The sequence below is a fragment of the Chaetodon trifascialis genome, chromosome 13 (genome assembly GCF_039877785.1).
Source record: "Chaetodon trifascialis isolate fChaTrf1 chromosome 13, fChaTrf1.hap1, whole genome shotgun sequence".
Lineage (NCBI taxonomy): Eukaryota > Metazoa > Chordata > Actinopteri > Chaetodontiformes > Chaetodontidae > Chaetodon > Chaetodon trifascialis.
In genome coordinates, this window is record NC_092068.1 from 10,970,840 (window position 1) to 11,236,302 (window position 265,463).

The 265,463-nt window shown below is 42.6% G+C and overlaps 19 protein-coding genes across 40 annotated transcripts; 11 read left to right on the forward strand and 8 right to left on the reverse strand.

Moving 5' to 3' along the window:
- Positions 1–370: 370 nt before the first annotated feature.
- On the reverse strand, positions 371–24,661 carry kif16bb (kinesin family member 16Bb). Its single transcript, XM_070978066.1, is given in 21 exon segments — positions 371–454; positions 1,344–3,404; positions 4,096–4,186; positions 5,015–5,188; positions 8,390–8,478; positions 10,892–10,974; positions 12,296–12,433; positions 12,513–12,564; positions 12,714–12,833; positions 18,873–18,932; positions 19,021–19,086; positions 19,173–19,348; positions 19,512–19,640; positions 20,093–20,261; positions 20,579–20,721; positions 20,815–20,930; positions 23,133–23,230; positions 24,012–24,128; positions 24,259–24,382; positions 24,468–24,530; positions 24,615–24,661. Coding segments are annotated over 21 exon segments (4,200 nt in total).
- Positions 24,662–25,610: 949 nt separating this feature from the next.
- On the forward strand, positions 25,611–27,782 carry mad2l1bp (MAD2L1 binding protein). The gene is made up of 3 exons (XM_070978424.1): positions 25,611–25,984; positions 26,759–27,036; positions 27,132–27,782. Exons 1-3 carry the CDS (start codon positions 25,612–25,614, stop codon positions 27,657–27,659), a joined length of 1,179 nt encoding a protein of 392 aa, XP_070834525.1. The 5' UTR covers position 25,611; the 3' UTR covers positions 27,660–27,782.
- A 151-nt stretch (positions 27,783–27,933) lies between these two features.
- ephx5 (epoxide hydrolase 5) lies at positions 27,934–31,231 on the reverse strand. The gene is given in 10 exon segments (XM_070977529.1): positions 27,934–28,351; positions 28,456–28,581; positions 28,705–28,813; positions 28,947–29,158; positions 29,483–29,612; positions 30,082–30,291; positions 30,417–30,597; positions 30,701–30,914; positions 31,031–31,104; positions 31,184–31,231. Coding segments are annotated over 9 exon segments (1,416 nt in total). The 5' UTR covers positions 31,054–31,104; positions 31,184–31,231; the 3' UTR covers positions 27,934–28,140.
- Positions 31,232–31,366: 135 nt separating this feature from the next.
- On the forward strand, positions 31,367–32,938 carry cst3 (cystatin C (amyloid angiopathy and cerebral hemorrhage)). Its single transcript, XM_070977567.1, has 3 exons — positions 31,367–31,665; positions 32,247–32,357; positions 32,621–32,938. The coding sequence occupies exons 1-3, from the start codon at positions 31,465–31,467 to the stop codon at positions 32,693–32,695; spliced, it is 387 nt and encodes a 128-aa protein (XP_070833668.1). The 5' UTR covers positions 31,367–31,464; the 3' UTR covers positions 32,696–32,938.
- A 486-nt stretch (positions 32,939–33,424) lies between these two features.
- Positions 33,425–35,574, forward strand: LOC139341360 (glycine N-acyltransferase-like protein 3). The gene is made up of 5 exons (XM_070977860.1): positions 33,425–33,637; positions 33,719–33,826; positions 33,921–34,041; positions 34,480–34,612; positions 34,732–35,574. Exons 1-5 carry the CDS (start codon positions 33,563–33,565, stop codon positions 35,129–35,131), a joined length of 837 nt encoding a protein of 278 aa, XP_070833961.1. The 5' UTR covers positions 33,425–33,562; the 3' UTR covers positions 35,132–35,574.
- Positions 35,575–36,085: 511 nt separating this feature from the next.
- On the reverse strand, positions 36,086–39,094 carry mgme1 (mitochondrial genome maintenance exonuclease 1). The gene is made up of 5 exons (XM_070977801.1): positions 38,372–39,094; positions 38,032–38,269; positions 37,812–37,944; positions 37,543–37,673; positions 36,086–37,171 (listed from the first exon to the last, which is right to left on the reverse strand). Exons 1-5 carry the CDS (start codon positions 38,883–38,885, stop codon positions 37,132–37,134), a joined length of 1,056 nt encoding a protein of 351 aa, XP_070833902.1. The 5' UTR covers positions 38,886–39,094; the 3' UTR covers positions 36,086–37,131.
- A 354-nt stretch (positions 39,095–39,448) lies between these two features.
- Positions 39,449–47,099, forward strand: snx5 (sorting nexin 5). Its single transcript, XM_070978042.1, has 13 exons — positions 39,449–39,602; positions 40,867–40,971; positions 41,124–41,234; positions 41,425–41,546; positions 41,700–41,823; positions 42,220–42,315; positions 42,414–42,519; positions 42,631–42,706; positions 43,234–43,273; positions 43,382–43,468; positions 44,528–44,687; positions 44,795–44,880; positions 45,839–47,099. Exons 1-13 carry the CDS (start codon positions 39,567–39,569, stop codon positions 45,887–45,889), a joined length of 1,200 nt encoding a protein of 399 aa, XP_070834143.1. The 5' UTR covers positions 39,449–39,566; the 3' UTR covers positions 45,890–47,099.
- Positions 47,100–51,383: 4,284 nt separating this feature from the next.
- Positions 51,384–64,785, forward strand: rrbp1a (ribosome binding protein 1a). Of its 4 annotated transcripts, none has more exons than XM_070977665.1 (27): positions 51,384–51,561; positions 54,221–55,223; positions 56,421–56,575; positions 56,727–56,849; positions 57,431–57,583; positions 57,803–57,921; positions 58,138–58,291; positions 59,414–59,552; positions 59,703–59,884; positions 59,979–60,016; positions 60,102–60,177; positions 60,285–60,322; positions 60,425–60,506; positions 60,609–60,649; positions 60,747–60,822; positions 60,927–61,016; positions 61,126–61,212; positions 61,298–61,387; positions 61,495–61,587; positions 61,676–61,726; positions 61,818–61,898; positions 62,204–62,287; positions 62,508–62,585; positions 63,215–63,298; positions 63,395–63,493; positions 63,989–64,132; positions 64,274–64,785. In XM_070977665.1, the coding sequence occupies exons 2-27, from the start codon at positions 54,239–54,241 to the stop codon at positions 64,310–64,312; spliced, it is 3,381 nt and encodes a 1,126-aa protein (XP_070833766.1). In that variant the 5' UTR covers positions 51,384–51,561; positions 54,221–54,238; the 3' UTR covers positions 64,313–64,785. The 4 variants fall into 4 exon arrangements, with proteins under 4 accessions (XP_070833766.1, XP_070833767.1, XP_070833768.1 ...); XM_070977666.1 differs by having other exon boundaries at positions 59,982–60,016; XM_070977667.1 differs by lacking the exon at positions 62,508–62,585.
- Positions 64,786–65,732: 947 nt separating this feature from the next.
- Positions 65,733–68,210, reverse strand: cfl1l (cofilin 1 (non-muscle), like). The gene is made up of 4 exons (XM_070977998.1): positions 68,154–68,210; positions 66,738–67,018; positions 66,567–66,643; positions 65,733–66,451 (listed from the first exon to the last, which is right to left on the reverse strand). Exons 1-4 carry the CDS (start codon positions 68,154–68,156, stop codon positions 66,342–66,344), a joined length of 471 nt encoding a protein of 156 aa, XP_070834099.1. The 5' UTR covers positions 68,157–68,210; the 3' UTR covers positions 65,733–66,341.
- Positions 68,211–72,759: 4,549 nt separating this feature from the next.
- Positions 72,760–79,319, reverse strand: LOC139340904 (calpain-2 catalytic subunit-like). Its single transcript, XM_070977025.1, has 21 exons — positions 79,080–79,319; positions 78,405–78,474; positions 77,723–77,841; positions 77,509–77,642; positions 77,249–77,417; positions 77,071–77,154; positions 76,780–76,865; positions 75,954–76,028; positions 75,674–75,834; positions 75,364–75,533; positions 75,238–75,249; positions 74,879–75,090; positions 74,737–74,773; positions 74,586–74,651; positions 74,444–74,501; positions 74,289–74,353; positions 73,489–73,557; positions 73,309–73,387; positions 73,048–73,164; positions 72,909–72,967; positions 72,760–72,824 (listed from the first exon to the last, which is right to left on the reverse strand). The coding sequence occupies exons 1-21, from the start codon at positions 79,314–79,316 to the stop codon at positions 72,801–72,803; spliced, it is 2,103 nt and encodes a 700-aa protein (XP_070833126.1). The 5' UTR covers positions 79,317–79,319; the 3' UTR covers positions 72,760–72,800.
- A 681-nt stretch (positions 79,320–80,000) lies between these two features.
- On the reverse strand, positions 80,001–86,119 carry LOC139340903 (calpain-2 catalytic subunit-like). Its single transcript, XM_070977024.1, has 21 exons — positions 85,883–86,119; positions 85,197–85,266; positions 84,851–84,969; positions 84,624–84,757; positions 84,327–84,495; positions 84,145–84,228; positions 83,961–84,046; positions 83,789–83,863; positions 83,439–83,599; positions 83,187–83,356; positions 83,084–83,095; positions 82,721–82,932; positions 82,477–82,513; positions 82,183–82,248; positions 82,025–82,082; positions 81,863–81,927; positions 81,680–81,748; positions 81,507–81,585; positions 80,742–80,858; positions 80,566–80,624; positions 80,001–80,488 (listed from the first exon to the last, which is right to left on the reverse strand). The coding sequence occupies exons 1-21, from the start codon at positions 86,117–86,119 to the stop codon at positions 80,465–80,467; spliced, it is 2,103 nt and encodes a 700-aa protein (XP_070833125.1). The 3' UTR covers positions 80,001–80,464.
- Positions 86,120–90,121: 4,002 nt separating this feature from the next.
- Positions 90,122–98,758, forward strand: LOC139340920 (calpain-1 catalytic subunit-like). The gene is made up of 22 exons (XM_070977055.1): positions 90,122–90,220; positions 91,456–91,473; positions 92,250–92,496; positions 92,992–93,061; positions 93,162–93,280; positions 93,377–93,510; positions 93,648–93,816; positions 93,966–94,049; positions 94,135–94,220; positions 94,358–94,432; positions 95,220–95,380; positions 95,548–95,753; positions 96,016–96,227; positions 96,317–96,356; positions 96,461–96,526; positions 96,720–96,777; positions 96,925–96,989; positions 97,108–97,176; positions 97,248–97,326; positions 97,433–97,546; positions 97,637–97,695; positions 97,772–98,758. The coding sequence occupies exons 3-22, from the start codon at positions 92,251–92,253 to the stop codon at positions 97,796–97,798; spliced, it is 2,139 nt and encodes a 712-aa protein (XP_070833156.1). The 5' UTR covers positions 90,122–90,220; positions 91,456–91,473; position 92,250; the 3' UTR covers positions 97,799–98,758.
- Positions 97,799–101,123, reverse strand: mrpl14 (mitochondrial ribosomal protein L14). 2 transcript variants are annotated; one of them, XM_070977054.1, is made up of 3 exons: positions 101,083–101,123; positions 100,563–100,665; positions 97,799–99,476 (listed from the first exon to the last, which is right to left on the reverse strand). In XM_070977054.1, the coding sequence occupies exons 2-3, from the start codon at positions 100,640–100,642 to the stop codon at positions 99,110–99,112; spliced, it is 447 nt and encodes a 148-aa protein (XP_070833155.1). In that variant the 5' UTR covers positions 100,643–100,665; positions 101,083–101,123; the 3' UTR covers positions 97,799–99,109. The 2 variants fall into 2 exon arrangements, with proteins under 2 accessions (XP_070833155.1, XP_070833154.1); XM_070977053.1 differs by lacking the exon at positions 101,083–101,123 and adding an exon at positions 100,887–101,046.
- Positions 101,124–101,300: 177 nt separating this feature from the next.
- On the forward strand, positions 101,301–119,045 carry LOC139341060 (CSC1-like protein 2). 4 transcript variants are annotated; one of them, XM_070977331.1, is made up of 24 exons: positions 101,301–101,613; positions 107,866–108,087; positions 108,365–108,444; positions 110,063–110,104; positions 111,259–111,349; positions 111,465–111,502; positions 111,637–111,779; positions 113,044–113,095; positions 113,259–113,367; positions 113,471–113,541; positions 114,085–114,165; positions 114,291–114,414; positions 114,968–115,101; positions 115,232–115,369; positions 115,717–115,870; positions 116,063–116,169; positions 116,271–116,357; positions 116,464–116,529; positions 116,713–116,875; positions 117,179–117,284; positions 117,445–117,612; positions 117,748–117,863; positions 117,972–118,043; positions 118,208–119,045. In XM_070977331.1, the coding sequence occupies exons 2-24, from the start codon at positions 107,890–107,892 to the stop codon at positions 118,385–118,387; spliced, it is 2,520 nt and encodes an 839-aa protein (XP_070833432.1). In that variant the 5' UTR covers positions 101,301–101,613; positions 107,866–107,889; the 3' UTR covers positions 118,388–119,045. The 4 variants fall into 4 exon arrangements, with proteins under 4 accessions (XP_070833432.1, XP_070833433.1, XP_070833431.1 ...); XM_070977330.1 differs by lacking the exon at positions 110,063–110,104 and adding an exon at positions 110,388–110,450 and having other exon boundaries at positions 101,359–101,613; XM_070977332.1 differs by lacking the exon at positions 110,063–110,104.
- Positions 119,046–122,253: 3,208 nt separating this feature from the next.
- On the forward strand, positions 122,254–125,734 carry LOC139341207 (zinc transporter ZIP9). The gene is made up of 7 exons (XM_070977597.1): positions 122,254–122,539; positions 122,871–122,976; positions 123,252–123,416; positions 123,515–123,571; positions 123,870–123,955; positions 124,054–124,188; positions 124,272–125,734. Exons 1-7 carry the CDS (start codon positions 122,444–122,446, stop codon positions 124,530–124,532), a joined length of 906 nt encoding a protein of 301 aa, XP_070833698.1. The 5' UTR covers positions 122,254–122,443; the 3' UTR covers positions 124,533–125,734.
- Positions 125,735–126,106: 372 nt separating this feature from the next.
- LOC139341306 (coiled-coil domain-containing protein 177-like) lies at positions 126,107–128,794 on the reverse strand. The gene is made up of 2 exons (XM_070977780.1): positions 128,743–128,794; positions 126,107–128,287 (listed from the first exon to the last, which is right to left on the reverse strand). Exon 2 carries the CDS (start codon positions 128,126–128,128, stop codon positions 126,416–126,418), a length of 1,713 nt encoding a protein of 570 aa, XP_070833881.1. The 5' UTR covers positions 128,129–128,287; positions 128,743–128,794; the 3' UTR covers positions 126,107–126,415.
- A 432-nt stretch (positions 128,795–129,226) lies between these two features.
- Positions 129,227–133,754, forward strand: nsmce4a (NSE4 homolog A, SMC5-SMC6 complex component). 3 transcript variants are annotated; one of them, XM_070977683.1, is made up of 11 exons: positions 129,227–129,386; positions 129,888–130,121; positions 130,267–130,347; positions 130,751–130,881; positions 131,396–131,547; positions 131,677–131,776; positions 132,080–132,170; positions 132,575–132,669; positions 132,759–132,807; positions 132,918–132,997; positions 133,107–133,754. In XM_070977683.1, the coding sequence occupies exons 2-11, from the start codon at positions 129,917–129,919 to the stop codon at positions 133,170–133,172; spliced, it is 1,050 nt and encodes a 349-aa protein (XP_070833784.1). In that variant the 5' UTR covers positions 129,227–129,386; positions 129,888–129,916; the 3' UTR covers positions 133,173–133,754. The 3 variants fall into 3 exon arrangements, with proteins under 3 accessions (XP_070833784.1, XP_070833783.1, XP_070833781.1); XM_070977682.1 differs by having other exon boundaries at positions 129,300–129,800; XM_070977680.1 differs by having other exon boundaries at positions 129,333–129,800; positions 129,895–130,121.
- Positions 133,755–133,936: 182 nt separating this feature from the next.
- tacc2 (transforming, acidic coiled-coil containing protein 2) lies at positions 133,937–184,222 on the forward strand. Of its 13 annotated transcripts, XM_070978269.1 has the most exons (21): positions 133,937–134,372; positions 142,744–142,991; positions 153,382–154,002; positions 158,385–158,669; positions 170,167–170,273; positions 170,767–172,174; positions 172,398–172,433; positions 173,909–173,966; positions 174,069–174,276; positions 174,708–174,757; positions 174,909–175,018; positions 175,304–175,457; positions 175,863–176,009; positions 177,286–177,345; positions 179,562–179,699; positions 179,778–179,854; positions 180,958–181,010; positions 182,336–182,496; positions 182,622–182,728; positions 183,016–183,136; positions 183,243–184,222. In XM_070978269.1, the coding sequence occupies exons 1-21, from the start codon at positions 134,262–134,264 to the stop codon at positions 183,306–183,308; spliced, it is 4,326 nt and encodes a 1,441-aa protein (XP_070834370.1). In that variant the 5' UTR covers positions 133,937–134,261; the 3' UTR covers positions 183,309–184,222. The 13 variants fall into 13 exon arrangements, with proteins under 13 accessions (XP_070834370.1, XP_070834359.1, XP_070834358.1 ...); XM_070978258.1 differs by lacking the exons at positions 133,937–134,372; positions 142,744–142,991 and adding an exon at positions 147,454–152,476 and having other exon boundaries at positions 170,770–172,174; XM_070978257.1 differs by lacking the exons at positions 133,937–134,372; positions 142,744–142,991 and adding an exon at positions 147,457–152,476.
- A 579-nt stretch (positions 184,223–184,801) lies between these two features.
- Positions 184,802–187,911, forward strand: ly6pge (lymphocyte antigen 6 family member pge). The gene is made up of 3 exons (XM_070978304.1): positions 184,802–185,018; positions 186,736–186,852; positions 187,320–187,911. The coding sequence occupies exons 1-3, from the start codon at positions 184,958–184,960 to the stop codon at positions 187,511–187,513; spliced, it is 372 nt and encodes a 123-aa protein (XP_070834405.1). The 5' UTR covers positions 184,802–184,957; the 3' UTR covers positions 187,514–187,911.
- Positions 187,912–265,463: the final 77,552 nt, after the last annotated feature.

Below are 265,463 nucleotides of genomic sequence, written 5' to 3' on the forward strand. Positions count from 1 at the left end.
CTTCATTCAAGGCCAAATCTCCATCCTTCATGCTGGAGCAGACAAGAGGTCTGATTGCACTATACTGTCCCTGTAATTTTCCATGCTGGATGGGGTCATTCAGTCAAGAAAAGGAGCAGACGGTGTTTGACTCTGACTCTTGAGATCTGAATCAGACTTGAGTTCTTTCCCAGAGATGCAGCATGATCAACCTATAAACTTAAAGCAGTTCTCATAGTGTGCAATGAACAAGTCTTGTCCTGGAGTCGATAGTGTTGACTGGCTCCAATGAGCAATTGTGCTGGTAGTAACTGTAGTGGTGGATCGCCTTGACCTCAGATACTAAGATATTTTTTCAGAGGTGATAACAGTGGAATACAGATTCAGAGTCCTAGATGGTGAGGAAGAGGCTGAAAGTGAGAAAGGAACCTATGCCAAAGCTGACATCACAGAGGAGGGGAGAGAGCAAGAAAGCCTGACGGAGATAATAGGAAGACAAAATATTAGACATTAGAGAAAGCAGTGAAATGCATCAGACTCTGAATTCTTTGTTTTCCCAAGTTAAAAACCTCGACTATAAGAGCTTATCTGTATTCTAAGTGATAAACAGAACTCCGGAGCAGCAGTGGATTTACATTCCTTTTATTTTCATAACACATTCAGACACATACATTTCAAAAGATCTATTTTTATATAAAATATTTGAAACTGGCAACAACTTGGCATCCATATATACAACTTAACTAAGCATGTGTGAAAAGTTTGTCAGACTGCTAATCTAAAACCCTTTAAAAATATGACAACACCCATGAAAGAAATGAAACTGATACAAACAAGGTTTTAATTTTCACTGTTGAACTTTTAAACCCCCAATTATTCAAAGCATCTCGCATTAAACTGACAACCTTTGAGAAAGATAATAATGGGGAGGTAGTGGTTAAAGAACAAAAACGAAAGAACAAAGGGATTCAAGTGTTTTACAGATAAAACCTTCAAGTGCTAAAGCCATGCAATATTAAAATGACAAAAATGTCTAGAAAACACGGAGAAACTTCAAAAATAGGTCATAGTTTTAACTGTCACTTAACAGTGAAGCTGTCCTTTGCACTGTCTGTTTGGGATGCACTTTTGCCATTGCTCCCTGTGAGTGAGAGTTTTCAAGCTGGGCTGTTCATTACTGGCTGTTCAGTCCTTGATCAGACATTTGACAAGTGATTAATCAGGCAGGCGGCCTCAGAGGAGCAACTGAAAGTTAATTTCCACACTTCTGTATGCGGAGATGAATTTGAAGCATGTGCAGGCGAGGTTGCTGCCTTAGTCACGCTTTCAGGGTGACCCCTGCCCCTCATATTTGCTAGGATTACATCCAGCCTGACAGCTCCCCGCTCATCTTCATCATGCACGAGCATGCAGCGCACATCTGAGCGCTGACGAAGAGTTAAGTCATGGAATTGGGGACGGCGGGGCATTGTGGTGACAGTGTGTGGAGCGGGGTGAAAGATAGCATCCTCCCACACCAAACCAAGGTGGGTACCAGTAAGCAAAAGCTGGGCCAGCGGCTCAGTACGGCTACTGGGTATGATGCACACCCCTACACATGTGTAGAGTAGTAGCTGCACCTCGCCCAGAGGGACTGTTTCTCGATCCATGTTACAATGAAGAAGATAAACCAGATCAGCAGTACTCTTCTGGAACTGGCTGCAAACCCTTAAACCAGCATCCAGCAACAGGTCAGGTACATAGGTCTGCCAGTCTAAAGACATCTTCATCAAGTCTCCGTGGAGCAGAGGGTGCTCAGAGACCCTGTTGTCCCCAGGACAGATGATACCAAGTATGTCCCAGCACAGCTCTTTGGTAAGCTTCTGGCTGTAGGTATATACACACAGGATGCTCTCCTCATTACTGCCCATCAAATGCAGACTGTTGCCTGCAAAGCCTATCTGCACCTCCTTCAGCTGCAACAAGGGGAGGTGATGAAACAAAGCCAGGTGCCCAGAGTCTGTGGTGAGGGTGTAGAGGCCAGTCTCTACCAGGATCAGGAGGGCTGGACGGAGCTCAGGTTGGCTGCATAAAGCAACATTCAGCCAATACAGAGCTATAATCTTCTGGAAGGTGAGCAGTGAGGTGGAGGTGACAGACTGTAAAGTGTTCATCAGATCTAGTAATGACACTGTTTGCAGGTTCAAAAGGGAATCGGGAAATTCTATCAGTGTTTGGCTAAAGATTTTAACATCTGTTTTGTTCTGCAGAGTCCAAGAGTTTTCTGATGCCTGATCTTCATCTTCAGGTACATGGGTAAGATCACTGATGTGTTTAATTGGCAACAGCTCTGTAATCAGTTTGTCTCCTTGTTTTGCATGAATACCAGCTATATCTTGCTCCTGTGCTAACCACAGATCTCTGACACTCTTATTTGTTATCCTGATATCTTTTGGGATTAGCGACACATTATCTGGTAATTCTTCTGCCTTGCTGAAGGTTTGTTTTGGTGTCAGCACTGGGATTTGTTTGGTGTCTGGATTAATGCAGCCTTGAATCATCTGAGCCGCCTCCTCAAGCTGAAGGTTTTCAGTTATCTCAAAATTAGTAAAAATGTGACTATCCTTGAACAGAGAGAAGACAAAGCTGCCTTTAACCATGGAGAAGACTTGGCTGTCCTTTACTACAGACACAACTTTACTTTCCCTGACAAGAGAGACAACATGACTTGACCAGCGGACCCCAACAGGCTGTAGTCCCTGTTCCCTGACTTGCTGCAGTACTGTAGGAGAGCTCCAAAGGAGACGTGCTGCATCCTGGACAATCCATGAAACTCTGCTGACCAAAGAGCGCAGCCCTGAGCTTTGAACTGCAGCTGCTGTGGTTTCTTTCACGCACACTCCTGGGATCTGCCTCAAACCTCCAGATTCATCCATCTCTTCACAGCCAAACTGGCCCTCGAAGGTGGTTTCTTCAGGTGGACAGAAGTCTGCCCGACTGCTGAGAGGCTTTTTGTTGAGTTGAGAATGAGCGCTGGTATGTGGGAGGATGGACATGGAGCTAGTTCCTCCGCGGCTGTGCAGGTGGGACATGCTGCCTAATGAGCTCCCACCAGAGCCAGGTCTCCCCTCGTAGCAGTCAGCCATGACACCTTGGATCTCATTAGCATTCCCCTCTGGCTTCGTGCCACATCCATCACCCGGGCCCAGGACACTTGTCTGCTGAAAGCTGGCATCCCCTGACCAAGTCTCCTCTCCCTTATAACTTGCAACTGCATCCCCACTAGGAGCGTTCCTCCACGGCGATTCAGACATGAGCCCTAGCTCTGATTTATGACACAAGTCCCTCTCCTGCTCCTGGTCATCCCTGGTGCTTACCCCACCCTGCAATGTGTCTCCATCCAAATCAAACCCAGTGTGAGGGACAGGATAATTTCCAGGTATGGCCTAGTTTGTATTGTGTAGGTGGATGAGAAAAGGAGAAACAAAGAGGAAATAAAACCCTGAAAGATTATATACAAAGTAACTGAAAAATCCAGTTGGTTCACTACAATATAAGGAACTGAAATAACCATTTTACCCAACCCCCTTTAAAACATATATTTATTTATGTATTCAATCATATTTGAATACATAAATACATGCCCAGGAAAATGGAATAAAGAATAACAAGGTACATATAGAAACAGATATAGCAAAAGCACTCTCATTGCAATATGCTTTGACAAAATGAGTGTCATTTTCTTTGAAACCCCTACAGGAAAGTGTAACAGGGTTTAAATATGTGCATAATAAACAAGCACAACAAGCCAAGGGAAAAAGTATTTCATGCCTCATAAAAATCTGTATTGGCTCTGGCTGGAGCGGGAGGGTAGGTATTGACATTTGCTCTGCTTTGCAAAGACAAAAGGGACTACTACTTCATTTGCACAGTGGCAATATTGTGCCTCGATAAACAAAAACTGCTGAACAAATTCTCACTGCACACTGTGTTTTAGCTTTATTAAATCTAAGACAAATTAAAAGTCATACTTGATTCCATGCGGAAACTATTCTTGACATATTGATTAAATTCTTATTCTCATTAATATTTAATAAAGAGTTTGATTTGCAACTGTAGAAAAGTGTGAATACATACTGTTGTGATGAGCGTCTCCACTGTGGCAGGGGTAAGACAGCTGCTTGGCGCTTTGGACTCAGCTGTCTCTGCAGTCAGCATTTCCCTCTGTCTGAAAAAAAGGATAGTGAAGATACAAAATGAAATAATACATTTCATAATCAGAAAACAAAAACATGTTTTGATACAAGGAGGCATGAGCACAATACAGCTGTGTTTATATGCTTCTACATACTGCCAGACTCTTTGTTTTCAATAGCAAATTGAATTATTTGCTGTGGTGTGACACTGGAGACTTCAAACTGTTTGCAAGCAAATGACGGGACTGCAATAACCCCCAAACCCCCCCCCCCCTTCAGAAAAACCATCCATTAGATTTGAAAAGCAAACAGCCCAAATGGCTGGATGGGATTAGAGACACTCTACTAGCTGTGAAATTAAATAGAATCTGTGCATGTTGATTTGAGGATTTACATACAATACTCAGCACTCCAGAGTGGGGAGCAGAAACCAAATATACAGCTCAGAATGATTTCTGACAGTAAACAGCGGCTTTGGCTGAGCTTTGTGTGTTGCTGCAGGTTGACGAGGGGGAAAGCGGGAGCACTAAAGCGTTGACAACATCAACAAGAGGAACACCAGCGCAGGTCCTCGATACGATTAAAGGATTTTTGCAGATCCTGAGGATCAGTACAGAGGATGTCCTGTACTCTGCAATGTTTGTCTACTCACATGAATAAATGGAGGAACACTGATCTGGGATCCCCAGTCTAACAACCTGACCACATTTTCTGGATACCACTTCTTTCAGTCACACTCATTGCTCACATGCAGAGGTTTACACTGTTCCTGCTGTGGAATGACTGAACAAAACTGGTGCACAAACAACAGACTCATTAACATCACCACAGAGAGCACAGTTCTCCTCCCACTAACTTACCCATTCCCAGTTTCTGCCATCTCTGCACCCTCTGCCTTCTCTTCTGCTCTCTGTTGATGGGGAGCCCCACCATTTCCCTTTGAAAGTCTTTTGATGTCTTGGTTGCATCTGTTCAAGCTTCCTTGGACCTGCTGCCAGTCCACCTCCTGCTGGTTGAGCTTCTCTTCCATCCTCCTAGCCATCACATCATACATGAACATCCAAACACACACAGATTTAATGAAGCAAGCACGTGATTCCACAAGTCCTGCATTCTTTTATATGCACCCTTTAACACATCTCATTCCATACTTTCAAACATTTCCAGTACACTTTGTTTCATGAAACTCCAACCCAGATATCTGAAAGATGAACCTGGGATGTTGACTGAAATGAACAGCTTAAAATGAAGTGACACACAAAAGAAAAATAAGCCTAACCTTTGGAGCTACATAGGTTAGGTAGGATTATTGTAGCTGCACTAAAGCCAGTGGTAGGAGACATTAAGTGGCACAGGAGCTCCCATGGTGATGGACATTAACCAGTTTAAAAACACCATTTCAGGACGTTGAAGGTCCTGAACAACAGCCTGTCAGTGGTCAGAGGAGGCAAAGAGGAAAGTTGCCACTTGACTCTCTGGCCAGAGATGGAGGGTACTGAGAGGGCTGTCAGATGTTAAGGTGGCCATTAAAAGCCACATGGGTCAAACATCAGCTGGCCTCCTCCATCACTGGGTGCTCTCAGAGTCCAGACTTGCTGGGTTTGAAAGAGCTTCATTCTACCTTGACTCCAACATACGGTCTCTGTTAACCAGTCCATTGAATAACATGAATCAAACACAGTGGGCCAGCTTCTTCAAGTGGGACTTGTGGACAGTCATGAATTCATGCGCAATACAAAAACATGTAACCTCGCCAGAAGACACAGCCAGACATATCCATATATTTTTTACACCTCATGCTTAGAGGCAAGGCTAGATGAAAAAAAAAAAAATAAAAAATCAGCATTCAGATGACATAAATGCATTTTAATATAACATACATTAAAAATCAGTGAATCAAAGATCTGGATGAATGCAGAAATGTGAAGTGTTCCCACTGAAAGGAGCAGGTCAGACTTTTTTGTTAATGCACTTAGCCTCTTCACTCCAAACTCTCAAGTGAGAAAGTGTGTGATCCAACTGATGTAGTCCATAACGAGCAGGTTGCTTTTGTTGCTATGGAGCACCCGCCTTCAAGCAACCGCAGGTCAGTTCATTGATATCTCGTGTCACTCCCAGAGCTGAACAGATATCCACAGCCACCGCTTGAATTCAAATTATTCGCTCTTACTTGCCACTGAGGATTATTTCAAAGATGATTGGGCAAACGGACAGATCAATTCTGTCCTTGCTGCAAGGGAGTATTTGCTATGAGAACAACAAGCAGAACAAGGTTGGAATACGTAACGAAGTAATGAGAGATGAAAAAGACATTTTCCTCACTGCCCGTCATCACTGCCTGAACAGATGATGGTTCATCTTGCCAGGTGAGAGGAGGTAAACAAGACAGAAAAACGAACATCAGTTGAAAGGTACCATTCTCTATTTTATGATGCATATCCAGCAAAAAATTGAAACCCACAGAGGAATCAAACGATCAGAGCATATTTTGCGATGTACCGTACTGCCACATTTGCCTCTGTGTATTGTACATTTTCTCTTCTGTAAAAAGCTGTTGACTGCTGATCTGCCATTAACACCTACAGACTTCAGTCAAGCCGCTTGATTCTCCGTCCACCACCGCCTCCTACGGACTTCCATTCTTCATCTTCCACCCACAAACCAAGCGCTTCTGATGCAGCAGAGGACAGCAGCTGCTGTACTCCGCTAATAGTAGCCTTGTAGTAATACTCTATGTACACGTGTGTCCACCTTTCCACATCCAGGCAGTGTCAGAAAGCAGTATGAATCACCTGAGTTGGAAGCACAGTGTTTTGGAGGGATACTGCACTGTGAGGGAAATTACATGTCAGACAACTCCACATGCTGTAAAACATCAGGGTTATCAAATCAGGAGAGTGTGGGGAGGGCTGGGGTCTCAAATTGCTCACGACTTCAGTAGGTGGTGAATCATGAGTGAGTGAATTGGATTTTGGGCCCTAATTCAATGAACATGAGGACACTGACGGATCAATGGCCTGTCGCACAGTTCCAAGGCAGTGGCAGGTATAAAGATCTGTCACATTAACATAATGTTTCTCACAGTTTGGTGGGCTGCAGCATTTAAAAGGTGAAGTTTGATTTAGGTGGGCTACGTCACTGGCACTGATGAAAGTATTAGAGCCCGCTGTTTAAAGCCACATCACATTGAGTTTTTAACGTGATTATGGCATATTAAATGATCTTGATGGCATGTTTCCAGTTAAGAGCTGGTGTATTCTATGTTTTCCTCTCAGTTCATAAATTATCTGTTACATCCTGGTTTCAGCTGATCTAAATCAACTTACCTGAATCAAACTTACCGGTTATGTTAGTAGTAGTTCAGTGTACACAAGGCCCCTTCTAAAAGTGCTTCATCTTTTATCTTAACTAGAATGTTTTTTTATATTAAAATGACAACCATCATACCTCCCCTTTTCATTTTCAGTATTTACTAAATATACCAACGGCCACATGCTAGGTTTCGACTCTGATACCAAAGTTTAGGAAAGCATTACATCTTCTGTTTACACTACAGAGACTTTAGCGCCAGTAGTAAATACACACTGGGACACTCGTATGCTGTCAACAAGTCACACAAGTGCCAAAAATCCCTGATAAAATGAGCAGAGGATGAGTCCTTCCAGGCATTTGGATTGAACTTGGCTAAATGTGGATTTGGAACTGGTACGGGAGGCTACTCGGGCCATGGCTGATGACATTTCACAAATACAGACAAGAAGGCAGATTGAGAAAGGCCTAATGTGAGACGGATCTGCTGGAAGTGTAGCGAAGCACAAGAGGAATGTCACTTCCAATCAGTGCCTTTTTTTTTTTTTTTTTTTTAAACAGAGCATTCTGGGAATCTTCTGGAAAACTGAACTTCAAATGCACTGCAGTGATTTTGGAAAAGTGACACAAGGCATTTCACTACCTACAGAACTGCAGGCCATTTTGGGACATGCCCTCGGTTGTAGGAGACAGGCCTGCTGTGATTTCCACTGGCTCAGCATGAAGCGCTTCAGAATGGCTTTCTGCATGTCCCCACCTCTCACCACAGAAATGCTGCCATGATTTATAGCTTTGATTTGGTCTACGTGCCAGATGAATGCTGCTCAATAAGCAGGCACATTGTGGAGATTGAGGTGGAGTGGGGTCAGTTATGCTTGGGTCACAGAGTGTAGAGAGCTGTAACGCAGTGCCTGAAGAAGTCTCACCCTGGATTTTGCAGCATCTTCTTGGACAGATTCTCAGTAGATTTCGACATGTCAGTCAAGGACAGGCTGACGGCAGATGGCAGCCCGTTCTGCAGACAACAAAATGAGACAGTGCTGTGAAACGAAAATCTGTCTGAGCTTTTAGAAATGACTGACAGCTGCCTACGGTAGGTTTACAATTATACAACGGTTTAATTATAGTACATACTGTATGTCATCAGTATTCATGACACAGACACACGAGAGGGGAGATTGAAGAGCTTTTCGAGACATTTTGAGAATTTCAGAATCTAATATCTGGTAAATCAAAGCTCTTCCAAAAATGAAATGTCATTTTCCCAAAATAAAAGGGTCACGCATTTCGCCTGGTGGGCAGCTGCAGTGTTCAACCTGGCCCATTATAGCAGTTTTTATAGCTTCATCTTCAGCACTGCTCTCTCCGAGGGTTTCCGCATTATCACTCTAAAACTAAGAGGGAACGTTAGACAATTTGTGACTATTTTAAAAACCACTTCTTTGCACAACAGTTCCACATTCTGAGCGAGCTGGCACATATTCAGACTGAACGAAATGTGTAACTCTTGAGACCTTCTCTCATTTGGAATCGGTGTTAAAAATGAATGGCAAAGGCTCTTCTTGGAACCACAGCGGGGCCTGGATGTCTGCACTTTACTTGGCTGTAATAATGTGCACTTTTCATAATGCAGAGAGCAGAAAGCTGTCAAAAAACAGAAGCGGAGCACAACATAAAACAAAGCACAGGAGGAAACACTGAAAGGGAACTCAATCTGAGTCTATTAACTGATCAAGTCATTTCCTTTTGTATTCTAAAATTGGTAGTCGACTAGAGCTTACTCTCAAAACACAGCGAATATGAATATCATAGCAATGTTATCAGATTATTTAATGATCAATGCTTGTTCATTGCTTATACGTTTCTAAAACATTTTCACCCCCTTGGGTTATTTCCATTTGTCCCTGACAAGCAATAAGCCACATGTCACAGGAGTTTTTCCACAGCAACTTTCACTCTGCCATAAATCTGTGAAGCACCGAGGCAACAGTATTTGTATGCACAGTGTCTCCCTTCTCAGGAATGGAAGCCTGCAGCTCTTTCAGCATCTATAGGACCCTTGCTTCATATGGCTCTTGTCACACAGTCTCTGTTTTTTTTAGAATGGTTGATCTGAGCAGCTTTAGACTGCCTGATCTAATCGCTCTTTTTGTGTCGTCTCTCAATTGGCAGATTTCAGTGAATTTGGCAGGATTTTTTTTGGACTTTCCTTTTGTCTTAATGATGTAGCTGTTGCCAAGACATTGATTAAGCAGCAGTTGCACCTTACAGATACTGTCTTATTTAACAAGAAATCACTTGTCCCTCTTCAACTGTGCACATTCTGCTTATACTGCAACGTCTGAAGACAAATGGCTGCAAAAGTGATGATTTAGGTGCAGCAATCTGTCTTTATTTAACAGAATTTTTCTTTCTTCTGTTGATCCATGTAATAAAATCCTAATTACATCAATGATTCAGTGTTGTAAAACAATAAATCATGGAAGTCAAAGGGTGAATGTTTTGCATAGGCACGTTTGTGGAAATGTACTCACATTAAATGTATTTCTCCATATCTCTGTGCAGATATAAGAGGCTTCAGAGTATTCTCTGGTTGAGATAAGCTACCACCAGCAGCACACACTCATACATTTGACACCACAACAAACTGCAGTAAAACTTTTCATTTCTAAGTTTAAACATTTGACATTTTCAGCCATTGTTTGTTAAATTTAAAAATGATCCAATCCTTCCAAGAGCATTGACCCTCATGGGATATTATTCTTACACCCACTCAGGTTTATGCAACTCAAACTTCTCAATAATGCTTAAACATTAACAAAATTATTGGAGAGAAATGCTGGTAGTGGTTTTCTCAGGAGAAAAGGGTGCATTCACACAATGCTTCTTTAAAAACACATGAAAAGCCAAGAGGGAGCTGTTGCAGGCAGGACGAAAAGCAGTCAGTTTTGAAAGCTGCTGCACCTGGCCTCCTTTCAGGCAGAGCAGAAAGCTTTTCTGAGGTTGAAAACAGTTCAACATTGTGGAGAGATTTTTCTTGATGTGCAGGTCCGCCACTTTTTTGTGAGCCAATTAATGAGAACCAAGAAGTAGAGTTTCATGCTAAACAGGCAAAAACAAGCAGTAGCAGCTGAAAAAGCAGGGCTGTAGTTCTTATTCTGATCAGAAAGAATCTGCATGGATCACACCGGTGGTGTTGTTGTGGCGTTTCTGATTTGGAGCGAAGTGTGAATGAGAGTTCAACCATGAGCAGTGTTTGCTGAAGGAAGCAGGTATTACAGCTGTAGTTATAGAAACAAGTGCATGATGCTGACTCGCTTTTACAAAATGAAATGCAGTAAAGGCAGCATCTTTTCTTTTTTTCTCCCTGTTTCACAGAAACAGCAGAATAGTATATGAACTGTTGTAGTTTGGCTGACTGTCTGTACCTGGCGTGTCTGTCTGAGCCGGGCAGCTTCAGCTGGGTGGTTAAATCGGAGGATGGTTCCTCTTCCTAGCTGTGTGATTGCACCTAGAGGGAGAAGGGGGACAAGGTAAAAGTTCACAAAAAAAAGTGGAAAATCACCAACTCGCTCATCAAATTAAACTTTAAAATTTAGCATAAATTCTGTGCAGATCACTGAATTAAGCATTACACTTGGAGACATACTGGCAGAGGCTAAATGCGATGTGTTTCTAGACAGATGCAAGTGACAGTAATGGTGCTGACACCTGGCAGACATCTGGGTGTCACAGTATCTATAATGCATGAATACGCTGAGGACCAAAAGATGTTGGCCATGGCAATCTTCCTGTCTGCACTAAACATGGGGAAACTTGACAAATGGCACAAGAGTTCTGCAACATTTTGCTCTGCTGAGGTAAAGTGAACAAATTGCCGTGAAGAACACAATCCCCAATGTGATTGGCAGTGGCCTAGACCAGGGGGATAATTTACCAGAGAAAATGCTCCAAGGAAACTTCAGAAGTCTTGTAAAGCTATAGAATTGAAGTGATATTAGAGTTTATATATCAGACTTGAGCTCATATGGACACATCCACAGATTTTCTCGAGGTCTCCTCCTCCTCTCTTGGCGCAACAAATACTAATCTTGCTACTACTAATGACTTCTGACGAGTGACAAAGCACCTGAGAGGGCAGCTGGTGATGGATTCCAGCTGCTGTTGGACTGAAAATTACTATCATTTGTTCAAGAAAATAGCTTCAGATGCGGCCGTTTCTGAAGGGGATATTGGATAAATTGAAATGGTTATAAAAGAGACTAGCGGAGCCGGGCCCTGCGCTGCCTGGTTCAGTCTGCAGTTTTTATCTCTGGAAAGCAAAGCAGTGTGGATGAGGAGGCAGTAAGCTCCCGGCCCCGGCAAGCAGGGTCTGCTCAGGGGGGCAGGAGTTTCAGCCTGGCTTGCTTCTGTCCTTTGAAAGGTTAATGCTGTGGCCCACTTCAAACCTGTCGCCCCTATCAACTCCATCTGCCAATTAAATGGAGGGCCTGGGGCTTTGTCTGGAGCTTTGTCCAGGGCCTCTCGCCCTTCAAAATGTTTAGTAAGAGAAATGGCATCTGCCCTGTAGAGAGCTGTGTTCACAATCTACTCATGCCCTGAGAGTGCTGCCGTGGGGAAGCCAGGGACATAAAGTGGATTTCATTTGCAGATGTGATGCAGTGATCTCATATAACTGCATTCAAAATGGATGAGAGCGTTATTGCCTGCCACTAGCCAAATAATTGTGAATCTGAGAGAGAAATCTTCATTATTACAGACATGCCTTGCTCCCTCCCCGCCATGCTCATTAAGGAATATCAGAAGCGTAGTAGCTTTGCAGAAATGCTTACCCTGAGTCAGCTGGCAGGGATCAGTTACCACGGAGCCATTGACTAAACACAGCGCACCATCCTGAGGGATCAGAGTCACGGTCCCAGCACGGTTCTCCAGCACACAGTGCTCAGCGAGGAGCCCAGGCCCATGAAGCACTGCAATACAATTAAATATGAAAGCATAAGTCCAATGGATAACAGCAGCAGGGAAAATAGTGTAGTAACCTTGACTCACCAATACCCTGACTGCATGATGCGTCATCACTCCCGATCAGGGTTCTGCCCTCCTGTAGTCAAGATTAAAAGGTCATGATACGATGTGCGAGCTGTTGTTGGACAAGCTGAGCAATTAAAGAAAGCGCTGGACCTTGGATGGTAATGATTTCTGGGGAAAAAGTAGAGACTGTATGAATTACATGAAAAATGATCTATTCACTTTCAAATAAAACAGGCTGACTCCAGTGCTGAGCAGGTCTTCATCAATCCCTATCAGATGAGGTAAGTGGCAATCCAGGACCACTCCACTCCCCTCCTTCCTCAGAGCCACGGTCTCCTCCTATAGGACACAAGAGAAAAGAAAAGAAAAGAAAAGAAAAGAAAAGAAAAAAAAACGCATTCAGTAGCCTGTAGCTGGAATGGCACACAATATGAAATAAAAATGCTGACAGACATTTAATGGCAACCAGCAGAAAACTGAATTCTTTATGACTGCTCTTCCTTGCCTGAAGGCCAAGTTGAATAGCGGCGCTCCAACCATGTGTCGCCATGAAGCAGCAGAGTGGCTAACGGCAAGAGAGACGCCATAAATCATTCAGATTATCGTGGCGAGAGTCAAACTGTACACTGTGCTCAGCGAGTGAAACAGACGCAGTGCCACCACACACAGACACGCACACACACACACACACACACACACACACACACACACACACACAAGTTGTATACCATGCATCATTGGCTTTATTAATACATAGCTACGAACACTGTATGTTGTTATTAAAATACTCCTGAGCTTGTAAAGTATGTCAACTTCAGATAACAGCAACAAACTTCAGCCCGTTCCATGTCATTTACAACGTGTCTGAAAGGAGGATGAATTCCTGTGCCTCATAGGCTCACATGAAGTGGAACGTATGCCTTGGCTTAACCGTAAAGCTACAGAACATGTCCTTTCATAATTCGTGCATTATTTGTTGAGGAAAGTGAATAACTGCAGTAAAGTGAGTCAGTAAAAGATCATTCCATAAGGGCATTCTCATTTCCCCGTCCTTAAATATTTGCATGTGTTTGCATAAATGCCAAATCTCAGATGCAAATGATGAAAAACACTTCAATATCCATATCGCACACATTGGCTATTGATCAGTATGGCGAAATATACACACACACACACACACACACAGACACACACACACACACACACACACACACACACACACACACACACACACACCTGCATCACAGCTCAAAGATTAAACAAAAATGAATGCATGGATACCATCTGCTTGTCCAGAAATCCCTGCTAAATGTGTATTTAATGGTGTTGCAGAGACGGTCTTCAGAGATGCGATAAGAAGTGGAGAAACTGATTTAATCCTTGAAAGCTATCTAAAGCACAGGAAGGGTACACTTCGACCTCTGATCTGCTCCATGCACCGCTTCACTGCCTGCACCAATTGCTGCTGAGGAAACGTGAAAGCATGTGTCACACCGCTTTACAGCATTTGTCTGTCAAGGGCTGATGTTCATTTAACTTTCATTTAGCCATTTAGTATTATTTCATTTCTAACTTGACTGGAAAAGGTGTGAGTTAAGCTTTAGGAAAAAGACAGAATGAGTTTCTTGGGCAGTTAATTTGCCAATTATTCAACAAGAAATGAAACACTTAGCCTTGGATAACCTGCTAGGTTCAACAGACACACTGAATTAAGCCATAAAACTTAACTCTAGGCAAATGTTTAAGGCCGCTAACCTTTTCCTCGCAGGGCAATGGCTGTGGTTCAATAACCAGAGTCTACCCTGGTATGAGTGGCCCTATCAGAAGTATTCTCCTGTTAAGCTGGTGGACTAATGCCTCACATTGCCATGGATTATCATAAGCACCTCCCCAAGAGGCAGAGCAGAAAATCTCACATATGGAGGATTCAGAGGCAACACTCTGCATAAACTAGTTTCTCCTCTCTTTCAACCTCCGCCTACTCTCTTTCGATAGACTGGGCCGTGAAGTGAGAGACGTGTCCACCTCGCTCATTGGCAGTTGTGAGACGGGAGAAATCCTTTCTTCTAATGAAGAAGGAGAGGCATCGACCCCAGCCCCTGCACTTAATTAAAAGGGATTCTTCACAGACTTCATTAGAGGTGAGGAGCAGCCTGGCAGATTAATGCCCTGTGTCACTTTTCTCAGACAACAGGAACAGATGAGATCCTCTTTATTTTCTCCTCACATACCAGAGAAAGTTGCTCTTCACCACACCCAGTCAGTCAGTCAGTCAGTCAGTCTGTGCATGTGCAACAAGAAAAAAAAAGGCCTGCTTTCAGACTGAGGCAGCTGGCGAACATACTGTAATTAACTGTGGCCTAGACCAGCAGCCAGGCTCGGGCAGCATTTAGGCTTCCATTAAAAGCCATCATCTGTGGTTGGGCAGAATTTTTAATGGATTTTTCTCAGCACTTTGACAGTTCAGGTTCCCGACTTGGTTAATATGCATTTCAAAACACTGCGATACTAGACCGACCAATCATTCTTTCCTGGCTGCCCATCAACCTTGTGAAGTGGAGCAACTTGCCAACAGAACAGATAAGCAGGTACTGGATCACAAACAAGAAAAAAACTTCTGCATCTGAGTTGCTGCGTTACAGTGAAAGGTTAATTTCCTTGAAAGAGCTGTATTTACATTCCACATTGGTGCTCTTTATGAGAGTTAAAATGAATAACGCTTAAAAAAGGCATGTTCATTAAGCCTTTTGTTTGTAGTGATTGGTCATATTCCATCAGACACAAAAAACAACTGGCATCGTATCAACAGTCCTTTCTGTTTCTTTCCCACCCCTTTATGTTATTTATGTGTCTTCAACATTAAAAAGGCAGAACCATAAAGATGTTGTTCTGGTTGTAATATGAATGTGCTGTGTAATTAATTTGATATACACTCCAGTCCACGGCATGCTGCCATGCATGCAACTTGTGGTTAAAAACTAAAACTAAAGGCACTCCTGGGTTCCGAATCAGTCAACAAATTCTCATGCTACGTGTCCCATTTCAACTCATGTCAGTTCACAGCTGTCATTCTGCACCATATATATATGCTGTTTCACAGGTTTTTATCATTTGTGTCATTCATTTGTTAAAGAGTGTGAAAATCCGCTGGATTGTTACCAATGTGTAAAGTACAGTTGACCAAGGAGATCGGCATGCATGAATGACTCCTAGGACACATGTGTTCACTGTCTGTTTCAGACCTGGCCAAATAATAACTAGTTTTCATGAATTATATTAAGAACATCCATCTAGTTTGGAGCCAAAATGCAAGCTGCCGTTATGAATACATAAAGGTCATGAAATGTTATAATGACTAACTATGATGTATAACTGCTGACAGTATGGGGTAAACTGACATTAAACAGAGCCCGGTTCAGAGTTTTGAAGGCTTAAGTTGTGTCTTTGTGCTGACTGTAGCGTGTTTGGGAAATACAAAGACTACTAGGATCAAAGAAACACTGTGGTTCATTTTAGTTAACTGAAATGGAGGTTCCTCCCACCATGCTGTGTTACAAGGGGACCTGAAAGGGTAGAACTCCTCACAAATTTGTGTGTGTGTGCGTGTACATATACTGTATATATAGCCTCGAGTAGAACAACATTTCACTTTACCCTCTTCCTGTTCTCTCAATCTGTTGCTGTCTCTGTCTGGAAAGAGGCTGCTGTGGAATCCATCTCATTAATTACTTTCTCTTTCCCACATGCCCTGTAACCAATCTGGGAAGCTGACGATGAATAACTTTGCATTCTAAATCTGCTTTGAATACAGAATTCAAAATTCTGTTTACACCGCTCTTGGTCAACTTGTCTCCTCACGGCCCGAGCAGAAATTTTCATCTCGCTCTCAGCAACGGCAGTAACTGAATTAAACACAAAATATATGAGTCTTGAGGACTGGGAGAAGACTGCTCTTAATTTGAAAAGCATGTGCTCGAGATAGTGCGCGTTCTCTATGGATAACACCCCAGACTACAGCACCAAGGCTGGATGATAGCACAACCGGCCTTTTTAAACACATGTTGAAGGCCATTTGTCAAAAAAAAAGACTTAAATAAATTCCACCAATGCAATTAGGCTGTTGTTTGTTCACTACGTGTGCTGAATTTTCAAACTGGGGCTGCATGAGCTTCTCTGTACTCAACTGAGCAAAGATGCCACCTGTAATGTCTGTGCAGCATTCCATGCAGGAATCCCACTTATCATTTTTCCACTCAGGCAGAATGCAAATGTGCAGGAAGACAAATGTCAAATCCATAAAGTCATTCGTCAAACACTTAGAGTTTCAGCTACACCAGTGCGCCTGCCGGTCACCAGTACGGTGGCCTTTTCGCCTCCGAGTCGCATTGTATCATGCATCATAACAGGTGCTTCTACACCGACGGGCACAGCTCTAAATAAGGCCGGGAGAGATGGATGGCGTGGCCTCTGCACATTAAGTCATCAGCGGTCGAACATACAAATAGATTTACAGCAGTGGAACTTGAATTAATATGCCGGACAGTCGAAAACGAAAGTGCCATATGTCAATAATCAAGACCTCTTAATTAGGAGCAGTGACAGCTGCTAATGAGTTCCACTCCACTGTCATGAATAAAGGGCTGTCGAGCCATTAATGTCACCTGCTCCAGAATTAGAATGTTAATTATATAACAGACATTCATGCGTGGGGTGTTCTAAATCTTTCCACAATGTCTTCTTAAATGTGTAGCTTCCCCAAAGCAATCTGACCTCTTACTCTGCTGTTCTGGTGCAGGATCACTGGTGGCTGCCACAAGCTGGAAATGCACAAATCTATTCAGACATCTTTCAAAGGCCATATAAACACGACAGTTTAAATCCATGCAAAACCTGCCATTGTGAGCATGTATGATGGAGACAAGTCACCTCACACTTTTCATGACTGGCACGCTTCACACTTCAATGCATAATGCAACAGGCTGCTTGGCTGAATGCGACGAGTCCCGAACAGATGACATTTGGTGTTATTTGGGAGGTTGGGCATAAATTCAACAGAGAAAAGTGTTCAGTGTAAACTGTGGGTTGGCAAACGGTGGTATTTTTCTGTTTCTGCAGCTTGGGGTCTTGCAAGGATGCTGCCACCCTGTCCCAGCCTCAGAGAAACCACATTGGGTTGAAGGAGAAGGCACGTCTGTTCTCTCTCTCTTCATCAGACTCCCCAAACACTGTCACACACAAACTTTGCGATCATTACAAGAACTCTGAGTTTGGATGCCATTTAAATCTAAATAGATGGAAAATTAAATTGAAATGCCAGGACGATTCTACCCACACTGCCCTTTCCACTCCATGAAGTGGCTGTGGCTGTTCACAAGACTTGCAGTGACACCTGCTGGTAGGATGTCTGTATTGCAAGAGGCAACTTCTGTCAAAACTGCCGGTGGGAGCTGGCTTTTGTTGATCGTTAGTGCTAAAATTAATAGAGCAAACCTTCACACTACGTTAGTCAGATGCCTTCTATTTTACTTATACATACATCCATCTGTACCAAGCTTCAAATGGCACCATCATTCTTCTCCAAATACGCTGCATATTGGACTTGAAAATGAAATACAAATTTGTTTTGACATGTTGCTAAATTGAAAATGGGGGCAGAGGCAAAAAGGTAGGCAGCGAAAACAAACAACAGTGCCTGACAAACTATTGTCTGTCTGGAAAAAACAAAGCTCCAAAGAACATAACTGAACAAGGGTAGCTCACATTTTATTCTGAAATGTTATGAAAAATCACTTTCAGAAGTCAAACTGCAGTGTTTTACTGCAAGTCATTGGCTGTCTTTTTATACTACCTGATTGAATGAAGGCCCTTCAACAAACTGATGACTGGAATGAAGCAATTCATCACGCAAGTCTCCCCAGTTACCGTGTGTTGTTCTCTAGCTCATGTCCAAGAATCGAACATACAGTGCCGGGTGTCTGTGACTCAAACTACCTGATGTTAAATTGGCCCCTGGATATTTACACAAGCGCTCAGTTGGCCTCTTTATCAATGTGTGGTAGGAATAGTTTATTTTCATTCTCCTTTTAACTCCTGCCTCTGAATAAAAGCATTGAGCAGAAGTGTGAATAAAGCAACCAGACACATGCAGGGCCATCTGGTGGGCTTAGTCATACATGTAAGGGACAAAGAAAAACAAAGAAATCGCAATTATATGAGTAGTTTAAAAAGTCCATGAGCGTGTTGATCTTTAAATGTTAAAACAATTTTTAAATCCCAACTTGTGCATCCTCTGTGCAATGGTGTATTTTTGTGGGGGGCAATGTGTGGTCTTTATACATTTACAGACGGTTTATACACATGAATGAATCACTGCTGTACCTGCAGAATACTCTGAGTCTCGCCCCATTTGCTGGTCCACTCTTTGGTCAGTGCTAGAACCTTGGGGAGAATAACAGAAATAGCAGGTGTATTATTTTCCGGAGAAAACATCAAAACAACAGATTTCCATTGACAGAGGATGACTCACCTTTTCCTCATTCTGATGCAGCTCCTCCTCTATCTTCACAGAGGAAGACAGCTCCCCACGGGAAACCTGGAGTAATCATGAACAGACAGAACATTGCTGAATAGACTGTCAACATACATATTGTATCCTTTATCTTGAAACACATGTGGGACCTGATTGGCTTCTTCGAGCAGTCTTCGGAGCCTGGTAACCTCGGCCTGCAGCTCTCTGATGACCTTCACAGTGCCGTCCTCATTGACCGTGGGAGAGTTCACTATGCTTTTAGCTCGGCTGGCGTAGCGCAAAGTGCTCAGGGTCTCACTGTAGTTCACATCAGCAGGAGAAACGGCTGCCATGCGGGGAGGAGTGTGCACATTGATGAGCAGTGGTGAGATAAAGCATGAAAAACAAATAAATTAGGTGGTTAACATCATCTCCTTGCATTTTCACTAACAGAAAAGAGTAAAAAGGGTGACTTTGTATTAGCAGAGTTCTGAGATTACTCTACATACTTGCTACCATAGTAGTCATAGAGTTTCCACCCAGGCTGTCTTTCAGTAGCCAGGTCAGCACAGAGTCTCTGTAAGGAATGAAGATCTGCTTCTTCTTTTTTGTTGACTGTCCTTCTATGCAAAGGTCAGCTGGGTGGTCACACAGAGAGAAAACACTGACTCAGAAACTGCCAAGTTCCAGTAACGTATGAAATGTTAAGCTCTACAGATCCATTTTGGGATCAAAAGGGTCACTGTCCAATATTAAATCCTGAAAAAGTGTTTTCACCAAGCCCTTCACTTTGCCAATACCCTCAATAAAATGAAATAGTGAATTTAATTACAGTCACAATTTTAGCAGAGGTCAGGTGATGAAAAACTATTTTGCAATGACGCCAAACAAATTGCTGCAAAACAGGAAAACTATAAAAGTAACCTGTACACTGTTTTATTTTGAAATAAGTGGAGTGATTCAACAGAAAACAATTAGCCCTCGTATAGAAAACAATCATTATCCACTATCTATTACTGAGATGTCTCGCTCGATGCTGGAGAAAGACGGAGAGTCACGATGTGCCAGTCATGCTGTAACTGCCATTTACCCAGAGCTGAGATCACATTGCCCAGGGTGACCAGGGATTTGTTAATGTTGGCACCTTCCTTCAGCCTTGTGCTGGTGGTGCGCGTGGCATTGGCTCTCTCGCTGCCCGCCAGGTCTACCAGGTGGATCTTACTCAGCGTTTCACGCGGCAACTCTGCGTCAAACCAGGCCTGTGGCATCCAAAAACATTACTGAGCCATCTTCTTGTAGTTCAAAAGAAGCAACATCACAGAGGAATACTTAGGCACATAGGCGGTATCACGACAAAAGTGCTACTTAAGATGGGAAAAAAATGAAAAAGCCTTTGAAGATGGAAAAAAAAACATGCTAAAAACCAACAGTGCACAAAACGGATAAACAAGGCTAATTGGAGTTCTTGAGGGATGGCCTTTACCAACATCCAACAAGTTTTCAGGGAAACTTTAAAAAAAATGTTTTCCACAATAAGACATGCCAGCAGGGACATATTTAAAGCACTGAAGTTCACCTGGGTGAAGCTGATGGTGAAGATGGCGTGGGAGCGGCTGCTGAAGTTATTCATGCCTGTGCTCGCTGTGACACGGTTGGCATTACCAAGAATGATCAGATCCTCCATGTCGCTGTGGTTGTGTACCAAGTGCTTGGACAGATCTACACATAAGTTGACATTTTTGTTCTGTATTAGATTTCTGTGTTTAATACAAACTCAGCTGAGATGGACACAGGGTGGAGAAGAAAACTTACTCTCTACATAGGGTCCGTCCATGGGGTGCTCTCGCACTCTTAAGCCTCCAACATCTGTGGGTGCACTTCTCTTTCTGAGAAGGTCCTGCACACGTTCATTATAGATCTCCAAATAGCTGGTACCAAGACAGAAACGCAAATGCAAAATCCAAGATTGCACACAAAGCCACAAAGCCACAAATTAATGAAGGGTTTCAGTGTTGATATATGAAGGGCAGAGCACCAAATGAGAACCAACAAGTTCCTATTCAGTCTTCTATGAAAAGAGATGCACAGCAGGTTTAAAGGCAAATTATTGTGAATACATTGCTCTGCTTGCTCTGGCAATGAATAAACAAACATATGCAAAATCGATTTCGGCAGAGCACAGAGCAGGGTCAATGCAGTGGGTGTGTGCAAGAGGCAAAAGGACTACTCTGAGTGGCTGATTCAAAAACAATGCAAGGCATGGAGCAATTAGGCTTTACGAGAGCATGACAGCAATGAAATGGCAGAAGACCATATCGTGTGGATGTAGCCATGCAGCTTGTTTTCTGCCAGAGGGTTGAGAAATCAAATGGGTTATAATATTAGATGGTTTGTAAAATTGCTAGAGGCAAAGCTGCCATTATTATGATAAGAAAACAGGGAGGATTATTAAGCCAATTACATAGGATTGCAACTATCCTCACCTCCCTATGAATACAAAATGTGTAATGTTTTACAGTGTTGACATGAGCATAAATTTTGTTGTGGATTTGGAACGTGAAAGTATTTTAAATAGTATCAGTAACAAATGTCATATCTTGTCTACTTGATGCAAATGTGTTTTTCATGTTGCTTGCAAGAAAAGGCATTTCAAGTAACACTGAATCTGAAACTTCAATTTCATCCACGATTACATCATTCTGCTGTGTTTAAACCAAAAAAAATTAAGTACAAAAGTATCATTTGTAAAAAGCCATTCCTCTTTCATTTCCCAGCTATTAAGGATTTCAAAAGAAAAGCCTGGTAGAACCATTCAAAAGGGGAAAAAAATCTAGCATTGAATTAAACCCGAATCATGTGCCAGCAGCACACATGATACCAAATGGCAAAATAATGGTTTCACAGTAGTCTGATAGGCTTAAAATCCTCTATTCTATCTCCCAGCATTATCGTTTAGGAGTACGGCTGGGACATGTAACCATGAAACAGATACTGTGATGAGACTAGATATCATCCAATTATTATTTGATTATAGTAATAAAGTCTTAATGTTGTCTTTTTATGGCTTTAAAGGACTGCATTACAGTTCAGTCCTACAGTTTTCTGACTAATGACTCTTCTAGCTGAATGAAATGAACAATCAATCTCTTTATCTGCTTGACCATCACATGTAAATTAACAATGAGACCATACCACTGGCCATTAGGTTGAATATTGCATGAAAGTGCCAAATATAACTGAAAGGGTTTTTTTTTTTTTTTCACAATTTTTTTAGGTGGTAAACTTTTCATCTTTAGCAGCTCTGTGAAATACAGTGGCCCTCAGGTCCAAAACACGTGAGAACAAAAAAAAAAAAAAAAACTGTGAGCAACTCCTCGTTAACTGGAAAAGGCATTATCTTTGTTGTTCCTTACTCTGACTGGAGGCCTGAGTCACTGTGGCTGGAAGTAACACGAGTTTTCTTCCCTGTGTGCACTCCTTGTGGGTGGTCACCATGCCTTTGGTTGCACTTATGAAAAGTACTGCAGCTTTGTGTGATTCTGAAATAATGATAGAGCTGAGAGCACACTGCTCAGGGTGACCTTACGGCTGTATTGAAGTGACAGTGCTGATGATGCCCCATCTCTGTGAAGCACTTCATGTTACACTGACCCTTCACATTTGTCAAATAAAGACAGATGTTCTGAGTTTTAAGTTGCTTGCTCTCTGCTTGCTCTCTGGCGACATCTTTATTCCACATGTACATTTTGATGGGGACATGTCTGACATTCTATTCATTCTTTTACAGATTTTACTCCACTATGATGAGTAAAATTGCTATAGGTGCTACAGTTTCAGTAGTAGTCATTTAACCCTTACATTATAAGATCTGTGATGGCAGTACATTAGCATTAGAAGTATTAGTTTAGGCCTGTAGCTCAAAGAGCATCACTTCAACAGAAGCAACAATCTGTTATCAGAATACTTTGCCAGTTCTAGCTTGTTGCCGAAAACTGACCTTTCACCCACTGCTGCTAGTTTACTTTTCCATAATCTTTTTGAATTTCTGAAAGTTTAATGATTGATCAAATGTGTGGGTGGTGGTCCTGCACCATGACACAAAGATAAGCATATGCACGACAGTCCCTTACCTGACCTCTGTACAGAATGACACGCCATCGCTCTTGCTTCTGTGAGATATCTCGCAGAACAAGCCTTCACAGATCCGTGGGATTAAACCTTTCTCATCCTGACACATTAAAAAGAGAAAATTGTGCATTTAGAACCTCAATTACAAAATGATGGTGTTACTCATAGTGTACTTTTAAATGACAATTTCATTTTGCTCCTATTATGTTCTCGTAATTTGGGTGTCTGTGCTATGCTGCGACCACAACTCAGCACACGCAAAGACTGCTGAACAACACAAACAACAGCTCATCTGATATGGAGTTGCTGAAGCATAAAAGCAATTCCACTTCGAGCTGCATGCCCTCTTGTTTTAATTACAAAGTAACAGATAGTAAGCATTAAGAGCCATATATAATTATATGGCATGTTGACAGCAGCTCTGCCGATGACCTTGCACAAGTCTCCTGGTAGACAAGCAGAAATCTCTCTGGTAATGTGAAATTTCCATTGCTGTGCAAGGTGAGGGGAGAAAAGCTGTGGGCTGCTGCCCTCATCACATTTTCTGATTAGTGGGGAGAAACATGGAGATAAATGGGGAAGGGAGGGACGTCTGATGAGGCTGCCATCAGTCAGTTTCTAATGTGGTGAGGAGTCAGTCTGCGTGCACCCTGGATTAGTACTACTGGGGTATTCTGCAAAGTAAGCTGTACAGCATGATCGTGAGGGCTGTGACTTCCTGGGTGTCCCTGATGATTGAGAGGCTAATTTACAAGGCAGGTGTGGTCCGTGAGTTGGACATTACCTACAAAAGTGTATAGAAATGCTATAGCTCAAGATAAATTAAAATGGAACAGTTAAACCTTCATTAAAGTTCCGAGAAAGCTGAGAGAAGGCCTTACCGCATGGCCTATCATGGTGTAAGATTTCCCTGAGCCCGTTTGGCCATAGGCAAACACGCAGGCATTGAAACCCTCAAACGCAGCTTTTAGGACATCAGAGCCCAAGTCCTGAAAGATCTAAAGCAGAAGAGAGAGCGTTAGTTTAAATATCAGGTGCAAAAAAGACTCTTTGACAAGAAACATGATTTTCACCTACAAAAAAGGGGTATGCATAAGGCTGAAACAGTAAATAAAAGAATACAGATACCCTCTCCTGGGATGCAAATGTGGGGCTTCCTCTGTCAGTCGAATCATATGAGAAGTCATAAGAAAAGATCTTCCCTGTGTCCTTCAGCTTGTCCCCTCCAGTAGTTGAAGGCTAGAGTTTCAAACACAGAGCCCACTCTTGATTAAAAAAAAAAAAAAAAACTTCATTAACTGCAGTACAGTGGCTTTTTAATTTCATGATCAAATACCTTATGAATAGATGTGCTGTTCCCCTTCATATGAAGTATCACCTTCGACTGAAGCTGCTTTTCTCTGTGGAAAAGTGAACTACAGTGATTTTTCTTTCTAAATTTTGGAAAGCTTGGAGAGAAAATAGAAAGCAATCATTCTCCCCACCTTTTGTTCAATGGACGGACTCGGACCGCCACTCGCACTGAAGCCATTATTAATCAGAAGCAGCCAGTTCTGTTTTCACCTGCTTTGAGAGAGAAGTCTGACATCCACTTGAACATCAATGTAGCGTTTCAAAGCTCATTATCACACCTGGAGCCTGTCCTCGTTTACTTGATGCGCTACATGGGCTATCCACTGCGGTGTGTTACGGAACCATATACGCAGTTTTATGTTTTATTGATTTTATTTTTTTCGTTATGCAGCTCTGGGAGAATATGATGATTTTGTCTCTTAATGTTGTGTTTGCACTCTGATCTTCTACAAGGATAAAATGCTGGCAGACGTTTCACGTTTTGTCAGTTTAACAATATAACTGGATAAATGTGAAGTATTTTGAGTTTGTAATCAATAAACCCATTATATGTCATTAAAACCAATCTATATCCGATGTGGTCCTCAAATAATGTTAATTTGAATTTCTGAGTCAATATATTGCATTTGAGACACAAGATAAAAACCGACCCCTGAGCTTCACCACAACCAGTGACGTTTGTCACCGTCAACCCGTTTTTAGGCAGACAAATGATGACTTAAACTGTTAGAAAAGTGGTATAAGCTTGTGATCTGCCATGCTACTTTTAAGAAACACACCTTTAGTGCTAGGCCTGTTATCACAGTATGTTGAGTTGTTACAAAATGATGCATTTAAAATGCTTAATTGAAAGTCTCATTTAAAATAACATTTATTTTTAGTCAGTCATGTTGAAAATTCAACAAGCTATAAAAACATGGAAACATGCAAACCTGGCCTGCACGTCCGCAAGAATCAATACATTTTTGGTGTATTTATTAGCACTTAATAGCCGGACAAACAGAATGTTCAAAGGGTTGCTTGTTTTACGATTTTTTTTACACGTAACATGAATGCAACGTTGCTGTATCCACGTTTCCCATGATGCAGTGCGGAAAAGACCCGGCGCTGGCGGGGACATTAAAAACTATGGCAGAAGAACCGAATATATTGAAATCAACAGCAAACTCGGAAGACTCGGGACACAAGTCCACTTTTAACGGCGGAGATGATGAGACACGAGGGCCGCTTTCGTCTCCGTCTGGAAGAGATTTTAACACACTGGAGGGACCGAATATGACAGACAAAGTCTCAACATTACAAAGTGTTTCCGATAGCTCAAATTCATGCCGATGGTATGTGGAGATGGACGAACAGGCCGTAAACACGCGTTTGAAGGCGAGAAATACAGTTGAATTGAAAGATGCCTCCCCTGCACATCGACTCGGTTCAAAACAGCTTAGTGTGGACAACACTGAGGACAAGGAAAACACCGCTATGCCCTCCACAAGCATCACGCCAGGTCGGTAACGTTTTCCCACAGAGCGGATTGTAGCAACGTCCTGACCGGAAGCGTCCACTTGGCATTTTAATACTTTTGTCAACTAATCGGTTAACTGTGGCACCTCTAGTTTAGAGCTGAAATTATTTGGTTAACTGATTAGTCGTGAACACATAATCAGCAACTATTTTGACGAACGGTTAATGGTTTAAGTCGTTTTATGAAGCAATAACTTTGCAAACAATTCAACAAAGAAAGTTTGATTCTTTGCAGTATATGACGTAGTCAAAACCGATCCCACCTTGAACCAGAAAGTGCCGCTCACATGGTAACACATGAATATGTATAATCCTAGAGTATAGTATACATGATAACCTGATATAGTACTAAGTCGCTCTGCATTCTGAGTACTTTTATTTTAATGTATTAAGTGTATGTTGCTGATAATATTTTTACATGGCTACATTCTTTGTCCATTTTTATACTCCAGTCTTTTTATGTGAACCACTTGTTGCATGTCCTTTTTTTTAATAGTTAAGCAGTTTGAGCTAAATAAAGTTTATTATTACTACTTATATACTTTTAAATGCAGGACAGTATTTCCTACTTCTGCTTAAGTAAAGAGTCTAAAGAATAATTCTCCCATCACAGCCAGACGGTAACTATATTTTATGTTTAGAGGGAACAGGGGGACAGTGGCATTGCTAGACTTCATTAGTATTTAACTGCTAAAATTGGGCAAGACAGGTCCATTGTTCACCACCAATGACATTATTCTGCTCCTCATTTGGACAGATAATACCGAGGAAGAGGGCACTTCTGGTCAGTCAGGTTTGCAAGATTCCAACGTGACTGCCAGTAAACAACATAGTAACACAGAGGACAGAGACGCTGAGACGGTGAGAAGAGCACAAGAGGAAGGCCATGTGAGCGTGGTCTTCCCCGGCACAGTAACTCAGGAAGGCTGCTGCCGCTTCGTCAGCGAGATCCTCAAGTGTGTTCTGTATCAGAGACAGCAGCTGCCCATGACGTATGACCAGCTGGTGTACTCCCAGAAGAAACAGCAGACATCAGTGCAGGTGACTAGGAAAACATGCCAAACTGCAAATCAAATGTGTATAAATAACAATGTGTTTTTGAGGACTAACTAAAAATGTTTGATTTTCAGGATAAAGACATAGTGAGTCGGAGACCAGTGCAGGCTGCAGACACGGAGTGGCGCAAGTGTCAGCAGACCCTACAGGACCTCGAGGAGGTGCTGCAGCAGCTGGAGGTGCTATTTTCCCTTAGCAGGGTGCCCCGTGTGCTGCTGCTAATGGGTGGATGCCTCGTTCTCCCCAAAGAGCTATATGAGATCAACATGGAGGCTCTGGTAGTGGCTGGTGGAGATCAATGTCTGCGGGTGTCCTCGTGCTTAAGGCAACTCTTCCGCACTCTTTTCGTGGCTGACCTTTTGTCTGACACCAGACCTGTTCGGTTGATGCCCACCACGGTCTTGGTGCTGGCTCACAGGGATTGTGGTGTGAGTTGGTTCCGCCCTAAGCTACAATTTAAAGTGCCAACCCGTGTAAAGAACCAAATAATTGCTCTTTCTACTGATCCCAGCACCTGTAAGGACTCAAGGGCAGGGGGGTCAGACTGGCAGGATTATGTGTGGTTTCAGGCGCCCATGACCATCAAAGGCTTTGGCAAGTGACCCAAAAAGTTGAGTCATGTGTAGCATAAAGATTGGAGCTCTCTTTATACTTAAATTACATTTTAATGGTGGTGTAAGTAAATTTTGAACTTGAGTTTTGTATTCAGCTGTCCATATTTTAAGAAATTGTGAGTTTTGAGGGTCTTCTGCATGTGTTGAAATCTGTTTGAGGACATTGTGTATTCATTTTTATATTTATGAGGAATGTTTGATGTGATCTGCATAAAATATCATTTTTTAAGGGTGTTAAACACAGAACAACACACACAATATTGGTGCAATATATCTTTTAATCAGCGTAACTTGAAAGGTTTGATGCATTATATTGTTTTCTTTAATCTGGTTTTTGGATACATTGGAGTGCCAGCATCATGAATATGTTTACGTTTATTAAAACCGGAAAGTGATGTTGACAGTGCTGCAAACAAAACAGCGATAATAAAGAACAGATGTACTGTGATTACATTGGTCTGAGAGTGCATCAGCGGGTGCAGATCTTCTCCACTTTTCGGGCAAACTGGAGAAAGTCATTGGCGAGCAGCTGGGGCTCCTCAAAGGCAGCAAAGTGGCCACCTCGAGGCATGAAAGTGTAGGAATAGATTTTGCGATACCTAATTTGTGCCCACGATTTAGGGCAGTGCAGCAGCTCTCCGGGGAAGGAAGCGAGTCCAGTGGGCACAAATACCCCTGTCCTAAAATGAAAGATGAAACTATGAGTTATAACACAATAGGATAAAGAGGTTGTCAGATCAGCAAAATAACAGTCATAGTTTGACAGTAGCATCTGGCCACATACTTTGAATCCACTCTTTTCTCAAGATTATCCTTTAAATTCTCTTTGTAGAAGCGCATGGAGGAGACTATGGAGCCTGTGGTCCAGTAGATCATGACATTTGTCAAGAGGTCATCCAGGCTGTATTTCCTGTACAAATGCAGCAATTTATCATTACTTACAGCCGGTAACAATCGTAAACTTTGTTGAATGTATCACTATATTAATGAAAGCTGAAAATAATAAAAAGGCAAAATGAAATCTCCCGTGTACCTCTCCAGCCCACCATCCACCAGATCTCCGTAACTCATGTCAGTCCAGGTGGAGAACTTCTCCAGAATGTAGGCTGCCAAGCCTACAGGAGAGTCATTCACTCCACAGCCTGTATACACAAATTAAGATGTATTAAGACCTGAAATAATAGGATACTTAAATTACAAAATACTAGCAACAGCTGGCTGTCAGTGTGATCAGCCAAATCTGTGCGTCTGTTCCCTGACTGTGTATGTCCCCACCTGCAGTGTCGGGTTTAGTGGCCTGGATGTGCATGTAGCCTGATTCCCGCAGCATCACCCAGACATTCTTCTCAAAGTAAGGGAACAAACGGCGAACATCTTCCCGACTAAAGCCCACCAGGAAGGGCAGATAGCGGCCAATCATGAGGGAGAAAAGCATTTTGAACCCCCTTCTCCCAAGAATCATGTTTAAGTGCAGTCCTTTAACGCACCTGGAAAAGATAGATCGTGAAACAAATTCCTATAAAATGTAAATTTTAACTTGAGTATTGCTCTGATCACATTTTATATCAAGTCAAGTAGCAATTTTTAGCTATAAATGCAAGTTTTGGCAGAACATTCTTTACTCCAGTCTCCAGGAATGTGTCAGTGGTTTTAGTCATTAGTGGACTTCTGCACACTGCATGCTTTGTTTCACAATGTATGTAGGGTTGTCACAATGCTCCCTTTAAAAAAACTAAACAAAAAAAGCAAGCGTTAGAAATTCCACTGCAGTGATAAGCCGTGGCATGTAAAGGCTTATTTTGCTGTCTTACTGAGGCTTCATCTGTGCCATGTTGGTGGTGATGAGGGAGCCCCAGTCTCCTCCCTGCAGATAGAACTGGGAGAACCCTAAACGCTCCATCAGTGTCAGGAAAACACGGGCAGCGGCGAAGCTGTTAAATCCTGAAAAGATACAGGAAGCACATCTGTAAACATCTGCTGCTCAAGCTGCAAAACGTGCATTGATCACACTTTATATATATAAGGTACATATAGTTACCATTAACTAGTTATTAGCATGCATATTAGTAACATATTGGCTCATTTAAATATATTAAAGTGCTTATTAATGCCATATTCTAGGGGTCAGGGTTATTAAGGGTTAGGGTGAGGTTATTAAGATTGTAATTCATGTACAACAAATTCTTTACCATAAATAAGCAGTAATTAGGTTATTGATGGAAAACTCTTTATTATTGGTCTAGTAGTTGCAGAATATGGTCATGCAGAATCAAGCATCAATAAGTGCTTTATAATGACTAATAAAGATCCAATATGCTACTAATATACATGCTAATAAGTAACTAGTTAATGGTGAATATGTGTATGTTAACATAAAGTGTTGACAATTTATTTGTTTAGAATGGTCCACCTTGTTTGCAAGGGGCGTCTGAGAAACCATAGCCAGGGATAGATGGACATATGACCTCAAACACGAGACCATCCTGGTTCTCTGTGAGAAGCGGCAGAATCTTGTAGAACTCGTAGAAGGAGCCAGGCCAGCCGTGAACAAGCATAAGAGGCACAACCTTCTGGTTCTCACGTCGTGGTGGCCGCACATGGATGAAATGCACGTCCAATCCTGCATTGAAGTAACGACATTGGAGTGAAAAAGAAAAAAATGTGTAGTGGCCAAAAAAAAAAAAAAAAAATCTGGATTGCTCTGCAGCAAAGCAAACACTGTTGATTCAGCAGGGGCTGTTGTACCTTCTATCTTAGTTTTGAAATGTGGATACTTGTTGAGCACTGCCACTTGCTTTTTCCAGTCAAACTCGTGTCTCCAGTAGGAAACCACTTTCTTGAGATAAGTGGAGTTGAAGCCATAATGAAAGCTGCTGTTTTCTAAAGGATCAGTGTAGCGGGTTCTGTCAATGCGCTCATGAAGATCCTGTTGAACATAAACATGTTACTGTCGTATCAGTGATCCTTGCACTACTTTTAAATTGGCAGCTGTTGATGAGGAGTTTAATTATTAACAGCTCAAAGAGTACCTCAATCTCTTAATCTGAGGTTTGCACGGTGAAGGGATATATTTTCTCATCCTCTGACAGTGGCTTCTCTCCTGCTCCCCACCATCCTTCACCAACAGGGATAGTTTTCACTTGTTTTTTGCGTAGTGCATAATATGCGAGTATCCCCCCTGCTGCCACCGCTGAGCCTATTGCAAGCCGCTGTTGGACAGCATCCAAGCCAAGGAAAGTGTCCCTGCAAAGTGTGCAAAAATAGGAGAAACCCTCACTGGAGGTGATTACAGCTCTCATATTATTCCAACCACTTATACCTCTATTAATTGTTATCATTACTAAGAAATGCCCACTTACTTCAACAACTGTAGCTTTTGCATTTTGCAGGTCCAAAGGTGAACGCCAATAGGTGAGTTTCTCTTAAACCTGCACTAGAACAGAGGTCCAAATCGTTTCATTTTCCGCACTGCGCTCCGAAAGTTGTGTACAAGCTCACTAACCACAACATACCTTGTTTGCTTTCTTTTCAGGAGGGAAGAACGTGCCTTGACGAAGTGCTAAAATGAGTACGGGCGGAGGAGCTCGTTCCGGGATCCACCGGTGTCTTAAACGAACACACTCGCGACTCAGGAAGTGAGTACTAAAGAGATGCAGGGTTCGTGTCGCAAAGATCGCTGATTGGCCGCGAGAGGTGCCACTCCCTGTGCACCGAGCAGGCGTGACGCCGTTGTTTATATAACAGGGAGGGACCGTCTGCTTGTTGTTTTGTCGTACAGAATCCATACAGAAACATGATGTGGAAGGTCGTCTTTCCTCTTCTTGCGGCGCTTTTCGCCGTGGGGTTCGGTGCTTTGGTGGGGGGCTTCCAAGATATAGACGTGAACGACGAAGGGGCGCAGAATGCGCTGAACTTCGCCGTCGCTTTTCACAACAGGGGAAGCAACGATATGTACCTCAGCAAAGTGGCGGAAGTGGTGAAGGTTCAGAGACAGGTTAGTGACGCTAAACGTGGATTTGTGAATGTACACAGACTGTATGTTGGATGATCTGAAAGCCATCGAGCCAGTGGAATCGAGATAACTCAGTTTATACGTACAGTCAGCGTAATTTAGGCCTCGCGCCTTTACGTTTCCTTTCACCTCAAAGTTACCTAAAGTCCCCACAACATGCCTCTGAGCGTACACAGTGATTTATCTTTATTTTTACACCGTGTACATGGATCCTAATGTCAGTTTCGGGGTTGGCAGTGAAACAATACGTTTGAGCCTTTGAATACAGACACCGTAATCCAATCAAATCCCAGTTGACATGTCGAGGCAGCTGCAGGTCAGCGGAGGCGTTTCCAGACAGACTAATGATCTGGAGACGCTTGAAGCACTTCTCATGCAAATCAGGTCATGCGTAGACATTTTTGCAGTGATTTAAGGGAACATAAGCGGCAGCAGGTCCTTTGTGTGTTGGTGTGAAGTCAGAAAGCTGATAATGGCAGTGTCCTGATGTATTGTCCTGGAATCTGCTTGAGGATTGCTACAGCGGCGTCTTTATCAGCGCTTGACACTCTTCTCCTTTTCAGGTGGTCTCTGGCTTGAAGTACATCATTACTGTGAAAATGGGAAAGACCCCCTGCAGAAAGACCGATGCAAGCGAAGTGTGTGCCATTCATGAAGACCCAGAGAAGGCTCGGGTAATGACTTTATTAAGGGGCCACACATCTCAGCTTCTGGGGGGAGGAAGGGAAGAAAATCCCTTTTCATTTTTTCCATTAGGAGTTGAACACAGTGTTGAAATGACATACAGAAGACCACCAGCTATCAGATTATGAAACAAATGTTCACTTCCCCTCTGTGAGACATCTAGTTTTATTTGTCGATGATGACGTGACCAGCTGTTTTCTTTGTGCTATGTACATACTGTGTGTTTAATTTGTATTCTGAACTTTTCTCACAGGTCTACCAGTGCACATTCACAGTGTGGAGTCGCTTATGGCTCAATGACATCAGAGTGCAGAAACAGGAGTGCTAGAAAGAAATCTACGTGGGATATCTTCTGTTTTTTGCACTACATTTCGTACAGAGTGATATGTCATTTTCTGTAGATGAACTACAAAACTATTAACCCATGCAGTACAGCAATGTAGAGCAGTATTAAAAAAAAGCAAGCAACTAACAAATGATTGTGTTACTGAACTGTTGATTAGCCTATTAACAACCATACGCTGTTTTTAAATGAAATTTGCATTAAAGTAGCTTGTGAACTTTCATGAAAGTGTCCGTGTGGTAAATGCATTTATGTTTTAAGCTTTTGCTGTCCTGACCTCAGGTTTGGAAAGAGGACAGAGGAGTTTGTCTTTCCGTGTGTGTTTCTTGTTTGTTTGTTTGTTTGTTTGTTTGTTTGTTTGTTTGTTCTGCATTGCAATCTGTCATCTGACACTCACCAGTAAGGATGTGAATCCTGTGAGGGGTATAATTTAGGAAAGAAAAAATACATTTTCGTAAATAATTTTAATTAACAGAGATTTAAAAAAAACAAAATTCTTCTGTTTGACTTGCAACACACAAAATATGAGCTGACATGGAGCAAAATAATACGCGTTCAATGATCGAAAATAGTGTGAAGATTTCGATCTATAAATAATTTTACAAACTAGAAAAAATAAAACCAGCAAAAAAAGCTTTTATATCTTTCCATTCTGACACGAAGTGTTTTTCTGTTTGAGTAAACAACCTCAGTCAACACGAGACGAAGCAAACCGAAGTCACGTGACCGGCAATGACGGACCGTTAATGATTCATCCAGGCTGAACTTCAGAAACCTTTTTCAGTGGTACAGATCAGCAGAAACGACCAGACACGCTGAAGTGCAACGTAAAGGTAGACTCACTCTGCAAACATGAAGGTGCTGGGCAAAGATGAACTGCAGATCGCTGAAGGAGTTCTGTTAAAACACTTTCCGAAGAGCCTGAAGGTAACGTAGACTTCTGCAAGACATCTAAAGTGCGTTCGGTACTCGCAAACAGCTGGAACTCTACATTTGTTGTCTTTTTAGGTGTACGGTTTCCTGTGTGGTATTAACAGGAACAAACCAACTACACTGGAGGTGATTGTTGATACGTGGCCTGATTTTAAGGTCATCATTTGCAGACCTGATCCGAAGGTGAGTTCACGTCCCGCTGAAGAATCGGACAGGTTGCCGCTTTACCGCAGTTTTGTTTGACAGCTAATTTCCAAGCCCTGTGTTAATTTCACAGAACAAGCGCGCTCTGGAGTTCATGAAAAAGGTGACATACTACACCACGGATGAGCAGGTTTTAAGGAAGATTCTGCTAGAAGAGAATGCAATTGATTGGAGCACTTATTTCCTGATCGGAGGTGAGTTAGAGCACAGCAGACTGAGCTGTAACAGTGTAACTTTTGTTAAGCATTTCTATGTCTTGCCATATTATATTTCCTCATCACTACAGAGTTAATATTGTAGTTACTACTGCACAGATATACACCAGTAACAATGAGCATATAAAATATGATTCATTATCATTAAATTACCCAACAGTGTGTGATACACCTGAGCTCCACCTCCACCAACTAACAGTAAAATGATAGGCATGAATGCATCACTAATAATAGTTTATTGTATGTAACATATAAAAGTTTAAATCTATTTTTCTGCACTGAGTATTTTTACTGTTAATACTTTTGAACTACATTGTTGAAGATAATAATACTGAGTTAAGGATGTGAAGACTTCCTCCACAAGTCAAAGGAAAATAACAGAATGGTGTTCATATGAGGATCATTTTTGTCCTGCAGGATATGACGTTTCCCATGGCTCCATGCTCAGAGAGGTGGCTTCTTACAGAGAAGTCAACAACAGAGACTACACTTCGGTATATCTTGTGTATTTGGCAGACATCAGCCACCTGCGCACCCCGGCCGTTGACAGGTAAAGTAAGAAAACTGAAATGTACCTTAAAGATTATGTGTACATAATACACTTAAAATCCACGTCAGGGAAAACTGACTCCTCTCAGATGAAAGCTTATCGTTCTTCTTCCTCTACAGTGAGATAGAATCAAGGATTTCATCTCTTGATCTTTCCCATGTCGACTTTGTGAATAAAACCTGGAAATTTGGAGGGAACAAGCAGGGTCGCAAGAACATCAAAAACCTCATCACCAACTTCCCGTCATGCTGCATCACTGACGGCCAGGGTCAGCTGGTGTCCTGGATTCTGGTGTACGATTACTGCGCCATGGGGATCCTGTACACTCTGCCAGAGCACAGAGGGAAGGGCTACGCCAAAGTGCTGGTCAGCACCATGGCCAAGAGACTCCACGCTGAGGGCTACCCAGTGTACTGCTTCATAGAGCAGGACAACCCAGTCTCCTATAAGCTCTTTAAAAGCCTGGGCTTCTCAGATGATCCCTCATACAAGGCGGCATGGTTAGAGTTCAACGTTTGATTCTGGAAGCTATAGCTGACATATTATCAGGAAATCATAAACTGTCAAGTGACTGTAATCTCTCCTGGTCATATACTGACTGTACGTTTGTCAGATTCTATCGGTGATTTTATCAGCTCTCCAAAGAATCGCATCACAACATGGACTGTAATAAAGGAGGTATAAGGGACAGGGGCATTGAATGAGACAAGTGGCAATGCCACATTTCAGATCGGATGCAGGTATTTAAAGGAGAGATCCAAGTGGAATTGAGCTGTGTTGATTCATGTGTTGCTTTCAGTCAGTACTGTACAGTTATCAAATTATGTATACAAACACACTAATCCCCAACCCTAACTGTGACCTATATATCCTCTATATATACCATGGAGGTCACTTCATTTTACACACACCAATGCAATTATTAGTAACCATGGTTCTCTAAAATAAAGTCATTTCATGCACACCTTGTTTTTTTGTTTGTTTGTTTTTTACTGTTTCAAAGATAGCACCCTTTCAAATTACTGGCAAAATATGTTCCAAGTTTCAGTTTAGTCCAGGTTCAACTATATATAATACATTTTATAACCGATGACTTACGTTAGCCTTGTATTATTTTTGTGTGTTTGACCACCTTCAACTATATTCACTTAGCAACATACCAAGTCATTCTTCAAATTACAATGTCATTTGATTTTTAAGGTTTGCAGTTCTTCAGTCCTCAGTAACAGGTCAGATCTGGTCAGATCAGACCCTGTAAAGGTCTTAGTGGACAGACGGCCAAAGTTCAGTGTCACCGTCTGCAAACCATGAACAGATAACCAATCTATAATCTGTATTTTAGAAGTACAGCATTGTCACTTTTCTTGCAGAAAGCCGGTCTCTTCAAAGCCATTCTGGTTTTTGCAAATGATGAAGCTACTCCAGAGAAAACCACGAGGAAGTCCTCCATCACTGATTGGACCAGACACCTTTGTGTTGGTAATATCAGTCAGCACTTTTTTTCTTTTTATTGAATAACAAAGATGCCACTTCCTAACAAAGTAGACTGATGACCACTACCATTGTGTTCAAAGCTGCCCCATTGTTATGGCACTTCATTCAGTGATCTGAGAGAAATACTGCACAATTTTCCTTGACTACAGTGTCATTACAACACTGAAAATTAAAGGGCCACCCTGTACAAGCAGAGTGCTGGCATGAAAAAAAAAACAGATTAATTAGAAAGGAGAAATTAGACAGATGAGATTCATATCATAAGGGAACAGGCACCCTCTTTTCATAGATGTAAGAACTTATTGACTGCGTGTTTCACTGCAATCTTTAATCCTTTTGAAATAATGCAGAAGTCAAAAGAAATACAAATATCAACTTAAGTTTCATACCTTGAATAAAGAAAAATAAGTGCATTACCTCTGTCCTTTGCCACATCTGATATATTCAAAGCAGTGGCCTCAGAAAAAAGACATGCCCAGCAGCAAACTGTGCGTCACATGATAATACTGGAGGATGTGTCCAACCTGCCGTCTACAGGCAGGTAGAGCCTATCCAAGCCGTGACATCTCAAATCTCCAGTGTACAACAAAATCATTCTTTAAGGTTTGAATAATTTGTAAAGCAGTATATCACTGCTATCAGCTCAGGGGTCTGGACGAGAGACTCCACGCTGAGGGCTACCCAGTGTACTGCTTCACAGAGGAGGACAGCTTGGTCTGGGCTTCTCAGAGGATCCCTCATACAGGACGGTAGGCGTGATTCTGAAAGTACGGTGATTTCAAATGATTCTTGAAATGTATAGCTGACATATTATGTCTTTCCGGTCCTTTACTGACTGTACATTGTCGCATTTCAATATGTGCATATTACAGAGTAGACATTTTATTGGCTCTCCAAAGCACTGCCTCAAAGCCCTGTGACTGTACCAATGGAAGTTTAAGTGACAGAGGCATTAACTGAGACAAATAATACAATAATAATGACACTTTTTCACAACATGGACTCGCTCTTGCAGGTCGCACATCTCATCTCTTTTCCGAAGAAGCACTTGATGCCTGACTGGATCTGAAAATAAAAACAAACAAAAACCTTAATCTAAATGATGTGCATATTCATATGTTTACAAAATAATGGGAATCTTTAGTCATCAGATAATTTTTTTCAATTATAACTCACAGCTGGGCTTCAGTGAACTCCGATTCTCATTACTGAGTGTGTTTTAAATAAATAATTTGGCCTCTTGCTTGCTGCCATGAGTAACTACAGCCCAAAGTGAGACTACTTGTTCAAAAATCAATTACTGATTACAGATGAAATTCCTCGCTGAGTCACCAAATGATTTATCACTGAAACGTTTCACTTTCACTAGTTCAAGGAGGCAAATATGACCGGTGAGACCAAGCCAATGACAACATGATCAAACAATATGAAGGCACCTCTGTTCTGTGAACTCTTCGAGACGAATCAACCAGGATTTCCAGTAGTCCAACATCAGCTCTGGGCCCAGCTGATGTGCATGGGCAGGCGAGCCGTCCTTGTAGGCTACTACAATGAGTCCATTTTCAACCTGCAATGACAGGAGATCGACGGCTATGAGGTAAACTGTAAACCACAGCAAACATCAGAATTCTTAGTTTTAAAAGATCCTATAATTAAACAATCTGGGCCAGAAGCAGAGAATTAACATGTTATCCCAGAGGATCACCTGGTATTTGTAGCTGCCATCACTGTTCAAAGCCCCAGCATAGGCTGCCACCTGGATGGGGTTGTCATATGTGTTGCTCAGGAAAGGTTTGGGTTTCTCTGACGTCTTCCAGTCAATAACACACATTACGCCCCTGCAGGCAAGAATGAGCTGTGAGTGTGGTGAGGGTGGTGACAAAAGTCTGGTATGGAAAAATGTTGAGCCTACCTTTGACATTTACCTGTAGCGAGCGACACAATCCACAATCCCCAGGTAGTTCAGCGCGTCGTGCTGCACGGTGCTTTCAATAGCTCTGACTGCAGTGACATCCTCCAGGACGTGGGAGATGCTCTCCAAGTAGCCCTGCACCTCAGGTGACTTCTCTGGTGTCTCTGAAGAACTCCTGTCCTTCCATGTTTCACCTGACGTCAGAATGTCCTCCACAGAGGAATGGAACATCTTCCCATGCCTAAATAAATCTGATTACATACAGCAACTTTTGGTCACTTCTCAGTCTGTCTTGCCTCTCCACAAAACCCAGTGAAATCCATCAAAATAGCAGGTTATGTTGCAAAACTTACTCTGGGAGTATTCTTTGAAGCCTTCCTCTCCAAGCTCAGCGATCATCCTCCTCTTCCATCTCTCCAAGAAGAGTTTCTGTTCTGGAGAAAGTGTCTGCTGAAGAACGCGGGTCACACTGGGCACTGATGACCTGCCATTTCCTCGGTTTAATACAATCTGTGTTGGAGGTCCTGACTCTGGCTCCTCTGGCTCTACAGCCACTCCGCTGTGTAAAAATGGATAAAGGGTTTTTGGCACTCTCGTCTTTGGTCCTGAGGAGGGCGTCTGAGCTTTGACAATAGGTCCATAAAGGTGCTCGTCCTCCTCCTGGAAGGTCTCGGGGGTTTGGGAACTGACCCTCGACATGACAGACTTCACAAGAGAGGAGTAGCGCTCACTGTCCACTGAGCTGTACGGGCTGCGTCTCTTTGAGGACTTCAGGCAATGGCAAGAGGAGAAGTTGCTCACAGAGAGGGAGGTGCACTGATGGACAAGGACGCATCCAACGGATGCCACGCGTTTGAAGAAATACATTTTGGCGACTTTTAAACACCAAGGTTGGACGACTGTAACGTATTACCTGCGTAACGTCATGTACGTACAGTAGTCCAAATGTTTTTACAGTACATTTAAGATTTTTACTGTCCTCTTGTTGGCGGTACTTGCCCCAACTTGTTCCAGTATAACTCGTCCCAGCTTTGTCGAAACGACGCGCCTCCTCGATTGCATAAACTTCCGTATCCGGGACTTCTGGGTTTTGTGTCCGTGAAAACTACATCACCCATAATGTGCAGTGTATCATTGAATTACATCCGTGCGGTAACTGACTCGCTCGTGCTAAATCTCTGTTACTTTAATTTACCTTTTCTGCTCATTACGACTCATACATCTGTTACCTATTTATGACAAAATGTACATTTGCTGTTTAAAAAGAAATGACCATAAAATCAGTAGTATATCAAAGTATACACGTAGAATTTTGGTGTGATTGATTAGGTTAAAAACCAATCGTAACCTTTGTAAGTTCCACATTGTCCAGTCAAATTTACTGTAAGGCGGGACTTAATAATTGACGATACGGGCGAAAAAAAAAAAACGATTTGACAGCTCGACGTCAGGCAGCTAACCAGTCAGCGGTGGGAGAGCTTCCTGCATATAGTTTTGTTATTTGGGTTGTTGGCCTGCTCTTACCATTCCGTCGATTTCAGTCCAATCATGACATCCACTATAGACGAAAGCAATAAGGAAAAGGTAAGTTAAATGGGCGTTGGCATGTGAACTGTACTAAAAGCGGGCTCTGGTAGCATTAAGTCAAGTGATATCTATGTTAGCAAACATAAACGATTGCTTTCTGGCTAAGTTATTGTCGCTAACTTGTGTAGATTTCTGTCCACATAACGCTAGCCTCCGGCTAAAGCTAGCTAACATTTTACTGATAAAGCTACTAAGAAGTGGGTAACGTTAAACTGTATGTGTGCAAACGTGTTGTTTGCTTATGTGACCCAACTTACTGAACGTGTTCAGACATGTAACGGTTAACGCTAATTGCTCAGCACAAGTTACCGAAAAGTACCACAGCTTGTAAGGCATTAAGGTGACTCTTTCATTACGTTTCTACTCCCTTAAGCTACTGTGTTTCAGAGCTATGCAACACTCTGGCTTGTGCAGTGAGCTAACATTGTTAGCATTCTGACAGGTGTCTACATAACTTAATCGTGGCCTTGGTGTTTGTTCAACGTTATGGTCACTTTGGAGGATGTAGTTTATGGTGCTGTTGAATTATATTGTGCTATACTGAGAGGAGGTAAGGTAAGAGTACAAACTACAGCCTCAAAAATGAACATAAACACAGTCAATACCAAAACTGAACATTGTATACGTCATGGTGGATGTACCCTAAGAAACTGGGTGTGAGGTGTATTCTTTCATCAGAAGGAGTAAATAGTTAAAACTATGTCCAGCTTATTTATTTATTTAGGGGATAATATAACAGATCTACAAGGGTGTGAATGTAGGTCTGACGCCAAAGTTGTACTGGAGTCTGGCTGCTTCAGCTGGACACTTATAGCTCTACAGTGTTGTGCTTTTCTGAAGTCTGAAGGCGCCTGTTCATGTTAGGATTTTTTATTTTAAGCATATTGACAAGCTCTGTGGATTGAGTCTGTTGCTGGTCCAACATGTTTTCCTTTTTTAAAATCTAACTTCTCACCTCAGTTCGACCTCACTGCGAAGTTATGCGATCCCACTTTTTACAGTTTAAGTCGTCAGTACCCCACAGAAATGTTAGCGACTGTCCGATCGAACCAAAATAAGGTGATTAATAGGGCATATATGATGTATTCCAGAGTTACGATCAGATGAGAGGTTTCTTGAAGGCAGCATTGAAAACCAAGTGATCACTAAAAAAAACAAAAACAAAATAGCATTTGTATATGACAAGTGATATTTTTGTGTGTGAACATATGATGATCCAGCGACAGTTTTTGGATAACCTTGGTGTATTCTTGCTCCTTAGATGCGCTCTGTTTCTGTGGATCTAAACACTGATGCCTCTCTTCTCATTGATATTCCTGATGCACTCTGTGAAAGGGACAAAGTCAAGTTTACTGTCCATACAAAGGTAAAAAAAAATATTTATATATGTTTGTACTCTAACACTGACACATTGCAACTCATGAACTTACTCCCAACCTCAATAATATTATATAATGTATTTGGTGATATGTTGAAAGTTTTCTGTACAAAAGACTTTAAAATTGAGTTTGTTTCCAGACCACACTTAGCTCTTTCCAGAAGCCAGAGTTCTCCGTTCCCAGGCAGCATGAAGACTTCATCTGGCTGCACGACACTCTGGTTGAGACGGAGGACTATGCTGGACTAATAGTGAGTTGGACTTCTTGTGGGCAGGACTCATATAGACAGACAGAGGCTGTAATATCACCTTTTGTCTTTGGTGCCCGTCTTTCTTTGTCTGAAAAATATTTTTACAAAAGTTTAGCTGTATATCACACATTGACCATTGAACCAATCATGGATTCTTAAAGTCCTTTATTTCCTGCTTTATCGTTTATAGATTCCTCCAGCGCCCCCAAAGCCTGACTTTGAGAGCCCAAGAGAGAAGATGCACAAACTGGGGGAAGGTGAAGCTACTATGACCAAGGACGAGTACACTAAAATGAAGCAGGAACTGGAGGCGTGAGTGTGACACTCAAACAAAACACCGTACATTATATAGCATCCTTAAGACAGTGTCATGTTAGATCAGTTACAAAAGCCATGTGAAATACTGTTTCACAAAGAAATCCTCTTACTGTATCTATTAACTAATACATACTGTTTTCTTTTCAGTGAATACCTGGCTGTGTTCAAGAAAACTGTCCAAGTGCACGAAGTATTCCTGCAGAGACTGTCCTCTCACCCAATTTTAAGCAAAGACAGAAACTTCCAGATTTTCTTAGAGTATGACCAGGATGTGAGTTCCTCATAATGCTGACTTCCTTTCCCAAGCTGTCAGTTGGAAAGAGAGGAAGTAGAGTTTACTGGACACTAGTGACACATGACTTACATCCTGCTGTGATCAGCAGTTGTGCTTATCTATGGAGTCTTAGTCAGTCAGTGGCTGTGGTGTTTGCTAACACAAGTTAGCTAAGAGTCCAACACTTTATATATACATGTATTTATGGACCATATTGTGGCACACAGTGATACAAAAACATTCAACTCCTGCTACTTTCACAAATATTACTTTAATCTCTTCTTAGTTCCCACAATTTCATTCAGTAAGATTCAGTAATCATAGTCCTCTCATAAATTTGATGTTCGATGTAGATTAGATCTTATGTTTCTCCTCTACATTCTGTCATTTTAGCTCAGCGTGAGAAGAAAGAACGCCAAGGAAATGTTTGGAGGATTCTTTAAAAACATGGTGAAGTCAGCTGATGAAGTTCTTATCTCAGGAATAAAGGTGAGACTTCTTCCAGTACATCCATGGCAGCATCAGCGATGCAATGTCTTAGCAACTTTCCCGATTACCTTTTGTCTGCGCGTTTGTTTCCTACACAGGAAGTCGATGATTTTTTCGAGCAGGAGAAGACGTTCCTGCTCGACTACTACAGCAAGATAAAAGATTCCACTGCCAAAGCAGAGAAAATGACCCGCGCGCACAAAAGTATCAGAGGGTTTTCACATTACCATATTTAATAGGATGTTGCGTGGAGTGGGCTGAATTAATTTACATTTGGAATTTACTTAATTTAATTGCTCATTTCTGTTATTGCAGATATTGCAGATGATTACATCCTCGTCTCTGCCACTCTGAACAGTCTGTCTGCTGATGATAGTACAGCAAATAAGAAGTGAGTGTAATACTTAATTTAAAGGACCTATGTGAAGGATTTAGTGGCATCTAGTGATGAGGCTGTAGATTGCAACCAACTGAATACCCCTCGCCTCACCCCTACCTCTCCTTACCATGGGAACCTATGGTGGCCGTGACACTCTAGACACTCTGTAGAACCAGTTTTTTATTTTGTCCACTCCAGGCTACCATAGGACATGGCAGTGAGATAATGAAATCACAATAGTTCTTATTTTCATGTGATTATACACTTGTGAAAACATACTGATGGGTATTATATTCCATTTCTGCCATATTCCACCAACGGATCCCCCCTAAATCTTACACAGTGGTCTTCTAATGATTTTTATGCAAAGACATACTTGGTGTTGAAGATTTTAAAATTGTGGATTGCAACAAATCAGAGCTTGGGCAATTTCCAAAAGCTGGGCTGTGATGATATTTTCCGCTAATTGTTTTCATTGACATCTTTGTCAAAGATGTAATGGCAGAGTTTTCCATGCTATGGCTTTACTTTTTTCTCAGGCACCTGGAGAAGTTGTCAGACCTGTTTGAGAAGCTCAGAGTAAGTAGATCTTCAGTTACCAACAGTTCGGTTACCTTTGTAAATGTTTGTTCTGATTTGTAAATACATTGTGGTAGCTATTAAATGTCTTTATTTGTGTTCCTGTAGAAAGTGGAGGCAAGAGTAGCATCTGACCAGGAGCTAAAACTCACAGAGCTGCTGAGATATTACATGAGAGACATCCAGGCCGCCAAGGTGAGATGTCGCACATGATGCGCAGATTCACTACGTTTACATGCAGTCAATATTCGGGTTATGTTCAATATTCCGGTTTCTGAAACATTCGGAATAACCTGTTTACATGCGTGAGCAAACAGGGGTAATCAACTGGGATATCCCGATCAAAACAGCGACGCACGGACAAGTCAACGCACGGAGAACGTCATGACGCAATGCGCGTCATTTCAGTTTCTTCTTCCTGTATCCAAAAACAACAACAACTGCGGTAGCAGTCGCCTTCGTTTGCGCTTCAGTGCTGGTGCTGACCCACCACCAGTACTTGACACCATTCTGTCTCACTTTTTTCATTAATGGAAGGCGAGAACATGAAGAAATAGGAAATGGAGCCTTTGCTGTGCCATCCATATCCACGCTACCTGCACTCAAAAGACCAAGATTCCTTGCGAATAGAACATGCGCAGAACACAAGTTAATGTTCCGTTTGATGGGGATATTCCGATAGGCATATACATGACCAAATATTCGGGTTAGAAAAGGAGTAACCCAGGGGTCATATTCAGGTTTTTCAAAAGGGTTATTGGCGTTTACATGGCCGTGCGCAACCGGGTTATTGCTGATATTCCGGTTATGAAAGGGTTATTGACTGCATGTAAACGTAGTGAGTGTGTTACTTGTTCACAAAGTTCACGTATTGCTGTATTTCAGGACTTAATGAGACCCAGGGCTCAGTATGAATCCCTATTGACCTTTATATGCAAATCTGAATGAAGGTTTAGGGCTGAATATGTAATTCGTGTTACTTAGAGCAGAAAGGTGGCCAATTTCCAGTCAATGTGCTATTAGAGATGTTCATATTTTTCTATATGTTCATACACACACACCCTCGATAACTATTATTTCCCACTGTTAAAATCTGAAACATTTTAGATTTTCAATGGACGTTGAGCTTAACGCATTGTTAGATATTTTCCCAGTGAAGGCAAATTATCACTAAAATATTTCAAGTGCACTTTGTTTAGGTTCCCCATTTCATTCTTTTATTTCTCATGTGAAACTATCTGTCGTACACGTCAGGACCTTCTGTACAGGCGAGCGCGGGCGTTAGCTGACTATGAAAACTCTAACAAGGCTTTGGATAAGGCTCGACTGAAGAGCAAGGACATCCCCCAGGCGGAGGAGCACCAGCAGCACTGCCTGCAGAAATTTGACAAGCTCTCAGAGTCCGGGAAGAAAGGTTTGTGCATCCATGCAGAAGAGATGCGTGTCTCAGTCTGTACTTGTTTCTTTGTTTCTAAAATGGTACGCAAGCCCTTTTCTGACCGGACAATGTTATCGTCGTAGAACTCACCAGTTTCAAGGGCAGGCGTGTCGTGGCCTTCAGGAAGAACCTCATAGAGATGGCTGAGCTTGAGATAAAACATGCCAAGGTGAGCAGCGTAATACAGCGGACTTCTGCATGAGGTTGTGTGTGCGTGAGAGTTTACTGTCATCACTTATACTTTCTGATGAGGTGTCATGGTTTTAACAAAAACCCTCTTATGAGATTCCTTTACTGGCACATTATTATTGTTATTAAGGAATAAGGTGTCCATCACTGTCTGGATCGTGAATCTCTCTCTACACAACCATAACACACTTTTCTTGATCCAGAAAATGAACTGAAGTATGAATGATGTGCAAACATACTTTAGCACATTTGGCCCCAGATGTTTTTGCATTTGCTGATTCACTGGTCAGCACTGATTTAGTCTGCATTCAGTTAGTCGTTTGGAGAACTGAAACGTTTAAATGGCAAGGTGTGGTTTGAAACCACAGAAAATGCTGCCAGTTGCTTGAAGCTGTATACACTGGGTTGTTAACACACCTCCTGCTTCTTCTTGGTGTAACCATTTTTTCACTTTTTCACACTGAGTGAGAGGCACAATGATAAAAATGACCAAATAAAGGGCTTTTAAATTAGAAAATAAATCAAATTTTTGTCACTGTCCAATCCCCCTGTTACCCATATCCCTTTATACGTGATTATGATTATGATATTACCCCGGTGTGTTATCACTGTCACTGTAACGCTGACTTTGTGTCAGTGTGACTGAGTTGCTTGTGGATTTCTCTGTCAGTGCCAATAATGAGAGCGACTCGCTGTGTGGCCCCTTTCAACACAAGCAGATCTTCATCTCACGTGTGTCGCTCTCATTAACAGTGACAGAGAAATCTTTATCATTTCAGTGAGTTTGTGTCAGTGTGAATGACTCCTCCTTGTGGGGTTCTTAAGAGATTGTAACTGGGCTAAAAATGTGCATTTAAAGGTTGTATTTGGATAATATTACGTCTTCTCCAGAACAGAATTGTCAGAAATCTTAATTTTGTTTTCTCCTGTCTTCACAGAATAATGTGACTCTATTGCAGGGATGCATTGACCTGCTCAAGAGCAACTGACATGTTTTCACGTATCCCTGTCCTACTATCACCAAGTGACCAGTCATAGCAAACGGAAACCTGGCGTCCCCAGGGCCTTGCATGGACATGAATCTCAGCCCTATCTCTGCTCCCACCCACGGGTCTGATGCCACTTTAAAACCCTGCTTGAGACCAAGCGTCTCGTAAGCAGAATGTCTTCATGTTTACAGAGCCTCTGTCCTCTGGTCTGTGGTCCATCCTTTTCCATGATTTACGGAGGACTAACCCGATGTGAACGCCTCCAGAGAATGAGGTTGCCAACATTAAGGTCTTCCATTCCTTTGCAGCACCAGTAGAGCTGATTTTCTTTTTTCCCTAATTCTTGTTTTATCATTTAATTACTTTATGCACATACTAGAAAAATTTGCCTTTTTGATCATATTTCTGCCCCCATTAATTCTGACTCTAACCTCATCTCGCACATACACTCTGAATACCTTCTTTTAAAAGGCTCTGAGGTTGTCTTTTGCATTGCCATAACCTATATTTTATGCTCCATGTGCTCGATCTGTTGGGTTTTTTTTGTTTGCTAATAGAACAGTTTTACAGAACCAAAACCAGTGCCTGGATATAACATCTTCACGCTCTGCATTCCCGGCCTCTGACATTAGAGTAAAACGAAACCAACCCTCTAGTAAGGAAACTCATGACTGACTTAGAAGACAAGACACATCATTTTCAAGTGCTCTAAAATAGCTGCACTTCACCTCAGGAATGGACAGTTGGAGTGGTCTCCACATTCTTGTTTGGAAGAAGTAGGCTCAGATCCCACAGTCATCAAAGATGCACATTAGTTTTGCAGATATGGATAAATCACAACAGATTTCAGCAACTGATTGGTCAAATAGTTATTTGAGCATGTAGCATTTTATCAAAGCAAAAGCAACAATAGTAATGACTATGAGTCTGAATTTTGGTTTTACTTGCACCTGCACCACATGTATTATAGCATGTTCTCTGCAGCCTCTTCACCACAACCAACTCTGCCCATTCACGCTTTCCTTTTCAGTGTGTAGTTGTTGTTTTTTTCTTTATTTTGCCCTAAATTTCCCCTTTGTTATTGATGGGGTCTCTTGTATCAGACCTGATATATTTACCAGATCCTCTCCTCCAGATCCACACTTTACAATTCTTTTAAACAATTCTAAAAAAAAAAAAAAAAAAAAAGATGCACTAAGAAGACGAAAAATATGTTTCAATCATGACCGGGCTCAGTGGAGTGCTAAAATACATTATAGTTTTTTAAGAAATTGAATGTATTTCTAATGGATTCCAACTGTGTGAATTCCTTTACACGATGCTTTTCTTACCGAACATTAGCATTTTATAAATTTGTAATAATGACATTGAATAAATCCTACTTTCCCAAGTTTGAGCTGTGGCATTCTGTTCTTTATTTCTAGTTGTTTTATGTCACATGTGACAGTGACTCTTAAGTCCTTGCAAGGTTTCTGCTGTTTGAAAATGCACGGTCTCTATTTTAAAGAGCAGCTCATCGTACCACTAGGTGGCGGTATCCGTCTCCTAGCTGTACCCTGTTGGACTGCTTTCAGTGTGTGGGCCCTTGAATTTAAACACAGCTGTAGGCATGTTCATGTTAAATCCATTCACCACAGTGGATCCTGGGATGGGACCCTGTGGTGTATTAGATCAGCTGGGAGGAAAATGCTACAGTGATCATGGGAATCATCATCACCACCACTTTCTGAGCTGCACTGAGCAACGTGACCTAAACAAATAACCTGCAGTGAAATATCATTCTTGAAATACCTTTTAATACCTGTGTGTATATAGAGTAAGATAGCTGGCAAAAGAAATGCTTCTGTATTTAGCATCACTTGACAATGCACAATGAAAGAAGTCCTACAGATACAAGTTCATTATTAAAAAGTGATGGTAACAGTGCTTAATAACACATTATTGACCAGTGCTTCATGCAGTGGTCAGACAGATTATAGCCTATCTGTCCATGATGCTTTTGTCAATATTGACATCACCAGCGGTGCAGTCGAAGCGATTTTTAGGTAACGATTCACTGATAGGATGAAACCACAGAATGTAGCCAATGAGATGGTAACACATTATACAATACAAACAGGTTGAGTTTGCCGACTGCAATCAGAGCAAAGAGTATTAGAAAATATTGGCGGTTCCTCTTTTTGGAACATGGGAAGAATAAGTGATATTATGCTGAGGTGTCTGTTTTAAGGTGCCACAATGTAGGTATTTTCTGACTGAGAGCTTGTTTCACTTCACTGTCTGAAAATATGCAGTGATGTGATCTGAGTATATGAGCTCGAAACAGAAAAGTATCAGTCTTAAATATAGCGTTTTCATGTTCCCTTTCTATAGCTGCTGTTACTACGATAAAGGATTTCCTCAGTTCCTGCTCTAATCACAGAAGTAAAACTTCTGAGGCAATGATGTACTGTGTAAAATGTGTCTGTGCTTGTGTAAAGGAACAAATCTTTTGCCTTCAAAGACGTATTTTGCTGATTTAATGAATTTCCTTATCTTCCCCTAGGCACGCAAGGGTAATTTGCAGACTGTAAATGTATGATAAGGGCTGAGATTTAGCAGATTTTCAGAGCTTTTGGAGACATTACCGGTGATTGACCATTAATAATTTATGCAACATCATCTTTATGATTCCAATTATCATGTCAGAATCCTCAGTTGCACACACGCACACACACACGCACACACACACACACTGCTCTTAGGCAGCCAGGGCCAGGAATGTGAGAATGCATAATGGAATGCTACAACAAAAAGAACAGTCTTCTACTGCTTTGGTTGAGGTCACGGATATCGGTGAGCTGCAAACGACCAACAGGCCAGTATCTTACTCATGCTGACGGAGCCTGTGAAAGCACCTGCCTCATGTCCCACAGCTCTACACTGTTCAGCTGAAAAGTCATGATACGACTGGAGGCATGAAGTGTGAAGGCCTCCTCAAATAGAAACCGTGACCTCTGAAGGGGCTCGCTCACTCCAAAAAAAGTGCACCTGCAGGTCTTGCTGATGTAACTGAACTCTCTGTGCTTCCTGAGTGAAACAGAACAGGGTGCTTATTCTCGGTGGCCATCAGGTAAAATTTGCACACAGCTACAGATTTTAGGCCTGAGTCGCACCGGGGCTGTGGGCTCATACAGTATATCTCGCTGACACCGTCACCTCCACAGCACAAATGGCTCATACAACATACTTCTTTGTTATAAAACCAACCATAAAATGAATTGAATTGAATGTGAATTAATATAACTGTGGGAAATCATGTAATTCGTTCTGATTCTCAATGATTTCCACAGTCATTTTACTGCAAAACTAAATTTTATATCACTTCGGAGTTGTAGACAGTGTGAAGGATGAGGTTTTTCTTCCTTTAATATTGCATTTCTAACACAAGTAACACATTTATAACACAAGTCCAAAAAGCTCAGAGGACCAAAGGCCAAAGCTTTGCTAGGTTAGCGTGCCCTGCCCCTCCAGTCATTTGCTTTCATGCATGCTCTGCAAACACAGTCATCTCAAATTCTAAATGACTTACGATGCGTGGATTAACAACACTTATCACACAACAGAACTACTTTGAGTGTGATTAATCATTTATATTTCACATCAGTTTATGTAATGTTGTTTAACTAAAGACTAGTTATTACCTTGATGATCACAGTAAACAAATACCAGAGCAAGAAAGAGCTTATGGTGTGCGAATATGGCCAATGCTGAACTTTCAGTGGGATAGCGAGCAGAATGCAGGTGTGAGAAATCACTGACTCTGGTTCATGTGCATCAGATGAAAAACAATAGTTGTGACTTGTAATTTGCATCCCAGGGTACAGCCAGGTTTCATAAACAAAAAAATAATTTGACCCAGGACACCAGCTGAGTCTAATTGCTATGTTGCATAATAGAAAAACATGCAGCAAAACATGGTGCCAAGGAACATGGCGGACAAAACCTTGGTTATTCAAGCTGTCTTAGTGCAGCAGTGCATTTGAAACCACACTTGGTTGTGTTCACTTCAAATTAAGTTTATTGCTGTTCAAACAAAACTTTCACTGTTACATTTTGGAACACCTCTAGGTGCTCGGAAAATAGTGAGAGCTCCCAGTGGAAGTCTTGCACAGAGGATTTAATACATTGTTATGTATTATGTTTTTTCTCTGTGGTTTCTCTTCATTAAGTCTTTTACAGAACAGTTTGTTGATGCCTGACGGGGACGATTTGTGATTTGACTTGAGCAACAAGTGCGTCCACTTAATGAACTTTTTTTTAAAGTGGTTGGAGGAGAGGTTGTCTCAATTGAGTGACTATAAAAACAGTTTTCAAACGAGTGACCTGGGGTGTGGATTGAGAAATGTTCCATTTTTAAAGCAGGAGAGCTTCACATTTTATCAGCAGTGCCAGGAACACAGTGATTTAAGTCCTCAAATTGTGTTAGTGCATCACATTAATACATAATCATTATAATTTTCCTGTGCTCATTTTTTGGCCATTAAAATAATAACAGGTGTGGTAAACAAGTCTTCCACAAAGGAATGCCAGAGTTGAATGTCTTGAGCGCTAACAATGCTTTCCTGCAGGTGTGACAAAAGATGACCTTGGCCTGTAGCCTTGTTTGACAGTTTTACTTTTGTAAGTGAGATGATCCTGATGCTCCGGTCTATCTAGTGGTGACACCATTACAGAGAAGTGTAAATGAGAGTATGAGTCCTGCTTTTGACAAAGTACTTGAGAAAAACAAGGGGTCTGAATAGTATAAGCAGTACAGTGCATTTACCTATGCATCAGAGATCGTGTTCAAACTCATAGAAGTCTATTTTAATGATCAAGTTACCAAACTGTCCAGTCTGTTTTAATGATGAAGGTACCAAACCTTCCAGTGATACCAAATGTCAGCCCGAATTTTGAGGAAATTTGTTTGTTTGTAGTTTGCATATTTTTCTCAGTGCTAACGTCTCATAACTTTGAAGATACAAAATATGCATAGGCTACACATTACAGCCAGATAGAACAGTAAAGTATGATTTTAACAGCCAAATAAAGGGGGAACCAAAGGGGGAAAACTTTTTGCCAACAAAAACTACTACAGTACAACTGCTAGTTGTGGCCCTATAGGCCTCCATGTAAGGGAGAGAGAAAAAAAAAAAGCATTCCTCTTTGATATAATAAGAGCAAAGTTTCTCAAAATACAAAGAAAAGGTCGGCATAATGCTTGACAAAATTTACTTCAGTACTTTGTTTGGGAAACTGTATTTAGTTACATACCATTTCAAACAAACCACTTTTGTTCGACTGAAAACTGACCGACTGAGTGAGCCTTTTCATGTACTTAAAAGACTACTGCTCCCATCATGCTCACATCCGGCCTGAGGGCATTCCAGCCAATCAGCAGCCTTCTGGATTTATGGTAGCTATCTGGGGCACGGGGCCAGCACGTCTAGCCAGCTCGAAGTGCCACGACTTCACAGCAGACCACGGATACTCCAGCGGAGTGAGGGGGAGAGCACTGGGAAAAAAGCTAGTTAGCTAGATAGCTGGATAAATAGGTAGCTTGCACAGAAGTCACTTCCTTTACAACTCAGAGCTTTTGCCCTCTCTCCATTCCCTTTGAAGCAAGCAGACTTTGCTCCATAATCAGCGAGGTAAGTGTGGGAATCTTGGATTTTTTATTCATTGAGCCAGCGTTAGCTAGCTTGGGAAGCTATCTACCGCTAACTCCTGAGCTAACTACTAGTACGGAACGACAGCCGATTAAAGTTAGCTAAAATAATTTTAGTTTTTTTCTCTCTCAACGCCCATTTACTTTGCAGTTTTATTATAGCTTTTGGAGTGCAGTTTTGTTACGTAAACCGACACTTTAGACAACAATATGCAGGAAGATAGCCAAGTTCATTGATTCAAAGTGTTAGCTACAATACTAGCTTGCAAGTAATGATTAAAAGCATATCACATAAAGATAATTACTGGATTACACACTCTTTATTTGTGTTCGTGCATGTTTGAGTGGATAACGATGTATGGTGTCCTTAGTGCCTCGTAAGTCTGCGAGGCCTTTTTCAATCGTGCTTCCCAGTATAACAATTTTAGTATTAGTCTGATATTAAATAAACTATCGTGGAAGTTCTCGGAAGGCAATGCGTTTGTGCCGAAGTGTGGATTAAAAATGTACGATTTATTTTACGTGCAGATAATATCCTGTAAGTGTTTCAGAAACGAAAAGTGATGAAAGACAAGTTCTTGAATAGAGGGAAAATACATGCATTTCCATATTTTACCACCGTGGCTTGAAACCGTTTATGTAGATTCGTTTTAGCATAATACTCCTCTATGTACGAATGCACACCCTGCAGATATCCAACTGCCGATGAATGAAAGCCAGATACGTTAGACTTATAGGGTAGATAGTTTGGTAACTTTCGTCCTGTCTGTCAAGGACCGTGAGGTGCACCATAATCCTCAGAAAGTCGGGTTTTTTTAGCCGGATTTGGGTGCAGATGCACTATCATATGACATTAGGAGACTTTACAAACTTAAGCTTCCAGCATTTAGACGCTGCTGTGAACGAGGTCTCTGGACTGTGTTTCGATTCTTCTAAAACTCGCTCAGCAGTTTTCCTCTGCTGTGACACAAAGTCGGTTTGTTTTAAAACCATAAACCTCCGCAGTGCCACTCTTTTGTATTTATATATTTCCTCATAAGATAACATCTCATCCATAATCTAAAGGGGGATTGAAATGATAGCGCCGCGAGAGGGTTTTTTGTGTCCCTCAACTCTCAGCCGACTTTCCTTCCCTCCAGGCGAAGCATTCCAGCTTGCGACAAGCGCCTTTAAGATCCTTAAAGGGGTCGCTGAAGGCCCCTTTAGGGGATGGGTTTTTTTTCTGAAGAGCAGGAAATTAACTCTAAACATCAGCCAACTGTTGGAGGTTCTGGTATTTGTTGGTAACTTTGTGTACTTTGTCCACTTTTGTCTGTAACCCGTTTTGCGTCTATGGCTCGGGTGTCTTGGTGTTCAGTTTTCTTTACAGAAATATTTTCGGTGTATTTCCTGTTGTTTGATGCAGCCAAAATAATGGGGCTTTCTGCTGATGAGTAAAATTACATTTTTGTGCAGGATCGCTCGATTTCAGTTCATCTTGTGCCACAGTAGTATAATAATCCAAAATGATCACTTTAAGGTGCGAAGAAATTCTAACTGTTCAAAAAGACGTATTTGAAACAGTGCTGTAAATGAGACATTACTTTTAAAGAAATATTTCCCCAGCAGTTTTTTTCACTGTTTGCATGGGGGGGGGGGGGGGGGGGGGGAGTTCTCAGCCTGGTGCTGATATTTAATTGTATTTACTTTGGCTTTGTTTGTTTCAGTGCCTGTATTTACTCAGAAAGCTCAGTGCGTCACTTTAGAAATTAAGTGTACGAGATTAAACTGAGAGTGAATTTGAGCTGCCTGAACACATACGTTTGTTTTCATTAGGTACTCTTGAACAGTGTGATTAATTAAAACAGCTCTGCCATGAATTCCACTTTTTTAAGCTCATCATTTTTCTTCTTTTGTTGAGGTTGTCTGAAAGTTAATAATTCTACTTTATAATTATTGTTGAGGTTGTAGTGGGTGGTGGTGTTGTGCGTTATATTGAAAGGTGTATCTAACAGTCTTCCCCTCTCATTTATGTAAATATGGTGACCAAAATATTAGAAACATCTCAATGTCATGCATCCCAGTTCAACACCACTGTAAACTAAATCCTCAATAATAAGCACATTGTTACATTCATACCTCTGGGACAGTGTCAATCAAAACTAGACGTCATTATTTTTGTAAAGGCAGACTTTATGGCAGAGTTGTCGTATTGGATCACATTAGATTGTACAAGTGTACCTAATGAAGCGGCTGGTGTGTGCATGTTTTACCCAAAGTTAAAGGCTCTTTGGCCAGTTTGTTTTGTGCAGCTGTTGTTTGTCACACAGTTTGCTGATAAGAATTGCTGGTCTGCATTATGTAGTCAGCCCCAGCAAACTGGGGCTAACAGTGACACCTTGAGGCCTTTGAAGGTAGATGCTGTAGTTGTTCTCCATAAGGCTTTAATCAAAATTCTGTCCTATCAACCGCTCTCTTAATGCAGTCAGTTACATTTTGCCAATGCTCAGAGAAATACTGTTGGCCAATTAATTAATTAATGAACGTCTTCCTCCCCTCATAGAAATCCCTGGACTTTGGTTGTCTACAGTAAGCTGTTTCTTTTAGAAAAAGAGTCACTGAAGTTTTTATCTGTGTTGACAAGTCTGCCACTTTCTTTCTAGATTGACTGAAATTGAACAATGGATATCTATGACCCCCAGACCCTTGGGATAATGGTGTTTGGTGGATTCATGGTGATCTCTGCTGTCGGGATTGCTCTTGTCTCCACCTTCTCCATGAAGGAGACCTCTTATGAGGAGGCCCTGGCTAAACAACGCAGAGAGCTGAGTAAGACACAGTCTGCTCGCTCTGACAAAAAGAAAAAGGACAAAGTATCTGAGAAGAAGACCCGTGGAAAGAAGAAAGACGAAAAGCCCAATGGAAAGATCCCAGAGCCCGAGAAAATTCAAGAGGAAGCTGAAGCTGACGCAGTCATTGAGTCTGCTGCTGCCCCAGTTGTAGCTGCTGCTCCTGCTCCTGCCCCCGAGTCTGTCCCCGCTTTGGAGGTTAAACCAGCTGCAGCGCCAGCAGACACCCAACCCAAGACTGCTGCTGAACCAAGCCCAGCTCTTACAGAGTCTTCACCCGCACCCTCACCTAAAGAGAAAAAAAAGAAGAAGGTGGCTAAGGTGGAGCCGGCTTCTACCCAGTCAGCTCCTCTCGTGGCTACCCCTGCACCACTCAAGTCCTCAGCAGTCCCTCAGTCAACCCAGGCCCCTGTGCCTGCGCCGACTAAAGCAACCTCTGCATCTGCCCCAGCCAAGGGTGCCCCTGCCCCAGTTAAGTCTGCCCCTGCCCCAGTTAAGTCTACCCCTGCCCCAGCCAAGTCTGCCCCTGCCCCTGCTCCAGCCAAGTCTGTTCCTGCCCCTGCCCCAGCCAAGTCTGCTCCTGCCCCTGCCTCAGCCAAGTCTGCCCCTGCCTCAGCCAAGTCTGCCCCAACCAAGTCTGCTACAACCCCAGCAAAGTCTTCACCAGCTCCAGCCAAGACTGCCCCAGTGCTAGAGGCTGTCACTAAAGATGTCCCAGTGATGGCAGTGCCACCAGTGGGATCTCAGCAGGGTCCCACTGTTGCAGGTAAAGCACAGGAGCCCAAGAAGAAGGCCTCCAAGAAAAAGACTGAGCCTGGTAAGTAGATCTGTTTTAGAGCTATCTCTAGAGATTTACAATTGTAACTACATTTATTATATTTCTTTGAAATACTCATTTTATCTTATTATATTATGTAGAGGGTTATTAAAGAGAATGCTTCCAAAATGCTGAAATCTGTACAATATCTCAGCATAGCATGAGAATAATACACACATCTTGAGGCTCTGAAGGATGTCACGTGACCTGCAGTTTCAAGTGTGGCCACTATGCCAAAATCACAGCACAGCTCCTCACTCTCTGTGAGTGCTTGGTAACTTCCTCTCTATCAAATTTCAGAATTCTCACACTGATTTATGAGAATTTTTAAACAAATAATTTTATTGCATAAAAAAGATGCCTTTTTGGGGCTTGGATAACCTTCCTGATATCGTTCCTTTTTAACCCTTTCATTCTTTTATGCGTGATGTGTAGTTTGGACCTTGGTTGTGTCCACATCAGTGCCTCTGCAGGTCTCTGCTACACTGCTACTGCGCTTACCCACAAATCCTTCAATCAAGGATCAGAGCCACTGTGGTCTGTCAATATGCTGTGACACAAGAAGTTTCATTTAAAACTGGCCTTTTCCTTTGAATTGGAAACGGCTGTTTTGGCAGGAACTATGTTAGCTGTAATACTGTTGATAGCTTTCAGACTTGAATGGAGGTGGAGTAGGGGCACGTCTGTATGGTTGAGTCGCACACGCCCACGCTCACAATCTAAGGCAGTAATACCCTGTCAGTGTTGATGAACTTCTAGCTGTGTATCCGTGGAAAGTAGTGCCAATGTCAGTTGTGGGTAATGTCTGGCACTCAGTTCTGAAGGGCATAGAGCACGCCAGCTTGTCCAAACACCACTGCCCTGTTTTGTTAGCTGACAAAGGCTCTCAGTGCCCGGACAATGGGTAGGGAGAGGGGTGGGGTTCTCCCTTGCCTGAGGCTTGTCTCCGCCTGGTGCTACAGTGCCCCACCATTTTGCCATCCGAGGCTGCCAAGGGCCCCAGACCCAAAGGACAAGTCGCAACCTTGTCTTTTTCCTGACACAGTGTGGGAATTTAGACTTCACTGTGACAGCCTAAAGAGCTTTAAGACTGTCCTGCTTTTTAGTTTTAGACTTGAAATATATTCTGAATTCCTTATACGTATGCCACTGTGTTCTTGTGTGCTTCATTGAAATGTTTTGTGTTTGCCTCTTTAGTGGCAGCTGTGGATTCCGCTGATGCTCCGCTGTACCTACCCTACAAGGCTCTGGTGTCCACCGTCAGTAGCATGGTGTTCAGTGAGGGAGAGGCTCATAGGCTCATTGAGATCCTGTCTGAGAAAGTTGGCATCATTCAGGACACATGGCACATGGTATGAGCCACTGCAGTCAGCGATGAGGAAAATAAGACACCTTTTAGACTTAAGAGTCTTCGGGCACTTGATAATTCACTGAATAGAAGTGACACTTCTATGGAGACAAACTTCATTTTTGCTGTCTTTTTGTATACATATGCATTTTCAGGCAACTCAGAAAGGAGATCCAGTGGCTATACTAAAGAAACAACTGGAAGAGAGGGAGAAACAGCTGGCAGCAGAGCAAGAGGATGCTTCTGCAGCAAAGAACCGTCTCAGAGAACTCACCAAGGTACAAGCGCCTGTCAGGTCAACAAGGTGGTGCCAAATTCCTTTTGCAAAAACATCATCTGGTCTATAGCTATCCTGGCAGCCTGATGAGGCTCTAATACTCATTACAGTTAATGAATTTCTTTGTTCTTCTTAGATCCTTTCTACTATTGAGGCAACAAGTACAGCTTAGCCTGAAGGTGGCAGCAGAGGAAAAAGCCATGTTACCTAAACATGAATGCGTACTGATGTTTGGATTGCAGTCCTCGTTATTTTTTGTCCTGAAGGTGGCACTAGAGGGCAGTTAACAGGGTTACCCCAGGACACTGGCCATGTCCATAAAGAGCTCTCTGTTTCATAGTAATCTATCCATTACATTTACATTTAGATAATGTACATATATTGCATATCTCATGCAATATCTTTGTCAGCCTATGGGTGGCAGTACATGACAGATCAAAGTTCATCCTTAGGTACCATGGCTTTGCTCAGCAACTGTCATTGACAGTCTGTCTTGAACATTTTAAGACACCACAGTACTTTTTCCACAGACACATTACAGTGATTGAAATGTGCTTTTCTGACCATGCTGTCTGTTACCAGGAGCTGTCTGCAGAGAAGTCCAAGGTGGCCAGCGTGGAGACGAGACTGAGTTCTCAACTAAGTAAGAGGGAGCAAGAAATGATTGCTCTGCAAGCTCGCATGCAGGCCAGTTACCAGGACCATGTAGCCCAGACCCAGGGGCTCAATACAAAGGTCAGTTCTCATACATACAATTCAGATTATTATATTTTAGTTTTTCATTTTGTTATTGTATTACCCTCGCGGTAATCTGACTGCTAATTAAATGTGAAAGTGTAGTTTTTCCTTTCTTGAAACATAGTTGTCTTGACTAATTTAAAGCAGCTGTCTGTAGTGTGAGAGTCCAACATGACTGGTGTATGAAAAAAAACAAGCTTTAAAATAATTTTACAGATCCTCAGCCTGCAGGACCAGCTGGAAAAAGGCCCCAATGCCCAGCTGGCCCGTCTACAGCAGGAGAACTCCATTCTCCGTGATGCCCTCAACCAAGCCACGAGTCAGGCTGAGAGCAAGTGAGTGTTTCTCTTTAACACTAAATGAAACGCAATGATCCATAAAGACATGCATCTTTGCTCTTCATGCTGATGCTAATTAAAGTGACTATTGAGTACAGTGTGTTGAAATCTAAGGTGTGTTCGTACCAGACCTGAAGGCTGGCTCATGTTTTGGTGAGGCCCTGACTCTTTCTCCTTGCATCTCTCTTTCTGCGTCTCTTACTCTGTCTTCAGACAAAATGCGGAGCTGGCGAAGCTGCGTCAGGAATGCACAAAGTTAACAAAGGAACTTGGAGAGAAGACCGAGAGTCTGCTTGCTGATGAGCACATCAGGAAAGGCCTGGAGGCCAAGGTCTCCGCTACTGAGAAGCAGCTCTCCCTGCTGCAGGTTGGCCTGAGCTGTGGGAACACCACATTACCTCTATTAGAAATGACAGTGGATGTGATCAAGTTTCCACATGGAGACAACTTATTCCATCCTTTTTTTTTTTTCTTCGCAAATGCTGTTTCTTGTTTGAGCAGCCAGTTAGAGTCTTTGCAAAATGCAAGCCTAGACCTTTCCCGCCTACCCTCCAACCCCCTAATGTTATGGGAAGTTTAATTGCCTTGTAATCATAGAGCCCAGGGCTGGGCTGGAATGCAGCCATACAATAATGGGGCAGCAGGGAAAATGCTTCTCAGCACCAGCTGGAATGTGTGCGAGTCCAAGCACCTCTCCTCTCCAGCCCTCTGTAACTGGCTGTAAAAAGAGCAGGAACAGTCTGGTGCTATTTGCAACTCGCGACTATCAGACAGTACATCTCAAGTATGGTATTTATATTTTTTTTGTGTACTGTCAGCCTACACAGTCACGCACTGATGGAATGCTGTTGGTCTCAACTATTACAGTTATATGGAGCAAGTGAGTCATCATTGCCTGACAGTCAAGAGTTGATTTAGGTTAATCATTCACTAACATCCCTCAGGAACACTTTAATGTTATGCAATGGCTCACGTCACTGTGCTGTACACATGCTCAAATGATGCAAGAGATGAGTTTGCTCTCATTTATGTGACTTGCTGATTGTCGGTACCTTTGTGGTGCATATGTGTCGCTCGACTGATCGGCCTCCTGTCGTCATCAGCGGTCAGCTGCTTTGACTCAATTAGGCGTATAGCCTAATCATCTTACATTCCCGTCAGTTTCAAAGCACTTCCTGCAAGACACTTCCTCTTAGAAAGTTCCAAACAAATGACTTGGCATGCTGTTAAAATGTCTTGTTTTATTTTCTTATGACACAACATCAAGTCAAAGGATATTCAGATTGCCCTATCGGTGAATTAACTGTCATTGTTTTATTATGTCCTTATCTCCAAATGTGTGGAAATATGATATTTTAAAGATACTTAACAGAAAAGAGACAAATGCACTGCTACTGCCTTGTGACTCAGTGGTGCCAAGGAGGATGTCTTTGTGAATCTTTGCTGCCCCCTGCTGTTGTACATGACATGCTGATGAATTTTGTGGCAGGCCAGCCATTCGGAGAGCGAGCAGGCGTTACAGAGGAGATTGGAGGAGGTGTGCGAAGAGCTCAGAACTACACAGAGTAGAAACAGCAGCCTGCAGGCCTCTTTGGACAAGACCCAGCAGGACAGCAGCTCACTGTCAGGTCAGAGAATGGAGGAACAAGGTCTTAATGGCTGCCAGATGAAAAGGCATTCTTGAGCTTTGGGAATATGGAGCCGGTGGTTTTCACAGAATGCAGAGTACAGAACAAGTTGTGCGAGGTGTGTTTTCACAATGGCCTTTGTTCCTGCAGAGTTTCAGGTGTGTATAGGGAGATTGGAGGCGGAGCTCAGGGAGCGCTCTGCTCAGGTGGATGCCCTCACCACCCAGCTGGAGGAGACCCAGGCAGAGAAAAACCAGCTTGTACAGCAGGTGGCCTCCATCAACTCACTGCTGGAGGCCAGTCAGACCAAAAATGAGGAGGATAACAGTCAGGTAGGACTTGCATTTTCGGTTTGACTTTTCTGAAGTGGCCAGACACTTGGCCCCAAGTGATCACCCCTAAGGATGTTTATGGTGTCTGATTCAGCAGGGGAATGCTGCAGAACTGGAACAGCTAAAGCTCAGGTAGGTGCTGTGAACGTCTTTTGTTCAGAGTCAGCGTCAGATCCGGAGCCGTTCCACTGATTGAAATGCTTTGCCCCCACTGCAGCCTTCAGGAGAGAGACAGCCAGCTGAGCACACTTAACGATGAGCTGAAGCAACTGCAGATGAAGCAGGAAGCTGCTGTAAGTGTCGCAAACGTGTGCAATTCCATCTATCGCCACATCGTTTTTATTGGCATAAAGATGTGGAAGTGACACTGCTAATCACAAATAATGTGCTGTTCTAACAGGAGAGCACTATTGTTGAGCTACAACAAACAAATAAGAGGTATTGTGATTTTTCCTTTCAGTCGATCTGACTCAAACCTTTTTCATACCTTTTGTTTATTTTCTGCTATTAACACTTAATCCAAATTGTGCGTCGCTTTAGTGAGGATGCCAGTCTCATCACATCACTTCAGGATGAACTTAAAAACCTCAAGGAAGGCATGGTACAACTTAACAACACACCAGTAAGTGTGCCTCTTGATGTGTTGCATGATTCTGCCTCGAGAGCTGCTCTGCAGAACGAAACACGATGTCTGCGACTCATTTGCATGTCCACTCTGTTTCAGGTGTCAGATAGCTCTGCAGAGCTGGGACTACTACAGAACAGGTAAACGAGTGCTGGCATGTGAAACAAAGGTCAGTGTCACATCTTGTGAGGTCTGTTATACATAAATCTCTGTTGTCTACTTGGGTCCTTTGACTAGTCTGACTGAGAAGGATGCCCTTATCACATCACTACGAGAGGAGCTGCGTGAAGTGAGGGAAAAGAGCACTGGCGCAGTAAGGCTGTCCACACTACACACCACAACACACGAGTGGTTTATCAAGCAGGACTGCTTTGCTCTTAATCACCTTCCTGATTATGTCATCCATTGTTTTACCAGAATGTTACAGCAGAACTGACAGCCTTTCAAACTGAAACCAAAGAAACTCTCCAGACACTCTTCCCACAGATACCTGTAGAGACAGAGCAGGTAGGAAAGGAGGATCCGCTGACTGACCTTTTATCCTCATGATTTTGGTCATTATACTGTAAAATAATGAGCACATGAATTATGTATGTCTGCTTTTCTCCTCGCGTAGTCCAACTGGTTACAAGTATTTACACAGAAAGCTCAGGAGGCTCTCAGCCAGCAGAGCCAAGAGACTCAGTCCAGCCCAGCGTTGCCTGTAAGCCACAGTTTTCTAATGCTACCACATACTGTTTTCAATTAGCCCAGCAGAAGCAGCTCTGAATGTGTTTCCTTTGTTTCAGGAGCTGCTCGAGAAACTGAAGGAGGCTGAGGAGAGCCATGGCTCACTGCAGGCTGAATGTGAACAGTACAGGACAGTCCTGGCTGAAACAGTAAGTGACTTGCATAAATATGTGTGGGTGTATGTATATACGTTTTTTTATGTGAGTTTGGAGTCAATTTATGCAGTTCATTTAATCCCATTTCCCTTCTCCTTCAGGAAGGAATGCTGAAACATCTGCAGAAGAGCGTGGAGGAAGAAGAACTGGTGTGGAAGTCCAAGATGGCTAACTCAGAGGAACAGCTGAGAGTGGTAAGTTGCCTCTTTGAAATGTAGCCATGTGTGGGTACCCCTTCCTTATTTTTAAGACCTCACAATAGTCTGTCTCACACATTACCAGGCTTTGGAGAAGGTCAGCAAACTGGAGGCAGAAAACCAAAGTGTAGAGCAGGTGAGGAGTCTTCCACACTTACTTGCGTTAAGGTAGCAGGTTCGAAACGCATGCTCCCATGTGAAACTATTTATTTTGGTTCTCTCTGCAGTTGAAGGAGCAGATGATGCTCCTTGAAGCCCAGCTGGAGAAGCAGTCAGAAAACCAGGGGGCTTTAGAGGAGGTGGAGCAGGTACATGAGCAGCTCACACCTACAGATCACAGCTGCCTCACTGCTGTTCAATGATTGGTTGTATTTTGTGTCTAAGTTGATTTAAGTTGTTTTATGTCTACCTTGATTTAATGATTGAAATTCCTTGTCAAATTCATGAAATATTATAGAAATAGTGTCAATGTGTCATGAGGGGGTTTTTTGTTGTTGTTGTTTTTTTGTTATGAAATCCTTAAATAATTTCACATATTTAAAGGTATCAGCCTCACGTGGTGCATTTAAAGCTAGACCTGTCGGACATATTTGTTTCTGTGCTCGGTTTTCAGCTGAAGCTGCAGCTGTCAGAGTATCACAGCCAGCTGGATTTGGCCCAGAAGGAGGTCCAGGCACACAAGGAGGAGCTTGCACAGGTGACTTTACTGACTCGACCTGCTTTCCCATCCAGACAATATTTACACATTCATATACCAGTGTGACTGAGGTGTCATTTACGAGGTGTCACATGTCATGATGTTTATGGAAATCCCTCTTTAACCCACACAATCAACCAGGTGAGGTGTTGGAAACTTGTGACACAAAGGGGATTCATGAATGGGAGGTTCTGTAACTAGTGACGACTTCCTGTTTCAGGTCAGAGTGCAGCTGGGCGAGGTTGCGATGCGGGCTCAACAGGAACAGAATGGCCCCGCTGAAGCTCAACCCAGTCAGGTCAGGGTGCAGGGGTCACAGGGCACCCTTCACTTTCTGTTCAGAGAGTACTGGACTGCGACTGGGACACTTCTCCTGAGATCTCGTTTCTTTTTTTTTTTTTTTAATTGCTCTTTAAATGAACCCCACTTCAATTCAATAATAAAAGACGTGTTCTTTATGATCTGGCTCAACATGTAGTAAAACCCGTGTCCTGAATGAAGGATGTGATCACGAGGGTAGCAGATGACTGATAAAGAAGTGCTGTTTTTCCAGTCCGTCCAGTACACCTCCGACACAGCGGCTGGTTATGCTAACCACTGTTTGCATTGACTGAGTGGACCTAACTCTAACCACTGCTCTCTCTCACCTTTTACGGCATGCTCACTTCTCCTTTGTTTCCAGATATTTGTTTGTACGTTTCTTAACAGCAAGAGAGGGTTTTTTTTTTTTTTTGACTTCAGCCTTTCACTCGAAATCTTCAGAGAGGCACCTAACTTGGCACACAGGTCCTGCAGCTTTTTGTCTGTGTGTTTGTGTGTGTAGTGCTGCTGCTTTGGCACAAGAATGTTTGCATACACACATGTATGTGTTAGCCATTTGTCTGTGTACATATTCACTGTGCGTGTGCTCTTTTTGTCTGCCATCAGGTCCGGAACGAGTTGAGTCAGACGACCGAGAAGCTGCACAGGGAGGCGGCTCAAATGCAGCAGCTTTCCGAAGAGTTTGAGCAGGTATCCGCCATCGTTGGTGCAGTTTTTTATAGGGTGACTGCTAGACTCTCAATTGATAGCATTAAAGTGTGTGCGGTGTGTGTTGTCAACCTCCAGGCCCAGAAGACTATAACAGACCTTCAGGCTCAGCTGGATGTCCTGAAGGTTTCTGCAGAGTCGCCACAAGCTGACACAGAAGATGTTACTCAGCTCAAGGTGCAGTTACAAAGAATCCAAACATTTAATTGTGATTGAAAGCTTTCATGTTCTATTTTTTTAGTCTGCCCTGGATTGTTGTAAATCTCATATCCCACAGAGTATCCAAGAGTGACAGGGGCTACCACTCCTAATAGGAAGGAGACACACTCATCAGCTTTGTAGTTTTAACACTGATTCAAACATGTGTTTGAAGTTGTACTGATTGCCTCAAAAGATGGAGAGCTTTTATTTTCTCCAACAGTAGGTATTTATGTCTCCAAAGCTCTCATCCTCGCTTTCTCACCTCTCAATTTAATGACTCGGGTGTTCAATATTACATAAAAAATAAGACAAAATCAATAAGCTCAGCTCATTCTTATGCATATTTTTACAATAACGGAGTTTATTGCAGGAAATCAAAAATTTAAATGACCTGCAATAAATTGTTACTGTGAAAAGAATCAGGAAGGAGAAGAAGAACATTGAGTGTCATTTTTACTGTTGTCGTAACAGGAGCGCCTGGAGAAGGAGAAGAAGCTGTCCAAAGACCTGGGCCAGGCTGCCACCAAGCTCCAGCAGCTTCTCAAAGTCACTCAGGAGCAGCTGACCAAAGAGAGAGACACAGTGAGGACACTACAGGAGCACCTGGAAGGCAAGGTGAGACAATCGTGACCATACATGTCGCATTGGCAGACGTGTCTCCACAGCGTTGGCTGAGAATAAGAATCTAATTCCTCAAATTGGCATTGACACCGTGCTAAATTTAAATCTAATCCTTTTCTTATTTTTGTTTTCAAGGGAGAATACGTGGAGCTGAAGGAAGGAACATCTGTCTGAGAGGAAGTTCCCTGCAGACACTACAAAAAAACTGCCAAATATGCCTTATGATTACCATAGTTATGCATTCCAAAACTATTTCTTTCGTGTACTGTAGTTGATTGCATTTGTTGCAAGTGTAGGAGTCAGATGTTTGATATTATGAACATTTCAAAGCAAGATTAGAGGAGAATCCTGCTACAATCTTTACTGAAACCCACATTCCATCAACAATTCTGGCTATGTCAGAAGTTATTTATCCCCCTGCCTTATATTCCAGACATTTCCCCATAGTTCAGTGTTAAAAAGGGAAACCGATTGTACGTCAAACGTACATCAACCTGTGCAATTACTTTGTATGTCTTTTCTATGTGGTTGAATGATGGGAACATTTTATGGTTCAATGTTTCATTACCTTTAGGGCCCGCTTTCCTCTGTAGCTGGCTGTCAATAACACAAATTTGTATGAATGAATAAACTACAGTGTAGCTCTACATGTTTCCCGTTCACTGTCTGTGTCACACTTGCATTACATGCACATTGTACACCTGTACTGAACTCATGATACTAAGAAGTTAATGTTCAGACTGACTACACTCATTTTACAACTGCAACAGCTGTTGCAAAATGCTGTCACAACTCTGCTGTGCAGGGAACAGTTTCTGACAGGACGTACGACTACACAGTACATCATACAGCAAAATGTTGGCGTATCATCTCTCCTCATAGCACACTACTGTTAGAACTCTGTTATCCTTTAAACTATGAGTAGTATTTCTAAAAGCTTGTTAAAAATGTGGCTTTGTTTCACACACAGTAAGCTTCAGGTTCCATCAATGGTCATGGCACAAGGAAGCGTATTACAAGAGGGAGTTCCTTAGCAGTCATGAATGAATGAACATAGACAGCTGACGTTTCTCCTCCAGGTTTGGTGGAGGCCACAGACTGTACGTCAGGTCTGAACGTGTCAGAGGGCGAGGCGCTGCTCCCGCAGGCCAGGGGGATAGACTGGTGATGGAGATGTCCGTGCAGTTGTCCAAAGGGTCTCCGGATTCACCTTGTGGTCCTTACGGCTGCAGTGAATGTGAATGAGGACAACTCTGTTTCAAAGTCCAATGATAGTTTGCTCTATTTCCAGTGTACAAGTCTATTATGGATAGCACGCAGAGCTTGGTTTAACTTAAGCTACACCTTCCTTAACACCTGGCTTAAGCCCAAAGTCAGCTTGCTGACCCAGATGAAGATGAAGAAAATGGAGATTTGATCAAATGAAACCAAAGTGTGGAAAAATGATCTCAGGACTGATGATTGATTAGTGGGTCAAAGGTGATAATCACACCCAGGACAAAAGCAGAAATGCTGTTTTCTAAATGCTTTCCCAAATCAGCAGGCTACACCATCTCACTTTAAATAAATAAATGATGGAAAAAGAAAAACAGCTCACATTTGCACTATTGGTTGCATTGAATTTATTTGACAATACTCGGCGTGCAAAAAGCTCTACATTTTCAATGAAACTTTGTTTTGTTCTTTGTAAAAGTTGTACTGCTCTTTATGTGTCCACCAGAGTATAACAGGTGTTAGATTTACAGGCCCAGCCATTTTGACAAAGTCAACTCTACTAGGGTGTCCATGGGGATATTTTACACAATATAGTATGCAGCAAACATGTCATCAGTGACTAACCCATAAAGGAAGACACATGGTGAATACTAGTATGCTGGGATGCAAACAGTATGTACATAAAAACACCAAATAACTGATATGAGAAAAATAAATGTACCAAGAGTCAAGTGACAGACAACAGTATCATTGATGTATGGATACATTAAAGAATGAATAAAATTACATCTGAACAGGACTGATTTTACAGTCCAACTGGTGTAACTGGTTGGTTTATTGGGGCACAAACAGCAGACATTTGTGTTACAGGAATCTCATCCTGCCCAGAGGCCAACCCTTCCCCTTCAAGCTTTGTTGACCAAATCAAAAAAAACAATACATTTTTCTGAAATGGGAGACAGATGGTTTAATGACCCCTCTCAGCATGCTAAACATTGACCCCCTCAAGGCTGGTTATGTCTTTCGCCACCAGTCCTGCAAAGGCGTGCCTGTCACCGCAGTCGGAAGGTTCATTCATCTGCAGATTATGTTTGATACCTGTTGAAAACATCACGAGGGAACAAAATTCAGTTTGAATTCTAGGGCCATCAAAGTCTACAAAAGTCTAATGCGATGGCAAAAAGAAATATGACAAAATGGAAGAAAACCTCACCAGTCATGCACTTCTTAAGAGCATCTTTTGAACTAGCGAAGGCCATTTTATCTTTGACACAGCCAGTTTCCGGACACCTGTTATGAGGAGAAATCATTATTCAAGTGTAACACACATGAGAATGTTTGAACGTTTGACTATTTATGCTTCAATCACAACACAAGGACCTACCACAGCACGAAGACCAGCTCTTTTTTGTTGCTTGATTCCTTGGTGTCAAAGTGGCAGTCATACAATATGTAGCGGCACCTTTTAGGATCCAGCAGACCCTTGAAGGCCAAAAAGGCATCGTCTCCCACCAGATCGGCTTGGCGGACAACTTCATCCTTGAGAATGAAGCCATCCTTGATTTTAAATGCCGCCACTCTTATATGCTGCATCGGTTCACTTCTCTGTAATTTAATATCAGTGATGAGGTCCTTCACTTCATCAGAGACTTGTACCCCAGAAGCCTGTTGTGAGAAAACACAAGACATTACATGTCACTAAGCCATTGTCTACGACTTGTTTTGCTGACACAAAGACATTTTATCACATGTATTCTCTGAAAGGTATGAACCCCACTGATCACATGTAATGTTGGTGAGCTTGTGAGCTCATTTACCCTAAGACAGAAACACACAAAGATGAAAAATGTAGTGCAGATTTCCTTTGTGACTTACAAGTCATTCAAATTTTACAGAATGATGGTAAGAGCCACACACACACACACATATATATATATATATATATATATATATATATATATATATATATATATATATATATATATATATATATATATATATATATATATATATATATATCTCAAGAGTTGAGGATTAATTCCATTAAAAAAGAAAGAAAAAAGAGACAAAGCAGCTCTTATCAATGAAGACTACTACTACCAAGTCAGATTTACCAGTTACATGTACGCAATCTTGTGAAATGAGATTATCATAAAGACTATCACAGTCTGAGCAGTGAGTGGGGTTAGGGCCTGAGCTCATATTTGAGCAGATGTTCACTCGAACTTTGGTTTTCAGTCAGAAAGCAGAACTAAAAGATGTAGAAAACAGGAAGCTCATCAAAACCAGGCATTGGAGAGAAGTGTTAACGCTATTTAAGCAAGTCAGTGTGCTAATGCTCTGCCAGCTTTGCAGCAGTAACATGCTGTGGCTGCTGCCTACCCCATGAATTTTCTTTGACTCTGTCACATTCCAGTCATTGTGGAACAAGTTAGCACAAGAAAGACCGCCTCAGGGGACTCTCTCAGAACAAGTTTGAAGCACGAACAAAGCTCCCTCCATTTTGGAGGCAAAACCACACCTTGAACAAGGCTTTTCAAACACTCTCTTTTCACTCAGCAAACCATTTCCTCAACGAACCATCCAACAAACACCCCACACTGACTGTGAATATCCACACAGCCAGGCTTCACTGTGTTTCTACGTTTTTACATATAGTGTTAAAATTAGGTCATGGCACTTTAAAGTTTCATCAGTTCTACATCACTTGTCCTGTGGGACACACAATTCACAAACAAGAAGTTGTCAACTGACACGGCGCAAGTCCCCCCAGCCAATTGTTTTTGTGAAAGCTACTCACCATTTTGCATCTGATGTGTGAAGGAAACAGGCAGCAGAGAAAAATGGCACCACCAGTCAAAATGCTGAAGGGTCATAAGGAAAGAGAGCAGGTTGACTCACAGAGGAGGGGCTGGGGTAAATGAGCACACCTCCAAAACTGGGCCCACCCCCTCCTCCCAGGTGTTACACAGTTTCAGCTGCAACCTGAGCATTTGCATTTAATCACATTACATTTGAACCTTAGATCACAATGAACATATGTGCTTCATTGTCTGGTACAAGACAAACATTTTGTCATCCCGTCATCTTACATTTGGTTGAGGTAGAGCTCTTCCTTTTAAGGTAAAACCTCAGGTGAGCTTGTGCCGGTGATTGGTGGGAGTGAAACATAACGCCCTTATATGGAGACAAACCTGTCCACATTTTTAACACATCTGCTGCTGAGATGCAGCTCAGTGGCCTTATAAGGTAAAATACAGGATGAGCACACAGATGTGTCAAAAGGAGTTATCTAGCTACCTCTGAGGTGAAATGCTATACCTCCATCAGATTCCAGTAGTAAGAGTCGATAGGTAGATGTACAGAAATGGAAAGAGTGTCGATCTAATCCTACTCTAAACACAGCATTTTCTAGTTTCTACGCATGTGTACCACCAAAGTGGATCAATCTGGACAAAATGAACTTCAAGTGTAAATTTTGATTTGCTTTCTTTAGCCAAGACTGATGGGTTGGTGCAGTTGCAATTTATTGTTCTGTTTCAGAGGCCCAAAGGAGCACAATTGTGACATGTCTGTACAAGGCCACTGGAAAAATACTTTGAATCAGAGTAAAGAGAGGAGGGTTTGACACCAGGTAAAAGAAAGACAGAAGGAAAGAAAGAAAATGCATTTAAGCAGGGCATCTTCAAAACATGTATGATAATTCCATGTCTGACTTTAGAGTAATAAAAAGTGGAACTTTTTGTAAAGTCCAGGTATGTAGAATAGGGGTTATTGGCTCAGCTCAGAGGAGGGGCACCTGGGCCCCCTGACACTCCTCTAGTCCTACATCATGCTGTTTGCAGTGGTGGAAAGTACTGTACTTAAATACAAATTTGAGGTACTTATACTTCACTGAATCTTTCCTTTTTCCTGTTGCATTATATTTCCACTCCACAACAGTTCTGAAGCAAATATTGTACTTTTTACTGCACCATATCTATGAGTGTAGTATTACTGTTAGCTAGTAGAGATTGAGTAAACAGTAAGTGAATAAGTAGAGCCCATTCTCTCTGTTATGCCTAAATATTTGTTCTACATAATGTAAAATAGTACATGGCAGTGTGTCAGTTAGATATGAAATCTTGACAAAAGGGATTTTCTCAGCAGGCAAAATGTGAAATCCAAAAGTTGCTGTTGCAGCATCACGCTTTCGTTGGAGACACTAAATGAAAAATACTCCAGATACCCATGAGAGGGAACTGGCTCACTGGCAAACAAGAAAATGACATTCTCCAGCTTTTTTTTTTTTTTTTTTGATGGTTCACGTAATCTAAGCTCTCCTTTTGTTGGAGAATTATGGCATCAGAAACCATTCCTCCACAGTGACTGCTTTGAAATGCAGATACTCTGCTTCAGCTTCACAGTGTCTTCACTTCCCCTGTGTGGATTTGTGGTTTATGGACAGTCAGAGTCCCGCCCCACATCTGGACTACCTCCTGTTCCAAAAAGCAGGGTGCCTAAATGACAGCACATCATAGTTTGCCTGTTCACACTTGCACTGCAAGCACAGGAATCTGTGAGTCTGAAATAGTGTGTGTGTGTGTGTGTGTGTGTGTGTGTGTGTGTGTGAAATAGCTGACATTCTGTCTTTATGACAGAGTTACCTACAGAAAGCTCTCTGAGGGTTGTTTTTAGGTTTATCATCATAACTGTGGTAAGGCCTGCAGACGGAGCTAATGGCAGCCAGCAGTGACTTTTCAAAGCAGTCAAAGGGAAATCCAACCCCGAACCTCACACAACAGGAAACGGCTGCTGCATAACTCTCTGTCAGTTGAAAACTTCATGCTGCTGCAAGCACATTGCAGATTCGGCCACAAGCAACAAATCCAAACCCATGAAAACTCTGACATCTACTGGTAATAGAAAGGCACTGAACTGTCCATCTGGTTTTGGGTTATGTAACGTGATGCCTAAATCACTCTGTGGACAGTGAGGCCATCTGCCACCAGCAACCTGGACTGGTATATAAGAAGAGTTACTTTCAAGGCCTGCTATTGGCTGATCAGACCTTAAGAGTGCCATTTTGGGTCCTTGTTATACACATAGGAGTCACTGGAGTCTGCACATAGAATCACACTTTAACTTTGCCAAAGTTGCTTTTAGCTTCTTTATACAAAGCTGTTAAGTCCTTTTTCTATGAATTGTTTTGACTCTTAAGTCATTTTCTTAAGGTATGGAACTTTGCTTCACTCTACTCTAAACAGCTCTGACCTTGGCTCAAGTTTCAAGGTTATTGCACTATTATTGGGTGTGATCAGTCATATTTTCTCCGTTGATTATTACAATTCTGCCACTCAAAATAATTATCCCCAAAAGTAATTAGCTAGTTTCCATTAATAGACGTTGTTTGGCCAAGGTTTGTAACAATTTGCTAAAGCACGCAAGAAAAAAGTAGCATTAGAGACATGTTGCCATATGTTGAGGTTGCAATTCAATGTGAAGTGAACTTTTTCATTGCAGAGGCTTTTTGTATGTGCTTGCAGAGAACTCGATACCAAAGAAAAGGGAGGAGATGCCACACAGAAAGGTTCAACATTTTAGAAAATATGCTTTTGTTTTCTTGCCATGAATTAGATGAGATTTATGAAATTTATACCAGCCCGTATCGTGAATATAGGAAGCTACACTGCTCAAAAAAATGAAGGGAACACTTAGGCTACGTTTACACTTCAGGAAAACATATATGTTTTCATGCAGTTTGGCCTCTCATTTACATGCAGGAGTTTTTTTCACGGAAAACGATAATTTTTAAAAACTCTGGCCAAAGTGGAGATTTCTGAAAACGGCAGTTATTTGTCAGTGTGTAAACTGAGTTAAACGGCGTTTTAGGTTTCCGAAACATCACAACATGCGACTGAATACTTAACGTCATGTGAGCGACCTATGTTTACACTCGCGTCCATAGGTTTGGCATAGTTATGATGCGCTTGACGGCGTATTTATCCGGGTTCATGTAAACGACAACATTTTTGAAAACGATGTTGTGTGCACGATGTTATTTTTTAAAACGGAGGGGCCAAAATATCCGTTTTCCAAAATACCCTGCTACGTGTAAACGTAGGGTTAATCATCATAGTATAAAACCAAGTCAGTTAAACTTCAGGGATTTCAATCTGTCCACTTAGGAAGAACAAGTGATTGTGACTCAGTCACACCTGCTTTGGTGCAAATGAAAGTGACAGCAGGTGCAGTGGAGACGCAAAAGCAATCCAACCCCCTCAAAGGGAATGGTTCTGTTTGTGGTGGCCACAGACAGTTGCTCTCTCCCCATCCCTCTGACTGATTCTTCTCTAGTTTTGACTGAAAGAGTCTGGAGTTGCTGTGCTGAATGTTATGCTGCCTGTAACATCATCCAGCGTGGTCAGGTTGGGGGTGGGTCACTGATGGTCTGGGGAGGCATATCCCTGGAGGGTCGCACAGACCTCCATGTCATGTCATGGTACCCTGACTGCTGTTAGGTACATGAAATCCTCAGAGTGATTGTCAGACCTCACGCTGCAGTGGAGAGAGCCCTGGGTTTGTAGGCAGTTCCTGGATGACAAAGACACTGATGCCATTGACTGGCCTTCACGCTCCCCTGACCTAAATCCAATTCAGCACCTATGGAATGTTATGTATCGGCATCCGACGCTGCCAAGTACCGCCACAGACTGTCCAGGAGCTCACTGATGCCCTGATCCAGGTCTAGGAGGAAGTCTCCCAGGACACCATCCGTTGACTCATCAGGAGCATGCCCAGATGTTGTTTGGAGTGCAGTGTGTCGCATTACGAGTTACCATGGTGAAATTCATGCAAGTTGGATCAGCGTGTGATTTCCATTTTTTATTTTCATTTTCAGTGTCATTTTGAATCCCATCCTCAACGGGTTGATGATTTTTCTTTCCATTGACCGTGTTTTATTCATTATACAATCTACATCAGTAAAGATTTTCAACTTGAATAATTCGTTCATCATGATCTGATGTGTGATTTATGTGTTCCCTTCATTTTTGTGAGCAGTATATAAGCAGTGGGTTAGCTTAGCATAGCATAAAGACTGGGAACAGAGGGGAACAACTAGCCTGATCTGTCCAAACGTGGAAAATATCTGCTCATCTGTAAGAAAGCAAATAAGCACAAAGCCCAAAAACTGAGCACCTGACAGAAAGAAATGATCAACACAGGAACATTCTCAGTGCAGTGGCCACACATACTGCACAAAATGCATATCTCTTTTAATAGATTTGTTTTTGTACAACACTGTAGCTTTATTATGTTTGTGGATAATTAAACTCATAGAAATTAGTTTCCATTAAGATCATTAACAATTGATTAGCTACACAACACACAAACTGACAGCGTATTCAGACATGGTGACTCTTCAGCACAAGTCTGGATTCTTCAGCTGGTCACAGTCGGCTCTCCTCTACAGCATCACCAGATTCAGCCACTGCGGATGGAAACACAAGCGCCGATCACTGTGTGGTCCATGAACCGTTGTTTTAATATTTTGTGTCATTGTCACATCTCTTACCTCCATAAAACCCAAAGTTATCACACCAGACTCATTCTCGTCCAGGGTCTTGAAGGTGTCTGTTATAAATACAAAAAAATATCATAACTCTACATCATTTCTGCATGCATGTTAATGAAGAAAATGACAGAGAACTCACTGAAGAGTGACTCTAAGCGGATCAGACTGCACACAAAGTTGTCAAAGTCAACGGTGAGGTTTGGTTCAGTGTAGCGGGCCACAATTATCTGATGCAGAGGGTTGTTGAGAGAGAAACCTATGGAAAAGCAGAGATGAGTTGTAATGCAGAGAAAAAGAGAGAACAGAGAAAAACACAAACTAAGCAACAGGCTTTAGCCTCTTGTTCCTCAAACTCTTAACAGGGTAGAGGGTAGAGAAAAGTGTCTGGTGGATTTCTCACCAGCCGCCTCAACAGCCATCCGCATCTCAGAGGAGCTCATACAGCCACTTTTGTCTGTGTCTCTCTCTTTGTACAGATCCTAATGGAGAGCCCAGCATGTTAATATGTGCCATCACCATCCTACTAATAGACTACTGCACATGGTGTGTTAATGCCAATGCAAACAAATAAGGAACACACCAGGAATTTCTCAATCTTTGTCCAAAGGATCTTAAATTCGACCAGTCCCAGCTTGCCACTTCCATCTTTCTTTGAAGAGTGTGTCAAGGAAAGCAGAAGCACAACTGTAAATTGTGCCAAATTTGTGAGAAATATGTATAAAATAAAACATCAGTGAAAGGTTGGACATGCTCATATGCAAAATATTGTCAGACAGTAAGGAATAAGATGGTATTTCCAGCCTTAAAGGAATAGTTTGACATCTTGGAAAAGGTGCTTATTCACTTTTTTATTTCACTAGTTAGGTTAAAAAACACTGATACCCCTTTCATGCCTGTATGCTAAATTTATGGCCACAGTCAGCAGGCACTCAGCCCAGCTCAGCATAAGGGCTGAAAACGGCTAGCCTTGCTCTATCCAAGCAACAAAATCCACCTCCCAACACTTCTGAAGCTCACTAATTACTAATCTTATTTGTTCAATCCATACAAAACCCTGAGTGTGAAAAACAACAAATTGGGGGTTTATGGGATATTATTTGTCTAAATATTTCTGAGGCCAAGAAATAGTCTGGCACACGAGCCGCTCTAAAACCACAATTTGTCATTTTCACACTTTGGTTTTTGTAAAGATTAAACAAACAAGATACAACATGTTAATTATTGCCAGGCAGGCTTTCTCCCATTATTTTCAGACTTAGTGTTAAGCTTGACTAAATAGCTGCTCTCTTTGAGCACAAAAGCGGATAAAAAGTATTTCCCATAACGTCACTCTATTCCTTTAAAGCTATTTCGATGAAAATACAAAAGCAAGAAGGATACATCCAGCAGATTGACCATGTTGCGGCAGGTCGACAGGCTAAACCCAGTGGTTTTGATGTCATCTCCTGGAAATGGATAAAACACAGGCACATGTTGCTGTGAGTGTCATGTGCACATGCATGAACTCGCCTGGAAGAAGAAATAATTTGTCTTACTCTTCACCACCACTCGGTTGAGGATTTTCTGCAGCTCGAATGCAGAAATCTCCACATCCTAAAAAGCATATGACACACCACATTATAAAGGACCATGATTTGACATAATGATGATAATGCAGCAAATCTAAAGTGTACGTACATGTCCAGCAAGCTGCCCAAACAGTTTCTTGAATCTGTCACTGATGTCATCTTCATCAATATCAATCTAGAGATGACAAAGTAATCATTTTTTCCTTTGTTAAAATATGATTAGAATATTAAACTGTATAAATAAAGGGATATGATTTTACCTGCTCAACGTGGCAGTCTACAGGATCATCAATCTCTCTAAAAGTGGCAAGAAGTCAAAGTTATATGATCATTGTGAAGGCTGTGATTATTCATACTGTTGGTCATTATGAAATTGCACTTGTATTTGTGAAAGCAACATACTGGAAATCAGCCTGTTTCTCAGAGAACACCCGCACATAAAAGTCTCCATTCTTGTTGGGCTCAAAGGTGGAGGGGATGATGAGGTATTCTCCAGGGGGAAGGCAGAAGTGGTTGCACACCTCTCGCAGGTTGATGAAGGTCTCAGAGCGCGCCGCTGAACGGTTGCGCAGGAAGAAGTGTTTCTTCAGGTGCACTTGCCTTTGACCAGAGTACTGGAAAATGACACACATGCAGTGCAGTCACATGGGGGCATCCTTTACCTTCCCTCTGACCTCCCACTTTTTTAGATCGTGTAAATACCTGCATGATCGAATTTTCTCACTAATGCAACAAAAATCCGTGCTCCCAGCAATACATACCTCCTCAGGCAGCTAGAAAAAGACGAGAACCAGTCAAATGTCAGAGTTGGTGCAAATGCTGCAAATGCAATCTTTACTGGCATGATCATTATCACTGACAGTGTCATCTTGAAAGCAGCTCCTTACCTCATAGATGGCAAAGCCGATGGTCTCCATGTCCTGCCCCATTTTCCTCATGCGGCGCCTGTTCTTCTGCATTAAGCCCACAATGAAGGTGCAGCCCTCCTCACCATCATCAGGGTCATCATCCACCTCGTCCAGTTTAATGATAAACTGGGGATTCATCCAGAAGGAATCTAGGAAGGGAAGCAAGGGTTAGTTGGGAGCTGATCACCAGCACTGTACAGCAACCAAGACACACTATATGTTCACCTATGACACGCATGCACCAGTGCTGGATTCAAATCTGGAGGGAACATTTAGAAACTGTTCATACTTGGAAAGTTTCTGCAGCCACCAGCTGACACTCCCCTTCTCCACGTGTCTTCAAACTCTGTCTCCGCCCATTTCTTGTACTCATCACCTGTGAGGGCATCAGGGGTGAGGTTGCAGATCTCAAGGCGAGAATATTGGTGCAGAAAGTCAGAAAATGACATCCTGTGGGTGAAAAAGTATGAGGGAAATAAAAAGAAAATAGAACCAACCACATCCTTCCTATCAATAAAATAAGAGCAGGAAGCCGGAAGCAGAAGAAAAGTAGTTTCGGTGAGGTTTACCAGAACTCCCCGTCCTCAGAACGGTTGGTCAGCCTTGCCCGATCATCATCACTCACATATCTCCACTCAGAAGAACTAGAAAAAAAGCACCAATACATTCATGTCAGAAATAGATTACATGATAGGGTTTAAACATGGGAGACATAAACTACAGGCCGGCACCTAACCCACACACACTGCACCTACACCTTGAACACTGTCAAATAAGCTTTTTACAGGATTTACCAGTCATTCCACTGGGTGGGTGTGTTTCTGTGGGTTACATCCATGACAGAAACACATACACTGTCCAAACAATGGATGTTTCATTTAGGTTGGGTCCTCTTATGAACAACAGAAAGCAGTTGGAAGCTGCTCAGTTCAAATGTAATTTGAAAACATAATGTTGGTTGATTAGTCAGCAGTGTCAGCTGTCACTTGGTTAAAGCCTGAGATAAAAAGAATAATTACTTGTTCCATCTCTTTTCTCTGTTCACACAAACACAAAGAAAAGATCAGGCTGATGGGAATTTCATTAGTTTAGGTATTTGGTGATACACTGGATGAACAGCTAAAGGATCACAGAAATGAGTACAATTCATCCTGCAGGAAACAGGAAGTGTGGGAGCACCAAAGTCATCGGGCTTGACCCTCTGAGGAATCTGAATCTCTGTAGTAATTATCTTGGCAATCCAACCAGTTGCTTAGATAACCAGGTCTAAACCAAAGTCTTGGACTCACTCACTAACCAGAATGAGCATCCCTAGTGCCACATGCTGCTAACATGGCTAAAAAACTAGAGCATTACTCTTGTATTTCCTCCCCTTAAATCACACACAATACTCACTTATCACTCCAGGCTCCATTCCACTCCACCTGACCCCATGGGTTTCTAATCCTGATCAGCTGCACTGTGTCTCCTCTGAACTCCACCTGACACAGAATATTCGTGTTAATTGCTCTCAACCAGAAAAAAAGACACACAAATAACAACATAAATATAAGAAAAGGGCTAAAACCAGCAGATACCTCACCAAACAGTAACATCTGTTAGAGCGTACAGCATGGTAGCTACAGCAGCTTCATTTGTACCAGGATGATCTGTGCGGTGTGTATACAGATGACTACATTTCCTCACCTGGTCCGCTCCTGTCACTGAATAAGCATGGCCCTTCACCAGCTTGCGATATGTGACAGCTTCTGAGTCCGCCGAGCTGGTAATCTGGAACGGAGAGGAAAAGCTTGTGAGGTAAAAACTACCAGATACGACAAGGATAACGATCTCACCACATGTGAAACAAGGAGCTCAAACAAACATCAATGGAGCATCCCAGAAGGGAGCCTCTGTCCAAGGCCTTCCGAATGATTTTGAAGAGGTGGGGATCTGGATTGCTCAGTTCATGCCGCTCAGCAATGCCTCCAGTGAAGTCCTCAAAACCCTCTGTGGTGCTGCCTCCAGAAAGGGCCTCATAGCATCCATTTACCCTAAAGGGAAAATGAGTTAATGGACGACTAGACCAGATGAAGACATACCAAAATGAACAAAAAGCAATCCAGATGTTCCATGTTTCCATACTTGGCGTAGGCCTTCTCCAGCAGTGCGCTCCAAAACTCTGAACCCTCTGCTGAGTGAACAAACAGCAGCTCTCCATTTCTAGTGGGCAAGCGGTCATCGACCACCACATCCACCCACTCACCAAACTGCCAGAACTGAGAGCCAGACGCAATTAGTAAAAACAAACCTTTGCTGTGAAGAGAATGAGTCTGTGGTGTGTGTCCATGCACTGTACCTCGAAGTGAAAGATGCCAGCGTAGTTCTCCTCAAAACTCTGGTCATGGGGGACAACACGAGCCAGAACCTCTTTGTTGAGGGTCAAGGAGGCGATAGCTGCCAGGAGCCAGCAGTCACCTGAACACAAGTGTTAGAATGAAGGGAAGTCTCATTTTGGGATTAGGACTCATTTCTAAAACATACTTGACATGCAGTTTGTTTGCACACACACATCAGTTGTGCAAAGCCATGGTTATTGTGTCATCTCTCAGCTCAGAGCTGACGTCAGTACACAGGCATTGGAAGAAAACAACGAGCACAATCCAGAGATGAAACTACACAAGGTGACACTGAAGTCACACAGAGTCAACATGAGCAGAGCTACACCAGTGTGATATCCACATCTGCTAACTGTGACGCTCTAAGATTAGCATGCAAAATCAATCATTCAAATTGGTGAGGATGGAAATATATGTGCTCTTTGTAAAATACTATGAATATGCAATCAAGCCATCAAAACGCATTTGAATGTGATTTAGTTGGAAAATAGCAAAAGGTAAGTTGTTCATGTTGGTCAGTTTAAAGAGGTGATAAACAGACATTGTTGGAAGTGTGTGTGTGTGTGTGTGTGTGTGTGTGTGTGTGTGTGTGTGTGTGTGTGTGTGTGTGTGTGTGTGTGTGTGTCTGTCTGTCTGTCTCACCAAGTGCCCCTTGACAAATATCAGTCCTGGTAGCTTTTTCGACAATGAATTGTGGATTTGAACACAATTCCTGAGAAGAAAAAAAAAAGTAAAAGTTTAGGTAAAGTAAAAGTCTAACTGTAATGCTTCCTCACATCAACACTTCCTGTTTGTCCTATAATACTGTATCCATCCTCAATATCAAAATGACCCATCTACGCTGTAAAAAAAAAGTAGATCTTTGAGTCCTGACACACTGCAGGACAACAGTGTCCTCATTCGCACCCAGTGCAAATGCATTCAGTCACAGCCGTATTGTTTTATAATAAGACACAGCTTATTTGTGGATAGGATCAATATAAAACTCAACAATCAGGAGTGTGTATAAGCAGGAACAAGACTGCAGCAATTATCTATTCTTTATAAAGTGTGAAGCTGATTGACTTCTCATCTGGAAAATGACAGAGATATTACGCATAGTATCTCTACAGACCTTTATTCAAAATAAGATATGGTCTGATAAACATTGTGCTGTCATAGATGGAAACAGTCTGTCTTTCATTTCTAGCTTTTAAAAGATAGTCTTAATAATCTTATAAGTTGATATAGCCCAAGAGTTGCATTTTTCAAGCAAAGTAACTGCAGCCACATGCTAGATACTGTTAGCACTTGTTACCACCTACATGTTACACCCACCGTTGGTCTTTTCCAGCTGATGCCCCGGACTTTATGGGAATTTGGTCCAAGTTCATCGAAGCCTAAGGATGAGGGGAGAGGCTCGAAGCAGTCATCCTCAAACAGCTGTCCTCTCTCCAGACAGCTTGCCCTCAGCAATTCAAAGTCCTGGTTGAGGTATTTCACCGCATGAGAGTGGGATCCAATCCCATGGGATTTCTCTCGGTTGTGCTGAAGTTTAGCTGCAATGCCGGACATTTTTAAAAGACTGCAAGATTCTGTGTCTGTCAGCGACCATCTGCTTGTCAGTGTGTGTGGTTAGACAGGCTCTGCGTTGTTGTGTTGTGTTGCTGCTCAACTGTCTCCACACCCCTTATTGTTCATACCAGACAGGACAATAAACTTGATCTGGCTCACCTGTTTTTTCCAGCCCACTCTACATCTGGCTTTGACTGATGGCCCAGGTTCAGCGCAGATGTAGCCCACATGGATGCTTGGTGCTGGTCCACAAAAGATTTGATCAGTGCAAAAAACCTCAGTATTTTTCTACTTTATATGGCTCCACTAAACACCACGGCTACTGTAATTAAACAGTGAAGACAGAGGCACAGTTAATTTGTCTGATTTGTGCACACACACACACACACACACACACACACACACACACACACACACACACACACACACACACACACACACACACACACACACACACACACACACACATATATATATCCATCCAGTCCAGTCCAGAGGTCATGGCTTCTTAGTTTCTTTATTTCCTATGATTTGACAAATGGAAGAGCAGAAACACCAACTAATAAACCAAATTTGTCTCTAGGACACAAAAAATTACACATGAATGATACAAAACATTTCCAAACAGTTGGAAAAACTCAAGAAATTCCATGTATTTATTATAGAAAATGTCATTAATAAATATCATAATACATCTCAAGCATGTGGAACATATGGAGAGTGTGTGAAATTGGGTTTAATTATTGATTTTTTTGTGCTCTATTATCTACTGGATGTACAGACAAGCAATATATATTGTCTGTAAAGAATAGATCCACAACAGAAAAGCATAGCATATACAATAATGAGCACAAAATGTAGACTGTAAAACATATGTAAAGAGGATGGATCCAGGATAACAACTGAGCCGCTTCAGGTTTTGCTCACCGAGCAGGATCTGAGCCACACCCATCCTCTCCACCACAGTGACCTGGTATGAGGACAAGCCACTCACCCGCAGAAGAGAACACAACAAACACACACAAAGAGGGAGAGACATATGATAACAAGCAAACTAGGGAGGGAAGAGGAGGGGCTGAGTCTCCGGGCTGGAAGAAGATCCAGATCAGTGACTGGATGAGGCACCGACAGCTGTCATGTCTCCAGAGTTAGTAGATTGCCAGGCACAGCCACTGTAAGAGGAAACAGTCATCAAACAAGCTGTCTAAAGTGCCAACAAACCAGCAGGTTTTGTCAGTCTCCCACATACCTGTTGCATATCCAGCTCCATCTTCCCAGAGTCAGCACTTACCAGAGTCTTAAACATTTCTGGTTGAGAGGCAGAAAAAATAAGGTAGCGGTAATATAAACATGCCACAGCTCTAAGATCATACAGATCAATATGAGATATATGGAAGTGATAGTGTTGTGTCTGCTGACACTTACTGAAGAGCATTTCCAGTTTAATGAGACAACCAACAAAACTGTCAAAGTCTATGGCATACTGAGCATCAGCATAACGACTGACGATGGCCTGCAGCACAGCACTGTTGATGTTGAAACCTGGGGAGGGAAAACAGCCATTGCTTATTGTTTCCTGTCAGCTTGTAGCATCAGTTTCAAACATGCAGATTATTTTTCTGTTCCTGGGCTTTTGAAAGGGGCCTGATATTAGCGGGGTGATAATCGAAGAGTTATGTTACACAGCCTCGCCCATGCTTGTTTTGTTCCTGTGGCAAACATAAAAGAAATTTATTAGCAGGGAGGAGGGAGTCCTTGAACTGGCTCATCCAGTCTCCCAGTAACTGCATTCACATGTCACAGACAACAACATGCAGATCTTTGGTCAGACACAATCCCAAAACATAAGCCACAGGTACTATGTATAAAAAGCATGTCTTTTTCTGGTGTGTCTGAACACTTGTTCATGTGTGTCCACCATAGTTTAATACTCTTTTCAATGATAACTGAAGTCTGCAGGCATTATGTTTAAATATCTCATTTTCATTCTATTACAAAAGCAAACATTGTCCCTGAGTGAAGCATGTCAGAAGCTGTATAGTAATAATAAAATGGAAATAATGTTTTTTAGAATATATAAATGACCAGGCTGCTATTATGTAGAATTATTTGTTCCATTGTTAAAGTGTTTAATGGGGATATGTGGTGCATTTTAATGTATGAGATTCCTCACGTGATAAAGTTTGTTACCTGCTTCAGTGGCGGCTCCTCTCATCTCGTGGGAGCTCATGGTTCCAGAGTTGTCTGAGTCATGACTCTTGAAGATCTCCTATATTGACCAGATGCATGTGTTGTGTCAATAGATACAGCCAGGGGTTCCCACATGAGCAACACTCATTTCAAAGCACATACACACAGCTTACCAGGTATTTCTGGATTTTGGTCCAAAGCAAATGGAATTCCATCAGTCCCAGCTTGGCACTTTCATCTTTCTGGACAATGTTAAGGTTTATAAAAAGCTTATTGATTTAACTGATCATTCACATATCCAATCCCACCCAAAGTCAACTGTGGGAGGACAATTTTTCATCCCTTAAAGAGGATACATCCAGCAGACTGACAATGAGGCGACCTGTCTCAATGCTGAAGCCATCTGTCTTGATATCAGACCCTGCAAGAAAGTGTGAAAACACAGCCGGCTCAATCTCTTCAGTCAGTGGAAATAAAACTGCTGTATGTCAATATATGTAGGGGCTCCATGTACTCACGATGAGAGACAACTTTGTTCAAAATTTTAACCAGTTCAAAGACCGATACCTCCATGTCCTGTTTGAAAAAATGCATATTATAAGTTTTAATTTGTAATCCAGGTCTACAGCAGTTTATGCATTTAATTCACTGTCAGTTCTCATCCTGTTCTACTTACATTGCCAGCAATCTGCTTGAAGAGTTCCTTGAAATTAGGATCCACATCGCTCTCAGATACCTCCTCCTGTAAGGGAAAGACACAGATCAGTCTATGTCACTATCATCAGATAAAAGCACCGGCTCTTCAGCTCTGAGGTATAAATGCCACATTGAATTGCTCAATAAAGTATTGAGCAATTCAATGTGGCATATTTCCTTCAATCTCAGCTCTAAGAAAAGAATGTCTTTTAAAAAGTGTTTATTTCACATTAATGCATGCAAGAGCAGTCCATCAAACTGTAGATTACCTCACCTCCTCTATTTCAGCATCAATGTCCTCCTCCAGTGGGCTAAAGAAAGACAAATGCAGAGCTTGAGCACACTCTGTTGATGTGCAAGAAAATAACAACGACAGTAAGTTTTAACTGTGACTAGTCTGAGACAAACGAAGGAGCTGATGTCTGAGCTTTGTCCACTAGATGGCTGTATAAGCTAAAGCTCTGAGGTCTACATTACCCCAGAGACAGACTGACTGCATGTTACTGTAACACAGATACCTGGTTGCAGCCTGTTTCTCTGAGAACACCCTGAGAATGAAGCGGCCATTCTTGTGAGGCTCAAAGGTCGAGGGAATTATGGCATATTCTCCTGGAGGAAGTTTGAAGCGGTTGCACACTTCTCGTCTGTTGATGAAGGTGCTGCTCATGGCCACAGCTGTCTGCAGCAGCAGGACTTCTGGACCCAGGTGAACATTGCTGCGGCCTTTGTACTGAAGATTAACAGGAGATTACTGGAATGCTACCCAACAACTGACAATGCAATCAAGCAATATTCATGATACTTATGATGCCTATTTGCATTTAAAGATGTCCTTTTTTAGAAAGGGATCATTACTGGCATGTAAGAGTACAAATACAGACCTTATCTGGGACCTGTTAAAAGGAAACAGACAAAGTACTTTAGAAAATTATCCAGTAATTTGAGTATTGATTTCAGATGAAACATTGAATGATTTAGAGACACCTCATAAATAGCAAAGCCAATGGTCTCAAGGCTGCGGTTAAACCTCTTCTGCCGCCGTCGATCCTTTTGCATCAGTCCCACCAGAATGGTGCACCCATCCTGCCCATCCAGAGGATCATCATCCACGTCCTCCAGACGCACCATAAACTGAGGGTTGGATGAGAATGTGGCTGGAACACAGAGACGTGACATCCTTAAAATGACGTACTGTAACAGAACTTCTTGCTCAGACAGGCGTATGGTTTGTCTTACATGCATGGTTTCGGCAGCCGCCAGCAGTGGAGCCAACCCTCCACATCCCTTCAAACTGGGAGTAGTTCCAGTGGCCCACTTCATCGCTCATGATCGCGTCTGGGGTCAAGTTACAGATCTCCAGGCTAGAGAACTGTTTGATGAAGTCTGAATAGGACATCCTGAGCAGAGGAACATTTCTCAACAAAGAACAATTCTCAAGCATTAACCTCTGATTACTTTCTCATAAGGTCTGAGCCTAGATAGTTGCTTTGGTGGTGTCGGAGCTCAATTCATATTACAGCATCAACAAAATATCTATAATATTTCAGTTTTTTATACAAGTGAAAAGTTAAAGACAATGGATTTACCAGAACTCTCCATCTTCAGCCACATGGTTCAGCTTTGATTTCTCCTCTTTACTGACGTAGTTCCATTCATTGGATCTAATTGTAATTATTAAAAAAAATCACGCTTTTAGAAAAATCCTGGAAAAAACCAAAGGTAGCTGATGGTTAATGGATCTAGAATGTAATTATTCACCCATCACTCCATGGCCCATTCCACTCCACCTGACCCCATGGGTTCCTCAAACGGACCAGCTGAACCAGGCTGCCTCGAGATTGAAACTGGGCAAGAGAGCAACAACGTAATTTGCATGCAGTAAAAAAAAAAAAAAAAAAATGGACAAAACTCTTACTATTGATAGTGTAGATAAAGTCTGTACCTCTTCTGCACCAGTGATTGAGTATGTATGCCCTTTGACGAGTTTGAGATCTGTCACTGCCTCTGTCTCACTGGCATTGGCAACCTGAAAACGTCAAGGGCAAACTTTGTCAGACTGATGACATCGGCACTGTACCACCGTTGGTTTGTTTGCATGCAAATCTGAAAGACAAGAGAACTCACGTCAATACAGCAGCCCAGCAGTGAACCCAGCCTCAGGGCCCTCTGCATGATTTGGAAGAGGTTTGGTGGAGCCTTGTCTAAACTGTATTCTTCTGCGATTCCTCCTGTGAAATCCTCAAAACCCTCAATAGCGTTACCTCCTGCCAGGGCCTCATAGCAGCCATGCACCCTGTCAGATGCAGAGGGATGTGAATAGACTCACCAACTATATATTTTTACATTTTTATATATTTTACATTTTCACTGAATTAACGTTTCGATGGAGCAAAAGATAGAAAAGAGAGGAACAATCCATACTTGGCATAGGCCTTCTCCAGCAGCGCGCTCCAAAACTCTGAGCCCTCCGCTGAGTGAACAAACAGCAGTTCTCCATTTCTGGTGGGTAAACGGTCATCCACCACCACATCCACCCACTCACCAAACTGCCAGAACTGAGACGAAAAGACTCCCATCAATAAACTCAAATACCTCTCAGACTGCAAAGTTCCACTGGAAGGTCAGGGTTCGTGGAAAGGCTGTCTGACCTGGAAGTGAAATATCCCAGCATAACCTTCAGTGAAACTCTGTCCAGGGGGCACCACACGAGCCAGGATCCGCTGGTCTAGAGTCAGTGAAGCAATTGCAGCCAGAAGCCAGCAGTCACCTGCACAGTAGAAGCAGATACAGAACATGTTCTGAGATTGAGCAATGTATGGTGTTCACTGCGGTGGAGCAGTGCTGTGAACAGCATGAGCCAACAAACCCCCTCTGTGATAATTCCTTCTAACAATCTTAATGGCAGAATGGGTGGAGGGTTTTCAACCAGGGATGTTTGTGGTTCCCCATTATTCATCCACCCATTTGCTCATTCACTCATTTCCCCTCACTGACCTAGAGTTCCTTGGCAAATGTCCGTCCTTGTGGCTCCGTCATCAATGAATTTTGGGTTCGGGCACAGCTCCTATAAAGAGCAACAGACATTGACAGTCACACATTTTGAAAAACATTTCTGTGCATCGTCCAGTATCACACTACGGAGATGGTAGGAAGAAATACCATCCAATGATTTTGATTTGATGTCTTTCTTAAAAAACGTCTAAAAAACTTTCTTAAAAAAAGTGAAATATACCAATGAAAACAATTCAGACGTACAGCAGTATTGCTATGATCCATGACTATGATGAGGTGCTTTATTCAGTCAAAAACCTGTCCAAGATCATGTCAGGTCAAGCTCAGATGAGGCAGAATTAATCCTTACAGATTACTGTGTAATATTTAATCACTTTGAATAGTCCTATGGTGAATGGGATATTTTGCACTTTTTCCCTGGTAGAACAGTATCTGGAGCAGTTCAACCTTCTGATCCAGATGCAGATGGATCAGAAGGCAGTTACATCTACTTCATTTTTAAATATATTGTCTTCATTTCTGCCTTCCTTTGGGTTGAAAAGATCAAATATTCGTGTAAAAAATAAACCCCCAACTGGAAGGTCACCAACCACAGTGTAACATTACAGCACAAACAGCGTCACATTGTTGTTCTCATTGCTTTGTGTTTCTCCTCAGTGGCTCCTTACCGTTGGCCTCTTCCAAACGATGTCCTTGGTATTGGGTGAGTATGGTCCCAGCTCATTGTAGCCCAGTGATTTGCGCTCAGCTGGAAAGAAGATGTCCTCAAACAGGCGTCCTCTCATCAGACACCGTTTGTGCAGACTCTCATAATCCTGCTTCAAGAACTTCACTGCATGCTGGTTGGTGCCGATGCCTCGTTCCCTCTCCAACTGATGGGCCAGTCGATCTGCCGTGGATGTCATCCTCTCCTGTTAAGTGTGTGTATACTCCCTGTGTGGTGATTTCCCTATTTCTGAGCTGATCTCCCACCTGCTGAGCACAATCCAGAAGTGTCTTTGTCCCAGTCTGTTTTATAGTTGCTCACAGGTCAAAGGGAGGACAGGGTGGGGCCCTCCAGTGGACAGGTGAGGTGAACAAAACAGACAGCAGCAACCATGAGCAAATCTGCAATGACATGGCTGTGACCACAGCCAAAATGCAAACAGGGACACGCCTAGAGGCAGCATCGCTCTCATCGCATCATCTCGATTCTGTGTGTGTATGTGGTTGGGGTGGGCAATGTATTGCATCTATTGTCTTGAAGTGTTTTTCTCCAAGAGTGGTTGGAAGGGATTCATGTAGTACATATAGCTGAGGGTTGTGAAAGGCAAACTTAAATGCATGAAATGAAGCACGTGTTAAATTGAGCAAGAATAAAAATGGGTAATGAATGACATTGCAACACTGAGCCTGTGTTTGTTTGTTCGTGCCCAGTCAGCCGAAGTGTGATCTTATATCCTTTTTCTGTCTTTTGCATCCTCTGTGCTAGGTATAGCAATACTAATCCTTAGTCAAACAGTTTTCAGTGTTGGCGATTAGCTGGCTTAGTCAGGAGCTCCACTGGTGTTTCAGCAGTTCAACACAATACTGTTTGTTTTATAAAAAAAATGAGTCACATGTATTACACAGTAAGTCTCAGAAGAACCTCACACATAGTAAATAAGGACATGCTGAAATGGAAGTGAATGGCAGTGAATCCACCCTTGTTTAAGTTGTATCAGGAAAGACAATTACTACAACTGTCACTAACAGAGGACTTAGTGCCAGCTAATGATCTTCTGATCCAGAGTGCGGACAATAGCAAACAAACAGTCCGTGAGAAGAAAAATTCTCCTCTATCTAGCATTCCGCAGAACAACCCTTTGACTCTCTGGACTATTCTTGATTTGAGGGCTGAATTAGATGCCTCTGTACCACACAAGTGCCATATTTTAAATGCGAACCTCCACACCCAGTATTGTCTTAAATAACAAATTGTAAGGTTATCCACTGCTGCCAAAACCAGCTACCATTACTACTGTGAGAAGCTGGAGGAAGGGTGGGTCACAGACCACTGAATGCTGTATGTACACAGCCTTGTTTGTGAACAAATGGCTGTCAATCACAACCTTAGCCCTATGCTTTTCAGCTTTAGACACAATACTTGTGGTTATTCACAGGGAGCATATTTCCTGTATGTGCGCTGCGATCATTGAGCTCTCTGTTGTACGTTAAGTTAGTTAAACTGGTACAGTACTAACCATGTGAGTGATGACGTGCATGAGGCACACAAGAAGGACACAAAGTCTTTCATTTGTATGAGTACAAACCCAAGTTGCTGTTTTGTTTTGTTGTCGGCCAAGCTGAAAAAGACCCTCTTCTTGTTGAACTTCTTGGTTATTGGTCTGTGGAGGCAGTTTGTTGACACACTGCTCAACTAAGTGGTTAGTGATTGATCAGCATTAACGCATCAGTAACACTCTAATGACAGCATATATTGAGGTGTCATATAAGTGCTTGCAGACATTCTTCGTAGTTCTTTCACAATTTATGTCTCTTCTTATGTTAGTCACTGTGGCTATTGTATTATGCTAGCATTGATAGTGCATTACTACTGGGCTTATGCGGCATTACGAATGATTAATTACGAATGTACTGTTGTACATTTTTGCTGCTTATTCTGAGGAGGTCAGAAAAATCAGCTGCTGCGTGATCAGCAAGTGTGAACATTTAGTGCTTTTCTTTTTTAAAATAAAATTCTCTGTCTTCTATATTAAATGCAATTGTTGATAAGTATTTGTGACATCACATTTGTGACATTTGTTTAGGCTCTTTTCACCAGCTTAATGGGTTTGAAATGAAACGCTGACTGAAGTTGAAGTGCCATCTTTTATTTGTCATTTAGGGTGTTTACATATTTATTTTTTCATACCTGGGATGATGAGGCAGCACAACAACACAACACTGACATCATTATAAGTGGGGATTTTCTGTTTTTTTAGCAGCTGGCTCTACGTTCACAATCAGGATTGTGTGCATGCGGTTTGATTGTTGACCAAACAATACACCAACTGTCATCAGATTGTGATTCAATTATTGCTGACCTGCTAAATCCTAACTGAGGCACAGAGGAATAAGATATTACTGATTTTTCCAACTGATCTCCACCCACTTCAAACCAGTAAGAGGAGCACAGAGAAAAACAGAAATATGGAAATCACAAGTGTAAAATGACCAGAATTGGTCGAACTGTTGAATCCCATTCCCAGAAGGTAAAAGGTTTTCATGACCTTTAAACAATGTTATCATATTTGATATTTGTTTGCAGATCTTTTGTTTTGCCCCAGTATTCACTTCATCATCTGCAAACACCAACTGTCAAAAACACTGTCACTTTTCTTCTGATTTAATCAATTTTCACTGTACACTGAATCTCAGGCAACATCCCATGACTTCAGGACACACTCTGCTCAGGACTGGAACATCTGTAGGTCTTTGTCTCTCCTCAGCTTTCAGCCTGGCCCATGTGGTTGCTGGTGACTTTTAACCTTTGCAGCTGTTTACTGCACATTATCTCTGAAGTGACACAAAATTGTTTCAGTTTGCAGGTCTTATCAAGAGGCCTGACATAGATGAGAGCTCAATTTCTCCCAGGTGGCAATCATGTTTGAGCTTATGATTAACTTCCATTGTGATTCACAGTGATCATATTTTACATTGACCTGCCAGCAGTGTAGTTTCTATTTCAATGCTTTTAATTTGTTTTCTAATAATTATACTATAATATTTATATCACATTAATAGAATGAATTCAGCCTCTTCTGTCACATTCTGCTTCTCTGTCCCTCCGTCCAGCCACATTCCCACCTCTCCAAACCTGTTTAGAGTGATTATCTACCCGTCTAGCCCTTTGGATTTTACCTTTATATCACATCCTGCCACTCCCATCTGCCCTCCAATTACCTCATTCCCCTCGTCTTAGTTTCCCTGCCTGCACCTCATTTCCTAATCAGCTCTGTGGCACATCTACCAGCTCATTTTGCTCATCAGTTGTCAGATGATGTGAGTTTCTCTGTTGTCTTGTTGTTTTGCTGCATGCCTGCCTGCCTGTTCCTAAACCAGCATCTGCATCTGCACGAGGAGCTTAAGAGTAGAGAGAAAAGGGGACTGAGTATACAGGGTCCTAATATGAGGAGGACCCACAAAAACACTAGAATGAATAGCCATGGCGTGGGGAAGGGCCCATAGAGAATGTTCATGTGAAGGGTCCAAGATTTTGTGGCCTGTTCCTGCCTTCCTACCCGTGTCTACTTGTAGCTTATAAGCAAACACGGGAGGTTGACACAACTTGTGTCTTCAACTGGTCATTAACTCACTGAACTGTCCCAATTTGACTCAACTATCTGTCTGACGAATTCTTCGGATTGAAGTGGACTTTTCTGACTGAATCTTTCTGCCTTTGTCCAACTTATGTTTCGCATCCCATATTTATCTATACGATGTACGTATGTACTCAATGTTGTACACATGCAATACCACCATGACATGACATGAAATGTAAAGCTTCAATAGCATCTTCCAAATGACATTTAGCTAATTTATTATTCATGTATTGTCAATCCCACATATAGTTTTAGGGCTTATGTTGAATGTATTAGCTTTTGTGATTAACAGTTTATCTTTAGTCTTGCATTACTGTGTGTGTATATGTATTTAATTGATTTGAATGACATGGCTGTGATGAATATGCAGTGCAATGTGCAGCATGATCTTTTTTTTTTTTTTCCTTTGTTTGCTCCGGTTTGCCTTAAAGTCATGACACATTTGATGTGAACAGCATGAGTTTTGTGGCCCCCGCCGTCTTCAGCGCCTCTAGCGGCAGTGCTGAGTATTGGCTGTAAGCAGTGGCCCCTCCTACTGTAGGCTGGTCTTTCTTGCAGTGTAGAGAGCAGGCAAGTAAAACCAGTGCCCCCTACAAACTGATTTACTCGATTATCACTATCCGACTCATTTTCTACGAGCTGGAAGTTGCCTTTGAAGCGGCGGTGAGTGCAATCGCCTCGTTTATGTCATTTAACTGAATGTGCTCATTTAATGCTGAGGGTAACGGCTCTTACGGGGTTTATTCTAGGGTAGGCCAACGTGCGGTTTGTTTGATTTAATATACTGCATGCTGTTGCACTAATAATAGTCAACACCGTTACAGCTGTCACATTCACACCCCCATTTAATTCAGATATGAGATCCGGTGTGGATGTTCTCAAAGGTCTATTGTTGTTAGACATTTTTGAAACAGACTGCAGGCCATAAAAAGACAGGCCTGTCTGTACTTCTGAACAGGTGCTGTAAGCAGTCTCAGCCTGTATTTACACGCCAGGCATACTGTAGCTTTTTCATAGTAACAGGCCTAAGAATTCACAAAGCAGCCCGCAGAGGTGCAGCATTGTTCCGTCTGTTAAGAGTCGAGGGGACCCCAGAGACAGACAGGCTGGTGGTTGTTTTAAGGTATTGTTGAGGTTGAAGTCCTGTGGATGACATCATCATCACGGGAATGTTCCGATCAGCATTTCTCTGGCCATTGAGGGAAAATAGAGACATCCCTTTTGATCAATAGCCAGCAGTAGCCTCTCTTTAGATGTTTGACAAAGCAGAGGGACATTCCTGCAGACCCCACAGGCAGATGGGGCCTCAGGATGGGAGGCTGGTCTAACAGCAGTGTCTTTGCCTGCAGAATTGCTTCTACCAAAAGCAAAGACTTTTTATTTTGCAAACATCCGTTTTGAGACACTGCTTTTTCTCCCTCTGTCAGCACTGTAGCTCCATCCAAGTTTTCCCCTCTTACTTTCAGTGTCTGGCCTGTGTATTGAGCTGAACTCATTAAGATTCCTTTCCAGTGGAGCAGAGCGGCATAAAAGATCCTCCCCTGTCCCAGTTTATTTAGCACTCATTCAGAAAATTAGAATCTATCAGCCAGCTTCATGTCATATTTGGTTATTTTTAACACCTGGCATTCTCACAAAGCTATTATACCCTCTCTGGAGACTTGACTCCAAGATGTGAAACTCTGCAGCACAGAAAAACAAGTGCATTCAGGGAGGAGAAAAAGACCCCCCCACACTGAGTCGTAAACACTGAAGTCCATCACAGCCTGCTTTTCCTAACACAGCTGCTCAAGCTTCTGCATCTCAGGGCAATCCAAATGATCTGAAAGAAAAAATCTTCACCAGTGCCACATCTTGAGTGAATGACTTTCTTTCTCTTGTCTCGTTCGCCCTCTCAGCGTGCCTATACAGACAAGGTATCGTATTTCTAAGTTCTTTTGTCGTTGTTCCTGGGTTTGCTGTGTTTAAGGTGCTCGCTTGTCTCGTATTTCTCAGTAATCTGTGCGTCTGTGTGTCTGTTATGTCTCTGCTGATTATGAGATTATTATTATTATTAACCTTATTATTAAAGGGCCCATCAGTGCACACCCACCACTCTCAGAAAAGTTTAACCAGAGACCAAAAACAAGGTTCCTAGATCTTTTTAATTACTTTGATGTTTGATTTACTCATTTAACTTATTTTTACATCCCAACATGAAGGTAATCAAAGTCTCCGCAATGTCAGGAACAACACAGAATACTGAACCCTCTATTTATTTGTTTATTTACTATTTTGTTGGCCTTAAAGTAGTCAGATTTAAACATTTTTAGTCTAAGAATAATGAACAACCTTATAAAACACTTTATGTGTACATTTTTTAATTGCAGATTGTGATTGCAGGTTTTTTAAACCTAAAAACCGACTAAATTAATGAATAGAATACAAAGGACCTGACCTCAGCTTTCAAGGTATTGCGCTTTGTGTTGCTTTTAGGCGAACAATGTAGAATCCGCATGGGTTCAAACATGGAGACAGACTCATTAGTTGAAGGCAGAATCAGTCTAATGATTCAGTCTTTATCTCCACACTCTCCCACACCTGATTGCTGTGCTGTAACTCTTAGACAGGAGCGTGCTACCAAATAGCCTTCTGCTATTTATAGACAGCACTGTGCATACCCATCCAGCTCCATATTTTTGTCTCACACCAGTATGTATCCAGCTGGCGGGATAGCTGCAAGCATATACACCAACAGGCTGCGGGCAGAGGGCATGGGCTCCAAGGAGAACGCTGTGCTCTTCTCCGGCCAGGACTATGAGGCACTGAAGCAGCAATGTGTGGAGTCGGGCTGCTTGTTTGAAGACCCCTGTTTCCCCGCTGAGCCACCATCCCTGGGCTTCAAGGAGCTCGCCCCCTATTCCTCCAAAACTAGAGATGTGGAGTGGATGAGGCCCACGGTGAGGGGAACTTAATTATGAGCATATTCAGAGATGAATTAATGACTTATGACTAATGAATAAAACTGAATAAAAGACTCCAGAGCTAAAGCTGGTCATTAAGTAATTAAGAAATACCCCACTCACGATTCCTTGGATTGCTTCTCACATAATATTTCACAACAAGCATGTAGTTTTGACTCCTGCTGATGATGACTGAAACTCAACAGAGAAACATATAAACAAACATATCAGTAACACTGTCTAAGTCTGTGTCTGCAAACTCAGACAGAATAGGACAAGCTTGGACAGGAACCTCTGAGACCTCTGCAGCTGTTGGCATCGCATGGCATTCTCTGACCCCTCCCTCGCTCTGACATTTGTTTACAGTGCGTCATGTAAACACAGAAAGTTGACACGCAGATGCAAGACTAGCAATGGTTTGAGAGAGTTCTTGACTAGAAGTAGATTGAAAATGTGTTGCCTGGTCTGAATTCTGAGATTTTGATTGTGTAGGAACTGACAGGTGACCCTCAGTTCATCGTGGGTGGTGCCACCAGAACGGACATCTGTCAGGGAGCGCTGGGTGAGCCCTTGTTGTTATTGTTAATCTTGAATCTGTCCTGGAATAATAGAAGACAGAATTAGGCAAAGGTTGCTAAAGGATACTTTTTTTTCCCTTCTAGGTGACTGCTGGCTCTTAGCAGCCATCGCATCTCTCACCCTGAATGAGAGGCTTCTTCATCGGGTTGTCCCACATGGGCAGTCCTTCCAAGATGACTATGCTGGAATCTTCCACTTTCAGGTAATTTAAAATCATCTTCTTCTATTTTCCCTTCCTACCAAATGTAAGGCAAGCAGTTTAGGTAGATGGGTTCTTGATTATTGCTCTGTGTTGCAGTTCTGGCAGTTCGGCGAGTGGGTAGACGTCGTGATAGATGACAGATTGCCTGTCAAAGACGGGGAGCTGATGTTTGTCCACTCTGCTGAGGGCAATGAATTCTGGAGTGCACTCCTGGAGAAGGCTTATGCCAAGTAGGTTCTGAAAGACTCTGCCCAATTGCTAAATTATTCAGTATGGGTGTATTTAGCAGGAAGTTGTACATCACATTCTGCAGTGCTGCTCTTGATGGATGTCCATCTGAAATGGGTTTTTCTGCACATGGTATCAGGCTGAATGGCTCCTATGAGGCTCTGTCCGGAGGAAGCACCACAGAAGGGTTTGAGGACTTCACAGGCGGTGTGTCTGAGATGTACGAGCTCCGCAGTGCTCCCAGAGATCTGCACAAAATAATTGGCAAAGCTCTGGAGAGAGGTTCTCTGATGGGCTGCTCCATTGATGTAAGCGAATACAGTGGCACACCGCCAAGACATGCAGATCAATGTTGCACCATTTTGAAAAAACTAATCAAATTGAAAGCACTTTGGTTTATTTGTGTGCGAGACATTTCATACTCCAATGCAGTAATCGCATTTTCAAATTAATACAGATCACCAGTGCCTTTGACATGGAGGCTGTTACCTTCAAGAAGCTTGTGAAGGGCCACGCCTACTCTGTCACCGGACTGAAGGAGGTCTGTTGCTGTGCTGTCTTTAAGGTTACCACTCTGAATAATGTTAATGGTTCTAACTTGCCAATAACTCCATTGTGTTACGTAGGTTAATTATCGTGGCAACATGGAACGCCTCATCCGAGTACGTAACCCGTGGGGCCAGGTGGAGTGGACTGGTGCCTGGAGTGACAAGTGAGTGCGCCAAAGCATCATAAATGTCTCTGTGTACTAGAGAAGTTTCCATGCCTAGTTTTCTTCATTTAATATCTTCTTTCATGAGTATCTCATGCTGAATGTTTACCCCGCTGTACCTGTCTTGTCGTGTGTAGTTCCCCCGAATGGGATGAGATTGACCCCTCCGAACGAGAAGACCTGCATCTTCAGATGGAAGACGGGGAGTTTTGGTAAGAGGTCATAGATGTTCTAATACTGTACTTTATGTACTATAGGTATTTCACAGGAATGGTTTGACATTCTGGGAAATTTGGATATTCACTTTCTAGAGGTAGATGGGAAGATTGATTACTTTTCTCAGTCTTGTGTCTGTCTGAATATTACAGGGAAACTCTGCCAGTTGTATACATCAGTTAATATACGTCTGTTTACAGGTCTTGGGGAGTTCTATCATAGGTGTGAAAAGAGATGTATAAGCCTGATATCTGATAAACTGCATCAAGTGATGTCACCTGTGCAGTGTCATTTGCATTGTGGGCAATGTAGGCACAAGGTTTGACAAGGAAGAAGGATGCATGGAATAAAAATATGTAAATGTATGTAAAGAAATCTGACTACCAGTAACTCTGAATTGTGAGCATACATCTACATTGTTTTTTAAATTTGTTCAAATAAAGAAATGTAAACATATCAAGTTCTGTCTTATGGGGTTTATATGGATTAAACAAAGGAAATGTACGTAACTTGTCAGTTAATGAGGTGCTGGTAGGTGGATTTTGTTACCTTACCTTACAGAGCTGGGCTCACTGTTTTCCCCCTGTTTCTAGTCTTTTTAAGTTTTTTTAAATTAAGCCAACCAGTTGCTGGCTCTAGCTTTGCATTTACCATACAAGCCATGATCTTTTCATCTAACTCTATACTAGAAAGTAAATGAAAGTATTTCCCAAAATGGCAAAGTTTTCTTTTTAAGAAGTTGCATTTGGGTTCCCGCTCTAAAATGTAACTTTTATCTTCCAGGTTGTCCTTCAATGAGTTCAAGAGGCAGTTTTCTCGGCTAGAGATCTGTAACTTGACTCCTGACGTTCTGAGTGAGGACAGTCTCAGTCACTGGAACACCATGAAGTTCTACGGCACGTGGAGGAAAGGCAGCACCGCTGGAGGCTGCAGGAACCATCCCAGTGAGTCCTAGCTGCATGGTCACAGGAAAGATACCTTACATGAATGAGTGTAGACACTGATATATTTAATATTACCAATGATCACATGTTTCTGTTAAAGCTCAAACAGGTCCTGTAATGGGACTGTGACTATTAAACAGGCTAACACAAACGCACCATCTGTGTAGACACATTTTGGATCAACCCTCAGTACAAGATCACATTGCTGGAAGAGGATGATGACCCAGATGATGATGAGGTGGCGTGCAGCTTTTTAGTAGCCCTCATGCAGAAGGACCGTCGCAGATATCGGCGCCATGGTCAGGACATGCACACCATTGGCTTTGCTGTCTATGAGGTGAGAACAGAGTATTCTCCATTTGCCCTTCTCAGGGTTTATACACGTATTTACATGACCTTATTTTGAAAGATTTTGCTTCAGCTAATTTTTGTTCATTTTTTCCTTTATCCTCTTTTTTTACAGATTCCAGAAGAGGTAGGCAGAACATCAGTCACTACCAACCAAAATGTTTGATTATAACATTCTGTACTGGTGTTCCATATAGCTGCTGCTTAAATATATATGATTTCAACTATATTAACCTAAAAACATGCAAATGCATCTGAACCCATGTATTGTTTCCTACTGCCCTCAGTACAGAGGCTGCCAGAATGTCCATTTGAAGAAAAACTTCTTCCTGACCAATTCATCATGTGCCCGCTCGGAGACCTTCATTAACCTGCGAGAGGTGAGCACACGGCTTCGTCTACCTCCTGGAGAGTACCTCATCGTCCCCTCCACCTTTGAGCCCAACAAGGAGGCTGACTTTGTCCTCAGAGTCTTCACTGAGAAGCAGTCAGAAACAGAGTATGTGTCTTTTGCAGTGTGATTTTAATGTCAGTTTATAGATTACAAAGTGTAGAAATATTGTGCTAATGTATTTTTGTCCTTTGCAGAGAACTGGATGATGAAATCTCTGCAGATTTAGAAGATGAGGTACGCAGCAGTGATTAGCAGAAAAAGTTACATGTTATATGAAAAGCAGGAAATAACTCATATCCCAATTATAAACCAGTACCTTAATTTGTGGTTTCCTTTAGGAAGAAGTAACTGAAGATGACATTGATGACTCTTTCAAGTCCATGTTCGCTCAGCTAGCAGGAGACGTAAGATCTGTCTTATTGTTTGCATTTGTACTTGCTAGCATCATTTTTATAGAATAATACTGGCAGTGGTAATGTTGTGGTATTTTGGACAATATCTAGAAGATCTAAAATGATATCGCCTTTGTTATGGTGAAGAAAATAAAGTTATTAAAAAATTTAAAATTCTCTTTTCTTGTCCTCTGGGCTTTTCCAGGACATGGAGATTTCTATTCATGAACTTAGGACCATCCTAAACAGAGTCATCACCCGGCGTAAGTTTTCGTACTAGAGATACATTTTCCCATTACTGTATCAGATTCCATTACAGAGTGGACACCATCCATTTCCTGGACTGCATCTCTTCTGCCTCTGTGTAACTGTGTCAGACTGTTTCAGATGAGTGTTTTTTGCTATTTCAGACAAAGATCTTCAGACTGATGGCTTCAGTATGGAATCATGTAGGACCATGGTCAACCTGATGGATGTATCCTGTTGAGTTATCAAGCATGAATGGATCAAAAATGATTTGATATTGTTAGAAATATATATAAAATAGTAATTGTATGTGTGTAGTTTTACTCCTTGACACAGTGTTTTACCAGAAAGATGGTAGTGCCCGTTTGGGGCTGGTGGAGTTTCAGCTCCTCTGGAACAAAATCCGAAAATGGCTGGTAAGAAGAATGACATTTTGCACTCTTACATTCTCTCTATTTCTATTTACATTTCTGTCTCTGTCTCTCAGGTCATCTATAGACAGTTTGACCTCGACAAGTCGGGGGCCATGAGCTCATATGAGATGCGTCTTGCTGTGGAGGCAGCAGGTGCAATGCTCTTGATGATCATTTCCAACAAATGTTTACAGTGCACACACTCACATGAGATGAGACGTGTGACCCTTTCTTTTATTTTGACTGTCTTCCTGTGTAGGTTTTAAGCTGAATAACAGACTGAACCAGATTCTGGTAGCCCGGTATGCAGAGAATGAGATGATTGACTTCGACAACTTCATCTGCTGCTTGGTCAAGCTTGAAGCCATGTTTAGTGAGTTATGCTGTGTGTTTGCACACTATTAAGTAATGATACAGTGAGAATTTCAACACCACTGTGAAAACTTTGAATATTTTTTAACAGGGTATTTCCGGCAGTTTGACAAGGAGGGATCAGGAGAGGCTGAGATGAATATCACAGAGGTGAGTTCTGATGGAAAAGAAAATCTGTCCATTTTTTCATTTATCTTCAGCTAATCTTTATTTCTCGTGTTGCTAGTGGCTTTACCTGACGATGTGTGGTTAAAGAGGACCGTCTTCACTGAAGGAGGGTACGGTGCGTGCAGCCTGCCACGAACCTGTAGCCCTGAGGACCCCTCAGCCTTAGTCGACCCGTTGATCTTTTAACACATCCCACCTCAACGTAGTTAAAGCAAAAGAGCTGTGTAACGGAAAACCAAAGTCCAGCCAAGCTAAGTGTCTCCAGGCCGAATTTGCTGTGCAGCTATGCAAACCTACAGTATGAAGCAGTCACTGGGCCACACACCACCTCTGCAAAAACAGCATGAGTCCACGCATGACAAACATCATCAACTGTAATGTGCATTGTAAGTTTATTTTTAGCTTTGATGTCTGTATGAATGTCAGCTGATTATAATAATTTCAGTTATTTCGAAATCTCATGAAGTAACACAAAACATGAAGAACATGAAGAAGATATCTGTTACTGTGGTGTTTCAGAGGGTGACGTCTTATGGTTTCTCTTAATCATTCTGCACTTGTGTGTCCAGATTTTAGACCATAAACATTTTTAACAGGAAGTAATTGCCTTGTTGTTGAGTTGGTAGTTTCATTCTTGTACCTGTAGGTGGCAGCACAGACCTGCTCTAATGTCAGTGGGTTGTTTTTTTTTTAATATTTTTTGGGCATTTGATACTGAAGTTTAGCCTGTTTATATAATACAACAATAAATTCTTCTGTTAAAGTTGAAGTCAAGCAGCTGACCCTTGTTTAGTTTTTCTTGATTTGTTTTTATTTTGCACTGAGATTTTAGTTTAAGGAAGCTGCTAGTGAAGTCACCTCAGCTTAGTGAGAAATACTACATATACTAATATAGTACTAATATTTAAGTCCACTCAAGTGACATTTACAGGGATCACACTAATGCCTTATTCATTACACCCTGATGTTATAAACATCTATTGAAAACATGCTAGTTGTGTTGTGAATGTATGTTGTGCCTTCAATAAATATTTCCTTCATGCTCTCTCAATCTGTTCATTGCATTTATGACAGCGTGAATTTGACCCACATTTGGCTGCTCAAACTGCACCACAAACTCCTGAGCTACGCATTCGAGGTGAAGGTTATGTTTATTGTAAGCATACAGAGGCCTCAGTAAAATGTCAAACATGTTGGCAACCACTTGAGTCTATTACAAACATTCTGGATTGCTGTATAGAGGCAATAATTGTGACAGGGGGTTTACTCCTTTTAAAGTTTACTGAAGACAAGAACATAAACACATAAAATGTTTATACATGCCCAGCAGATGTGAAATGTACAGTATGTGTGTATATATATATATATATATCTCAAATAACACTTGATGATGTTATTAAACAAATGAATGAGCAATTGCCAGAACTTTAGAGTAATCTCCCTCCATTTTGCGTAGGTGTGTGGGTAAAGGAACCTTGATCCTGGTTCCTGTAGGGTTCCCATTTTCCTCAATCAGGACAACATTGTTCGAATCAAAGCGTGGAGTCATGCGTCCTCCTGGCATTTTGTGTCCAACGATCACTGCTTTCTTCTTCTGTCCTTTGATGGCAAGCAAGACTCTGTCACCAACTTTTCCTATGCCGTTCTTGGTGTAGACATGGATCACTCTGGGCGCACGGTGATATGGCGTATTTCCTAGAGAGCTGTTGTCCACTACATGCACTCTTGTCATTTTTTGTATGGCTGCTGCAACAGCGGACACACTGACAAGACAAAAGGAAATTGGTCATCTTCAATTTACAGGAGTCCTGTTGGGGCACTACCCCTGAGTCAGCAGTCATGCAAGAAATTTGCTTTTGTAAGGGAAATTTAGAGCAAAAAAGTCAACTAAAAAAAACCTAAAAGTTATGCCAGCATCCATAGTGACTTCACTGGCATTGAGGAGCATTAACTAACCCACTTTTGGGTTGAAGGACATATTCATATAGAAGGAAAATGTCAAACAAAGTTTTAAGCTATCACAGTTGCTATTTGAATATCAATATACAAATCCAAGCAGCAATGACAACATACAGTGACAACATCACTTGAAGACATGTTTTGCAAAGGCAAATTTTCCCTTTAACAATTTTCTACAGTAAAAAACACAGGCGTCCATCTGCACATTATAAATGCAAATTTGGCTTAATAATGTTACTGAATGAAGCTGTGTAATTACAGCAGCACAGACTATTAGGGGTCAGTGTCAGACCTACATGCAGTTCCTGCGTATAATTTGTGTGTGTGTGTGTGTGTGTGTGTGTGTGTGTGTGTGTGTGTGTGTGTGTGTGTTTAATTATGCTGTATCAAGTTTAAAGTTAAGAGCTCCAGAATGGTATCACTGAGTGTTAAAACCAATACATTAACTTGTGAATTTACACTATTAGCAGTTTTCTACCAGCATTCCTCTCTTGCCTTATTTGCAGCAATCAGTCATACAATCAGGCTGGTACATTCCATGGATGTTTTAAGGTGAACCTCCACATTATAAACTCAGATTTAAAATGACCACAGAGAAAACAGCCTTCAAGTTTCAGAATTCTACTCTTACATGATTATACACAGTGAAGGTCAAATATTCAATTAAAGTTACCATAAACAAACAACATGTGGAGGGGGTTGTAATAAATGAGTAAGGTATACTGAAGCATGTCACTTCACTAATAGTGATTGCGCCATTAAATAGCTTCTATTGATCTTAATCGGTTTAATAACTTCAAATAAATTAGTCTAAGTACCCAGAGCACATCTCTGCCCAGTTTTAACTGTCATAATGCTGGGCTCCACATTTTGACAGTAAAATATCTTACCTAAAAGTCCTCTGATGAATTATGGACGATGTCTCTACGAAAAGCCCAGTCAACGATCTTGAAAGCAGTGGGAGAGCCATAACTACAGCGAGTACTGTGTCAGCTAGAAAGAGAAATTACACATGGTTAGCAACTAAAAAGCTAAAGGGTTTGCTAAGGATATCGCTAGCATATGCTATTAATCGCACGACAGGCGAACGAGTCCTAAAACAGAGCATAATCATTTTGGTTTATCTCTACCCCGATTAATAACGCAAATACAAGAATGGCTGTATTAGAAAGAGCCAAAATTTGAGGTTAAAAGATCTTTCTTGGTATCGTTACCCTTCTATCTTGCTCCATGCCAATGTCAAAAATAGACGTCAACAACATGCGACCAACCGCCTTTAGCCAAGCTGTCTGATAAACACGACATGCTTCAGCATATAAGAAACACATATTCATTGGTCCAAATAACATGCGCTTTGAGCTGACAATTGGTGTTAAATGTCAACGTTTGTGCTTGTTCAAGCTATAATACCTTAAAAATCCGCAAAAGTGGCTACCGGCACACAGCTAGCTCGTTTGTTACTTTCTGCACGTCATACAAACGCGCCATGGAAAGTACAGAAATAGAGAGTGTAGAAGCTACACAACAAAGACGCCGCAGAGATTTAGCGAACTTGGCGTCTCGTTCTTCTATATGATCTACTTCAATACACGTCACTCTCTAAACCTGACTGGCTTCGCGTCCCGTTGGACTGGTTAGGTTGGCGTTAGTTGTTCAACTGGCTGACAGACACAACCATAGCTGCTTAGACTTGTCTATCATTACCAACAGCTAGACCGTTTGACTGACCAACCCTATCTGGTTAGCTTCAGTGCTGTGACCAGTGAAGTGGAAGGAAGTAAAATTTGATGCGGAAAATATCCGACAGTGTTTATAGAGTCTCCACCTGTTATTCGCTACATCGAGGGGCTAAGTTAGCCAACGTCAACATTTACGGCTGCTAGCTCACGTTAGCTTACGTTGATTGTGATAGTTTCTGCCCCTGCTGCGTATAATAGCAAGGTAAGTTGTTTTACTTATCAATGAACTCTATATTTATTGGTTTTTATGATAAACTTGTTTGGTTCCATACAGTCGCGGTAGCTAGCCGTTAGCTACTTCACTAATAAACTTTATGGTTCCTGTCAGAACAATAAACGAGTGAACGCACTCCGTTATCATTAGCGTTAGGCTAACTGATTTAACGTTAACGAGCTGCAGAAACAGTGAGGTCAATGGTAATGCGAGCAAGTTTCCATAATTGGTGGAAGTTAGCGTAGTTAGCGTTGTTAAACAAAGGTGGATTAGTAGTGAGGATTCTAGTATTGTTTTAAGATAGGTCGCTGTCACATTCATTATTATTTTATTATTTGCCACACTCGAAGTACAAGCCCTAACGCTGGATCGGGTTCGCCTGTTGGTCCTTATGAGGCACTTCGGTGTTTGTTTGTTGTTTAGTCACTGAGCAGTCTGTTTTCCTTGATGCTTTTCTTGATGTAGGGTTGTAGCGAGATGTCAGAATATTTGTCAGATAATCTCGAAAACTGTTTGAACCTCCCTAATGTTTAGCTGTCGGCTGTTGGGAGATTGTACATGGGCGTGATTAACCTAATGGAGATATTAAACAATGCAACTGTGGTTTTAATGTCTGTCTATTTATTTAACTATAGGATTCAGGTCAGTACTTTGACATGACTTTAATCAGCGGGAGATCAGTAATTCCTAACATAGCTCAGCTATCTAATGCTGTTAGTTGAGCAATGCTGTTATTTGGAAAATCTCTTGACAGTAACAAGTCAGCTGTGCTGGATTCACTGACATTGGCTTCATCATGGTCTGATGACTTGTCACAGCTTCACTGTGACAATGGAAAGTGTTCCCTTTGGCATAACCTATAGAAGAATGAACAAGAGCTGACCACAAGCAGTCACAGTATCGTGTTCACGAGCAATACTGTGGTTCAGTGACAAATGAATATTGATGGAAAGCCTTCCAGTAAAAATCAGCCTGATGTACTTCTGGTCATAACGATTTCATGCAAGATAAAAAACAAAGAGCCTCTCTGGCTTGACTCCTTACCGAAGGCTGAGGCTGCTTGTGCTTTTCCTAAATGAACCATGTTTTTACCTTGCTGAAAGCATCTGTTTTTGTTTGGATCCCATTTTTTGTGGCATTAATTAATCATTGCATCTATAAATGTGAGAGTTGATGATGAATGCCCGTCCCAAGCTAAATGCAAAGTGATGCCTTAAAATTGCCTGTAAGTCTGACTGGTCTGTAAAGTCTTGAATTCATAGCGACAGTAAAAAAGATAATAGAAATCAGTACATTACACTAAGCCTCACATTCTTAAGTCTGCAACCACACAGTTTTTGGTATTATTATTTTATTAATCACTAAATCAATCAATTGAATAGCTGTAACTGTTTGTGGTCTTAAGATTTTAATGAGCTCAGGCTTCCATTTAGATTGGTTGAAACACACACCTCAGTCTTTTGAAGGTCGAACTCAGTTACAGTTGTAAGATTACTTTTACAGAGATCATATTCATTGCATTTATATAACACTGATTAAGACCCTATGTTGTGAAGCTAATATCAAATGGGAAGCTAGGTGCACTTGTATTTTATTGGGTCTAATAGCATTTTATCATATAGCATCAACTTTGATTTGTTGTCCATCTAATGTTAATGTCTGAATGCTCCCTCTTCCATTTCTGAACATTTTGAACTAAGAAATGCTGAGTACATATGCATGCATCTATGTCAGCAGGGAAATAGATTTTATTTGAACTCAAACATGTAACTTTTGTCCTCATTTCATTTTTTCCGACTGTGTGTGGTCTTAACTTGAGATATATGTAGTGACATGATTATGAAATCAGACCCTGACCGCACAATCTGTGACAATCAAAGCTCACGCTCTGAGCATTGGCCAATGATTGACAGGCTACTACCACCAAGACTGATATGTGCAGATCTGCATTATCAGCTATCAGCATTCACACACCTGTGAACTGACAAGCAGATCAGAGCTCATCATGGATTCATCGTTACATACAGTATTAATACTTTGGCATGTAAGTACAGCTTGATTTGTAATTATTGTCTCAGTACTTGAGGTCAGGTGTTGTTGGCGCCTTCCTTCTAGGGTGTCTGCTAATTCTTTGTTTTCACATTGCTGAAAAGTTTATCACAAACCCTTGAAAAGGTGATAATGGAGACCATGATATGAATTATGAAAGGAATGAGGGATCGGCCTATAAAAGGATTTATGAGGTGATTGTTTTGAACACTTGTAAATATCTTTTACCACGTTGATTTGTTTTTTCTGCAAGCACAAGTGAAGATTTTAGTAGAAATGTTAGTGGAGGTGGATCTTTTAAAGTTTACCTGTATCTTTCCTGCAGTGAGAACACAATAGTATTCTACTTTAAGGGAGTGGTTGGTTTTTGTTCATTATTGGGATTAAAGGCTAATATGAACAAAATCAATTGAATTTATTGTTGGCACCTAGTGTTAAATTTGGTTTTATGTAGTTTGGAAAGCAAGATGGAGCATGTCAAGTTCAACAGCTGCTTACTGACTTCATAACCCACTGTTTTTAAGCAGTGACCAAAGCCTGTTCAAATATTTAACTAATGAAGATTAATGGAATGACTCACACGCTGAAAACAATGTTGATTTGAATACACAAGGTCATGAATATGTGTGCTGACTGTAGATGGAAAGCATTAGTGTTGCGCAGTTTCAGAGTCCAGTTCCTGAATACATTAAGATGGAGGTACACTTAGCAGTAAGGTTTGAATCTGTATTAGTAGCATGCCTGCATGTACTTCAATGAGGCGCAGTTGCATGTCACTTTAATGTCATTTGTCTTGGTGGACGTTTTGTCTTGACATTGTTTGTCTAACTAAAAAACAAACATATGTAGTGTCCCAGACAATTAGACAAACCATTTTGTTTTGCCTGCTGAAGCTGTAAAGCAAACAGCAGACTCACTCCGGATTGTGTTTCAAATGGACAAGCATGGGATTTTCTCCCCCACTGCCTTCATCCCCTTTATGTTTATTTGTATTTTGAGAATGTGTGGCAGACTGATGGTACCATAGCAACTAGCATCAGGTGGAAAGGTGGCACAGTGTTTTTGTGCTGCTGAGTCATGCTGTAATTACACAGTGCTGTTGGAAATTGTTTCAGACATTGAAATGAATCTAAGATCAAAATTAGTCTTAACCTGTCTGCAATGTTGGCTGTTACACTCAAGTCATATTTCATGAATATTTCACATCACTCTGCCTAAATTTCGTATGTAGGTTGTAGCTAGAGGCATTTAGCTTTGTTTTCCATTCAGAATCAAGGTAATACTGCGTTTTAGCAAATCCTGCAGTTTATTAATAAGTTATTCATCATTTCAGCTGAGATGTTTTGCATTTGTTGTACTTCATTGCTGTGAGGAGTCTTGGTCCAAATTCATGCGTCTCACTTTTAATGGCATTTTGTACAGACAACAGAAGTCCCTGAGTTGCTTGAATTATACATGCCCCTGTAGACATGCTAGGACATGCTATCATATGTGCACAAAATGTCAGGACCAGACAATATTATGCAATCCTATAAGAAATGTCACCTTAAAAAAAAAAAACAGGAACGCTCAACATTTGAGTCAAACAGCTGTTGACTCAGTTCTACACTGCCAATTGATTAAAACCTCGAAAAGATAGGAGGTGTTGTTGTGTTGTCAGGTGGTTGAGTCATTTTGCCCAACCCCTGTAAATTAAAAGCAAACACAAATGACGATGAGAAATTTTAGTTTTGATTTTAATATTAATGGCTTCTGTTCACAGTAAGTGCTCTGACAGTGCCACACTAAAAGAGTCAAAGGAAACCTGAGCCATGACTCAAAGACTGATTAAATATTCATTACAAAAAAAAAAAAAACATGCACACTAGGAGAGTGTAGAGAGAGTGTAATTATGTAAAAACATGTCTCTGACTTCTTATTGTCGTTTATGTTTGACCTTCCAACAACATGGCAAGGTGCAATGCTTTTCAACAGCTGACTCAACTCTTGGATGCCATATTTCTTAAATTATGAACTGTAATATACAACAACAACAACAACAACAAAACCAACTAAAAAATAAATAGAAATATTTTTACTGGCTCAGTTGCAGTATTTCACTGCATAACGAATTTAAATATAACTTGCATGATGCTGAGAGCCCCAGTCCTCAATCCTCGTGTTTATACTGTAGACATTTTAAAAATGGACTATGTCACTCAAGAGGATACACAATACTTGACCTGTTATGGTATTCTCATGACACAGACATTGCAGCCATGAGATGGGTTCACTGTACCACAAGTAATATCTATATATTAGGTGTTCTAATAAGTTGTTTTATTGAATGGTCCTTTTCAAGATGTTGGTGTTGAATGTTAAGCAGTCTGAACTGTGGCAATGGGTCCAGGATGTGCAGCAGTGTTGTTGAAGGCACAGGGGGGTATGTTGTGTCCTCCTTGGGTTGAGACCGGTCCATTTGAACCCTGCGGTCTCTATCGGCTTATTGTTCAGCTCTGGCTGCGTCCCTCTGCAGTGATGTCACAGCATTCCAGGGAGCGGATAAATGAGTTAGTGTTAGGGCAGATGAGCAGCGTCGTGAATGCTGCTGGTAATAGTGGGTCGAAGGGCACAAGTATAGCAGTGTAACTGTGCAAGCAGCAGTCACCAGAACACCTACGCGCCCTCTCTTAGGCCTTTGTTCAGTCTGAGTGAAACATGAAACGTTTGAAGTGAGATAGCCTGTAGATCAGGATAGAATATTTTGGGGATGGAGATGATATCACGCTTAAGTCAATGGGAACTTTCTTGTATTTTGCAGCTCCAGGACTACTGTGTGGGATGTTGAGTATTTCCTAAGCTTATGAGATATGATAAGATATGTCAGCAGATGACTGCAGGTATTGTTTGAATGGCGTGTGTTTCTCTAAGCAGTTGTATTGCACTTCCCCTCATATTTGCTATGGAATTTTAACAGTAATTTAAGTCACTTTGCTGGCCAAGAGCGTCCCTGTCTGAGTCAAGGAATGTGGACCTTAGTGTAAGGAGGTCTGGTGTATCACACTTGATTTTTAGTGTCTGCCAGAGCAGGAGGGAGGACTATCAGAGGTATTTTTTACAAGTAGTCTGAATCCTTAAGGTTGGGCATTTACTGCTAAGGTTATTGGAGCTCTTGCTTGAATGTTGGGATGAGGATGTTATTATTAGGATGTCATTTCTCATGGGGCTTATTACACTTCATGCTCTATTCATGTTTTGTCAATGTTTTCCATCATTAGCCTTCAGGTGGCTTGTTAAGTAAGCTGCTTGTTGTCTCTTACTGAAATAGATGACCTTTGGGTTGAATTATGAAGCCAGATTAATGAGTTATGGAGGTATGTTGGTCTAAAGTCAGAGTTTTCATCATCACCAAGGTGGCTTTCTTAACCTGGCACACCTAACCTGCTCTGGAGTAGGTTATGTTCAGAATTTCCCATTTTAAATTGGCTGTAAAAAGCACCACCAGTAACCAAGTAAGTTGATAGCCTCATAAAGCTCCATTGAAAGTTAAATGGCACATTGTTTTGGTCCTCTAACCCAAACATTAGACTGCATGGTTCAAAACCAGTACACAACTGTACGCAGCAATGCAAACAAGCTCAGGGAAGCTGAGTGTACACTCCCTGCCTAAGACAAAATGAAAGATGACTGCTGAAGAAAGTTGAGCATTTTACAAGCTAAAGACCTATATGTTTTTCCAGGTCCAGAAGAAAGCCAGAGTAGTATTGGGCTTAAATTTAGAAACATGTCTAGGTTTTCAGAGTATGGATTTTCTCTTACTACATTTATTTTTCTTGAATTCAGAACAAAAGTTGAAGTACGTGTCACATTGGCACATATATGGGTCACAAACAAGGAACAGAAAGTGTTTAAAGGTTTGAAACACTGTTTAAATCTTGCGTGTGTTCAAAAGCAACAACATATGACAAATGACAAGACGGAAATGTCAGACTCTGTAGAACCAGACAGAAAATTGAAACTGCTTTGTCACCGTTACAGGAGAGTGTCATATGATGTATGTTTTCCGGTTATTTCCATCTTCTCTCCATTTCTGTCTTAAGCACAAGGGGAAGGTACTGTTCAGAAGTTGTCTGTGGTAGACATAGACAGTGTGACCAGTGATGCTTAAATGCAATGGTAATAATCTGTATACACTGTGTCTCCGCTTTACAGGTTGTCAACATGCTGCAGTGAGTGATGCACAGAGTGTTGATATTAATAATGGCCATCTGGGGGGTGCAAGGATGCTCCGATTCAGAGAGCTGCCCGACGCTACCGCCCAATGCCACCTCCAGGGACTACTGTTACTCAGCCCGAATTCGCAGTACAGTGCTCCAGGGTTTGCCGTTCGGTGGGGTTCCTACTGTCCTCGCCCTTGACTTTATGTTCTTTTTGGTGAGTCTTTCTGTCACTCATTGAGCGCCCAGGTACTACAGCTGATGAGTACCCTTTGCACATTTCAATAATATGTCCTAATGGTGATGCAGTGCAAGCCCTTCAGTTTTTGTGTTTTCATCACAACCCTCAGAACTGAGGTAAAATACTTCCAGGAATGTGTTTTTTGAATGATAAATACCTTCAAGCAGTTATGCAACTGTTGTACAGTAGCTCTCTGTGATGTAAATATGTGGACTAGAGGTGTTGACAGCCAGTGTTTATTTTGTACTTCTAGGGGCTGCTGGTTGTGTTCTCCTTCTTGAGAAAAGTAGCATGGGACTATGGGCGTCTGGCTCTGGTGACTGATGCTGACAGGTAATTAAAACACATTGGTCCAAACTGGAAGGTTCAGCAACAAGACTTTCTGATTTGTTATGAGTCATGGAAATCAATAACATTATGGTCAATGTGCACTTGTATATCAGCTATGACAATAAAAAGCCAGTATGCTATTACTATGTGACTCAAGTGCTAAATACACAGTAGTACATTAATAATTAATACTTGGTAGATGCCATCATCCCAAATCAACTGCTAACCTATAATCAATTATACAGTTTTGTGACTGAGTTTGGTGATTTGTGCTAACTTAAACTTTCCTCCCTCTCTTACATGGTAGTTTGCAATCTTGTGAAGTGCAAAAGAATTTATCTCATGTCCTCATGTGATATCTGGCTCCTTACACACAGTCACAGGAGAAATGAGTTTGTAAGGCTTGCTAGTGTTTAGACACTGTAGAGCCAGCTTGGCAATGACATGATTTGCCTATGGTTACAAAGTGTACAATGGTCAACAGGGACAAAATGTACACCAAGGGGTGTTTATGACGGCCTTGTTAGTGTTATGTTCTTGCCTCAGAAGGTAGTAGTGATTATTGCTGTTGACACTTACTAATTAATTAAAGAAAGATTTGATCGTAGTATTTGGCACCTTGTGACAATTCATTCTTGATTCTATCTGGCACGGGAAGAAATCTGTTCTCTTGTTCTGAGGGTGGTGTTAGTTTTCCGAGGATGGTACTCCAGACAGGAAGTCTGTGTCAGCAGTTTCCGTTTTAAGGCACTCTAGCATTGCCACCAGTTGTCACTTGTTGTGTGGTTTGTGTGGCTAGACTGCTGTTGGAATAAGGCTGGAATAGAGAAACAATTGATTATTCATTTAAGTAACCCTTTAGATCCATTTTCCAGACTACTTTAAAACCACTGTCTGTATCTAAGCCCCCATGGACCGTAGTTCCCCCATTAGTGTATGATTACATGCTGTCAGATATATTGGGATAAATTGAGATTGATATGTGCACACTGATCACATAATGAGAATAGTTGAGGAAGAAGCAAGAGGGGGAGAGAGAGATCAGATCATCGCTGCAGACCTCTTTGACTGTGAACCCTGGAAAGTACATGGCACAGTGCTCCATCACCTACATCTCCTGCTGTGTTTGTGTAATGTTGCAGCTTCACTATTTTTGCAGCTGCATGTGAGAAGAGAATGAGGTTGCAGCATGGTGGGAGGATGGTAGGGGGGTGGCAGCATGGGACAATTTTGTAACAGACAGGAAATGTAGTTTGTTGTCTCATGACACCGTGCTGACTTGAGATCAATGTCTGTCTTTTAAGTTCTTGTGACATCTGAAAAGTGAATGTAGCCTTTCTGGGAAATTCGTTTAATCATCACAAACTGGGTATAAATGATGTCTTTTGTTCCAGCAATAGAAACCATGACTCACTAAAATGAAAGGGTTATTATACAGTAGGCCATAAATGCATTTATATGGCTGGATATTGTATACCAGAATGAACTGAAACCTTCATTGGTATGCCTGTGGTGTAATATGCTTCCACAGTTTTTTTCTGAACCAGCACCCTTACTGGCCAACAGGGCCGTTTCCTCTTAACTAAGCTGAATGGCTTTGTTTTGCTTCTCCTTTCACCAGAAGAATGGATCAACGGTACAGTCGCCTGGATGATCGGGAATAGTATGTTTTCTCTCCATATCGTAGACTCGCTGCCCTTCTCTCCTTTCCCTTCTCTGTAACTCATAACTCTGCCCAGGCTGCTGTGGGCTTCAGCCTGTTTTTCACTCTTGAAGGTGTAGGGTTTTTTTTCCCATCCTCCTCCAGGGGTGTCCCAGTGCCAGGCTCCTAATTATTCTCTCTCTCCATGTCACTCTTGTATTTCTGCTGTTGGGTGTCCCTGTCCTCTCTCACTGTCCTAATCAGATCTGTGTGTGCTAATCTGTGTATTGACCTCTTTATGAAGCATGGACTTCTTCTGTGTGAGCGCACTGCATGAGCTGCACAGACAGGATGCTTATAGGGAGAGGTAATGCTTCCCTGATCTGTTGTTGTTAATAGACAGGCCCTAACATGGTGCACCTACTACATATCCTGTCTACTAAAGCTGAGAGGAGCCATTCCAGCTTCTCACAGGAATGTGCTAGAGGAGGACTGACAGTGGATTACAGCCACAGGCCCTCTCCACGTGCCATTAGAAATCTTTTAGAGCCCTGTCTGACGTCATCCTTTCATGTAATAGTCGACACCGAACCAGTGTTGGAATTCCAGCAGAGCCTGGCTCCTCTTCATATTTTCCAGTTATGTATAAATTGATTTGGAATTACCTGACTGGGAAGTTCAAGGTGTGCACAGTATATGAACGATATGTAATGTTTCTCCAGGAGAACCAGTGGCTCTGCTGGACAAATTCCATAAATGTGATAATTGCTGGGTTTTTGTTGTTTCCTCTGTGAATGTTCTTCTCTGTAGAGCTTTCCCTTTTAACTTTTATCACAACCTTTCCTCCGACAGTGATGGTTTACTCAACCTGTGTAAAGTAGGCTCTTTACTTGTGATGCCACATGAAATGTGGCTGCTGAGATTTTTCCTGTGGTTGACTGGTTTACCAACCCAGATCTTGTTGGGTGTGTCAGTCACCACAAGATAAACAGGTGTGAATCTCTTCAGCCCATTTCAGTGCGTGCATGCATGCTTTATACTGTCAGTGTCTCCATAATGATGATAATCCCAGTGTCCTGAGATACAAACAACTAACATGTCCTTATGGTATGTGGTGAAGCTGAGGTACTTGTGTTACATCGTGCAAATACTATGTGTTGTTTTTTTGCATACAGTATGGCCTCTGCCATGACATCAGAGACACCAGAGCGCTATGAGCGCCTCACCTCAGTTTCCAGCTCTGTGGACATTGATCAGAGAGACACAGTAAGCATGCCATTGTTTTTACAGGATAGAATATATTGAGTCATCAAGGATACACTGCGTGTTGCATGTCACAGCTGGTACAGCACCTTCAGTTCTCTGCGCTGTTCTTTTCTAGGGCTTCTGCTCCTGGCTAACTGCCATCTTCCGCATCAAGTGAGTCAACCTACTCTCAGCACATTGAACATAAGAAAAATTGGTGGAAGGCTGATTAGACTGGATATAGAATTTTCTCTATTTCTCTGTTAATTAGTCTGAAGTAGCTGACTTTGTTGGTTTGCTCTCTGTAGGGATGAAGAGATAAGGGAGAAGTGTGGCGAGGATGCAGTACATTACTTGTCCTTTCAGCGCCACATCATTGGCCTGCTGGTAGTGGTGGGCGTGCTCTCTGTGGGCATCATTTTGCCTGTTAACTTCTCGGGAAACCTACTTGGTGAGTAGATTGGATCAAAGTGATGCTGCCCTGGTGCATATTTTTGCTGGTGTATTGTTCTCCTAAGTAAACATGTTGAATTATCCTTAGATTTTGAGAAATTTGACAGTGACTGTGTTTACACGTAGACAAATACACTATTATTCAGATCATGACCTTCTGAATTTGATACGGGTCATGAAAACAGCAAATTCCATATGGATGTTCTGAATATAATACATTTGAGACGTGGGATATGTTAATATAATTCGGGTTTTAGGGGCACTCGTTGGACGTGTATGCTCAATTTGCGTTTTTGCCACAGTTTGCATCACACTATGGGCAAAAATGAAATTTGAATTCCTTCTAAGGAAATCACATGTCCATAAGAGGGAAAGCCAGTACAGCTAGAGACATACTGCTTCTGTATTATTTCGACATAAAGGTCTTTTAAAAGATTTACATACCTATACATTGCAAAATAAACAAATAAAATAATTTCCAACACCATGCTGTTATATGAGTCACTCCTTTCAATTGGTTTCCCTATTCCCATATTCCTTATGGACCCTATTTTCCCATGTTTTTGTGTCTAATTGACAAATGCAGACAGCAATTTTTTTCATTTTGTCAGTACTGAACGAGAGTGCTGCTGGCAGCCAGCAGCCACTAATGTAATCCCTCCAGGTGTTTGCACACCATCAGCGTACATCCACTAAAAGTGTTTGCTTTTCAACTGAAAATGGCAATATCTGAAAGTGTTGTTGTGTTGAAATGATCCATACGGAAACAGACGTCTCTCGCTCTCGCCAAAGCCAACAGATTCAATCTCAGATACAGAAATTTTAGCATTGCAAAGCATGTTTCATTCAAACATACCTGCATAAGATGTATGTGTTGGAGTCTGTTCTTGTAACAAGAATAGCTTGAAAAACACAGTTCTGCAAAACTACAGAAGGGTGACGGTGAGGGTACACCATGGGAGCAACGAGACTGTGGAGGGGAGGGAAATTCCTCCGCAGAGCATAGCTGTACAACTTGTGTCATTACGTTAATTGGAGTCTGGCCAGCTGTATGTAAATGAGAATACTAGTGGAATATTCATCGTCATTGGCCATGTAAACAGCAAGTATGAATATTGTCATTTTTTGGAATAAAGACAAAAACTGGAATATTTTGTCCACGTCTGTGTCCATTTGTCCATGTTAGCCAAAGTGAGCCTCAAGTGGACAGGACTCCTGCTGACTGACTAGTGATTGCCCTGTTTCTTTTATTTTTTCTACAGAAAACAATGCCTATAGTTTTGGGCGAACCACTATAGCAAATTTGGACACAGAGTGAGTAACTGTTACACTGCCACTTTGTTTTATGTGTTATATATACATATGTATATGTGTGTGTGTGTGTGTGTGTGTGTGTGTATATACATGTACTTTGAAGCCTTATGAGTCTTCACGTTCTTATGCTGCCACTAAATCCCTTTTACCTTTATTTCCCCAGTAATACACTACTGTGGCTGCACACCACCTTTGCATTCCTCTACCTGTTACTGACAGTGTACAGCATGAGACGGCACACCTCCAAGATGCACTACAAGGAGGACGACCTGGTGGGTGACATGGTTTCAAAAAATGGCTGTTTTACACAATCTTTGTGCACACATAGGTCTGAATTTAGTTGCCAATCACTTCCCTGTCTTCATTTCCATGCAGGTGAAACGCACTTTATTTGTCAATGGAATCTCCAAATACGCAGAGGAGTCTGAGATCAAGCAACACTTTGAGTAAGCACTCTTCATGATCACTATCCTTGTTCGCAATGCTTCAATCTGCCTGCTTATTAAAATGGTACACTGCTCTGTCCACATGGCACTAAGTTGTGCAGTAACTGTATTAAGATGTATGAGAGCCATACCTTTCCCTGTTTAAAGCATTTATCTTATCCCAGCTCATACGGCTGGGAACAATGACAGGCCTATATGTGTAATAGTCCATAATAGAAGCCAGATGAGCAGGATCATGTGAATCATGTGTCAAGAAGGTCTAGCACTGAGGAGGGGGGTGGCTAAACTCTTGCTCAGCCGAGCTCTTCAACTGCAAAAAAGACACTCAAAAAAAGAAAATGATGACTGTTTGTAGCTGTTGCTGTTACCCTTTTTGGGATTTGCCAGTGTTATAATGAACTTGTCAGTCTTCTAATGTGGTAGAGATACTGTGTGTCATCTAATGTACATACACTTTGCTGTTGTGAGGAATGTGTAAGTACTGTCATGTGTCTACATTTGTGCTTTTCTAACTTACTCGGTCTTTGACTTTCTCTCTCACAGGCTGGCATATGAAAACTGTGTCGTACTGGAAGCTCGTATCTGTTACAATGTGGCTAGGCTGATGTATCTCAACTCTGAGAGGTAACAGTGCTTTAACTGCAAGTGTGTGTTTGCCCATTTATAGCATTTTGGGGTGTACTTGTTAAGTGTCTCATTGGCTCCAGGACCTGAGCTTCAGTCTGACACAGCTGATGTTTTCCATACAGGAAGAAGACGGAGCGCAGCAAGAAGTTCTTTGTTGACTTGCAGGCCAAGGAGCATATTACCACCATGATCAATCCAAAACCCTGTGGACACCTTTGCTGTTGTATCATCAAAGGCTGTGAGCAGGTCAGACTTGTGAAATTTGTTTACAAGCTGATACTAACAGCATAAGGGTGGAAGATAAAGAAGGCATCTCTCAGATTTTAGAGTCCACTTATACATTCATGTCGAGAATCAGGGCTAAGCAGGAAAAACAAGTAAGCGTAGCATGCCAGTACCTGCTCAAAGAGGAGCCACCGAACCATTTATTTTCACATTATTAGTAAGCCACATCTAAACATAATTTCTATATTATAGACTGTTTTTTTTGCTTTAGACGTAATGCTTTGAAATCATGTGACACATGCTAAATGTTCGGATTGTTAAGGAAAACAGGTGACGTGATAATGACTAGTAGTGTTGTGATTCCTTTTGATGAAACCACATTGGACATAACATCTTATGTGTCAACTGAAGCACAGTGCTCTTTTTATAGCAGTATTGTTTTTCTTCCATTTATTTTTATGCATCTGCAAAGCACGTTCATTAAATGGGTCCCAAGATGTTAAAATCCGACAGGCAAAAAGAAATGACATCTAAAATTACACTGTGAAAATCTTTAAGTCCGTGTCCTTTTCAGGAAGAGGCTGTGAGCTACTATACCAAGCTAGAGGCCCAACTAAAAGATGACTACAGGAAGGAGAGAGAAAAGGTTAACAGGAAGCCCTTAGGAATGGCCTTTGTTACCTTCCAAAACGAGTCCATAACCGCCATGTAAGTAGTTCTACATGTGGTAACATTTGGGAATGTCAATCTGTGACACCGGTTTTTGAATTATATTGATTATTAAGCTCTTGACTCACTGTAATTTCTGTTCTTTGTTTGGGTGGATGTTTCTTTTCAGAATCCTGAAAGACTTCAATGCTTGCAAGTGTCAGGGCTGTCAATGTCGTCGGGAGCCAAAGAGCTCTCAATTCAGCGCCAAGCTCCACACACACAACTGGACTGTCAGCTACGCCCCTGATCCACAGAACGTCTACTGGTAAGAACTCATTCAGGTCACGTATTCTGTCTGCAGACTTGGCTGAACGTACATATATTTTTTTATACGTTACATAACTGCACCAGTTGAAAAGGATGGTTGCATTTGGGGAGAATAGAAGTGCTTAATCACAAATATGCAAAGGGAATTCTACAAACTTATTGATTTGTACAGCTCTTAATATCACACTGAGGAATAATTAGATTCAGTCCACTTTGAAGAGACTTTCTCTCCCAGATGACAAACCGGTTTTTGAGCTGCAGTGTCAGTTTACTGGCCAGCTGTGTCCATAACTGCAGGTCTTCACCCAATGTCAATCTAACCGCTACATAACCTTTATCCCACAGGGAGCATCTGTCAGTGGGAGGATTCTCCTGGTGGATCCGCTGCTTCATCATCAACATTGTGCTCTTCCTCCTCCTCTTCTTCCTCACCACCCCGGCCATCATCATCTCCACCATGGATAAGTTCAATGTTACCAAACCAGTGGAGTACCTAAATGTGAGTTTTGAACATTTTAAAGCTGCTTTCTGTCCAATTTCATTTCTGACAGTTCACAGTTCAGTATCCTTGTCTTTGCCACACTGAACATTTAAATCCAAGCCATCACAAGTCTGCATGCTGTTGCAGAGGCACAGGAATGCACTTATCAATTTCTTGACACACATTTTCATGTCATGATCTGCCTTCCAGAATCCAATCATCACCCAGTTCTTCCCCACCCTCCTCCTGTGGTCCTTCTCTGCCTTGCTTCCTACCATTGTCTACTACTCTGCCTTCTTTGAAGCTCACTGGACCCGGTATGATTTACACTTCCACTGTCTTCAATAAATACAGGAGTTCAGCATATTCAGTCATGTTGTCTTTATTCCCATCCTAAATATTTCCTTTGGCCTTACAGGTCGGGAGAGAACAGGACCACAATGCATAAATGCTACACTTTCTTGATCTTCATGGTCTTGTTGCTGCCCTCCCTCGGGCTCAGCAGGTATAGGAAGTTATTGATTTCTGCCCTGCAACGTAAAGAAATACAAAGCAACATGTTTGTCAGCCTAAGTATTAGAGCTGATTCCTTTCTTTCTTTGTCTTTGCAGTTTGGATGTTTTCTTCCGCTGGCTTTTTGACAAAAGATTCTTGGCAGATGCTAAAGTCAGATTTGAGTAAGTGATATAATTTTATGGATGTTTCTGTTCAACTCTGTGGCACTGAAAACAAAGCAGAACAGGATGAAATGTTTAGGCTGTGTTTAGCAATAACCCAAATAAGTTTCATATACCTACATCAATTTGAAATTAAACTGGTTCCTGCAATGGTCTTCAGTGATACTTTGCTTTGCTCCCTAGGTGTGTGTTCCTTCCTGACAATGGAGCTTTCTTTGTGAACTACGTCATTGCCTCTGCATTCATTGGTAACGCCATGGACCTGCTGAGGATCCCTGGTCTACTTATGTACATGATCCGCCTCTGCCTGGCTCGCTCTGCAGCAGAGAGGAGGAACGTCAAGAGGGTCAGTGTATCCCCTGCTTGCCAAGTTGAAATCATTTATGGGCCCATGACCCATAAAGTGGTTTGGTTTAATTAATTAATAGCTGAGTATAATTTATCTCTTACATGAACATCTACTGTAAAACTGAATGGGGATTTCATTGTTGTGAACACGTCAAGTTTAATGTAGTGAAATCCATAATGAATGGGAATCTCTGCTGTGATTTTAGGTTAGAAATATTTTTTTTTGTGTGTGTATATCTATAGAAATTAGGATGTTTAGATTTTATATTGTATTTAGCATCCTGTCAATATCTCCTCACAGCACCAAGCCTATGAGTTCCAGTTCGGGGCAGCTTACGCCTGGATGATGTGTGTCTTCACCGTGGTTATGACCTACAGCATCACCTGCCCAATCATTGTCCCTTTTGGTGAGTTGTGTTGGGTTGCTGCTGTTTCACATCAAGACGCTGCAGGATAAACACACGGAGGGCAGGGAGCATTCAGCGGATCTGTTCTGTACGCAGAGGCTTATCAACAGGCCTAATTGGATTATTTCCACTAATTGTTTTATCTCCCTTCCCTGTGCAGGGCTGATGTACATGCTGCTGAAACACCTTGCAGACAGATACAACATGTATTATGCGTATCTACCATCCAAACTGGACAAGAAGATCCATTCTGGAGCTGTCAACCAAGTGGTGGCCGCTCCTATTCTCTGTCTCTTCTGGCTTCTGTTCTTTTCCACTGTTCGCTCTGGTAAGAGGAGGACTCCATCTACAGGCCACTAATGTCCTAACATGTGGCCAAATTTAATTACAGTATATCTGGTTTGAAGCATTAGAAAGTATAAGCACCTGTTACACAAGTGTCCCTCCACTCTCTTCCCCCCAGGGTTTTCAGCTGCAACATCCATGTTCACGTTCGTGGTTTTGATCATCACAATCATTATCTGCCTCTCTCATGTCTGTTTTGGACATTTTAAATATCTCAGTGCCCACAATTACAAGGTAACAAGTCAACCCTTGTGTTCATATTAATCATGTTTTCTAAATTTCTGTATTTCAGGCTGGCATTACATTCAGCTGCTCATGTTAAGCACATGTTTTCTGTCCTAGATTGACACCCAGGATGTAGACGGGTTGGAGAATGGGCGTCCAGTGTGCACTTCTGCATCCAATAAGGCAGCAGTATGTATTCAGTCATGTTTATTTTATAATAACATGTGCTTCAAGATCAAACAGTGGAAAGGGATAGAATGCACTGACCATGGAGCAAGAGTCAAATAAATACCTCCATCAAAGAACTTATTCTGACCACGCTTTAACATTCTCTTTCATTTTTTCTCCTCCAGCAAATGTACATTGCTCAGGTACTTCAAGACCCAAATTCAGAAGAGGCCGGTTCAGGCAGTGGCGAGGACGACGGCCAGGGGTCCTCGCAGGACGAGGAAATAATCAATGTTGAAAATGGCCTGAATGAGGACTTCCAGTCTGGTGAGGACAGCCTCATTGATAATGAAGTGCGGCACTGATACTGCCTGGAACAGAAAAAAAATCCCCTAAGTTTAACTTGAGGAATGCACTGAATATGTGAATTAAACCAGGAACTGAACCAACAGTTCTCCAAAGCATCTCAACCTCCATGGAGGGACTTTACACTAACATAAGCACACTGTCTACTAAGGATTAAATGGATTGTCGCTCAAGGACCCTTCACTGGGTCTCACCAAACAACGTCGCCTGTCTGTCTACCTGCAGAGGGAATCTACTCTGACATTGCAAGGGCAGCAACATCCTTGCCCCAAAATAGCCGAGGCACACCCCAAAACACTGCACATGGACCCTTTAAAGAAAGACACTAATGCACAAATGAAGAATATTTTGCCTTTTCTTGTTAGGGGAGTAATTCTGTCTGTATTTCCTTAACATTATTGCACTTGAAAGAGAGGACCTGTCCTATAAGCTCGAGTTTCACTAAGGTACTGTTGTACAGCATGCCTTCATGTTCAAAGGGTGGAGGGAGTTTCCTTTAATCCTTTGCCAGTATCTCTAATCATCTCTACTGTAGATGCTTCCCTGAATACGCAGCTGGTTCGGGAGAAGAGAGGAGTTTTCCCCTCCTCCAGATAGCTTGATTAGTGCAGATGTGATGGTCTCTAAACGGTTCTTCCAATTCCATAAAAGCCTTTCAAAAAAAAAGAAAAAAAGAAAAAAATCAGAGCTTCTAACAGTCCTGGTGGATTTCACACTGTACAGCGATAAAACTCTGGATTTGTTAAAAAAAACATGTATTTATTCATAGGCATTGAATTTGAAATGCTATCAAGTTTGATACACCCCTAAACTGTGGAAGAAGATCATTTGTATTTTGGCACACTACATTGATAATGATCAGTCTCTGAGCCTGTGTTGGGACTTGCTGTTGGACTTCTGCTACTGATGCTGCCCCCAGTAGGGGGACATCCTTGCTCAGCTGCTGAAGGAGGACTGGAGGCCAGGAGCCTGCTGATCCTTTTGTGTTGCTCAGAGGATGGAGAGAAAGGCCTTTTGGGCTGTTTCTGGGTCAGTTTCAGATGATACTCATTGTGACTGGTTCTCTGTATCTGTTGTTTTCAGGTGTATCTTTTTGTCCTTGTGTTCACGTCTTTAGACACTTTAAAATTAGCGTTCAGTTTAGTTGGCTACTGATAGTTCGATGAATGAGCCCATCTCCAGTACATGTTATCACTCAGCCCTCTATCATGTCCTCTTCAGTGTTCACCTTCATGTCGACACTTCATCGTGTAGATAGCACGTATTAAGTTGCAGTGCTCATTGAGCATTGTTATAGTTTCCCATTTGCCAGGACTCAGTGCAGAGCTGGAGATTGTTTAGCTCCAACTGCACAGTTTTGGTGATAACATATCTTAGGCTAGGCCACTCAAGAGACTTGCTGTCGAGTGGGAGACCCAGACCCATTTATAGTCACTCATTTTCAAAGCTTTATGCAACTGAATACTACTAAAGCCCCTTCCCCCATTGAAAACAAAATGGAAGATATACTCATTATGTTGCGTCTTGTGTTGTTATGAAGTAATAAGTATCACCCTACAGCTGTCCCATTAGCAGACCCAGTTACGAGCATTGTGAGGCTTCTGCCAGAGCAATAGAAATGTACTACAACTCCACGCAGATCAATGCTAATCTGATCTGCCTCAGCCATATTAAGAAACTTCTTTTCAGGTATCATGAAGACAAAAATACATACTTTAACAACACACGCGCCAACTAACAAATGATAATGTGAAAGGCAGTGCCCACACAGTTATGACTTTACTCAGGATTCATCAAGCTTCTTGTTTCTGTCATTGCTTTAGTCATGACAACACTATGAGCTTCCCCATTAAACATAAAGAAGATTGTTGATAAAGCAAGGTGAAGTGCTGCTGACAGTACCGCTACAGTCTGCCACTGTGGACCAATTATTATTGGACCATAATATGAAACCTGTATTGTTCAGCTGCTCAGAGAACCACTGTGGGAAATGTGCACTAATCTTACTTTCACTTAGATGATTGACGGAGAAGAGCACGCCTTCTGTACGTGTGATGAACCTTAATTTGTTGGTGGGTATATTAGAACCTTGTATGGGTATATTATAATGGTACTAACAAGTTGTTTGACATCATTGAGTCTGGTGCTCTTCTAGTCATGATAAGGTGATTTTATATTTTATACCTCTTCATTTTTATACCTCTGAGATGTCTTGAAATCTCTGAATGTGTCCTGTCAAAATAACACATACTGTCCAGCTATGAGGGAGATAATTAAAAATCTCTTCTTGTTGAACAACTTCCAGTGCTTAAATGCTGAATGTAGGTTAATTCCACAACTTTTGGTAAGATAAAAGTGGCTTAAAGCAACAGTGTGATGGCTGTATTTAAACCGCTTCAAAAGGATGGTTCATTAGCTAACCAGAAATTGTACATTTTATACAATAACAAGACTTACTGGTGTCCAGTCCCATGTCATGGCATTTCATTGAGTATACATATATTTGTCAGTCTGATGGTTGCAATGGTTTCCAGTTGTCTTTTGCTAATTCCAAGTCTACGAGCCCCAAGATGAATCATTATATTCCAAATTATCTTCATAATGTCTGTACAGACAGCAGGACTCACTGGAAATAAATGGATTGTTTTTTTTGTAAACAGCCAAGCACTCTCTAACAGAAGTTCTCAGCTTGTTTCTACAATGTATTCAGAAAGGATAGGAAAATGTCTCTGCGTCTCAAAACTGCAGTTAGAATGTGTTTTTGTGTGCTTTGACTTTTTTTAGTTTGACTTTTTTCTAGATATGAAGAGTAACAGTAGCAAATTTCAGCATTTGATGTCTCATTTTATTATTCTCTCCAAAGGGCCGTCTGTACAACAGATATATACTGTATATATCTGTCCTTTCCCCCAGCTCTTTGAACAATAAATCTTTATTTAATCAAGTTTGTCGACAGTTTCCCTTTACTCATCCCCTGCTTTAGTCACTTAAAGTGACTACAAAGTGATGTAACACATTTTTCCTCTCACATGAAAAGCTAAGCTGATAAGCAATAAAATGTACTATTCTTCAATTTAAAATGCTGTTTTGCTCCTTTGGCCTATATTGGTTCAGTATGACCAGTAGCATTTGGTGGCTAATATTAGCAATCTTTGATAGATGTTGCTGTGTTATGGACATTACTGAGTCAGTTAAAGAAATGGGCATAACCATACTTGTCCACATACCAGTTCTGTACAGCATACACTATGTACCAGTTGTCAAGCTGTACTGGTTCAGTGGTATTCAAAACAAACAACACAAACATTTCAGACCAACAGGAAATGATACATGCAACATCAGATGTCAATCATATTGTAACTTCAATGTCACTGCAAATGAAACTTTTTTTCTTTTCTTTTGCAGCTGTCAGCAATACTTCCTTTGCCTTTGTGCATTGCATTGTGGGAGAATAATCTCTAGAAGCAGCACACTCAAAAGTCCGCCATATTTGGTACGCATGCTGGGGTACACTTCACATTTTTCAGTAGTATGTGGTTTGAATTTGAATTTTGAACGCACACTTAATGTTTACTGGTTGTAAACAATTCAACCCAACGTTTTTTTTTTCTGTATTTCAGTTTTAAGCCTGAAGTGATAATTCAATACCAATTCATTAGAAAGAAAGGTAAAACCCTTCGGATTTACCTTGCGACCTCTTTTGAGGGTCCCGACCCCGACGTTGGGAACCACTAACTTCGGCTACGTTTTGGTTGGATGCGCGACACAAGTCCTGAGAGAAGACACCTCCGTAGCTGCAAGAATAGAGGTAGATGATTGGAGGGCCGGCGGTTGACGGGGGCGGGGGGTGCAGTTCTCAGTGTCCACACTGGGTGCTGCTGCTCGGGAGGGAAGTGCCGCTGTGGTGCAAAGGAGCCGAGAGACCGAGGCGCGACGTGGAAAGGCAGAATGGCAATTACGTGTGAACAAATGAGCCCCAGCGACACCGTGAGAGCAGACAGTCTCGCCAACATGTAGCAAACTGAGTCAGCTGCTGTGAGAGAGGAGTCGGCGCCATGGACGGCGGGTTGACTATCACTTTTATATCTGTTGCGATGTTTGTAGGTTGTTTTTTACTTGGATTCATCCCTCTGCTGTTCAGACTCTCTGAGGTAAGAGCTCCCTTTTATTTCATTTTATCATTTAGTTCTGGCAGATCTTCAAATGGTTCAGCCACCATGCAGCAACTGAACAACGGCATCAAAACTTCATGTTAAGCTGCGGTTTGTCTTTATCCATGCCCCCCATACACTTGACTGCTCTAAAGTGATTCACACGCGTAGATAATGTTGTTTCTGTTTCTATGAATGAGCCTTAATCCAGCATTATTTGCTTATATTGGCGTGGAAATCTGAGAAATTGCCCCAGTTGTTTTGCCTGTCAAGTATTTCAGTGTGGGGCAAGAATCCCACAGATCAGCTGAGATCATGTGTTGTTCCTTAGAAAAGCCTGCAGTTTGTGTCCATCCTGGGGGCAGGGCTCCTGTGTGGGACAGCACTGGCCATCGTCATCCCTGAGGGAGTGGACTTACTGGAAGAATCATGGAGAGGTGAGCGCTGTGTCCACACTACAAACACAAACATGAAAATGACAGCCCTCCAGTTTACCCCTTGGTTTCCTCGCCCACCGATGGCACATGATCCAGTTCATCCTCACCCACCACACCTGCGTTTGATCGTAAGCCCTTGATTCATCTCGAGGGCTTATGATCAAACGCAGGGGACATGGGGATGAAAGCAGGTCTAAATGTGTGCCGCTCTGCCCTGTTGTCTTTTATGTGAATTTGATCAAAAGCGCTTGCTGTTCTTCATCTTCTCGCTACAGCATCCTCCTCCTCTGATGTGCCAACCGGCCTGAACGGCAGTGAAAAAAGTGCAGCTTCGTCAGAGAGAGGCCCTCCTCCTCGGTTCTTCATCGGAGTGGCTTTAACTCTCGGGTTCACCCTCATGTTTGTGGTGGACCAGATCGGAAGTTACTTTTCCATACGTGGCAAGTTGGCAGAAGTCTCGTACCTGCTTCATTGTGCTGAATGTCACATCCACGCTGACCTGTTTAATTATCAACACGTGTGCATTGTCTGATTACAGACCAAACGAACAGTGTCGGCATCACGGCCACTTTGGGGCTGCTCATTCACGCTGCAGGTACTGACACATGATAACGTTCATTGTTCATTTCTATTGACCTGTGTTTGCACAAGGTTCATAGAGCACCAGAGCACAAGCTTGGAAAATCCCCAAGGCTCTGAAGTTCATTTCCTCATGTGACTCAGCATGTGATTCCTTCACTGTTTCAGTCTTTTATCTTTTCAGTGACTTCATTTTGACTCTATAGCTCAGCCTTTAGCCCAGTTCAGATCGAACTTTGGCAAAAAAGGCGCAAACACGCTTTGAAGAAGTAGATCATTTTGACCCTTAATGAGATTTTTGTTTGCACATGTAGCTGATGGATTTGCTCTGGGTGCAGCTGTGGCCACGGGGCAAGTGACTGTGCAAGTGATAGTATTTTTTGCTGTGATTCTACACAAGGTGAGGCTCCCTGAGAGTGAAATATGTGGCAGTACTGATCACAAACATGACATAATAGAGCTGATGAGAACACCTGACCTATCTTTCTTATCTCCCAGGCGCCTGCAGCCTTTGGCCTGGTCTCCTTTCTGATGCACGCAGGCCTCGAAAAGAAGTACATTCAGGGACATTTGCTGGCGTTTTCGGCTGCAGCGCCTATATTTGCCATCGCCACGTACTTCATATTGCACGCGGTGAGAAAGCATGTCAGCCGTCTTGTGTCTGTTTCACTGAAGACGCAGTGATTACGGTTGATTTGACATGTTTGTGTCCGCAGTCTGGCAGTTCCTCCCAGAGCCAGCTCAGTGCGACAGGTGTGGGAATGCTCTTCTCAGCCGGGACGTTCCTCTATGTGGCCACGGTGCACGTTCTCCCTGAGATCAGCAGCAGCAGGACAGGCCCACCGTCCTCTGACCCCCAGCAGCACAGTGGAGCAGAGGTCCACATGAAGCAACGTCTGGGGCTCCTGGAGAGCCTCACCCTCATCCTCGGGGTCAGCCTCCCAATGGTGCTGGCACTCGGGCTGCACGATGACTGAGAAAGAAACGCCAGTTCAGTGCAAAGGGCACGGTGCCACCACGCCTGAGAGGACAAGTGTGAGCGTCTGTCTAATAGACTGCACAGTGTGAACTACCTGGGTGGCACAATGATCGAGTGGACAAAGTGTGCCTCAGAAACAAGTTTACTTTGGTCCAGCTATTGTTTGGAAGAGCTCTCCAGTGAGAGTCTGATGGGTGGACTGTGTTTCCATTCCAACACTGACACAAAGGGCATCACTTGTTGCCAATTTTGAATTCAAAAAGCCTTCTTGAGCCTTTTCATGATGTCTGACAAAGACACTGAGGACATGGCATGTTCAGTGGCGAAATCCAGGTAATTAGATTTACAGGAACTACCAAATGATCTGCTACTGTCTGTTACGCAAACAACAGATAAACAACCCTGATTCCTAAAGAAACGGGATGCTGCGTAAAGAAATAAATAGGCTTGTAGGTCGTACAGACTTTCAGTCTATCAATGTGCAATAGTACAGATTACCAAGACACAGGATGTGACACTTTTGTGCAGTTGTATAATTTGTACGTCTGATGAAGCCTCTTGATGTGAGGTGGAACACCAGCAACAACATGTACATAATCCAGCCGCTCTTTGTGCCTGTTAAATGATGTTGGAGTCATACAGATGCCTGACAGTAGGAGCTGTACAGAACTGGGGATATCACTTCCAATCACATGTTTCATTGAGGTTATGTCCACAATCATGGTTATTTATTTTCCAATGACTCGAGCTGTTTCAGTTCCTTCTTTAGCTTATGCAGAAGTTTACATGAAATAAAAACACATGATGGTGTATTAGACCGCTTCACATCGTGCCCATTTTAAAGCATGATTTATTTATTAGGGTGTAATAAAACATGCAAATACTATCTAGTTATAAAATCTAAGACATAATGAAAAATACAAAACACAATTCAATTAATAATCTGATTTCAAAGGCGTGCCTATGCAACACATCATCTCACCACTAACGGCTAAATTCAGCACACTTATGGTCCAGAACTGAAGTGATACATTTAAAATCAGGTGCAGGATCATTAAGAGCTTTTATGTTTCTGTTCTACATTTACAAATTTCGTTCAGCTTGAGTCCATGAACTGTGGTTCTGCTTGAATCTTGTCATTTAAATGTTTTCACTGTATTGAATACATGGCAAACATTAAAAAGCTTCCAGTGAGACATTAAACACTAACAACCTCCCTAAATTTACCCATAATTCCTCTCTTATCTGCCCTCCTCTGACGGCTAATGGCTGCTCATATCAAATGAAAAACACTGATGTCAGCCTTCAAGCATCACAAAGGCCACAAACCACAACTTAACCCTTCACTCTCTGGTCTGCAACCTCCACCAGCACCGCTCAACTTCCTACAGGCTGATCCTCCACCCCTTACATCCAACCGCTGTAGGAGTGTAATACATTAATGATGCAGTGTGGTATATCTAAGAAAAAGCTGAGAAAATAACAGATTAATTGACAATGAAAATTATTGTTCATTGAAGCCCTATAAAAACAACAACAAAAACATGTCTGCTATGCAAAATTGAGTCAGACCTCTCTTAAATTTGGCCTTTTTTCATAGATTATTTTGTAATTATATATTGTATCTGTATGTCATTGTAAACTTGTGTGTTGTAAATATATGGCACGACAGCATCATATCAAATGAAACTGACTTTGTGACACCACAGTTAGGTTAAAACAGCTCTGACACAGTGATGAGCCATGCATGCTCCAGGGTCCCCGTGCAGCTCTGGGCCCTAACATTCGCCCTCCACCTGTCTGAATTCAGTGATTTTACTGCAGTTCTGCATGCCTGAATGCCCATGAGAGGAGGTGCTGATGCGGACAGTCTGTGGGAGCTCATAGTTTCATGCGTCTCATGGAGGCAGTCAGCTGAGCCTCCAGAGCCATCTGATCAAAGGTTCGCCTGTGCGTCTGCTGTCTCACTCTCTCCCTCATGTGAAAGGAGGCCCGAGCCAGCCTGTGCGCCTCCTCCTGTATCTGCTCCCGCTGTCTCCGCAGCCTCTCCCTCCTCCAGTCCTTCATGAAGATGCAGCTCTCTCTGACCCTCCTCGCTGCCTCTTCCTCCCTCTGTATCCTCTCTCTGAGCCTCTGGTGGCAGAGCTGCCGCTGTTTGTTGTGTTCGTGTGTCTGCTGAGCTCTGGTCTTGTGCCGGGCCGAGGCGAGCTGGGCCGCTCTCTCCGCGCGCCGCTGGCTCAGCTGGACCAGGATCTGTTTGTGTGTGAGATGCTGGATGCTCTGCAGCTCGGCCCTCATCCTGGCTCTCTGACTCTGCTCCTCTTCCTGGGCCGCCCGCTCCTGCAGCTCCCTCAGCCGAGCCTCTACAGCCTGGCCGTGTTTCTCACAGGAGTGTCGCAGCTTCTTCTCAAGTGTGCTCCTCATCTGTGTCTCCTCTTCCTCCACCCGCTGCTCCACCTGCTGTTTCAGCAGGACATGTCTTAGAAGCTCTCTGTGGTTGCCCTCCACTAGCCTCTTCCTCTTCTTCTTCTCCTGCAGAACTCTGCTCCTCCTGGCCTTCTGCTCCCTCTCCACTCCTACCTGTCTCTCCCTCTCTCGTCTTCTTCTCTCCACCTCCTCATTGTCTCTCAGCAGCCTCTCCTGGCACCGTTTGCGCCCCCCTGCCTCTTTCTGTGCAGCCTCCATCTTTGCTCTGCGTTGTGCCTCAGCCTCCTCTTTCAGCCTCCTCCATCTCTCTTCTCGCAGCAGCACCTCCTGTTCAAGCTGTCCCGCTTTCTCTTCCTCCCATCGTTCCCGCAGCCTCCTACGGACCTCCAGCTCCTTGTGCCAGCGTTGCATACTCTGCTTCAGTTTCTTCCTCCTCTTTTTCTCTGCCTCAGCCCGCTGGGCCTCCTCCTGCCTGTGGGACTCCTGCCGCTCCAGCTCCTCTTGCTGACTGAGCTTTAGGGAAGCCTGCTCCTCCTGGTGCTTCACCAGCATGAGAGCTGCTATCTTGCGGTCTCGCTCAGACACTGTGACACACATCTCCTTTTTGATGTCCTTGGTGAGCCTCTCCAGTGTCATCTCAGTGGCTGGGGACTGTCTGAGGTCTCCCAGGCTGAAGCTGCAGACTGTGCTCCTGTCTGGGTGCCTGTTGCCAGCAGCTGAACTGGACGACCTGCTCACAGATTTCCCTTTAAGACACAGATCTGCATATAGGACGGACCCTGTCTGTCTGTCCCTTGAGTGATCTTTCAGTTTGGTCTCAGGCGCCACTTCCAGGCCTGAGACTTTGTTATTACGGGCTGGCCACCTGTCCCCAGCCGCCTGGATAATCCTCTCCCTCTCCTCCCGGCACATTTGTAAAAGCTTCAATCTCTCCTTTTCGTAGGATTCGTGCATGACCCTCACCGCCTCAACGGGGGCGTCATTCTGCTCGGCAATCAATTCGTTTAGCGATTTAATCAGAAGTTCAACAGGTTTGATACCGAGTCTCGCGCAGGACTGCAGAGAGCGCGGGCTCGTTAAAACGTAGCGGCTCCTCTCGGCAGTAGCCGAGTCAAAGTTGTTCAGGTCCAAATGAAGCCGGGGAGAGGTGGACCTCAGCTCCCCCATGATGAAACGACAGATAAATTACCTGGATGCAAATTTTAGGTGTTCAAAAGGTGCTCCTGCTCCCGTCCTCAGCTTCCCAGCACGCCGAGAGGTCACGGAGGGATTAACGGCGGCTTTCCGGACACGCGGCGGCCAATTGCATCTCACTGTTTACCTCAGCTGTAACAGAAGACAGATATGGAGGCTTGAAATGCTTCATCTAACCATTTTAAAACAGCTTATTTTTATAAATGTGAAATCCAATACAGGACAACAGAAGAATCTGGACAAAGTATTGACCTATTTCTGCTTGTATATAAACCAAGTATGACGTGATAGTAATACTACTACTACTACTAATAATAATAATAATTAATATTATTATAATTCTAATTCTAATCATCATCGTCGTCATACTAAAATAAGTATAAAATCTCATGAGATAAAATAAATACCGCTTAATGACAAATAAATCTTAATACGAAAAGCCACAGACCCTCTAAAAGGGATTGGTTTAGTAATTTGTTTTAAGCCTTATAACTTGTAACTTTTATGCAATCAGGTAAATCCTCTCAATACTATTGGTAAACATGTTTTTCCACAATAAACAAAGATGAAATGTCAAAAAAGAACACTAACCGCTTCAAACTTGCGCTGTTCTGAAGAAAACTTGAAAATATAACAGCTGACCATGTCGGACAGCAGGAAGTGACGGAAGAGAGGCTTCTGGTTACCATGACAATATTACAACAAATTAAAAAATGAAGAGCGGCTCTTTTCCGGCAGACGCTCAATGAAACTTATTCGATATTAGTGCGCCATCTCGTGGGCCCGTATTCTGTCTGCTGCACAAGTCTAACTTACCTCAAGAACAATAAATGGATCCAGTTGAAAAACAACTTGGGCACTTTTAATGTAACGTTTATCGTCGCAGGACAATTAAAATTCTTAACGTTTAGCTATGTTGCCAAACACAATTGATTTTGCCAGTTAACGTCAAAGATGCTCTTAACCAATATTATCCAAAGCAAACCGCGCCAATGGTGAGAAAAACGCTGCAAACATAGTTATGTTACACCATTTTCAAATATAACCCCCTAGTCATGAAATTTGCCTTTCACTCCAACAGAACTTTCTACAGACAGAACTTGCTAAAAGTTTTGGGCCTTCTCGCCCTCCATAGTCCCTCTGTGGTACGAGCACAGTGCCTCGGGGGCGGGGCATTGTGTCATACAACATCGGTGGAAGTTGGCTTCTGGATTGTTTGTCGTTGACCGGGGTTAGTTTGTTTGATTGTTTTTAAACTATTTTACCAGCTTTAGGACGTTTTATGAACCGCGTGTTAGTCTACTCGCAGTAGCGTAGCTCGCTGGGATTCAGTGCTCCTGAAAAGACTACGCTAGCGTGAAGCAGTGATCGTTTTTCAGGAGCTAACGATAGCTATGGCTAGGTCGCATTTAGCACGCACGCAGTATAACATCGGTAGGCCGATTCTCTTATATTAATCATATTGCGATTATAGACTTTTGCGTTTATAGACTTTTGTCTAATCTGATGCAACATTTTTTTTTTTTTTTGACTTATCGTTTTTGGCTGGGTGAGGTTTAAAATAACGTTAAAATCTTGCCAAAGCGACTGAGCCACATCCACGAGCCACATCGTCTCCATAGTCGTCAAGACCTGTTGTCAGAAGGTAGTTACTTAACTTTAACCATCACAGATGGAAACAGATTTTGTTTATATTGCGTATTTATTTTGCGTCACCGTGTTTTCCTCTCAGCACGCAGCTCATTCACCCGCCGACTTAAGATGAAGAGAGCCAGAGGCAGCAGTGATGATGAGGCTCCTCGGCAGAATGGCTCCGCCGGCGGAGGGAGAGAAAACCAGCGGCAGAACGACGGCGACGACGGCGGCTGCGCCTTCGACCCTGCTGACTTGCAGGACGACGACGAGGAGTCCGGACTCAGGAAGGAAATACGGTGCAAGTACAGAGACCTCATCAGCTCAGTGCAACGTGAGTCACACAGACAGACATGTTGGGATGTTGCACTCAAACCCTGATGTGATCGGTCACAGGATGTGGTGGCTCAGGGGTGCAGCAGCGTTGTTGTTGTTCATTTGTTGACACATCTTTGATAATTATTTCCTTGTGTTTTCAGAGAACAGGGAAGATATGCTGAGTCCCTCCAACAACAAACTCAAAGACGTTTTAGACGAGGCAGACAGACTTTTTAAAGATGGTAGGTGTGACAGAGCCACAGAAATGCTAAATTTGGGTTGCAGTGCAGTGACTGTGCCTGTGAAGAGGCATGGATAGACTGCAGGGGTGTGCATTTAATAATGTGACAGTGTGGAGATGAGCCACTGTGATGAATTACAGAGCAAATTCTTGGTGCTAGCATCTCTTTTGAAATAAATGTGCATGGGAGGAGGAGCAGCAAGAGTTTGCATGTTCTCTCAGTACCTGACTGCGCTTCCCCTGAGGGCTCCGGTTTCCTCCCACAGTCCGAAGACATGCTCTAACTTGCCTATAATTTTGTATTTGTGGTATCTGAACAGTTTATACCTTAATAACATATCATCATCATCATGGCAAAGCCCCTTACAGTCTGATCACTGTGATTTCACTGTGTTCGTTGGCAGTCCGGCAGACGAGAGAAGCAGCTCTGGATTTCCACCTCATTGTTGTGACTGCAGACCTGGGAAAGGAGAAAGCCACAGAACTAGTGGCACAGGGCACTGCTTTCGATTCCACTACTTTTGCTGAGCACCTTGTGAGTGAGTTTATTGTGCATACACGTTAGAACTGCATATGTTCCATGTCAAGATTGTTTGTTTTGTGTTTATGTACGACCCAGATTCCAAAAGAATAAATAAAAGCAGAAAGTGATCATTTACAAACAAACTATGTTTACTGACAATAGTTTTATTAAGCCCTTGTCATAACTTCTTTATTCAATCATGTGTTCACAAAGTGGTGAACCACTGAGCTTTTCCAGGATGCCCCTTTCATACCCAATCATGATACTATCACCTGTTACCAATAAACCTGTTGGAGCATTCCTCAACTTTCCCAGTGTTTAGTTGCTCACATTTAAGCTGTGTGTCAAAATAAAGTGCTTTATGGTACAGCATAACAAAAGAAACCAGAGTAAAGCCTAAAAACTAGCAGATAGGAAGCAACATGTTAAACACACAACGGTAAACAATGTTGAAAATCAGCATGTTTGTAGTGCGAGTACCAATACAGCACACTGTGCAATGGTCATGTGTCTGTTTCTCTGATAGCTGTCCTTCATGGGTCTCAACCGGCTAGAAGATGGGAATGATGAGCAGGAGAACGGAGGTGCAGCTTACGGATACCTGCCCCAGGATGCCTGGCACAGAGTGGCCAGGAGAGCAGAGAGCTGCTTCAGGACCGCACCCTGCTTCCATTACATGTAAGTGTCCCAGCATGTTATACCAGCTGCGACTTAATGTCAGGGCACTTGATAGGTAAATCATTCATCACTGCTATTATTGTTCTGTTCAGGTTCTGACTTTTTCATTCCTGTGGTTCTTTTCATCAGGATGGGTTCGTTCCATGCAGAGCCTCCGCCTCCTAAGCAAAGGATAGAACGACAAAGGAAGGCACCCAGCAAGGAAGCCAAAAGGATAATGCCGACTCAGGTAGCTAAAGTCACCGTGACATCGCTCCAGTTGTCTACATGCTTGTGAATGTACAAGCAGTGATGAGTGTGTGTAATGTGTCAGACAATTAAGAATCTGCGATACCCGCAAGTATAAATGTAGCAACCTCCCATCACCCTACGAAGTGTCTAACTTGGTCAATTATCTTTTCCAAAGGCACACATTTTATTAGGAAATGCTGTTTTTTCATTTTATTATCTTGGACAGTGTTTTCATATGTTGGGATTGAGAGGGTTTTGATGTCCCAGATGCTTACTGCATCACTTTGATGTTGTCTGTCAGCTGAAGAAAATTGAAGACTCTGATCAAGAGGCAACAGAGAAAGAGGTGGAAAGGATCCTGGGATACCTGAAGACTTACCACCAATATGATCGTGAGTTTAAAGTCGACTTCACGGACATTAACATTTAGATTAGATTAAATTAGATTAGATTCAGCCTTATTGTCATTGTCAGAGTGCAACATAGAGATAACAAAATACAGATTAGCGTCTAACCAGAAGTGCCAATAGTTATAATGTCCAAAATGTAAATACATGCATGTAGTGCAAGTGGCATGAGGTATGAACAGTATGAGGTAGGTGCAGGTGGTGCAAGTAATTTCTGTGAAACCATAAAAAAGATGTGCAACACGGTATGTTAAAAGGTGACATGCAATAGGTAGTAAAATGCTTAAGTGAACAGATGAGTTATATAGTGTATATAAAATACAAAGTGAAAAACATTGTGTTTCAACATTGTGCCATTATGTGCTCATGTGTCTCTGTTTCTGCCACAGCAACATCTCCAATATCATTTTATGAGTTTGTCATTGACCCCAAGTCGTTTTCCCGGACAGTAGAGAACATTTTCCACACGTCTTTTTTAATCAGGGTGAGCTTCCTGCACTGGTTTGTTTCTGTTGAACTTGTCTGCCCTCTAGTGACTGTTAGCAGGTATGACAGTGTTGTTCTGTGTTTCAGGATGGTTTGGCACGGACATATCTGGATAATGCCAAATTGTCTTGTATAGGTGAGAGGATGTAATATTTTGTTCTGTTATTCTTATTAGGGGAGGACACACATTTAGGTGAATTATTTTACTGTCAACAATTTACATTGTTGTGTGTTTTGGTGTCTCAGAGCCTGTAGAGGAGGGGGAGGTGGAAGCTGGAGGTTCATGCAAACAGTGCATCATCTCTTTGAGCCCAAAGATGTGGAAGGTTAGCAATGTTTGACCTGAACATACAAGATTTACTCAAGCAGCAATACAAAAGTTTTTGTATTCTTTTTTTGTCTTTGGTCGTAATTTTTATTGTTATTCTTTCCCAGGAGCTCATAGATGCCTTCGACATCAGAGAAGCAATGATTCAGCCTCCACAAAAGCAGAATGAGTGATGCACCCTGTCACTTTTTGGAAGCTGAAACCGAACATTAGATTTTGGGTGTTTTAGGGCTCTTTTAAAAATTCTAAATGGTAAGACAAAATAAATACTAAATGATTTGCAATGTGCCTGTTTGGTCTCACATGTAAAATATTACAACTGACTTGAGATCATAATGACTCATTTGCACAATTTGTTTTGTATTTTTCTATGTTTGAATAATAAAAGAGAAAAATAAATGATAAAGCTGGTACCGTTTTAATTGTAGGGGCCACAAGCTTTGAAGGCTGGGAATCGCAGCCTTACAGGAATAATGAAGCACAACTTAAAGCATAAGGTCGATTTTTGAGGATGAATGATCTGACCTGTTTGTGACGATGTGTGTGCATAAGTGAAGCTATACTCTTACCATACCTTTACCCCAGCTACTGCACAGTATATGCTGCCAATCAGGCTTTCTAATTTGGTGCCAGCACTTGGCATTTTTTGCTCCTGGGGAGGGGGGTATATTAGCAGAATTCATGTTCCTGCTCTCATTGTATAAATGTGTTGGAGACAAAGGATAGTGGAACAAATAAAACATAATTCTTCTGTCTGTTTTTGGTGTAATTTCTCCTCCTGCTCCTGAGTGAACTCACAATAATGAGATTTCATTGGATGAGCACACTGGCATCATTCGGTCTCATCATGATGGTGTGTCACCATCATTCTTACCATCTCCTGGGTCTTTTAAAGGGACAGGCACCCTCTATGCCGCCTCCCATCTTTTCCTCTCTCGCTCTCTGAGCATTTCATCCCTCCAAAGCAGTGCTTCATTCTGCTCACCCGTGCAGTGATGTGAAGCAAAGCTGCACATGAGGCTGGACAGAGGAGCTCCCTTTTTCACACTCATTTGATTAGGTTGGACTCCTTATGTAATGAAGATTTTATATAACAATGGCTTGAAAATATATGTCACAGGCGCACCATGGGCAATGCAGCGCAGAGCATTTATTAGTCACTGAGGCACACACACACCCATGCAGACACAGAGGCGTGCACACACTCTGTAGCTCCACCACAGATCTGCCTGCTTTGGCAATGCTGAGTCTGACTGATAACGATGCAGTTCTGCAGAAAGGTGCTCTGCCAGCCGTGTAGTGCCAGAGTCACCTCACCAGAGGAGGACATGGAATACAAGATGGGGAGCTGCATCGGAATCTCACGCCGCCAGGTAAACAGAGGAGAGGGAGCGTGCTGAACAGAGGCTGCCTGCAGCGCAGCATCAATGCCTGTGTGAGTGAGCCGAGAGAGCATGCCAGAGGAGCCGCAGTAGACTTTACTGGTCAGGAGCTGAGTCTTTACTCAGGCAGAGAGAGGGAAGGTGTAGTGTTGGAGGAGGGGCGATGTCAGCGAAGAGAAGGAGCTGTGGAGATGGAGAGCAGGGGATGAGGAAGGGAGGAGTATAAAACTGTGATGGGGTGATGCTGATTGTAGTGGAGGGAGATGGAATGGATAGTGTACATGTACTAAGAGACATTTTGACGAAAGTCAGTTGAGATCAGAGAAATCTGCAAGGCAAAATGGGAGGGAATAAGTGTGTTTAGAATATGCTGCAATGTCTGTCAGAAAAAGAGCTGATCAAATTAGGGTTATTTATAGAGATAGCAATAAGCCTGCTGTGCCCACAGACTGGGCAGTCAGCTGAAGATGGCCTCTGATGATGCAGATAAAAAAGGCCCCAAAATACATTTCAAACCCTCTGTAGTCCAATTCTGGAAATGTGGCTCCTGTTTGCATGGCTGCTTCGTGGGTCCATGGCTGTGTGAGTGCGCTTTAAGTGCTGTCCGTACATGTCAATCACTGCCAAATCAGGAGCGGTGCTGCGGACAGAAGGGAGGCATTGGAGGAGCTTCGCCACACTGAAGTTTGGAGCCTGAGTAAGTGTGAGATATGAAGGAAAGCCACAGGTGGGATGAATATTATAACAGCATATGCAGCCTTTTTTGCGTAATCAGTCAGGGAGGGGGTCTGACACTCATCCTCCTGTGTGTTTACAGTGCTGCCTTAGAACATGTGCCCCCTCCAGGCCTCCTGAGCCCAGTGACCACCTCCCCACCACGACCACCCTCATCAGACATGGCTCCCCCAGCTCCAGTTTGTCTCCACCCCTCCCCTCACTCCTGCCCCCCCCCCCCCCCCCAGTCATGTCCCCTCAGTCCTGTGTCCACCCTCCGTCCTCTCCTCCCACTCGCCGTGCTATGCAAAAAATAGCAACAGAGGGACCTCTGAAGAGAGGACAGAAACAAACACTGGCCTCGGGTCTGACAGTAAACACAGCCTGGAGGGGTTTGTGAAAAGCTTGAGGCAGACACTGTGTGTGGAAAGGGCTCTTATTTGCAGTGGTGAGTAGTTTGAGTTGCAGCATTAGAGCAGAGTTTGGATTACTTGTTTAGTTTATAGTAGTCCTTCAGATGGAGGGACAAAGGGTAAAGCTTGTACTGAAATCTGTGTGACTATTTTTAGCTTTTATTAGCACTTTGCTGTTGTATGATTTCAGTGTGTAGTTGTTGCCTTGGCCAGGAGATGAACATGGTTTAAACCACAGCTGCATATGCTGTAAAGGGTCACCTGCTTTCTTCTGTCTCTTACTTTGCTGAATTGTATTATGTATATTATCTGAGAAATACTATATTCCATCATATTAAAAATCATTTAATTACAGCATTGTGTTTAGTTTGGAGGTTGTGTTCCTGCTGGGCTTTTGTGCCAGTGGAGGGGTCAGATACAGGGCAGGAAACAGTAACCTCACACTGTAGATGTCTAAGCAAAGACATACAGTCCTCGTCCAAACCCAGGAGCTTAAAAGGTGGCTCACGTTGAGTGACTGACAGGCCGATGATGAGGTGAGAGGAGACCTGGCAACAATCTAATCATATGATTTGTCCCAGTGCTTTCTGCGGTGCCAAAAAAGCCCTGAGACACTGCCGCCAGTTAAAGTGCACACGCGTCCACAGTGTGGGGGCTGAAATTACATCCCATCCGCACAAATAGCAAGCAGGCACAGGAGAAGAGTTGCTACATCACAGAATAAATGAGAATTGAGGTGGAAGGGACAGGTAGTTGTTTTCCTGTGGGATAATCAGGAAATGTGTGAGACAAAAAAGCAGTTTAAATCAGAATGAATGATTCACATACACATAATCTGAAAATACAACCTCTACATTTGTTTGTGTGCATGACTGATTGTGCATGAGACTGGAATAAAGTCAAACGGCAGTGGACCGGCCAGAACTCTATTTATAAAGTCTTACATATTCAGGTCAGTGCTTTCTGACTATACACAGAGCTAACATACAGTCCCTGCAGTCATATGAGGAATGCACAAACAGCCTTTGCGTGGCACGAGTGTTTACTGCTCAGCTGCAACTCATACTACAAAGAAATGCTCTTGAGAGAGAAAGAAAGATGGTTGACATTGAAAATTTGAGAGGGTTACAAGCATGATTCTACCTGTATTCAATATAAAATCAGTCCATAGTTAAAAGCTTCTGTCCTTTCCTTCTAATCATTCAAAGTATGCTGTTTATATAGTAACAACAAAGCGTCTGAATCAGTTTAATAACCTGGACTGTGCCTCAGACTAACAGGCACTGCAGGAAGCCGAGAGACACCACCGTCTGTTATTTACCACATGAGGATTACCTTCCACAATTACCCAGCTTCAGCCACTGTGCCAGTGTGCAACAGTCCCTCTGCTGCATGTGAAGATGTTTTTAATTCTTAGGAGACTATGCCATTTGTTTCAACCAGATGGGGCCTGCTGGTCATAGGAAGTTACTGCAGCAGGATTTGAATGCGTGTACCCTTAGAGTGATCTCTAGAGTCTGCCTTTATAACTATATAAGATAGTCAACTCATCAATGAGGATGGCGTTGCTGCAGAGGTAAAGCTTGCACTTTGGTCTGGGAGGGAGGTCTTGCATCACAGGTCCCTAATCACTTGCCTCCCTGCTAGTTCAACCTCATACCAAAGACTTCTAATCCAGTGCAGCTACTGAGGGACGACAGATCCCTGTTCACTCTGTGTCTCTCTGGGACCCGCTGTGTGCCGATGGCTCTTCTGTGCTCCTGTCTTTCAGCCGGCTGATGTGAGAGATTGTTGGTTTGGGCAGTTGTGGCCCTGCATCTGGTTGAGCCATGGGGAACGAGAGCAGCACAACTGAGGCGTTGGTAAGGGCAATCTTGCTGGCACCGGATGGCTGGGAATTGCTACTTGCTGCCCCCGCACTGCTATACATGCCTTGAACTCTTTGGTGCACGGAGGACTAACAAAACTAACACTTAGTCGCATGATTACTAACTGTTGGCTTCAGTAAAACACATGGGACGCGCATGGAGCTCTGGACTCTGTGTACATTCTCATGCTTAATTGAGGCTTGTCTAATGAGCATTTAGACGACATGCCTTGCTCTATTTTGTGGTTCACTCGTGTGAAGCCGAGATAAAGATAAATATTGGATGTTTATGCCATTACTGCTATACACCCTGATACTTTCAAGCTTTGGTTGTTGCATCTTATAAAATCCATCATTCCTATGATGGTTGGAGGGCCATTACCATATGTATGCCTCCATTTTGCATGTGGAGTTCTTGTTGCAATTAACTTGTTTTAAGAATCAGATTTTCCTGTAATTGTGTGCTTTGTAACATCAATTACAAAAAAGACAGCTATAGAAAAACTTTTTTTCCACATGTGACTGGAGGATTCCAGCAGAGGAATTCAGGATTATCTTAATAGGATTAACATAAACATTTGTCTCATGAGCTATAGACTCTGCAGATCATGTGCACTGGACCTCAGTAGATGTGACTGCAGAGTGGGGTTTAACATTCTTACCTCTGCCTTAAAGACAATGCTGATTTGTTTTCAATGCATACCCCTGCTGCTGTATTCTCCACAGGAGGTCTCCTCCTTACAGATCTCGTTAAACTCTTTCATTTCCCATTACAGCCAGAAGAGGGCACTCCAGAAAATGTTGTTCTGTTTCCACCTCAGGAAAATCAAAATGACTCCCTACAGGTACAATGTGTGTGTATGTGTGTGCGTGTGTGTGTGTAAAAGCCTGAGGGAATATAATCTTGTCTCTACTGGTGGAGATACTTCAGGTGTCTTTTCACAGAGAGAATGAAACTGGAAAAAAATCTTCCTGATTTTGGTCCTGTGCTCAGTAGTACCCCTAAAATACCCAAATTTAAATACATATATTTTTTAAATTGGGGTATTTTAATAAGTATATTTCGTATACCAAAGCGTGTCTTTAAGCTTATCTTAAAGGGGCCCAGACATAGTGCTGCTGGGGATCATAACTTTCACCATGAAAAGCAGAGCAATCATATTTAAGCTCGTACTTTCCAAGTGGCATACAGTGAAAATGAATTTGTTTATGACAGTGTCAGTTCAGAAGACACGTTTGTTTTGGTAGAGGGTGTGCTGCAACGAGCCAGTTAGATGTGGTTTCTTTATTTTTTATTCCTTTTGACATGAGAGTCGAAATGTGCATGACATTGGAAAATGCATCACTGGAGACTTGTGATTCGTTGTGACTGCAACTCTCTTTACTACCCTTGTCTGCTTTTGTAACTTGGTTGTGTTCTCTGTATATCTGTAGGACACTATGTGTGTTAGTTTTCCGTGAAGACGTAAAAATAAGAGAGGTCCCAAAAAAGTCGATAGAATATAATGCTGATATTGTGGTCGGCGTAAAATCCATTGAAATTCACCCGCAGGACGCACTTACTGACCAGCTGAAAACACTTAGTGTGCTGATAGATGTAATGTTTTGTGTTTCTCACCTGAGAGCCAGTCAAGAGGAACACAGGATGTTTAAGGCCTTCACCACACGTATACTTGTATTAAAATAATTAATAATATTTTCCCCCACCTTCGCAAAAACAGTTCCAAACGCTTAAACAAGCCCGCCAGTAGGTGGCGATAAAGTCTAACATTACATCAACGATATGTCAATTACCAGAGAAGAACATTCGGAGCATGCGCAGTGAGCTAATTTTCTGTTGGCGGCAACTTAAAACAAAACAGTAGTAGCTGTAATGTATTTATTTGTAGCTATTAACACCTTTCTGGCACAACGCCTAGCCGTGCTAACCAAACGTAAGCTAGCCAGTAGTCCGCCATTGTTGTTTCAGTGGCGTGCTCTTTACACAAAGCAACAATGGGCATGCGCGTGGTGACAGCTCCCCAAACGCTCTGTTGTACAGGTACAAAAGAATACACAGAAACCCGAGTTGTCGCTTTAGAAGGCGTTTAAAACGCAGACGAGATGCTTGTTTTGTGAAATATCTGCATATGTGTGATACAGGCCTAAATGGCCTGTGTGGGGGTTTCAGGAAAAAGGCGCTGTCATGTCATGTGTACTGAATGATGTCAGAGGTGGAAGACGGAGGAGCTTTTATAATGCAGGAGGATGTTGTGTGTTTGTGTACATGTGCCCACATGTGTATGTAACCAAAGCTTCTTGGAGTGTAACCTGATCCTGTCTCGGGGTCACTGCAGGCCCGACCCTTGGCCCAATTCCCGGCATTCACCTGCAGAGGCGCCGTCAGTCAGTGCAATCAAGCAGAATACACAGCAAGAGAACAGGGAGGAGGGGAGCAAAGGTGGATGAGGAAGGGAGACAAAAGAGGAGGAGGAGGGGGTATAAGGAGAGCTGAGTGGAAAGAGTGTACAGTAGAAGGGGAGGAGTATTCTCAGCACTTCCTTGTGGCCAGTCCAGTGAAGTCAGTCCGACAGTAAGCACTGTGTTTGTCAGTGTGTTAGTGTAGTGTGTCTAGACACACACACATACTGCCATAGCCCGAGGAGGCTCATGGAAATTTAACAGGGGAGCGGCTGCAGCAGCAGATACAGGACAGGACTGTGGAGAGGAGGAGGAGGAGGAGGAGGAGGAAGTTAGCTGAGTCAGTACAAGAGAGGAGAGGGAGCGTCAGCAGCATGTGTTGCAGCATGTTTGTGTCGTCCTCTGCCCCCTTCAAAACACAGAGCCCTGCAGAGGCTGCCTGTGCAGTGAGCGCTGTAGCAGAGGAGCTGCACTGCACTGTAGAGTCACCTTCAGCACAGTGGAGCACACTGCTGGGTAAGTGCAACACAGAGGTGGTGGGATGAAACTCGTAGGGTGTTAGGGGTGTGCAGTTTTACACGGGATGGAAAGAGAGGACTCTCTGAGTTTGTTTAATATTTCTCTGCGTGTACAGCAGTCATGTGTGAAACATCAAAGTTGTGTTAGCCCATGGGGAAGTGACACATTGAATTAACAGTGAGAATTACTTACTGTTTGACAAGTAGCAGATTACTGGCAACTCCAGTTTTTGTGCCTGTGGGTTAATTAATAGCAGACAGTGCTTTTGTCTGTGGAGCTCAAACTAACTGAAACAAGGGCTGTACTTTTCCACCTCTCTGAGCCTCCAACATCTTCACATGATAGCCAGAAACATGGTTAGTGAGTGTTGGCTGTAAACTTGGATAGCATGGTGAGTCTATACTGCCTGACGCTGTCCGACGTTGTTATTGTGTTATGAGCTTCTCTGAGTTGGAATCAGTAGAGGCGTTAATCTGTTTCCTCTGTGACATTAGCTGCTCTTTGATGACAAGGTGATGGAGTTCAGGCAGGAAACAGGAAACCCGAGACACATCAGCGTGCAGCCATCATATGAGAAACAGGGTTTATCTCTGCATGTGTGACTGTCAAGGTGTGGAAGATTATGCAACATGAATACAGAGAGTAACAGCAGGAGGGAGATCACAGGCAGTCAGACTGACGCTCTCACCTGCAGCTGTGCTTTTTTTGGGGCCTTCAGTTTCTTTCTCTCTGTTGTTCTTTAATGTTTCATGTTCTCTTGGTTTTTTTTTTCTGCAACCAAATGTGTGGCCGGATTTCTTTTGAAAACGAGCAGTCTAAATTAGCACATTTAAAAATAACCTGATGTGGCTTGAGCTCTGCAAACTGAAGGCAGTCCTGACAGTTTAAAAGGCCTAGTAGAGTCATGATTATGAACTAGTTTTACTCTGAGCAACATTAATGTTTGTGAAAAAGCAAAGAGATCCTCGATCTGTGCTTGATGTGTCACACAAAGGACGCCCTTTGTGGTAGTAACACAGGTGAGGCCGGTGACTCAGAGCCTCCCCACTGCACACACAGCCTCACTTGTTAATCTGTACAAAACTGAGGTGAAACTAGAATAAGAGGTGGAATTTTGCAGTCTGTCTTGAAAGAGAAGTAAAGCACGTGATTGTTTTTTTTCATCCAGTCAATGCAATGCAAAATTAGCTCAAATATTGTTTTTTTAATGTAATAATAACTTAAATGAGTAAAATATATTAAACAAAACAGTATTGCAAGTGTGTTAAACTAAAGGTACACACGCTTGCTTCCAAAATGTTGTACAGAATTGATTTAATCATCATTTCAGCCTGGCATCATGGTCACCTCTGCTTGTGTGCAGCCATGATGTCTACTAGTGGTTCATAAATAATGAATGAACAGATTCAATGCTGAATCTCAGCAATGGAGAGCATTAGTACAGTTGCATTGTATCCTTCAGTGCTCAAGCTGTTAAATCAACTTCCATCCTAGGTTACTAAAAACAGGATCTCTCTGTAAGAAGCAGCTCATGCGTGCATGTTCGAGGTATACTGAATGTTAAAGGGCTGTGTTTTGTATCTGCACATGCTTATATGTGCAAGGGCACATGTGTTTGTCTGCACCTACACACCTCAGTTTATGTGTCTGAGTGAGTAAAATAAGGCAAACCTTTCCCTCTTAAACTAAGGCAGCCCATGCAGGAGAAATTCCGTCACATAGTGAGTCCACAGTTGAGTGTTGGGAGGGCAGTGTTGCTGCAACATGATGCCACAGCCAAGTGTTGTGGTGTGTGGCTGTGGTTGGACTCTGTCCACCTGTCAAACAGTGGGACAGATCGAAAGGAAAAACAGCCAAGGCCGAGTGCTCCGTGTGTTGTCTGTGCAGGAGATTTAAAGGGAGATTAAGTCACGTTTTAAATGCAAACCTTTTTAGGTTGTATCGGAATGGGTTCAAGGAACATCTTAATTCTGTACTGAAGATAAAGGAAATAATTAAAGACTGAAAATGTCATCCGAATGATCTACTCTAGGCAATGATTAAACCACAGCTGATTATGCTTGTCACAGTGCAGCCCGACCAGTTTGTCTCTAATGATTATTACAGCAGGTTTTCTTGTGAGGTGTGTCTAAAGGTGGAAAAACCAGACTATAATGACCGCACAGTTAATTTAATAAGTCATATGTGCAAGAAAAACAAGTTGAAAGACAAAGATAGGATGTTTGAGTGGAAGCGAAGACTTCAGTCAATATGACAAATGCATTATTATACAACATGTAGCAGTTTAACACATGGGTGGAGTTATTTGTTTATGATGTTTGACTTTGAGCATTAAAGCCGTAGTTGCACGTAACACGCTCACACTTGCTTTAGTACACACTCTAGCATGTATCGTGCAGCTGAGACTCCAGCATGTAGCTCACTTCTGTCATGTGTCACTGTCCCACAGGCTGAAGCTCACGCTGAGAGTTTGACGCAGCGGGACGACAGAGCGCTGCTGACTGAAGCGTCCACCAGCCAGCAGAGTCTGCCGTCTCAACCAGTTCTCCCAGACGTCCCAGTCATCACAGGAGTGGAGGAGTACAGAGGTGCAGCTGGAGACCAGGAAGAGAAGGAGGACGAGCTTGAGTTTCCTCATGACCTGCTGCCCACTCTAGACTTCAGCAGTGAGCTCAACATCTGGGAGTCCTCACTTGGGTAAGTTGATGGGGTTTATTCTTGGATTTCCTATGTTACATACACAATAACCTGGCCCCCATAAAACACCAAATATGCACTGTGTAGTATAAGTAGTTTTAAAGGCCTTGAAAACCCATTTTATCAATCAGCTTTTTGTTATGAGCAATGAGGTCCACCATAAACCCACAGTTTTCTGAAGCAGTTGGAACTGTTTTGGCGGCTGTGGCTCAGGAGCCAGAGCAGTTGTACACCAATCCGGAGGTTGGTGGTTTGACCCCTGGCCTCACCAGTCAACATGCCAGCCTGGCCTTGTATTTCTGTATACCAATCAAACTTCAGCAACACTTGGACCAAAATGTGAGAACAGTGGGCTCGTTCGCTTATGCTGCCACCTCTGTCAATCAAACCATACCCACACAGTCCTCATGAAGTGAATCAGCACGTTTGTGGAGTGCCAAAATTTTGATAAATAAATATTGTAATTTTAACTTTAACTCCTATTGTCTATTTAGTCTAACGCCAAGTAGGGGCTTTGAGTTGCACTATGTCAGAAATCCGCCCAATCAGACAGACTCATTCCTTTATAAGTCTGCAGTTTTTTCAATGCACAAAACATCAGTCTATTTTCTACACGTGCTCATTCCTGTTGAGGGTGGGGCTGGAGCCTATTCCAGTATACATGAGGTGAGGGGCAAAGGTTGCCTGCAAATTAAGGGCTAACACATATAGAGCCAATAACACAGTGATTACCCTTAATTACTTTGAGATATTATAGTTTCTACAAAGATTCAAAAGTCTTACCTTTACTTTGATCAGACATGCCCACACACTGCAGTATTTATTTTCTTTAACAATAAGAAGTCTGTCATACTGAGTGTTTACAATACCAAGGTTATTTTCCAAGGTAAAAGAATATTGGATTCACCAGCCTTCACTGGAACATGTGTGTTGATCATTAAGGTATTCAATTATGATTGAATTACTGTATAAGATATTGGATATCCATTTTGCCTGATTTATGGCGGTAAAGGAGCAGATTTGTGTGAATTATTCAGTCAAGGTGAAAGTTAATCTGACATTGTTGCATGTGTGAATGTGTGTGCGTCAGCAGAACTCAGACTAGCTCAGGTGATAGCAAATGTGAGCAGGTGAACCCCCTGCTAGCGGGCCTGCAGCATCACATGGAAGTCAGTCGACCACTGGTGGCTCTAGATACAAGGTACCATACAGACTCTGCTGTGGGAGAGTGATCATAAACAGCATGGAGTGGAACAGAAAGACGCCAGGATGATTGAATGTTTCTAACTTGTACTCGAGTGTGATGGGCATTGCTGTTTGGGTGTTGTCTGTCAAAGCAGACTTAGCTTGAAGTGTGGCTGTGTGTTTGTTTTTTTTCATGCTTGGGTGAATTATCTGCAGACTGAACTGACTGTGTTCTGCCTTATATGTTGCCTGGCAGGTTGCTTTTGATGAGTGCTGAGGTTAATTGCTCTAATTTCTTTTATTTGCTTCAATGTGTTCTGACAGCCTGACTCATTGCAGCAGTATAATTAGTATTGCTTGATGTGATTGTGTAAAACTATAAATTTAAAATGAGGGTAACACAGGAACTAATTGTGAAAACTCAACATACTACCTGTCAGTTTAGTATGATGATCATTTATTTTGGGACATACAGAGCCTTCAAATGCAATACTGCAAGAAGCACCCCCTCAGGTAGATATGGCAGGCCAGAGCTTGTTGCATAGCAGAGCTTGCCATCTGCAGTTTAGTCTATTTTGCTGCTCAGCCTACCTTTAGTAGGCAGTGCCAAGTGAATTAGATAACAGGCTTGGGTGGCAGGTCAGTGTGGTGAGTAAGTAACATGTCCAGGCAGAGTTTGTGTTTACAAGGAAACTGAGATATCTTGTGAGACTGTATCAACCAGTCACATTCAGTGACATTATGTCTCACTTTATTTTTTACATCTAGTCATGAATGATGACTTTGCTGTAGTTGCTGCTTCATGCAGTAGAATAATAGCTGAAGACATGAGTAAGAGTGTATCTTTATGACTAAATAGTGATGGTGGATTTATACACTCAGTGGGGATTAAAGATTAAGACGGTCTCACAGCATTTTCCTCTAATGCTGGCCAATGGCTAAGCAGTGACTCAGCAGTTATAACTGACTGGCTCAAAGCTAGCCTACTTGTTAAAGGCATTCCTTCCCAGCTCTCTAACGTTATGATGTTAGCTGTCTACTTTAGGGAGTGTTTTGCAAGGCAGTATCACTGCTTTGATATCTGATTTATGAGGTAGTATTTGTTTTGGGGCATAAATATGAGCATGTTTATGTAGTGACATGATATATTACACCCCCTTTTCTTATTTACAGTCACAGTTTAAATCAGTATCCATTATATAGTATTTTAGTATTAACCATATAGTATTCATAACAGTGACTTTTCCTAGTGCTTACTATTGTACAGCATAAGGATGCTGCTACAAGTATTAGTAGTTGCTAGTATTAGTATTCATGCTGCCAGTACTAGGTTCATATTTCAAGTTGGTATAAGAAATATAGTATGTGTTTCTGACACATCATTAACCAATCAAATAATTTGAATGAAGCTATTTTTTGTTGTTCTGCTACTGGTACGATTAGAAAATCAGACAGTTAAATCAAAATAGGCACATTATATTTGAAGGCTTATTGCCAATGGTCAAAATTGCACTGCCCAGTGAAATTGCATAGGTGCTGCTTAGTGTTGTGCCTGAATCAGCAATGTGTCTTGGTGTGGATGAACAGACCTGCATGTTCGTTAACAACCGCATTCTTAGAAACAGCTGGTATTATTTCTTGTAGGGGAATGTACATTACAGAATAGGCATCCTGAGTACAATTGCGTGTTGTGTGTGCATATCATGGAGTGCAGTGACCGAGCATGGGCTTCTGCTCTGCCAGTAGCAGTGCTCAGTGGCATCGTGGAATGACCAGCTGTTTGCCAGCCAGTTCAGACTCTTAACTCTGTCGCCCTACCCTCGTCTCAGGCCTCATGACCGCGACCTAGTTCTCACAGATGCCCGGCCCTCACCATGGCCCACTGTCACACCTTACCCGGATGTCCAAACCCTGACCCCTCCCCCAGCTGTGCTCCTAGACCGGGAACTCCAAGAGGCCTTCCAGGAATGCGAAGAGCAAATGGCCTCACTGGGCATACTAAATTCCACAGAGCCCCCCAGCACCACGCCTAAGACTGTTAATGATGTAAGGAAGAAAACTGGAGAAGTGATGGTTAATAAGTCCAATGAGTCATCGTCACTGCTTCCAATCGTAGTCCAGCCAGGACATAGCAACAGGGGCCATGGAAACAAGAGTACACATGGAAACAGTGAGGCAGCAAACAGTAAGAAGGATACAGTTGTGTTTAGTTTCAGGAATTACATACTGGGCACTGAGAATAGTGCCGGGCCAGCAGAGACGGAGAGCGAAATAAAAGCTACACAGAGCCTGAATAGGTGTCCAGAGATTAAGACAGAAAAAGAAACAGAAATAGATCAGCAGAAGGAGACCCCCCCACATACACAATTCGAAACAACAACAGATTCTTTTAAAGAAACCCAAAAAGATGTTGCAGTCATTGAACAGAGAGGTGGTCGAAGAGAGGAAATTGTTGATTCAAATGCAGCCACTGAGGAAAATGGCGCTCTAGATTGTAACACAGTGATTAGGGAGAGAAGCACGGAGGCAATAACACACATTGTAGACATCAAGAATGAGAATTATAGTGATGAGTGCAGTATTAATGTATGTATGGTTGAAACTGGAAAGACAGATGATTCAGTTCATGAAATACTGGAGTGCAGTAATCTTCATTTAAAGGATAAAGATGCGTTATCAGAGATGCAGTCAGAGACACAGACAGGAGCAGACAGTCACACTGAGCAGGATCAGGAGGCAAGAACAGACAAATGCATGAATTCACCAAGTGACAAAGGGGCCGAGCAGGACAAAAAGGCAAAGAAGAAAGAAAAAAACAAACAAAGGAAAAAGAAAAAGATTGAGAAGAGAGCAGAGACTGAACAGAAAGAAAAGACAGCAGCGCAGCTTGAAAATGATTTAGAGGCTTTGTCAGTCGTAAATGCAGGAAATCTCACAGATTCAATGGCAAATAAAGATAAAGAATCAGTGTCACAGGCAGACACTCAGACTGTGATGTGCAGGGAACAGCCTGATAATGGGTTTGACTACAAGCAACAGCTGAGTCCCGAAGGAAAGCCCAGCTCCAGCCCCCCACTACCATCCTCTCATAGCAGGCAGGATCATCTTACTGAGTCGGCCTCTTCACCTGGACCCAGCCAGGCTCTTTCACAGAGGCCTCATCAGTCAGATAACCACAACCATACGGATGCCCCATGTGGCTTGAATCACCACTCAGACGAAAGCCCACAACAGGAGCAACATGCAACCGGAGTTGTCATCAGCAACCAAAATACACCCATGACATATGTCCAAACTACAATTATCAATTCAGCTGCTTCTGCTGATAAGAGGTCAGATGCACAAACACAAGAGGCTATAGTTACCTCAGAAGCAGTGATACTCGCACAGGAGAATCAGAGCCCACTCTCCAACAGCCAAACTTGTGTGGGAGAGAGTGGCGTGGAGAGTGCCCTTGAAGAGGCTTTAGTGGTGGTTGCTGCGTTGCCACTGACAACACCCACGATGCCAGAAGTGATAGAAAGCAAGAGAGAGGGAGAAAGCGTGAGGCGTGATTCACTGGAGAGAGTAGCTACTGTAGCACTCGCGGAGAGAGAGAAGGCAATAGGAGAGAACGGTTTGGGAGGAATAGAAAAGTGCCTCAGCTCTGCAGTCGGAGAGACAGAAGGACTCCTGGACAGCCTTCCTCAGCTCACATTAATCTGTTCCCAGGGAAAACGCTCACTTGCATTCTCAGCCAAAGAGGGACAGGCTGCATCTGAGGAAAGCTGCACCAGCAAAATGCCTCACAACTCGGCTGAGATTGAATTGAAGAGACCGAGAGAGACAGCCATTCGCAGTGCAGACACAGAGATCTCACCTGCCGAAGAGGGAGCCAGAGGAAAGGAGCCATTTAGCCGGTTAGAGGCATTTATCAATATTTCTCCCCTTGGACTAATCACTGGTCCTGATTGTCAGGATCACAGTGCTGCGGGATTGGAGAGAGCAGGAGAGGGAGGAGGAGGAGGAGGAGGAGGAGGAGGAGGAGGAGGAGAGGAGGTGGAATTGAAAGGAGGGCTGGCTAAAGAGCACAGTTCATTCAGCCAGCCAGAAGGCTCTGCTAGTGGGGTGTCATCAAGTGAGACTGAGACGTGTCCGCCCACCGATGTTGCCGAGTCACAGCTGAAGTCACAGAGCTGGAGTGAGTCGATTGCTACCATCACTGAGAGCATCTGCACTGAAAAGGATCGTCTCTCTCACCCCTGCCAGGAGCAGCATGGCTCAGCAATATCGCCTCTTCCCACTGACCCTGAACAGAGCTCCGGCAATACAAACGGAGGGGTAAGGGCTGATCTCAAACTGAATTTGATTTCAGAGGATTGGGGACACACTTGTGAGGAGTCATCCATCGCAGAGACAGAGAGAAACAGCAGCCAAGTCTTCTTGTCTTTAATCTCACCTCAGCCTTTGACTACTTCAGGACAAATCCCAGTTGAGCGACAAGCGAGCAACAATCAACAGGTCCAACCTGACAGTAGCACAACAGAAGCCAGGGCAGCCGAAAGTGCATCTGAGTTCCAAGTCCAAGCCCAGACCCAGAGCAATATAGGTAGCCCAATGATGTCTGGAGCGGGTGTGAACTTATATGACAGCAGTGGATGCAACAACAGAGTTCACTTTGCGGACACTGTGAAACAAGAAGGCAGTTCCTCTGTGGACCTCAGGAACATGTTGGTGCCAGCTATGGACTGTGCGTCTCTGCCTCCGCTGACTGTACATGAGAGTTTGCACCATCCTATTGTTGAGGCCAGCTACACCTTCCCAGACTTCCTCAGCTTGAAGAAGCCAGAAATCCCCACAAATGCAGCTCCTATAATGGGTGAACCAGCAATACGGTGCCCTGCTGACTTAACAAAGCCACAGAAAGATGTCCAGTTGGATAAAGGAGATGCGGGGACTAAAGATACCAAGAAAAACATTAACATAGATCAGTCTGGTACAAACACTGTGGATTTACAGTCGGTGACTAAGACCTGCTCAAAACAGCTCCCAGCTCCCAATGAGAAGAATCAGACTGGTAACGAAAAATATTTTGTCCTTTCACCAACAGCAGGGATTACCACCTCTGAGTTGGATCATTTGCCAGTTGAACAGTTGTCAGCAAATTTGACAAAGCAATTAGAGGTGGAAACAGAGAAGGGTGCTGTAAATGTGTGTTTGTCAAAGGAGAAAGAGATAGATCAATTACATGCTAAGTCTCAAGGCTCAGTCAAGACTGGCCAGCCTCAGGAGTCACCTTTAATAAGTGATGCTACTGTCATTCTTGAAGAAAAAGAAGGTAAACAACATCCTCTCTTCTCGTGTTCTGTGCTTCCAGCCGATGATGTTACCTGCAAGCCTTTAAATGTTGTCTCTGCTGAGTTACCTTATGGGCAGCTCTCTACTGACCTTGACCCGAGTTCAAAACCTGAAACTGTGACCTTGACCAGCACAGCCTCTCCTGAGGCAAAGCCAAGTGACCCCAGTTATCAGCCTCCTGCCCAATTAGATCAAACACCTGCTTGTGGACTAGTTACCACAGACCCTGTAACAGCTAGTGAGGGGTCCACAATTCACTCTGCTGATTTGACAAAGGGTGAATCAGCTTCAGAAGTGACAGCCTCTGACCAGTCAATTCCTGTTACCGAGCAATGTCCTACTAATCCTACTTTTGTGCTGCCTCCCCCTGGCCCAATGTTGAGTCACTTGGAGTTCATTACTGACTGTGATATCTCTCTTCCTGAGCAGACAGATAACCACAGTGCTGATGGTGACAGCACCAAACTCTCTGGAGAAGTGGATGGCAGCAAGAGCAGGGAAAGGACACCAATGTCTGTTGCACATTATCTGAAGCAAGGTGACGTCAGTGTTACAGCAGAAGAGACTTGTCCAAAACTGGAGGATAGAAAGTATACTGTGGAGTCTGATATCAAACTTGATAATTCTGTAATTGATGATGTAAATGTTCCATTTCCACAAGAGCAAAGTCTGTCTCCTGCAACAAAGCCTCCTGGTGCAACGTGTGCACTGGCAAAGGGTGGATCTGCTAATATTATTTCTCTATCTCATACTGAGCCGGTCTCTGTTGGCATTAAACCTGTTATCTGTGAAGCATCCATTAAGGATGACCTCATTAATGTCAGCTGCCCACTCAGCTCTGACCTGCCTACCAATGAGGCTTATGATGCGACTAAACAAGACAATGTAAAAGAGAAACATGCAATGGGAGACCAGACCTGCATGCTATTTGAAGAGGAAAAGAAACAAACTGAAGAGTCAACAATGGATAATCAAAAGGAAACAGCAAACCGCAGCAAGCTGCAGACAGGACAGACAGGCACAACAACACAACAGGGTAATCGACCAGATAAAGAGGCTTTAGAGGAAATTGGAGACCTGCAGCCACCACATAAACATAAAGTACAAAATACTGAATCACCAGTAAGGGATATAAAGGAGGAAGAAGGCATGAAGAGTGGCATTGTGTCTAATAGCCAGAGAGAGACTTCTTGCTTATCTCCTGACCAACCTGCAGGCTCATCTGAGGACTTAAGTGCTGAGGTAGAGTCTGGTAGTGAACCTCAGACTGTTTATGACCAGAGTTCATGCCAAAACCCAACAGCAACACTGGAACGCAGGTCTGACAGGGACACGGCACCAGATCTGAGTGCGTCTCTTGGCCAGTCAGAGTCTACACCAGATCCAATGTGTTTTGCTCAGCAACGGGATCAACAGCAGCAGCATCTGGGATCCAGACATCCCACAGAGGAATTGTCAGGTGGTTGTCTAGAGGGGCCAGAAAAGACTAACAGTCAGGGCAGGCAGACCCAAGCACTCGTTCCAGGGGTAAAAGGGGCAGCGGAGAAAGGAGATGGTGAGACTTTGTGTCAGTCAGGAAGCAGGAATGACTTGACAGGTGATGACAGCAGTGGCAATGAACAAGTGATAAGTCTAGAAAAGGGAGAGGGAGAGCAAGCTGCACCAGGGGTTGACAGGGTTTGTGTGTCGTTGCAGCTTGCCAGTGATTTAAATGACAGTGGAAGGGCTGCTGAGAGAAACGCCTCAGCTGACATAGGCATAGTAACTGCTTGTTCTCATGTAGGCGAGACAAGTCAGGGGATGGAAGAGAATAAAAGCCCTGGGTTAGGAATAGATGGGTCAGCTACAGATTTAATGCCAGACATTGTGTTTGTGAGTGATTTGAGTGGTAATGGTCAGCAAAAAAGCAACCTCTCAGCTTCCTGTCAAGACCCATGTGGAACACCTGTGACCTCAGAGAACACTGCTGTATCTGTTGAGCCGGCATCACAGGAGCATGAGATTTCGCCTCCCCAGATCTCTGTTTCATCAAAGGTCAGCACAGATAGTCATGTCATTCATACAGAAGATTTTCCAAGCGCAAATGAGGCTGAAGAAATTGATGCAAAAATAGTCATTTCTCTGCCAGATTCTGTTGGGCAACCAGAAACTGTGGAAAAGGACTTCAGTGCTGCCACGGCTGTGAAAAGCAACAGTAGTGAAACTGAGGAGTGTGAAATTCCGGATACAGTGTGCAAGCCTCTTGAGCTACAAAGCGCCAGTATAACCTCAGCCACACAAAGCAGCCCAGTAGCACAAACACCCATAAAAGGCTCTGATGTAGAGGAGATCACAAAGGAAGATAAAGCAGCTTTGGAGGAAGAAAAAGCTAGCAGCCAGGGGAAGGAACAAAATGAGATAAAAGCGATGAACAATGAAGCAACAGAAAAACAGGGGGCTGTAAATCTAACTGGGGGCACTAAAGACAGCAGCTCGGGATCAATTAAAACTTCAGACCTTTGTGAAAGTGGGGTGTCACAAAGTGGCACCGAAACTCCTGTTTGTCACTCTGAGGGGAACATTGGTCTGTCAGAAAATGACAATGATAGAACAGATAGAATGAGCCCTGATGTTATCACTGGTCCATCTGTTGTTTCCTCAAAATGCCCGGAAGATTTTGCATCGACCCCTCCTGCAGCCCCTACCCAGTCAGAGAAGACACATGATCACGCATTGTCAAAGCCCCAAGATGATATTGTGGTAAACCACATTGCTGCTGCCTCCCAGTTCAAGGGAGGATCACTTGAAAAAACTCCTGCCTGCATCTCCCCTGTTGAACAAGTGAATACAGAGGCTACTGATGTGTCAGAGAGTCCTGCAACTGGACCAACAGCCCAAGAACCAGATACAAACTGGATAAAAGCGCTAAAAGAAGCTGCCTCCCAGTCTCAGAGTAAACAAGATAACACAGTGGAGGCCTCAAGGTAAACACAAGAGCATATGTGTGTTTGAAATTATTATATTACAAGAATGTCTTAAGAATGAGAGAATTACAATTAGAAGAATTAGAGGAGCGCACAAGACTTAAGTGTGATGAAACCATGTTGAGGGCAATAAATGCCTTGTGTGTACATGTGTGCAAAAGGTCAGTGGAGGTCATCACGAGCTCCCCCTTAATGTGTTACATGAAGTAGCGTGTTAGCATGCTGTCACATACCATCTGCTCAAATACATCACAGACAGAAAGAGAAAGGCATATATGTCGTCTGTTTTGGGGTTGTGTCACAGCCACAACTATCAGAACCACGTCTACAGAATTATGACTAGATGAATATCTTCATTTATATTAATATTTCTATAGGTTGTTTTCAGTGTTTTAATATTTGTAGATTTCTGCAGTTCTTTTTCATCTTAGCATTCCAGTAATGCCGTGTTCACGACTTGTTTGGAGTGATATTACAGAGAGCAGTGTGACAATGAATATGAATGAGGAGGTAAACACAGAGCCGCACTTTGTATTGACTCAAGCTCGGGTCAGATGACTGTGCTTGTTGAAGTCTAATGGAAGTAATGCAGCCCTTTATATTCAAAGGATGACATCAGCTGTGACATCGTCCCTGCTCGCCAGGGCAAGAATGAGCCCTTTCTCACACTGCTCAACACAATGCAACAACACAAACACACAGAGATACCTACAGTACTCCTGCACACACACACACGCGCACACATGCGCACACACACACACACACACACACACACACCCTTGTGTTAACACCCCCGTACCCACACAAACACACACATTTGTCATTTGTCAGTCATTCCTTGTGCATGTGCTGCAAACTAAACAACAAATCCCCCAACCCCCTCTTCTCTTGCATTGTTTTTCCAGACCCCTCCCTTCTCTGGAGTCTCCTCAACTGGAGTTTCTTACTCCAACCGAGGAGCTAGTTGCTCCTCTGAGACAGGAGGACATCCCACCACTGGAGCAAGTAGCAGAGAATACAACAGAGATCCCACCTTTAAATCTTGAGAAGAAGCCAGTGGATCTCCCTGAGCCTTTAGAAAAGACAGCAGAGCTCTTAGAGCCAGCACAGCATGCAGTACAGCACCCAGAACCGATACAGAGCACAAATTTAGATCTCCCAGAGGAAACAAAGAAAGTAGAGCTCTTAGAACCAACCAAGAAAGAAGAGGAGCCTCCCAAAGAGCTTCCAGAACCAACAGGGGAGCCAGAAACTTCTTCTGAAATAGCAGAGGAGCCAGCTGAGCTACCAGAACCAACAAGAAGCATAGAAGAGCTCCCAGAGCCGATAAAGAATGAAGAACCAGATCTAGCAAAGACTACAACAGAGGCCCTAGAACCAGAGAAGAAGTTGATCAGTGAGCTGCCAGAAGAGGCAGTGGAGAAACCTGCAGAGGTCCCACACGAGGAGCCATTTCAAGCACCAGCTGAGGAAACTGCAGTGACAGAAACAGACCAGGATCCTGCTGACGTGCTACAGGACAGCGGGTGAGTGTTTCTGTACCATCACAACATTGATACATAATCAATTACAATGAGTGATTTGACAGTAAGATTTTTTTAAATTGTGTTTCTCATGACCATCATCTGTGTATTGAAATAATGGCAGCAGCAAACAAGAACAGCTTCCACTCATTGTTCCACTTCTTTTGATGTTTACATGACAGATCATTTGTTATTGTCTGTTTTGTGTGACCTGGCCTGGTTATGCCAGCTACAGTCTACAGTTTCCAGTGAAAACCTATTTGACCAGTTTGAATAAATCGTGAAGCAATGTTTCCCTATAAGGCTGCTGCGAAGGGACTGTACTGGATTAAAAAAAACATGTCCTTGTAATCCTCAATTGACTAAAACCTAAGGATTATAGCCTTTTACCATTAAGAACAACAGGTTTAGAGGGAGGCTGGCAATTTTGTGGTTGACTGGTTTTCCAACAGGAAACCAGACATCAGAATGATTTGTATATGACCTTTTAGACCCAATATTTTTCCTGAAACCTATCATAACAATTCCATTACAGCGATATATCCGAGACATTTTATTGCAGCTAACTTATTTGCAAAAGGGGGAATCTCGAGGGGGCATACATTTTATAGCTCAGTGCCTCTGCCTGTCACACATTTAAAATGGATTTCCATGCGCTCAGATAGTCCCCTTGTTGGCTTTGTTTGGCTTTCAGACACCTCCAGGGCGTCTTGGCTGGTTTTTGCTGTCTGCAGCGGTTTAACGGTGTCTGATTGGACGAGTGAGAAGGAGTCTCACAGATTTGTGCTGGTTGATGTAATGGCAGTGAACCTTTTATGTTGTTAAAACTCCCGACTAAGTTAAATACACATAGTAAACCTGTGTGTCATTTAGTTCGACCTCCATTTAGAATTTATTTAAGCATTTTAACAGCTCTAGCAAGACCAACTTTCCATGTGTGCTGTTATTTTGCTGGAAAATATCGTATGTCACTAGAGTGTTCATCATGCATATATGCAGTGAAAGTAGTGTTTTTCCTCTTATTTACTATGATGAATGTCTTTCAGGACATCTTAATTCAATTAAATCGTTGCTGCCGATGACTTTTCACTCGCCTTTGGCTTTTCTCAGCTCACAGGAGCCATCCCACATACCAGAGTAGCACTTGCTGGCTGTCAGTCACAACACTTGTCCCATCACTGCTGTTGGAGACATAAAGGTTTGTTCAGAGTGAGATAGAGGAGTGACAGTGCTATTTCTACTATAGGTTTCATCAATAGATAAAGTTACACTTGCATATATGTGGCAGGGACAGAAATATGGCTCTGTGTGTGTGTGTGTGTGTGTGTGTGTGTGTGTGTGTGTGTGTGTGTGTGTGTGTGTGTGTGTGTGTGTGTGTGTGTGTGTGTGTGTGTGTGTGTGTGTGTGTGTGTGTGTTTCCCCGCCCCCCAGAGGCTGTCCTAGCTGTCAGTCCTGCTCAGTCCGTGCGGCTTTGTGAACTGAAGCCTGTAGTGGGAGGAATTTGGGCAGGCTCTCCAGCCCCACTGAAGTCATTCGCACAGACCAGACAGAGTGGAACAAAAGCCAGAGTTCAGGGAAACACTTGAGCATGTGCTACAGCGTGAGTGTATATGATAGTCACAGACAGAGGAGAGGAGGACTGGGACGTACACTTATTGGCTCTGGCGTTTTGGAGTGCAGAAGCAGAAGTCACTTCCATCACTTAGCTGTAGTTAGATCTGAAGTTTCTTGATGGACTCCTCCGTGCCTGAAATCATCTGGGTGAGCTGACAAGAAGTGGCTGCTCTGTTTTCTTCTCTGCGCTTGTGTGTCTGCGGTGGATGATTGTGTTTAAGTCTCTCCAGGTGGATGCAGCAGATGGTCAGTAGGTAACAAGTGCTAATTACACTCTGCCTCTGCTGACCTCACCAGATGGGTGGAGGGGAGGGACAAATGGAAAGACGGAGGGACAGAAGGCGGAAAAGAAGTAACAAAGTTGCGAAATACTGTATGATGTACTTCAAAAAAATGTTACAGGTTAGAGCATGTTATGCTCCCCTCCCCTTCTTGATGTGGAGGCTGTCTGATTGACACTTGGCAAGACATCTCAGTCGTAGTAAAACTAATGGTACTGTCCATGTGTTTTCTAAAAATCTTGTTGGCATGGTAGACTTTTAAAAAGACTACCAATGACCAGATTTGGCCACTGACTGACTTGGCATAGTTTTGTGAAAATGCTTCACAGTGAGTTTTAATAAATCTATTGTGAAGCCATTTTACTAATGAAACACAATGGGATCGCCTGTGAGTCTTTAGCTTGGTAGGATGGTAGGATGGTTAGATATTTCTCATCCATGTTTTCAGAGTAAAAAGGAAGAAGGATGTGCTATAACCCACGTTGTGCTGTAAATAGACTAGTTGCCATGACGATTGTATGTTCATATGGCTTTGCTAGTGCAAGTGAAGTGGATAATCTCACGTCTGTCATTTATTCAGCCACACTAGACTGGCTTCAAATCACGATTTAGCCCCAGCGATGGCAGGAGAGAATTGGTGGATTATAAAGTGAAGTTTTGTGCTTGCATTGTACACAATGACTTGAATGTGCAGTACTGTGTGTATGTGTGTGACTGTGCGTGTGTGGACAGTATGAGCTAGCTGCTGGCTGCACGTGTCCCCCCATCATTACAGCATTTAAAAAAAAACACTTTTCTCAATGCCTTCAGCTGGTTTTGTTTATGACTGTGTATCATTAAGGACCCTGCCTGCACTTGCTGTCTTTCACTTCCAGCTGTTTCCCGTAGATTACACCAAATGTGTGTGTGTATGGCTTTCATACAGTACAGGCAAAGTCACTTTTGTTTACTTAACACTCGGGTCATGAAAGTGGAGGTTAGAGAATAGGGTTTTGTTGCCCAGAGTGTGATAGAAAATCCCTGTTGTGCATCCCTGGGCTGCCCTTGTAAAATCTGGATTCTGGATTTCTCAAGAACTGGTTATGAGGTGCTGGTGAGTAACGCCCTGCACACCGCTCAATTACCAACAACAGAAAAACTGTATTGGACAGGCTCCAGGTGTTCATGCCAACAGTGAAACTACACTGACATGCAGAAGTGTGTGGCTGAAAAAGAGCTCACGTGTCCCCTCTAACTTGCTGCATTCGTCCTGTTATGGTAATGAAGCCTCTGCCTGTTCATACACATGATCATCTTGAAGAGGGGCCAAGTTGGAAAGCTCCAGCTGTTAACCTGAGCAGATCAGCTGACATTACCACCACATAAAAGCCACTGAACTGGGACTCCACACTCTCCCAGTGTCCAAGCAAATCTTATTTTCTGAGAATTGTCTCTTCTCTGTTTGTTTTCTGTTGTCCAATAATTTCTGTCCATCTTTGGAGGCAGCCTCATGACAGTTTGTTCAGACTATGTTGTGACTTGGTCATTTCTATTTCCAGGCTGCATGTGCCAACTTGGCCACAGATGCTGACATATGTATAGCTTTGGCCTGCTGGTGTAAGTCACTGACTGAGGATTTGTAATGAGAGGAATGGGGCCAAATAAAAATTCATGTGTGGACATGTAGGATGTGTCCTCTTCATGCAACCATCCTGGATTAATTATAAAGTTCTGTACTTACAATGGAATGAAATGAACCTGACTGGTGTTACATGTAAACTGTACCTCGCTACGCCCTTAACAAAAGCACACGCCCTCATTAAATGCTATTAAGTTCTGACTTTACTTGAGAGAGAGCTGAAGAATAACAGAGCTCAATTTCAGCCTGACAAGAGCTGGAAGAGATGTTTGCAAAGTGCAGCTCAGCAGACAAGCTGACTTGATGCTTGAGCACTGCATGTGCTTCAGTTGATGGAGGTATTGTGAGGCATAAGAGACTATTGGGATATTTTTAGAGGAGGCATGCCCCAAGTGGGGAACAGCTGCATGGGCGTCCATCGCATTGCCTGTCAGATTAGAGAGCCTACCACTCCTGATAAGACGGGCCTGGATCGGGGCCAAATCCACTCCACCAGGTGGCCAATGATGACAGAGCCAGACACCCTCAGACATGCTGCTTCACTGCAGAGGGCAAGTAGAGCAAGCAAGGGAAACATGGAATATCATGTAAGCGGACTGAGGAGAGGAGTTTCATTTTCAGTTTCATGTAATTTAAATGACAAAGCGTTCTTAGGATGGTTGGAGTGAGCTTTTTATTTTTCAAGTCGCTGCTAGGTTTAGGTGATGACCCAGAGCAGAGGGCTCCATCTTTCTCTGCTTTGAGGTAAGTTCCTGTCATGGTTCATTCGTATAGAGGAGAGTTGAGTGTGTCCTAGAGGGCTTTCTGAACCGCTGTACTTGGCCTTCTTGTTTTGGTCTGTCTGTTGATGTTTTGTGTTCCCTCCCCTGCAGGCCCTCCCACGCTGAGCAGGCAGAGAGAGGTGACCGTGCCCCTGCCTCCCCCCCACCTCCTACCACAGAGCACCACTTTTCGCCTGCCCTCCCTCCTCTCCTCCACGACACCACTGAGTTCCCCACTCCTCCTCCCACACCCCCGGAGAGGCACACACCCGAAGCTCTACCAACCCCACCTGCATCTCCCCACCTCCCTCCTCCTCCAGCCCCTGCCTCCCCTCCAGTACCTTCCGCTTACCAGTGTGAGGACCCTTCTTCCGCACCCTGCCACCCCCCTTTAAGGTATGAACATGAACTGCCTCGCTGTTACTGTTGAACCCATTCATAATGTCATTTCACTTTAAAGTTCATTGTGAAGCACTGTATTATGAATGATTGCCAGTTTTCTTTCGTGCCTCTTCAGTTAAGTTTGTAAGACCTTACAGTAGATTTGTCCAGTGTTGACACTAGTCCCTTCAGCCTGCTTGATGAAAAGTAGCCATGTCCTTATCCTTTCAACCTGAGTTCAGGTCAAATTACAGCATTAAATCGACATCTGGCGCACCGAATTATCTTGTGGATGTGGATTCTCAGAGCTCCTGAACAGAGAGAGAAGCTACCTGAAACGTAGTCATCCAAGCTGTTTCCTTATTCTAACTTAAAGGAGTAGTTTGCTATTCTGGGAAATATTCTTGTGCCTTTTCAGAAAGTAACATAAGAAGATCAACACCATATTTATATTTCCACGATAAATACATAGCTGGGATACGCAGATGGTTAGCTTAGCATTGCATTAAGACTGGATACAGGAGGGAACAGCTAGCCTGACTCAGACTACGTGCACCTCTAAGTGCCAGAATTTTTCTTGACTGGTTGCAGTAACTTCCTAGAGTCTCTGCTGGTTGAAGCCTTTGGTAGGTGGATTTTCTTACCTTTTGAAAGAACCAGGCCAGCTGTTTCCAGCCTTTGTGCTAAGCTGAGATAACCAGCTGTTGGCTCATTCTTCATATTTCCAATGCAGACATGAGTGGTATCCATCTTCTCATTGAACTCTGTGCAAATAATCAGATTTCTTGAAATATTTAACTACTCATATAAAGAACTTACAGCGCTCATCATATTCACATACATCAAATTACAGCATATGTGAAATGAGTAACAGTCTTGTCTGCAACCCATCTTAACCACTTCATTACATTACAGATTAGCATTGCTATGCACATCTACCACATGAACTCATGTGAAACAGGATTTGCTAATGTATGAACTAAGTGGTCATGGAAACTCAAATGCATACTGGATAATTGTGGGTATAGCAAAAGCACAAGAGTCAAATGTGAACGTATGAATTTCTTAAACGTTACAGCATAAAGTACTTACACACCATGCTTTTTCACAATTAGCACAAACTGCCCCATCATGACCACTTGACATATTATGACTGATTTCTTGCCATTTGAGCTGTGTGTGTAGCACCCGACTCATGGCATGAGCACAATGATTTTCATTCATAACACTGTTGCTGATTACATTTAAATGCTCCCAGTCCCATTATTTTGCTATCAGCACAGCTTCCCCTGTGATAATTCTTAACATTCCTCTGCGGTCCTTCCTGGCTTTGCAATTTATTTCCTGTACTTCACAAGAGGCAGTGACTCAGCCGCTTTCACCGTGCACCATTGCTTGCAACCAGCAGAGGGCGTTTTCCCCTCTTCGAGTCCAGGCTTCGTGTTGTACTGCCAGCCTGTGTCTGCTCTCTGCTGTCTGAATGCTGCAGGTATATGAAATAACACAGGGAGACACACAGGCTCTGGTGTATCTCATCAAGCATCACCGCTGAACTGAAAAAGACTCTGTGCATACATATTTGCTTCTGACTTGAGAGTGTTTGGCTTTCTGAATACCTCTCTTGCTCAGAGACGAACACAATTTTGAGAAGGCTCGTGTAGTGTTGTTATATTATTTATAATATCTGAGAGGCCTGTTCGATAGCAGGGAGGGTTACAATGCAGTAACATGGACTGAATATTCTGACTGGATGTCACCGATTGCCTGCAGACACACAGAGGCATGGCAGTGCCAACATATGTGCAGATATAAATTATCCGTTAAATTTGGTACATTAGGTTGAGTATGAAGATGTCATATAGCAAGTAACACTAAAACACACAATCTCGGTAATAAAGTGATGGTGTGTCAGTTTGTCCCTGGACAAAGCAACTCCCTTAGTGCTGTTAGACATTAAAACAATTAGCCTCTGTCACAATTTCAAAATGTTAATCACTCAGAAGATGTTTTATGTGTTTTTTTCCTGAATGAGTAATAATTAAATCCTCCTGTGGGGGGAAAAAACAAGCCAGGCCTCTTTCTTAAATCTGTCAGAGTCTCCCACATGTTTTGTACACATGCTTCCTGTCATGAAGACAGTCTCTGACAGCTAAAAAATAAGGAGCGCCATCGTTCTCCTGAAAACCCCCAATCCAATCAGCTCCTCTCCCGCCCACTTAATTTGTGATTTTTCTAATTACTCTTTCTTCTGTTTGAGACTGTGGAAAAGGTCAGATAGAAAATGCTGCTTTTACACTTTGGCAGGCTGCAACATTTAAACCACTAACTGTCCTCATTTACATGTGTGCCATTGAGATGATGGATTGATGGATATCTGTTGTTTGTTTGCTGCACTGACTGCTTTTGCCATGAGTCTGAGAGTGGATGTTTTGTAGAAACAGCCTCAGGAAACCGATCCCACAAGTGATTGTTTATGGGAGCAATGCACCTTTTTTTCTTGGCATATGAGAAACAAAGCTCCAGGCTCTCACCCTGCCTGATCAGCAGCTGTTCAACATCAGAGGAGCAGGTCAGCCATCATCATCCTGTACCTAAAACCAGGATTCCCCAAAACACATCTTTGAACACACTTGCAGAGCTGCTTTGGAGTTGGTAGCCCACTTTGTTGAAATTGTGTAATTAGTGTGTTTGATTGATGTTTTTATAAATTCTATATACTAGTTTTAACTTACAGAAATAGAACCACTCTGAGATTAGCTTCAGGACTTTGACATACATTATATGCTAGTAGCTATATCATTCAGCTCTGATCAGCTATGCTGGCATAGTGTATCTTTCGTCCGTGCTGTTTTGTTATCACACCAAGTCAGCACCTATAATTTGCTGTATTTGCTCTTTGTGGTCTTTCCTGAGGTTTCTGGGGTTTTTTTTTCTTGCTTGGAGTTGTTTGAGTAATCTTGGCTGTTTGAGTTTTTCTGTGCCAAATTAAGGGGCACATTGTGGCAATCTTTGAGACTGTACCTGTGATTAAGCCACAAATTTCAACTTGAAACTGACAGTGCTATTCAAATTTCTACTTTCAAAGATTGAAAACGAACAACAAGCCACTACAAATGATCCCTTTGACAAGTCAGACTTGTCTTGTCTATTTCTGACTTGACAATATGTTTTGTATTTTTTCAAGCCTATTTCACAGGTTTGTAGAGGATATCTTTTCTCTGCTGCCATGTCCTTAACTAAAAAATGTCTTGCCAACATTTCCGCTAAGCTTCAACCCACGCCCATGAAACCACAAATTGTTCTGCACCATCACAGTCTGAGTAGAAGCACACACATTCAAACCCTCTCACAGGCTACATGCATGTGGATCGTCGTGACCCTGATTCCTCTTGAGCACTGTTATGAATCTTTCAGAAAAAACTGCCACAGCCATGTCTTCCAGTGCCTGAATTTGTTGAATTTTTAATCTCTTCATTTTCTTCGGTCTACAGTCGTACTGCAGAGCACGGCCAGACTGTTAAAAGGAGAAACGTAGAGACAGTGTTTATTTCTCATTCAATAGAATAGGAACTTGTTTTGCATATAAATGCTTTGCTGGCCTAGATACTTCTTTGAACTGGTATGAGGGTCTGAATGGCAGTAGCAATCAATATTTTTTTTCACAGGGGTCTGTGTTGGGAGTGGGCAGTGTTTTTACGTGTTCCCTCAGGCCATGATACATCGACTAACAGGTCATCCGAGACTAGAATCGCGTCAATATTCTTTGTGAACATCAGTTAATGGACTTCATGTGTACATGCAGACAGTCTGCTTTTCAACTGTGCTGTGTGCTTGGACATGAACACTGGCTCTTGTGTTCTAAGTTTCATTCAATCTGTTTAGTCCGCCCAGGCACAGGTAGGACACCTGAAACCTGTACACAGCACGTTTGTGCGACTACAAGCGCTGCAGGCCTGAGTTACTATTGTAGTGAGCCCTCATTTCCACACTTTCCCATGAGTGCACAATAGATTTATTCTTCTCATATTTCCAACGTCCCTCTTTCCTATTGCATCTTAACAATCAGTGGGAAGTTTGTAGGACCTGTTCCTGCTCTTCTTTCCATCCTGCAGGTTTCCATCTGTGCATCTGTCAGGCACAGATGTCTTAAAAAAAAAAAAAAAAAAAAAAGACACGGTTAGACAGAATATCATTATTGCTCTTCTGCTCTTTGATGCAATTCAAGGTTTGATGAGAGTGCCAGTAAATTAGATCACCAAGCCAGCCTGCTGTCCAGGGATTCAACTCAGAGACCATATTCATTTAGAAATGCAGACGCTTCGATGTCAGGAGGCTTGTGTCCCTGCCTATTTAGCGAAGAATGAACCTCCAGATTCAGCTTCTATAATTAAATTATTTTAAGTCTGATAATTGTTTGTTTGGTTTAATTTTTATCTGGTCTTTGATCTCATAATGTTTTTTTTTTTTAAATGTAAATTTAAAATTTTTTTTAAATTTAAAATGTGTCTGAGTTACGGGTGCAGTGGCTTGAATGGAAGAGAACATAATAGAGTCAGAGTTGAATAAGACACACACACCAGTTTCTCAGTCTATTGTTTACCTCAGGCATCACTCTGGTTGGCCACGCTGACTGCTGGAAGCATCCATTGTGTGAAAAGGAGGCACAAAAATGACATTTTCACTATGCATCTCACTGGGTGAGAGAGGGGGATCCTGGCAGGAGAAAGGCAAGAAGTGCGGTAACTGCGGGAGGGAGGGAGGGAGGAAGAAGGGGACTGACAGTGTCAAAGGGAAAACGGATGTTAAATCAGTGTGGTTTTGGGGGTCTGCTATTGTTTGGCTCCCCTGCACGGTCGCAGTAGCCGATGAGAAAAAGCTGCGTGTCTTTTTAAAGGCACAGGAGGCTGGAGACAGGGGAGAGAGTGGAGGGGGGAGGGGGGAGGAGGCAGTGAGAGCAGCAACACAGCTCAGCGATATCAGCAACCAAACAGAGAGGAGGCTGCTCAGACACTCATACAAGACGGCGAGAAAGCAGGATTATTGTATCACCCTTTTTGTTTTGGATTATTCTCATCCGGACATTGTGTTCTTGGAGCTTTTATTCCCCCTGTTTGTCACATCATTTTTCACCGCCAGATGAGAAGCAGGAATAGTCACAGTCCGTAGAAGAGCAGAGGCTCAGGGATGCCTTGGTAAAGTCAGAAGCCCTGAATCATCCACTGCTTGGCTCCTGATGCAAACAGGACTCGCTCATCCTCTGCACTGCAGCACGGAAGCTCAGCCGGTGCTCACCTCCTCTGACACAGGCGACCAGCCTCCTCTGCGAAGATCAGAGCAAGAGGGAAAAGGTGTTTTTGTGGGAGGGGAGCAGGTGGATGTGGAGGGTGGCTGGAAAGCAGGAGCAGGCAGGGGGGGCAGGGGGGGCAGAGCTAGCTGAGGATGGGAGCCAACGAGTCCATGGAGCAAGGACAGACCCCCTGTCCCTCTCAAGAACACATGTGAGTGCGACTTAACCTGTGGTCCTGCTCACTGTTCTGTCTGGAAATGTTCAGAGGAGTCATCAGGCGAAATAAAAAGCAGAAGAAAATCAGAAAGAAAATCACTGTTTAAAAGCTGAACGTCTGGAGAACAGCTCCAACTGCGTCTGCTTTGCTCCGAAATGCATTTCTTTATATATTCATGGCTTTGAATTGGTCTCCAGTGCAACATAAACGTCCATTGTAGGTGCAGGGTGATTTATTTTGCAGAATCCAGTCACCAGTGAGAAGTATTATGGACACTTGCCATTTTTGATGTAATTTATGTTGCCGGATGAAGCCCGACAATCATCTCTGTGAGACATTGTGTTCCTTTATCCCCATCAGTTTTTGATAATTTTTTTTGCTTTCCTTATTCTGTCTTTCCATGCATATTGTCACAGAGCCTCTTCAGGCTCTAAAATCAAATATGACCAACTGAGCACGTCATCATTGTTGGTGTTTGCTTTTGTGATGCAATGTGAGAATTGGCGCATGTGCACGGGCACATGTGCTTCAGCGTGCATTGACTACAGTACAGTACATATGGATGAATCGTAACAGTGCTTCAGGAGAACCCGTGGGAACCAGAATCAGGCAATGAGTGCAGTAGGTGCCGCAGGGAGGCTGGTGGGGTGATGTTTTGTTCTGTGTGAAGGAGGACGCGACTGCCGCGCTGGGAGCAGGAGCTGGTGACTGAGTTGAAATGGAACACGCTGTGTGGGGGCGGAGGGAGATAAGTCAGGAATATCAGTGGACGAGAGGAAGAGCGAGTTAGAGAGGGAGAGAGATGGAGCAAAAGTGCTCCAGTTTGCTGTGTTTTATTTATATCTCAGACACACTACTGCACAGGGGAGCAAAGACCTGGGGAGAAACAGAGGGGAGGGATGAGGGAAATGGAGTGAATGCATGTGTGTATGTGCAGCCTGTAATGTGGAAATGAATGATTTATAGCATAATACAGGACTGAAGTACGTGCTCTTATTGCAGGATGGTTGAGTTAGGAGCTGTTTTACCTAAAGGTGTCCAGAACAGAGGCACGGTGCCCACCATCCCAACCATTACTAACAAGGCTTTTACTGAGTTCACTCCCTGTCAGAAGCACTTACAGTGTAAAAAGCATTCACACATCTAAGCTCTGCAGGGCTCTGATCTGGAAGTGTTAGATAATGGGCCAAAATATGTTTATGCTCAAGGGTCTTTTTATTTCTTTCCATTCTCATTTTCCAATGAGTGAGAGTCCAGGTTGTGTCGTTGTCTGTAATCATGGGGGGTTGGGATACTCTGTCCCTCTCTCCTGTGTCTCCTGTGCAGTAATCTAAATGAACCTCGCTTCTGATCTCATCATCAAAATGGAGAGATATTTTAACCCCCTCCTCGCCGGTGCTCTGACTCGCAGACCTGGTCTGTTGTTGTTTAATGTGCCATCTGCTTGCAGTCTCAGATTAGGCTGGATGAGGTCAGTCCCATTACACATAGAGATTATCTTAGTCTGACACTCTTTTTTTTTCTTAGCGGCTTCTTTGTTTTTGAGTGCATTTCTTTCACAAAGGGATACCTGACTTCAGAGCTCCCCTCTGTTTTTGCAGACTGGAGCTGATGTAAATCTGGATGGAGATGAGAGACAGAAAGTGCAAGACATCTGCTCTTTGAGAAAAACACTTTTCTCTCAGCTTCTGTTCATATGACCTGCAGGAGGTGCAGAGTGATTTTCCATAAGGTTTCATTTCCTGAGGCTGAAGAATCATTGGCAGCTTTTTCCCTCTAGAAGTTGCTCACCACATCACATCTGTGGAGAAACTGGAGAGGCTCTTATAAAATGAAAAAATAGGTTGTTGTGGTGTTTCACATGGTGTACAATGCCCATGATGTAATGCTTTACATCCAGACACTGTTCATCAGGGGGATAAAAGCACAGGAGCTCCCTCTGTTGGCCTCTTCTTTTCTGCCTCATAGGAGAGATGTTTGGCTGTTTACAGTATATATTTATTATTACATAATTTCAGTCAAAGTACACATTGTGGAATATCTCCTGGCCAATGCCATGTTCACAATGATAAAATCTAATTTAAATGATACAGTTTAATCATTGTTTTGTCACTGACATTTGGTCCTGCAAAGCATGTGACAGATTTATCGTGCCACATAGCCCACCTTATGCTGACGATGCTCGATTAAGCTGCCGTACTTTCCCTTTTTGTCTGACAGTCTAAGGGGGATGTGAATGAAGAGAAGATAACAAAGGGATGATGAATTGTAGAGATGGAGCAAGAGGTGAGGGAAAGCGAGGGAGTTAAAGGTAAAGGAGGAGTGGAATGAAAAGAAATAGGTGACATGTTGTGTCTAGAGAGGGTTTAGTGGTATTAGACAGCTGAGAGACGATGGAGCGAGTATATGCCAGCAAATCCGTTGAGGCTAATCACACAGCTGCTTGGAGACCAGCACCCAGCAGCCTGCCTCCATTCATCCCTTCCTTCGTCTTCTTTTTCCACCCGCTTTCATCTACACTCACAGTGCTCAGAGTTGTGTCCTTATTAATCTTAAATGGCATCATCAAATTTAGCGTAGAGCAGATGAGAGCCTATATTCATTTGCAACATCTTAAAATTTCCTGTTTTTTTGAAGAATATGCATATTTAGGACAGACAGGTGGTGGTAGGTTTACATGATGGTGTAGCCCAGTTTCCTCCTCATCCCCGGGGCTGGTGATGGCTCGCCCTCCAGCACTGTGAAAGCTGTTTAGACAGGCTGAGTTGGATTCGGCTGGAAGCGGGGACACGGCTGGCTGTCTGAAATGCCGCGTCTCCCTGCCTCACGCTGCAGAGTTTCTGTCTCCAGGCAGTCATCTCAGCCTGAGAGGCTGCTATTAACTGCTGCACTCTTTGTTTCTGTTCGCCCACCATACCCTGACTGCTCACCCACACGCTGCTTTTGCTCTCTCTATGTTTTGTCTGTAGCTAGATAACAAAAGAGCTCTTAAAGATGGATTGTGTTAACACAGAAGACGTTCCCAGATTGATTTTTATTCACCTTATTAATTAGTTTCATGACTGCACTCCTTTCAGCTCATGGTTACATGTCTATTGGATGCCACTTGTATAAATTTGAATATTGATGATCAATATTGGTTGTTCTGAGAGGAAGTACAAGCAGAGAATAAGCAAAAAATGTTGCTATTTTTCTTTGTTTTTTTTTTCAACCGATTCATGGGCTGTGAGCAGGGTGATGCTGATGCAGCAGCTACTTGCCTCATAAATCTGTAATGTGTCTTTACTTGTCTTGTCTATCATATAAAACACCTCAGTGGATGCTGTTGGTTAGGGAAGCCTCGGCTGTGTGTTTGTATTGGTCTGTGTGCATGCAGCCACTTCCACCGTAGAGTAACATATGGCAGGAACAACCTCCAGTTACCATGGCAACACAGTGTTTGCAGCCACATGAAAAATGTCCTCTACAAGGACATAAATGGCGCGCAAAAATGAAATGAGCCCTAATTATCTCATCGTTCCATATTTCAGTCTTCAAAGAATTAGCTTTTTTAACGCCACACATCAAAATCTCCAGAGAGCTAAAACTCTTCAGTGGTTTTCATGGATAAAGCTGTTGAGTAGTTTTATTTCTGTATATTTAACTCGGTGTGGTACATGTGTATTCCACTCCTCAGTCCTGTCATTGGAGGTATCTGTGTCACTGCCTGTCTGACCATCTGACACGATGATCCCGGTTCCCAGTGACTGATCCAGATGGATCTTTAGGCAGACCAGTCTTATCCTGCTGGGACACACTGGGCCCTCACAGAGATTACAGCTCTGGCTCCTGTCTTGACCATGTGCTGTCTCGTTTTACATCACGCTACCCCGAAAGTAACAGAGGCGTTTTTAAGGCTTTCAGCCTTAATATATAAAAATGTGATAAATAGGTATCACATTTCACTTATATCATTTTATACTGTGCTGTGACTTTATCATGCTGTGTGTGGTGTTTTTGTGCAGCCTGATGAATTGTTTAGATTTGTCAGTGGAGCACATTGCAGTGTACGTAGAATGTTATTCCTGCCATATTGTTGGCAAAGAGGAGCTTCTGTCTATGCTGTGATGTGACCCCAGGGATATTGAACATATTGGCTATGGCAGCGAAAACCATTTATTACCAGCCTCCTCTATAAACACGAATGTCCCAGCTTTAAATTTTAGTTGCATCGGTCATATTGGCCATACTGACGGATAGATGTTGTTTCAGCAGCACCCCATTGTCTTTCATGCTTCAGGCTTGCTCCATGTTTGTGTGTGTCTGTGATAAAGAACCCTCACAGGTTGCTGAATGGCTTCAGCAATGCCTTGAAGTGAATCCCTTTAGATTGGCTAGATCAATATAGTGTATAGACTTGGAGGGGTCATTTAGCTGTGGGGGTCATAATCTCTCATCTTTTCAGGTCTCAGCAGTAATCAAAATATATGTTTCTTCAGTTTCAGAGCATGTGAAAATGACCTGGGTTTGTAGAGAAAAATCAGGGTGTGTCTTTGCAGTGACCAAAAATTTTTCTTATTTAATTTAGGACACAAAAAAGGACACAGTGACAGGAAATATGTCAGATGCAGTGCCAGTGTAAGTAATGGGCAAGCTTTATCAGAACAGATTCAGCTGGTGGGCAACAGACTACAATACAGCAACGTGGTTCAGGAGCAAGAGAGAGGTAGAGGGAGGGTGAAAAGTGGAGGGATGAAGGCTGGGAGAGAGGGAGGGAGAGAGAGTGCCAGAATATACAGTATGCAGGAGGTGGGCTCCTGCAGCCAGTCTCATTTAGATTGGGAAGCATCATCTCTTACTGGGGAGGAGTGGAGACGGACTGATAAGGCTACAGATGACGAGGAGCAACGTGAAAGGACTGAGATTGTAGATTGGAAACAAAGAGAGCTGGATATTAGACTATAGAGGAAAAAGAGCGGAAGGCAGAGAGGTTTGATCTGGTGGTCTTAGTCATCATCTGAGGAAGAAGCAGTGGGCATCTACCTGTGTCTCAAGCTATAGCATCGTGGTGTGGTGCGGAGAGGTGCAGCCCGCCAGCAGCCATGGCAGTGAGTGCGTGGCAGGCTCTGTCTCCACTGCAGTGGGCTCGCTGGGGCTGGGACACACTGCTGGGAGGGGCAGGAGACGAGGACAGCCCGGGCTCCGATCCGGCTCTTGGGCTCCTCTGGCGTCTCTCCTGGGGCTCACGTCATGACAACATGATCGGGGCTGCTGGGGGACCGGTCAGACAGAGGTGAGACAGGATGGGAGGCTGGGTCCCCATACCGTCAGATAATGTATTAACCAACGGAGCATGGAGCCTGGTAATCAGGTTGTCTGGTGAGCTTGACTGTGTGTCTATGATGCTGTGGGAGAGCAATCAATATTGCTTATTCTTAGGGTGTTGCTATTTCCAACCTATTGTCATGCAGAAATTTGTAATTTCTCTTTTTTGGCGCAGTCCGTCCCTATCCATTTCACAGCTGTGATATCTTTAGATCTGGTGGTCTCGTGTGTGTATGGGTGTTGCATTTGCGTGTTGTGGTGGCTTAAGTCTGTGTCTCAGATATGTCAGTATCTGTGTCCTTACTGCAGATTCAGCATTTTCATTTGTAGCCATTAAAGGTCTACAAACAATGAAAACAGGAGCACATACCAGCCTGGGGCTTTTTAAAACCTATACACGCCACAGGGAATGGCGCTCTCTGCCCTTTCTACCTGAAACCCATTGCAAAATACTGCCCATAGTGAATCTGTGTGATAATATAATTACACCATATATATTGCACTGAAGAGTGATTTCAGAACTGCTTACTTGAGGAATAAAGGTATTCCTTGTTGTGTGACGTGTCTGAAGGAGTGAATTTTAGCTCACCCTCACATGACGTCAATGTTAGTCACCCTGATGCAGTAACTACAGAGTCATTACAGGTCAAGTGAGTCTGTTTGACAGCAGTCTGGACTTAATGTGTCATTATCTTTTGTTACAGGAGCTCAGACTCTGATGGAGCTTTTGAAACCCCTGAATCCACAACTCCAGTGAAGGCTGTTTCTCCTGTAGAGCCCCAGACTCAGCAACTACCATCCAGTGACAAAGGTATTGATATTTTTTATTATAGAGGAATTATGCCATAATGTGGGCTTAGCTATTGTACAGTAAGACACTCTGTTATAGTACCATTAAAAAGCAGGTGAAACAAAGTCTTGTTGCACCATCTAGTGGAATGAAGCAGTATATCCCATCTTTGTGTGCTGAGACAAGCATCTCCACTGCACAAGGCTTTTGGGATTCGAGGAAAGGCTGACCAATCAGTTCAGTCTCTCTCTCACATGTGGTTATTTCTCATGGCTTTTTGTCCAACCGAGAAACTCTGATTGAATTATTTATAGCACATTCATCTCTATAATTGGATTTGTCAGAAGCTGCAGCTTGTATCTCCATGCAGGCTTCTTGATCACACCAAGAAGGTTGCATCCCACCCCCTCACCAGATAAAATATATAATAAATCCAAATTTAACTTCTTTTCAATTTCAGCTTTTTAGCATCTGAATTCAACCTTTTTATGTTATGTCTCTCTGTCTTTTGCAGTAGCAGACACCTCAGTCAGTGATCCTACCTCTGACTTGGCTTCGGAAGAGCCACCCTGTCGTTCACTCTCCATTGTTTTTGATGAGGACAAGCCCATAGCTGCCAGTGGCACATACAACATCGACGTTTTTGCTACAGATTCAACAACTCACGCTCTGACACGTTCACTCAGTCTCCAGGGAGGAGAACTAGACACTGCTGGTCTGTTGGATGGATCAGCAGTCGGAGGCTTCCGTCCACATTCTGAATCCTTCAGTGTGGGCACTGAGAGTGCTCCAGGAACACTCCATAGGCCTAAGAAAGTCCGCCCTGGGTCTCTGAAGAAGAAGCCTCTTCTCAGACAGAACTCAAACCCAGAGAGTCCAAGGCCAGCCTCATCCAGCAGCACCCCGGAGATCAAGAAGCGGGCAAAGCCTAGAACTGCCAACCCTGTCCAGGCTCAGGAGGAAGCAGAGGGAGGATCTGCAACTCCGAGCCCTGGAGGAACCCTCCGAAGGGCCAGGAAGAGCCGTGTGGAGACTCCTCCTCCTCTGCCGGAGGAGAACAATCATACCAGCCAAGAGGAGAACCTTGTCATTTCGGCCTTACCTTTGTGCCAGGAGGAGGCCCCTCACCCTGGTAGTCCAACCAGCAAAGACGAATCCCCCATCCCCCCAAGTGGCTCCTACAAATGGGATCCAGATAATTTTGAGAACATAGACCCTTTCAATACTGGAGGTAGTAAAATTCCCAATTCTCCAGATCTGAGTCGTAAAGGTCCTGTGTGTAGTCCTGTTGCAATCCCTCCAGAGAGTCCCTGTGTCTCTGCTGTGGAGCCGTGTCCTCCAGCTCCTCTTGAAGAGCCAATCACCAACCCTGAAGAGCAACCCATCATCCCCAAACGTCAGTCAGTAAGGCTGGAGTTTGATTACTCTGAGGAGAGCGGTGAGGCATCACACCAGGCCTCTCCCCCACCCAAGAAAGTGGGCAAGAAGCCCGGTGGCAAGATGCCTCTTAGGAAACCAAAGCTGGGGCTGAAGAAGGCCCCTCCAGCACAGACGGAACAGTTGGACAACGAACCTCCAGCAATCCACAATGGCAACGAGGAGGAAATCCCTAAGGCATCTTACAACGTGGAGCCTGACAAGTGGGACGATCCAAACTTCAATCCATTTTCTTCCAAGAAATGTATCAGCAACTCCCCCAAACTGTCCAGGCCGTCTTATAGTTTTGACCCCAATAACTTTGATGACTCAATAGACCCTTTCAAATCCTCCAATAGGATGGCCAACTCCCCTCCCAAGGCCTCTGCCTCCTTTGAACTGTCATCCAATGACTATGACAATGAAAATGACAATGACAACATCGGGGAACTGGAGGACCAAAATCAGAACAAACCTGCCAAGAAGAAGAAAACTCCCATTAAATCGTAAGTTCAGTCTATTACCACAGGACCATACATTTATGGGAGAGTCCACACTCACTTGCAGAACATTATATTGACATGTAGGAATGTCTGTGTCTCTATTGGTGTGGATTTTTTTTTTTTTTTCAGACTAGTCTGTGTTTGTATGTGGTCCTCTTGTTTATTATGCCAGTGTCCTCTGTCTGTCTCTCTGTCACCTGTGTCTGTGTATTCCCATATGTCACAGGAAGTCCAAGGGTGTGTCTTCTCTTTGTTGTCTGTTGTAAGTACAGGGACAATACAACCATCCACCCATTCTGACCCTTAAATCCACGTGGCTCCTCTTTAAGCAGCACGCTGCCCTGTTGCGCCTATTCCTATTAACATCACAATCCCTCGTACCCATGGTCAAACTATTCATTTAAACTTTTTTTAATCCTGCCCATTTAATTTGGAGATACATGTTTTCAGTTTTGTTTAAAATTGTGTATTATGTATGATGAAATCCCATACATGAAAGAGCCAAAGTGTGTAGTAACTCTTGAACAGAGTTACTACACGCAGGCTGGAAATTCTACTTGTGGAGCTACAGTATCTAGTGCTATACAACATGGTGCACAAAGGTGCCATGTGACCTCACGTTTGTCCTTGAAACCCTCTACCAATAGAGGTCAGTGCTACAGTGCTCAATGAGTTGCTGTTGAATGATGAAGATGAACGCAACACATTGAGATGTGTTTATTGAGTTTGTTGTGTTGCTTTAGCAGTCACTCTTAGCAGTCACTCTTAAAAACATTTTAAATGGATTGTAATAGTTTTTCTATCAGCATTTTTCCAAAATAAAAGTGTAAATATTGGAACAAATTCTGTTATATGGTTAAATGCTGCATTACCTTTCTCTACTGAAGCTGACTGAACATCTTTCTTTCAGATACATGTTTGTTTACCGACACACTGTGTATAACAAAGGAGGTGTTTGTGCTCCCTCTTGTGTTCACCATTGAAAAAGCTAAAGCGTTATAATAATGATTAAATTATACTGTAAGAGAGAGATTTTTTGGCCATTTCCCCACAACATTGAATACTGGGCTTAAAAATGTTTATTTGTGTCAGGGAGCAGAGATTTTACAGACTAAAGTAAGCACCGACTCAGCTCTATCAGATATGTCTTTTACATTAAATTTAAAGGATAAAACACGATGTGACATTCAGTAAAGAAAGTTGTTGTAAGGACTCCCAGTTCTTATAAACCCTCTGAGAATCCATACTCTATGTGATCTGTAAATTAAAAACGGCAGTTTTTTTGTTAAGTAACAAAAGTAAAAACCTTCCACTAACAGTTAAACTACTACATTACCAAATACATTCATCTCTAGGATCTGTGTTATTTGTTGATATGTGTGAAAAGAAATGAAATATTCATAACACAACATTAATTTACCACCGTGCAGTTACTAACTATAGATTCAGCCCTCTTCACAGACATTTCGCTGTTTCATTTCAGCCACACAATAGGCCACAGTAAGTGTTAGACATATGATAAGGCTGCTCCATGCAAATCATGTTGCAATTTTGTGCAAAAGCAGATGTACCCAACCAGTTTCACATTTTAGCATGTGTGACTATACACATTTGAGATATGTAGCAATACCCATCTGTTGGTGTTAGGCAGTGAATGTTGTATGTAATGAAGTGCTGTGTACTGAAGGTGCTGAGTGACTCTGGATCTCAATGACTGACTGTTTTTCTCTTTCTCAGTAATACTTTCAGAGTGAAGAGGTCGCCAAAGAAATCCCCATTGTCTGACCCATCCCAGGTGTGTACCTAATTCTCCATATCTGTACATCTTTCTCACTCTCGCCTGCATGTGTTTCTCCCTCTTTCATCCAACTCAGTCACTGCCACCTTTGCGTTGCAGGATCTTACACCTGCAGATGAACCTGCCTCCCTCCACCCACAGGATGACCACGCCACCGACGAGGAGAAGCTGGCCTCCTCCACCAGTCATAAGTGGGCAGCCCTGCACGACACGGATGCAGATTTGAACTCTGACCAACAAGACTTCCCTCAGCCATGTGACCTTACGTCCTTTGTAAATGAGAACAGTCTTCCTCATCAGGCTCCAGGTGAGGCTTAGCTGTCTGCCTCTCTAGGAGTCCTCTTTGTACCTCCAGCCACCTGTGTCCAAATAAAAGCTATCAGAGATCAAAGCATACCACAGACAGGTGGTGCTCAAAGGAAATTCAGAGCTTATGTTTGGATAAACCGTCATGTACAACAATCAGCCACTTTACTCTTCATTCATCCAGCAACATTATTGATTTTTGCTGTGGCAATGAAATAAGCCTGCTGGCCCAGTTCTCTACTGCCCTCTGACCTCCAGAAGAGCCACCTCCTCCCAGAGGCTGTGTGGCTCAACTCATCTGGGTCAGACATGAAATACCAAACAGACAGCCCTGCCTCAGCGTCTGATCGCATCAGTCCAGAGCTCACTGGCTGAAATGTTTCTCCAGTTGTTCCTCTGCATCTAAAACTTTGCTTTGTCTCTCTGTGGCAGTGCAAGACTATGAAATTGAGTACATGGAGAAGATTGGTTCCTCTTCGCCTGTGAGTATCTGCTGTTATTCAAAGAATTTATATTGCTTTGTGTATTTATTCTGGTATGTTTTACATATTTGATATGTTATATTGGCCACCAAAACCAAAGTAAAATTAGATTTCAGACAGTTTGTGCTTAATTCTCTTGTGTGTCATGTAGCCACTGTCTGTGAAGAAGCCATCTTTGTACCTGAAGTTGGACTCAGTATCGGACAACTTAACCAAGAACACGTGTGCACATGGATCTGAGCCCAGCTCCCCTTGCACAGGGTAAAACACACTATACTACGACTCTCATGTTTGTTAAATACGTGTAGTTGCTTTGCAGTATTACATACATTGTCTGTTCACTGTAAGAGGAGTCCTACAGTCCTTCAGTGGTTTATTGGTATCTCTAGTTTGCTCAATTTAAACCGTAATGATTTGCAGTGCATGATGCATGCAGATCAGCTCCTCCAGCAACTTTTTACATTAACACTCTCATCCATCAAACACATTACGTTACCTACCATGTCCCTCTCTCTCTCTCCACTTTTTTTTTCTCTCACTGTGCAGAAGTTTTGAGGAGATGGAAGCCCAGATAACAGCAGGTATGAAGACACCAGTGCTGAACTCCCGGCCTGGTCCCGAGGGCTCTGCTGGAGACAAGGGCAGGAAGAGAGAAAGTGACGCACTCAGCCGAACACAAAGCACAGAGAGGGACGAGCAGGTGAGCCAAATGCCTTTTTAAAGATTCAGTGAGCAGGTTATCACGTATGTTGTGGACAGAAATCAATATCATTTCTGTGTCTTGTCTCCATAAGAAGAATCTGTCAGTTTTGATTTTCACATTCACATTATGTCATTGTTTAGTCACAAGTGGTGGAGTACCACACTGCACGTGCTATAGCGTAGGCCGTGACTTGGCCCTCCAACATGAGCCCCGTCAGTCATAGTTATTCTCATTAAAGCCTTGTCACTGATGACACATAGCCAGTACGCCACACTAGGTTCCCAACTTGAGCTCAGTGACTTAACTCCCAATGCTGCCACTCAAACACTCAGCGCTTGCTTTGCCATGCTGACCCCTGCCCTCCTCCCTGCCCTCTGCCTACTCCTCCCGGTGCCCCTGTAGCCCCCTAGCCAGGGCCCCGTGGAGGCCCCTGCTCCAGCTATGGCCATGCCCCTGTTAGACAGGCTGTCTGAGTGTGACGACCCCCTGCAGTACCTGGAGCCTGACCTGGCTGAGACCAACCCCACCGCATTCGCCCAAAAACTACAGGTGTGTTGACAGACCACACATGACCCCTGTTGATGAACCTTCTAGGCCTTGCCTCTGGTGGCCCTTTTGTGTCCCTGATATGTGATTGTGTGTGTCTTCTTTGTATGAACGTTATTTCCATCATGTCACCTGACTACATCTTGCCTTTTCATTTTCCCATTCTTTTCCTCCATATACCTAAGTTGCAGTTTTGTAGCTTACAGTGTGAATTTCAGTGTGAAATGTAGACAGCAAGTGTGTGTGCGCTCAACTCAAGTTTATATATGTTTTCCCTTTGCTCTCTCATCCTTGGGCCGCCACCCCCCTTCGTTACCCCCTGAAATCCTTCAATCCCCACCCCCCCCCACCCACCCACCATGTGTGCGGCCCAGGAGGAGCTGGTGCTTGCTGCCCTGAGGATAGAGGCTCTGCAGGTAGCCAAAAACATCTCTCAGTGCCCCTCCCTCTCTACTGTAACCCCCCAGGTACTGCGTTGAGTCCTGCACCTGCTGTATGCAAGTGTGTGTGTGTAAGAGGAAAGATGGTCGAATTAGGGATTACAGAAAAGCGTGCGTGTGAGAGATGCACGTGTGCGTGCATGAGTGTGTTTCAGCCTGCCCATCCCTCCCCCTAAACACACCATTTTGAGTGTGACTGTGAACTCATGGCCTTATCAACATGGTGGCTGCACCACTACATTCGCAGTCCTGCCTCCTCTGCAGTCTCCACATGTGAAATCTCTAACATGGCTTTACTGCGTCCAGCTCCCACCCTGACTAGCAGCAAGCTCGTCCAGGTTGACTCCTCAGGAACAGAGCGCTGTGCCTCCTTAGTCCCCTGCCTTTATTGTGCATGTTGGGCAACGTGCATGTTGCCTGTTCATGAGAGGCTTACATGAGCATGAATGTGACTGGGACAGTCTCAAACTAAGCTTAATATCAGCAGCTGAGGAGTTATATGGGTATAACTCTCCCAGATGTATTTGTTGACGCTCTGCTATCATCATCCTAAATCCCAGTCACATTCTTGTTTTGTGATTTGGTCCTTTTCCCAGACTAACAGCACTAACAGACATATCAGGTAGGTCTTAGATTCAGTTTGTTTGGAATTTTAGGTAGAATTTTCACTAGTTGGAGGACTTGTGCTGGAAAGGCTCTTGCCTAAACATAAGAGTAGTGAAATCACTTGCTTTTGTTGATGGTCAGTGTAAAAACTCTCGTAAGATTTAGAGCAGGGCAGGCTCTTCCCAGTCCTCTTTCCCTCCATGCCTCATGCTGTTGTCCCACACATTTTACAGTCTCGACTTAAGAAACCCAGCACTCGGCGGTGGAATATCAACGGTTCACCCTTACTCAAAGTAAGAGTAACATTACACCCCCGTAATCTGTCCCCCTACAGTGCGCTCCAAGTGTTTGGTCATAAACACTTTTTTCATTGTTTTTAGCTCAGTGCACCAGCACACTCAGTTTGAAATGACTATGAGGCTTAAGTGCTGACTTCACATGTACATTGGTAAAGAGTTTAATGTGGTTTAATGCATAGTACCCCCAATTTTTGTATATTGCAGGAAATGATAGGGCTATAATCCCTCCACTATTTACCCAGTTTGGGTTTAAATTCCTTCAAATTAGAGCTGAAACTCAGCATTTTACCCTACTCGTTCTGGAGTACGGCGCCAAAGTGATTGTCCAAATACTTGCAGACTGCACTGTAAACTCCCGTAGACACCAGAAGTCCAGAAGTATGAGACCTTTTTTTTTTCAAGGTCCCTACATTTTTTACCTACCACAGCTGTACTTTGTCCCTGTGAGCAAACTTTTCCCAGTTGTGTTCCCTGCAGTGACATGTAGTATCTCTCCTGTAGTCGGGGTTATTTTTGTGTTTGACGTAGCGTTCGTCTTGTGGCTTCAACTCGTGTCTTCAAATTGCCCCCCTTTTTTTTTGCTCGCATTAAGTAGTTTAGTAAGTCTATGTGATTTTTGCTTCTCGCTCTCCTGCAAGCGACGCTAAAATGTTTACAGTTTACTTGACATGTGATCCACAATGATCTGGTCTGGGTGCCTTTTGTACAAGGCTGAATTACCAACTAGGCAAAGCAGGCAACTGCCCCAAGGCGTAAGACTTAGGAGCCATAAATGCCCCGGGTTGTTTGTGTGGCAATTTCTTTGCTGTAATTTCATTCATCCAAATATGCACATGCATATACATATGCACCACAAAAGCATGACTAACACTTGTGCCAAAAGTGGCTTCTGCATTTTTATTCAATCTTGAAGCCCCGTTTTAAAGTAGAGGTTTGTTTCAGCAGATTATTATTACTTTAGAAAATCAAGACATACAGCAAACCTGGGGCAGGATAGTAGTAGTTGTTTCTGGGACTCAAGCCATCAAAAGCAGCAGCAAACATATACCCAGAGAGGATGGCGCATTATTATTCAGCACAGCACATGTTGTTTTATTATACTTAATTCCAAATTATGGTACTGACATTTTGCGTGGATTTTTGGGAGGATTTTCTCTGTAAGACAGAGCTTTAAGTAAAAGCCACTATGAGTCGTAGCACCACAGGACAGTTTTGGGTTGATGTACTTAAAGTTTCTGTTCAAACCTCACTGAAGTGGGAGGGTGAGCACCTGACTAAAAACTGAAAGAGGTCCATGGTTTCCTAAACTTGCCCAGTCTTTACCTTCATTACAATAATGGAATTATCGCTTCAGCCAGACCAAACACTTCACTCTCTTTTCCACATATTAGTGGATCTCCGTCTACTTGTCCCCTGTGAGCCTCCACCATTTCATCAAATCCTCCCATAATCCGTCTCTCCCAAGGATGACTAAATCCCTTTCAGAGCAGTTTTAGGGGACCAAAAATGGTACAAGGATGAGGATTGTTTTTACATTTTGATGTGATGTTTTGTGTGCAGAGGAGTTGTTGGTAGAGTATCGTCATTGGTTGCAGTGGTTACATGAGCACATGCATATATGCTTTGGTTTGTAGCATCTTGAACAATATGTTATTCAAAGTCTGATTTGTAATGAGTCTTTGTAATTGTAAAAGAATTCGGCAAATGTTGCAACAGCATACAGTAAACGCTACTGATCCAAGCCACAACAGGTAAGATTATTATGTTGGAATAAGCTTTAACATGAGACTAACATCTGTTTCCAATGCTGCCCTGTCTGCTACCCAATCCTCCGTCTCCTGTATATGATGCAGTCCTTGCTGCCCTCCTTTCCCTCTGCCTTGCCTGGACCCAATCACATTCAAGCTACTGCGATGAGCAGGTGATCATGACCGCTCAGCTGGGGGCAGCATCAGCCAAATCACTTGGCTAATACTGTGGCTATGAAGACTGTTCCATCCAATCATGTGGCAGCTGACCAAGTCTTCAGGAACATCACTGGCCTGCCTCATTTACATATTGATTTTGCTTTGTGGTACATTTCGATGCAGTTTGATGCTGCCTTGCGATTTGGTTCAGGAGTTTAGGGTGTCTCACGTGTAGCTCAGTCTGGTTCGTAACTGGTTATGTTTCCTTTCCTCGCCATCCTCTCCATTGGCTCCTGGAAGCAGCACAGAGACGTGTCATCTCCCATCGAGAGCGCAGTGTCCAAGACCTCGCTGTACACCAGGACCACCAACTACATTGAAGGGGAGAGTCCCCACCTGCCCAGAGAGCTGGACCACTCGCTGGGAATTGCACGAGAGGAGGTGCCCCAAAGTTTCTTTTATTCTATAACTCATGAAATTCACTTCACGCTTTACTTAACAATTTGACACCCTCCTCAGATTGTGACAAAGGAGAAAGAAGTGCTGGAGTGGCAGAGGAAGTATGAGGACAGCCGACAGGAAGTGGTGGAGATGAGGTACGAAGCAGCACCTTGGGTGACATCACTTACACCACACTGTGAGGTCCCACCTGTACACCACAGCATGGATTTAACACCTCCGTGTGATTCTGTTAAATGGGAACCTGTCAGGTGGTTTATCCCGCTTAAACTGTCAGCCAAAGCCTCAGTTAAGTGCGGAGTGGCGAGCCAGTTAAAGAAGTCCATCTGAGTCTTGCTATCAGCGTGTGTTAGTGGTGGAGAAAGGAGGAATAGTTGTGGTTGATTTGATATGTGTACATTTTAGAATTAAAAAGTTAGATATCTATGAGAAAATGTGTTAGGAGCTTTAAGCAGCTCTCATTTGGATTATAAACCATCAACCGCCTGACAACAACTCAAAACTTGGATTAACTACATCATCCGTCTACAGATGATCCATGCATGTCCGGAAAATGGCTGCTAGTTGGGGTTCAAGGTGACAGAGATATGCAGTACTGAAACCTTGTTTTCTGTCAGCAGGTGGTGGGTGTGGGTCCAGCTGGCCACCGCTCAGTTATTGTGGATAAGACACAGCTTACTTCATTTGACTGATTGGGCTCAGGATAAGGAGGGGCTAAGAAGCTAAAGGGGAGGCATGGCTAATCAATCCTCTTACCCCTAGCAACCTGCTTTTCCCCAAACAAGGCTTCCTATTGGTCCCTGCTGGTCATTGGCTTGGAGTGTGGGGGAACAGCAAGACTCAGATAGGAACTGGGTGCACATGGCAGATAAATTAAGAAAATATATGATTGCTTAGGGCACTTAGAAACAAATGGTGAATAAAAATCAGCATATTTTTCTCTCAACCTGGACTTTTTAATATCAGACATCTCCAACAGCAATGTTAAATGACCAAAAGCACAAATTGTGCCACCTCCACAGCTGTCTAAAGTCCACCTAATTCCAGCTAGATGTTTAGACATCTTGCTAATAAACCAAGCCGACAGACCAATGTGGAAACAAATCATCTGTTCAGGTTAGAGATAAATACATGAATTTTATACAATAAAGACTCTTTTTTTAGAGACATGTGTACACTGAAATCATTTGTCATACTGATCTAACCCCATCCATATACTAATGATCCTTCTCATCCGTAGGAGAATTGTTGCTGAGTATGAGAAGACGATTGCACAGATGATAGGTGAGTTCAGTGTTCAATACAAAGCGGGACCATTTGTCTTTTCAGTACACATGAATTTTAATTTCAACCAGCAGCTTTTGCTCCCCAACCTCTGCCACTACTTTTCGCTGCGCTTGACTATTTGCAAACGGAGCAACACATTCTATCACCACTGTCTTCAGAGAGTTAAGTATTTTTTATTTTTGAATTTATTTTTACCCTCTAACACAAGCCAGCTTTGCTATGTGCTAGCGCTCCTATTTGATTAATATGAACTGAATCCTGACGTCATCACTGTGGGGGTGGGGGGTGTCCAGCTTCCCTGGAACTCATTAAATTCCGCTGCAGGTTCACTCTCTGCATTACTCCTGCTCTCACCTCTCATCCACCTCTGGACATTCCTGAAAATTAGATTTTTGCTGCTGTCGCTGATTTAATTTCTTACTCTCATTAAAGCACCATCACAATAATGGAACAGTCTGTCTCTGCCTCTGTCTAACCCTCAGCTCTCTCACGTCTTGCCCTCCCAGCTTGACTTAACACGGTCCCTTCTTTTCTGTTCTGCTCCCATCTTTGCCCCTCACTATTTGATAACCCTGACAGGCATGCCAGGTGAGTAACACAGGATTGTCCTTCACTTTGTTTGTTTCAGCTCGCATCCCTCCATCCGTCCGTCAGAGAGGGGAGCTGATGTGCTCGCTTCCTTCATCTCATCCAGTGACATTTGTTTGTTTTGTTTCATTTCATCCTGTATGTCTGAGACGCTGCATTTTGTTTTTAAAGCGTGAAAGTCAGCTGTCCTTTGTGTAATCCCTCAGTTGCTGATAAGTACAGCATTATGCAAATTTTAGACTTACGGACACACAGGAAACCTTTTCATGGACATCTGCATTTTGCTTCTGTACTGTAAATGGTGGTGAAAACCATTCATGCAGAATTAATAAGCTAAGCAGGTTGGTCATCTAAGCTTGGACAGGAAAGGAAAGTGAAAGCTGGGAGGTGGCTGAAGCACTGTCGGAGCTTTGTCATGAAACACTGAAGGGTTTAGATGGCGCTGAAAGCAAACCAGCTGTCAGCTCTGCCTCTATGGTTCAGGGCTCTTTGATTTCCCCATTGTTCAGTGTTTTTGTTTGCATGCTACACTGGTTTATCAGATATACTCATGTAGTGTTGTATAAAATGCTGTTAAATCATACTTTCCCACAAAATCCATTGTGATATATTGTCAGAAATAAAGTGTTTGTCTGTATGCGTGTTGGTGTAGGTCGTTAAACAGTATGTGTGCCCTCTACAACAGACTCTTCAGTGTGCAGTCGAATGATCTGATCTCTAGCATGTTTGTGTGTGTCCATCAGAGGATGACCAGAAAGAGAAGTCTCTCTCCCACCACACCATCCAGCAGCTGATCATGGAGAAGGACCAGGCCTTAGCCGACCTCAACTCTGTGGAAAAGTCTCTAGCCGACCTCTTCAGACGTTATGAGAAGATGAAGGATGTACTGGAGGGCTTCCGCAAGGTGACGAACCCACAAATTATTCACAACTAATGAGTGTTTTCAGCATGACTGGCCTTGTGAGTCACCTAAAACTTAGCTTGACAACCCTCATGGCATGTAATTAAAACATTTCTCCATCCATTCAGAATGAAGAGGTTCTGAAGAAATGCGCTCAGGAATATCTGTCCAGGGTCCGTAAGGAGGAGCAGCGCTATCAAGCCCTGAAGATTCATGCAGAGGAGAAACTAGACAAGTGAGTGTATGCACTCTCATTATCTCGTGTTCATTCCACCGTGACAGTGTTATTTTCCCCAAAGGGAAAACACCACCATGCACTAACAATACCTCAATGCCCACCTGAAATATGTTGGCCAATATAATTACCTGTTTCTACAGAATATTCATCAATTTCTTGGCAAGATTAATTCTCTGTTGGGTTTGCAGAGGCCGGGTTATGCTTTCATACAGTAAGACTTTCCATGCTTAAGGGGGCCATGGAGAGGTGACTGGACTCTCATTGTATCACTCGTGTGTCTCCAGGGCTAATTCAGAGATAGCTCAGGTGCGGGCCAAGGCCAAGCAAGAGCAGGCCGCCCACCAGGCCAGTGTGAGGAAGGAGCAGATGAAGGTGGAGTCTCTGGAGCGCACCTTGGAGCAAAAGGTCAGTCAGAGTTCCTGGCTAACAGAGTCCTGGGGTGTAGAAGATGTAAAAACATATGTCCATGTGAGCAAAGTACATGTATTGTAATTTTGACAACTGCTTACAGAACAAAGAGATCGAGGAGTTGACGAAGATCTGTGACGAGCTGATCGCCAAGATGGGGAGGAGTTAGCGACCACGCCACACCGAGGCCAAATCTCACAGAGAAGAGGGGTGGTTGTGGAAAAGCTACTGCGAGATTGAAGCGGATCACTATTATTTACCAGGCTTTCAAGGACAGATGGACATCGAAGGCCAAAATGGTCTTCGCTTAAAATTTCCTACTGACTTTGTGCATACAGGATCCACAGGAACGGCTTCCTCATAATCACTCTGTACATTTTTGATGTGTCAGTGTATCGTACTGTATCAGGGGTCTGGTTAAAAGTTTTAGAAAATGTATCATATCACTAATGAGTGTGTCTGTGTGCATTTGAGAGAGAGAGAGTGTGTGTGTATGATAATGAGAAAAGCGAGAGTGTCGTTTGTGGGTTAAATTATCTATAATGATGTTGCCATGACAGCCGCTGAGGGAGAAGACTGTTTACCCGCTCCTGTTGTTGTCTCCTCTTAATACGAGAGAAAGGCTTTTAAAACGAGTAACAGAGATGTAGATTCATTCATGAAACGTTGATACACCACTAAGAGAACACAAACTATCACAGTAGCTTACTGCATGTGAGAGAAAGAAGAACTTGTAATGTCAATGTGTGTATATGCTGTAGGAAATTCCAAATACGAAAACGACTCTTCTGCATTTTGATAGTTATCCGTCATCCTCAGCCCGCCTCCCTCATGTGACCTTGTAGATATTTGTCATACTTGTCATAGCTTTCTCGATGAAATCGTGGGACTATTTTTTGGGATTTTATTTTGATATAAAGCAAACTAATCGTGACTGTATTCAGTTGTGACCAGGAGTAATTTAATTTTGGATGGATATGTCCTCGTCCTGCTATGGTCGTCGTCACACTGAGGAATAACTTCTCTGCACAGCCACTGTACAGCATCTGCTTACAAAGTGCAATAAAAGATGGCAATACAGCACACTGGGTTCACTGTGGTTCTTTACCCACATAACGTGTTTTTCCACTGAAAGTCAGAGGATGTGGCATGACCAATGATTAATGAGCTTTAGGATTTGATTAGGACTTTTTGACATTGTGGTGTTTCCAGTCTGACTGAGGAAACAGCATTTGCAATCGCAGGTGATTTTGCTAATGTGTGAAATTGCTGTGAGACTGATCTTGAGTAGCAAGTGTTATGACTGAGTGTGTGAAAACTAGTTAGAAAGCAAACAGGGAGGTTGAAATAAATCATTAAAGTAATGGATAAGTGGCTGAAAATCAAGCTTCTAGCAGCATGAATGCAAACCTCCAGACCAGGATCACATCATCTTGTATGGAAAAATCACTTAGTGTGTCTTTTTTTTCCCACTGATTTGTAACTTTAGACGTCAGTTAAACTTCAGAGGTGAGTCAGTGATCAGTCCTGGTGCAGCAGGGTGATGTAAGGTCTGGACCAAGTGGGCACAGGGACAAGATGGGTGTGGCCAGAGTGCAGAAGCCTTTAAGGTGAAAGGTGCAGCATGAACTCTGCTACTCTTTCTACTCTACTACTCTCCTCAACGCAGAGCTGTGGGCCCCAGTGGAGGGGCTGGCACTCACCAGTCCAGGAGGGGATATCAGCTCATCTGATAGCTCAGATTAAGCTCAGGAGGCTTTAGGACCAAACAACCTGCTTTTCATTGTGTGATCAGGACGACTGAGGACCACCAGCACCATGAGCGCTGTCCAGTACCGTCCGCTGCTCCTGCTTTCTCTCCTTCTGCTAGCGACCAACAGTAAGGACTTGGTTTTTCTTTATTATAGCCTTCCTTTTCCTATCTTCAACTTCATCCTCCCCCCTTTAGATCTCTGCTCTAGCCTCTGTCCACCTGTCATTTGGACTTGGCTGGTGTCTCCCTTCAGGTGTTCTTCACTTTTTTTAAAAAACAGTTGGCATTTATTGTTTTTCTGTCTTTCAGTCTCCTCCTGAGAGGCAGGAACCTGAGCATTTGAGTGTCCAACACTACAGCTATCTTTATTTTTCCCACACATTTTCTGACTTTAATAAGATTATTTTCCAGTTAGACCTAATAACCACACTTTGTTTAATGTCAAGTTTGCTAATTGCTGTGTTTTTCCCTGCTAATTGTGCCTCGCATCAGTCTTTCCTCCTCCTCTGTAACTAACATGCAATCTCAGCAGCTAATCTCTTAATAGGCCTGCAGGCTAATACTTACAGCATCTGTGTAGAGCAGCTGTGCTGTGGGGGATAGACTGGGGTCATCTACAAACAGCAGGGGGCATTTGTCGTGCCATGTCAACACACATGAAGCAGAGGAATGAGACCCACTACTCATCGTTCGTTGTTGTTTTCATTGTTTTGCTGTTGAAGTTGTGCTTTTATCAGTAACAGGGATCACAGTCTGACACGTCAGCGATGTATTACTAAGTCTCATGAAGATGATTGACTGGTTTGATTATTTCTTTACCGCCATCCTGCCAGCATAGCTGCATGATGAAAGACCAGTCCAGGGGTTGAAACAGGTTATTTTGATGGCCAAGACAAGAAATACACTTCTACAAAGGATGTTTGAAGCTGTCAGTGATTCCTATAAGTCCGGCTCTGTTTGATCCTCTTAGGAAGCAGCATTGAAGGCTGTTTCTGAAGAGCCATTTTAGAATTTAGGAGACGGATGAAGGCTTTTCAAAAGGAAGCGTTAAAATGACATTTCAAAGGTCAGCCAATTCTCAAATAACTCCTCATTCCTCCGGAGAGCTTTAGAAAGACGTGTGTTTTATGTGCTGAACTGGGCTCCTGAAGCTTTCGCTGGAAGTTAGACAGATGTTGTTTTTTTTCTTAACCTGAGAGCACTTGCTTAATAATTTGCTCGATTTTGGGAAGATTTGCATGAAGGAAGTGAATAATTAGTGCTCTCTAGTCACTTCACTCTCACCTTCACCCAGATGTGAATTCACTGAGCTTGTGTGAACATGCTCATCACAGCCATAGATCCTGTGTTAATAAAGGTTGAAAATATCCACAGTTGAGGCCCTTACAGGCACTGCTTGATCTTAATTAACAATGGACCAGAACTTATGATAAATGGATAAATGTGACTAAATTAGCTTGAGTGCAAGAGCTTGTCACAATGTACTTCAGTCTTTATTGTGTCAGAGCAGCTTCAGCTGGCTGTCTTAATAATCATTTGAACTAAAGTCTGACTATTGGTTTTTAAAGGACAAACATGGCAGCAGAAACATCAGCATGTTTAAGCAGCCTATTCGTATTTTTGAGGAAGTCGATGCATGTGACACAGGGCTTTTTTCCACCATCACTGGGATATTTGGTGGAAGATCCTACAGTCGCATTAGCAGCAGTTCCCATTAACTGATGCAATAACATCAGGTCTGTCTAAGAAATTCATAAGGCTGCATTTAAAAACTGTGGTACTTTAATTTGCTTTCAATGTGCTCCTGTGACAACTTGGTCTTCCCCTCCCCTGTTTACTTCAGGTGAAGCTCTGCGATGTTATACCTGCATGGGCTCCAATAATGATGACTGCAACCAGCAAGGCTCCAAATCTTGTCCCAGCTACTCTGATGCCTGTGCTGTGGTGGTGGGCCATGATAGTGAGTCCAAGTATTTCTTTTACTAGCCCTCATTCGACTTATTTTTCTACCAACAGCAAACACACATAAAACCGTGTTTGTGTCTGCATGTGAGGATGTGTGTGTTTAGCAGAGGACAGGCTGCTGTCTGGAGGCACATCTCAGTCAGCAGGGGGTCTGAGGCTTTTAAGGAAATGAAGAGCTTTGCTTCTCCCATTCAATCAATATCCTTAATTAGGACATCATGTGTTCCTGGCAACCAGACAACTCCTCTTCACAAAATGAAGTTAACTCAGTTTACGAATTCCAGCCTGCACATGAAATATGTATTAATTATCAAAAAGTGGAGCAACAGCAGAGACCATTACCCTGTACACTGGACATCCACAGTGACAAAGAGATAAGTTTAATTGAGTCTGTATTGTTTGGTTCATGTAAGACAGCTGCTAAACCAGTATAACTAACTCCTATTTTTGTCCGATTGTCAGGTGGGGTGATGAAGTCATGCTCCTACAAGTCTTTCTGCAGCCAGGCCAACAGCCAGGGCTACAGAGCTCCAGGTGTCAGAGTTCACTGCTGCTACAGCAATGACTGCAATGTGACGAGCTTTGCCTCCCGCCTGCCACGACTCAACTGTCTGCTGCTGTTTCTGCCTCTGCTGTTCCGCTGCTTTTTCAAGTAGACACGCTGCACCATGCCAAAAAGTATCCATCTGCAACACAAACGCCAGCTACTGCTGTTCTCATCCTGTCCAAAAATGCCAAATAACTCTGCCTAATGTCACACTACATGCTGTCATCATTACTGCCAGTCCACTGTGCTGTGATTCACCATACTTATTCAAACACAGGCCTAGACATCATAGAAGAGCTTGAGGTGCTTGGTGTGGCTGTGGATTATACACACCATGCTGGATTGAAGTCATTAAGCAGTACTCAAGTAGATGCGTTGTTCAATGGATTTCACTAAGCCAATAACTAGAGGATCCGAAGGGAAGTGCTGAAATAACAGGCAGAGATAATTTATTATTTGCTTCCTACATTAAAGAGGAAAAGAAGCCGTTTGGGTTCATCTGTTTCACCGTGCTGGTTTGATGCTCGGCACTCTATCTGTGAAACTACCTCATCTTTCTTCTATACGCCAAAGTATTTCAGCACAGCTCGCACTGCAGCAGATGTTCCTTTGGCTAAATATGGCATAAAGGGTTCAATCAGCAGGTGTGTTGTGACATCATTAGCCTTCTACCTGTCAATCACACACACCCGACGAGCTGTGTGAGATATTTTGGAAGGTGGTGAGAAAACACTTCTCACACACTGTAAATCCACATAAGCCTTTTACACGCCCATGGCTAGGTACGTTACAGTGATGAGGTTAATCCACTGCATGTCAATTCGAGAGTTACTGAGTTTGTAAACACAGTCTGAGCACTGAAGGATGGCCTGTAAGTAGAAGCTACTGTATATTTTGTATAGAAAAATCAAATCAAAAAAATGAATAATGTCCAGTTGGTGTCAAATACTTCACACTGTTCATTGTGGAATTTCCTTGGAACTCATATTTAAAAATGTTAGAATTACTCTATTTTAATAAGTCCAAGCAAATGGCACACTCAAATATTTTGTGCATTCTTTTACCTGTTTTATGTACATTTCTCATTATGTATGAAAATAACATTTAAATGTATTTTAAGCTAAAGACGCTAGGGATGTTCATCCTTTCTCCACTGTATATACTATATTTAAGGAATTCAATGGTGTAGAATATAAGAGCTAATAATTGATGTACAGACCAAGTGATAAAAATGTTGACGTTCATAATTCAACATAAATACAACCAATATAAAAGTCTTTTTGGTACTGCCTCTGTGTGTGCTGTATGAAATTATTTCAGCACTTTCAGTGCTGTGAGATTGATCCACCTCATCTTTGTTAGCCATGCTTGCAGCATGATTTAGAGGAAATAATGTGGATGTGTTGTTCCACCACTTTGGTCCAGACTAAAATATCTCTAGAAATACTGAATGGATTGGCATGAAATTCACTTTTTCAGGATGATGTATAAATATTATGTGATCTGGCTCTGCATATTCTCTACAGACATACAACTTCCAGCATCACAGAGCAAATATATATCAAATAGATGTTAAATTATAAGACATGTTACATTATTTTATCTGGGGTTGATTTTATGGTCATAAAAATGAATTACAAATGAGAGGTTTTTAATGTAAATCCGTCTTCCCAGAATGTTTGCTCTTGTAGTTCACACAGCCTCCACTGTGAGGCAGTCTAGTCACACTTTTGACTCCACCAGCTGCACTCAAATCGACACGACTGTTGCGATTCATATTGACCAACCACGCCTCAAGGGTGCTGCTAAGACTGGCTTGCGTCAATAGTGATAATAATTGTTCTGTTTTATTGCCGTCTGCTGGGGTTTGTGCTTTATTTAAAAATATGAAAGCCTTGTCTGTCTGCTTCTTGCCTTAACTGACTCTCTGCTCTCCCTCTCTGCTGACATCCTGCTGCTCTCTCCTTTGACAGGCAGGTGTGAGAGTGTGAATGGACTGCCCTGGAGAGGGATAGACACTGACCCCAAACCGTGAGTCTCCAGGCCTGTTCAACCGGAGCGGGTTCTGGGTGCTCAGTCACGTCCACAGACAGGCAAGGGAGCGGCCCCACGTCAGCCCTCATCAGCTTTATTTGAAAGGCTTTTTTCACCTTAATTAGGGTAGGAGGGGAAGGCTTGCATAAACTTGAAGGGCTGATGGAGGGTCGAGGGGTCAAAGTGCTCCCGAGGTGTAGGTGGCGGTGTCTGAAATTTGTCTATTAGGGCATGTAGTTCAATTCAAACTGTTCAACAGTGTTACGGTCATGGTTCACTTCGGTGGGACAGTTTGTGCTCCGTGCAGTTTCTGTGATGCACGACTGTTGTGCACGCTCCACCAAGAGACATATTCTAGGCCAGAGTTTATAATTTAATGAAGGATTTGAAAGTGCAATCATGTCTAAAGCCTCTGCTGAACTGGAGCATCTGTGGACAATCACACCAGTCACTGTGTTCCCTGCATGTACGTATGCTATCTGTACTAAAACTGAAGGTCATCGCCATGGTAACTTTGTTGTTTAAATTGGAGTATGTTTAATCCCAATCCTCTGGCACCTGAGGACATTATCGCCGCAAATCCCACCGTCAGTCATCAAAGGGATGAGCCGGCTGCCCTTTAAGGGAGGCTGTGCGAAGAGCAACAAGGCTGCAGAAAACTTGCGTCTGCAGTGGTTTCTAAAGTAATCCAGACAGGTTTAACTCCTTGTGAATGCCACTGAATGTCCCACACAGCGACATATCCATCATCCTTTGTGTGCGTGTGTGCGTGTGTGTATGTATGGCTGTTATTAGAGAGAATTTATCAAACCTGGAGTGTGTTCAGATTTGGCACTGGAAGAGGTCTTTCTGAGAAACTGCCATCACAAACAGTCGCACTTTCATGTTTTCGCTTTAAGATTGACTGCTTAGGCCTTTGTTGCATTTTACTTAAAATATTCATTTGACTGCTCTATTGATTGCATTACCTGTTTGTAAGAACAGCAGGCTGATTGGACCAGTCAATACAAGAGGTAAAACAATCTGCTGGGCTGTTTTCAGTAACGATTAACGTTTGCTTGTACTCAAATCACCTCTGCGGAAACTGGGATGGTGACATCAGGCAGATGGCTCTGGGTAGAGGCTCCTCCCAAACAGGGAAATGAACTTATGAACCATCGGTGGAATCCAGCTCCGGCCCACATACAGGAAGCAAACCTGATAATCTAGGACAGCCCCTCCAGTTTTCAGTTGTCCCAGGACGGGTCAGACTGTCTTGGCAACATGCAGTCCCTCACAGGAACCACAATAACAGTGAAAAACTTAACAGTTGTGTTTCCAGTGCAACAATATAAATGTTAAGTCACTGATCAGATGCTTTCAGTGTCACGGGACACGATGAGCAGTGGTGGCAAAAACAAACAAACACATCCGAGCTAAGAGAACGCACGGCTCAACATCAACTGTTTGTGCCATTGTGGGGAGGGAACAAAAGCACTCGGGGGGAATGAGAGCGTGTGAGACGTTGGCTGTGTTTACAAGCGCCCGGGTCCTGGCTGGTCGGCCTGGGTTCACCCAACGGTCACCGGTTCTGAGGTCTCCGGGTCTAGGGTCTTTTTGAAAAAGATCTGTGAAGCAGAATTAAAGTGATCTACCTCCGGACTCCGGACAGAGAACCGTGAGGGTTTTTGGTCTTTGAAACGGGGAAGAGGAGAGATACAGAGAGCGAGAGGGGGAGAGTGAGGGGACTGTAGAGGGAGTCCGGGGGGGAAAAGAGGAGAAGAAGAATTATGTGTAATGAGTGTGTTCCCCTGCCTGAGCTACTTTGAAATGTGACTAAATGGCCCACCTTCTGTGAGGCAGGTCCCTGGCTTGAGGGCAGCGAGGAGCCCACCGAGCAGCCTGAAGCTGATGGGAAACAGTGCATAAACTCCGAGTGCACAGCATGTTTAAACAGTTGAATAATATTTCCTCTGGTAAACCTTTTCAAGAAATGGTAAACAACATGATTAGCGTGGAAGCAATGTGCTTGAGATGAAAGAAAATTAAGCCTTTCTGTTCAATTTAATCCCTACAATAAGAATTTCTTTCACTGAAACAGTTTCTCTGTTTTTCCCTTAAGTTTCTGCAATAATTCACTCAGTTCACACACTACACCAGCGACTTTTATAATGTCTAACAAAATGGCAAGATGTATGTGATTATCATTTGCATTCAATACTTAACTGAAAGAAAATAAATGACACAAAGAACACTGCAAATAGAGTCCATTAGCAAGTATCCTCATAAACAAACATATTTCAGACATTGTTGCTATTAGAGGATCAATTCCAAGTGAGCATGCTTTGAGCCAATATACAATATCTAACTTCTCCACCATATGTTCTCTGCAGTTTTCACCTCCTTCCTTGTCACCATCCTTGTAAAGACGGTGTTTGCACCATTTCTGTTTCAGCTGTAGCTGTGGTACAGGCTGTCTATTTCTGTTATCCCCCACAGGATGAACAAAGGAGCAGGATTATATATAGAGAGGGCTCCTGTGATGAGCTTTTTGAGGAATTAACACAGTTCTGCTAATTCTATATGTTGTACAGGAGGAACAAGATCTGCATCCATATCCACAGGTTCTTAGTTTTCAGGAAGGAGATGTGTGGATGAGGCGAGTATAACGAGTCTTTATGAACAACTTTCAAAAATACACAGAGGGCCAATAATATTATGGAGAGCTGTTGAAAGGGAAGGGGCTGTTCTGAGATGGTTGGGTGGACGGTGCTGAATGAGTGTAGAGGGAAAAGAGGATAACAAAAGAGAGGAGAGGAAAGCAGACTTTGGAGCCAAAACCAAATCACATCAGTAACCACTGCGCCCCAGGGTGAGGGCAGGCCCAGTCAGCCGTACCATTCAACTGGGATAATTAGTTTTGGAAAGGAATATCAACCGATATAATTGAGCATTCTCCGCTAATGAAGATCCTCTGTGTTGTCATTGGTGAGGTGCTAATTGACGGAGAGGGATGGACTGGGTGGGTACAGAGGGGGGGGTGTAGGGCTGTGCAGGATATGATGGTGGAAGTGCTGCCAGCACTCGCAACCCAAAGTTTTTCAGGTTCGTTGGTCTCTATTAGACAGGTTTTATTTAGCAATCAGTGACTCACTTTCATTCGCACAAAGGCCTGTTAGAGTGTGTATTGACAGGCGCATTCACTCATCCACTGTTTGCTGTGTTCCCTCAAAAGGTTTGTCAGGAGATGAAAGAAAACCAGCTGCAGCGTTTACACAGGTAAGAGTGGTAGAGAGGAGGGTGGGGGCTCAAAGAAATCCCAGGAGTCCACAGGATTCGTGGGGTGGGGGAGGGTTTAGGGGTTGCACAGGTCGTGTTGGGAGTTTCGATTGAGGGAAGCAGAGGGTCGAGGATTTGTGGAGGGAGGGTTGTGAGGAGGGGTCATGGTGAAATCAGTTCAGGGAATAATAGGAAAGCAAATTGGTTTTGACAAGTTTGGGGAGCTGGAAGTAATGCAGTCCTTTTAAAGGGGAGATGAGGGAATATACAGCAAAACTATGAGATAATCAGGGGTGCTATTCAGGAGCGGGGTGAGGGGAAGGACCCGAGCCAAAACATGGGGCCTGCTGGTGACCCTGAAGGGCCTGTGAACAGGGTCAGTGCTCACGTACGGCCTACAGGGGGCGACATGTTGACGGAAGAGTTAAATATTTATGGGAAAGTGAAAGTTGTGTTTATGCAATCTTGACCATATGAAAGTCATAGATGACCTTCTGATAAGTCTTCCATAAAACAGTCTTCAAAACCTTGCAGAAGATGACTTTTGTATCGATTCAGTATATTTTTATTTGTGAATAAATCAAATGAAGAAAAGCTTGCCAAGTGAATAATGCATTTTATGAAGACGTTTAAAACATCCTCACAAACTCAGAGACCAGGCAAGCAGACAGATGGAGACAGAAAGGCAGACATGCACAGTAACAGACAGATATTCAGCAAGGCAGGCAGCAGGGCAAACAGACAATACCTATCCACTATCCTCTGTCACACATCTCTGGAAGCAGGCATCGTCCCCAACAGCAGGCTGCCTGCCAGATCAGCTCCACTGGCAGCCAGCGAGACAGACTCCTCACAGCAGCCAGCATGGAGACAGACTGACGCAGAGCAACCAGCTTAGGTGTTTGAACACAAACAGAAGATTAACAGAGTTCTGGGCATGGAGGTGACGGTAAATAAAACACCAAACAGGCCGGCTCCGCAGGACAGCAGGTCCAAGCAGAAAAATGATTTCACACTCATTTCAAATTAATGTTGGTGCGTAACGTAGTCACAGTTCAGCTAAGTGCTGTCCAATTTGCTGGAGCTGATTTAATATGGAGGGCAGGAAGGAATCCGTCATCAGGATTGTGTGCACTTTTAAAAAAGGAGATATTATACGTTCCCCAGTGACAAGGGAAAGGCAGAGGGGGATGCTTTGTTGGGGTGAAATTGAAAATATGGTGTCAACATACTAATAGTAAACGGTTGTGATAAAGTCAAATATTCTCCCTGCGCCTGCTGACACCTGCATGGTTTGATCTCACTTTTCAGATAACATCACATACATACAGCAAGAGAAGAAGAGACGCGGGTCTGATGCAAGAATGCTGCCTCACCCCTTCAAGCCCTAGTGTCTGATTCAGAATGCAATTTGCTGTTGCTTGCCAACCTTGACAATTTCTGAATGCAAATAAAACGCACACACATTCCCAAATGCATGTACACACACACACACACACACACACACACACACACACACACACACACACACACACACACACACACACACACCTCTATAACATCCTGATTCATCCTCTTCCAGATTCTAGTTGAATATTTATCAAAAGTGCAAGAAGCATCAGATTCGTGAGGTCTAAAGGTCAGATAAGCTGACAGTCATAAAGAATTAACCAGATAGTGTTTTTTATTTTTTTATTTTTTTATTCGTTGGTGTAAGCCCTATCCATTTAGCATGCCAAGCAGGTAATAACACAAGCAGGGAGATATGTGACCCAGGTCAGCAACTCAAAATGCTATTAACAGCTCAATATATTGTCATTTAGTTGCAGCCAAGACGATTATCTTCCTTCAAAAGTCACCGCCTGACCAAGGCTTTCTTAAAAAAGGTAAACTTTATAGTTAGGGAAGGATTTAGTAGGGAGCAGTGACAGAGATGCTAGCCCTCTTCTCCGTGTTTTCCAAGTGACTCCATATCCCTTCACATTAGTGCAGTCCGCCGCAAAGTAGCTGCAAGAATCAGCACGCGGTCAACTGTGGCAGGGAAAAAAGAAGGGAAGAAAGAGAAAATATTTAAGGCCTTGCTCCCTCTGTCAGCTTTCACCTCTTTTCCCTCCTTGTTCTTGTTTTCACAGCCCTTAATCCTGGCGGCTCCAACGCGGAGCAGTCACAGGTTTTGACAGCAGACTGTAATGACCTAAGCTGTTCTCTGCGGGGGGCGAGGAGGGTAGTTGGGGTAGGTGGTTGGAGAGGGGGAGTGAGGAGGCACAGAGGAATGTTTAATGAGAGGTCACTTGGCATTTATTTTGAGGTGTAACGCAATTCCACGTCTTGACCACCAGGGGCTGAGCAAATCTATAGGGAACCAGAACTAACGCAAAGTCTGCGCTGACTTCGCTTCCAGTTCATCTTTTCTATAATACATGAGTCCAGAGCTTTTTCATGCGACCTTCCCATGTTACCTCCTCACAGTGTGCGAGCTCTGCAAACCAAAGGTTGAGAATGACATACTGGAACATGTTATCACACCCATGTTGACAGGCAGGTCTTTTAATACAAGACTGATAATGAGCAACAGCCAATGTAATTTATTGTGAACCTGACAAGAATAAGTGACATGACAATAGATGGAGGAATGGATTATGTATAAGTTCTTAAAGCTTTACAGCTATTTATGTCGTGTGTGCAGTCTTCCCCTGTAGCATGTGTGTGTGTTGTGATTAATAAAAAGTATGTCTTATTTAGAGCCACTAAGGGGTGGAAAGACTCCAACACAATCTCACAGAAATACAGCTCTAACATACAACAGCATTGACCAAAATGATAAATGTGTCAACAAACAAATGCCAGCTTATGCATCCATCCACTGGAGTCATGTTTTGTCTACCTGGTGAGTGTGAGCCCAATGTTCGTTCACCTTTTAGCTCTGGTTTGATCCACTAACAACTCAGGTGTAAAATGATGTTCTACCATCTTCATTAGCCACATGTTCACTTGTCTGAAATTTCACATTGAGCAGTGGAGTACAATCAGTACAATTGGACAGAACGCCAAAACAATGAGTTAAAAGAGGCTAAAAGCAGCATAGTAAATTAAAGTTGGGGGTTAACTGACTTGCTAAGCACCGTTCTCCTGTTACTGTTACTGTTACTGTTACTATATTAGCAGATTTTACAAGTGTTGCTAGCTAATGTGAGCTAATGCTATTGCTTACACTGCTGATATCCCAAGTCGTCACATACTGATGCTTTGCCACGCCTCTCTGCATCTCACACAGACACCTGCCTTGTGTGTCTGCGAGGGGCATGACAAAATGTCGCTATGTGACACCCTGGGAATGAGAACAGGAGTCGTAAATATGTTCTTGATGACTGTGTACATGGTGCTCTGAGACTGAGGCTAAAGCTACATGTGCCAGGCATAACATCAGCAGCCTCACCAGCTGTTGAGCCATGTAATGTATACAAGGCATCAGTCTTGTTTCTTTATTTTCAGTGTAGAGTGGCAGCTTACTCTAGAGCAGATAAAGACAAAGGTTAATCCATTCCTCACACGTCTGCTGTTGTGTTTTATGGAAGATAACAAAAAAGATCCTACCCTCCAAACTCTTGAGTATCGCTCTTTTTAGAGCCTTGTGCACTCTGCATCAACATGCAGAGAAATGCAAAGTTTAACAAGTCTGCCAGCGTCTACTTACAGTTACTGAGCTACCATTGGACAGCTGCTGTTTGGAGGATGGGTTGTAATGAAAAGTCATTTCTCAGTGGGGTTGGCACCATCAGCAACTATTTTATACACAAAAAACTGAGCTGAATGTTCAAGAACAAGTTAAAGTTTTACTGAAACTGCAACTTACCCTATGAAATACTTAATAACCTTCTGTCCTCTGAGAAACTGTCTTCTTTCAGGAGATGAATTTTGCTCCCATTAAATTTGTTTTCAGTTCTGAATAAATCAAATACAATAACATAAATCAAACACAGTCTGCCAAATAGGCAGAAAAGATGTTTGAAAACAGCTGTATTAACTGACAGGTACACAGGTAGATAGACAGAGAGAGGGAGGAAAGAAGATGATTATTAACAGACAGACAGATCATCAGAGATACACTCACAAAGGCAGGATTTAATTCTAAAGATGTTGGGTCAGAGTGAGTTTATTGAGAAATTAGTGACTCAGCCTACAATAAATAATCATGATAGGATTATTTTATGTGATATAACACAATTAATCTCAAACTTGTTTGCATCAGAGAGTTGCTAGTTGTATAAAAAAAATTTAACACAAGAAAAACTATATACACAGCAAAATGTTGAGCTATGGCTGGAGCCGTGTTCCACACCACGTTAACTCTACCTAATTAATATGCAAAAGATCGCAGTGTGATTGGTTCTATCAAAGTGGTTTTGGTGCCGAACCAAACAGCTACCTTTTCACGACGTTGGGCATGTAACACACTTAACACCACGTACGCAAACTTTTCTTTCCCTTATGGTGAAAGTGACTTATACTCTGTTTCTTTCCCAGTATTTTCAGCAATGGGATTTTCTTCAACTGAAATTTGGCAGCCACAACATTTGCAGTCAAGATTTTCTACATGTGAATGATTAAAATAACATAAAAAATTGTACATTATCTCTATCTGTGAGCCTTGAACCTCCTCAGCTGTGATGTGCTTCACTTCTGTCACATTAACCTCGTTGCAAAGTGTTTAAATTAGTTCAAAGTAAGGGACAAAGGGAGCAGTAATCCCAGCTGCAACGTTAAAATCCATCGCTTCCAGTTGAAGGCTGTGACTGTGTTCAATTGCACTGTTCTCCTCTTCAAATGTAAGGTGAGAGTGTGACTGTGGCTGGTAACCCTGGCAGCTTAATCGGTATGCAGACTTGCCACTTGGTTGCCATGCAACTGTTATTTAAAATAACTAGAATTATGGCCATTGTTGAAATATATGTATATATATATATTTGTAGAAGAGAGGGACCCAATTTCCAAACCATGTCAGAACATATAGTTATACGATAGGCTATCATGTATGATATGGAGTTGCTGCTGTGATGCCCTCTATGGTTTTGAAAAATGTGGCACCTCTGGCTACACTTCAATCAGTGATGTCACAGCGGTGATTTCCATCAGCTGTAATTGTGAAACACCTGCTGTGGAGTGTGGCTGGAGGAAGCGTGTGTCTAAAAGTCTCAACCCACAGAGACAACTGCAGCAGCAGTCGTTTTGCCCCATGGGATTTAATGCTGGTTTAACCTTTAAATTACTCACCAAGGAAATGAGTGGATGCAGTCATCTTTTCTCCATGTTACACTGTGTTACAGTGTTGCTATGTGTTCAGACTGGAGTTAACTGTAAAGTGGTCAAAATGCAAGAGTTTTTCACCACAGCTAAGACACATTTTTTTGAAAACTTCCACTCTGTTCTCATAACTGTGCACACAAAACCGAATCTTCAAACTACACCCACAAAACCTCTGCCTCTTCTGGCAAAATCAAACAATCGCTTCAAAACGATTGAATTTTTTTTAATCTGCGCTCAAAATCAACAGCACTTTCAGATCGCACAGTCAATATATAAACACTACTGAGCAATCATTACACACATCAGAAAATGGAAAACACAGTGCTCAGGGCACGGGCCCACAGAAAAACATTTTTATTGTGTATAATAAACCCATTTTGCTTCTTCAAAAAATATATCAAAAATATCCATTCACAGCTTAGTACAGAACATACTGAATTCTGCTAAGTAGTATAAATAATACAGTATTACAGGTGAGATCCTTCCTCAGAATTACAACTTGGTCAGGCCAGAAGACTTCATCTACGTCACAGGCAACATTCTCCCCTGCTGGCAACAGGGGAAAAAACCCTCTTGTGTATCAGATCCAGCATTGACAGGACTCCACATGTGCATCACCGCAGGCCAAGTCCACTGCCTGCAGGAGATTTTCACTGGTCAAAGGGCTTTAGTCATAAATCTTCCACCTCCATTCAGAGAAAAACTCTACTGGGTTGAGGAACCAGATATATGAAGTTGAGCCACTCACGTATCCAGGCACAATGGTGAAAACTGACCAAACCAAGACATAGACAAACCTGCTCACCCTCAAAGAAAACGCCAAGACGACCACCCAGAAATGGCAGATATTTGGTGTTTGGGTTAAAGAATAAATACATTAAAAATAGATATGGACTTTGTGCCGTGAAGAGAGAGGAGCAGGTGGACTCAAATGCAGGAGATGGCAGGGAGACAGAATCAAATGAAGGACAAACTGAGCCACAGAAGCAGGCAAACTAAGCAGACGACTGGACATAAAGACTGGACTAAAATACAAGCTAAACTGATGTGGGATAGGGGTGGAGAGATGGTTGGAGAAGCTCTTCTTTTTCTTCTTCTTCTTTGAGGTTTGTTTTTACTCTCCATTTTCATCCATTTTAAGGGAGACAGTACAGCGTCTCCCTCGAGCCACCTGTCCAGTCCGTTTGTCCTTAGAAAATGAAATATCCATTTCCTCCCTTGCTCATTGTCCCCACACTCTAATATACATTTAACGTTGTCCTCCACCCGTCCTATATTCCTTAACTGTGTCATCATTTCTCATCTGTCATGTGTAAATTTCCTGCACAATATGAGAATAAGCTCAACAGTCTCAGCCTCATGACACTGATTGCAAAGACCTGTTGGGTGTTTTACTGTGATGAATAGTGCTCTGTTACGGTTGCTGTGGCCAATTCTCAGCCTGCTTAGTATGACTTCGTATTATATCCACTCTGTTTTGTATTGCATGCGAATGTCTCCCTTTAACTGCATTATCCCAGGGCTGTTGCCACTGAGTTGTTTTCCTCCACACTATGCCTTCCCCCACTAATATTGATAATTTAATACTGACTTCAACCATTTCAACCATTCAACCACCAACTCCCTGAACCAAGTCTGCAAAAACTGTCCCAGCGCTGCCCAGTCAGTGACGGAGCGGCTCCGTCACTGACTGGGCAGCGCGCTCACAGACATACGCACGCAAACGCTCTCATTCACAAGTCCCTGCTCACTTTCCCTGTCTTTCTATAAGTAATTAAAATATCCCATAGCCATTCCCCTTTTCTCCACCGTTTCTGTAGTGCAGCCAAGGGTGCACACTTGGTAGTTCTACCTCTGTTCATATATATATATTCACATGTATTCACAGCGCCATTGTACCACTTACCATGTGGAAGTGCGCTGCATCTTCATCCTGCTGTCTGAGTTTGGTTGGCCAAACAGGGGCATAACCTATTGCTCCATTAAATAGTCTGTCCTCGCGTGTTTTTATGATCATGTGACCTACATTATTACCTTTTTTGTTTGTAAAGTTAATTTTGTTGTGAATAACTTGTGATGGTTAAAGGGGAACATTTATGAAAATAAACACTATTTTTGCTCTGTTTATATTTGGAGTTTGTATATGGTTAAAAAAAAAATGCTGATTATGTTTCTTTTATGTGTATACCCAGCCTAGTGGGAGGGGCAACTGGTTTAAAAGGAGGCTGCTTGGCCCTGGATGAGTCAGTCTTGTCTTGGTTACAGAGAAGGTAACATCTGCTTGATCTCCAGACTGTGTGCTGAAATTTGCTTTTGATGGATGAAAAATCCTTGAGTTATTGAAGAACTCTTTTTTAGAACCGTATTTGAATTTTGATCTATTTTCTTTTTGCCTGTTTTTTCACCTTTTTTTAAATATCACTGTTTGCACTTTGGGAGACCGGCAAATGAATTACACCAACCCAGTATCTTTCCGACTACGCCTGTAATTTTCCCATTTTTTTTGAAGAAGTTAAAGGAGAACCCCGCGACAACAATTTCTGCTTTACACTTCAATCACACTTCTAACATACTGTTTGCAAAACACGACATTAGGCACAACATTCAAAATTAAAATCTCTTGTGTTCCTCTGGAAAGCAACACCAATCACAATGCCAGACTTTGTTTACCAGTTGAACAAGTGCAAACACTAGCTGCTTAATTGGTCACTTAGGAATCAGAGCTTAAGCACCATAAGAAGGCCACAGAACAGCACTCCTGCTTTGGAGAAAAATGGAATTCAGTGTTGAAGCAAGCGCTAGAGGTCAAGGAGTTAGAGGAGGAGGAGGGTGGAGGATGGTTTTAGTCTCAGATGAGATCAGGGCCACATTGATTGACCATGTGCACAACCATGGACTGAGTCTGAGGAGGGCTGGGCAGACAGTTCATGCCAATCTAAACTGCTACTTGGTTGCATCTGTCAATCAAGAACCAGTAAGTAACATGAAGGGAGTATCACTGTGTGCGCAGCCTCCATCCCAGCCACGATCCCTTCAGCATCAACCATCTCACAATGCGAAGCATCCTCATTCCTGCGAGCAGAGGGGCAAACCAGAGCAGCCCAGGTATCTTGTCATCTGGGACGACTTCAGTTTCCACCGGGCTGCTCTGGTCTGCGCTGGGTTCAGTGAGATTCGGCAGGAGGGGGAACCTTATGAGTTGTGGTGCAGCAGAGTGGAAATGACTCACCTCGAAATAACTCCCAAACTGACTTGTACCATGGGCTCTGGTGGACTCATTTTCTTTGTGGACTGGCTGTGCTTCTGTGCCTCTGAGGGTTACTGCTCTTTTTGGATTTAGCCAACTGCAGTCTGCAATATATTAGCAGACGTCACATGAGCTACCATACATCATGGCTGCTTTCCACCCCATAGCCGTAGTATCAAAGTGGTTTTTGGCAAGTGACGCCAAAAGAGCGTCAGCAGCCTAAATTCAAATTGATGACTGCAACCCTTGACCTAACCCAGCAGTGACCTGGATACCACAGCCTGCCATGCACAAGGCCAAATTAGTCCATTACTGCACCACAATACTGCAAACTGCCACTTAGCCCACCTGTTGAAACTGTACAGTATTCTTACACATTCACACATGTATGATTATTTCATTTGCCAAAGACATTTCACTATGTTGATTAACCAAATAGCTTCAACAACACACCATGTACACGTCCACTGTCCTTCCCTTCTCTACCCTAAAAACAATCTGTCATTGTTTTTAATAGCTGGTGAACACAGTGGAGAGTGAATATTGGACTTAAATTTGTTGTGATCAATGAATAAGAACTCCATTTAAATGATAATGATGCCCGTTAGCAGCTGAATGTGAAAATAGCCAACACCGCTATCCAAATCAGCTTCATGTGGTGTTAATATGTCACTGTTGTGTTTAAGGTAAATATTTCTATGTCTTTTAATAGAGGACTTTTATTATTTGGTTACAGAATTCACACTTTAGCAGATGACTTCCACCACTGACAAGCTATTTGCTGAATTCCGCAGTTTCTCTGCTGCCTTTGTTTCCACATTCTTACATTTACATCCTCCTATAACGTTCAAGCTGTGACCCACCACTCATGGTGAAGCAAAAATAAATTGGGGTGAAATTTGGCAAACTGGGGAGCAGCAATGTGTGCAGTCCAGTGACAGTCTGCATAATTTCGTGAGCCAACCCAACAACAACTGCTGAGAACCGAGCCAATAAGTGGCGAGGTGTGATGTATGTTTCATAGCAGTGCATAAAGTTCTAAATGAAAAAGAAAAAAAAACACCCTAAAAAACATCACATCCTAAATCTTGAGTGCAGACGCAGTATTCAAATATTGAAATTCAGTGTTGTTCACCTTCAAAAGATTTGTTCTTCACTGCTGTTAGTGTAATTGCTTTCTGCCCCCCAGTCATAGAAATAAAATGTCCAAGGTAATAAAAATTGCTTTTCTTCCAATGTGCTAGTGTGAAGGTACCATGATTCAGCCGCAGACAGATGCATACTTGCATTATTTCATCCAGTAGGTAAAAATATGAGAATCTTTATGAGGGTCTGAATTGCTCTGTTTTGTTTATCATTTTCATTCCGCCTTCTGTTCCTCAGTTCTGTCGTTGCTCCCTTCTCTGTTTCACAAACCCCATCTCATTAGTTTCCATCCCTCCACAGGATGACTGGTTGTCTCACCTCCTTTATTAAGCCCCTAGTTTACACGCCTATGCAAACTATAGCACTCAGTAGGCCTGATGTTCACATTCAGATAAAGACCTGTTCCCTCGGGATGAAACCAGTCAAGTCCCAATATGAGAAGGAGAATGGCTGACTTAACCCTGCCCCCTCTTATATACCAATCAAGTAGATAAATAAAGGTTTAATTAAGAAATGCTCCTCAATGGGGTTATGGGGCTTTAGAGCTGGTGACTGAATGGGGGAGGGGGATATAAAAAGCATGAGAGGCAATACTTGAGCTTCACCTTAGGAATAAAACACAATAAAGGGATATTTATTAAATATCTGGAAGCCCACATGCTATTGAACATCACAGACAATGTGGGCCATTCATAATGGAAAAAAAAACAGTTTGGTCATTACAAAAATATATTAAATAATCAATTCAATTATTTTGCGTTTTATCACCTCTCCCAAAGAGCAGAATGCATCTTATAGGTGAGGCATCAAGATTAATTGCTGTGGAAATTAATTTGGAGAGTAATTCTCATCATAAACAAAATTACATTTTGCGTTATCAGGATGAGTCAGAGCAGCAGTGTTTGTTGTGCGGATGTCCTCTCTCCACTGCCGCTACTCTGTGGGCAGAAAGACAGAATCCAATCTGTTATAAGCTTTCTATTAATTTGGGCGTTTTAAAATGCCTGGATGAAAAATTCATCTCAGTCAGTCATTCATTTAATGAGAAATGCAGAAAAGCAAACGAATAATAAAAAAAAAAAACATTTTCTTTTTCTACAAGTGATTAAAAATAAGAAACCAGGATGTAGGAAACAAATCACCAATCACCAACTAAAAAAGTTAAACATTGCAGCTGTATTCAGATACAGACTGAAAAAAAAAGACACCAACATTGCTTGATACCAATGCAACCATACCAACGCAGCATGGAACTTATTTTTTCCCATAAATCCGTCAGGATTATGCGACAGATTCTACTTATTTTTTTTCTCCTCCATGAGGGTTAGCATGGCAACAATCCTATGAAAACTTAATGATGTACTTCGCCAACCTCTCACCTATTATGTTGTACTTTCCATGAGTGGAGGCTTTCTGCTCTATTGTGTGCAGAGATTACAGTGCCTGTGCAGTGATCTGCAGGTGGAAAGATGGAGTTCCTTTCATGTGATTTAAGCACTAGCTACAGCCCTAAATTGCAACAGAAAAAAAAGCAGTTTTCTAATTGTCCAGGGAATACACTCCTCTTAACTGAGATGAGGACAAGACAGGCATGTCGGAAATCTGATCTGTTATGGATCTATCTCTGTATCCGAGGTGAGAATAACTTCCTCTTGCATCATCACACATCCAAGCATTCTCACCTATTTCCAATCTGATGGCTATTGGAAAATATACCGAGTGAACCCAAAGGTGGCAATACAAAGCAAGTCAAATGGTGTAGCCATGCTTGCAAATGCATTCACACCTTATACACCGCCTGCCCGCCTGCCCGCCTGTCTGTCTCATTCTCTCTCCCTCCAGCGCTCCAACGCACACACACCACCACAAATGAGTACTGTGTGGTCAGATCCCGTTGCTGTGTGTCACGCAGTTTATGGGCCTGCTAGCTTTTAAGTGCCCTTTTAAGATGTTCTGCTGAGCCATTAGTAGCACTTCACCATAAAACTACATCATTTAGGGAGCTGAATCACTGAGTTGTGCCTGTGCCCTTAAAGACTGGGGTTACTAGTAGGACTAAAAGTAGGTCTGTCCTGTCTGAAGTGAGTTTGTGTCTGTGCATGGACACTTGTTTCTGCATTTATGTATATACAGTAGTGTATGTGCTGTGTGTCTATTCCTGTGAGTGTGTAACAGATACAGTTAGATATATGTTATTTATATATTTAAGAGTAGAGGAAGTGAAACAGTGGCCTGGCCGGCCTTTGCCTGGGGTAACTATGGACCTCCATATGTAGCATGCCCATCTCCTGGCCCAGAGTCCCCGCATCATCTCCACCAGGGGCCCCTGGGGTCCAACTGACCCACCTCCATCCTCCATCCTCCGTCCCTCCATCTCTGTCCACAGCCACGCTACGCATAGCACAGCGCCGCCCGAGGCCATGGCTGACTTTCTCTGCAGTTTGCCATGATATAGCACACAGTGCAGACAAGCACTCTCCTTCGTCCCCTCAGAGAGAGGGGGTGTGCTAAGGTTGACCGATTTAACAGCTGCTGGGTAATACACAGAAAGTCATTTGTTAAAATCTAATTGATCGCTCCATTTCCACCTCTACACTTGGTGGATGTTCTATCCGCTGCATGAGCGTGGCTGAACAACAGACGCTGTCTGTCCTATGGAGGCAGGAAAAAAAGGAGTGCAGAGGTGGTAGGGAAGCAGGATGAGATGAGATGAGACACTGTGTACTTTTTAATCCTGTGTGGCCTCATAACACCCAGAGACCGCAAGTATGAGCTTGATTTTATGAATGCAATAATATAACTGATGTTGAACAGCTTGCAACAAGAGGCTTGCAGATCCAAGTCAATGTTGAAAACAACGAAGATAAAACCATAAAAAGATTATAGCGTTTGTGCTTATCTCTGATGTTTGCTGTTTTACCCCATGCTGTTTCTTCTCCTACTCAACGCTAATTCATATATGTGTGTCCAACAATGTGTCTTTTGCTCTATTCACTGACTGGATTGGAGGGAGATTTCCTTCAGGGACAGAGGAAGTGCCCTTACAAGAGAGACCTTTTCTCCCTGTTTCATTTTCACCTCCTCTCTAGGACCAGGCTCTTTTATCTCGAGGCATTACCTGGAGATGCAACCAGCAGCTGCGTTCCCGCTCCCCTATAACACACGTACAGTGTGTACCAACAGCTACGTTTGCCCACAGCCCTCTGAACCCTTGGGGAGCCAGTGGGGTGCAACACTGGCTAGCCTAAGCCTGACTGACCATGTGACAACAAGACCAGGGACATGCCTGTGGTCTCTGCACCTCAGAGCCATGTAAAATGCAATCATTTCACATCAAAGCAATCAGCCACAGGCCCCAGGCACAATTCTCACCCGCTGAGCATTGAGACTCTCACCTCGCTTTATCCTGACCTCAGTCAACACCACCATACACCTACATATCATCAGCAGCTTGCACATGGTGAGTGCCTGCCAACCATACACACTCAGAAGGAGGCTCTCGCTCCCCGTACATTAGTGGCAGAGAGCAAGTAGCTAATTATAAAACCACTCTGGGTGCCTGGTTGTTCCAAGGCATTGCTGCTGTGCTGCTCCATGCAGAGTAGGGAAAATGAGCCTGTCAGCCCAGTCCCAAGTTACTGTGATGAGTGCAAATGAGGTAAGGCCCTGGAAGCCTCTTGGGGAGCTCCGTGAGGGGAGGCGGCGCTGGAGGGTGTGTAAATACACACATATAGACACACAGAGCACATAGACTGATGGCTCTGATTTGTAAGCTGTCAGGCAAAGTGGGTCAATATGCGACAAACAAGAGGGACTTTTAGATCCACATGCCAGCCTGCACAGTGTGATCGACCAACAGGTCTGTGGCGCACTGGGGCTGGGTTCAGACAACCAAATATCCCCAGAACATCAAGTTTTAGACGGCAATGAGGTATTAACATCCCTGCTGAATGCCTCCATTGTGCTACTGCTGTTAAAAAAGAAAGACTGTCTGAGGGACACAATTTAAAAAAAGAAAAATGCAGTACCTAGAGTTCCTGTGTGAACAGTGCTTTGTAATGATGCTCAGGTGCAGCTTGTTATTATGGAAACACACAGGAAGTCACAAGACTGTCCAGAGGAGACAAACTGGTGACGGGACGCAGCAACGTGCCTTTGATGATGGAGAGTGTCCTGGCACCTCATCCCTTCCTGTCATTAACTCACGTCAGCGTCTGAGCTCATTTCACAGACTGCCTGAACGCCTGCCATGATCACAGCCTCAAATGTGCGCAAGCCAACCGGCTTTGATTTCCACAATGCTTTCATTTATCTTCTCCATAGTTTCCTTTTCTGTTTCTCTTCATCTGCATTCCTCCACCCCCTCCCTCTGGCGAGGTATTATTAGCGGCCGTACAGAATTTTTTATTTCATTTTGGTGATTGACAGCCAAGGTGATGCCTTTCCTTCATTTGCATATTATGCCGTTTACTCTCTATACCTGCCACTAATGGTGGTGATTCCCAGACTGCCGCTCCTGAATTAGTATGCTCCAGCCTGGGAGTCAGGGCTGCTAATCAGAGGCTGTGGTGAGAGGAGAAGGACGGCTTCAAATTACATCCTTCACAGTCACCAGGAGGTGCACATGAAAGTGCGACGTCCCGCCGTTTTTCTCCGAGCTGAGGAAGTTTGCAGATCGACAGTGACAGCACCCCGCTTACCTCTGAGACACCCACTAGAGCATCTCCAATTAAAAGCCTCCTATGATTTCCTCTATTAATAATAAATGCCTCTGAGCTCAACGGAGCTGTGATTGGTATGTGTCTGTGAGGCTTTTTCGTACATGTACACATTTGTGTGAGCAGTGTATTTGTTCGTCTCTGCGGTTGCAAGTGTTCATGTGCCTTTTTTTTTGTCCAGGAGGGCGTCTACGTGCCGTGCCTTTTTCATGTACAGCCACTGCGGTGTTTAGTTTCATGTGGTCTCCACCTCCTGTCTGTGGTGGTGGCTACCTCATAATCACGACTGAAAAGCCATAACGCGCCTCTCTGGAAACTGAAGATGCCACATTGGATTTCAGCAGGAAATCCGAAGAGGTGCCTGTCTCTTCGCTGCTGAGGTAGATGCCGGGAAGCCAGAGACAGTTTTCCAGGAAAAATGTGTTGCTGCAAACAGTGTCTGTCCCCGTGACTTCTGTGCAAACGTTGGTCCGCTTCCAGTACACCTGGAGTGCTGCAGCTATTTATTAAAGGCATGACTTCACTACTTTTACCAAGATTACAGATCATGAGCTTCATAACCATCTCTGACTTGAATAAAAAAGGCATCATACAGTAGGTGGAAGCGCACTGATAGCTGCAGAACGCCACGCCTCATCATAATAACAATAATTGAGGAGACACTGTCATCTAAGTGGAGGGCAAGCCTTTTTTCAGGGCAATTTGCAAAAATGAAGCGAGCCAATGAAGTGGATAGAAACTTCCCCATAAATAAGTCTGGAAAATGTTTTCACAAAGGACAATGAGGCCGTCTGGCGAGGGCATGACTTCGAAATGACTCATCTAACTGGTTGTACTGTTTCTCATTTAACAAACATAGTCCATCACGGTGTATCGTAGCCACTCAGGCTGCAGCTAATGTGTTCTGATTGCTGGTTTATTTACATCTCCTATCACTACAGCACAGCCCTTTGTATTCAAATATCTTTAAATGTCTTTCACTCACCATTGCGGCAGCGTTCACCCCCCACCCCCCATTCTGCAGATTCAACTGATTTTTCTGATGCCTCCTGAACTTGATCAATATGTATGACTTCAGGTGTCAGTTATCAACGCACAAGTGGTTTTTCAGGAAACATTATCCTTCTCCAGCTCCTGATTTGTACCTGAATAATGTCGTCTGTGGAGCGGTGGGGAGTGCATGTGGCGGGTAATCAACAGACTTTCACTGTGGCTGTCATGCTGACGGAGAAATCTGCACTAGAGGCACAAGGGGCAAGACGCACATTCGTGACCGTAGCATGCTACAGGGGCACCACTGTGACAAGCACTGGTGATGAATTCAGAGGGTATGACCTTGGAGGAGACCTTTCTGTCCTCTTCTCCTCTCATTTGACATCACTCCCTTTTATGCTATTTCTCCAACATGTCACTTTTCTCTGTACTGGCTTGTAGGAAAACATCCTTTCCTTTTCTCATACAATCTGTGTCAGATGCCATATTTACACTTTTAATACCTGAACATGTAACAGCCACAGCAAATCTCTAATCCAGAAAAATTAGACTTCCTTTTTGCCCATGGTCACTCTCAGCTTTTCTTATGGATGCAATTTGAAGAAATGTGACTTCCCAGACCTCAATTACAGGCAGATGTTTTTGAGAGCAGCAGTGAAGTGAAGAAATTGCAGATCACACATTGTTGCTTGCGTTTATTACCAGGTAGTGTGTGTATACAGACCTTGGACAGGGGATCTGGGCTGTGTTGGGCCAAAACAGGCTGACTGCCCAATGTGGATATTGCACATTGTCAGATTGCAAAGTGGATTGCTTAAACAGAGCGACTGCACAGAAACAACATGAGTCAAACTGTTGCTGTTTGTTTGGTATACATGCACTAACTCTACACATTGCGAAGAAAGATCCCAAAGTTTGGGAACAAAACTGACTTGGCACGATCAAAATAATTAATATCGTCCGGTCATGTTTAACATTTCATACATCTTATGATTCATTAATGTCATTCCTAGAAATCTGTGTTTCACCAATGACAAATGTCCTGCTGCAGCTGTCAACCACTAATTATGCCCTACTTAAATCACTAGCGAGAAAAGTGAGCTTGAAGTCTCTTTTGTTAATCAGCACAGCATGTCAAAGGTGCCTTTTAACAAGTCCAGAGTCCACACTTAAATATTCTGTATTTAACATGCATGGAGATAGAAGAAAATAGCATTTTTTTCTATCTTTGAGTTGGCCAGCAGTTTTGAGGTAACGTTGTTTACTGACCTACAGCAGTTAGCTTAACATTAGCAACGCTTTGCACACAACACTTCAAAAGTCCAGTCCCTTTCAAACATTGTTATGTATAGTTCCCGTTATGTTACTGAGATGTTGCTGCCGGATATTTAAAGAACGTTTGGTCCTCTACACATCCATAAAATTGTCCCCAGCATGTAAATGTCCTCTCTGAATGTCCACTAAATGTCAGTGTGTGGGATTTCCATTAAGTCATGGGAACATTATTGCCAGATGCTCAGAGAACATCCCAAGGACTTAACAGAGATGTTTGGGGAAAAGTCCTCTAGATGTCCATTTATTATTATTATTATTATTATTATTATTATTATTATTATTATTATTATTATTATTATTATTATTATTATTATCAGAAGTGGCTTGTGTTCTGTCTGAAAAAGCAAGTAGTAAAACCACACTTTGAAAGTACTTCTCTACAAGTAAATGTCCTGTATTCAAAAGCTTACTTATAAGGAAAAGTATCTAAATATTTCAGCATTTCAGTATTTAAAGACACAAAAGTACTAATTATACAGTAAAATGGTCCCTGTCAGTGTTTTACTGCCATGATACTGTAGTACTGTAGATGTTTATGTTGACCTTATTTTAACTACTGTATATACTGTTGAGTAGATTAATCTATAGCAATGCATCTCATTCTTTAAGATCACCATACTTTTGTGGTGAGAACCACATATTTCTAAAAAGTCATGAGTTCAGAAAAACAGACCTATTTTCAGCTTTGTGTCAGTGCATTTTCCATCTAATAGGAGTTTTAAATAGTTTATGTAGTTACAAAGAATTTTCTTAACCCCTGAAGGAACACTTAATCCTTCAGTTTATCAGAGCCATTTACAATCAGCACATTTGGAAATACAAGGTTTTTATAGCACAAGGAGGACATAAAAGTAACTTGTAGCTGAAGTTAAGGGCCTGAACTCACAGCACCTCAGCACGTCATTTTGTTTGATTGTTTGTTGACCGAGCAATTGGCTGTTACAGCCCACTTTATGACAGTCTTTACCGGCCATGTTGAAATTGAAGTTAAAGTGAGTTATGCAGAGCTGAACAGGTCGAGACTTCCAAGCTAGATGGGTGGTAACAGCGCACAGGTGGCAGCTGGTATCCATCAAAACTGGCAATTTGCTGTTGATGACATTAACTTCCCATTCCCTATTAGTGCTTGTCCTCAACACGACACAACACTACAGTAAATTTGATGCTTGAAAGCTGATTGTTTGAAAGCACTGTATTGTGTCGTGAAATCATTTGTTTAATGGGCAAAATCCACTTAGTTTGGACAGCTAGTTAGCGCTGATAGCAGTTTCCTTAATCGACAAACTGGACATTTGCAGATGATGTAGCATCACTTTAAGACTTAACATCAAATGTAACAAATCTGGTCTCAGGTTTTCATAACCGTGCCTAAAAACGAACGCCACTGCAACTTTGCACTAACTTTCAACGATAATACAGGTTAGAAGTCTGTTGTAGAACAGGTAGATACATTTTCCCCAGCTGACAGAGCCTCAGTAGACCAGAAAGAGCACAGCCGTAGGACATGAGTAAGGGCCACAGCTCTCACAGCTGCTCTAACTATGAAAAGAATTTCTTTCCACCTACAGTGTACAGAACGTGCTGAATACATCAGGTTCACACTCCCTTGTCAGGGGATTACTGAATTTACGTTGTCCACTTCTAGCTTGGGGGGGAGAAGGTGCTCCAGAGAACTGAATTACAGCACTCATCATGAAATATCTCCTGGAATATACTGAAATGAAGAAACTGATAATGAGGATAGTATCCAGAACAGATTTATCCTGCAAGGCTTTCCTGAAACTTCCACAACCGCCCATTACGTCCCTCTTCACAGTACTAAAAGAGATTAAGCAATTTAAAATGATAGAGCTTTATTTTTTCTTGCATAACACAATTAAGAAAGAAAAACATCACTGACAGAAGAGCACCAGAGGTCAATTGGCAGCGTTTTCAGCGTTAAACCACACAAACACATTGCCACATACATGGGCTTTATTTGGTTGACTGAGCCTTCACAATGCTGCAGGGTTCCCACAAGTCACAATAGATTAATTAAATTCATTTAATTTCTTAATTAGCTCCATTTTTCTCCCTGCCCTGATACAGTAAAATGGAAATGTCAAAAATGAAAGTGCTCAGATTATTCTGATGCTGTTCTGCATCATACAATGAAATGTGTTGTACAAATGCATTTTCACCAACGTCATGATGATTTCACCTGCATATCCGTTGGCAGTAATTGAACACATTTATTTTCTAAACAAAACGGCAAAAAGTGAGCAGTAAACATGATTAAAAACAACTTTCACACACACACAGCACAGATGTATTTTGTGGAAGGAATTTCAAAATTACAGCCTGTTATAACGTTTAAACATATATTATTGACTGTTTATTAACTGTGGGGAAGCAGAGAATGTGCAGCGAACTAAATTTGCGTGCCCCTTCAATTCAAAAAAAGCCTGTTTAGTCTCAAAAACAGCAGAATTTATTCAGTTGATGCCATTTACTTTCTATGAAAATGCAGGTATGATTTAAAGGCATTGCTGCAGATTGTGATCACTTATTGAAACACTCGACGGGAATTCAGAGCTACCGCTCGAGCCGCAGTGACTTTAATCATTGCAGTGGCCGTAGGACAAACCTTTATATCTCCAGAACTGAGTGTTGAGAAAGCTCGCTGTGAATTTGACAGCATGTACGATAATAGAAGTGTCCGCTCTCGTGGCCCTTGTTAGATGAAGAATGGTCTCCTCCACACAGAGCCCTTTGCCATCTTTTTGTCTGCAGGAGAGTGGTATGATGTGACCTTTAATGGCTGGCAGGCCAGAGGAGAGCACAGGACTTATAAGAAATGGCAGATCTGGAGCTGACCTTTAAAAAAACCCTCATATTGCATTAAGACCCTTTGATCACTTGGATTATCCACTGCTGTCTGGGACCTCACTGGATCATTTTGACCAGCCAGCCTGAGTCAAGGTGCTAATAAAAACAAAATTACATGCATCATAAAAAGGACACACACTTTTGTCCAAAAGCAGACTTTATAATCTATTGTGTCTATGATATGTAAGTTTCTGAGGCTATATAAAACTCATCATGGCAAGAAAGACATCAGGCACGTCAGTGATCTATGTATTATGATCATTTTAAAGCATCACTTCTCGGTAAACGAACAGTTCTCAGGATTAAAGCTGGCTATTTCAAGATGTTTTTTGGACATCTTTGTTCTTATGAGTCAGCTGAAGTTGACAGATGATCCAGTCTGATCACACTATGAAAAACAGCTGCGTGAGCCCTGTCAGAGCAGCAGGGAATATAATAGACTATTATGTAAAAACGAAGTTAAAGGTCATTCCCACTGACGGTTATGTCAACCACTCAACTTTCATGTAACTGAATCAATTAACTTGAAATCTACCCAGTCTCCTTTTATTACAGGAGAATGTGTCAGCCTTGTCAGTTGGCATGTTGAAAATTTTCTCACAGATTTTATTTAAAGACTAAGTCATTTTTCTTCTTAATGTACATAAAAACATTATAGTCTGAGCCCTATGGGAGAGGAAATACCTTTTACACCTTTAATTTATTAATTTATTTATATCATAATACTCAGTAATAGTATGTGTATGTATGTGATCAAATGTGATCTATCTTTTTCAACAAGGTCTAAATGGGGAAAAAAAGGTCACAATTCCACTTAAATGTACAATAGAGGATATTCATGTTTATTTTATCAACCAGGACCTTCAGGTTCCTGCTACCTGACATGTGTCATTAATCACTTTAGGTGTTCGTGTCATCTATATATAAAGTGATGGATATATGAAATGAAACTCTCAAAATGAGTCATGTAGCTGCAACATATGGTACATCTTTATCAACCTGAAGATATACCATGAGCTGAAGCTGATTTGTTTTGGACATTTGGGGGCAGCAGACAAAACTTTTGAATACATTATCACTTTTAGGCTATAATAGTGAACTTGTTTGACAGAAGTATCTGGCTCCTTAACGCACCCCTATGTTCACCAGCTACATACTTTTCTGTCTGTTAGGCAGTGGACAGGTAATATACAGTGGCTTGTTAGAGCTTTTTGGTTGAAAACAACTCATAAAGCTGTGAGAGTGAACCAAAACAGAAAGGAAGGGGCTGGAAAACCAAAACAATGAGCTTAAAGGAGCCAAACTGTAATGGTGTAGAGCCTAGAAGAACATGATAATTCTCTGTGGGTACTTACATTACTGTACATATATTTATTTGATCCATTGTTTTGCAGACAATATTGGCAGTAATGACTTTAAATAAATAAATAAATGTTTTAAATGACATCAAACATTTGTTCATGTACAGTTTCATTTCTCTTATGCAACAATTCCACTGCAGCAAATACTTATCTCCCTTTCTTGTATCATTATATTGTATCCTACTAAAAAGAACTTTTAACATCAATCAATATCATGTTCCTATGACTCCACAGAATGTGAATATATATCTTAAAACATTAAACATAGCAGTTATTGTGCTGCCAGACACAACAGTGTTTTCAGACGTGCTGTGATGTGAGTCTGACGCTAATTATGAGAATCCCTGGAGATGTCAGCGGCTGTTCTCGGACTAGAAGCTCCATCTTCCATCTCATCTCAACCCTCTACTGCTGCCAAAGCTATCACAACCAGCGCAGCCTTGAATCAGAGTCAGTCAGGTGTTCATAAGCGTAGCCTTGAGGGACACAGGATAGCTCGGGGAGACCCCTTTGATACAGCCCCTTCACTCTCAACTCCGCCCGTCTTTAATATACAAATCACTGCTGTCCCATATGTACGAGGTAATTGACTCAGTGATTTAAAGGCAACCTGACCACCTCCATTCTCTGCATGCGTCTTGGAGATAAAACATAAAAGATGGTTCTGTTAATCTGCTCACAGACCTCTTCCCTCTCGCTGTAGAAATCCAGCGACCCGTCAGCAATTCTAGATGACCGTAATGTGAAAATCTTCCCATCTGCTATAATTACCATGTTACAAAGGGCTGTCTTAAATTACACCAGGAATAATGGCTTTGTGCAATGGGAGTTACAGCGAGCTACCTGTCTGTGTGTGCATGTGTGAGTGCTTCTGTGCTCGCAGACATATACAGTATGTACTGAGATGCACACAATGATGATTTGGCCAATTGTTTTGGATTTCAAATAATTACAGATGCACGCACTGATCTTGCAGCATGTGGTAGGGTTAATCATTAGTTTGTTGTATCCATGGAAATGATTCATCTAAACTTTCACTGGAGAATCAGAAAGTGAAAATATGATAGCAGAACAGGCAAAAAAAAAATAAAAAAATGAAATGCTGATATATTCGTCATCAGCCAGTAACACCAGTTTTTTTAAAACACTGCTTCTTGAAGACTTGTCCAATTAATTGCATCCAACCAGGTGACTCTTTTTGACAGATGGACAGACAGACAGATGGTGGGCTGATTCACCATGTCATTATGGACAACAATAAGGTTTGACATAGACAAAGACATATTTTGGGAACACATTCTTGAGACATATTAAGAAAATCCTACATCCCATTAATAACTTTGCCTGCTGACTGCAAAAGAGTGACATCTGCCATAGTCTGTCAAATTTGAATGAAAATCCACACTCTTACAGCTGAATGCCTATGATTACAAAGACCCTGTCTGTCGTTCAGCTTCCTCCAATGATTAATGCGCTCCTTGTTTAATTGCAGGTTTGGGAAATGCCCAGTGCTCGTGGCAATTGGCATATTCTGACCTGGACAGAAATTACAATATTCAAAAGCAATGAATTTCAATCACCTTTCTTGTCCACTCTCGAAAATTGGCTCTGCGTCAAACTGTCATTAGGCTCACCCAAACATTTCACAAAATGTGGGTGCTGACATTATTCATGTGGAGCTGATTAATCAATCATTTAATACAAGGTAAAATAGAACAGGAGCACAGATTCATATACGGGCATGATTTTCTGTGGAGACACACACACTAACCACAAATGCATGTACACATTGTGTATGTGTGTACTGTATGCTGCCTGTGTATGTGCCTGTGTGCCTACACGCATAATTAAAATGCAATTGGTGCATATATTGTGCTTCGCAGAGAGGTGTTTGTACTGTTTCTTGAAGCAAGATGAGGCTGGAGGCTGTAAAAATGAAAATCTTCAGCTTTTTGACAGTGGCAGCTCACCTTATATAATAATTCATAAGACATGGTGAATTATATCATCCGGTGAGATCTTGGGTGTGTGTTGTCTCATTTCATTATTTTCATTTTCAAGTCACAAGACTTAACATTTACAGCCATGCTTCTTAAGTCTGTACTAATGCACAGTGGTGCAGAAATGACAATAACAGTAGAGTGACAATAGTAATATGCTAATGTATGACAGGTATAATGTGTAGCATTTTCACCTTCATGGTTTAGCATGTTATCATGCATATCAGGAAGTCAGGGGGATCATCAAAGTTATTAAGCTTCTGGGAACCATATAGATCCGTACCAGATTTCATGACAATCCAGTCCGTCTCTTCAAGGTATTTCACCTCTAGCTGGTACTAAAGGAAACGTCAGCTGATCACCGAAAATCAGAGGATGAATCCTACACTGATCCTCAGGGGACCATTAATGCCAGTACAGAGTTTCATGGTAATCCATCCAATAGAGATATTTCAGTGTGGACCAAAGTGGTGGAAGGACCGACACTTCCATCCTCAGATCACACATGGCTAAAAATGTGGCAAAGTGTTGGGAAACAGCTCCAAACAATGTACCTTATCTTTTTAGTTTATACTACGCCATTATTCTGCTCAATTGGTGGTCTCATGTCACGTCATCATGTCTCTTTCCAGCAGCTCCAGCACAGTTTACTTAAACAGAAAACAAATTCAATTATCTAGGACAATTAAAGAGGGTTTTTTTTTATTTTTTATTAGACTCATTATTATGTGCCAATGTTAAAGAATTAGAAAAGTCTGCCGTAAAAGAAATGTATCTTCTCTTGATAGTATTAAGTGATACTAGCACCATGCACCCACAAGACACGCTGGGTTTTGATTTCGGTGTAAATGCTTTTGCTTCACAGAAGTTTTTTTTCTATTGTGTGCTCACTTTATCACTTTGGTCATCATTCTTTCTAAGTAAACACAGTCAAGTGGTCTTAAATTACACAAGTGAAATGTCCAGCATCTTTGGGGAACTTGCCTGTACAATATTTCTGCAGTATGCTGCTGCATATGCTGAAAATAAGAAACCATAGTAACTGTGGACTCCTCAGACATTCACAGCTTCAGATTTGTGTCCAGTGTGCATCCACTCAAGCCTCAGGAAGAAAAGGACAGTCTAGCAGCTTCGAACTTGCGTTGTTTATGCTGACCCCCCACCTATGAGATTCTGCCAAACACGGCAGAGTAAAGCCACCTCTAAGCTCTTAATATATGTCCCTCCTGCTCACAGATGTGTCTGGAAAGAGCGACCCTCGGCGCGCAGTGGGCAGTAAAGCCAGGAGGAAATCTCTGCTTCGACTGTTAATGACACTGCTTACATCAGTGCCCTGCAGCTGTATCTTTCCCCTTTACTTTCTCATTGTATGTTCTTCTCTACCTGCCTTCACTTTCTTTCCCTCTCTCACCTCATGTATTGTCTACGTGCAAATCTCTACAAAAATGGGTTCCAGCAGAAAACGCCGGGTTGACCTGTGCTGTCCTTTTTGCTGTTTGCAGTTCCTTACAATTACACCGGGTCTGTCTCCAGACAAATCGAATGGGCCAGCTTGTCTCTCTGACTGTGTGCTGTGCTTACAGATCGATGGGCATCACAGTTAATACCCTCTCTTGTTTTTGTCGAGTTGTGAAATGTTTGTTGCTGATGGACACGCCCATTGGCTGCTTTCCTTGTCGCCAGATCAAGGCTTTGCTTCGCCTGGGGACGGCTTGTCGATCCCAGGCTGTTCAAAGTGATCAGAGTCACTGTCCACAAAATCAATGGGCTTCTCCACTACTTGCTCTACTTCCCCGTTTGCTACCTCCTTACAGCAGTGTACAAAGTTTTCCTGTATGTCTTAATGGAAAGAACACTGTCTGGATCAATAAATCAAATAATCAATGGGGTCAGGGGAGCAGGCAGAATAGAGTCCCAGTGAGGAGCAACCTCATGGGACACAAGGATCATGTTCTGTGGCTGGAAAGTCTTTGGGAGGGCAGGTCTTTAGAGATAAGACACAATCATTATTGGCAAACCGAAAAAAAAAAGAAAGTATTTTTCTTGAGCTTGAGCTCAATGTGGAAATGTCCAATTATTTAAATAACGTGACAAATTATGACCCACACACAAACAGATTGGCAGATGAGAAGCTCACCGCTCTGTATGTGTGTTCCCAGTCTAAGTTGCTTAGTCCTTTGGACATTTTAAACAAATGTAGTAACCGCCATGAGGAATGGATTTATTCATTCTCCAGAGATAATTTTTTGTTGAAACACCACTACGAACTGCCCACATTCATATGTACATTTGACAAATTGTCTTGCCAGGATTCTAATTAATTTTTTGAAAGATAATCCATTAACTTGTGTTGATGCCGACAATATTTGAGACATGCATTATCGTGCAACAACCTAACCACACACGCGCGCGCACATGCACGCATGCACGCACGCACGCACGCACACACGCACGCACGCACACACACACACACACACACACACACACACACACACACACACACACACACACACTCATGCAGTCATCTGTTTAGGGATGGGGCCAGAGAGGCTGTGAGGCAGGAAGAAAAATAATGGCCTGTATGAAAATGTTATCAAATCTAAATGGACAGAGGTGGTGTGACCTCTCCTCTTCTCTGTGGCCCAGTGCTAAGAGATGTGCAGTCGTACAGCAGCCCTCACAACAGAGGAGTGAGTTTGTTCAAACTCTGTAAACCAATTGTCCTGCACTTCATCTCATTTCATCACAGCCTTATAGGTCATCTGTGCAAATAGATTATGACCCATATTTCCGTTTATTGTGATGGGCAAACCTCTGGTGGATGTACTAACTATGATGAGAGCAAAGGAGGAAGTCAGGTGACGAGTATAAAGAGCAAGGAAAGTCCACATGTGGAGGAGGTGAACCAAAAAAAACAAAGGACTTTCACCCAGGAGACCATGTGCTGTGTGAAACCACAGGTCAATGCTGACTTAGTTTAACCAAAATAACAAACATAAAAGTAACATTTTAACTCAAACCATGAGGTTTTCCATAACCTAACCAAGTAATTTTTGGTGCAATAACAGCACCTTACATTGTGGAATCTCAAGCCTTGTAATTGGAAATCTAATGTAATGATCAAAGTTAGAAAACATCAGGAAGGGATGGGTTTAAGTAAGAGTGTGTATTTATTTTGTTGGAAACCTTAGTCTATTTGGAATTAGCATCAGGCACCTGTAGCAAGCAATAATTAATGTGACCGCTGTCTGTGTTAAAACAAAGGATTAACTAGATGACCTTTCCAGTGTAACTACCTTAAATAATGCACTAATAAAGAGCCCCATTAGGAACTAAAAGCTTCCCAATCAATATGCCCACTCTTTTAGGTCTTTGGTCATCACGGGGGGCAGTGACAGTTCAACAGACAAAAGACGAGCTATATTTACCCCGAGGAAAGAAAGTATTGTCTTACAGAGAAACTGCCAACAAACCTAAAATATCTTCGAGCACTCTGGCTGAGACTATCAAAAGGTGTATGGAAAGTGGGGCGAACTCAGATCAAAAAAGATCTATTGTATGCGAACAAGACTGAAGAGGCCACAGTTCCTTATACAAACCTTTTGTATTGTGAAAAGTTTGAGCTCAGGATGGCAAAGAAACAGAAGAATCATGTGATCATCCGATTCAAAATGTTATTGTGAATATGCTCAGAGATTTTCATGGAAATTTACCCATTTAAGGTTGATCTTTCTGGTCCAGGTGGAAACCTAATGATAATGAACAGAGACAAGATCCACAAACATCAAGAAGGATGGACAGACCAAAACAATTCAAAAAAATCCTTTCTTAATTATTCATTCAGCATTGTTACCCAGCAACTGCAAAAAATTTATGGATGAGCATGGGCCTCCTGATGATTGCCTCGATGGACAAACCACCAACCAAACAACCAATCAACTGCACATCTACCACACTTTCTTCCTCTTCAAGCCTCACCGCTAGTGCGGCAAAAACATGAAGATTATACTCAGAACAATTGTAAACCAAATACACAGGATGTTGTCTGCTGAATAGGCCTCATTAAAGTGATCAATATCCAGGCCATTTCCATACGCCATAAAATAGACAGTCTTTAAAATTTCTCAGTTCACTCATTGTGACGGCCCTCTGTCTACCGGCTGCCCTGCTCTCTGTCTCTGGCTGCGCTCCATTTCTCCGGTTAAATGGCGTGCAGGTGTCAGGTATGAGGCTCAGCCACTATCAGCTGATCATCAAACAACAGGAGGTGGCAGAAACGCTGTAAACTTTATTCTCATTTCTTCACGGCTTTTAATGTTGGCGGTGATTCTCTTCTACTTGGATTCAGTCATGTGAAATGTGTGTTTATGATGCCGTTAGTACGCGTGTTATTCTGTTTACTCGCCGCACAGAACCGTCGATGCAGCATAAGCAATATGTCGTTTTGTATGGTGAATTGAAATGGAGTGGAAACCAGGCCAGCCGGCACACACCAGCACTGCAGCTGCTCTCTCCTGGGGCCTGCAGGATGGAGTTGAAGGTTGTCATGAGGAGTTCTGCTCACCTGGTCTGAACAGCTGCTAAACAGGTGTCAGACAGGTAGTCAGACAGGTAGAAATATGCGTAGAGAGTTGTGCTTCTCCATCCATTTGTGTGTATTTGTGAATACAAAATTAAATGTGTAATGAGATTTGTAAATCTGTAAAATAGTCTGCAAATATATGCACTGCAAAAGCCTAAATGAAATGTAGGCATTTTTTTCATGTGGCTTTTGCTGCACTCGTCCTCATGCCTGAGGTCTGCAAAAGTGTGCCACGTGTGTTATCTTAGCTAACTTCAGCTTATGTGAAAAATGGTAAAACAGAATCTGCACGCTTGATAATGCTTACATAAGAATTTACTCCTATGCAATACATCATAGAAATGCACAATAAAGTCCCAGAAAATACAACATATATACACATATACACAAGCAACGCACAAATGTCCACTTAAAAAAACACCTTGAACAGTAGACAACTTGTATATCACAGGACCAGAGCATCAATATGAACCATTGTAATGTAATGCATTAACAAGAAGGAAACAGTCTATTTTACAGGCAAGAGGGAAGACTACAAGGTATAAGTTTATGGGCAAAAATCACTGTTCTGCATGACAACCACAGTATGAAAGTGTGTACAGTAAATTACTTAATTGCATTTTTTCCTGTAGCTTCCTGAATCGCACATTATTTGCCAATGATGCATGACACCTTCCTGTGACAAATAACTTGCTACCTCACATTTGACTTAGAGTCTTTGTGTTAATGGTCTTGACATGGAAAATGATACACCACCAGATGTGTGAATTAATTATTTATCGGTACACATGTAATGCAGCGTACGTCTCTTGGAAGCTTCACACTGCTTTGGAGTACGTACACCACTTATCTGTTTACTTGTTTTGCACTGTGTATTGCAGATTACATTGAGTGAATAGAGGTGCTGTAATGTAAAGGGCTGGATTTAAAAAGTCCTGTAAGGCTGAGAAGGTCGACTACAACACAAGACCTCGATGTCCTTATTAGAATGAAGTAAGGACCGCTAATGCATCAGATTAAAGAAACCAGTGGAGCCTGCAACTGCTCAGGGATTTAGGGCACACACTGAACTTCACTCTGCAAAAACACATTATACCACAGCAAACAAACAGCGAAACAACATCATTCACATCAGTCTGTCCCCACAGGATTTTCAGAGGTAATTCTTTCATCTCTTTATTGGACTTTTACATCCGAGCAACTTCATTCGTAGTGTAAAAAGGGAATGCATCTACGGTGTTTTGGAAAATGTGAAAGGCAATATGGCTCGTGCTCATGCAGCTTACCTTGCCGCTACCTTTTCCACAATAAAACATTACTCACGCTGAAAGCAGCTTAGAGAAATTAAATCACCATGTGTCCTGACAGCTCAATAGATTTGCGTCTCCACTTGGATACACAGGAAGACACGATTAATCCTCTCATGTTTGGGCGCAGCACAGAACTCTAAATCACAGTAATTACTATCATCTATGCCAATTTGCACATGACAATAGAAATCTAAAAAAAAAACAAAAAAAAAAAACAGCACGAATCAAGTAATTACACAACAGTCTCAACATGCAGTGTTAAGTGTATTATTTTGTGCATAATCTTGTGTTTGAGCTGGTCTGCAGGCCCTGCTATTGTCTGTGACATCTTAAGGTTTATGCGTTTGTGTTCATGATCATGTGTTCTTGTGTGTGGTCAGCCGCCCTCTGTTTGTGGCGTTCTGTGTCAATGCTGTAGTCATTCTGGCTACAGGCATCCTGTCGCTGTAGTGGATTTACTGGCAACATGCCCCCCTCCCTCCCTGGCCAGCTCTTTAATTACCTTGGCCTATTGATCGTCCCAGGGACACGGCACTCTGGAGCTGAAGCTGGGACTGCACCAGTTAATGACTGATTATTCTCCTGTGGGCCCTCGGGAGCGGGCGGGCGGCGTGGGGACAGAAGGAGCCTGAGAGCATCGGGCCTGTTCTGCTCTGCCTTTGCACTTTTCACCAGCTCACCTGATTGCAGAACTGGCTCTAAATAGCATTTTCTACTTTTCGCTCCATCAGCTTTAGGATTTTTCCAAAAAAGGAAGATAAGTTGAGAAAGTTTATGCAATCATTACAATTTATTTGTGAGCTTTGATGACTCATCTTAACTGCCGGGGTGCTGGAGGACACATCAGTTTCTCCATGAAAGTTTCAAAATGTTCACCTCGAAAAAAAACCCCTCAAACTTGTTTTTATTTAGCTCGATTGGTAAAATTTCCACAAAACGTATGCCAGTAAATAAGTAAAAGATAAGAAAATAAATTATCACTTTCTGTTGCTGCAGTCCTACAGGAAAACAAATGAGACAGGCGTGCATGTGAAAGGAAGGAGAGAGGGTCGTCAGACAGCGAGGTGTAAATGTAATGATTCCTACGAGGCCATAATGTTAATTTATTTTTTCCTGCTAATCATCTCACGCTGCGTTCACACTCCGACACATCCATCATATGTGTCTTCCTGCTCATCATACAGAGCTGCACAGGCTGCATTCAAAACCAGAGAGCTGTACTCATTGACATCTGTGATGTTCAGCACTATTAGGGGCCTTCACTTTATGTTCGCTTACTTGCCCATTTTCTCCTCTGGACGAGTCATATCAGCTTGATGTCTCCAGAAAGGGGAATGAGTTGGAGTGGTGAAATGAAAGGATTGGAAAATTCCAGGTTCTCTTTAATGAGGGCTGACGATGAGCCGTTGATGGAGCTCTCTGTCACTTTGAAACATGTCTTCAGAAGAGACAGCGAATGACATATGACTGACAGAATGGAAGAGAAAGTCCCTCCGTTTTGCCATCTCCCTTGTCCTCTTTCTAATTCATATCCCTCTTTTTTTTTCTTCTGAGGCCAACAGCCATCTTTATTCAGCAACCAGTCTTCTTTTCCCTCTGAGAGATCACCTAAGGGGAAATAAGGTAGTGCTCATGAGGAGATCTTTACCCATCACTCTCCTGGGACTGACACGTGAGTCTAAAAGATGAAGGGATGAGTGTTGAATATTTCAGAGGAGAAGAAAGACAAAGAGATGTGCCCAGTCTGGAGGAAGGGGGGGTGCGATCAACTTGTGCACTGACCTATTCTCTGTAACCCCAACCACCGACTTGAATTCTTGAACTATAAAACCCAGAGCTTTGTTTCAGATCCTGCATCATCTTTTTGTGTGTTGCATCCCAAAAAAAAGTTAATGCATTTTATTAATTTTTCTCAACCCCTGACAATCGAACTAAAATGATATTGAGTTTTGCAAAAAAAAAAAAAAAAAATCGTTCAATTTCCTTGCCGTTTGTTTTGACTTTTGTTTTTATCTGACCACAATATTGATTACAAAAAAGAAGAACTTTACATTTCATTTATTTTTCTCTAGTAATGGCTCCACCTACATTAGTGGGGCCGGGAATTTCTGGGATAGATTTTGATTTATAGTTCAACATTGACTGACAACACCACTCCAAATATACAGTACATTGATTATGATCTGGTGCCTTTGAGCTGCCACTCAGCAGGTGTTTGAAAGATCGTGAACAAAATTTAGCCTAGTGGGCTAACCAGCTTCCACTTTTCCAAATAGAAGCTAGTAGCTTGCTGGCTGCCACTTTCACACAGCCTGATATGCTAACAATGCTAATCCACAGTGATTTCTTTTATCTTGTTAAAAATGGAAAAACGTGGGCCTAGCTAATGAATTTCAGCTCTCCCTTGCATAAAGAATAAATCACACTCTTCACACTCTTCAACTGTAACAGCCTCACTGGCCAGTCCATCACAAGGCTTTAAACAATCCAACAATTTATATTCATACTGACAATTCAGAGTCTCCAATCCACTCACACAGGAAACCGGAGCACAGGAGCCAGCAAGATATCATCATGTTATTGATTATGATGTCTTGCTGAGAGGCAGCAGTGCGGCCATATGTAAGAAGCATCAGTAAGCAGCCACAGTGATGGTCCCCTGGGGTTTGGATGCCACGAAGATGTCAAAGTTAACTCAGGTCAGTGGGTCCAAGGTGGCAGGGAGCCAGATCACTGAAAGTGTTCCCAGCATGGGTGAGAAGTCACGGGGGACAGCTGTGGATATCCAACCATGCCATCAATCTATCTAGAAAACAGTTTTAAGCAAAGTCAAGTAAAGATTTATGGATATATCCAACTTAATGTTTCACAGGGGCAAAAGGCAAGAGCATTTCATCGCTTTGAGGCATTTTATTTTATTTATGTATTTTTTTTGCTTTATTGCTGTGATTGTGCTGTTCAATCCGTGCTGGAAAATGATGCAAATCACTTTTGAATGTGGGTGTGAACATTTGAATGTTAATTTGGCTGCTGACTTTGTACCATGCTGCCCTTGTTTCGTTGCACCTCTGCTTGTCTGTGACTGAGAAGCAAAAGTAAAGCAGGCATAGCAGCCCGGCGGCACAAACAAAAGGAGAGCATTTTGCAAACACATGCATATGATTAATGTTCCCACACATATCATCCATCCCTGCCGCTGTATGCTACATTACCAAAAAACCAAGGCCTCACAAGATGGAGCATTCTGTAGAGAAAATACATCTTTGAGTCGCACACTGAAGGGATATTATTAGAGTAAAGAATTAACAAGCTTTAACAATTACTTAAACAATCAAAGATTCACAACTTTTTCATTTAGTCATAATGCATAAAGCTATGAAGTGAATGTTCTTTTTTCATCAGTCGGCACAGTTTGTTACCAGTGCGTTTGCTAGCAATGTGAATTATGCGATAAGCAAACAGTGGTTTGCGGTGCTGTTAATTGTTGATTACAAGATATATACTGCTGTGTTAATGCAGTTTGTTTGCTCCCATGTCTATGAATTTGTAATTATTCTGCGCTATTCCTAATCATCATTAGTCACAAACAACAATAGAGATTAAATAATTGGATGTCTAATCTTGCTTTTCTCCTCTCTCTTACTTTCTATTTCAATCCCTCTCTTTTACACACTCTCTTCTCTTCACCTCCTAATTATATTAAATATTCATCCAAACAATTCATCTATTATCAGTTATCAACTAAATTAGAAGTGTATTCTTGCAGCCCCCTGAATATGGTAACATCTTCATTTAGCTGTAAGAGCAATGTGAATAAAAGAGGTACTGAATTATACAAGCTGCAGATCGACTTGTCACTACATGTCAGGCTAAGTGACTCTTAAAATGTGTTTGCAAACATATGCTTAACAACTTATGCTGCTTCATTTCTAGACCATTTGACAAACCTGTAATCCATCAGACAGAAGTATAAACAAATAAAACAATACTTCATTTTGTAAGAGTGTATAGATTTGGCACAAATCAGGAGCAATCAGGTGTGACATTAAACTGAATATTAATGAAACTTTAAGGCTAAAAGAAATGGGGAAACATACAGAAACTTCAAAACAAATGTACTTAATTTACAAAATTACAGTAGAGTGGTGGTTTGACTAATGTAAAATTTCCAGTCAAGATAAAAATAGTTTAACCTGTGGGGCTCTGTTTTAGCTCTCACAGGAAAAACAATACAGCGTGTATTAGCAGTGTGCTTCCCTGTGCCTGCCTTTCTACTTCCTCTGTGATTCATAAAGGCCTGTGGGGGAAGTGATAGAGACAGATGATGGACTTTAAACAGCGCTGTGTGTCTGCTATCTGAGGACTGATGTGCAGCTTGACAGTGTGTGCAGATGAGGTTAACTGGATATGCCTAGGTCACAATATACCGTGTGTCAATCTTCAGCTGTCAGCCTCGAGTAGTGGAACCATGGATGCAGAGGGAAGTACAAATACTGCATTACTTAAGTAGTTTGTTGTTAGAAATGAGACATTTTCACTTTTACTGCAGAAACCAAAATCTGCTTTTCACTTTGTCACATTGACAGCCTTCCTTTCAGTTATTTCTCAATTAAAGAAAAGAAACTTTCTTCATTTACACATGAAAGAGAGCAGTGCATTGTGAGTCACCTGTGCACATTCAGTACTGCTGGCATCAAAATGGCAGCAAAGGAGGCCAACCAGTGGGTTCAAACTGACTCTGGACTGACTCTCACTGAGCCATACAGTAGCTGAAAAGAGACGGAGACAAAGACTGAGATTTGAGCTCAATATGCCCTGATCACACCAAAAAGTCTTTCATAAACTCACCATCAGATGTCAGGCATCTTAGCGAGCTGGCAACAGACTTCAGAGTGCTTCTCAGCAAACATTTTGACATAATAAGAGAAGCGCTGGAGTTACCTAATGGCTCTGTGCTATTCAAGTGCCCCAGTAAACCATGACAGTGTAACAGCATGCACAACATCGGGATGCTGAAACTGAAGCAATAACATGGAATTCATTTCATTAATTACACCTGTGCTTTTCTTACTGCAACATGTCAAAATGTCTTCTATTAAAACGGCAGATTCATGAGCGCTGAGTAAAGCTTCCCTTTGTGAATATGAGTTAGATCAGCTTTGTTTCTTCTGGTACAATAAATAATTTACTCTGCAGCAGGCAAAGCATCAGAAGAAGGTGTGAAAGAGTTAACACTGAGGGAGAATAGCACAGAAGGTGCAGTTTACCTAAAAAAGCGAAGAACAGAACAGCTGACAGGTTACGCAAGAATTGTTAGACATATGTTCGTCACAAATTCCCATTTTTCCAATGCACCATGTGTTACTGCACAGTCAAGACTCTGACTTTTTCAGTATGTGTGGGCCCTGTAATAAATGAGCTTCTATTGAAAGATTTCAGTTAATTCATCAAATCAAAAGGAATTGTTAGGTTTTCAGACAGAGAAGACAGGAGACCAGCAAAAGTCAATACTTTTAATGAAGATTTGGAGAATGTGCAAACAGATGAATCCAGAAGAGTCACGGAGCGTGGAGATGTCAGAGCGGGAATAGGCCAGATGAGCGCTCAATCCAATCCCTATGCAGGCAGGCAGGGCATGGATGGAGACAGGTGATAATTAGACACCTGAGCACAAAAAATAAGAGGCAGGGAGGCAGAAAAGGACTCATCAGAAGTCTCAGTCGCTGCCATCCCAAAAAAACTGATTATTCAAAGAATACTGGGTGGAACAACGGTTCTTATATACTCTGGGAGCAGGTGAGTCTTGATTGCATGATCGACGGCAGCTGTGCTCAGGAGGAGGAGGCCGAGGCCAACCTGTCAGCCACACCCTGCAGAGAAACACACTCACACCTGACAGACAATGGAGAGACAGACAGGAGACAGAGGCGGAGGGGGAAACACCAGACACAATGGGGAAAAGGAGGGGAAACTAGAGATCCCCACAGGAAGAACATTTTCAAGGCAGCACATATGAATATTAAAATCACCATTTTTTTGACACTGCCATAACCTTAACCATAGTCATCACACAATCTTTTCATGATAAATATATATATAGAAATCACAGAGAAAGTTGAAACCTGAAAAACTAAATGATATCTTCAAGTCAAAGGTAAGTCATATTACAGCAAGTTGATACTTTAACAGAGGAATGAGTTTACAAAGACTGAAGAACTTAATATAGAAGTTGATGAAAAAGAGATTCAAAACTGCTCAATAATTTTATGTTGCAAGGGAAACTGTCTTAAAAAATGTGCCAACATTATGCCAAATATGTTCAAACGGTCAGAAGAGAGAAAAATGTGGGCACACCTTGAAACTGTCCAACAAAGGAAGACAGACACTTAATAAGATAGTTGCTAAAGCCTGCAGTCCTGCAAATGTCACCACAGTGTTAAGTAAACAGTGCGGTGACATTGTAAGTTTCACAAAGCTGGTATTTCTGGCATGGCTGCTGTGAGAGAGCACACTGTACTGAAGGCCAACAAATAGAGGTACTGTATATAACCTACTGCCAACCTGGACCCTGAGCAACATCAAGAAGCAATAACATCTAATGACTCATCTTTCATCCTCTTTAGATTCTGAGGAAAGCTAAACGATGCTTTCAACCCACAATGTCTGTTGCCGACTGTTAAACATGGCAGTGGAGCTGTAATAGTAGGGGCAGCCATCTACTGGGGATCATTAGGTCTGATGATTGCTCTGCATGATTGCATAACAGCCAGTGAATATGAAGCTATTTTACAGGACAAAGTGCACCCTGTGGTGCAAATGCTGCTCCCTCATGATTTTCCCATATGCCAGGATGGTAACACCACAATGCATGCTGCTAAATAAATTAAAAAATGGTTTCATGAACATCAGGAAGAAGTCACATGTCTTCATTTTTTTTTTAAAGAGCAGTGTGTGAAGTCAATTTGGATCCTGTCCTTCTTGAGGAATGGTTTAATATAGTAGGACACACAATGACCCACCCATGAGGAGGTGTTACGCTGCACTGAGGGCCAGCTGCCCTCCTTCAAAGGTACTGGACTTTCACATGCTGACTGCTGTTTCATTTATTCCTTTTTAACCTTACATGTCAGAGGCATGTTGTAAGTTTTAGGTCTGTTATTGAGTGATGGCAGCTTATTCCGCAAACAGTCTTCCTATGCTCCCACAGTCTGCATCTGCCCCCGGAGTCTAAATATGAGTAGGTACCTGTCTACTATAGGGGCATGATTTATGATGGTGAAGTCTCATTTGTGCTCCCTATGCAGAACAGGTGCGCTTTGTTTGTAGCTCTATACTTCCCTGGACTTGTCACTTGGCAGTTCTATTCTTTCCCTTATTTTTCCATTAAGCCGCCACTCTGCGTATGGAAAGCTGCAAGCCAGCGAGCCGATTCATATTTCTGTCTCTCTCTGGAAGAGGGCTCGGGGTTATTACGAGCAGGAACTCTTCAGTTTCATCTTTAACCTGCCAGTGTTATTCTAATCTCAAAAAACAATTTATTTTCTTTTATTTCATTACTCCCTCAAACTTTTAGAAAGTCATCGGATACATTTTTAGAAGCGATTAAAATAATTTACCACATGTGAAAGCTAAATACATGCCTCAAAACAGCAGTAACTAAATTATCATGCTGTTTTCATCTAAAAGCGAATTAAATGTAAGAACTCATCCAGCCTGTGTGGAGTGTGAAGCTCAAGGTCTGACGGCTTTCAGTCACTCACAGGAGAGATAAGATATTTCCTTATTTTCCTTATTTTGATACCTTTTTTCTAAAAACAACCAACAGCAGCTTTAATAATCATTTACATTTTTGTCATTGTCAAGAAAACCCACGAAAAGACCAAAAGAAATGTGTTAGTCCTCATCTCAATATTTTCCAACTTGTGCTGTTTGTGGCTCTCAGCCTGAAGTCCATTTCTTCCTGCTGAAGACAGAAATAATTTTTCAGGGACTTTTTTCAGCCCTGGATTAATGCACAGTTGGTGCTCTTGTGAGTATTTACAGCAGCAGAGTGGTGTGCGTGGGAATGAGTCAAAGTAAACCAGTGCCCATATTCATCAACTTAATTTATTGAATGAATGTAATATGCTCTTTATGGGGTTGTTTGCCTGTCCTGAGCACTCTTAGGTGAACTTCTAGGGCAGCAACAAACTCCTGAATCTTGAATGTTGAGTCATAATTCTGCAGAGTTTTTCTTTTTTTTTTTCTGTCAGCATTGTGGTAATTGTTTCTAAACAGAGAATGCCATCACAGCACTGCCGTCCAGACACCAGAGGCTGCTCTGAAATATGGGGCTGTTTTTTGGAGGTCTAAGCTGCTGTACATTGCAGGGGGCGTGAGCTCTACCATGGCAGCGCTGCCTCTTAACAGGAACTTATCATGTTCAGACAAAGTGCTGCTGACAGGCAGTTCAGGGTTTAGCAGCAGCCTTGCTGTGCCAGGTCTCCCCTGGGGTATTTCATCAATGCCTCCCGTAGAGACACCCAGCGCCACACAGCCGATCCCATACTCTAATGATGCCACACACTGATCTCTGATTGGCTGCAAGGAGGCTGAGGTGAGCTTGCCAAGGTCCAAGATAGAGCAGCGTGGGTGCAGTATCGGGTTTGGAGGAGGAGGGGGTGATGTTGGGAGTGGGCATAATTAGACTGTTGGGAGCCATGGTGATAATGGCCATGCTCAGAGCAAGGGAGCACAGGGAAAGCACTTTAATTGAGATATAAAAGACTTGGTTCCAAGGGCACTTCACAGGAAAAGAGATGCCAGCTACAAATGCTTGCTCAGTGTAAATAAAAAACAATGACGCACAGCCCTTTGGTCTGTACTTAGAACACTGTTTACAAGACAGTACGTCATTAATCCCTAATTAATGTTAAAATGCCAACTTTCTTATTGCTTCAAGAGCAGAATGAAGCAAACAAACCTGGATTCCAAACCAGGAGATTGTTGGCTTAAACAATTTGCCCGCCCTCTCTGATCAAATGGATTGATGCATGACCACACTCTCAAAACCTGCTGTGGATTTGACTGAGAAAGTCGTAAATGTGCGCGGTGTACAAGCACAACAGGTGAACCAATCGATTTGAACGTCACTGTTTTCTCCTGCAGGTGTGTGTCGAGGTGGCAGGTGGCTGCGCCTGGGACAGTGAGTGGGTCATGGCACAAAGGGAGATGCACGTAGTTTCTATTCCTCCTCCTGCAGACACACAGCTGCAGTCCATAGCAATCAGGCATGACATGATGGAGGAAGCTAAAACACCTTAGGCAGGTACATCTGTAAGTACGGTCAATCTGTAATTCAAAATACATCCAAATCAAATGATTTTGCAAATACTAATGACAAATATTTTCTTGTTTGACTGGAGATTTTTGCATTTGTCTTCCGGCTGAGTGAAAAGAATCATTACTATGTCCCTATTTAGCATTTTCAGCCAGTGCGGTTTTGTTTTCCTGTATTTGCATACAAATATTGGTTTGTCCTGCCTGGGCACAATTTTTGGTAATCAAAGCCTATTATTACTTAATTCCTGAAATAAATGTGTGCAGTCTAATGTTTTCCAGCTGACTCATTTTGGACATCAAAACAAGGCAGACAAATGCAGCCGAATACAGCGTTAGCTGAGAGAAATTTGCATGGAGTGCACATGTTGCTTAGATACAAACATGGAGGTTTGGTACACTTCCAAGCTGATATTACAAGATCAAATCTCGTAGGTATTCTCTGTTTCTTCCTACACACACACGCACGCACACACATACAGACACACACCCCTAAAACACACACCTTTTTAAACACGCATTAAAACATGCAATCACAATCTCTCTCTTCCTTTCCATCACCCTCTTTCACGCACACACATGCACACACACACTTCCCCTGAATTTTCTCTGACTCACTTTGGTTCAGGACTGCTGTTGTTCCATTGATTGAACAAGGCCATCAATAGCTTTCAAATACAGCTACCTGTCTGAAGAGGAGCTATGGAGCATGAACAGTGGCACCTCAAAAGATTTCCTGCTAATACTCTCTTTCCCCAGGTAGCAAAGGCGCCCTGCTATTATTTCCAGTCTTTTGCCTTTGGCGATTTCTCTCTGTTCTGAGGTGAGAGGGCTTTGTCTCCACACGAATGCAAAGCCACCAAGACACCTCGCAAAGTCAAGGTAGAAATGTTTCCATGGCGCCCTACTCAAGGTCATCCGGACAACAATATAAAATTAGCTCTCCTGGGACTACACCTCCTCTGACACCTCCGCTTACGAGTCCCATTTTGCCACCAGTGCTCTTTCACATCTCTGCTCCACTCCCCTGCCCCCCCCACCACACACACACACACACACACACACACACACACACACACACACACACACACACACACACACACACACACACAAACAGGGTTGACTGGATGGATTTTTTTCCATGTGCTCCATTGGGATCTGGCTGAGCAGAAGAGTTGGCACCTGCAGGGGGAAGGGAAGAGGAGGGGGTGTGGTGGCTGAGGTGGGCAGAGTAGTCTGAAGCTTGAAGGAGAGTGGAGCTGCTTGGCAGTGGTGGCTGCACAGGTCTCCCAGGTTGGTCTAATGGCCCCACTTGGCCCAACCTACTGCTGTTGGTCAGATGGCCTGCTCCAGTATGAGGCGACAAGGCCAGGGGCACGCTTTCACATTAATTTTAGCCTGTCTTTGTCAAAGACTCTCAATGACTTTCCAAAAATAGGCAAGTGGGAATTCAACAGAGGGGGAGAAAAGTGTGCAATTGAGAGAAAATGGGTGGAATAAAAGCCAGCCTTAAGTGCAGAGGTGCAAGGGAGCAGCATATGTTGTTTTAATGCTGTCATTACAGACCCCCTTTTCTCTCCCTAATGTCCTCAGAAGGGTCCTTCAATTTACAACAGGCTCCAGAACGACAAAGAGGCCTGTTTTTGTGTGGGCGGCAAAAGGGAGCATTTACCTACAACACTTTCAACAGCAGCATCAGTGGCCGGCGTTGTGGCCAAGGATGCATAATGAAACAAAAGGAGATAAGCAGCAGGGTATTCTTAAGTCAGTCAGATGATATAAAATAGCCAATGCATGTCTCAAACTGTGCTTTTTAACGGTGCGTGTCAGGCATCTGATGTTTGCTAATACATTTGCCTGGCAGGCTCAGTTTATCTCAATGCGGCAGACCGGTGTTCAAGATGAAGACATTGCAACAACCAGTGCCTGGCTGCCCCCTCCTCTGCCGCAGGACTCCCTGTCCCCCATCAGTCCCACATCCCCGGAGTACCAGCCTGATAATTGTTAGAATTCCCAGCAGGGAATGGTGGTGGTTTAATCTAGTGTGGATGTAATCCTCGTGCCCTATCTGGTACCGAGAGGCCCTCACCACACCTGCAGCACCCCAGAGCTTTCGCAAAGAAACGCAGGAGGGAGAGGGCTTTCAAGTTAGACGGGAGTGTGAATCCGCTTTGTGAGCATGTGTTTTTAAATGAGTGAACAAGAGAAAGAAGGAGGAAAATATGATGATAAATGGAGTCGTAACAGAAGACGGAAGTGCTGGTGATATGTGGAATTGCTGGAAATGAGAATAAATATTTTGCCTAAGGATATGGGAGATGGGATGTGACCTGTGTTAACTCCATATTCCAGCTGGCTTGGAGCCAAGCCTCCCCAGGCTCTGCCCTAAGGGCTGGATAAATGTTGGCTTTTGTGGGCTCAGTGGATACGATTATGTTGGGCATCACCAGATAATGAATGACTTGTTAGAATAGCTGCACTTTTTCCTAATCTATGTCAAATATTCCACACTTTTTGTGTGCATGTTACAGTGTGGGGCCTCACACTGTTTGGGTAAATTGACTGCTGACATGGAAATCCCACAGGCTTCACTTGGATACACAAGCATACGTAGTCACCTCAATCAGCCTGTTTGTTTCCTTCTGCAGTCACATGCAGTTAGCATTAACAAGCATGAGGGAACACATCTCCACTCCCCCTAAGCTCATTCTACAGCAGCACAGGAGATTCTATTTAAATGGCCGGGGTCTCACAGGCCACAATTTACTATCTGTTATAACCTGCTTTTCTTGTTGACCTTCAAATCTCCTGTGGAGACCCTGCACCATCATTGTGTCAGTGTGGGCAGGCATTAGTTGGACTCTTTCCTGGATCCCGCTTTTCTAATGAGGGATATCAGCACTTTGGCACAGTTTACTGGCAGCATGTATAAAAATGGATGGGGATGGGGTGCAGCTCTACAGAACTGTCCCACAGTCTTGTCCAAGAAAATGCTGCCCAGAAGGATTGGGTTGCATTATCAAATTTTAAAATATGTCCATTATTTTTGCAGTTATATTTAATCCAAAAGCACCTTCAGGATTCTGGTTATTTGTAGATAATAGGGGCCACATTGTTTGCAGAGAGGTATTTTTTCCAGTGTCACAGTATGCTGTAGGTATCATTTCCTCTTCTTTTTTTTTTTTTCTACCCGTGTCACTCAGTACAGCATATTTTCACAAATAGCTCTCTTGGTTTTGGACATCATCACATCTGAAATAGAGGTGCCTTTATGTACATGAACATTTGGTGACTTTGTTCACAGTGAATCTTAAGAAAGAATACAATAACCTCCTCCACAGAAAAGATACACAGGGATAATACACCCATGGGGGGATATTTTCAGGTGTGCTCAAGACTCATTATCTTGTCACGTATCATAAAAAAGACAGCAGAGGCCGGTATCAGGGGGCATCTGTGAGTGTGTGTCCACACTCCCCTGGCTCTTCCTCAGCCAGACTCGGCAGCAGGCTGCCTCTACGCGCATAACGAGAGGGCTGTAGCCGCACACCTTGGTGAGCAGTATCGATTGTCTCCCCAGCGTCTTCTGCTGAGAGGTCTCATTCTGTCTGTCAGACTGATGCACACACACACACACACACACACACACACACACACACACACACACACACACACACACACACACACACACACACACACACACGACAAACCTAGCACATAAGTAGACACACATAGTCAAACACAGACATGCAGACACTTAACTTCGACAACACATGCCACCCTGAAGGGCTCTGCAGTCTGACATCTCGCTCACCGGGTGCTCAATTAAAGTGTGAAAGTGTGCCATTAATGCCTTAAACCATTAACAACACTAGATTCTGTCAGTGAGGGATCAGTCTGTGAGGCCCCACTCTCTGTCCTGCGTGACTTTGTGACTTTCTAGCGGGCCTCTCTGGTGCCCAATCTTTGTCAACACTGAGCTGGGACGCCGTAAAACACTGTGGTTTTACTAGTCTCTGCCACTCAGAGTGAGAGCAAAATATCCCCCCATTAAACAGGAAAGAATGAAGGTGATGGAAAGTTTACCACCCATTTTCTCTCACTCTCATTTCATTGGTCATGGGTCTGTGCATATGCATAGGGGTTCTCTCAACTAATGACAACTGAATCACTGGGAATATTTTTTTTATTAAATCCTCATTTCACCATTGAGCTTCCTTATAGCTTTCACTCGGCAACAGTGTAACCTCTCAAATTAAGCTTTTACTGCTTTTGTGGCCTCGTAATTCCACAGCGTGTCATGCTGAATAAGTATGAAACACACACTGCTCCCCTTCTCTGATATATTAATATCCTACCATGTGATATGCATTTCTTTCTCTCTAATGTGCTATTACTAAGTCATGCAAAGGAAAGAAATTAACACCTTTCTGAATTACTATATGAAGGTACAATATAAACATGTGCATGCAGATCAAAACACGTGGGGGAAAAGTGTTAATTGACCAACCTGCCAGGCAATTATTGTCGGTTGACCTAATCACCAAAATGTGTTTCTGATTATCATGCTTCAGAGGATCTGTTGTCAAGGAAGCCATGTTTTAAACTGTTTAGACAGCACCTTCCACAGTCCACAGGGGACTGTTCTCAATCAGGCGAAAATGTAATCTAAGCTACAAGCTGAAAAATGTTTTTTTTTTTAATGCTTTTTTAGTATTTGAATTTGATTACAAAAAAAAAATCTAATTATATAAAGCTTAGGGAATGAAGAAATGATTTGCATGTAACCAAATCGTTTGCCTGGCGGACCACAGCCCTCTCCAGGACTCATAGGTATCATATCCAGATTCTCATGCAGAACATTTCTCCAACTGCAAACTGATTATTGAATTTTTCACAAGTCCGTGTAAATGTCTAAACAACGGCGCGATAAAAGTGAATGAGATACGACTCAATCAAGAAATGAAACTGATGGCTCTGTCTTTAAACTTTCAGTCGTAATTTATTCCCAGTGTAAAGGGTTTTGGGGCGGTGGCTGCGCAGCATGAGCAGAAATGTCAGCAGCCAGACAGGCAGGGGTTCAGCTTTGTGAGATGAAGATAGCTCCGGCAGAGGGGGGGTGGGAGATGGGGAGGGCGAGGTTACAGTGTGTTTGTCCAGGAGATTATTATCCACACATACACACTGCCCGGGGATAAACACAACCGTGACAGCGTTCTAATAATGTTCCACCTTTATCAGGATGCACAAATGTGCACTTTGTGTCAGTTTGCTTTCTGAAGCACAAGTCGTACCACAAACGAAGACAAACATCAAGTGGTGCAGTAAATTGGAAATTCTTTTTTTTCCCCGTATCTAAATCCTTTGAATTCTCCAGGTCCCCAAAGTAATTAGAGTCTCAGGCGAGTGGGGCTCATAGGGGTGCCCAGAGTCCCTCTACTCAAATAGAGGGAATGCCCTATGCCTGGCCATAAGAAAATGATGTCCCAGCCCTTCTCCATCAATTACCCCCTCACAACTCAAATTTACATTAGGCACTATGCGCTGCAGCAAAAATTTGCAGTCCTGCACTTGCCTTCAGGCATTCAACCAACTCAACAAAATGCATGGTTGTATATTTTAAGATTAAACTCACTTTGCAAATAGTTTATATTTCCTATAAGCAATATAACCGTGTACATGCTGGTGATAAGCCTCATACAGCTGTAGGCTCAGTGCGGGTGATCTGTCCAGACTGGGAAGACAGTAGCCAAAGCCAGGATGCCTGCAGGGTTAGTGTTATCTGCTAGGCAGTAGGCGGGTGTTTAACAGGACCCCGATAGCCTGTCCTCACCTGGCCTGAGGCACAGTATCAAACTCCCTGTCAAAGAAAGATGAAGTCAACACAGGCAGTCTGGCTTGGGTTAATAGCACTAAAAGTAAGGGTCAGGACTTCTATTATAGACTAGTGCCTTATCAAACTCAAACCAGTCACCTGTCAATCACCTGACTTACCTGCTTTCCAGCGGGCCAAGTCTTCAATTAAGAATGACATATGTGTACAAAGGAACACTATATCTGTAAAGTGCAGCTGGTCATTTTTCACTTTCATACAGATGCTGTGGTGCAGAACAGAGTGACAGATGAAATGGACAAATGTCTATCATGGAGAAAAGAAATGGTTGACCAACCTTATCTGTGGAAAAAAACAAACAAACAAAAAAACAATAATAAAAAATAACAATGTAAGAAAAAGTTTGATTTTTTCCCCCTTTTCGAACCATCTTATATTTCTTTTGAGTCCATGTTCTCGGGCCCCAGCCACTTCACCCCGCTCCTCATCCCCTTGTTCATGTATAGATTTCCCTGTTATTAACTCATTATAGTCCCTTTTGGTCTTTACACCCTCCTGCCTCTTATTATCCCCAGCTGCTTTTCTTTCTATAAGAAAAAGCTCAATGTACATTCAAGTGGACCATGAGCATATTTGCTTTCTTCCACCTCTTTCATCCCTCCTGCAATCTCTATTCCCACCCCTCACTCCTTTGCCTCTTTGTTCTTGTTTTCAATTCTTTCCCGGCCCCATCCCTCTTTTCCTATTTTTCCTGTCAATGGACTGATTTCTTTTTATCCAGGAGCGCAGCAGATTAACAGATATTGTATCATGGCCAAGACAGGCAAAGCCCCTCTCTGTCCCTGACATCTAATTAATGGTAATCCTTTAATCTGCTGCTTGTAGTGCAGACCCCTTGGTCGCTGTCCCATTTGCAGCAACAGAGGCAAGTCTGAAGAAGGGACAGAGATAGAGTGGGGAGAGAGTAGGTTTGCTCACTCAGCAGGTCGAACTACTGGGCTGCTTTGGACAAAGACACATGAGGCACAATGAGGGACAATGTATTTTTCATTTCAAGGGATTATGTATATTTCATTTGCACTGCATAACTCAGTAATTGTCTGCTGTTGCTGTTTGTGAAAAGAGAAATTTTGCATCCTGTACAATGCTAAGAAAATGGAAATTTTGCACCATATACTTATATGCTTGCATATGTGCATGCATGCTAACATACACATGCAAACAAATGCTGGGCCTAATCTCCAACATTGGCTGTGCGGAGATGACATCTGTATTTACGACATCAACCTTGTGCTGTAGACATAGATGTAATTAACAACAGGGGCGAGGGAAGCAAATCCTCCCATCTTAATTAAGTTAATTAATAGATATAAATAATCACCTTCAGCCTGTCTTCATTTGTTAAGTAATAAAACTGGGTATTAAAACCTCATCTTGGTTCTGTCATAAACAATATGCAGCCCCTCCCTCTGACAGTGACACCACAGATGGTGTTTGGATGTCATCTAACGAATTTGTAGCATAGCCTCAACGCACTGCCTTAGACTTCCAGAAAAGATGTTGCAGCTCCTAACAGCCAAGTTCATGTGACAAACTTATGTATAACCAGACTGCAATGAGTAATCAGCTGCAGAAAAGTCTCTTCCCGAAATAAATATATAAGACTTGTACCATCTGCATTGTATTATTCATTTCCTGAGCAGACAGGGCAAGCCCTTCCAAGATGGAACACAGTTTGTGGTGTTCGCTCATTATCAGCCAGGTTTGATTAATCAATTAACACCAAAAGTTAATGATCAGTCAGAGAACAGCCTCTTGTATTTATGCCAAGTCCAAGCACAATGTCTTTTCCTGGCAGAGCCACAAAGGTGGTGGGCTGTATCCAAGGGCAAACACAGAAAGGACAGTAACACCTTCACCATGCACACTGCAGCTATTTCCCTTACAAATGCCCACATACACAAACACATACTCGAGACCTAAAGACCAGTCTGTGGGTGTGTCTGTATGCACAAACACACACACATACACAACAGGCATGCCTGCGCACATGTACACAGAAACAGAGAGAGTTCAGATACCTGCAGACAGTGGCTGTGATGAATGCATCAGGCTTGGGGCCCTGCTGCAGTAGGTGTCTGTGTCTTAATCACTATCTCAGTGTGTTTCATTAGCGCCTGATGGTCTCTGATGAATGGAGTTTCCCTGGGCAGTGTCCTGGCATCTCTGGCAGTGCTGTCACCCAACAGAGATCACGTCAGAGGTGCCGATCAATGCCCCCCCACCCCCCCTGCGAGACATACACACACACACCTTCACCACCCTCCTCCCCCTGCAGAGAGCCCCACCACATATTGGCAGGTGTGTCTGTCAGGCTGTGAAAGATATGATGCTCATGAGCACAGCCTGCTCCTGAATTCATTAACCTACATTTGAAGGATAATTCAGGCACCAGTCTTTGGCCATATGTGCTTTGATTGCTGGATTCTTTCCCACTGTTTGGATTTAGTGCAAGGCGATGGGCAGTTTAATGACACATGCAGATGGCCTCTGGTGTTTCTTCATTCGTACCACTAGTCTCTTATCTCTTCTGGGAAAGCTGAACTTATGTTACACTCTTAAGTTGCTGCTCTTGCCTCATCTGAAATACTGTAAATCCCTTCAAATACCAGTTATTCTAATGAAGCCATGTTTCCAATTATACAGCACGTCTTAGATTCCTCCACAGTTCCTGCACATTTCGTTGTTATATAATAGGAGTAAAACATGATTGCCAATCTGCTTGATGTGCATAACGTGTAAAGATAATCGTTTTGAGGGGCGAAATGCACGTATTTGTCACATTTCATTCCATCTGAGGAGGCTGCATCCTTGTATAATATGTCCTTTCATTCTCTACTTGATTGTAAACATGGCACCTGAGGACCGAAGAGGCTATGTCAGCTAAAACACATTTGGACCTGAGGGTGATACTCAGCAGAGATCTGTTTGATCCTTAGCCACAGAATGACTTGGGGTATTTTCAAACCTGGAAACAGACAGAAAGAGATGTCGATCTGTTGCTGTTTCATTAAAATTCGCCTACATTATGTGAATATATGCAGTGTCAGGGTATGTTGTGGGCTATTACCTCCTGTTCTAAACGCTGTTGCAGAGATTGTTGCTGAGGCAGGCAGTGCAGTGTCGGGGCTCGGCGTCGGCACATGGTCGGCAGAGTTTGCCAACACTTTCTCTTTTATCACTCTCTCAGGGCATTGTGGGGATGTGGACAGCCCGAGCAGGAGTGGAGGAGAGGGGAAGCAACCAGCTGGAGCTTTAGGAGGCTGCCTGGACTCTGATGCTTCTAATATGCTTCAAATGAACCCTGTGCTGTGCGGAGCTCCACCCTCATCCCCTCCGACCAGAGTAGGGCCTCCCACGCTGTCATTCTCCATAAGATGGAACAAAAGTCACGCAAATAGTAAACATACAACTGTGGTGTAGTATTACTTCTATCTATCACCACAAAAAGTACAATTCTTTTGTTCGATGATGAGATGAAGGATACAGGTACAGGCAGAGCTAGATTAGTTTCTTGCAAGAAGAGACTGATTATTATGTGAAAATCAGTGTGAAGATTTCTCACAACTGTAGGTCACAGCAAGATAGCTTAAAGCCAGAAGACAATATGTCTGATTCCAGAGTTTCTAGTGTCTTCATGGTCATCATGGAGCATTGTCACCCTGTCAGGTCAGCTCACACCTGATTAATTGCTGTCCTGTCCTCCTGACCTCTGCTGAGACATCCTCAATATCATCAACTTGAGACCATTTTGCAACGTCATCACACCAGCTGTGACACCCGTCAATATGTTCACATTCCAACATACAATAATGCTCAGTAGTCATTACTAGATGAGTACTCAGTACTCATAGGTCAGTCCAAACTCCTCTTTCACTTTGATCTTGACTACACATCTGTAAAGTTGTGTGAGTGCATCTTGCACAGTCGTGACGCTGTACATTCCTTGTATTAAACAAATGTTTCAGCAGTCAGTTATGTCAGTGCTAACATAGGCTCAAAGTCGACCATACAAGGATGGTTAAGTAAGCAGGCACAGTTCACCTAATGTCTTAGTGAGGATGGGAATGATTGAAACTTGGGCACAGTAATCCAATGACTAAATGACTTTAGGCCAGGGGCATATATTTACTACCTCCTGACTTTTGGCACCCTTGCTCAGGCCACACCCATCTCATTTTGATCACTCTTGTCATTTTGAAGTTTCTTGACTGCGTCTTGTGTGCTTGTGACGCTATCATGGTGACACAATCTGTCCACAGACAGACACCTGGCAAAGGACTCAAAACCTGTAGCAGCTTGTGCTGCAGGACTGTTGTGTAGATGTTTGGATCTGGATCTTCATCCTCTCTGAGATTCAGCCTCTCCTATTGTCTCTTCGTCTCTCTCGCTGTCCCTTGAGAACATGTTGTCCTTTTCACTCCTTCACTATCAGCCTAATGACTGAGTGCAGTGCAGCTGGAGCTTTCTGTTGAGTGATGAGATTCACCTCTGTGTTTTGTCCTGGAGATATCAAATTCAATTCAGTGTTTTGCTAACTATGACCTCTATTAGTGGCAGCTCACAGCCATAGCAGTCACACAGCTCTCCTCGCCAGTATTAAATTGGATACTTTGCTATCACAAGTCACAAGTAGCAAGCAAGCCAGAGAAACACCTAGACTGAGGGATGGCAACTAATCTGAGCTGGTACAGGCCAACTTTAATGCGAAGCAAACTATGCCTTGATTTCCCAGATGCAATTAAAAGTGTATAACTAATTGCATTGCATTTTCACACATTTGAAAAAAGGGATTGATGCTCTAATAACCACTTCAGGAACCTGAAGTTTAGTTTTACTACATCTCCTCCAGCACTGATGCACAATAGAGTGGGTGCTGTGTTCGTGCAGTGGATTTCACCCTGCAGCCTTTGGAAGAAACGATACCATAGGGAAAGGGGTGTGTGACTTTTTGTGTCTATGACAAAAAGTAGACATTTCACCTATGATATAAACTACCAAAATTATTGTAATAAAATAATAGAGAAAATAAAATAAAAAGACAGGTGAAAAGCCAGATGCTACCAATCCACTGGTGTTCTGTTCCCTCATCTGGGACAAATCCTGCAGCTATTTGAGCAAACTAGCAAACAGCAGCTAGTAGCTACAGCCAAAGAGCAGTAATTAGCTCTTACTCTGCTGATATATTGATGTTGCTGGAGTTTTTGACAACCACTGACTAGCGGTTTCTAGTTTTGTTCACCAATTCGTGGGCCCACTCCCAATATCCACACTCAGAATCACAGATTTTGATGTGCATACCAGACTTTCTCACTGTCACGTCATGAAGTGCACAAGCGCTCTCTATAGACATTTTGAGCCCTTTATGCACACTTTCCATAACTCCACATTTCTGCTTTGTGGCAAAGGGAATTATTCAGGTCATAGCGTTGTAACATTAAACACGGGATTTTAAGGGGAAGCAGATGATGGTGTTCTTGACTATCTGCTTATTTCATTATTTTATATGCAAAGCTTTTTATTCCAGAACAGAAAGTTTCCAAATCACTACCAAAGATCTTAGCTTTTTTCCTGGACCTGAATTCTCTTTTTAAATCGTTCAGTTTATCAAACAACAACAGCAACAAAAACAAAAAAGTAATTAACTTTTGAAAGATTGTGGAATTTTTTTCCCCCGCAACTGCTAAATATGTTCATATTTCTTGTATGTGAGTACTCCTGTATTTCCTATTTTTAAGTCACTGTCTTGTCTTGTCAATGCAAGTTTTAAAAAATCTGCTTCACAATTGTTTCATGAGAAAGAAAATGCATTCACATTAGTTAGAGGTCAAAGATACACACGGTGAGTTTTAGTGGGAAACAGTGAAAGTAAACTTTTGTTTGTTTACAAGACAAAAAAGGATAAAAGTGAAAAAGAAGTTGGTACTGCATGATAAATAATGGAATGGTTTGCAGACAGAGTGCTAAACCCATCAGGTACTTTCTGAAGACCCAGTTATAAGGTTTAAAATTCCGTAAGCTGTCATGACAGCACCTCAGGAAAACACAGTACAAGCTGCACACACATTCCTATTAATTAATTAATCCAGTCATGGTAGACGTGTTGTTTTGACATCAGTAATTACTGAAAAATCAAAAACGCTGAAAACAAAGGTGATCTGCTCATGCAAACGAAGCATCGGTTTTTCGGTTCTGTTCTTCTTCTAAGTTCTGAATACAAGTGACGAACTATCAATTTTGCAACTGACCCAACAATTATGTCAGAAAATTGAATGCAATTGATTTCAAAGCTGTCAAAAGCGATCCTTGAATGAAACAACAAATAACCGCTAAACAGTAATCTTGTTTACGAGACAGTGATCAAGAGACAGAAGTGCTGTACATTACAGCTCAGCTATATGAGGGAGGACAGGCTGGTGAAACAGAGTCATCTAACATGCTGTACCCCGCCACCTAATTGTGTCTCCTCCATCTTCTCACCTCCCCCCTGCATTTCATGTCCTCCCCTGCTTTCTTAGCCCCATCCTCTCTGCTCATTTGCTTTCTTCTCCCCCCCCCTCCCCATCTGTGCTCTCTCTCTCTTCCTCTTGGAGTCTTACCAATCCCTAGTGTTGTTTCACACCAGACTGTGTTGAAAAGACTAAAAATATATGTGTTTGGTCCTGGCCGTCCCAAAAGGCAACTTTATAGAGAACAAAGGAGATAGCAGGGCAGCTCAAATAACCCATGAAGAGAGAGAGGATGCTGCTCTTGGGGCTCTGTTGCCCCACTGAAGAACATTATTACTGGATTATTGATTTACAGCACAAAATGGATGGAACATAAGTAGCGTTAAGCTCATTAATCCCTCTCCCGCCTCTTTTATGAAAATGGACTTGTTATCAGTGATTGTTCTAATGGATTGTTATGATCGAACACGTACTGCACTGCACACTGCACACGCCTTAGCAAAAGCACAGAACACGGGGACAGCAGAGGTGAGGCTTGGGGATGTGCAGATAGGATGAGAGAGGCACAGCTGAGGCAAAAAAAAACAGAGGTATCTGCAAAAATGAATGCACCGAAATAAAAGCACTAAACACAGATAGTGGAATTGCTGACATTCTGGTGACATTTGGTGCGTCAGTGGCATTTTGCAAGACATATGAGCAGGTTGCTCACTTCGCATCACTCCTTGCGTGAGACGGGACTGCACGCCCTATTCAAGTGAAATATTCAAGCTGCACAAAGAAGTGCTCATTAACATATCTAAAATGACTTTTTTTTACCTCGTGCATAATGTTTGTACAACAAAATGATCTTCATTTCCTCATGTTTTGACATGACTTTTTCTCTTATGAAGCTCAATGATTAGTTTAATTTACAGAAATGAAAACTGTAAGACACCCTGACCTCAATCTTTGTCTTTCCGACTCTCTCTGCCTCCCTCTCTCTCTCGCCTCTCCTGGCTCCATGTACATCCATCAGGGAGTGCTCCAATGGAGCGCGGCGGGCCCCTCGATTGTCCTCATAAATTGTGTGTGCGTCGGGGTGCAGAGGGGCTAAGTGAGCAGTAAATAACAAAGGGTCCTGCCGCCATACGCTCACCATCACCACGTTTCCGGCCACGCAAGATTACCCAGGATGCCCCTGGAGGGGTGTCTTCTTCCTCCGTGTGATGAATGGACAAGAGTAGGATGGAACACACCTTCACCTCCCAGCATCTGACAGAGAATAGGTGAGGTCCAGCAGCCATGCCGATTTAAATTGATGAGTGTCTTTATTTCGCTGTAAAAAAAGAAAGAAGCTGTTTGTCTCCCTCTTTCTGTAATAACAGATTGCTCGGCAGATATCTTTAACTGCCTCCATTTTTCACTGTCACTCCTTTTTCTTTCTGTCCCCCTCACTTACTCTTGCTCTCTTGTGCCCTTTTCGATTTTTCCTTTCCAGCCCATTCTCTGTCTCTCTATTGACTGTGCATTCATAACTGCATCTGGTCACTTATATCTACTCTGTGTCCCTGTACTTTTCTGCAGGCCCTCCGTTCCTGCTCCCTCCGCTGATGTTCCTCTTAACTTCTCCTTCTGTAATGGTCCAAACGGCTATCAAAAATGCCATTAAACCTGAGGGTGCCACTCTTATTCTGCATCCATGGTTCTATAGATAAAACTCCTCTTTTTCCGCCTTTGATTCATGCAACTTTATCTCAGGTTCCATTTTTTTGTATATCAGTGTTCTTGCCCATTATCATGAAGTTATATTTCATCCCAGGTAATATCACTTTATTCTGGTACATCTGTAACCGCCAGCTTACTTTTTCTGGCAGCTGATTCTTATGAGACTTTTTGCCTCGCCTTGCATTTTCCTCAGTGCTTGTGCATGCTGAAGCATTCACCTTGATGCTCAATATCACTCCATCCATCTATCTTGGTCACCCATTCCTCTCCCACTCCCCTTTCTCTCCCATTTACCAGATTTACACCTGACAAACTAAAACCTCCATCTTCAACAACACCTGCTTTTGTCTTTTAATTTCCCATTTCCCTGCTAATACAGATTGTGACAGGTGTATTGTACATTCTGTGATTTTGGTGCAGCTGCTCCATTTAGTTGAATGACATGCGGCTGGCATGTGGTGAAAAAAAAATAATGTTAGGTTTTGAGATAGCTGGGTTTGATGAGAGATGCTAGGACTGCCTCAGTCTCTCAGCTAGAGGAGTTTTCTCTCCAAAAGGTTGACAGCCGTAAGAAAGAAGATGAATAGGTTCAAAATGGGATATTCAGTCTGTTTTCTGAGATATTCTTAACACAGCTTATGTAAGGGCTGAGTTATAGGTAGCCCCGTTAAATGTCGCCTTCCCTCTTTCTCTTTTTGTATGGGAGAGAACATCATGTCAAACTGTGTGTGTAATGTTAAACTGTCAATTTTTGGCATCAAGTTTGACAGGATGTTCTCAAAAGAGAAAGAACAGCAGTTATCAAGGCATGTGGCCGACTGAATGAGAATTATTTGCCTCTCTCCCACACCTACTTTGCCACGAGATAGTGTCAAAAATAATGAGAGATATTTCCTACTTGCATGCCACAGTATAGGACAGGGATAACATACCTATAGCTCTCTATATAAGCATTACATAGTGCATATGGATCAATAAAGTATTTAATAGTTTGACGTGTAACCTTTTTAAGAATATCGATTCGTGCAATGTTCTGCATGAGGGCTCAATTTGGAGGGTATTGACTGCGGTGTTGTTGTGATATGGCGAGGGAGGGCCTCGGGCTCCGGGCAGACGCTCTCAACGCCACAGTTATTGACCCTCTTGACCTTCTCCCTACAAAGACAACTGGCATGTCTATAGTGGTCCCAGTATATTGTATCAACACTGCAGCGATATCAACAGAACCAGTCAGTCTACATTTATTAGAACCAAGAATGCTTAAAATGTTTCGACTCGTAACCGCTCTAACAGTGCTCCCAACAGTGCTGTGTATCGAACCTCAGTGCTCTTTGAATACTGATATTGTGTCCAAGTGTCCAAAACTGTTAATTCCACAGAATGTGTGGTCTGTTTCATCTTTCTTATTGTTTACATATTCTTCAACCAAACGCAGGTGGATTCATGTGTCATCTGACAAAAGTTGAACAGATAATAACTTGCTATCACTTTCAAATTGTTACTCAATTGTCACTCACACATCTTTTAACACTGTGACACAGATTGCAGACAAAGGTTTTAAATGTTCGTTTGACCGGGGCTGAAATAACATAGGGGCAGTCAAAGTGTTAAATTATGAATGTTTGTTAATTAAGTCTTTGGTTGTTAACTTGGGAAACATGCTGTTCACCTTCTTCAAGAGTTGATGTGATGAGATGAGAATATCAACACCGCTCACGTCTGTCGGTTAATTTTGAAGCTAGAGGCAGGGTGGATTGTTAGCTTAGCTTAGCATGAAGTTCTTTTCTCTATACACTCTGAAAAGAGATGCTGTTCACCACCAGACCCGAGAATCTAAAGAAAATTTGGTGATAATCCAACTGGGAGACATCACAGGCCGGATAAATACTCGCCTGGATAGCTTACAGCAGAGAGGATATCCACTGTTTTCTGGCTTGGTATTGGACAACAACAATCCATTCAAATCCTCAAGCCAATTGGACGTGTCTATTATTAAACAGTACCTGAGGTTAACATACCTTCCTGCAGTGGCACTTGGGTGCATCAGATTCACAAGTAAAGTGAAAAATTCTGCTATATTTCTGCTGAGGTGTGATCCTGTCCTTCATTTTGTTGAATATTCACATTGATGAAATACATTGGGAGGAACCATCCAGCCAATTTAAGGACCTACAGTGTTTGCTAAAGTCTGTGACTTTTTTACTGCCCATGTCTCCTGCTGTGTAGGACTGTACTGTTGTGCTCATCTACACATATGATATGTTTATTAAGAGAATTTTGTTATTGGATCAGGTGAAGGTTGTCCAATGTCATAATCATCAGCTCACTGTGCTTTCATTGAGTTATTCCTTTTGACTTTTTCAGCCATATTCTTTTTAGTCTATTTTTAAGGCAGATGTTGAGACACTTTATAAATATGTAAATGCACCTTTGGAACTCAGTTTGTGTTTGGAGCTATTACCTGTTCAAACAGCTCCACGGTCAAATCTTTATACTTACACTGCTACATATACTACATATGATGTATGATGTATCACCTTACTCGAGGGGCACAAAAAGAGTAACTAGTGATTATGTAATAAGTAATTAATGAGTCATTAGTAGTTTGTGCCACTCAGCAGCTGTGCAAGGACTCATGAAGACAGTTTTCAGTACATCAATTCACAGATAATTATGAATTATTACCAAATGATTCATTAATGTAGTAATCTGTTTCTCTGTAACTCATCATGATGTACTGTATAGTCCTCAAATCACGGTTATTCAGGCATTACTCATTAATGCTTCATTAATTATCAGGTCATTCCTGATTAATTCTTCACATTTTTGTGGCCCTTATTGCACAGTGTTGCCTCTGTATACAATACCATACTTTAGATGGAAGTTAGCTTCCTAAATGATGTTTCTTATGTTCTCACAATCATTTCCACATGATCTCCTGTTTCTGTCATGATCCTGTTTTTGTTTTTGTTTTTTTTCCTTTTAAAAGGAATTTAATCAAATCAAAATTTCTCACTCAGGTTGAAGACTAAGTAAATGCACAATGATCAACTGATTACTACATTTCTCTCTTTGCTGTTTGCTCTTTTACTAATTTTCCAAGGACAGTTGTGCATGCTCTGTTCTTTCTCACTGTTCACCTTCTTAAACAGTGCTCAATCTTTAAATGTACAAGCATATTTCCCAAAGTGTCAAACCATTTTCCAACTGCGCTGTTGTATAAAATGGGAAGATGTCTTGCACATTATTACAGACGCATTTTGCTGTAATTCAGCCTGACATTTCTGATATCTTTAGAGACCTCGACTTCCTGCCTACAATTTATAATAAAGTTCTGTAGGTTTCAAAAGTCCACACAATACTAAGTTATAATAATGGACCTGCCGAGATGTATGTGGTTGAAGAGGCAAATTTCTTTTATCTCACAGCATACTCCGTTTAAACCATACAGCTGTGAAACCACATAACAATTACTTTTAAGAGATGACCTGCTGGACTTGGTGGAATGGGTGAGCAATATCATATCTCTTCAACTCTCTTATGCCCTCTCCTCCCATCCTGATCTCTCTGTCCATCAGCCTTCATGTTCTCCTGTCCGCCTTCTCACTGCTGACTTGGGCATCAGTGCAGAGGTAAGCAGCCTCCCTTGGCTAGAGGTGACCCCCTGGACCCTATTATGATCACACACACTCTGAGTGGCCAAAACACACTCCCTAAATGAACTCTCCCTCTCCCCCTCAGTCACCGTCGTTGCCAGACCCCACCGCTGGGTGAATTAGATTGCAGGCTTTTTAATACGGTTCTTAATGGTTTATAAATTGCACATAATGATTCCTCCTTTCCTCTCTCTTGCGGTGCTTTTTATGGCCCCTCAGCTCTCCGAGGGAGTGGGTGGGATTTAATATATGGTGGAGGAGGCAGAATGAGGAGGTGAAACTAGCCCTGCACGGCCCTCTGCCTGCCTTAACGCTTCCCCTGGCTACAGAGAAGGGAGTCTCGGAAATAATGCTGGACACTGATGCTATCTGGCTGTAGCATATAACGGCTGGGACATGACAGGACTGTATGACGAAATGGTCACCAGAGAAGTGCAAATAATCAGGAGTTGTGTTTGGTAGAAGGCAGAGAGCATGACGAGGAGTGCAATTTGTGGGAGAGGCTGCACCTTAGGGAAGGACAAAAATATGCACATCCCAACCAGGTGCAGAGCCAAAACATGAACAAGGAAGGAGTAGCACACTCATAATATCACCCCAGTGTCAATGTGAATGTATTTTTATACCTTGCCAGTGCAGTCCAGGCACTGCACTTTAAGCCTGAATAAAGTCATCCTATGATACAAACTCATCTGTTTCTGTGCCTTCAGTGATGTAACCAGCAAACCTGAACCCCCTCATGAACTGAGATGGGACAGCGGACACGCTCCAGCTTCACTTTCCTTCTCACATTTTTCTTTGCAGTTCAGTATTTTTCTGTTGCAGCATTTGAAAGGTCACTGTATGCTGTTGGTATTGCTGTGACTCCAGAGGAATGATGGCATATGCACCTAAAACTCATGTGCTCATAGTGATAAGAAACAAACAAACAAAAAAAAAACAGCAATGTAAAAAACAGTGATCACAGGGCTCTGTATGAATAGATTGTGATACATTTATATAAATAAAATATGGATCACATTTATTAAAATAGACAGCTTCTTCTAATTGTAAATTCATCCCAACACTTCTTTCATTCGATAGCCAACACTGTGCCTCCCAAACTGTCTAGAGACTGGTAATTAGAGCAGTGTGGGAGGTTTTCAATTCCTAATGCAGCATGGTATGAACAGCGGCCAGCATAAACCCAGTGCCTTACTTGATGGTTCATTGGCACTAAGTGAAATTCCAATTAACTGACCCAAATGTCTGCAGGGAGTGTTTGTCTGAGAATGTGGTGAGAATGCAATTATGTTTTCCATGTTGTGCTTGAACGTCATCTGTGCAGTGACCAGCGGCAGCATCGTGTAGCGGGTCCAAGTGGTGTAAAGGTGGTTTTGTAAAGCTTTACCTTTCACTCCTCCAGTCACTGTGGAAGCGTAAAATGTGCATCATTATGTGCTTCCATTGGTCCACTGGACAGCAGAAGGGAGGGAGCACAAGAGAGGAATCATTTACATTGTGTGCAATGAAGCCCTTAAGGTAGCAAGACTCAGCCAGATTCCCTGTTTCACAGCCTTTGTCATAGTGAGGAGCAACACTGGTAACATGACATCTATCCGCCTAAGAGTCTCTTCGGAAACAAGGCGCCACGGGTAGTGATGAAAACAAGGCCTGCTACCAAAACCCTTCTATCCAACTGAGAACAGGTGGAGAAGCAAGGCTCAGTAACTGCCCCACGCTGTGCTTTAAAGAACGGTTCAAACAGTTTAGTTTGACAAAGAGGGACTCCTGCCCTACTTTCCCCAGCTTTCTATGAATCTGCAGCTATTCGTGCTGCCTCCAGACCAACCTTTGCTTAGACATGAGCATCTCCAGAGACAGGAATTTGTCTATATAAATAAATACCTCCTTGTTTAAATACCCTATTGGTTGGTTGAAATCAAACATAAATTGAATGTGATCTTCATACTTGCAGTACTGCCATCATTTGTACAGGCAAGGCAGAAATAAGCAAAATTCCAAAGAAGAGAGGGGAAGAGGAGAAGGGTAAAGTAAAAGGGGATGTGGTTTCATAAGGGCAGACTGAGTGGGGAAAGGTTAAGGCAGGCGTAAACACGCAGGTACACACAGAGAGGCACAAAGAGATAAGGCATGCTGGAAGAAAATGCTGATCCATGGTCCCTGTCTGGGATGGCAAAAACAGAACATTGATTCTGTAAGATCCACAAATGAAAAATCCATGGGGGTAAGCAGCTCTTCTGCCCTGCGGCAGAGACAGCGGACCGGCGGTCAGGCTCTCGTATCACAACTGACACGGAGCCCTGGCCTCTCCCTGGGTGGCAGTGGGCAGCGCTGGATCAACTGGACCGGGGCCAAAACCAACCCAACCAGCAGGAAGCTCAGTGAGAACATTTAGTTTTTGGCTTCAGATATAAATAAGAAAGATCGTGTCTTTTTGCTGGAATAAAATGATCACATGATATGGGCAAAATACAACTATAGCCACAAAGAAGAAGTGATCCTGAGATTTCTATGGTATTCCTGCTCTGGTTGCCTGGCCCTTTAATCGCATTAATCCTTAAATGTGCATCTGACCATTGTGCCTAAAATGGAAGAAAACATGGTCTCTCCGTCTACCTGTAAAGAGCAGATAAAGAGGCCCTGCCTGTCTATCTGTGCTTCCATTTGATCTCCCTCTGTTCAACCAGCGGATGGGATTCGGGCTGGGGGAGGGAGGTCCTTTTTTTCTCATTACCACCCTCTGTCACTACATGTACACACCACAGAGCACTAATCTCTACCCTGATATGCTAATCTCTTCGTCTACCCCAACTCCTTTTTGATGGCAGCCACACCTAAATGCAGAGAGGGGAAGGCGAGAGGAAGTCATTAAAGCATGCCCTGCAGGAGCCTGCCTGGGCCTTGGCTGGATGAGATGGGACAGCAACAGCACTTTGGGTGTGTGTGTGTGCACGAGGGAAAAGAAACTGGGGTCTCTAGGGAGCGGAAGATCGGTTTAGTTTCTGGCTCTACTCTGGTTCCCCCTGAGGTACCCCCGGTCCCCAGCAGACAGGATAGCAATCAGACATGCATGGTGTGAAACAGAAAAAAAAATGTAGTGCCAGTGGTGGTGGGAGTATGTGTGTGTGTGCATGTGTGGGTGCGTACGCATGTGGATTTGGGAGATTAAAGGTGACAGTCGTCGCTTTGCTTAGACCTGCTCACCTGCCACAATCTGTCTGTAACCAAAGCTGTTCAGTGAAGCATACTCCACCTGTCATCAGTGAGTGCGTGTCACGGCGTGCACATGCTTTGCGCGTGTACATCTCGCTCTTTCTGTCACTTCACCTGCATTTATATTGATAAATACATATATATATATATACATATATTCTCAAAAGAGGTACTTGTGGTGTTCCTGCTTTTGGGAGCACAATCCTCCATCAGGTTTGCTGATCTCAGGAATTACCACAGCAAAAGCAATCATTCCAGCATTATCATTTCAATTGCTGTTATGTTTGTGGCACTTCAGAACCTACAGATTAACATGCTTTTGAAAAAACTTGTTCTGACTGGTTATGTATGTGCGTGTTTGTGCACGCACGCAAACACACACACACACACAGACATTTGTATTCACATTTATGTTGGAGAGAGAACAATTGGTGATACTGTTTACGGCATTCTTTCCTCCTAACTTCAAAAACAGATTAACATAATTCAAGGTGTATCTATCGTCTGTGTTTGAGTGAGAGAATGAGAGCAGAAAAGGAGAAAGACAGACAGACAGCATTTCTCTGCCTGAAGCACCTTAACTGATCATATATGTCTTCTATCAAAAGCTATGAGCTGTTTAATAGTTTGAATATAACCTCTTCATTTGTCACAGGCAATAATCACATTGTAACTCAGCTTTAATGGCAATGTGCAAAACCATAATGTGAAATCATACTGATTACTGTGTGTGCATGTGTGCGTGCATGCGTGGGTGGGTAGATTTCTGTGAGACAAGGATCTCTGCACATCCCTTATTAAAGTTGGATATTATGACAACTCAGTTTTTGACACATATTAAAGACTGTATCTCATCTTTAAAGGCCCTCTGTGTTTCTAGCTGTTTTTTCCTCTAACAAAGCTACTGTTTCTGACAATCTTAATCCAGGAGAGGATCCTGGGAGGTTCAAAATTGCAGTCGTGAAGACAAAAAGAAAAGAAATGTTCTGATGAAAGCTACGCAATACATTCTAATGAGCTAACAGGAGATGAGCGTTGCATTTATATGCCCACTGCAGTCACATTCGTACCTCATAACTGCATTTGTTGTAAATAAATATGAGCAATCAGCTAAGAACGGCAATAAAGGGCCCATAAAAAGCTGCAAACAGTGAGCTGGGAGGAAATTGCATTTCTGCACAGACAGACATACAGACTACCAGACAGACACAGAGAGAAGAAGGCAGATAAAAACACAAAGGAGAAGAGCTACAATCTTTTTCTTTGACCCCCATATCTAAAGACTCGGAGGAAGGTCAGGCAAAAAATACAAAGTTCATGGTATTTAGACCATTTGAGCACAACCCCGGTAACAAAGAGCTAACAACAGGCAGCAGCAGTGGTTCTGGAAACAAAGCAAAAGGGAGTCAGAGAGAGGTTAAAAAGAAGTGTTGTATCCTCGACTCCCTCAGCCCTGCGGCGTGGGGTCACCTCAGAGATTGGAGACTGAATTACCCAGCAGCCCCGGCCGCTCGCAGGATCAGGCGGACAAGGGGAGAGGACGAGGGGAGTTAATGAAGGGAAGAGACAGTTCAGGTCCCCTGAGGGCCTCTAGGCACCTGGCTGGCAAGCTCCCACCGCCCAACCTGCTCTGATTGGCTAATTATCAACATGGATTTGGCCCAGAGTCAAATCACTGATTGATTGGACTGTTTTAAATCTGTCTTTGGTCTCTCGCTGCTTCTCCTTCCCATCTCACTCTCTCTTTATGGAAACTCTCGGTCGCCGGAGTCCCACCATGGGGGCTCATACAGCACATAGTCAGCACAGCAGCAGCAGCCGCAGCAGCAGCAGCCGCAGCAGCAGCAGCAGCAGCAGGTGACCGCTGCTTCTGCACAATGTGGACACACGGCCTCAGCTGTGGTGATTTCGTCTCTCAGCGGACATATAATTCATTACTTAAGTGCTCAAAAAGAAATGATCTGAATCTACAGATAAGTACTAATTACAGCCTATTATGTGACAGAACATTTTTCAAATGGGAGCAAGGGGAGAAAGGCCACGGTCTCACTCATATTGGGTCAACAAAATTCCACTAATAGATGTTATTTGCCATGACCACAGAGCATGTGGAGGTGTGATTAAATAAGTGTTGCTATGTTTGCTTATGTTCATTCATCAGCGATTAAGTAGCTCCTGGTCCAGTAGGAATCTCATGTCTGGTTCATTAGACTTTACATTAGAAGCCAAAGGGAATGAAGGCAGTGCAGCTTATGGCTGTTGGTATTAGTGATGACTGTTAAAGTGACTGCTGCTGAAATGTTTTTCCCACAGATCCAAGGAAACGGGTTGCATTCAGCTGACTCAAACTCCATATCTGATATGGCTTGCAGCATTTTCCTCTGCTAGAATTAAAAGTTATTAGTTCCTAAAACGTAAGCTGACATCGGTGATATGAAAGCAGCTGGAAAAATCACAAAAAAGAAGTTTAAATTGGGCTTAGCTGAACATTCGAGGCGTATTCAAATACGTTACTATGTGGGAGTGCACAAGAAAAGCTCCCCTTTTGTTTCCTTATCCGCCTCCATTTCAAACTGAGACATCGTGTTATTCCACGGAAATACGAGAGATGAAGAAGCAGTGAAAGCAGGTTGAGCACATGTTGCTTGTGTAAGTATGCAAGTAGGTACGTCTCCTTATTTTTCCACGTGTCAGATCAGTGAGAATCCATTCTCTCTGCTGTGGGAGGAAACACAAGGGGTGCTGGATGTTTCTCACAGTGGGATGGAAACACTTTGCCTGTTTGCAACCCCAGCTGAAAGCTTTACTGGGAAGTTAGAATCCTGAATCCCAACCTACATTACGAAGGAGGCCTCCAAAGTGAGGCAGATTTAGCTCCATGGTTACAGTCTGCACAACTGTTCAGGATGTCTCCCTCTTTTTTCGCTGCAGTGCATCCTGGGACAGGACATCTATAGCAGTCCCGGGAAGCCCCAGGGGAGGCTGGGGGATTAGCACTGGCCTATCTCTTTAGAGCTGGGAATTAATTAAGTAATTATGAAAGCCAGGCAGGGGGGATGAAATATGCATGAGCCCTGATTGGGACGTTTGTGATTGTGTAATCTAGTTTCAACCGGCGGACCGTCCCTGCCAGCCAGGTAGAACACACACCAAAGAGCTACACACACACACACGCATACTTGTACACAGACAGCATTAATGCTTTCAGGGTACACAGAACATAAGATCACATTCACTGTTGGCAGAACGGATATTTTGAGTATCTCATTATGTTAATTAAAATGAGGTAATCAGTGTGGATTAATCACCATAGTAATGAGGATTGAACAGCAGATTATGTCTTCTTACCTAATCCATATAATTGTATTTGTAGAAGCATGCGACTAATATGCTAGCATCCAATTAATGATAAAATGATTGATTAAGCACGTGTTTTACTTTGCAGTGTGAAAAGTGCATTTTTGCTTTTGGCTTGAACATCAACTTTGCTGTCGTAGGTGTTTGTGGATTCTCTCAGCGTTTCCTCCACTCTTTCTCTTTATTGATGGACTTAAAGGCCCGTGTTCAGCTCATGTTCTCCTGAAAAATACTTCCTGTGGAAGACTCGAACAGAGTCGATACCAAACAAGAGATCAGTATAGCCAAGGGATATGCCACAAGAAAGACTGTCACATTCTCAGCACACGAGCAGTACAACCGCGCAATATGTCTTAAGCGTAACCACAAACGTACACATGATGTCAACTCACAAGCACGCACGCACACAAGGCACTACAAGGCTCCCATTTCCCCTCAATCACCTGCAAGTTTATCGACCCAGGTGCATCCTCCTTCCTTTCATTTATTTAGCTTTTTTTCATGTATTGATTTGTACATCTGTGTATTTGGAAAGCTGCACCACACAGAGCTGAAATATCATGTTATAGGTTTGACCATTTGTGTCCTTTCGCATCCATCGACGACTCTTCTGGGCTTTAATAGCTTCATCTTAAAGCTTAACGTTCAGTGTGACAACAATGTCGTTATTGTGCTTTAATTAAAAGAAGGGGAGACTATTCATATAAATGTGAGGCTAACAATCTAAAAGGGGGCGGTGAGCAAAAGCCTGAGCTTTTTATGTTTCACTATATGCTCTAGTTCACTGGAGCACTGCAGTGGGAACCTCCAGTATTTAAACTGGTCCCCAGTGTTTGAACTCTGCTCAGAAAGCAGAACATAAAGCAGAGAGATGAGAGGATAGATACAGAGAGGGGAGCAGAGATGAAAGGCTGCGGTGTGCCCTCCAAAGGGAATGTGGGAGCCCGGGAGCACGCTTACTCACAGCGTCTGATTGTTCCTTTGTCTCTTTTAGTCGCAGAAGGAGTTGTTTTAAAGCCTGAACACAGGAAACGTGACAGGACAGGGACTGCAGCTCTGATGTTTCGAGTTCACATCCATGCTGCTCGACACATGGCGGGATTACTTTTATAGGCATCTTTGAACTTTGCAAGATTGCACAACAAAGGAGGTCAGAATTCACAGAAATTGAGTTTTTGTCCAACTAACACCTACCGCTCTGTGATCCTTCAAATAACAATCATATAGAAGATGAGAGGACAGGTGTGTCTCCAGCATCAGATGTTCACCTTTTCAGCCCCTGGCTGTTTCTTGTAAGCAGGTGTTATACTTGCTCATTAAGTCTATCTCGGGTTATGACCTGCCTCACAGTACAGTGGTGCCCTATTTGTTCTCTTGTCTGTCTCCTACACCATTTCTTTAGGGTTGATTTTTTTTCTCATTGAAAAAGACGCAAAACTAGACTTTAAAAATCAATTTTCTGTCATTTTAGTGAGACAATATAACATATCCCACTTCTTTCTGCTACAGCGTCTTCTCTTTATGATTCTTTCCATGTTTCACGCCAAGTGGCTCATATTTCATGCTTTTATTTTGATGGTTATTTGTCAATAAAAGTCTGTGTCTGTATCTGCACTATGTGGTTTAATCCTGTTGTTTAAACTCCTACTTTGTTGCTCTTTGTCATTTACATCAGCTCCTGTAAAAACAAAGCTCTAAACATTGGGATATTTCACTTTAATCACTGGTAAAAACTTTGCATCCATCTCTTTTTACCCCTCTGGCTTTTTAGAACTTATCATAGCAACAACGTGACCTTATTCCTTGAAGCACAAGCTCTACTTCCTGGTTTGAGGCTTCTGTGGATTCAACCTCAACTGACTGCTTTGCATGTATTTGACTTGTAACCACAGGTGGATTTGCATCCCTTTCAAAAGAAAAAGCCCCTCAACTGCCGGAGTGCAAAGGTCATACATAAAAACTAGCACATGGAAACAAGATAAACTCGTGATTGTTCTTCTAGCCTCTGGTTACTCCAACAACTTGCCAATAATATTGATTATCCCCATTTACAGATGTCCAGTGCAATTTGTGGAAAGGCCACTGTGCTCATAGTGCTCCACTATTATGGAGAGCTTCTGTTCAAAGCTATGGAATCTATATTTAATTTAATAACAAACTTGGCATGTATTATCATCGTTGAGTGTAAGTGAGTGTAATTCATCAGAGATGCTACACACAGTCATTTAGTGCTGGAAAAATGCTATTTCCACTCTAAGTAATTTCCATCCCTTTCCCTCCTCTTTACCTCTCTCTTCAGCTCCCCTTTCGTGTCAGTGTTGGCTCCCACCTCCAGAAATGAGGTGATATTGGTATGATGGGAGACCGTGTCCTGGCAAACAAAGCACACCCACACATGAGCTTTTTATAGGCTAATAAGTTGTCTGCTGGTTGGCTGTACTGCAGGGTCAGCTCCTGAGCTATCCATCCGTGTCTGTAGAAATCCAACCTTGATTAGCCATCCAGTCAGACAGCTAATAATAGAGTCCATTCAGCTCATGTGAGGGATGTGGAAAAACTGTCACTCTGTTTTCTTCACTTTTCTATGTTGTTGTGCCTGAAAGGTAAATTATAATATTGAATCATTTTGCCTGGCTGAGAGTGGGCTGCAAGCCATGATGAAACCCTGCAGTGCTGTGTTGCATCATGGGATGTCACTGAGTTTTGTCAAGACTAGCCCCATATGTGGTCAATCAAACAATTCACCATGCATTTGGTAGAAAAATATGAACAATTCATTGCTGTGATATTTGAGCATTGGCAATATTTCCTGCTTTTGTCAACACGTCATATTTTTCTCCCGGAGTGTGATTCACTGCCTCTGTTTTGTTTTGTATAGCTGCTGAGAAACCACTCAAATGTGTCAGGCAAACCTCAATTGTTTTAGAAACAGCTTGATGAATCTGAATTTTATTGAAACCAGAACTGTACTGTTAGGCAATCCTTACTCCTGCTATATCGAAAATGTATTAAGTCGTGACACCAGTGTGACATATCAAATTAAACCATCATTTTTGCAATTTTCACACTTATAAATATTGAGCAGTCTGTACGGTAACTATATCCTGCTCTGTCTCTGTCTCAATAACAATAATCTGTTTCTGCAATTATGTTAGTCACAAATAGCAAACGTATCAAGCCAACACAGTTATTTTGTGTTTAGGGACATGTCTTGCCTCGGTCTCCACCTGTTTTCAGTGGCAAGCAGAAGTGCAGTGGCGGCAACTCTTGAGCATTATTTCCATCCAGATCTGTCAGCGTTTCCCACCAGATCAAGGCTGTGATTAATAAAATGGGCCTCCCGGTTCCCTGCAGCCCATTCTCACCTTCTCCATTTACACTGCCTTTGCAGCACATGCTTGTCTCCTCGTGTCTGCACCTTTGTCAGTTTCCCTCCTTATTCTCATTCTCTCCTTCTGGATATCACTGTGGCTCCCTTTCAGCCTTCCCACCTGCATGAATAGAGAATTTCTTTCTTTTGCTCCCCTTTCTCTCCTTGCTTCTCTCTCTTGCGGCCTCTCTGGAGCTCCTGGTAAATGATGCATGGTAGACTCACAGCCGCTGAGCAATCATTAGTGAGGTGGCGCAGGTGAATGGGAGCAATGGATGATGAAGAGAGGGAGGGATGGAGGGAGTAACAGAGGACAGTAAAAGTCATGTTTCCACCCCAAGGCGTTTCCCTATATCGTCACAAAACTAGAAGTTGTTTGTGTAAAGCGCTAGTCGCTGGCATTTCTTATGCCAGTGGTCATTAATCTAGACACATAAACACACACTCATACTCACACACATGCACAAGTCCATACAGAAGCTATAATGGTGCCCTCACAGATGAAGCCCTGACTTACAGTGTCCTAAAGCCCTTTGCTACCATAAAAACAAGTCTGGACTGCACTAGCATGGCAAATGTGCTGAGTAGCCAATATTATGAAGTGTACATAATGCTTCCCTCATGAAATATCATCACTCAACAATGCCCTGACGCCCCTCATCATAAACAAAAATTTAGGTTTATAGTTCATATCAGGACTAATAAACTGAGAGATTACCTGACAAAGGCCCACAGTGGGTAGGAACCTCCCACATGTGAAGCTTACTGGAGGCATGATTCAGCGTGCAGCATGTGTTTTCCCCCCTCCAATCAATCAACTCAGTGCATTTTGTTTGATATGAAATGACAGTAACATTGTGGTTTCTAATAGCCGCCGATTTGATTGTAAGCTTCATCGCTGCCAGTGTCTGTACTTTCAACAGATGTTGTGTTTAATTAGTGCTCACACCCACACACTGCAGCTCTGAGTCTCACCACCTCACAGCACTTTCATTTACACGCGTCTTTCCCTCTCTCTGTCTCTAACAGCTCAGAGGGTGTAAACATTTTCAGTGTTTCACTCTTTTCCCTTTTGTGTGTCTCAATAAGACAGCTATAATGTGAACAATAACACACACGCACACACGCACGCGCACGCACACACACACACACACACACACACACACACACACACGCACACACACACCTCATCTGTGGCTGTGAGATCAGTGGTGCAAAGTGACAAAGTACATTTACTCAAATATTGTACTATTTTGAGGTACTTTACTTAAGTATTTCCGTTTTATGCTACTTTACACGTATATTCTACTTGTTGCTCTTCTACATTTATTTGACAGCTGTACTTACTTTTCAGATTCATATTCTTCATTAAAAACACATGATAAGCTAATAAAATTGCAATGCATTGTTCATAATGAAACCAGCAGTTCTCAGTCTTTTTGGTTTGTGAACTCTCACAAGAAAGCAGTGTTTAGTTGGGGATCCTTGTCACAATCCTGAAGGCGATGAGTTCTAAGTAGTTCCATCAAAGAGAAATTTCCCCTCTACACTACTCACATGGCCTCATTTAAATAACCGTTCACAGCCAGAGAGATAAAACTCTCCTACGGTCCACAAAAATGGCAACAAAAAAAAAAAAAAAGAATGAGAAATGAATCTAAATTTATGTGGCAGAACTTTGTTTTCTTCTTCGTTCCTTTCCTACAACATTAATCATCTCATGATCGCCTCAGATTAATCTTGTGATTCTCTGGATGGAGCCCAAGCCCCTGTTTGCTAACCTCTGAATTAAACTAGCTCCAGTAACTGTATGGAAAGTAGCTAAACTAAGCTCCACCTCAACCTGTCACAACAGTAAAATATTATTACGCATTGCTGCAACAGTATATACAGTACAGTATCAGTCACAGGAGCAGATTTTCTTCTCTTTCACTTTAAGTACATTTAGCTGATAATACTTCAGTACTTTTACCTTGATATGATCTTGAAAGCAGGACTTACTTGTAGTAGAGTATTTTTACAATCTGTTATTGGTGCTTTTACTTACTTAGAGGATCTGAGTACTTCTTCCACCACTCGTGAGCACAGCTGAGTCTCATGTCCCAATGAGTCATGCTTCTCAGCGTGCATCCCTCACTTTCTACTGCAGGATTCCTCAGCTGTGCACATCACATGCATAGGCCTCATCTTAACAGAGCGGAGATGTGAAGCAGGTGCGGTCTCCTCGGGGACTGGTCTCTCTCTTTCTACGCTCTCGCCCAAGTATTCAGCACAAATGACTAACATGTTGCTCTTCGGTCTGTTGTTTACTAATGACGTCTATGTATGGCTGAGAGGAGAGCTCGGTCTGATCATGGCCACTAGAGAATAAGATGAGCATTACGCTTCCTATCTTTCCTGAATATCAACAAATACAATCTGGGTATGAAGGTAAATCCAACAGAGCAATCACATCGACTACACTTTGATGCTTGTGGCTGATGAATTCTCGTCTTAAAAATACACTTTTATGGCTTCATGTGAGGATGAGAGAACAGGTCTGCGTTCAGATCAGCTCTATTAAGTTTAAATAAACTTTGATCCAAACTTCTGAATTCACCTGCCAGTAACTGATCTTTCTGATCTTTATGAAAACCATTAAAATCTGTTCATCAAGGTGATGTTTCTGTACAGCGTGGTGGAGGTTAGAGGCATATTAAAAGCAGCTTGCAGACAGATTTCTCTCATTTTCCACGTTGTTCTGTCACCTTTGATTTTATTAACTTCTTTCACCCCCAGAAGCAGAGGGAGAGCAGAGTTTCTAGGGCAACAATCAGTGTAATTGTCCTAAGTCTGACACATGCAATCTGCTAAAAGCCCTGAAGCCCAAAGGCCCAGGTGTACCCAGGGATTACAACAGCGGAGGACAGGTGAAGTCAGTGCCCGCTGACAGGGACACACACACACCCACCCACACACACACACACACACACACACACACACACACACACACACACACACACACACACTAATGACAGGCGAATACACAGAAACACCAACAATCATCCGCATAACCAATATTGGACAGTTTTTAAGTGTGTACAGACTGAAAAAAAACTCAACTAAAAAAATAAAAATCATTTTATATAATATATGTAGTATAGAGCTAAACAGTGGGAAATATATTTAAAAGGAAGTAGTTCCAGTGAAAACTGCTCATATTTAGGTATGTAGATTATCCAAAGCAGTACTGGATGAAGGATTCAGACCCTTTGTTTAGTAAAAGAGAAATACCACTATGTAAACTGCAACTGCTTCCTGAGCGAGATGCTCTCCCTCCTGTCTGTCTGTCGGTCTGTCTGTCTGTCTGTCTGTCTGTCTGTCTGTCTGTCTGTCCATACTGTTTGTTTTGTTTTGTGTGTTTTTAATGTTTGTATGTATGCAGCTTGAAACGCTGTAATGATGAAATCTTGGCCAGGGCTCCTGTGTAAAAGAGATCCTGTGGTCTCAAAGGATTCACCTGGTTAAATAAAGGTTTAATAATAGTGAAAATAATGACGTTTGAGTAAAAGTAAATACAAGTCTTGAATTCAAAATCTTACTTAAAGCAACAGTAGAAAAGTGTTATCATGCAGCAAAGTACACTTAATCTGAAATAAACGTACTTGTTATGCAGCAGTGTTTTTATTGTCATAATAAATATTACCTTACTGAGTTGTTGTTAGAAAACAGCATGATGTTTTGGTCAAGGTGAAGCTATACCATCTATCATATTTTCTACGATGATCATATGTTTTACATGTTGAATATTACCTTCTTTTTTTTTTACAGTTGGTACTGTAAGAGTTCATTTTGTTGTGTGTTTGTGTTTTTTCCACACACAGCACATCAGATGTCAATGTGCTCATTACTGTAACTGACACAAAATCTATTCAGTGACCACATCTTCTCAAACTCAACCACAAACAAAACTCTGTGTTTGATACTGCATTTCATTTGTGTTCACATACTATCCTAAAGGACGTTAAATTTACATAGAATAACACAAAATGACTGTAAATTAGACGTTGTGGTACACCTACATTTAAAAATAAATAAAAAAAACATATTTTAAATCCCTTAAATTGGGATCTACAAGAAAGGAGTTACATCCAAATGCATTATTTTCTGTAAAAAGCTTCTATGTAGAACATAGCATATCTTTTTACTGTGCAGAATCCCTTCTTTTGGCATATTTTCAGACAAAGTGTGTCAGCAAAGCCATTGGGACAGATTTGAGTGCAACACCATCAAGAGTAGGATGGCTTACAAGGAACTGTCTCTTCTACTGTGTTTGAAATCACGGACTAACGATTATCATTCATTTAGTATACTTTAGTACACACATGTAGTGTAAGTACACTCCAGCAGTGCGTAAATGCAGTGAATTAAAGTTGTTGATCACAAATGTAAATCAGCAGTACCTCTTCCACTTAATGCTATATTTTCCAGTATTATTTGAAGGAAATTAAAGAATAAGGATTTGGTTTGTGTTTTTGATTTAGAGTAAAGAAACAAGGCAAAACAACTATAAAGATCAAAGATGGATTTACGGAGAAGCCGAAGAGGAGACTGCTGAGTTGAGCACTGAATACGGTACAATAGATAGAAATGTTGCTGAGGTGGTGTTGGCTGTGGTGGTCTGTGTGGCTGTGGGGTAAGGAGGGTCTGTGAGCATGACCGGCCCGCCAGCTGGCGCTTGTGAAGCTTCTCAATTTCGATGTTAAAGCACATTTATGATTCATCATTAGTTTCTGTAAAAAAATGCAAATATTTAAAATCTCCAAAACTGATATCTCATCAAAAATCTCAGAAGTGAAGCACACAAAAATTGTTAAGAAATAAAATACAGTGTGGTGCTAGAGCTGTCTTACTTACAGTCCACAATTGGACAATCTGAAGAGACACAATGCATTTTTGGGGTGGTTGATTACACAAAAAATCTTGGTAATCTAGTTTTCATACTCAATTTCTGTTTTAGTATGAGTACAAAATTAGTATTAGTAGATGATTCTGAACACAGCCTACATGCAGACAGGCTCACTGACGTTCACTGAACAGTTCCAAGTCAAAGCATCGAGCATTGTTTTTGACTGGTTCTCTCGGTTGAATTTGCTCTGCCTCTTGTCTGCCAATCATGTTCAGCTTTGGATGACCTAAAACTTTAAACACATCCAAAGACAATGTCAGAGGACCCCACTCTGAAATACTGCCAGATACATCTGTGAACATCTCCCAAGCCAAACTCTAATGATGGGTATTACTCATTTTGCCACAGATGATGTTTTCTTGGTTAGCAGAAAGCCTGCAGATTGGCCGCTTTATTTTGCTTTATTCACTGCAACCAAAATCTATTAAACAAGTTCTCCTCTGGCCTGCAAGAAATAATTAGTCTACTGGATAGGTCAACTTAATCATTCCTGAAAATAATATTCAATTATCTCCACAGCAACTTCTAGAGCATGTCTCCTATTTTTAGACCCCTTCTGTTTTACAGAGATAGGCAGTTTGATCCTTTTTATGTCAAGCCTGCAACACAAAGCAACGGAGAGTCAGCGGTGCTAAACAGTCCTCGGCGGATAACCTATTATGCCTTAATAATAGCCCGAGCTTTCTCATTGTCTCTTCCTCTGTATGGTGCGCCACATATGCGCTCTATCCCACTCGATTATGGCTCTCCTTTCCCCCAGCTTTCCTCCCCAGTTTTCCATTGGATGCCCTTGACTAATATCTTCAATTAGTCTTAGCAACGCCAGAACAAAATAATAACTTATGGCAAGTTCAACATCATCATCGCCTCAGTAATAACTGGGGATATGTGTTGGAGAGAGAAGGAAGAGAGGACAAATTGAGAACTTGCAATGTGTTAACATCCTGTGTGACCTCATCAAGGCAGGAGATGTCTCACCAAAGTCAGTCACATAAAATCTGTTGAACGAGCTTCTCACCACAAAGTGCTCCACACACACACAGCAAGAATCGCTAACAGAAAAAGATTGCGCATAATGTCATGTAAGTATGTGCTCATTACGCAGAGCACCGAGCTTTTATATGAAAGAACAGACCAGTAAAAGCCGCATAGAAACACAATCAGAAAGGACGGCATGCACAGGCATGTAAACAGAAAATGCATTTGCAGCTCCACAAGGCAAATCTGCCTCAAACACAACCTGCGAACTCCATTTCATGCTTAACCTCTCTCGCTCTCACCATCTTGTCAGTGTCTCTCTCTCTCTCCCTGTCTGTCCACGTCCCTGTCACTCTCCTCCTACCTCTCTCGCTCTCACTCCCTCACCAGTCACAATAAAGACTTAGGGAATAAATAAATAATCCAGAGTGTATTCTGTGCTCCAGGAAACAGCATAATTGTCTTCGGGGGAGGGAGGCAGTAGGAGTCATCACTTGTCCGCGCGAATTATAACCTTTGAAGTTGGATTTGAGCAAAGTACGGCAATGCTGTTCTGTTGCCAGATACTGTCACATCTTTGGAGAGGGCCTCGCTTTAGGCTCGGCGGCATGCGTGCCTACTGTACATACCAGCTCTCTGTCTGCCTCACCCTCTGCCTAAAACTCTGGGCTTTGCTCTGTTATACTCTGAAGAATCTAATTCCATCTTGAGCATTTTATACTACAGCGTTACTGCAATCTGAAGGTAAAAGTCATGCAAGGATAAGCCTTCCCCTCACTCATCAATGTGACTCAGCAACAGAAGGAATGAATGTTATGCTCAGTGTGAGCCAGAGAGCGATACTGCCCATAGAGACTAATGCTGGAGGAAGGCAGGAAGTGACATTTTCATAGAAATAAATTACACTCTTATGTTCTTCATCACCAAATCACATAGCAGCTGGGTGACAAATTGAAGGAAAAAACAACATAAGGTTTTCAGAACAATGCTCAGTGCTCCTAGACTCTCCGG

Coding starts and splice junctions, on each gene's coding strand:
- tacc2 (XM_070978258.1), top strand. CDS start 147,456: ATGACATATGTCCAAACTACAATTATCAATTCAGCTGCTTCTGCTGAT. Junction 174,758..174,908: donor AGATTGGTTCCTCTTCGCCT/GTGAGTATCTGC, acceptor TGTGTCATGTAG/CCACTGTCTGTGAAGAAGCC. Junction 183,137..183,242: donor AGCGCACCTTGGAGCAAAAG/GTCAGTCAGAGT, acceptor AACTGCTTACAG/AACAAAGAGATCGAGGAGTT.
- snx5 (XM_070978042.1), top strand. CDS start 39,567: ATGACATCCACTATAGACGAAAGCAATAAGGAAAAG. Junction 39,603..40,866: donor ACGAAAGCAATAAGGAAAAG/GTAAGTTAAATG, acceptor CTTGCTCCTTAG/ATGCGCTCTGTTTCTGTGGA. Junction 43,469..44,527: donor GAGACATCCAGGCCGCCAAG/GTGAGATGTCGC, acceptor CGTACACGTCAG/GACCTTCTGTACAGGCGAGC.
- LOC139340903 (XM_070977024.1), bottom strand. CDS start 86,119: ATGACATCCACGGCAGATCGACTGGCCCATCAGTTGGAGAGGGAACGA. Junction 83,357..83,438: donor CGGCTGCCGAAACCATGCAT/GTAAGACAAACC, acceptor TCTGTGTTCCAG/CCACATTCTCATCCAACCCT. Junction 82,249..82,476: donor TTGATGCTGAAATAGAGGAG/GTGAGGTAATCT, acceptor TTTCCCTTACAG/GAGGAGGTATCTGAGAGCGA.
- LOC139341207 (XM_070977597.1), top strand. CDS start 122,444: ATGGACGGCGGGTTGACTATCACTTTTATATCTGTTGCGATGTTTGTA. Junction 122,540..122,870: donor TGCTGTTCAGACTCTCTGAG/GTAAGAGCTCCC, acceptor GTTGTTCCTTAG/AAAAGCCTGCAGTTTGTGTC. Junction 123,956..124,053: donor TTGCTGTGATTCTACACAAG/GTGAGGCTCCCT, acceptor CTTATCTCCCAG/GCGCCTGCAGCCTTTGGCCT.
- mgme1 (XM_070977801.1), bottom strand. CDS start 38,885: ATGTATTTCTTCAAACGCGTGGCATCCGTTGGATGCGTCCTTGTCCAT. Junction 38,270..38,371: donor CTTCAAAGAATACTCCCAGA/GTAAGTTTTGCA, acceptor GTATGTAATCAG/ATTTATTTAGGCATGGGAAG. Junction 37,674..37,811: donor ATGGCAGCTACAAATACCAG/GTGATCCTCTGG, acceptor CTGTCATTGCAG/GTTGAAAATGGACTCATTGT.
- LOC139341306 (XM_070977780.1), bottom strand. CDS start 128,128: ATGGGGGAGCTGAGGTCCACCTCTCCCCGGCTTCATTTGGACCTGAAC.
- mad2l1bp (XM_070978424.1), top strand. CDS start 25,612: ATGGCAGAAGAACCGAATATATTGAAATCAACAGCAAACTCGGAAGAC. Junction 25,985..26,758: donor CTCCACAAGCATCACGCCAG/GTCGGTAACGTT, acceptor TCATTTGGACAG/ATAATACCGAGGAAGAGGGC. Junction 27,037..27,131: donor AGAAGAAACAGCAGACATCA/GTGCAGGTGACT, acceptor TTTGATTTTCAG/GATAAAGACATAGTGAGTCG.
- cfl1l (XM_070977998.1), bottom strand. Junction 66,644..66,737: donor GAGCTGGTCTTCGTGCTGTG/GTAGGTCCTTGT, acceptor TCCTCATAACAG/GTGTCCGGAAACTGGCTGTG. Junction 66,452..66,566: donor TCTTAAGAAGTGCATGACTG/GTGAGGTTTTCT, acceptor TGTTTTCAACAG/GTATCAAACATAATCTGCAG.
- mrpl14 (XM_070977054.1), bottom strand. CDS start 100,642: ATGGCTCTCCCACTGCTTTCAAGATCGTTGACTGGGCTTTTCGTAGAG. Junction 99,477..100,562: donor ATTCATCAGAGGACTTTTAG/GTAAGATATTTT, acceptor TTGTCTTGTCAG/TGTGTCCGCTGTTGCAGCAG.
- LOC139341360 (XM_070977860.1), top strand. CDS start 33,563: ATGAAGGTGCTGGGCAAAGATGAACTGCAGATCGCTGAAGGAGTTCTG. Junction 33,638..33,718: donor ACTTTCCGAAGAGCCTGAAG/GTAACGTAGACT, acceptor TTGTCTTTTTAG/GTGTACGGTTTCCTGTGTGG. Junction 34,042..34,479: donor CACTTATTTCCTGATCGGAG/GTGAGTTAGAGC, acceptor TTTGTCCTGCAG/GATATGACGTTTCCCATGGC.
- ly6pge (XM_070978304.1), top strand. CDS start 184,958: ATGAGCGCTGTCCAGTACCGTCCGCTGCTCCTGCTTTCTCTCCTTCTG. Junction 185,019..186,735: donor CCTTCTGCTAGCGACCAACA/GTAAGGACTTGG, acceptor TGTTTACTTCAG/GTGAAGCTCTGCGATGTTAT. Junction 186,853..187,319: donor TGTGGTGGTGGGCCATGATA/GTGAGTCCAAGT, acceptor TCCGATTGTCAG/GTGGGGTGATGAAGTCATGC.
- LOC139340904 (XM_070977025.1), bottom strand. CDS start 79,316: ATGTCCGGCATTGCAGCTAAACTTCAGCACAACCGAGAGAAATCCCAT. Junction 75,534..75,673: donor TGGCTGCAGAAACTTTCCAA/GTATGAACAGTT, acceptor TTCCCTTCCTAG/ATTCCTTCTGGATGAATCCC. Junction 74,774..74,878: donor GAGAAACAGGCTGATTTCCA/GTATGTTGCTTT, acceptor TGCCACTTTTAG/AGAGATTGATGATCCTGTAG.
- LOC139341060 (XM_070977330.1), top strand. CDS start 107,890: ATGCACAGAGTGTTGATATTAATAATGGCCATCTGGGGGGTGCAAGGA. Junction 108,445..110,387: donor CTGGTGACTGATGCTGACAG/GTAATTAAAACA, acceptor CTCTTTATGAAG/CATGGACTTCTTCTGTGTGA. Junction 117,285..117,444: donor CCCAATCATTGTCCCTTTTG/GTGAGTTGTGTT, acceptor TTCCCTGTGCAG/GGCTGATGTACATGCTGCTG.
- cst3 (XM_070977567.1), top strand. CDS start 31,465: ATGATGTGGAAGGTCGTCTTTCCTCTTCTTGCGGCGCTTTTCGCCGTG. Junction 31,666..32,246: donor TGGTGAAGGTTCAGAGACAG/GTTAGTGACGCT, acceptor TCTCCTTTTCAG/GTGGTCTCTGGCTTGAAGTA. Junction 32,358..32,620: donor AAGACCCAGAGAAGGCTCGG/GTAATGACTTTA, acceptor CTTTTCTCACAG/GTCTACCAGTGCACATTCAC.
- rrbp1a (XM_070977665.1), top strand. CDS start 54,239: ATGGATATCTATGACCCCCAGACCCTTGGGATAATGGTGTTTGGTGGA. Junction 61,213..61,297: donor AGTCCAGCCCAGCGTTGCCT/GTAAGCCACAGT, acceptor CCTTTGTTTCAG/GAGCTGCTCGAGAAACTGAA. Junction 61,727..61,817: donor AAAACCAAAGTGTAGAGCAG/GTGAGGAGTCTT, acceptor TTCTCTCTGCAG/TTGAAGGAGCAGATGATGCT.
- LOC139340920 (XM_070977055.1), top strand. CDS start 92,251: ATGTATCCAGCTGGCGGGATAGCTGCAAGCATATACACCAACAGGCTG. Junction 95,754..96,015: donor CTCCATTTGCCCTTCTCAGG/GTTTATACACGT, acceptor TACTGCCCTCAG/TACAGAGGCTGCCAGAATGT. Junction 97,696..97,771: donor CTGAGATGAATATCACAGAG/GTGAGTTCTGAT, acceptor TCGTGTTGCTAG/TGGCTTTACCTGACGATGTG.
- nsmce4a (XM_070977683.1), top strand. CDS start 129,917: ATGAAGAGAGCCAGAGGCAGCAGTGATGATGAGGCTCCTCGGCAGAAT. Junction 131,548..131,676: donor GCACCCTGCTTCCATTACAT/GTAAGTGTCCCA, acceptor TCTTTTCATCAG/GATGGGTTCGTTCCATGCAG. Junction 132,171..132,574: donor GACTTACCACCAATATGATC/GTGAGTTTAAAG, acceptor TTTCTGCCACAG/CAACATCTCCAATATCATTT.